General features: G+C 45.0%; 2 protein-coding genes across 7 annotated transcripts in view; one reads left to right on the top strand and one right to left on the bottom strand.

The window, feature by feature from the left end:
- The window catches only part of APBA2 (amyloid beta precursor protein binding family A member 2), a 108,005-nt gene extending 24,655 nt beyond the window's left edge, over window positions 1–83,350 (top strand). For 3 of the 5 annotated variants that reach the window (XM_083586452.1, XM_083586454.1, XM_083586455.1), the window contains exons 2-13: window positions 32,929–33,935; window positions 42,189–42,269; window positions 43,812–43,848; window positions 54,218–54,363; window positions 59,320–59,355; window positions 63,542–63,628; window positions 67,888–68,073; window positions 69,277–69,456; window positions 73,047–73,259; window positions 74,329–74,448; window positions 79,221–79,361; window positions 81,922–83,350. In XM_083586452.1, the coding sequence (XP_083442578.1) occupies window positions 32,967–33,935; window positions 42,189–42,269; window positions 43,812–43,848; window positions 54,218–54,363; window positions 59,320–59,355; window positions 63,542–63,628; window positions 67,888–68,073; window positions 69,277–69,456; window positions 73,047–73,259; window positions 74,329–74,448; window positions 79,221–79,361; window positions 81,922–81,993 (2,268 nt within the window). In that variant the 5' untranslated portion in view covers window positions 32,929–32,966 and the 3' untranslated portion in view covers window positions 81,994–83,350. Of the gene's footprint in view, window positions 1–1,042; window positions 1,210–32,928; window positions 33,936–42,188; window positions 42,270–43,811; window positions 43,849–54,217; window positions 54,364–59,319; window positions 59,356–63,541; window positions 63,629–67,887; window positions 68,074–69,276; window positions 69,457–73,046; window positions 73,260–74,328; window positions 74,449–79,220; window positions 79,362–81,921 lie in introns of all 5 variants that reach the window. The other 2 variants (XM_083586453.1, XM_083586456.1) reach the window with 2 other exon arrangements.
- Window positions 83,351–84,522: 1,172 nt separating this feature from the next.
- Window positions 84,523–288,135, bottom strand: ENTREP2 (endosomal transmembrane epsin interactor 2). Of its 2 annotated transcripts, none has more exons than XM_083586519.1 (11): window positions 287,841–288,135; window positions 197,696–197,752; window positions 153,670–153,780; window positions 128,106–128,234; window positions 104,161–104,268; window positions 92,195–92,358; window positions 91,404–91,539; window positions 90,247–90,322; window positions 88,148–88,732; window positions 86,595–86,923; window positions 84,523–85,154 (listed from the first exon to the last, which is right to left on the bottom strand). In XM_083586519.1, exons 1-11 carry the CDS (start codon window positions 288,081–288,083, stop codon window positions 84,975–84,977), a joined length of 2,118 nt encoding a protein of 705 aa, XP_083442645.1. In that variant the 5' UTR covers window positions 288,084–288,135; the 3' UTR covers window positions 84,523–84,974. The 2 variants fall into 2 exon arrangements, with proteins under 2 accessions (XP_083442645.1, XP_083442646.1); XM_083586520.1 differs by having other exon boundaries at window positions 90,283–90,322.
- Between the last annotated feature and the right edge of the window lie 223 nt (window positions 288,136–288,358).

Genomic DNA, 288,358 nt, shown 5'->3' with positions numbered 1-288,358 from the left:
ATAAATTCATATTTGTAGCATTGTGTATAGACACTAGCCAGAGAATCAGGAAAGCTGTTCAGAAGTCGTTGTGCTTGGTTTCTGTTCAGCACCTGGGATCTTAAAGCTTAAAATGTGGAAAAAATGAAATAGTCAGTAGATGCATATGAATCAAGCTTCTTTGGTATCAGAGGCGGAGCTAGCTGCTCCGGCACCTGGAGGGGCGCACATGCTGTGCACCCGGGGTGGGGGAGGGGCGAGCCGGAGTGAGCATCCGGGGGGGGGGGCGCTGCTGCACCCCCTTCCTCCCCCAGTGTTTGGTATCCAGAGTTATTCAACTCTTCCTTTTGAAGAAGAAAAAAATCAAAGAGAGAACTTGGTGATGAAACGCTTGGCAAAGAAGGCAAGGAAAAGGCAGCAGCAGCTTTTAATGTCCTTGAATGTAAGTGATGAGAGGCCCCCTCTCCAAAACAGGCTTTGTAGAGATTTTTAATTAGAAATCTCAAATATTTCCCCTAAAGCATAAATTAGTTTGGTGTTAAGCTGACAAAATATCACCAGCCCATTCCTCTTTCTCTCATGTCTTCCCAGTTTATTCTAATTAGCGTAATCCTTCATAGTTTAGGAGCATGTGAATTATTTATTTATTTGGCAAATACTGCAAGCTGTGAGGTGCAGCTTAGGCACTGGAATGAAGACAGCAGAGAGGATGAGGGGATCCTAAGCTTGCTCAGATACCACACCCCTTGTCCCCTGGGAAAGTCTTCAGTGGCCTCCCCCACCCCCTGCAGATTGTGAGACCAGCTGGTGGGCCTGACTTTGCTGGGCCCTGAGGATGCCCTTCTCCTCGCAATTCTCAGTTTAATGATCCTGTTTTTGCTGCCTGCCTGGGATTTCAAAAGCAGGAGGTTGGCAAACACCCAGAAGAGCACCAAGCCCGGCTGCCGGGTCAAGCCTTGGTGGGTCTTGCGCAGGGCTGCTGAGCAGAGTGGCTCAGTCTGATGGGCTGAGGAAGCCCACTGGCCCTTTCCATCTCTCTCTGTCTCTCTGACTGCCACCCCAGACCCTCTTTGCTGCAGGTTGCCTTGCTCAGGCGGATTGTCAGTGCAAGTGTGTTCAGCTTCTGCACTGGCATTTTGGCACATCTTGGCAGGAGGACTGTTTGTTCATTCAGGAAGCATCCCTGACTCTCTGGAGTTCAGATCCCAGAAACTGCTGCATTATGACAAGGCAAGTACCTCAAGTTGTTGCCATAACTGGCACTGAGCCCTTGCTTTGACTCTCTTCCTCTGTCAGCTCTTTTCTTCTCAGAACTGAAACCATTCCGTGAGACCCTCAGACTGCTATTCACACCTATTAAGATTTTTTAAAATGAATTTTATTATTTATTTATTTTATTTTAAAATAATTTTTATTAGTTTTTTACACAAAAATTGACATTATTCATTTCACTTTCGGTATAATAATTTCTTACATTTTGACTTCCCATCGTTACATCTGTGATGTTCCTGTTGTATTCCTTTTATCAGCTGCTATGACTACCATTTATTTTCTATTGTATTATAACTTATATTATAGTCATTTATTTATTCTCCTTCCTCTGCCTGTTACCTCCTTCCTGTATGCGATTTCATTTGACAGTAGTTTTTTCTCAAATAGTCTTAAAAAAGCCTCCACTTTTCAGCAAAGTTCTCATCTTTTTGATCTCTTAGTTTTGCTGTCAGCTTCACCATCTCTGTATAGTCCATTAACTTTAAATGGACTGTTCTTTTCACTAAACATAAGAAGTCCCAAATGCTGCAACCTGTCCTTATGGTCTCCTCTTCCTCCACAACTGGCCGCTTTGATGAGGACTTGGAGGTCTGGGTGCCTTGAAGGTTCTGCTCATCTGATTTCTTTGTACTGATGGAAAGGAGGTAAAAGGGTGGTGGCTTCTGGTTTGGGGAGGACTGTTTGACGGTATGTAGACTTGTCACATTTCAAAAAGTAACATTCCTGACACCCCCAAAGTTGTTGAGAAGGTCTAGAAGTGGGGTCAAAGCCACGCCACCATGTTCAGAATACCTGGAGAGGGGCCTGTGCGCAGGGGAGCAGGACTGAGAGCTGCTGGGCAGGGAGGAAGAAGCCGCGGGTGAGAAGGTGGTGACTCCCTCCTGCTGCTTCTATGAGGCGGCCCAGAATGGCAGCAGAATACAGCCCCGGTCTCGCACAAGGGACGGAGCGCAAAGGCTGCGCTGGAGCAGCAACACCAGAGGCCGGCAGGGGGTGTGAAGGTAGGGAGGAGACCTGGAGACCTCCGGGGGAGAAGGACCGAAGAGGTCTTCAAGGAGGGGGACCATCCCCTCACCGCCCACCCCGGGAGCCCAGAAAGAGAGAGAGGGGCGCTCGAGGAAGGGAGGCACCCCATGCCTGGCACAGGCCCTCCCCGCCAAGCGCTTCGCTTTGCCCATGTCTGCTTGCGTCCCTCGCTCTCTCTTCCCTCCAAAGGGCAGGGCCAAAGCGGTGGGCCAAGCAGATGCTCCAGGAGGGGGAGGACGGAGCCAAAAGGGAAGCTGACGGTGACTGAAGCGAGACAGAAAGGCTCGGTGGCACACACACACACACACACACACACACACACACACAAAACCCCAGAAAACCTAAGAAAAACCTGGGTTGCCATATGTGCGGGAAATTCCAGACATCTATTAAAATTCAAATATTACCCCAGTTGCCATTTTAGGCGTCCAATTTCCGTACATGTCTGGAATTTTTCAGACGTACGGCAACCCTAGACAGTGTGTGCCTGATGTCTGCTAAACACCGTCCTTAACGTATCAATTGTGCTTTAGGAAACCCGAGAATACAATTAGGAGAAAGCAAAAGTCAGCATGTAAAGCCTAAGAATACAGTACTTGTATTTGCCACCTTATTTATCTTCTCTCAGTCCCCTCACCATGCACTTCTTAATTTTTATTGACCAACTTTCCCCAACCTGGTGCCCTTCAGACATTTTGGACTGCAGTTCACCACATTGCCTGTGCTTCTGGGGACTGATGGAAGTTGTAGTCCTGCAACATCTTGAGGGCACCAGGTTGGTGTGTTTTTAATTCTTATGAGTTTTTCTAACCTGTTCACTTTATGGTCCAATGGTGGGCTCCATACAGAATGAATATAATGTATCAAAGCAACATATTTAAACACTTATCTGAAATAGTAACAGCTCTACAGATGGGGAGGGTCATTTCCTTCCACCTCAAAGGCTCCCCACCTTGACTCATTGGTGGAAGATTTACGATGGCTAAGCCTCACACCCTTTGGAGGGGAAGGCATTCTGCAGTCTGGGGTGTGTGTGTGTGTGTGTGTGTGGAGGGTGGCCTCCATAGGGTGTGTCACGCACCACAGTCTCTTGAGCTTCACAGGGCAGAGATGCTGCTAAGAGGGCCTCTGCTGTCCGTCTGTGTGGAAGGAAGCACCCCTTCAGCTATTTGGGGGTGCTGACACTTGCTGCACTGGTCCCATAATGCAAAGAAGGTGAGATCTTGCATCAAACCCAACTTACTGTTGCTGCTGGTATCAGAACCTTGGCCACTTTCAGACAGAATGAGAAGATGGCTGATGATGAAGCATAGGCTGGAGGCCCTTGCTCTGGACTGGGTGCAATTCAGACATACCAGACTCTTTATCTGGAAGTCTTGAGAAAGTCACTTTGGATGTTGCAGGGTGGCCTGGAGGCTTTTCCCCAGCAATTAACTGAAACTTCAGCTGATCCATCATTGGCAATTTCAGTTTGCCAGGTTGCAAGTTAAAGGTGCTATTTATTAGCCTATTTTGACTCTGCTGTGCTTCTATAATAAGGAACAGGGGAGAGGAATTATTCACCATGGTCTTTATTTTTAAGAATAAACAATAGGGGTTGGATAGTAGTGTAAGTGGGAAACCTTATCCCTTATATGCTCAATAGATCCTTGCATGCTGCAGGAGAGTTTCTCCTTTGAGTTCCAAAGATCTCAGGAGCCCACTCTGCAGCAACTTGGAGCAGGGCTTTTAGTGTGGCTGCCCCTGCTCTGCGGAACAACAGCCCTGTCCAGATGCATTTTGTGCTGTTTGGTGACTCTTCTGTGGTGGTTTTTATTACATTTTGTACATTGCCTTGGGACACATGTGGAATAATAAGAGGACCATGGCTGCAGATGTTTTCTTACATATGTCACTGTCTGGAGCACCCTTGGCCCACTTGGTGCCCTCCTTATATTTTGGACACCCACTCGCGTCCAGGCTTGCTGGGCTGAAGGGACCTAAATGTCTGGAGGATCCCAGGTTGGCAAAGGCTGGTTTGGAAGGACTCTGTACTGTAAAATAGTAACAAGACAATAAGTGGCAGACAGTCTTATATGGCAAGGCAACTACAGAGATTGTTCCTCTTTTGTGTTGTTGGTTGTTGCGCTCCTGCGTTAACCAGGAAAAACAAACATATCATATTTAAGAAACACTTTAAGCTTTTGGGAATATGCAAATAGATTTGATCAGCTGGAAGACGGATAATTAATCAGCTAAAATATATTTAATTGGCTGTCAGACCTAAACACTGTACATTTCTAGGCTTGTGATGAATACTGCTTGTGTCAGCCTGGAGGGAGGGGAGAGAGAGACAAGGAGACCAATTGACAGAGTGAGGGAGAAATGAGTGATGCTAGAATATTTGTGCATGATGGATGGTGCTCACAAGGCAGCAATAGTGGATGGAAGAGGAGGTGGGGAGGAGAGAGACAAATGAAGAGCTCTCTCCCCCCCTTGCTCTCCCCTCCCTCTTTCCCTCTTCTGTAACTGAGTGGTGCTCGGGTTGTGTGTGTTGGAATTTGCCAGCATGGGCTGGAATCTGTTGTTGAAGAGACTATTTTTTCTCTCTCTGTACTATATCTGCACTACTGTGTCATCATCCTCTTTTCACTGTCTGTTTCCCAAGGTCTAAAGAGAAAAGAGGAGGGAACAGGTAGAAGCAGGAGGGAAACGTATGTCTGCAGTAAATGATTTTTGGGCGGAAGGGACGGCCTTGGTGGGGGGAAAGTGCGACAGTTTTTCCACCAAAGGGAAAGATTATGATTTAAAACAATGGAATGATTTTGAGCAAAGTAGCATTGGAGAGACACTGAGAAGAACAATGTGGAGGTTTTAAAGAACAGAAGTTAGAGTAAAGCAGGAATGGATGAATGCTGAGAGGTTAGGGTTTTTTTAAGCCAACTCTAACAAGAAGAAATAGCACAGATGGGTACCATACAAAAGCTAACACAGCTGAGCTTTTCCAAGCTCCCTTCTGACTGTACTCAAACCTGGTTTGAAACTGCCACTTTACCCTTCTCAGCACCCCTCCTACTATCTTTACCTTTGTGACTGTGTAAAACCACCAAGTTTTCCCTCTGTGTTGCTCCCAGTCTAATAAAAGGTAAAGGGACCCCTGACCATTAGGTCCAGTCGTGGCCGACTCTGGAGTTGTGGTGCTCATCTCGCTTTATTGGCCAAGGGAGCTGGCGTACAGCTTCTGGGTCATGTGGCCAGCATGACTAAGCCGCTTCTGGCAAACCAGAGCAGCGCACGGAAACACTGTTTACCTTCCCTATTTATCTACTTGCACTTTGACGTGCTTTCAAACTGCTAGGTTGGCAGCAGCAGGGACCGAGCAATGGGAGCTCACCCCGTCGCGGGGATTCAAACCGCTGACCTTCTGATCGGCAAGTCCTAGGCCACCCGCATCCCACCCCAGTCTAATACATGAATGTAAAAGACCTCTGTCTGAAACTCTGGAGAGCCACTGCTAGTCAGTATAGACAACACTGAGCTAGAGGGCCCAATGGTTTGACTTACTGCGTGGCAGGACAAGAGAAGGCGACTCGCACGTCTTCAAGAGCAAGAGTCTGGTGTTTAAGAGCTGCGAGAGAAGGAGAGCCCAGGTAGGAGAATTAGCTCAAAGGAGGTTGCTGATTGATGAACAGAGGGACTGAGGAGATGTGTGAGAAAGTACCAAAGCCAGTTAAGAAGAGGTGGTGAGACTTAAAGGGAAGAAAAAGTTTCCACTTGGCTAATCCTGGTCTAGGTCATTACGTGGCACTTGCCATCTTTCGTGTGGCAAAGAAGATGGTTGTTGTTGTTGTTGTTGTTGTTGTTGTTGTTGTCGTTGTTGTCGTTGTTGTTGTTGATGATGATGTAACCCATCCATTTCCTCAGGGTAATGTTAAGGGGACTATCTAAATTGAAACCCTGACCAGGTAAAGGTTGCCGAGTGAAGTTGTGTCTTTGGCAGGCAGGTTGAATTATCCATCAGTTTTTTCTTCCCCTGACATTTTGTGAAGGAGCAAAGGGGAGAAGCTGTTCTCATTTTTCACTGGGCTAAGACGTCCGGGTTTCTAAATGCAGGTCAGCAGCCTGTGACAGAGGGCAGAAAGTAATTAAACGTAAACCTGTCCTGGTTGAATTTCTGCAGCTGTCAAGCTGTAAAGTTCGCCAGCTCATGTTGACTGCAGGTTTTAAAATTCCAGGGCTTGGAGCTTGTTGGGCTTATATGAACTCTGGGACACTTGCTGCAGACATTTTGCTTGCCCTCAGCAAAAATTAATCCCCACCTCACCCTGGCCCGACTTTGGAGGCAGTTGTGTTTGGGCTTCCAAAGCAAAAGGGAGATACTTTTGTTTCATCCACCTGCATGGAAAAGGGGATGAATTGGCCTCGAGCACCTGGGATCCTGCCCCCTTTACTGCCTAATGCATTGGGTCTAATGAGCTGACCCTGGCTATAGATGGGTTGTAGTAGCTATCCCAGGCTTCCTCAACCTCGGCCCTCCAGATGTTTTGAGACTACAATTCCCATCATCCCTGACCACTGGTCCTGCTAGCTAGGGATCATGGGAGTTGTAGGCCAAAAACATCTGGAGGGCCGAGATTGAGGAAGCCAGAGCTATCCCATTTCTGGGCCTGGGATTCAGCAGTGAGTTCTGTAAGGTTGTGACCCTTGGCTGCAGTGGAGCCATTATTTGGGAGAACATCCACTGTGTTATTGTCTGGTTCTTGTCACCCCCACCCCGCAACTGCTTATTTCTACAATAAAGGAGACCTGCAGCCCCACAGATCTTGATGGAGCTTGTCAGCTCCAGGCAGCACAGCCAGTTGCTAGGGATGATGGGAGCTGTAGTCCAGCTATATCCAGAAGGCTACAAATTGCTCTCTGCATTAGCATAGCAAACCTTTTGTTGTACCTGAAGCTCTCACCACTTGAGATATGTCAAGATTATGCAAAATGGAAGCATTGCTGCAAATTAAAATAGTGACAGGTGGGCCTAACATTTCCGATCAGACTGCGTTAATCATGCTTTTAGGTGCATTTATTATGTAAAGCACTGTTTATCCTTACAAATAGCTTCTAGAACAGGCTTCCTCAACCTCGGCCCTCCAGATGTTTTTGGCCTACAACTCCCATGATTCCTAGCTAGCAGGACCAGTGGTCAGGGATGATGGGAATTGTAGTCTCAAAACATCTGGAGGGCCGAGGTTGAGGAAGCCTGTTCTATAAGTTCTGTGACAGAGAAGGCTTCTTACTTCTTCTCAGCTGTGGAATTGCATCTTTTTGAAATCAACTCTTCTGGAGTTCCTTATTGAGTTCCATGTCTTTAACACATGGTGTGCCTTTAAGTTAGGTTTGACAATTCAATAAATAATAATAATAATAATAATAATAATAATAATAATAATAATAATAATATATACCCCGCCCATCTGGCTGGGTTTCCCCAGCCACTCTGGGCAGCTCCCAACCGAATATTAAAAACACAATACAGCATTAAACAATCTTTTGATTTGTTCCTGTTATCTGCAAATATGGCTGTAATTGTTTTCATGTTTAAATCATTTACCTGCTAGGCCTACTATATGTTGGGATTGATATCTGATCTCAGGGCACAGCTTTTGAACAGCGCATGGCACCAATAGCTCCCAGTCAGACACTGCCACTCCGACTGGCTTGCATGGCCAGTTTTTCTGGCCCCAGGAATCAGAGCCCATTGTACTGTTTAAACAGCAAATGCCTGGATTCCACAGAGGAGGCAAACCTATGCCAGGGCAACCTTCATGTTTGGACATGTGGGTTTTTGTTTTTGCTTGTTCTGCAAGATTCTGATTGGGAAAGGACTGCGGCTCAGTGGTATGCAGAAGGTCCAAAGTGCCCGGCATCTAAAGGTCGGACTGGGAGATTCTGCTGCCTGAAACCTTGAAGATTTATTGCCAGTTGGAGGAGAAATTTCTGAGCTAGGTGGGCCAGCCCTGAGCGAGGTGGATCAATGGTCTGAGCTCAGTACAGTGGTACCTCTGGTTGCGAACAGGACCCTTTCTGGTACTTCTGGGTCGCCGCAGGACGTATCCTGAAAGAACGTAACATGAAGCGGACGTAACATGAGGTATGACTGTATAATAATAATAATAAATCATAATTTATTACTTATACCCCGCCCATCTGGCTGGGTTTCCCCAGCCACTCTGGGCGGCTTCCAAAAGAATATTAAAATACTGTGATACATCAAACATTAAAAGCTTCCCTAAACAGGGCTGCCTTCAGATGTCTTCAAAAAGTCTGGTAGTTGTTGTTCTCTTTGACATCTGGTGGGAGGGCGTTCCACAGGGAGGGCGCCACTATCGAGAAGGCCCTCTGCCTGGTTCCCTGTAACTTGGCTTCTCGCAGTGAGGGAACCGCCAGAAGGCCCTCAGTGCTGGACCTCACTGTCCGGGCAGAACGATGGGAGTGGAGATGCTCCTTTAGATATACTGGACTGAAGCCGTTTAGGGCTTTAAAGGTCAGCACCAACACTTTGAATTGTGCTCGGAAACGTACTGGGAGCCAATGTAGGTCTTTCAAGACCGGTGTTATATGGTCTCGGCGGCCGCTCCCAGTCACCAGTCTGGCTGCTGCGTTCTGGATTAGTTGTAGTTTCCGGGTCACCTTCAAAGGTAGCCCCACGTAGAGCACATTGCAGTAGTCCAAGCAGGAGATAACTAGAGCAAGCACCACTCTGGCGAGGCAGTCTGCAGGCAGATAGGGTCTCAGCCTCCGTACCAGATGGAGCTGGTACACAGCTGCCCTGGACACGGATTTAACCTGTGCCTCCATGGACAGCTGCGAGTCCAAAATGACTCCCAGGCTGCGCACCTGGTCCTTCAGGGGCACAGTTACCCCATTCAGGACCAGGGAATCCTTCACACCTGCCTGCCCCGTGTCCCCCAGAAACAGTACTTCTGTCTTGTCAGGATTCAATTTCAATCTGTTAGCCGCCATCCATCCTCCAACCGCCTCCAGACACTCACACAGGACCGTCACCGCCTTCACTGGTTCTGATTTGAAAGAGAGGTAGAGCTGGGTATCATCCGCATACTGCTGAACACCCAGCCCAAACCCCCTGATGATCTCTCCCAGCGGCTGCATGTAGATGTTGAAAAGCATGGGGGAGAGGACAGAACCCTGAGGCACCCCACAAATGAGAGCCCAGGGGTCTGAACACTCATCCCCCACCACCACTTTCTGAACACGGCCCAGGAGGAAGGAGTGGAACCACTGTATGACAGTGCCCCCAGCTCCCAGCCCCTCAAGACGGTCCAGAAGGATGTTATGGTCGATGGTATCAAACGCCGCTGAGAGATCCAGCAGAACTAGGAAACAGCTCTCACCTTTGTCCCTAGCCCGCCGGAGATCATCAACCAGTGCGACCAAGGCAGTTTCAGTCCCATGATGAGGCCTGAATCCCAACTGGAAGGGATCCAAATGGTCCGCTTCTTCCAGGCGTGCCTGGACTTGTTCAGCAACCACTCGCTCAATCACCTTGCCCAAGAATGGAAGATTTGAGACTGGGCGTATAAGGCAGCTTCCTGTAATTGTCATGTTGTGTAGACCAAAAATCCTGGAGAGCAGCTGCCAGTCAGTGTAGACAGTACTGAGTTACATGGATCCATGGTGTGACTTTCTATAAAGCAGCTTCCCATGTAAATGATTAAAGACCATCTTCCTTTTTCACAGCTTCCTATGCTCCTACACAGAATTAATGCTGAGAATCTACTTCCTAGGCAAATGACTGTGGCGAATCTTTTCAAAATGTGTTTTCGCTTCTAGAAGAGTTTGTTTGTCAGAGGTCATTGACTGATACCCTGCGCAAATTACATTCCCCTTCTCTCTGGATATGGATGGCTCTCAACCTTCCCTTTGTGGGTCAACCAACCTCCATTTTCATGCTCTTCCTTTCCCCCATTTAGCATAAAGCTTTCACCTTCTCTGAAGCCACAGGAATAATTTAGCTGTTGCTCACAATGCCATGGCACATGAAAAGCCGGTTGGAAAGAGGGCACAGAGGCTTCCATTGTCGACACGCCTGTTGCTTCCCAAGAGGAGGTGATTTCCTGTGCATCTTTGGGACTGAATATTAAAGGGATTTGGAATGATGAAAGAAGAAACATGTGAGATGTACCTTAAGACATTTCACTTCTTTGGACATTGCTCTGCAGAGTGAGGCAAAAATCGGGGGGAAGAAGGTGCAGTGACTGCTTAAAAAACAAAATCCCATTTCTTTCTTTTTATTCCCAAAGTAAAAAATCATATATTTGTTGCTGCAAATCTATGTCTCAAATAAAGCAGCTGTGTGAACAGTTCCCACTGGTTTGTGGGGAAAGAAACAAATAACCTATGGCCTGGGAAAGACCTTGAGCTGTCCTGCGTAGGGCCAGGGTGCTGTGCATGCAGAAGGGCCGCAGGATTGATCCCCAGGAAGGGGAAAGACTCCTGTCTGAAACTGGAGAGCTGCAGCCAGCCATTGTTGATATCACTGGGCTAGATGGACCCATGATCAGCAGTGGTGTCATGGTACTCCTCTAAGGGGGAAGGTGTGCCTCCTGGGGAAGGTATGGGGAGCGCTTTCAGTTACAGCTCTGTGTCTGCTTCGAAGGAAATGAAACTTGGAAACAAAGGGAACTAGGTTCTTACAGCAAATGGCAATAGACAGGAGTGAGTTTCAGGTGGCACGTTCTTTTCGCATTTATTTGTTTCTGCAACGGAACAGCTTGAGGTTACTGGTCAAGGTTTGGCGCCAGGATATCTCTGATGGACAGCCTTTCCCCACATGGAACATAGGTTATCTAAATTGTGTTGCCATGACGTTATTTTGCTCCCTTTATTTCAGTGAATTGTGATTGTATTCAATGGATTGATTTCTGTACTGGACATAGAATAAATAAGCATCCACCTGCAATTTCTGTCCCTATTTCCATTAGGATTCTCTGGATTTTCTGGGACACAAAGCAGGGCTTTCTTGGATGTGGCACCCGGATTATGGAACGCCCTCCTTACAAAGAGGCCTGCTTTGTCCCCTCATTGTTGGCCTTTCCCCCCACATAAGTACAGGCGGCAAACATTTGGGACATGTCCAGTTGACGTGTGGGTCCTTTTGGATCCAGAAGAAGGCAGAATGGGTGGTGGGGATTGTTATAGGGGTGTGGCGTAAAGTAATGGGGCAGGGGGTGCTTATTTGTTCTCCACTGACATGCGCAGCAGCCAGGATTGGAATGCCTGCGCAACTTGGTCACCACCTGTAGTGAAGATGTTTTGATTTTGCCAGGCCTTTCCTTTGAATGAAATTTTACTCCAACTGTGATTGTTTTTGGTTTTGTTTTTTTTAAATGGTTGTATCCAGTCCTGACGTGGTTGTTATTTAATATTATTAGTATTGTGGTTTTAGATATAGGTAGGTAGGTAAGTAGATGTGTGTGGATAGGAGGTATCTATCCATCCCTAGGTATGCAGAGGTAGAGATATACAGTGTTTTGTTTAGGGTTACTTTCATTTTGACTCAAGAAAATCACTGGGAAAGGTCTCAGTCAGTTTTATTGCACATAGCCAAAGGCTGCCGCAATGTACACAGAATTATTTGACAATTAAAAGAAAATATACTGAATTAAAAAAAAAGACTTAAAACATTTATATTATTAAAACATTACGTACTCTAAACAAAGCTATAAAAGTACCCCACTGTACAAATAAAAACATTAAACAATAAAATTCATAAGCTAAAATCATCACATGGTCACTAATGTTAAAAACAATATCAATTAATACAGTGTGCAATTTATACTCAGAGTTTGGTGACAAAGATAGAGCATAGCCTTCCTTTCCACTGGGAAAGGAAATGAAGCCGCCATCGGGGGTGGTAACAATGAAATTGACCAATCACCATGCTAGATTCCAACTCCTACTTCACACATTAAATGCTGGCTTCCGTCTGAGACTCAGGAAACACCATGACAGGAAATGAGGCCGCCATCAGGGATAGCAACAGAACTGACGATTCACCGTGCTAGAGAAGAAACTAAAAATCTTAAATTTTTAGTTTCTTCTCATGTTAGATTCACAAAATGTTTAGGGATATGCATACCCCTGCATCCCTCCAGAAAAAAGCACTGGAGATATATATATATATATATAAATACTTTAATACTTCAGCTGCCCTTGTTATCAGTTGTGATGTATGTTGTACAGGAATACAGGGTTTCATAGAGTCATAAAATTGTAGAGTTGGAAGGGACCCCAAGGGCCATCTAGTCTATCCCCCTGCAGTGCTGGAATCTCAGCTATAGCATCCCTGACAGATGGACACCCAACCTCTGCTTCAAAAGCTCCAAGGAAGGAGAGTTCACAGCCTCCCAGGAGAGACCGTTCCGCTGTCAAACAGCTCTTACCACCAGAGAGTTCTTCCTGATGTTAATATTATTATTATTAATGTAATTTTGTATTAGTTTTTTTAATTAATAATGCAATTTTTGGGCTCTCCAGAAAAATTCAAAGAATAAATTATATATATATAGATATACATATATGAAAACACAGAAGTTACAGGCAACAGAATCATAGCTGTGTCCCCCTTAGAGAATGAGTGGAAACAAAATGAATGAATAAAATAATAATGAAATTAATGGTGCTGTTAATTATCAAAATTAAGAGGTGGCTTTCCCCCTTTAACTTTTCTGTTTTAACGGGGAATGATGCATCTTTTACATCAATGAACCATTTGTTAAAGGTGCAACCCTTGTGAGAATCACAGCCCCTCTTTTCTCTTCTGGCTGATGAATGCTGTCCACCCTGCGATGCCAACGCTTTGGCAGCCAGAAAGATCTGTGAGTGTAGCTGGGAAGATTTTGAACGTTGCTCACCAAGGACTTTCAGAAAGCAATCTGCTAACAAGCAGCCTCTTTCCCCTTAAGCTGTGAAGCTTGTCTTATGCCATCTGGAACTGGAGCACAAACGGCACTGGAAAGGCAAGGAGAGTTTGGGAGCTTTTAAAACTTCTTTTTAAAAAATAAAATGTGTGCATTCTGGAGAGCCTCCCCAGCTGCTTGGTATTTTGCTGCTTGTTGTAGCCGGCTTGGCTGGAAGGGATCCTGGAGCATGCCCAGAGCCTTTTATGAAGCTAGTAAACCACCGAGTGTATCTCGGACTGCCAGAACTAACTGATTAGAAAATGGAGCTTCTGGTCGATGAAGCTGTGATTGTGAAACATTCAAGCTCCATGTGCAGAGCCTGATGGCTTATAGTACAGTGGTACCTCGGGTTAAGTACTTAATTCGTTCCGGAGGTCCGTTCTTAACCTGAAACTGTTCTTAACCTGAAGCACCACTTTAGCTAATGGGGCCTCCTTCTGCTGCTGCTGCCACGCTGCCAGAGAACGATTTCTGTTCTCATCCTGAAGCAAAATTCTTAACCTGAGGTACTATTTCTGGGTTAGCAGAGTCTGTAACCTGAAACATATGTAACCTGAAGCGTATGTAACCCAAGGTACTACTGTAAACCTGCTTGGGGAAGAGTTCCAAACTAAGAAGCAACACCAATTTTTCATGTGTGTGTACCCAAACATAAACTTTTCAGTATACTATATTTATTTTACATATTTAAATTCTTACCTGGCTTCTAGGAAGCTCAGGGCAAGTGTGCACATTTCTGGCTTATTGTGGTTAATTGAACAGTAGAATGGATTTCAGGGGTCAGAATCATTGAGCGCCTGTCAACACCCACAGTTTTCCAGGGGGCCCACTGCCCCCCCAAACCTACAGATCCAACTGTCCCTGCTCCCCCTGCCTTCTCTGGCATGCAAGATGTGACTCAAGTGAGAAGCATCCTTCACTTGGCTTGCTTCTCCTCTCTCTGTCCTTATACATGTTGGGTATGGTCTCATAGGCATAGAACAAGTGAATAGGCAGTGGAAGGAGAAGTGAGGACCCACTAAAGACACACTGTTGTATCTTGTCCACAGACACTCACCTGGGGCTGGCGCAGACAAGTATCATGCTAACAGCCTGATCAGACTGAAATCCAGAAGCTGCAGTTTCCCACTGCATTTGAACACAAAATCATGGGTTGTTTTTCACTTGCAAACCAGGTCCAACAAGCCAGCAACAGGTTCCATTTAAGGGATCCTGGTTTGTTGGGGGAAAGCAACCCACAACCCTGGTTTTAGACTTCATGGGAAGCTGTGCTTAATTTTGGCTTGTTTCTCCAACTTATGCCATGGAGGAAGTGATGGGGGCATACAATGGAACGCTGCTAATGCCCCCCAAATTGTCAGAAATCCTGGTTTATCATGACACCTGAACACAACCATGGTTTTCATATCTCCTTAAAGCTTTAATTAGCTTTTCTTCACTGACTCTTGGGAATAAAACATTAAAACTACCTGCAAAGCAATTGAGCCATTTTGTGTTTGGTATTTAGCATACAGTGGTTTCCTTCTGTTTTAGAGGCTGCTGCACCCAGGGGGGTTCAAAACATTAGCCCAGGAAACTGAAACATAAGATGTGGGGGCAGAAATCAGAAACTTAGCAAAATTATGATGCCCTTCTACTTGGTTAAGAATTTGGGTGGGGAAAACGTGAATAATGTTCACTATAGTGTATACTGTATACTATAGTGTATACTGTATATCAGTGAATGGGACGCGGGTGGCGCTGTGGGTTAAACCACTGAGCCTAGGGCTTGCCAATCAGAAGGTTGGCAGTTCGAATCCCCGCGACGGGGTGAGCTCCCTTTGCTCTGTCCCAGCTCCTGCCAACCTAGCAGTTCGAAAGCACATCAAAGTGCAAGTAGATAAATAGGTACCGCTCCAGCGGGAAGGTAAACGGCGTTTCCATGTACTGCTCTGGTTCACCAGAAGCGGCTTAGTCATGCTGGCCACATGACCCGGAAGCTGTACGCTGGCTCCCTTGGCCAATAAAGCGAGATGAGCGCTGCAACCCCAGAGTCGGCCACGACTGGACCTAATGGTCAGGGGTCCCTTTACCTTTACATCAGTGAAGCTGGTAAACGGGAGAGAGAAGAGCATAGAGGTCAGGGGGAAGGAGAAGCCAGGAGAGTGTCGCAGAAGACCTAGGTAGAATCTACACACATATAAAAAATGCTGTGAAAATGCTTTTTTAGAAAACGTTTTGAAAAATATATTGAATTTGCCATTGAATTCACCATTGCCATCAAGTGTCACATTTGTAAGTTACACTTTACAACACATTTAAAATGTTTTATTTGCAGCTGTATAGCTGAGTCCCCAGATTCCAGAGTCAAGGCAAAAGGAGCCGAGTTTAAAGAATGGGTGTGGCACAAAGTGATCTGAAAGGAAAGGCTAAAGTAGGGAAACAGGGCAGATGTTTCAGAGGAAAGCTTTCTCATAATCAAATTGTTTTATGGGTAACTGCTCAGCATTCCTAAGAATGTGTGCCCCCTTTCTCATGTCATTACAGCAACTATTTGCTCTTTTAAAAAGAAAAGCCTACAGTACAAGGGGGAGAGTCTATTTTCAAGATAGGGGCCATATTCTCTTCTGGGCAGTTGGCCAAAGGACACATGCAACTGGTGAGCGATGCCAGAGGCAAACGTATGCAGAGCAGCAAATGGACATTTTACCTTCGCGCACATCTCTCTTTAATTCCATCCAGAGAAGCAAGAGACATTGTGCACATTAAAGTTCAATTTTTGTTATACATTACTCATAAAATCGTAGAATGGTAGAGTTGGAAGGGGTCCTGAGGGTCATCTAGTCCAACCCCGGCAATGCAGGAATCTCAGCTGAAGCATCCACGACAGATGGCCATCCAAACTGCTTAAAGACCTCCAAGGAAGGAGAGTCCACCACCTCCCAAGGGAGTCTGTTCCACTGTCAAACAGCTCTTACTGTCAGAAAGTTCTTCCTGGTGTTTAGTCAGAATCTCTTGTCTTGTAACTTGAAGCCATTAGTTCTAGTCCTACCCTCTAGAGCAGGTATAAGCAAACTCAGGCCTCCAGATGTTTGGAGACTACAATTCCCATTATCCCTGACCACTGGTCCTGTTAGCTAGGGATGATGGGAGTTGTAGTCCCAAAACATCTGGAGGGCCAAGTTTGCCTACACCTGCTCTACAGCTGGAGAAAACAAGCTTGCTCCATCTTCCACATGGCAGCTCTTTAGAACGGTGACGATGGCTGCCGTACCTCCTCTCAGTCTCCTCTTTTCCAGGCAAAACATACCCAACTATGATTTATACTTCATTTCTGTAAGACTTTTTGAAATCGTTTTCTTTAAAAGAGAGAGAGAGAGAGAGCATTAAACATCAACAGGAAGTCTCTCAGCAAGAAAAAGATGAATTATGTCCGCTGCCTTTTAAATGTTATTTCTCTCCCCCCCCCCCAGTTAATGTTATTTCCTTAATCGAGGTCTGAATCCACTATCTTGCTTGCAACAGCAATATGGATTCCTTCTGGAATGTACAAGAATAAGTACATTTTTTTTTTACTTTTTAAAAAAAGACTACTGAGACATTGGCAAACTGTCCCCCCCCCTTTTTAATGAAAGTTTTAAGCTTCCACCATCTGTTCTGCCCATAATTATGCAGTCCAAAATAACATTATTTTACAGCTATATCAGTAAGTGCAAAGACATTAGCGATCTGCTTCCATGCTGCATTTACACAGAGCCTTCTCGAGAGTTCTCACTCAGCCCACACATTCCAAAAGGCAACTGGTTCATATCAGATACTGTCTTTCTACTACCTCATGCCATGTGTAACATTTCAGTTGCAAGTGCCATTGCCAATTAGCCTCTTTTATAAAGTCCAACAAGGAAATCAAATGTGTATTGTCAAATACCTCATGTTCTATATAGCCTGGGATGCTGAAGTTCTCCACACCCCCAAAAATCACTGATCTGACCTGACTTGTCTCAAAAAAGGGTATCATGAAGCTGGGAGCGGTGCAGAAAAGGACAACGAAACCCATGGATAGCCAGTGTCCCCCCTAGATGTTTTTTTATTATTTTTTTATTATTATTTCAGAAAAGTACATACTTCTTGATTGAGGTTTGTCTACAAGCGGGTTTTCAACAACAAACTGCCAACATAAACAGAGATGTTGTTGATCTCAAGCTCCCATGTCTCCCAGCCAGCATGGCCAATGGTCAGGTAGGCTGGTATTTGTAAGCCAGCCACAACTGGAAGGCAAAAGCTACCCTTTTGCAAACTTATTAAGGTCATTGTTAGAGGCAGAATGCCTCTGGATACCAGTTGCTGGGAATCAGATGTTGTGCTCAGACCTGCTTGTGGGCTTGCCACAAGTGTCTGGTTGGCCAGTGTGGGAATAATAATAATAATAATAATAATAATAATAATAATAATAATAATAATTCATTTATACCCTGCCCATCTGGCTGGGTTTCCCCAGCCACTTTGGGCAGCTCCCAGCAGAATATTAGAACACGATAAAACATCAAACATTAAAAACTTCCCTAAACAGGGCTGCCTTCAGATGTCTTCTAAAAGTCAGATAGTTGTTTATTTCCTTGACATCTGGTGGGAGGGCATTCCACAGGGTGAGAACCACTACTGAGAAGGCCCTCTGCCTGGTTCTCTGTAACCTCACTTCTCACAGTGAGAGAACCGCCAGAAGGCCCTAGTAGCTGGATCTCCGTGTCCGGGCTGGACGATGTGGGTGGAGACATTCCTTCAGGTCTACAGGGCCAAGACCGTTTAGGGCTTTAAAGGTCAGCACCTTTAAATTGTGTTTGGAAACGTACTGGGACTGAATGTAAATCCTTTAGGACCAGTGTTATATGGTCTTAGCGGCCACTCCCAGTCACCAGTCTACCTGCCGCTTTCTCGATTAGTTGTAGTTTCCGAGTCACCTTCAAAGGTAGCCCCACGTAGAGTGCATTGCAGTAGTCCAGGCAGGAGATAACCAGAGCGTGCAGCACTCTGGCAAGGTGGTGAGCTGGCAGGTAGGGTCTCAGCCTGCGTACCAGATGGAGCTGATAAACAGCTGCCCTGGACAAAGAATTGACCTGCGCTTCCATGGACAGCTGTGAGTCCAAAATGACTCCCAGGCTGCGCACCTGGTCCTTCAGGAGGACAGTTACCACATTCAGGACCAGGGAGTCCTCCACACCTGCCTGCCCCTGTCCCCCAAAAACAGTACAGTCGTACCTTGGTTGTCGAACACCCCAGAACTTGGACGTTTTGACTCCCAAATGCTGCAAACCTGGAAGTGATTGTTCCAGTGAATGCTCTTTTGGAACCCAAATGTCCAACAGGACTTACATGGCTTGTGATTGGCTGCAGGAGCCACAATTTGGTTTTCAAATGTTTTGGAAGTAGAATGGACTTCTGGAACGGATTCCGTTCGACCTCCAAGGTATGGCTGTACTTCTGTCTTGTCAGGATTCAACGTCAATCTGTTAGCTGCCATCCATCCCCCAATCGCCTCCAGATACTCACACAGGGAACAGGATACTAGACTAGCTGGGAATTTGGTCTAATCCAGTCTCAGGGCTCTTCTTACCTTCTTAAGAGGCAGGGACAAAAAAGGCTAAAGCACAGATGGGATGATGAGAGTTGCAGCTCATGAATAAATAAAAAATAGGTGGGAAAGTGTTAGGCATCTGGGAAACAAAACCTTGGCAATCCTACTGGCAGTTGAACCCAATGTGTTCTGACTATACTCACTTTTAGCTTTAGGCACAATCCCTGGAACGTAACCCATGTGTCAGTTGCAGGCTTACTATATATGAAGCTGAGGCCAGTGTGGTGTAGTGGTGAAGAGCGGTGGACTCGTAATCTGGGGAACCGGGTTCGCGTCTCCGCTCCTCCACATGCAGCTGCTGGGTGACCTTGGGCCAGTCACACTTCTCTGAAGTCTCTCAGCCCCACTCACCTCACAGAGTGTTTGTTGTGGGGGAGGAAGGGAAAGGAGAATGTTAGCCGCTTTGAGACTCCTTTGGGTAGTGATAAAGCGGGATATCAAATCCAAACTCTTCTTCTTCTTCTTCTTCATGTCCCCTTGTAGATATGCTGCTGTTTGTTTTCCCTGAAAAGGCTTATGACACTTCCTGCTTCCTGTTGCATGTCCATGGCATTCCATCAATCCAATTTGAATCAAAATCCCTTTGGTATTCCTATTGGACCTTCCTATACTTTTCTGTCTCTGATTTTTATTTTTTTTAAAGAAACATTTTGTTCAAAAGCAGCTTGTTCTCTCAGTCTTGCCATGTGATTTAATATCAGTCGCTAGGAGTGCTCAGCTTGTTAGGAAACGTAAGAATTAAATGAGTCACTGGGAGGAGAAAAAAATGTTTTTATGCTTGATAATGAATAGGCCAGCTTCTCTGCAGGTGTAAAGTTGACACATTTCTTTTGAAATGAAGGGCAGTGTGCTAGCAAGGAGGAATCCTTATTCCATCAGCAAGGGATGTGAGACAATTGTCTTGTGCCGCAGTGGCTCTGTGTGGGTGAAAGACAGAATGGAAGAGAAGCCAAGTGTAGGTAGCTCCCACCCTGGAGATAAAAAGTCTTAGATAAAAAGTCTGGCTAGATCAGGCCAAAGACCCATTTAGTGCAGTGTTCTTACAGTGCCCAAGAGTAATGACCAGGGGTGTGATCTTGAATAAAATATTGGGGGGGGGAGGTAAGCCCTGCCCAGCATAATCAATCAACCAACCAACCAACCAACCAACCAACCGTAATCAAGGTCGAAGTGACCTCTTGGCACCTAGGAGTTGGCTCTTATGGTAATGATGGAATAATCTGGCAATTTTTGTTTTCTCAGATTCTCATTTTTCCAGTCTTAAATTCAGTTCTTCAGCAATCTGTGGTGTTTTTTAAATCCTCATAAAAATTATTCAACATTTTAGTGCAATTTCTCTTAATAAATGCATTGCTGCCTGCAGTTTGGACCAAGGTATTCATTATTGCAAGTAGTTTAACTTAATGCATTTCCGTATTTTATTTTCACTAAGGAATTGATTTGTGTGACACTTTCCCCGAATATTTGCATTTTGTTGTTGGAGAACTGTAATGCAAAATTCAGAATTTTGATGGATGGCTGTGTTTTGGTTCTCACATTGTTTCTGAAAGTGTGGAATGAGAGATTCGGTTTTAAAGGTGAACTGAACTGAATTCCTCTGAACACTGGCACCCGCTGCAGTTCCTTGGCCATCAGTCATGACATGAGTCAAGGAGCGCGCTCTGCCCACTGACTACCTATGGTGTCACATCCTGTCTGTTTATATGTTGGGGATGCACACCTGGGAGGGCAGTGCAGGCTCCCCTGTTGTGTGAAATTCTGCACGATCAGGGTTCCACATGCTCTGGTCAGGCTTAATTCCATGCTCCCCAATAGAGAGCTGGCAAGGGGCATAATGATATACAAAGGGTGCCATTTCAACACATTTCACGCTATACATTTAAAGTGTGATGGTGCTTCTCTAAACAGCTATGCTTCCCCCCAAGAATCCTGGGAGCTGCGCTGTGTTACGGGCACTGTTACGGGACCCCCCTCCCCTTCCCAGAGCTACAGTTCTCAGAATGGCTTAATGACCCGTCCCTCTTCATGGGGAACCATGAAACACCCATAACAAACAGCAGCTCCCATCCTTCTTTGTGGGGGAGCCAAGACCATTTAAAGTGCTCTCGTAATGCTTTAAATGTATGGTGTGAATGTGGTCATGGAGTGGAAAGAGTAGGTTGTCTTTAGCTTTAATATCCTCCTTCGTTATGCGGAGGTTAACTTGAAGACGATAAATTCTCTAGGCAACATCATCATCCCTGACATTTTCTGCAAGCAGAGTGTGTCTGTGTGTAGGAGGCAAGGGGTGGGGGGTGGGGGCTTGCCTGAATATCTGCTGAAACCATCAACAAGCTTATTTTATCTTCTAACTAGCTGTAATTTTTGGAGTCTATTGGTGCATACTGGAGATGGGGATAAATATTTTAAAGCCTGTTTTTTATGTGTAGAGATTATGCACTGAGGAACAACACACCTCATACAGAATCCACTGAGGGCTACGGATGTTTATAAAGAAATGGTTCTTCACAAAACAGAGTGACATGGTTCGTTGTTAGCCAAAAAAGAAAGCCCCTTGTTGTTTCAAAACACTTACCAGCCTTAGCAAATCAATACAGGGTGAAATGCTTTTGTTGCCACCTTGTTTTAAGGATTGTGATGAGGAAAGAGCACAGGGAACTTTTAGGCCTGGGGGTTGGGAATTAACATGGGAGGGGGTCTTGGTTCTCCCCATTGTATGTTTTCTCTCAAACAGAAAATAAAATTGCATTAAGATGCTGATTAATTTTCAGGAGGAATCTTTTTATTAAAAGAATTGCAAAGTGCTTCAAAATATGGATAACCAAATTTAAATCTGGAAGAAAGAGAAACAGAGAACAAAAATTGACGGATTATTCCATCCCTATTTGTACCTAGGACTGTAAGCCAACCATTATTTCTATTAGCCGGCTGGGAACTCTCTCCTCCAATGATACTACAAGACAAACAAGACTCCCTCTCCCAGTCCCACCATTCAATGCCTCTCCCAATTCTTTCTACACTTAGGTGTGTGGTCTCCTCTTCTGTGACCCCCCAACTCTACTCTCTTTCAAGGAAAAACCTCCTGCATTGCAGAGGGTTGGACTAGATGACTCTTGGGATCCCTTTGAACTTTCCAGTTCTAGTATTGTGTGAAATACCTGAGCAAAATCAGGCAATCTGGTGTGGATATTCTCATTTACAAACACCTCCCCTTTCCCTTTGCACAGGAATAAGTTAATTGTTCATTGTACTGTGTAAGTTATATTCAATTATGATAATGCAAATCAGGAATCTAAAGAGGTGATACCGATAAAGCAAACATGAGTGTGATTAAGAATATGAAAATGCTTTGGGGATAATTATGAAATTGCTTTGGGGATAATTTATTTTGTTGTTCTCTAGTTGGAAAGTGTAACCAGTGTGATAGTTGGATATTTCATTGTGAAAGAAACAAAGACAGTCCTAAGGACTTTATCTTGTAAGAAATAGTTTTGTTTGATGGATAAGGCTACGCATTGACAACGTTTGCTGAATATTCACTTCTTAAAATCCAGGTGGGAGATAATAATTGGAATTGTAAGATGACAGTTATACCCTTCATGGTAAATATTTGTTGCACTTCAAAGCACTCAGTGCTTTAAGAATGAATGACAAGGAGGTAATTAGGGCAATTAGGTTAGATGTATACGGTATGTTTTGAGGTCCTGGAAAAATAGATGACTGAGCATTTTGATGGTGAAAGCTACATGCTATAAGTTTATATTCTATCTAATAACATAAAATAGGTGTATTTGCATGATGATTAGATTTTAAAAAATAAAAATAAACAATTTCTCTCTTCTTGTGCTTTGGAAAGTCTCTTCATCTTCTGGCTTCTGTGATCCAGTCCAGAATTTGGGTAGAGATGAATCAACCAATTTTGCTCTCCACCAAAATGTTTCAGAGCAGGACCCAAGGTATCTGCTCATCTGCAAGGAATCCTGCACATACCAACTGATTAGAGTAGGTTGCTGGAACCCAGTGCCATGACATCCCATCTCCCAAGGATGGTGAACCACCAACAGCTCTGTTGTAGAGCTTGCATGTCCTGTTCTCTAAATCTCTAGAACCCCTTCAGAATTTTTATGATGCCACTGAGCTCTTGTAAGATTGTAGAATATCATAGAGTTGGAAGGGACCCCAATGCAGGAATCTCAACATGTGGTCCCCCATCCAATTTGTAACCCAACCGGATGCTACTTATGTGCTAGCAGGAGGTTGTAGCATGACCACAATCACTGCACTGTCTCAGAGATTATGGGCTTCCCCATCCTTGTTATATGTGCAGTCTGCACTAGGGACAGACAGGAAAGGATGTTTCTTTCTCCCCCTCCCCCATTGCCAAAGCAAATAACTTTGCATTTGCAGAGAGAAGATACTGCAATGTAAAAGGGAGCAGGTAAGTATTCTTCAGAAGGGACGTGGGTGGTGCTGTGGGTTAAACCACAGAGCCTAGGACTTGCCGATCAGAAGGTTGGTGGTTCGAATCCCCGCAATGGGGTGAGCTCCCGTTGCTCGGTCCCTGCTCCTGCCAACCTAGCAGTTTGAAAGCATGCCAGTGCAAGTAGATAAATAGGTACTGCTCCGGCGGGAAGGTAAACGGCGTTTCCGTGCACTGCTCTGGTTCGCCAAAAGCGGCTTAGTCATGCTGGCCACATGACCCGGAAGCTGTAAGCCGGCTCCCTCAGCCAATAAAGTGAGATGAGCGCCACAACCCCAGAGTCAGTCATGACTGGACCTAATGGTCAGGGGTCCCGTTACCTTTTTAAGTATTCTTCAGCCATCTCTGGAGGAAGCTACAGCTTGCTGTAATATTTTGTGACATTTTACATAATGCTCTTCAGTCTAGTTGCACGTCATTATAGAAAGCTTCAGACTCAAATGCCCTCTATGCAGATCATGGTGATAAGGCAAAGAAGTCTGGAAGACCATCCACCTCTTACTAATGTGTATGCTTTTCATGTTGATCTGCTCCAATTTCCCCAAGGAATATTTGATCCTGATAACAAGGGCACGTTCTTTGTGGAGTCAGGGAGGGGAAAAAAACCTTATCCCAGAGTTTCCTCAGAGATCAAACAACTGCCAACCACCTCAAAATTAATTTCCTGTTAAGCAGACCACAGGGAGATATATCTCTCTTATCATTTTTCAAAAGCTTTTACTATGACAAACTATCTCACATCACAAACTGCTTCTCCGCCCTCACACATTTATGGGTGCTGGCCAGTGATGATCCTCTTGTGTTCCTGGTCTGTAGGAATTCTGGCATATCTGAAGCTGCTGTTTTTGGGCCCCTAGAACAATCTGGGCAAGGAAAGCTTAGCACTTAGCTACTTCTGCCATTCAGCTTAGCCTAATGATGCTCACTGGAATCCAGGAGACTACCTTATTCTTGGCATCCATCTGTCTCAAGCAACAATGGAGTGTTCTGGGGGTGAAGTCAAACTGCTGCAGTAGCAGCCCCAAAGTGGCCTCCCCAGGATCAAACCTGGACAGTGTGTACAGAGGTCTGGGGCTTCCCAGATGACAAGACCCTTGGCCTTGCTGATGTGGTCCAAAAGAAAGCAGAACAATACATTTGGCACCAGCTTGGCTGCAGGAGTTGCCGGAAGGAAGTGTACAAGGCATCATCCAACTGTCTTAGGGATTCCACTCTGGATCTTCTTAGGGTTTACTTCTTAGCCTTTTCTTCTCCCAAGACATCCCACAAGGGACCAGAGTTTTCCTTCTACTAGATGGGCTCCCTTCCCAGGTGGACAAGCCCCATCTGCCCCTCACTTCCCTCTACAGCAGAGCTTTCCAAACTTTTCATGTTGGTGACATAGACATGCATCATTTTGTGACACAGTAATTCTGTTTCCTAGCAAACCAGAGGTTAAACTCACCCCTTTCCAGCCCCAGGAGGAGCACGTGGAGTGTTTGTGTGACACACTTACACACAGTTTGGAAAGCTCTTCTCTACAGCATGTGCAGAAACTACCTGGACCCACTATTGGTCTCGCCCACTCAGTCTGCATAATACTTTAAACCTCTGGCAGACTGGCAGCAGTGTAGTGCCCTCAGTAGTTTTGTAGACTACAATTCCCATCATCAGTTTGTCCGACAGAGGCAGTATTCACACCATACATTTAAAGAGCTATCATGCCATGGCTTGCCCCAGAGAATCCTGGGAGCTGCAGTTGTGAAGGGTGCTGAGAGCTGTTAGGAGACACCTATTCCCCGCACAGACCTACAGTTCCCAGAGTGGCTTAACAATCAATTCTTCTTCCCAAACACAAAAACTTCCCCTGTGATAAGTCCAGGAGCCATTTAATCCCTGATGACTTGTCTAGGCTGAGCCTAAAAACAGATACAGAAAGGTGCATGCAGACTGAGCTGTTTATTCAGAGTTCATTGCTTTTTACATTGTTAAAAAGTTGGGAAGGAAAAACTACTAAGCATTTATGAGTTTCTGATGCTAATGAGTGGGCCCTTTCTGCTGAGGTAATGAAACCTGAGTGAGCTCCTCATCACTGTGTCCTAAATTGGAACAAAAGGAATTGCACTGCAAATTACACATTGATTTCCTTTTGTATCTTGAAAGTGCTAGGTATTACTGATCAATATGAGTTGGCAGTCATTGCTTTTAATTGCTGTGGACTCATTTCTTTCAAGGGAGGAATAACTAGCTCCCCCCCCCCCCATTCGTCAGGGCAAACTTCCTTCCATATTTGAAATATTTATTCTCGTTTTTTATATAGCCATGAAGATTTCTACCTTGCTGATCCTGTTCTTCCATCAAAATGAATGTGTCTTCTGTTTTCCTGTGGCCACATTCGCACTGTACATATAAAACGCTATGATACCACTTTAAACAGTCAAGGCTTCCCCCAAAGAATTCTGGGTACTGTAGTTCGTTAAGGGTGTTCAGAGTTGCTAGGAAACGCCCCTATTCTCCTCACAGAGCTACAATTCCCAAAGGGATTGACTGTTAAATCACTCTGCGAATTGTAGCTCCGTGAGGGATTGGGGTTCTCCTATCAACTCTCAGCACCTTTAACAAACTACAGCACCCAGAATTATTTTGGGGAAGTTATGACCATTTAAATTACCGTATTTTTCGCTCGATAACACGCACCTGACCATAACACGCACATCGTTTTTAGAGGAGGAAAACAAGGGAAAAAACATTCTGAATGAAACAGTGGATGTATCATTTTTGTGCTTCATGCTGTGGCCACAGACATGTGATCTGATGGTGAATTTGGGGTGACCCAATGCAAAGATCCTGAGGATCCATGTTTTGTAACCACGTTTTTGCACCATTGCAGCCCCAGGCAACAGTGGGTGCGTGATTTGGGGGGGGGGCAGGCTGTAGCCATGGACATGCTATGTGATCTGATGGTGAATTTGGGGTGACCCAATGCAAAGATCCTGAGGATCCATGTGGATCCATGCTTTTTAACCACATTTTTGCACCATTGCAGCCCCAGGCAACAGTGCGTGTGTGATTTTTGGGGGGCAGGCTGTAGCCATGGACATGCTATGTGATCTGATGGTGAATTTGGGGTGACCCAATGCAAAGATCCTGAGGATCCATGTGGATCCATGCTTTTTAACCACATTTTAAGTGGGGAAGGAAGGAAAAATACAGAATGGACAAGGAGCACGAGAGGGGTGTGCAGAGAAGCAGCTGGCTAAGAATGCAGGAGAGGGGTATAACGGGAGGGAGGAAAGGAAGGCAAAAGTTTTCCCTCACCTACCCAGCTCTCTCTCTCTCTCTCTCTCTCTCTCTCTCCCTCCTGCATGTTTTCAGCAGCACCGGAGCACAGAGACACTCTGCTTTCCCCTCTGCTTGCCTGGAGGGGAGGGGCTTTCCCTGCTCTTTGTTCCGTTTGAGCAAACACAGCAAGGAAACAGAGGAGGGTGGGCAGTAAGACCCTGAGGCAGAATGCAGGAAAGCAGCCACTTCCTCTTTTCAGGTTTCCCTTCTCCGAGACGCGCGATTTGATTTTTGCCTGATTTTTTTTTGCCATTTGGCTCCAGGGACCACACATTCGCTCAATAACACGCACAGACATTTCCCCTTCCTTTTTAGGAGAAAAAATCTGCGTGTTATAGAGGGAAAAATACGGTAAATAATAATATTTAAATTGTGCAGGAGATTATTGCTTTTGTTACTATGTTATGTGTTTTTGTGTTTTTATATTGTAAACCGCCCTGTGATTCTTTGGTGAAGTGCAGAATAGAAATTTAATAAAGAATATAGTGTATCATGGTATCATACACAGCATACCCTCCAACATTTCTCTGATGAAAATAGGGATGTCCTATTCCACAGTAATAATAATAATATTACTATTTATACACTGCCGATCTGACTGGGTTGGCCTAGCCACTCTGGGCAGCTACCAACATATATAAAAATATAATGAACTATTAATCATTAAAAAACTTCCCTATGCAGGGCTGCCTTCAGATGGCACAGGGGTTGGGTACCATACCCTCCAACATTTCACCGATGAAAATAGGAATGTCCTAAAGAAAAGGGGGACATTCTGGGATCGAATCAGAAACCGGGATGGCTTCTGTAAATCTGGGACTGTCCCTGGATAATAGGGGCACTTGGAGGGTCTGACATGGTGCTTGGTGTGAATCCTAGAGCCCTCTTTCTGGTTGGCACCTTGGGCTAGGGGAGGATTAAACCTTGTGCCAAATAGTCACTCACATAGTGACCTGGCTTAACTTCTTAACATGGCCGTAGTTCAGTTGTGTTGCAGCTGTCCGGTGTGTTGCTTGGTTAGATCATTTATAACAGGAGTGGGCAGCTTGTGGACCTCAGCCTAATTTCAAAAGCCATCTGCCCATCTTCCCAGCAGCCCTTGGCATGGAGAGGAGGAGCGCTTTGCCCCCACCCACTGTTGTCTTCTGCCCTGCTCACCATGTGGCCCTCAGCAGATTACCCCCAAGGGAATGCAGCACTCTGAAGCACCCAGTTGCACCCAACATTGGGGGGGGGGTGTCACATGTGCATGACGTCGTATCTGCTACGCCCCCCCAACCCAGCCAGACCAACTTGGACCGCCATCCCCCCGCCCCCACCAGCTGCCTTATCTTTGTGAAAGGGACATGGCAGGGCAAAGAGATTGCCAGTGTGCCCTCTGGAGAGGTGCTCTGGCAATTGGCAAAGGGAGGCTCTGGGTGCAGACACTTTGCCCTTCCGTGTTCCTGGTCATCTTCAGAAGGACCCAGCAGGGTGAAGCTTCTTTACCTTGGCGCTTGCTTTTGAGGATTGCCGTGGAATTGAGGGGGGGGCGGGGAGGCTCCCTTATCAAAAATATTAGGGGGCCTGTCCCCAGAGGGTGCCACTAGTGGCCCTTGACCACACGGGGAATTTTGCCCGTTTCTGACCTGTCCTGTGTGTATATGCAGGAAGCAGCCCTGCGCCTCAACCTGTGTCCTGTTGTCATGAGGTGGGCAGGGCAGTCTCTGATGAGGCCCCTCCAGTGGTTGACTTTTAGAGCCAGCCTGTACAGTGGTACCTCGGGTTACATACGCTTCAGGTTACATATGCTTCAGGTTACAGACTCCGCTAACCCAGAAATAGTGCTTCAGGTTAAGAACTTTGCTTCAGGATGAGAACAGAAATTGTGCTCCAGCGGCGTGGTGGCAGCAGGAGGCCCCATTAGCTAAAGTGGTGCTTCAGGTTAAGAACAGTTTCAGGTTAAGAACAGACCTCCGGAACGAATTAAGTACTTAACCCGAGGTAGCACTGTATGAAATAAGGGAGGATTGACTACAAGCCTGAAGGATAGAATCATAGAATCATAGAGTTGGAAGAGACCACAAGGGCCATCGAGTCCAACCCCCTGCCAAGCAGGAAACATCATCAGAGCACTCCTGACATATGGTTGTCAAGCCTCTGCTTAAAGACCTCCAAAGAAGGAGACTCCACCACACTCCTTGGCAGCAAATTCCACTGTCGAACAGCTCTTACTGTCAGGAAGTTCTTCCTAATGTTTAGGTGGAATCTTCTTTCTTGTAGTTTGGATCCATTGCTCCGTGTCCGCTTCTCTGGAGCAGCAGAAAACAACCTTTCTCCCTCCTCTATGTGACATCCTTTTATATATTTGAACATGGCTATCATATCACCCCTTAACCTCCTCTTCTCCAGGCTAAACATGCCCAGCTCCCTTAGCCGTTCCTCATAAGGCATCGTTTCCAGGCCTTTGACCATTTTGGTTGCCCTCCTCTGGACACGTTCCAGTTTGTCAGTGTCCTTCTTGAACTGTGGTGCCCAGAACTGGACACAGTACTCCAGGTGAGGTCTGACCAGAGCAGAATACAGTGGCACTATTACTTCCCTTGATCTAGATGCTATACTCCTATTGATGCAGCCCAGAATTGCATTAGCTTTTTTAGCTGCCGCGTCACACTGTTGGCTCATGTCAAGTTTGTGGTCAACCAAGACTCCTAGATCCTTTTCACATGTACTGCTCTCAAGCCAGGTGTCACCCATCTTGTATTTGTGCCTCTCATTTTGTTTGCCCAAGTGCAATACTTTACATTTCTCCCTGTTAAAATTCATCTTGTTTGTTTTGGCCCAGTTCTCTAATCTGTCAAGGTCGTTTTGAAGTGTGATCCTGTCCTCTGGGGTGTTAGCCACCCCTCCCAGAATGGAGAGTGAAGGGGCAGGTCACTTTATATGGAACAGTAACTAGCAGTCTAATTAGTATTCTCTGTTGAGAGGTGCAGATTATTCCCTTTTTAATCACATTTATAGTGACAAATCAATATTGCCTGAAATGGCACTTTTAACTGCTTGATTTAATATGAACACTCACTAACAATCTCATCATTATTACGATGGGCAAATGGTTGTTTTCAGAGCAGTGACATTTTTTTCAACTTCCATTTAATGTGCTGCTTTTCCCAAGCTTCCAATGCTCCTGATTCCTCCCTCTGGCCCTGGTTGGCTCTCAGCCTCTTTATGGCCTTCACAGTTTCCTTTGTAATGCACCAGCAATTTGTCCAACAATCCCTTGCATGTGTGGTGCACCTCTGCCCCTGCAGTCTAGATTCTATTCTCAAGGGACTTGATGCTGCGTGACCTGATCTCAATAATAGCCTCAATCATTTTTCTGGAGTCCTTTTGTCTCTGGGGGCACAGAGGTGTGTGTGGGGGGGAGTATGTTCTCTTTTTATCTCTCTGTTTGAACAAATACCACAGATGGAAAGAAAACAGTCACTGTGGTACATTTTTCTGTCTTGGTTGTAAATTTTGCAGGGGTTAGCAGTTGATTTGTGATTTCAATGCTTGTGTGGTTGGATAGCTTTTAAAAATAAGATTAGATTAAGTCATGGAGGATAAGGCTATTGATGGCCATAGTCTACCCATTGTGCTGGAGGCTCTGACTACCTGTTGTTTGGAATCACAAGTGGGGAGAGCTTTTCCCACAGGCGTGGGCTCACCCTTGTGAGAACAGGATGCTGGTCCACGTGGGCCTTGGGCTTGAGGCAGCAGCCAGGCTCTTCTCATATTCTTCTGTAGGGAATGGAGCAAGGCCTTCATTTTCCTGTTTCATAGAATCATAGAATGATAGAATCATAGAGTTGGAAGAGACCACAAGGGCCATCGAGTCCAACCCCCTGCCAAGCAGGAAACACCATCAGAGCACTCCTGACATATGGTTGTCAAGCCTCTGCTTAAAGACCTCCTGTTTGGGGCTGTTTCAAATGCTTAGAAGCCATAGCCTAACTTTTAAGGCATCGGGCAACTAGAATCACACTTTTAAAATGTCTAAACAGCTCTTTGAATGCCACAGAATAAGTTTCTTAAAGCTGTGTTGTGGATGACTCTTGTTCTGAAAAGCGTGGTCAGAATTAAACGGTTCAGGAATTCAGACCAGACCAAATTTCATAAAACCATACATAGACTTTACTAAAACAAAACTCTATAAGAAATAATTACACAGATTAAAATAGCTCAGAAGGTAAGAAAGCAACAAACATTAACTTATCCAGCCAATTAACATAAACATTTACACTTAAGTCTCAGTAGGCTGAGCAACAGAACAAGATGCTGTCAAAAGCCCAAATAGACACTAGACACTAAGCTTGGCTGCCTGCCGAGAGCTCCCGCCAATCCAGCTTTTATGGGGACTTAGACCATCGGCGTTCACCTCTTCCACTCAATTACCTTTTGACACTGGCCTTGAAGTCTTAATAGTGTGGGAATGTTAAGGATAGTAGGAAAGGATATATTGAAGAAGTATTATCCTTCCTTCACTCATGCTAGTAAGTGACGTAGCAGAGCAGACTCCCCTCAATATAGCTGGAAGCTAGTTTGAAGATTCATTTGAATCTCTTAGTTAAGTTTATTCCTGGTGTCCGCTTTTGATCCCTCTTAAAAGAATAGAGACACAAGAGTCTTTCTGAGTAAAGTAACAAAAAGTTTACTCACATTTCAGTTCACGATATGATCCCTGAAAGGCAGGCTTTACTTGGTAGTTACATAAAGAAATTGTGAGTTTGTCTCAGATGGAGACTGAACTCATATACTGCTGGCTGAGAGCCAGCAGACAGCAAAATTATATTAAGATAAAATGGTTGTGGGAGAGCAGCATGGCAGCGAAAGAACAACAAGACAATAGAAAGACAAAACTAGATGAACTGAGAAAATGGCTGCGTGACTCGGCTCTTTTATGGAGTCAGCCAGAGCCACGCCCATCTCCCAGGTCCCATGCAGGGGGAGGATGCTCCAGACCAGAGGAACAGGAAGTTACACTGACGGGATGTCCCCTTCCCTGTGCCCACTCTAGGGAAATAAGGAATGTTGCATTTGACTGCACCAGTGGATTACATCCCACAAACAGGAGACAGCTGTACGTTGGCTCCTTATTTCTGAGGTTCTAACCCAGTCCCATAAACCAGTCTTAAAGGGATGATATCACCACATACTGAAACATGAGTATTTTTGAAATTGAGGACAGCATATTTCATCAATTCCATTGTCTTGAGGAAACAAATAATTTATAATAGGGCGATATTAGGAAGTGTGAACAGGTAAAAATAGATTAAATGTGTGAGTGACAACTGCCTAGATTGGGAAGTTGTTCTTAGCCACAAGCAACTGATGGGCTTTAGAATTAATGAATTTGCATCTCTTTGGAACAGGTGGCATAGAGGTTGTTTCATTAAGCACAGTACAGGATTCATCCACATGAAGTAAAATCTCATGCATGTTTAGGCAGGTGTGTTGTGAAATGATTAATTACACTTTCTGAATCTAGTTACAGGTAGGTAGCCGTGTTGGTCTGCCATAGTCAAAAAAAAATTTTTTTTAAATCCTTCCAGTAGCACCTTAGAGACCAACTCAGTTTGTTATTGGTATGAGCTTTCGTGTAAAACTCATACCAATAACAAACTTAGTTGGTCTCTAAGGTGCTACTGGAAGGAATTTTTTTTATTTCGTTTTGACTTTCTGAATCTGTTACACCACCAACCTACTTCCCTCCGTCAGTCCCAGCCAACACGACCAATGGTCAGAAACAATGGGAGCTGAACAGTTGAATTGCTTGGGTGGGGGGCACTCAGTTGGAGGAGACTGCAGTACATCCTAAAATGCACCCCACACTCTTTGACAGCTGCAGATTTGCAGGGGAAGATTCATGGGGAGGGAGGGCAAGCTGCTTTTCACAGAAGCTTGATTTTCATTTTTTCTTCTTGTGCTGAGGTGTCCCAGGGACCCAGAGTACCCTAGAATAGAAAAGTCCCTGGATTACACCATCTAAATCTACCTTTTCCCCTTTTCGTTACAATGTGGATTATTTAATGGCATTTCAACATGGCTTGACATCCAGCAAGTTGTTGCACTAAGATTTCTAGCTTTCGATGGGATAATTTATGAGTCTTGTGCTCCACTCCACCCTACCTGGCATTTAAAAAAAATATATATATGTCTGTTTCTGTACACCCCCGTATTATTTATTTGATTTCCTACTGCTAACCTTTTGATTAAACAATGACTGCTGCTGGTGTCTGATTTCTTCCTTGGACTCTTGCCTGCAGGTGTTCCTCAGACATGATTGTCATGTGAGTTGTCAGCCATGGCGAGCAGGAAATGTCAAACCACCACAGCCAGCATGCTGGATCACCGGGCGAGAGCTTCCCCGCCTTTGCCTCAGGATAGGGAGGCTGAAAATGAGGGTGATAACTTGCCTGTGGAGGACTATGTGGAGAAGGAGACGGAGGTTGTGGCTGCCAGGGAAGGCACCCCTACGCTGGCCGAGCATGAGTGTCTCGACCACAGCGGAGATGGCGAGTCCAGTTCTGATTATGTCAACAACACTTCCGAAGAGGAGGATTATGATGAGGGGCTCCCGGAGGAAGAAGAAGGGATTACTTACTACATCCGATACTGCCCAGAGGATGACGGTTACCTGGAAGGGATGGACTGCAGCGGGGAAGAGTATGTCCCCCATGAAGAACATCCAGTGGAGACGGATGAGTGCCAGGAAGCTGTGGAGGAAGCGGAGTGGTCCGACATGAAAATGCAGCACCGGGATGAATGTGAAGTCACAGAAGCCCCGGGCCACCACGAGGGCTGCGTCCAGGTTTTGGAAGGGGAGGTGGCCTGCCTGGAGATCCAAGACCAAGAAGAGAACCTCCAGTATTGCCATCCAAGCGAAGAGCGCTACCAGGGTTACTACTCGCCTGAAGCAAATGGGAATCCCCACGGGATGTCTCCTTACCACTCTGGGAAAGAAGAGGCCGAGCTAGAAGAACAGGAGGAAGACATCGACCAGATCGTTGCAGAGATTAAGATGAGCATGAGTATGAGCAGCATCAACAGTGCCTCGGAGATGAGCCCGGAGCATGGAGGGACTGAAAACGTGCCAAATGACTATGCAGAGACTTGTCCAAAGGGAGAGTCTGGCCACAGCTCCAACAGGCATCTGGGAAGGCCAAAATCATTGAACATCCCCACTGCATCAAAGCAAGTGGGAGATGTACCCAGAGGCTTCAAAACCAAGTCAAGAACCCCCGAGGAAAGACAGACGTGGCCACAAGAACAGGTGAGTTGTTGACTCTCTTCTTTTGCTAAGGGGGACATTTTGTTGTTGGCATCTGTCTGTCTCCAAGGCAATGGAAGAGTGTGGCTTTGGGGGTGAAGTCATACATATGCATATACATACAAATACGCATAGGATCTTGTATATTAACAGTCCGTACCTATGAAGTATGTGCTTTGCTCTCTTCATTCTCCAGCATAGGTGGGAAAGGCAGTGTTGGAAAGCTGAGAGAGATGGTAAGGTGATAGGTCTGGGAAATTGCACAGACTGACCCAGAAGAAAAGCTTTTCAAATGACCCTTCTCCTCCTAGGAACCTCATGGGGTCGGCCTCAGGGGAGCCATCAGCATCTCCCCCACCAATCTCTCAGCCCTATCTGCATGTCCAGCAGCCAAGGTTAATTAGGCCTGAAATCAAAGGGCTACAGGCACTCTGCCTGATACAGACATTTATTTACATTATTTGTTCCGAAGGCATTTCATTTCACCTGGTCACAAAGGGGGTTTAGACAACAATCCATCCGTCCATCAAAATTGCAGGCCTACATTTTACCTTTTTTGTGATCTTTCATTTTAATGTTTGTTTTCTATTGCTTGTAATTGATGTACACAACCCTTTTATTTTATGAGGGCAGGGTATAAATACCTTTATAAATAAACGAATGAATGCCGTGTTTAAAATATCCTCTTGACAGTGCTGCAGTTGTCAGGATTTTGACTTGATTGATTGATTGATTGCATGCATGCATGTTTAACCTACCGTTTTCTCCAAGGAGCTCAAGGTGGCATATGTGGTTCTCCTCCTCCTTGTTTAATCCCCACAACAAGCCTGTGAAGTAGGCTAGGCTGAGAGGCTGCAACTGGCCAAAGGTCACCCAATGGGCTTCATGGCCAAGTGGGGATTTGAACCCCTGTCTCCAAGGTCCTAGTCTGACATGGCATTGACATTTGGCAAGCCAAGAGATGGCATTTACTGAATAGGCACCCTGATTATAGAATTCCCTCCCCTCTCAAAACCCTCTCAGTTTTGACTGACACCAGGTCTTCGAGCATTTGCTGGCAATTGAAGGCTTCTTTATTCACCCAGGAATATAGCTGGAGTTTGGCCACCACACCACACACGGTTGTGCTCTCTGCTTTTTTTCAGTACCGGCACCTCTTTTTGTTGTTGTTAAAAAGTGTGGCACTTACTGTTAACAACTTCATGGTTGGTACCGGCACCTATTTTTCTAGAAAATAAACACTGGGTGTGCTGATTCTGTTCATGTTGTGCTCTTCTGTTGCGTTGTATTGACATTGCACCCTGTTTGGGAACCCGTAGTACTGAAAAGCAGCTAACAAAATTTACAAATAAAACAAAATAAAATAAAACGGTCTTTGGAGAGCCTAAACTCTCCTCTTGGTTGCAGCCTTCTTCTTTGTGTCTGCCTCAGGAGTCAGGCTCTGTATCTGCACGTGTCCTTTTTGGGATCAGGGTCTGCTGTGACCCTGCCTGGCACAAGTTCCTCTCTCAGCCTTTGATTCCCAGAGGGCGATGGGTCATTAAGGGGTGGGGATAGAAGTGCTTTCTCGATTTCCTGTTTTGAACACTCAAGAAATGGTAGCAGCAGGGTCCACGTGGAGCATGATATTTGCTTTCTGCTGCATTTGCCACTATAATATTTTTTAAATGGTTTCTCTCCACAAAGCACCAGTCATTCAAAAGCCATAATTTCCAGGCCACACTTTTAGAAATGTCTCTTGGTCCCTAAGGGTTAGAGATGATAGCCCACTCAGTCATACTCAGAGTAGACCCTTTAAAATCAGTGGACTCAAGCTGTCAAACTCCACTGATTTGCTGCCCAAGTTGGAGACAGCAATGCTTCTGAATGCCAGTTTCTAGAAACCGCAGGAGGGGAGGGGGCTCTTCTCTTTGCAGATTTCCCTCAGGCATCTGCTTTATCTGTGAGCTGCTTTGAGTCCTTTTCAGGGAAAAAGGTGGAGTATAAATAAATATATAATATAATGATAATAATCTGTCATGGACTGGCTGGATGCAGAGGAGTGGTGGGAGGCCACCAGCTGGGGAACCCCCAAGAGAACTCCCCAAGGAAGAAGTCTCAGAGCCAGGGGAGTGGTAGTGGGATGACGATGAGTGGTCAGAAGGAGAAGAAGGAGCAGACGGAGGAGGAGGTGTTGGAAGCAGAAGAAGTAACAGGGTTTAGTGAGCAGGAAGAGGCTGTGGCAGAAAGAAGTTCAGACTCTGAGGCTTAGCGGAGGCTGGAGGGGAGGGTGGCAAGAGGCAAAGCTGAGACAGGCTGCTGAAGAATCCAGAGAGTCTTCCCTTCCTGCTGTGACCAGCTCCCCTCCCTACTGGTCTCCTAGAACACAAAGAGAAATGAAAAGATTGTGACTGGGGTATGGAAAGCAAGCCTGATGGGGAAAGGTTGAGGGAGCTGGGTATGGTTCTAAAAAGCTTTAATCTTCCAACATTCAGCTTCATTGAATCCCCATGACTTCTAGTGTTAGAGTTCTACCGTTCCTATTGTTAGACAATTGAGAGACAGAAACCCTTTGCTGATCACCTAGAGCTCTACCAGCCCTGATTTAGTTCTTGTGTTAAAAACAATGATTAGATTTTTTTAAAAGTGTTGCTCAGTTTATTGAGAATGCTTTTAAAAAATTCTAAATCTGAGAAAGTGCTCCACGGGCCTTTCCCTAATCTGGTGCCTTCCAGATGTTTTGGACTACATCTTCTGTCAGGACTGAGGGGAGCTGTCGTCAAAATCACCTGGAGTGCACCAGGTTGGAGAAGGCTGATCTAGAAGGTCACTCATGTTCTAGTATGAGTGATAAATTATTATTGTAATTTAATCACAGAATCCTAGAATCATAGAGTTGGAAGGGACCCTGAGGGCCATCTAGTCCATCTCCTCTCCAATACAGGAATTTCAACTAAGCCATCCAACCTGTTATGTCTTCTGAGCATGGCAGTCTGTCTATTAGCGAGACCCAGGAGATGCACCCTGAGCAGGGGCACACTGCTTCTTCTTAAGCTTTATAAACTAGCCTAGCTCATTAGCTGAAGCAGCTTGATGTGCAGCTGTCATTGATGCATTGCTGCGCAGCTATGTGGGCTGCAGAATCTGTTCCTGTCTCCTACTTTGACAGCAAGCATTTTAGTTATATCGATGTGTTAATTTTTCTATAAATGCATTAACCTTTAAGTAGGAGGAAGAAAACAATCTAGGACAGTCTTCACCACCCTAGTGCCCTCCAGACATTTTGGCGGCTCCTCCCAGGAGAGCACAAGGCTGATCTAAGACAACACAGCACAGCTGTATGGTCCCCATTTACCAAACTCAGTTCTCATATCCTTCTACTTCCTTAATTTACCTATTGAAAAGGCTTTGACAATGCCTTAAAATAAATGCCTTAAAAAATTATACTGTGAATTGGTGTCTGTTGTCAAGTGCCACAACTCAGTGGTAGAACATCTGCTTAAGGACACAAGAAGAGTCTGCTGGATCGGGCCAATGGCCCAACTTGTCCAGCATTGTGTTCTCACAGTGGCCAACCAGATGCCCAAGGGAGGCATGCAAGCAGCATCTGAGCGCAAGAGCATCCATTCTCCTGTCCTATGCTTTCCAACAGCTGCCATTCAGAGGCCTTCGCCCTCTGACATTGTCATAGTGGCCATCAGTAGTTTTCACCAGGATTTAGTCTCTATGGAAGTAGTCCAAGTTTGTGGCCATCCCTGCCTCCTTTGGGAACAGATTCCCTCTCTTGAGTAGGAAGAAGTACTTACTTTTTGTCTGTCCCGAATCCTCCAGCTTCATTGGATGTCCATGTGTTACGAGAGGGAGAAAAACTTTTCGCTATCCATATCTTGCACACTTTTTATAAACTTCTGTCATGTTGCCTCTTACTCTCCTTTTTTCTAAACTGAATGCTCCAAATTGCTGCAGCCTTTGTTCACAGGGGAGTTTCTTCATCCCTTGCTTTGATCATTTTGGTGGCCCTTTTCTGGACCTTTTCCAACTCTACAATATCCTTTCTGAGGTGTGGTGACCAGAACTGCACACATTATTCCAGATACAGTTGCATCATCTACTTGTATAATGGCATTATGATATTGGTGGTTTTCTTTTCTGTTCCTTTCCTCATGATCCCTACCTCTCAAGAACATTATGGAAGGAAGGAAGGAAGGAAGAAGGGGGATGAACATGCTGCACAGCCCCACATCACCCTCTTTTTGTGAAGAATGGGGGCAGGCCAAACACCAGCACCCTCTGTGTCTCTCTCCACCACCCTCCAACTTGCAGAGGTCATATTCTTCCAGTGGGGAACCCCCTCTACTTGTGAAGGGTCCTCACGCATTTAGAAACCCACACAACTGGGGTTCTAAATGAGGTGGAGAGCTTCCACCTGGAGTGGAGCAGCTCCCTCCCCAGCTTCAGATCATTGTACTCCATGAGTTGGGGAGCAGAAATTAGTGCACTGCATCGGCTTTGAATACAAGCAGAACACTTGGATGGGACTCCTGATTCACAGTACCAGGTGCCCTTGCATGGGGGGGGGGAGCCTCCCTTTTTCATCCCAGAATCCCATGCTGGATCCTCACAGTCACAGAGAGGGAAAGCTGAAGAGGCGGGTACTGTCTCATCACTCTCGCCTTTGCTTGCAATTAATTCTCCACCCCCTTTTAGCAACAAGATAATCTATCGCTATCTTTGAGATAAGTTCTCATCTGGAACATTAATTTTTGATTGGAACGAACAAGGGAACACACACACAAAATGCCCCGGGAAGTGAGAAGTATATCCTGGTTTGCAAATAGAGCTGTTTATGGCTAGCTTGCATATGGGACTTTTACAATGTGACAGCATCAGCTGGTAACAGTGTTCCAACATCAGTGGTGACATTTCCACATGCAAAAGCAGGGGAGATAATTAGATCTATTCTTAAAAGTAGGTTGGGGTAAGGGAGTGTTGGCATTGAAATTCTGTGTGTTAAGCAGCCCTGGTTTGTAACAATTGCATTGCATCTGCATATGTTGAACAGCGATAATCTTGTGTTGGAGGAAGAGTGTTGTTCAGTGACAGAGAAATGGTATTGCATGCAGTTGGTTCCAGGTTCCATCCTTAGCATCTCCTATGCATTGGAAAACCTTAGAGCAGCCTTTCCCAACCAGCTGTCCTCCAGATGTTTTGGATTGCAGCTCCTGTCAGCTTCAGCCAGAACACTCAATGGTCAGGGATAATAGGAGTTGCCATTCAAAACATCTGGAGGGCACCAGATGGAAGAAGTATTCCCTAGAAAGTCACTGCCTGTCAGTTCAGACAATACTGTGTGTCCATGATGAGTCCCTGGTGTGGGAGCTGGAACTCGAGTTGGTGTGTAAGGCACATAAATCAAGCAGAATATAAAATTTGTAGATGTAAACCTTCAGTTTTAGACCTGTTGTATGGCACATGTCATCCTCCGAAGTATGTCAATCATAGCAGCACAATATCTGGAGACTGAATATATTATATCAGGGTTTCTATTTTGGAGCAGTAAAGGGATATAGAATTGCCCTGTGAAATTTGTGTGTTATTGGCACAATAAACCGGTCACGTATGATTGTAATAGTACTGGCAATGGAAAGAAATGTGTTCAATTGTTTCTATATGCTCAGAGCCACAGGGGCAGAGCCACAGCCCTCTCCAACCTGGTGCCTGAACTACAACTCCCATTAGCCCCAACCAGCATGGCCAGTGCTCAGGGATGATGGGAGCCACAATTCATTAGCGTCTGAAGGCTACCGGCTGCTCACCACCATGAAAACCCCCAAGTGCTGAATCATTACTGTGGGGAGAAACATGCTCATTTACTGACCATGTCTGAGACATGCTGTCCAAATCGGGTGCTGTTCTAACCCATTTTGTATGTGGGCATGTCTGGGCTACGGATGCATTTCTTGTGCTGCCAAATGAATTGTGATCAGACCTGACAAGGCCTTTAAAGGGTAGAAGAAGCCATTTCGCATCACAGGCCCAATATATGTCCTGTCACTCTTGTTTGAAAATTGTTTCCCACCCCCATAGCCATCCTGCTTTTCTGCCAAGGCTTTTCTGATTTAATCCTGGCAGCTCCCAAAATAATTTACATGTTATTTGGCAGTGTTGCAATCTTCTATGTGCTGGTTCCCTTGTGTTAGTGTGTGTCCATATGTCAATGCATATCTTACTTTTAGTGTAATGGTGCAGTTGTGATTGGGTTTCTCACAACTGTCTTTTATAGGCCTTAACGGAATTCTGAAAACGGCCATCTGCTGTGGTGGTTGAGTCCTATCCAGCTCAGGGTAGCTCTGTTCTGCTTCCTCAGCCGGAGGCAGCCGTGCTTCTGAATACCAGTTGCTGGAAGCCCCAGGAGGGAGGGGGCGCTTCTGCTCACGTGCTGCTTGCTGGCTTCCCACAGGTTAACTGGGTGGCCACGGTGAGAACAGGAGGGTGGGCTAGATGCGCCATGGACCTGACCCAGCAGGTTTTTCGTATGTTTTTAGAGTGCTCCTCGTGGAGAGAGTTATACAATCTCTTTCCCTGCCACCCCTTGGATGCAGAAGAAATCCATGGATTGCCTCCCTTTTCACATAGGTGTCTGCATTTTCCATGGCCTTGATATTCCACCACCCAGACAATAAATATGTGTGCCATTCTGGAACCTGGAATTGTTATAGGGGCCACAAAATACCCATTTGTATGAAAGCAATATTTTGGTGCGGCAGCATCTATAATTTGGAACTCCCTGCCTATTGACACCAGGCCAGCACCTTCTCTGTACTCTTTCAGCGCCTGCTAAAAACATTTTAGTTTAGACAAGCCTACCCAGACATGTAGACAGTGGCAGAGCTTCATGCTCCAGCACTGGGGGAAGAGAGCAGGCGGGGGCCTGGCTGGCATGTGTCCCGGGGTGTGGCATGCCACCCGCAGGGGTGTGGCACGTGTCCCAGAGAATGGTGCGCCGCCCACAGGGGCGTGGCACGGCACCCAGCGTGCGGTGGGGGCAGCCATGATGGCACCCCACCAGGATCGTGGTGCCAGGGGCGGTGCACTCCCCCCGCCCCCCTCTTCCTCTGCCAGTGCGTGTAGAATATGGATAACATACAGGTACTTTAACCAGTTTTTCGCTTGCTGATTTTTTAAAAATGTTGCAAATAGTTGGTTGTTTTTTTTAATAAATTTTTTATTGGTTTTTCAACACATATTAAAAGACAATACATCACAATACATAAACAAACAAACATATAAACACGTATAATTTCTTAACCTTTTTTCCCTTAAACCTTCTTTCAGCGACTTCCCCATACCTCCCCTTTCTGCATCCCTGTTTTAAATCTTTCCAGCAACCCCTAATTTCAATTACTTATAGCACTTTCTTTAAATCTTTTTTCTCATATCCAATTGTTTGTCACTGCAATTCTATTTTGCATTACCCAAGACATTTTAACACTCATTAATTTTACAACAGTTCTTAAGATAAACTTTAAATTTCTTCCAATCTTCTTCCACCGTCTCTTTCCCTTGGTCACGGATTCTGCCAGTCATCTCAGCCAGTCCCCTGTAGTCTATCACCTTGGTCTGCCATTCTTCCAGTGTGGGTAGCTCTTGTGTCTTCCAATACTTTGCTAAGAGTACTCTTGCTGCTGTTGTAGCATACATAAAAAACGTCCTGTCTTTCCTTGACACCAATTGGCCTACCATGCCCAGGAGGAAGGCTTCTGGTTTCTTCACGAATGTGCATTTAAGCACCTTTTTCATTTCATTATAAATCATTTCCCAGAAAACCTTGATCCTTGGGCACGTCCACCAAAGGTGGTAGAAAGTACCTTCAGTTTCCTTACATTTCCAACATTTATTATTGGGGCAAATAGTTGGTTTTTAAGTGTTTTTACTAATAATTTTATTGTCTTATTCTCTTTGTAAACCACCTTGAGGTTTTTATTTGCTTTTGTTTTTACAATCAAGTGATGCATAATTTATTTCCATAAATGAATAAATAAATAACTCGGGATTTAAACCCAGCAAAAACCAACCATCTATACTGGCTCTTGAGATATATTTTATATCTTCTACAGTCTTTTAATATGCTCACAAACAGTCAATGGATAGATCAGCCCTTATTTCCACAGTAGCAGCAATGCAGATGATGGGTAGGAGGCAGTGATAGAACGATGCTGCATTGATCTCCTTCTCCCTGAGCTGTTGATCAGTTCGGTCGTTCTGCTTCTTTTACAGGTATGCAATGGATTGGATCAGCCTCGGAAACAGCAGCGTTCTGACCTCAATGGACCGATCAACAATAATAATATGCCAGAGGCAAGTACTAGAGGCCAAGGTGCTCTGTTTCCCCTGTCCTGCCTCCCTCTTGTATTTCACGTCATGCTTCTCTTTCCAAAGCTGTGAAGCTCTGCGTTGCAGAAAGACATTCGGGGGGGGGGGTGTATGATGAATCACTGAAGAAAGATTTCAGAGCTAAACTGTTCTATTTATTTGTGTCCAGAATTTATTATGTTCTATCTCTGCATTATTTTTATTTCGGGTAGAACATTAAAACAAACTGATACAAAACAATCAAAACATTCCAAAGGTCATATCGGGGGGTGGGGGGTGGAGTTCCTTCCCAGTTAACCCAGAAATTCAATGGCTAAAAGATACTCTTTGTGGCAGCCCTGAAATCATGGGCCAAGAGAATGTGATTGTTTTAACTGTATCTGGAGTGTTTTTCATGGCATTGTTATCAATGTGCTGACTGACCTGAGCTCCTTTGGGAGGAAGGGTTAAGTGGAAATAGCAATAATAATGATAATAGTGATAATAAGAATAAGAGTGTCAACATGCTTACAGCAGGGATGGCCCACCTGTGCCCCCCCAGGTGCTGTTGGACTGGCCCCAGCCAGCATGATCAGTGGTGAAGGGTGATAAGAGACATCTGTGGGGCTGGAGGCCGGCCCTTTGTGGTTTGTTTAGGCTGACATTTAAGGTGAGACATTTAGGGTTAAACTCAGAGACTGTTTTCTCAGAGGTGTGTGGAGGTGTCAGTTGTACACACGAGTCTGTCCATAATACTAATTTGTGAAAATATAAGCACTGCCTGCCCCCAGATGAGATTTGAGACTGTGCCAGGTTTTTGGGTTTTTTAAAAAACAGGAATGACACTTGGGTGTTCTTACGCTGATGAGACTTTTCAGAAGTGTGTTGTTCTGAGCTTCAAGCAGGCCAGGGAAGTGATGACAGTTTTAAAGAAAATACATCCATAAAAACAGTGCTAACCAGCAGATTGTACAAGATTAATTTGCATGTGGAGTTGAGCCATGTTCAATAACGCAGAGATTACTTTTTAAGAGGGGTGCTGCTGTTTTTAATCAAGAACACATAATTGTTATGTTGCCAAGCCCTTAACAACTTCTTAATTGTTCACCATGACCACGCCTAAGAAGCTTCTACTACTCCTTCCTGCTTCTATGCAGAGGAAACAAACCGTGATCTCTGGCTTGGCATTTCATCTAAACTTTGGACTGCGGTGGGTTTCACTCCCAACAAACCACAGTCAGTAAGGGGAAAAAATTAATCTTGTTTATTTGGAGAGAGACTAACCATGACCCCCTGGTATGAATGTAATGCTAAGCCAGAGATCATGGTATTCTCCCTGCCCAGGGGATGGGAATAGCAGAGCTATCACTTATTGTGATGTGTGAATCAGGCCAATGTCATGTAGTCGCCTAAAATTACGGTAATTATGATGAAAAAGGAATGAAAAATTCTTCTGTTCTTCCTCCGCGTCCTGTGCATGCATTTTTCATAATAAACATCTTACTATTTCTATAGAGTTATAAGCTCTTTATTTTTATATCCACACAGACAAAGAAGGTGTCCTCCTTCCCAAGCTTTGTTGATGGTAAGTGCATCTTCACAGGATTCCTAATGTTTATAACATTAAGACTGCAGGGGTGGTGATGGGGAATCCTGACTTATCGAGAGATGATTTATTACGTGCCATGAGATTTATCAGACTTGGGGCAGCTGTGTCTCCTTCCTGAGACAACCCTGCATTCTACAGCGAGAGAAGGGGAGGGATTGAGAAACCTTTGCCACTTGGGGGCCATATTTCCAAAAGTGCAGCCTGCCAGGGGCCACATGCCAGTGGTCAGAGGGGCCGGAGTCAAAAGTGGGCAGAGCAACAGATGTGACTTTTGTGTGGCTGGAACATGGCCTCTTATCGTTAAAAGCTGGGAGATTTCTGTGCTTACATAGAAGGGAAGTGAGTCACTTTATTGTTTAATCCAGGGTTGGAGAGCCTGTTGATTTCAGCTCCCATCAGCCCCAGCCCCCTTGGCCAGTGAACAGCCATGATGGGAGTTAGTAGTCCCACAAACTGGAGGTCCAGCCCAGCTTTCTCCAACCTGCCAATCCTGTTATCAAGCCCCAAATATATGCTTGCTTTTCCCACCCCAGTTTAGAGGCTTGAAATGAACTAGATGGTCAACATAGGGTCCCTATATGGCTTAGACCAGTAGTTCCCAACCTTTTTTTGGCCATGCCCCACCTAAGCATCTCTAAAATCCTGATGCCTATCCCACCCCTGTGACATAGAATTCTTATTATTCAAAGTGAACTCCTATTCACATGGAGGAAGCCTAAATTTCACTATTAATAACTCATTCACAATTTGCCCCCCTTAAAAATCGAATTGCCCCCCTGTGGGGCATGTGTCCTACGTTGGGAACCACGGGCTTAGACTGAATACTGTTAAGAAACTGTGCTTATGTCCTTTAGAGATGGCGTTTCTTTTTTTGCTTCCAGCCATTTGGAGAGTGCACCAGATTATGAGAGCCCCGTTAATAGAAATCAGTGCAATTTCTATTTTACAGGCTAAATAAACTGGCATTTGGAAGTCTCCGACAGCAAGGCATATTATGCAGACTTATTTGTATGGTTCTAGCACCCCTCTGACTTTGGGACTTTTAATTAGTATACTAATAATTGGTGCTGATGGCTGACCTAATGAAATTAAACTTCTTTGTATGATTGATCTTCACTGAGAATCTTGTTGACAGCAGAGGGTGCAAGGTCCACTTAGCTGTGCCTCATTTGTCCTTTTCTGAGGATGACATTATGGATGCTTCTTGTCTTCCATTAAATCTGACTGAGAGAGAAACCAGCTCTTGTTGACGGGTTGTGCATGCAAAAGCAGGCAGAGCTGGCACAGAGTAGAGAGCGCCCTACAGTGCCCTCCTACACGTGTCTACTCAGGAGTCAGCCCTGTTAAGTCCAGTGTGACTCACTGCCAGTTAGGTGTGTGTTGAATTTCAGCCGTGTTTGTGTGTGTGTGTTTGTGTGTTTCACACCCCCCCCCCAACTAACAGGTTTTATTTATGACAAAAGTGATATAAGCTTTTTACCAGAGACTGAATTGTCCCTGGAATATTTTCTCCTAATGTGGCTAAGTCCATAAAAGCAAGGCTATGTATGGTGCTTCAGTGCACAAGAGAGCAATCCGATGCATGTCTACTCAGATGTAAGCACAGTTGAATTCATTTGGACTTACTAGCAGTAAGTGTGCAAAGCATAGCAGCTATATTTGAATAAAAAACATAGATACATTCCTCTGATCCTGTTGGGTTCTTTTATACTTTGTCATGTATAGCCTGTATGTATTAACTAGGATTGTAGGCCTTGGCTTAATTCAAGCGAATGAGCCCTCTTGAAAGATCAACCCTAAATCCTCCCAGCCCCCCATTTTTGCTCCAGGGAGAGAGTAGCTGCTTTGCATGCAGAAGGTCCTGAGTGACGTCACCTGCAACAACTATTAGAGGGACAAATCTTTGTCTGAGTCCCCAGAGAGCTGCCACCAGTCAAAATAGAGTAGGCCAGCCAACATGATGCCTTCCAGATATTATGCAACTGCAGCTCCCATCATCCTGGGGCTGAATGGGAATTGGAGTTCAACAGCATCAGAGGGGCACCACGTTGCCTACCCATGGAGTAGACAGCGCAGGGCTAGATGGAGAGATAATCTGACATGGTTCAAGGCATCTTCCTTCATTGCTTTATTGCCATAGAACTTCGTAAAAGGATGGTTGTAGCCCAGAGCATCTGGCAGGCACCAGGCTGTTGAGGGTTGTGTCAGCTATGCCTCCACTGTCCCAGCAGTCTCCTGTCCAGATAACCTCCCCTCCCCTGCCCACATTCATTACATGGAGAGACAATGCTCTGCTTCTAGTCTTGGGTCAATTATTGCACTCATTTTGGCTTTAAAAGAGGAGAAACTCAGTCTTATTGGTCATTCTCTCTGCCCTTTGAGGCTCCAGCTGGAAGTATGTCTCTTGATTCGCCACATCCCCCTTGACTGCTGATTTATCAGTCTTTTCAGCCCTTCAGTTTTCAGTCTCTTCCTCCATTTCTCTGAACAGCTTCCAGCTCCAGCTGCAGTGAGCATGTTCAGAGCTTCTGTTTCTGTCACCACATTGCTAAAGGGAGGGAAAGTTCCTTCCCTGACACTTGCAACCAGCAAAACTTGGCTAAGGTCTGGAAACAGCAGAGATTGCAGGAGACACAGGTGCCTGCAAATCTCAGCACACAAAATAAAAGGTGGCTTGAGATCTCCCAATCTCACCGCTGCACACCCTCCCTTTGAAGAGGATCTGAGTGACGTTTTGTTAATAAGTTACCATAGTCTGGTCAGGAGCCAGAAATGTCATTGTAGCATAAACAAGCAAATATATCATTAAAATGATATGGCAAAAATAAAAAAGCTAAATACACCGAGTGGACTTCAGTGAAGCACCATGATGAATCTTCCATCTGTGCAAGCATTTCAGCTTGTCAGATAGAATGGCCCCCTGTCCTCCCCACATCTGCTCTTCTGTGGGGAGGGTTCTCCTGACCCTCCCTCAAGCCAGTGTTAGGGAAATGGGGGCACAGGGGGAGGAGAGGGAGAAGCCCCATTGTGCACAGGGAAGTTCATTTGCAGTGATTCTGCTGATGGCACTTGTTAGGTGAATGACTAATGCAGTGGATTTACTCTGAGTAAACATAGCTGGATACAACTCTCTGTTTTTAAAGAATGTAATAATATAAATTTGCATTTTATTAAAACTTTAGAAAATAAATAAGTGCAAGGCGTCAATCATTCCATTTGTAGCCATTTGGCCAAACATATGTGTCAGGGAACTGCCATCGGAACTAGAGGAGGAGGGGAGGCTCCACAGCGATGCTGGAGAGGGGCCAAGCAGGGAGAGAGGCAGGTCTCCGGCTGGGGAAGAAAATCAGCGCAACACCAGGGATAGAGGGGGGCCGATGGGAGAAGCAGAGAGGAGGCTCCAGGACTCTTTGCAGGAGACCAGCGAGGAGAGCACAGGTCCTCCGCTGCCCACACCCACCCTGCGCAGAAGACTTCCGCGCAGGGAAAGTAGGCGGCGACTTGGCGTCAAAGAACTTCTTTGCTGGAAGAGGTTCAAGAAACGCCCACTGACGGATTCTGCTAGCGACTGAACAGCCACGGAGTCCAGACAGAAACGGTTTAACCAGGCAACCTAGCCCAGAGCGGCGGTAACTTACGCACAAGCAACCCCTAAAGCCATTACAGCAATCCATCAGTCCCTGAAGTTGCTTGTGCGCAGCGACAGGCAGGGGAGCATAATGAGTCAAACCGGAGAAGCCGGCGCCACGGAGCGAGCAGCTGGAGTGCAGAATCTGGTGGAGAGGAACCGAGATTTAGAACAGCATGTGGCTCTCCTGACGGCGAGGCTGGGCGAACGGAGGGCTCAGGATACCAAGGTCAGACCCACCCCCATCGCAAGGAAGGTACCGGGGCTGGTGCACAAGTTTGGGGGGAAGCCCCAGGACTACAACGCGTTCCGAACGGAAATAGAGTACGCTTTGGAACTGCAGCATGATGACTTTGCGGATGATGGGGAGAGGGTGGCCTACATTGTGGGGCATCTGGAGGATGGGGCACAGGAATGGATCAGGCCCCTAATGGCAATGCAAAATGCCGCCTTGAAAGACCTCAGGAATTTTTTTCAGGCAATGAATGCAATGTATTCCAGCAAAGTGGAGCAAAATGTGGTTTGATGGCAATTGATGGGGTGCAAGCAGGGGAGCCAATCAGTTAGAGACTACTGGTCGCACTTTGCGATGTTAATCCACTGGCTTGGGTGGGATCTGGACGCTGAACCCATTCAGATGTTGTTTGAGGAGGGGTTGTCCCCAACGGTCAAGGATAAGCTTTCCCGCGCGCCCCGCCCGCAGTTGATGGATCAGCTGACCAAGGCTGTGCTTGCGATTGGCGCAAGACAGGAAGCGCGGGCTCAGGAGAAGAGCGAAGGGAGAGGGGAACGTTGCCATGACTACCGCATTCCTGAAATACCGAGGCAGCCTTCCCAGCCAGCTGAGCCAATGGAAATAGATGGCGCGCGCGCGCACGCACAAGGTTTCAAACTCCACTGAAGGGCGCAAGAGGGAGGGAAAGGATTGGAAAACCCACAAGAAGTGTTTCCTCTGCCAACGGCCAGGACATTTTGCCAGGGTCTGCCCTCAAAGAAAGGCCTGGCAAGGGATGGTGGGAGCTGCTGGCTGTGAGGGGAAGGGGGAAACGGATCAGGCCCAGGGAAACGGCCAAGCTTGGCTGCCAATCAGCGGGGGCAGCAGCCAAGCCAACAACCGATAGAAGTGCCCCAACCAGACCCTCCCAGGGCAGCTATAGCCATAGAAGTGGTGCTAGAACTCCCAAATGGGCACCCAGTCAAGGTGAAGGGGCTGCTGGATTCAGGCAGTTCCTACAATTTCTTCAGCAAGAGCTTCGCTCTAGAGCACCAACTCCACCTGCTGCCTCTGGATTTTCCCTTGCAAGTGACAACCATCGATGGCAGGGAACTTCTGGGAGGGGAGGTGATGCACCAGACCCCGCCAATGAGAATGAGGGTTTCCAGGCACACAGAGACCATTGCCTTTCACGTAGCCACACTGTCAGGACCCCCAATAATACTGGGAATGAGCTGGCTGGCACTGCATGATCCAGTAGTGGCATGGCATCAGCGGTCAGTCACCTTTGGGTCAGCTTACTGCTTGGAACATTGTATGGGGGGGAACCCCAAGGATGACAGTGGCCAGGGTGGCTGGAGTGGCTGTGGAGCCAAAAGGGAAGGTGCCACCCCAATATGCTGACCTGCAGGAGGTCTTCAGCGAGAAGGAGGCGGATAGACTACCCCCCCATAGGCCCTTTGACTGCCAAATCAACTTACTCCCAGGGGCTCAGCTGCCGGTGGGTAAACTGTACGCCATGTCGGACAGGGAGATGCAGGAGTTGTGGGAATTTATTGACAAGAACCTGAAAAGGGGTTTCATAAGAGAATCAAAGGCGGTGGGGGGGAGTCCGGTGTTCTTTGTGGACAAAAAGGATACTAATAAGCCCAGGCTCGTTGTGGACTACCGGGGCGTCAACCTGGTTGTCAGAACCCGTGACCTTCCCAATGCCCAGGATTGACGACATTTTAACACAGGTGAGGCAGGGAAATTTTTTACCAAGCTGGACCTCAGGGGAGCATACAATTTGATCAGGATGAGGGAGGGGGACGAATGGAAAACCACCATGTTCACCCCCCTGGGAGCCTTTGAGTACTTAGTTATGCCCTTTGGATTACAGTCGGGCTCCGCCTGCTTTCAAGCTTTCATGCACCACGTGTTGGGGTCCCTGCTGTACAAAAACTGCGTAGACTTCTTGGACGACGTCTTAATCTATTCTGATAATGAGAAGCAACATGTCAGAGATGTCAGAGAAGTGCTAAAGAGACTGCAGAAGCACCAGTTGTGGGTCAAGCTGGAAAAATGCCAATTTCACGCCAGAGAAGTAGAGTTTCTGGGGTACAAGTTGTCAGACAAGGGCCTAGCTATGGACCCCAGCAAGGTGCAGGCGGTACTGGAATGGAAGGCCCCCAAGACCCGGATGGACGTGCAGAGGTTCCTAGGGTTCAGCAACTTCTACAGGAAGTTCATCAAGAACTTCGCCCATTTAACAGCACCCATCACAGATTGTCTCAGTAGCAAAAAGAAGTTCGTCTGGACAGAGAGTGCCCAGCAATCCTTTGAAAGCCTGAAGAAAGCGTTCGCGTCGGAAGAGCAGCTCCTGCACGTGGATCTGGAGAAGCCCATGAGGCTAGAGACCGACGCGTCAGACCGGGCCATAGGAGCCGTACTTTTCCAGCCAGGAACCCAGCAAGACTGGAGGCCGTGCGCCTTTTTCTCGAGGAAGCTGAGCAAGTCGGAGCAGAACTACACGGTGTATGACCGCGAACTGCTAGCTATCTATGCAGCGTTTCGCCGATGGAGACATCTGTTAATAGGGATCCAGGTTTGCACGGATCACAAGAACTTGGAGTACTGGAGGACTGCGCGAGTACTCAACCAGAGACAGATTCGATGGGCACAAGAGTTCTCCAAGTCTTCCTTCGAGATCCGGTATGTGCCGGGAGAGGAGAACGTTAGAGCCGATGCTCTCTCCCGGAAGCCGGAGTACATGGAAGGAGAGGGACCGCCGGAAGCCTGACACGTGTTCCCCGAGGACAGATGGGTGTGTGGGGGAGTGTTGGTTGGGAAATGAGAACTAGCCGGTCTCACCAGGGACGACGAGTTCGCCCAAACTAAAATAAGGGAACTACGGGAAGGAAGGGAAAACCATGGAGAGTTTGAGGAAAAGGAAGGGGTACTGTACTATAAGGGAGCGCTGTACGTACCAGGGGAGACCTTGAGGGGAAGGGTACTCAAACAACTCCACGACAACCCAACAGCGGGGCACTTTGGTCAGCACAAGACCATGCTGCTTGTCACCAGGCAGTTCTGGTGGCCAAGAGTAAGGGAAGATGTACGGGAGTACGTACGGGGGTGCGACCGCTGCCAGAGGGCGAAGGGGGAGAGGGCGGCCCCTGCAGGGTTACTGGAACCCTTACCCACGCCGGGAAAACCCTGGGAGGTGGTGTCCATAGATTTTATGACAGATTTGCCCAAATCAAGGGGGAAGACAGCAGTCATGGTAGTAGTCGATCTACTGACAAAAATTTGCCATTTCATAGCTTGCTCACATGCGGTGATGGCAGAGGAAACGGCCAGATTGTTTGTGGATCACATCTTCAGGTTGCATGGGGCTCTCTCGAGGGTCATCCCAGATCGCGGGAAACAATTTACTTCAAGGTTCTGGAGGAAGCTCATGAGCTTGCTGCAGGTCGAGGTGGGCTTCTCGACGGCGAGACACCCGGAAACCAACGGGCAAGCGGAATGAGCGAACAGTATACTCCAGCAATACCTACGCTGCTACGTCAGCGAGAGACAGAATGATTGGGTAGAGAAACTAGCGCTGGCTGAATTTGCATACAATAACGCTGGACACGTGTCCACGGGAATGAGCCCATTCATGGCCAGTTATGGGTGTCACCCCAGGGCCTTCCCGGGGAGGAGGGAGGAAGGGTGGAGCGTACCTGCAGCAGAGCAGTTTGTGGAAGAAATGGAGGCCTTGCACCAGCAACTCCAGATGAATTTGGAGCGGGCCAAGGAAATTTACAAGAGGCAGGCAGACAAGCACAGTCGGGAAGGGGAGACCATACGGGTGGGAGACCGGGTGTGGTTGTCAACTCGAGGGTTACCCTTTAAGGGAGGGTGCAAGAAGTTGCAGCCGAGGCGGCTGGGACCTTTTGAGGTAACACAGCAGGTGAACCCCGTGGCATTCAGGCTCAAGCTGCCTGACAGCATGAAGTTACACCCGGTGTTCCATAGGTCCCTACTCTCTCCGTACAGGGAGGGGCGGGAATTCCCGGGACGGGAGGGAGAAGTCACCACACACCCGCAGGTAGAGGAGAGGGAACACCACAACCAAGCCACGGAAATACTCGATTCCAGGTGGCGAGGGCGCAAGGTGGAGTACTTGGTAGCTTGGGAGGGAGAACCCCGGTCAGAAGACACGTGGGTTCCGGTGGAGGCAATCAATGACGGGTATCTAGTGGAAGAGTTTCACAGTCGGTTCCCACACAAACCAAAACCACCAGCAAGATTCTGGGAGGAGCAATTTGGCACCATCGACGACGAGGAGGACTTTGAGGGTTTTCCTGCCTCCGAAGAGGAGGGAGGAGAAGCATCGGAGAGGAAAGATTCAGACTGGGAGGCCCACCCCGCGGGGAGAGATCAGAGCGGGTGGGAAGCGGGTTCCCTGCATCGTCGGCCGAGGACAGGGACGAAGTTGGATCGAAAGGTCGGGCCAGGGGTGGAGGGGGTTCTGGGGGGGAGATGGATGTCAGGGAACTGCCATCGGAACTAGAGGAGGAGGCGAGGCTCCACAGCGATGCTGGAGAGGGGCCAAGCAGGGAGAGAGGCAGGTCTCCGGCTGGGGAAGAAAATCAGCGCAACACCAGGGATAGAGGGGGGCTGATGGGGGAAGCAGAGAGGAGGCTCCAGGACTCTTCGCAGGAGACCAGCGAGGAGAGCACAGGTCCTCCGCTGCCCACACCCACCCTGCGCAGAAGACTTCCGCGCAGGGAAAGTAGGCGGCGACTTGGCGTCAAAGAACTTCTTTGCTGGAAGAGGTTCAAGAAACGCCCACTGATGGATTCTGCTAGCGACTGAACAGCCACGGAGTGGATGGCTGTCCAGACAGAAACGGTTTAACCAGGCAACCTAGCCCAGAGCGGCGGTAACTTACGCACAAGCAACCCCTAAAGCCATTACAATATGCATGGTGGGGACCTATTTGCAGAGAGCTGGGGAAAGTGCAGAAAAGAGCAACTGAAAGCAGCAAGGAATTATAGCCCCTTCTCTGTGAGCAAAGGGCCCTGCACAGAGTCCCAGCTAACCTCTGCTCTGGAAAGCTAGGACCCTGGGATAATTATTTTACTGCATTTTAAAGTTGTTGTTTTTATTTTAATGAAATCAACAGCAGCAGCATTTTATTATAGTGTTGGTTATGGAACCTTGGGCACTTTGATAGTCTGGCATATCTGGTAATGCAGGGTACAACATTTTAAACAAATGGTGAAATCTTAGAGCTGGTTGGTACAAGGAAGCGCCTCCAAAGCTACCTCTTCTAACTGCTCCCAGATCCAGGGGTTCATCTCCACCAATATATTTCCCCTTCTCATTTCTGAGATTACAGATATTGTGTGCTGGTCCTTCCCTCAGAGCAAAGCAGGTTGGCCGGCTCAGCACCAAGGAGAGCTCATTGTGGGCAACATGGGGTGCATTTAAGTGTGAGGGCTATTGTGTTAGTTTTCCTCGTTATAAGGCCTTGTTCTCTGCTGCAAAGACTTGTCCTCCTGTGCTCAGGTCCTGCTTACAAGTTTCCTGCAGGCATCTAGTTAGCCACTGTGAGAACAGGATGCTGGACTGGATGGGCCATTGGCCCAGTCTTATGTCCCAAAGGGCATGCATTTCACTGCCATTACTTATGAATCACCCGTAGCTGGCCAAGGTTTCTCAACAACCCTTTATTCGCTTTGTATCTGCTTAACTGCCAGGACTGCCCCCAAAGGACCATGGGAAATGGAATTGGGTGACATTCGCAAATCTGAGGACTTTTTGGTAGTTTTTCAAGGGGCAGTTTCCTCCCAGATGGCATCTGGGATGAGGTTTGGCACTGGTGGAACAGCGACTTCAGTCATATTATCACCACCACCCTGCACCCTCTCAAGAACTATGCTATTGGTGTGTGTGTGTTGGGGGAAGTGTGGTGGCCCCTGTTCCCTCCCCTCCTCCAAATGCCCCAGAATACTGCAAAGGGGCCATTCTGGGGGGAAATATAAGAACATAAGAACCACCTGCTTGAGAACATCTCCTGCTTTTAAGTATCCCGCACTTCTTCCTCCCCCTGCCCTCCCTCCAGTTCAGGCACTTAGCTCTTAGCTCACCCTTAGATTAGGGAGGATGGTGAGAGTTTTCTCTTACTGACTCACAGCCCTCTTTCTTTGGGGAGGTGAAATTGCCATTAAAATGGTTTGAAGTTGGTGTTGTTATATCTTGCCGCTAAGTTCTTTTGCTTTACTTTTACTTTTAACACTGCTTTTTGCTTCCTTGTTCCCTGACCCACAAGTGCATGGACCGAATGCTCTTGTTTAAATATTTGTTGCTGCTGTTGGCTGTGCTCTTTGCAATTAGCTAGGCATCGACAGCAAAAGGATAGTCTATTGAGGACAGCGTGTGGAAGTATGGAGTGTTCTTCCTTGCTCCGTTTTGCCTCTCTGCTGCTCTGTCTTAGGAGAGAAATAATTGCCTGCCTTCTGGCTTTTTAGTTCCAGGACCTTGCGAACCCGAAGACCTCATTGATGGCATCATCTTTGCAGCCAATTACTTGGGCTCCACGCAGCTGCTCTCGGAGCGCAACCCCTCCAAAAACATCCGAATGATGCAAGCCCAGGAGGCGGTGAGCCGCGTCAAGGTAGATGTTTTCGATCCATGGAAGAGGATTTGGGATCCCTTGATGATTGAACTCAGAAGAGTCGGAAACATCTGCTCCTCGGCATCCACAGCAGAGAATTCCCGCATGGCTGTGGCAAAACCCTCTCGGCTCCCACCATTGCGTTAATTTCTCTCTCCCTGCTACCCAAACTGTGTGTGCAGCCACAGAGTAGCAGAATATAAATAATGCACAGGTTTTTTCAAAGTTCCCCCAAATCAGAGTAACAGCCAGTTGTGGCTTTCCAGGCTTGTGTTGCAAAAAGCTCAGATAAATGCTTTCATATCCTTGTATGTTGTGGATATCTTAGTGTTGCTTCATCATTACTTTTGGTGGGTGGAGGTGGAAGGGAGTATCTATATTTTTATTTTATTTTTTATTGATATTTTATTCCAGTGGGTTACAGTAAAGTAAATAAGAGAAGAAGAAAGAAGGGAAAAAAGAAAGAGGAAAAAGAAAAAAGGATGTATAAACATTTTAAAAGGCAGGGGAAAACAACAGTAACAAAATAATAATAACATATAATAACAATAACAATAATTTACAGAACAATGTAGTATATAGGTTAATGAATAAACTTATTGTTTCCCCCAGGTATATGTTGGTCCATGGGTCACTATGGTTTTGATAAATACGTTCTAAATATCATTAAATATGTCCATGCATATGTCCAAGCAATCCATTCATGGGTTGCAAGAGTCGTCATGTCACCAATCCATTGATTGAAAGGGGCCATGTTTCCCCCCCTGCAATATATTACTATCAATCTTTTTGCAGGTATAAGGACAGAGAGTGTCTATATAATGAAAAGTTGAAAATAAATGCAGAGGAGAATTACAGATAACCACATGTAGAATCACATCTCATGATATCTTGGCCAATCCATTATTAATTTATTTCATAAGATTTGTACATCGTTTGATTGGTATAAAAAAACCCCTCAAAGTGGGTTACCAAAGTTTTAAACAGTAACATTATCAATAAGAAGAATTAACCATTTAAAGCTTTTACAGAATTTAAGTCAACATTAAACTGAAAACAGATTAAAATTTGCATCAGCTTTCTGAATACTTGGGTAGACTAAACAAAAATGGTTTTAGTAGGTTTCAAAAAGAGCAGCGTGAGGGCACCTGCCTGATATCAATAGGCAGGGAGTTCCAAAGTGCAGGTGTTTCAAGCTCTTACAAATGTGGAACTGGCATCATGCGACACCTGTAACATTATAAATTATGTTAACATAAGCAAATACAAAAGGCCCGCAATGGAAATTGAGTGGAAAGAGGTGCGTAGAAATAAAATTAATAAGGCGCCAAGCTGAGGGGGCACAACATCAATAAGAAGAATAAGAATAAGAATAATGTTCAGCCTAAGCTTACTGCATATTGGCAATAACAGAGCTGGTTAGCTAAATTACCCATTAGGTAACAACACCAATGGGTGGTGGTGGAAAGCTAGGGAGGGAGGCACACCTGTGAAACTGCCTTACCTGCTGCTCCTAGAAGTGAGTCTGAAACACTCTTGAATCTAAGCACTGCCTCTCTCCCCTGGTAGACATGAGGTCTAGGATCCTTGCTCTTTAAGAGGCATGGATGGAACAAAAACTTGTATTATTTATCTTTGGTTTTATTGCACTTATATCCCATCTTTTCATCCAAGGAACTCCAAGTGGCACACATGGTTCTCCCCCTCCTCATTTAATCCCCACAACAACCCTGTGAGGCAGGAAATGCAGAAGGGAAAGCAACCCTCTCGCCAAAGGGGTTCCCCAGCCCTGGTGCAGCTCCACTCCTTCATCTGCCCAGTTCCTGCTGCTTATGTGGGTTCTCTCATTCATTCATTCATTCATTCATTCACCTTTTCTCCCAAGGAGCTCAAGGTGGTGCACAAGGAATTGTCTGTTGTTGCTTGGCTAGTAAGAAAGCTTCTGAATAGCCCACAGTAGCTATATGTGCAAATATCTTAACTTCTATTGGGCTGGTAAAGCATATGCCAGTATATCATTGGAGGTTCATTGGAGGTGCTTAAACAGAGGTTGGATGGCTGTCTGTCGGGGAATCTTTAGTGCTGATTCCTGCATTGAAGAGCATTGGACTAGATAACTTTTGGGGACCCTTCCGGCTCTACAGTTCTATGCAATACAAGTCATGAAGATACTTGCAGACATTTGACATTTTTGTGGTCAAGACACCTTGCACAGCCCAGTGTCACTAAATCTCAGCATTAAATACAGGTTAAAAGTGTCACTGCTCATTCTCGTTAGAAAAATAGCATTTCCCCCTTTTAATTGCTTTCCCCATTCCGGCTCCTAATGAGTGGTTTGGCTTTCAAGGAAAAAAAAGAGAAACTGGCAACCACAAACGGAACTTGACTTGTATTGTGCCAAGTGCAGCATTGTTTATCAGTTCCAATGCTGTCTGGTTTTCTTTGGTAGGCAGTCTCTCAAAGACGGTTGGCTGCTGCTATTTTAATAATGGCTCAATGCTGCATGCAACTCTTCATAAGAAGGGGGCAGCAAAACTATCTTGTTCTTTCTTTTTAATTTATTAAATAGAATAGAAATTTCTGCCCCAATTGAGTCCTCTTTTCTTGCAATGAGATGTTCCTGCATTTGCTGGGTAGCCTGTCTCATTTCAAGGGCTCATTTCAATAATCAATTCTTTATTGTGAAAGATAACACTTACAGTCACTTCTGCAGCTCTGGAGACATATCCACACCAATCTAGCATCTCGGCAGGTCCACCCTCTATGGCGCAGTTGCAGCAACCCGGGACCACTCTCCCTCCACCAGTTTATGTACCTTCCTCTGACAGACAGCACATTCACAACCGGAAGCTGCGCCTGCATGGAAACTTCCTCTGCTCATTCTGGGAGACAGGGGTGCAGAAGGGCGTGGGGGAGCACCTGGCTCTTCACTTACCTGACCAACTCTTCCTCCTCCTCTTCTGGCTCATTCTGTGCTCCACCCTCCAGCTCTGAAGCTTCCCCTGCTTTTGACTCTTGCCTTCTGGCCAGAACAGTACCCCACAATTCACTGCCCCCCCTCTCCAAGTCAGGCTTCAGCCCCCCTTCCTTGACTTCTGATTAAGAGCCTCCTGGAAGGATCTGGCTGACCACCATGTGAATGCTGGACTAAAGGGACCTTTGGTCTGATTTTGTTGTGCTGTTACAAATGTGTACCTGGACTCACATGTGCACAGCCAGCAGTCCTATGAGGTTTCGGATCTTTTGCTGGAATTACCGGTATGATGTTCACTTGTTATGGACATGTTTTGACCTTTAACCTTATGCCCCCAAAGAAGCTCTCACACAAAGAAATAAAGAAAACTTGATTTATTATATAAAATAGGAGTGACAGACTATATAAAAATGCTGCTTTAGACAGCAAAGTTACAGTCTGCTCTGAGTAGGACTAGCCTTGGATATAACCTTATGGTTTACAAGGAGCTATGAGCCTACAACAGCCTTCCCCAATGAGGTACTCTTCAGAAGTTGTGGAACTCTTGACTTCCACCATCCCTGAACACTGACCAATCTGACTGGGGGTGATGGGAGTTGGTGTCCAAGCATCTGGAGGGCACCAGGTTGAGTTATGATGCCAATGCCAGTTTAAGCTGCCCCAGAAGCATCTGAATTTGTTTTGCTATTCTATCTTAATGGAGAATTTATTTTGATATGTATCCCTGCCCCCACCCCACTTTGTTGGCTGCACTGAGGGCCACAGAACTTATCCGAGTCTTGGGTGGTTTTTTTAGGTTAATTTCCTTTGCAAAAGTGGAAGAAAGAGGCATAACTCACTGATAGAGCACGGATTTTGCATGGGAAAGTTCCCAGGTTCTGTCCCTGGCATCTTCAGTTAAAATGATCCTACAGCAGGTGATGGGGAAGATTTCTGTGTGGGACCCTGGAGATCTGTTGCTACCCCAAGTAGGCACTGCTGGACTAGGCGGAATGTGTGGTCTGTGTCAGCTATCTTCTTATGTCTCTGGAGAAGGGGCTGTAGTTATGTGGTGAACCCCGTGCTCTGCATGCAGAAGGTCCCAGGCACAATTCTTGGCATTTCCAGTGTATCCGGGCTGGATAAGGCTCTTCTTGTCTGAGATTTGGAAACCCTTTGCCAGTTGGGCTGGATAGAGCAGTGGTAGGACTCCAGTATATGGCAACTTTCATACATTTGCTTGTATGGCCAATCTGGAGAAAGTTTGAATCTTTTGACATTTGCACAATTTGTTTTTTATAGGATGGAGGGATCTTGTACACTTCCCCCACTTGCTAAAGTCAGAGAAAGAGAGCCCAAAAGGGGAAGGTTTGCAGGAAACTAAGTTTGTATGGACAGACTGAGAAGGAACTGGGGTTCAGTTTTGTTAAGTGACAAGTTGAGAGGCAACTTGACAAGCGTTTGATAGTATTGGGACTAGCAACGTGATTCTTGACATAAAAGTGGGTGTGGTTTTGACAGGCATGTGGAAGCTGTTCCTGCTTTCGCTCACTAGTCCTAAGCTACATTCACCTCTGACCTGATGACACCATTGGGTTATGTGGGCTGGGCTACAGCAATATCAGAATGATCCAGCTTGGAGGATTAACTCCATGTCCTAGGATGCAAAAGCTTGGCTTCTGCATTTGGATATTAGATGGCATGGAATTTGGGGGTTCACTGGAACAGATTGGGGTTGCAACTGCATGTGTAGTATGGAAATATAATCTGCAGCTAAGATCAACAAAATTATGCAGCAGTTTCTGTAACCGATGGATGATACTGACACACATGTACACACATATAAAGACCAGCAATAGCCTTCCTTCCTTTATTTCTGTAGATAATAGGTTTGAGAATCTTTTGATGAAAGATTTCCCTGACTTCACATAATATCTCTTTCTCTCGTTTTCTTTTTGTGCATTTGTCTGTTTCCCTTTTTATTTTTAAATGCTTCTCCCCAGAGGATGCAAAAGGCAGCTAAAATCAAGAAAAAAGCGGTGTGTAGACTGTTTTTCTTGAATGCTATTGTCTGTTTTACATTTGGTTATTTTTGTTGTTTATGTTTTCTGTGGTCTTTGTGCATCCTGGAGTGTTGTGTCTCTCATTGTGGATCTCCGTCAAGCTGTAGCTTTCTGTTTTTGCTCATTTTAAAATGCAGTTGACCAGATGGAGTGGGAAAGATTGGTTGGCTTCATCAGAAACCTTCCCATTTTCACAGGGTTGGTTGGTTTCATTAGAGAGTTCCCCACTTTCCTGCTAAATAACTCCTCTTTTCCTCTGTGGCTATCCATCCCAGTGAAATGGTTTTTTTTGTGGGGGGTGATTTTGTTGTTGTTCTTGTTGTTTTGCTAAGCCTGGATAAACATCACATTTTCCTCTTGCAGGAGTTTATTTCCATTTGACATACTTTATTGCTTTTTGGAGGAGAAGCAGCCAAGATTGGTGTTGCAACCCAATATTCATTACTATTTACGATTTATTAGAGCTTTTTTTGATACCACTTAATCATTTCTAACCAGTAAACATACACATTTCAAAAAACATACATAATAAAAAACACAGAGAACTTCCTTAAAACATCTGTGGGGATAGAAAAGTCTTTGTCAAGCACCTGAAGTTCAGCAGGGAGGGGACTTGGTTAGTCTCACCTGGGAGGGAGTTTTGTAGACTTGAGCCCACATTACTGCATGCACAGCTTATGGTGGATATGGGGAACCAATATATACAACTTCACACCATGCATTTGAAGCACATTCAGTGCACATATATAGCACATCACTTTTCCCAAAGAATACTGGGAACGGTAGTTTTCCTCTCTCAAAGCTACAACTAATTGCCAGTTTGTTTTTGGGCCCTGTTTAAGGTGTTGGAAGCCATAAATGACTCAAGCCCCAAATATCTGAAAGACTGCCTACAGCACCTTACAGAACTTCCTGCTGAGAAGTTCCTCTACCCTCAGAGGCTCATGGGGTGGCGGCCTGGGAAGAGGGCCTTCTCTGTGGCAACCCTGTGATCCTGCCTTCCCACAGAGGTGTGTCTGGCTTCTTGATTTTACAGCTTCTGGTGAATGCTGAAAACAAGCCTCTTTGCCCTGACTTTTGACATTTGAAGTAGATATTTTTAGGACCCACTTTATTTTTGTGACATTGAACAGTTTTTAATATTGTGTTTTAACGTTGTAATCCACTCTGGGACCTTTGAGTGGGTGGTGGGTGGTAATAATAATTCCTGACACCCTTAACAAACTACAGTTTTCAGGATTCTCACATGAAGACTTGTGGGAACTGTAGTTTACCCCACAGATCTGCAGTTCCCAGCACCCTTAACATACTGCAGTGCCCAGGATGCTTTGGGGATGACTATGCACTTTAAATGTGCACTGGATGTGCTCTTACATGGTGTGGATCTGCCTTAACAGAGACTCACCCGAAGATACCAGTGATGATTTCATAAGCTCTGACTACACTGCCGTGGTCCAAACTTTTTCTGTCGTAATGTAGATTTGGTGGTGGCAGTCAAATAACTTATTCCTCAATAATCTCACCGCAGCCCCTTAGGCTGCGTACACATGATACACTTGAAGCACATTCTGAGTGGTGGAACCACAGTTCCCAGCAATTTTCTTTGATGGAAAGAATGCACTCTAGAGGCATCGTGTGTACATAGCACAAAATGGGGGGCCCACCTCAAACTTTTTGTTGCCCCGAGGTGTGTGCTGGATGACAGGAGAAATCAATATTGCAACATTGCTGAAAGTGTGGGCACGCAACTCTTAGATCAAAAGCCGGTTGTGTTGGTTGACCGTTGAAAACACTGTTCCTCTTAAGCTGCCTGTGCAGCAGTGCCAGCCTTGACTGAGGTGAGGTCTGACTTCCTTGAGCTCAGAGGGAATGGTCAGAGCACCTGCTTTGCCTTGCAGAAGGTCCTTGGTCCATGTCCAGATGGAGACCCTGTCAATCCAGTTCTGAGAAAGACAGACACAGCAGAGGGCAGCTTCACCTCTGTCTGAACGCAGCAGTCCTTCACGAGTTAAACAACCCTGTTAAAAAACAACTCTTTGGGTTGTGTGAATTGACTTTTTTGTCTTCCCTTTGTGCAAGTGAGCAAACAGAATAGGTCTTCCATTGAGAGTAGTTTTCTGTTATTATGCAAAATAAATACTTTGGCTAGATAGTCTTCTTCACCTATAACTGGAGGGGGGGAGGGAGAGAGATGGAGAAAAGCATCATTTGGGGGGAATCGGGGTGAGGGAGTTACTGGGGCTGTAGGATTCTTGATCATCACATATTTCCCAGAATACCCTGTGCATGTGGGGAGGCAAAATGGTAGTTGGCAGTGGGGACTGCCATTTGTGGAATGCTACTGCCTCTCCACTCACCAAATATAGGTCATTCAGGAAAATTGAAAATAGTTGTTAGCAGCCTGACAGGGCCCTGCAGTACTCCAGTAAGCCTTCCCCACCTTTCCATTTATTTTATTTTATTTTATTGCTGAGAGGCCTCCAGTCAGGGCCGGCCTGTCCAGGAGGCAGACTGAGGCAGTTGCCTCAGGCAGCAAAATCTGTGGGGTGCCTCTGCAGGGATGTCTCCCCTGCCACTAGAGAAGCGAGGAGAAGAGACTGCTGCAGCTTCTATGTTCAGGCAAGATTGTGCGAGAGCCCTGTGAGATTGCGCAGAGGTCTCTGGGGCTCATGGGAGTCCTCGCCAGAATCTGGCAAACGCAGCTGCATGACTGCAATATCCAAGGCTTTGGCAGGGGCAGCAAGGGGGTGGGGGTGGGGGGCCGCACAGCACTTGCTCAGGGTGGCACCTTCCCATTTTGCCTCCAGCATTTCATCACAAATGAGGGATGTTGTGTCCAGCCCTGGCACAAACTCATTGTAAGCTGACATTAATTCTTTAATTTTGAGCTGGGATATATCAGCATGCTAGAAGAGAATGGTTACGGTTCTCCGAGAAAAGAAATCAAATGATTGAAGTGAGCTCAAAGCAGCTGTCCAGAAGGAAGGCATCTCTGCTGCATCTCTGTTGCGACTTCACTCACATCCAATGAAGAGGCAGAGGAGGATTTTCCACACTCACACGAGTTCTCCTGTTGTATCTCTGTATGAGCCCCTGAGCTGGGCTTATTTCACTTTATAAAGTGACTTACACACTTTATAAAAGGAAAGCTTTTATGGTCTTATTGTAGTGTAACACCTTCAGTTTTATTGTTTTATTTTTTTAAATTGTGTGCCCAACTTGCACAAGGCACTTTTTTAAAGGGGCTCTGCACCTGTGATCTAAGACTAGGCATGGACAGAAGGTAGGTTCACTGATAGATCTCTGGGCTATTAGCAGTAGAGCTACCAATAGTCCCAGTTGTTTTTTTTTACAAAAATAAATAAAAGCAACCCACACCCCCAAATTAGGTTGCTAAACTTGGGGTGAGGTAGGAAAACCAGGAATGGGACCTTGGGGTAGAGGGCAGACTAAATTAAATTTTGTGTGAAAGGACTGCGAGGTCAAGCTCTAGTACTGAAAGGAAATTCTCATGCTCAGAGGCTCCCTGATCCTTGACTGTTGTCATCTATCTGGTCCTTTTCCATCTGGCTCTGGTTGGTGAACTTTGGGGTTCTACTAAAAGAAGAAGAAACCCAAAAGTATACTCTGCAAACCTAAAGTCTGCCCCCCTCCTGCCTCGGTGATCTAAGGAATCAAGACAACCATGAGTCTTAAGGCATCTCAGAAAACTTTACAAACCCATTGGGGCTTAAGCTCTTGTGGGCTAGAGCCCACTTTGTCAAAAGCCTAATGAATTTGTTAGTCTGCAAGGCATATTCTTGATGCAATAGAGTAATGCAACCAATCCCTCTTGAACTTGTTACTCTTAAACGGGTTTCTCTTGTCAAGAGAATTCATCTCCTGTTCCCTTGCTGGCTCCATCTTCTGAGATGCCAATGTGAGAAATCCTTATTTTAGGACACCCTCAAGTGAACTAGGCCCTAAGAATGCTCCTCTTTCAATCTCTGTTTGTGCATGTATATTGGAAATGGACCGTTCCAAATATCTGTTCTGTGTTGCAGTAACTTTGTACAGCTTGGTCATTGTACTCCCATCATGTCTGAAATAGGTGGCTGAGGAAGGCACTGTTTTCAAGAGAAGAAGTCTTAAGTAAGTTCTTTCCTTCTTTTCTTTTTTTCAGAGCTCTGAGGGAGATTCCCAGGCTTTGACAGAAGTGGATTTATTCATCTCCACACAGAGGATTAAAGTTCTGAACGCAGATACACAGGTAACAGGCATACAATCCCGATGCCACAAAACGAGCATCTAGAGCTGCCTCTGGTGCCCTTCAGATGTTCTGGACTGCAACTCCTATCAGCCCCAGCCAGCACCAAAGGGATATGGAAGTAATCTAGCTCTACCAGTGTTTCTCCAATTGGGCCCTCAGCTGTTGTTGGACTACAGCTCCCATCATCCCTGACCATTGGCCCTGCTAGCTAGGGATGATGGGAGTTGTAGTCCAGCAACAGCTGGGGACCCAAGTTTGAGAAACACTGCTAGCCTCTGCCAGAGCTTCAACTGACAATCCTCCTTTGAGATTATGTAAGCCTACTGCCACTCATGTGAGACCTTATGCCTGGAATAATTTAGCACTCATTTCTGTGTTATCTGGTTCAAGGGGGGGGGACCCAAACCACCACCCATTTGCAACCCCCTTAACCCTAAAAATAGTGAGAGTAAAGTGACAAAATTTGGAATGATAAAACATCATGGTTCTTTCCTGCTGTTTCCATGGGGGAATTAAGGGGGCGGGGAGAAGCAGGCATGTGTGGAAAGGGGGGAGTAGCAGTGTTGCCCAATGCCATTTGTCGTTGTGTGAATGAAATTGATGTGACATATAGGGATAAAAAAGCCACCGTTCTATCATGCAACAGGTACTGCAGTGAGGTAGGAGCACTAGAAAATGGGGCAGAAGCACTAGCGTGATAATCAGGAAAAGCAACACAACATTCCATTGTGTGTTGTGTCTCTTCCTTAGATGGTAAACCTGCAGGTTGGGTGTTATGTACTGAGTTGAATAGGATCCAAACTGCAGCAGTCTGATTGGTCCTAGAACAATAGGATCCAAATTGCAGCAGTCTGATTGGTCCTAGAGCAATGCAGCAGTATGATTGGTTGGCAGGAACCACCCAATCATGCTCCAGATATAAGTGAATCCACAACCTGATTGGCTTACAGTAGAATTCCAGAATTAGCCAATCATGTGCAGCCCTTTGTGTAAATAATGTATATAAAGCAGATACTTTGAGGGGACATTCATTCATTCCTCCTCACCACTATGAGCTGAATAAAGAGCATGAAATCACTTTGCGACTCTGAGTATATTACATTGGGATTAGCCATTTTTTATCTCTGTAGTCTGGTCTTTTTAAAAATAAGAGCATACACAGGTCTGCTAAGTTTTCCATTCAGGCCAGCTGCCCACGCTGTCCTTTCACATTCTCAATACTTTCTGCAGGATGATTGCTCAGATCCTCATTAAAATCCCCCATGGTCATTGCTTCAGGCCCGCTGTTAAAGCTTAATAAAATGACAAATGGTAATGGGACCTGCTAGCTGCTGCAACAAATGTATTCCATAGCTGCATTTCGCTGCTGCACATAAATAATAATGAGTCAGTTCAAGGGGTGTGTGTGTGTGTGTGCGCGCGCGCGTGCGTGCGTGCACAGTGGGAAGGAATGGGAGCTGTTTCCTTGGTGTGTGAGCATCAAAAGCCAGAAGCAAGATTTAACAGTCAACAAATTAATTTGTTCCTCAATAGGATGGTTCAGGCTTGCTCTCTAAATAGATATTCCTTGGCTTGGCTCTTGAGCTCTCATTGTGCAGGGAGCCTCAAAGCCAAACTGGCCAAGGAGTCTCTGTCCATCCTCACTGCTGACAGTCTGGGGGTTAATGTCATAGCCAAGGGATGCAGCCGCTCCCAAGGCAGTTTGGTTGACACAACTGGTGTCCAGTTACATAAATGTGGTCGGTTGACAGTGAATCCCTAGCAAATAGGCCTTTTGAGAAGGGGGCTGTGACAGAGCACTACCATTGCCTGCAGCATGGTCCTGCCACCAAAATAATGGATTTCAAACTGAAACAGGAAATGAGGTATATGTGTTAAATCTGTCTCACCCTCTCTGTGCTTGGAAGCTGAAAGCAGTCCCTTTTCACATTTTGTATACCGGGGGTGAGGAACATTTTTCAGACTGACAACCGTCTTGGGCCATCTTTTGAGGGGCCGCAGACCAGTAGTGGGTGGGGTCAGAGGGAAAGAATGGGTGGAGCAATGGTATGACTCTTACCCCCACCCCCATACACATCTCTTCATCCAGACAAGCAAGAAGTATTATCACAGTTGAAGGACACATTCCATCCAAGCAAAGAGCCCTTCCGGATGGTGAGAAGCAGGGCCAAGGAGGAGTATAGCACACACACTCCTTGCAGAGGAGAGCTCATGGCCTATAGTGGAACCAGCCAGCTTTCACGTAGGGCCCGCTGGGAGAGCCACGTAGTCTGTAATCCTGCACTCATTCAGGAGGCCAGGAAGGAGCCACCAAGCTGATGCTCAAAGCAGGGATGGGGGGGGGGGAGATGACAAGGAATGGGAGTCACAGGTCTGTTATCATAGGCTGCCATCTCAAATACACTAAAGGTAGGGTGAAGCCAAAGGCAGGGTCTTCAGCTTGCAGTGGCTGCTTAAATTAACACCACTGTTGCCAAGCTAGTGCCTTCCAGCTATTTTTAAAGCTTCTTTAATGTGTGATCCTGAGATTTCAGACAAGCTTCGGTTTTGGGGTGTCCCTACGGCCCCCAGTTTGAGTCTTAATTACTCAGTTTGTGGGGCAGCACAAAACATGGTGTTTGTAGCACAAAACTTTGGCACCTGTTTGGTGTCAATCGGACAGTTATGGATTTTTTGGCATTAACTTGTGACCTCAATTTGCTTTGTCAATTACTCGGTTTGGAGGGTGGCACAAAACACAGGTTTCGCAACACAAAATGGCACAAACTAGCACAAAACCTTGGCATCAGTTGACAGGGGGATGCAGAATTTCGGGGTCACACGTTAATGAAACTTTGATTACAACTTCCATCAGTCAAATGCATTTGCAGATTAGTTTTTGTGGCTGCCTTTTTCTTCCACTCACAGCTCCTTTGATCCAACTCTTGACCTTTGTCCCTGCAGATTGATTATTTGTTTGATCAGTGTGGACCATGAGGAGGAGCAGGAATGGAGGCAGATGTGCATTCAATTTGCTGTCCTCTGAACGCTCATCCCTGAATTCTATTGTCTTGTTTTAAAAATACAGTAGCAGACTTTCATTTCTTGCCTAGGGGAAATTCCAGCACCTGCATCTTCTAACATTCAGCTTCCTCTCCCCTGCTTTCTAAATTGTACATTTTCAGTAATGTCTATTATTTCCCTTAATTGATCTCACGAATGCCTCTCATTCCTTAAGTGCGCATGAATTTTAGTTGTGTTGATTTGAGCCATATAGCCAGTCTATTTGTTTTATTTGTCAGAGAATTGTTGAACCCATTTCATTTTGAAATGCTTCATTTTGAAATGTAAGAGGTGCTTTGCAGAATATAATACTTTTCATATGAGTACTGCATTATATGTGGCTTAACAGCCAAGGTTTTTAAAGCACCAAATTTAATTAAAAGCACAAACTAAATGGCTTTAAATTGAGCTGCATCCAGGGTCTCTAAATGCCCATTTAATTAACTGAAATGTCAGATGTGTGTGTGTGCACACTTGTGTGTGTGTGTGTGTGTGCGCGCGCGCACGCGCGTGTATCCCCACACTTTTGGCTTTTTATTTAAAATGACAGCTTGAGTTGCCTACATCATTTATCAAAGAATAAGAAATCAATGATTCCTTCTATATACCAATAGGTAATGGTAAGATTTTTCTGAAGACTAGCACACTCTAAAATGACCTATAATGATTGGCAAAAGATTAATCAAATTTGCTTTTCAGTGCAAGTTCAATAGGAGCTGATTTGTACATCACACAGGAAGAGGCGGGAGAATTCTGGATATTTTTCCTGCAGATTATTGGTGCAGGATTGCAGTGAAGTGATGAACTGAAGCATGGAGACCATAAGAACTTTGGAGGAGCTCTGCTGGCTCAGGCCAAAGCCTATCTAGTCAAGTGACCTCTTTCCCATTCAGATGCCCCTGAGAGCCCACAAGCAGGACATGAGGAAGATGGGGAACTTGCCAGTCTAGGAACAGAACAGAGCCTGGACTGGACCAAAGAGTTCAGGGATGAGGAACCTGTGACCCTCCAGATATTGCTGGGCTCCAGCTTCCACCAACCCTGGTTCAGTTCTGGGCAGCAGAAGTGGGCTGGCACATCCGTTTCAAGGCAGTGGGGCCAGCCACTGTTCTTCTAATGTTTTCTCTCTTCTTCTTTATAAAATATGAAGGAACATGCATCATTTTAAAATAGTTGGGGGCCCATGTTGATAGTTTTGGCTTATCGGTTGCTCCTAGGAAACCATGATGGACCATGCACTGCGCACCATCTCCTACATTGCCGATATAGGTAACATCGTCGTTTTGATGGCCAGGCGCCGGATGCCCCGATCAGCTTCGCAGGACTGTATTGAGACGACCCCTGGCACACAGGAAGGAAAGAAGCAGTACAAGATGATCTGCCACGTCTTTGAATCAGAGGATGTAAGTGAACGGCATTTGGAAAAATGCATTATTTAGAGGTTGTGCATGACTGAAGCTTTTGCTTGGTTAAGCCTTTCAGAGATGTTCAGGGCCAATGTGTTTGCTGCCTCTCCATTCCCAAGAAGTTTCCTCTTTATTCCGCTTGGAATTCCCCGCTCAGAATGCACATCCGTGCGTTATTGCCCTTCTCCTGGAGTGCTTGAACGTTTAATAATTTACCTTACTTTTAAAAGGTCTTTTAAAGCAGACATGACCTAAAATGACAGCATAACATGGACTCATAGCTCAGTGTTATCTACTTTGACTGGCAGCTGCTCTTCAGGGTCTTGAGCAGAGAAAGATCTTCCCCACCATCTTCAACTTTTATTTGGAGATGACATGGAGCGAAGTTACTCTCTCCTACATGCAAAGCTATAATACCTGAACCATGGTCCTTCTCCCGCCTTGGGATGGTGAGCCGGGGGTCATCCAGATGTTCCTGGACTACAGCTCCCATCATCTCTGATCATGAGCCATGACGGCTGGGGCTGATGGGAACTGGAGTCGAGCTACATCTGGAGGGCCACAGGTCCCCACCCTTGCCCCACCCTTAAAGGACATCCCTTTCTTGCTGTCATTGTGATGCAGACCATAGCTAGGCCTTTGCAACAAGGAGAACCGAAGAGCTGGCAAATCATAAATATAGGTCATCTAACACAACTGCCATGATTTAATTACATTACTCCTTAGTGAGCAATTGAATAGAATCTAGCTTAAATACCTTTCCTTACAGCCCTAGTGTAATGACTGGCAGTGGAATATGTATGTGACATGTGCTTGACTCTAGTTTAGTGTGGCGCTAGATCATAGGCTTCCATGCTGTGGTCTGTGGATCATCAGTGGTCATGGAATACTAGAATTGTCCAACCCCCTGCAGTGCAAGTCCATTAGCTTCTTCCAGGTGGCCCACAGTGGTGACTCTGCAGAGTGGCATAGTTACATGTGTATGATGAATGATGGGCATAGAGGCTCTTTCATTGTCCTTAGAACCTGGTGGTCCTCCCAGAAGGAGTACAGCACAGCCAAGGAATAAAGCCAAGGCTGGCAGCAAGATGGGGTATATAATTTTAAATATTTTAAATAAAATACTTCAATGTCTAGCAATTGTACATCAGAATTGCTGAAGAATAGGCAGAAAAATTATTCCACTTTTTTTTTTTGCAGGCTCAGCTGATTGCCCAGTCAATTGGCCAGGCCTTCAGTGTGGCATACCAGGAGTTCCTCAGAGCTAATGGCATCAACCCTGAGGATTTGAGTCAGAAGGAATACAGTGACATCATCAACACCCAGGAGATGTACAACGATGATCTGATCCATTTTTCCAACTCAGAAAACTGCAAGGAGGTTAATTTGCCCTGTTCTTAAAGCAAAATCATATGTTTTGTTGCTCCTTCTTCACTGTAGGATTAGGAATGTGCATGCTGGGAACCCATGTGGAGTTTTAAGAACTCATTTGCAAACATATATTTTCATCGTATGCAAACAGTAACATAAAATTAAATTCACTGAGCTGGGTTTTGAATTTTGCTGTTGTTATATATAGTTCATTGACTTTGGACTTTTTTCAAGCAGTCCCTTTACCCCTTCAGCCACCCCCAGCTTCCCCACACCTCCACTATTCACTTGTAAGAACATAATATGCCCCTGCTTGATCAGGCCAATGGCCCCTCTAGTCCTGCATCCTGTACTCACAGTGGCCAACCATGAATTTGTCCAGTCCTCTTTGAAAGCCAACCAAGTTGGTGTCTATCACTGCCTCCTGTGGGAGCGAGTTCCATAGTTTAACTACACACGGTGTGAAGAAGTGCTTTCTTTTGTGTGTCCTGAATCTTCCAACATCCCATGATGAACACACACATGGATGTGCATGGATAACAAACAACCTCATGGAGAAGGAAGGGGTGATGAATGAAGGGAAATAAATGAGCACCGAACTATTTATGGAGTCAATTTATGTTGTTGTTGTTTAGTCGTTTAGTCGTGTCCAACTCTTCGTGACCCCCTGGACCAGAGCACGCCAGGCACTTCTGTCTTCCACTGCCTCCCGCAGTTTGCTCAAACTCATGCTGGTAGCTTCGAGAACACTGTCCCACCATCTCGTCCTCTGTCGTCCCCTTCTCTTTGTGCCCTCCATCTTTCCCAACATCAGGGTCTTTTCCAGGGAGTCTTCTCTTCTCATGAGGTGGCCAAAGTATTGGAGTCTCAGCTTCATGATCTGTCCTTCCAGTGAGCACTCAGGGCTGATTTCCTTAAGAATGGATAGGTTTGTTCTTCTTGCTGTCCATGGGACTCTCAAGAGTCTCTTCCAGCACCATAATTCAAAAGCATCAATTCTTTGGCGATCAGCCTTCTTTATGGTCCAGCTCTCACTTCCATACATCACTACTGGGAAAACCATCGCTTTAACTATACGGACCTTTGTTGGCAAGGTGATGTCTCTGCTTTTTAAGATGCTGACTAGGTTTGTCATTGCTTTTCTCCCAAGGAGCAGGCGTCTTTTAATTTCGTGGCTGCTGTCACCATCTGCAGTGATCATGGAGCCCAAGAAAGTAAAATCTCTCACTGCCTCCATTTCTTCCCCTTCTATTTGCCAGGAGGTGATGGGACCAGTGGCCATGATCTTCGTTTTTTTGATGTTGAGCTTCAAACCATATTTTGCGCTCTCCTCTTTCACCCTCATTAAAAGGTTCTTTAATTCCTCCTCACTTTCTGCCATCAAGGTTGTGTCATCTGCATATCTGAGGTTGTTGATATTTCTTCTGGCAATCTTAATTCCGGCTAGGGATTCATCCAGCCCAGCCTTTCGCATGATGAATTCTGCATATAAGTTAAATAAGCAGGGAGACAATATACAGCCTTGTCGTACTCCTTTCCCGATTTTGAACCAACCAGTTGTTCCATATCCAGTTCTAACTGTAGCTTCTTGTCCCACATAGTCAATTTATATACTGCTTAATTACAGGTGACCTAAAGCTAGATGTGATGTTTGTCATATAGTTTGCCCTTTGATAGTAGTTGTTTGTTTACCAATAGTCAATGTGGGGGGAGGAGCCAGATCAGGGCCAGGACAGAGGGGATGGGAGCTTAACCCTTCACCCTTATCATTGTCCAGATTGCAATGGCACCACCCTGCAGCTTCTTAAAAAATATGTTTAGTATTTTCCAAAATAGCAAATATAAAACTGAACATTGCAAGGCAAAATAAAGTCCAATCATGCACCACAAAAATACATTTCCCCCCATTCAGTGTGAGGTGGTGGGACTCCTTCATGAGGCTGAAGAAAAGGCATTTGATATTGTTGTGTGTCCACAACCCTGAGCAGTGAGAGACTCCAGGGGTTCCAGTGCTTACCTAGGATTTTGTTTCCTTAACATGAAGGTCAGCTGGGACGGTGGTGTCTTTAGGATATATAGTTTTATTTACACATATATGCAACCTGAGCCATAAGATGGAGGGGCTCCAACAGATCTTGCCTCCCTGTTAGGTGCCTGGGGAGGGGACAAAGTAATAGCTGTGGATTCAGCACAGATGATGATGATGATTAATTATTATTTCTACCCCGCCCATCTGGCTGGGTTTCCCGAGACAAGAGAATCAAGCATCTCTCTGGCTTTCAGCTCAGTCAAAGTCCCTCTCACACAGTTGTAACTAGCTCTCTCATTTTTTGGTAAATAATTTTTTATTAATTTTCAATTACTAAAATCCAATATAAACCACATTTTATCAATTTCAAATTACAATTCAAATTCAAATACATATCAACGATAAAGCCAATTATACATTTTGTGTGGCCTCCCGCGTGCTAGATTTCAAGTTGAGATGATTTTATTTCATCCTGCTTCCAAAGTCTTAATTAATCCAATTACATTCAGTCTTGATCTTAATCCCTTATCAGCAGCTACAAAGTTTTTGACTTCCATTCGTATTGGCGGGGAGCTTGCAAGGACAATTGCCCTCAAATCATCCTTGTTTATCCTTTGCTAATGGTCTCCGCTATTGTGGGAGTGGCATCTATTAAGGCAGACCAGAACTGGAAGCCCACAGTTGTAACTAGCTCAATCTTTGGCTGGGACTGATGGAAATAGATGCCATCTGGAAGATGCCAAATTGGGGAAGGCTAAACTAGTCTATTGCTTTTGGTGTCTCCCCTAATCCCCATGGCTTTGTTGAATAGCTCCTCTCCCTCTGCTCCACTTCACACTTGTAAATCTCAGTAAAGTATCAACACCTTGTATACATGAACACAGGAAACTGCCTTATATGAAATCCTGTCCACTGAATTGTGTCCACACTGTCTGGCAGCATCTCCTCAGGGCTTTAAAGGGGGGACACCCCCAGGACCTTCAGATGCCCTCCCACTGAGCTTTCCCTTCATGTCTCCCCCCTGCCAATGATCCTTTTCCTTTTTCCTGAACAAAGCACATCTTTCTCATAGAATTCCAAGCCCATGCCCATCCTTATTGCTGTAGGATTATTTATTTATTTTTGCATCTTTTGCTAAGTGTTATATATTTAAAGTCAGTAATGGGCCTCCCGCTGTGGGGTAATCAGCACTGCGCAGAGTGGGCCTGTTGCCTGCTGTGGCTTTACATAGAGGATGCATTGCTCATGTCCTGTGTCTTGCATCTTTAAAAAAGACATGGTGAGGCTGACTGTATGTTTCCAAAATGGCTTTGCAAATTCTTACACTGCAGGTCCAGCTTCCTAAGTACATATTCCCCATATTTGGCATGTTGTCCTTAAGGGACTTTTCCTGCTATTCATTCCAATGTCCACTGCTTTGGGGGGGGCAGGGAGAAAGTGGGAGGGCTTTTGGATCCCATCAGAACATTGCACCTTTCCCCCCCCTAAGCTGGGCAAACACTTCCTTGCAGAATTCTGCAACCCTAGAATTCCCACAAACATTCTCCCTCCAATTTGTTTTATTTTGCAGTTGCAGATAGCCAAACACAAGGGCGAGATTCTCGGTGTGGTCATCGTGGAGTCTGGCTGGGGGTCCATTTTACCCACAGTGATCCTGGCCAACATGATGAATGGTGCCCCAGCTGCTCGTTCAGGGAAACTCAGCATCGGGGACCAGATTATGTCCATTAACGGGACCAGTCTCGTGGGGCTTCCCCTGGCAACATGTCAAGGAATCATAAAGGTACTGTATGTAATGTCTCACTCTGAATGTGACTGACCTGTATGAAGGACTCTATGACTTGAAAACAGAAACTCTGCATGTACTTTTGTTACCCAAGAAAAATCTTTTAATAAAAACATTTTAAAGGAAGGAAGGAAGGTACTTTTTGGGATGAGAGGGGAGGGGTCTGTCCTGTGGAATCCCACTTCATAGAAATTCTACAATTACAAATTTTGATGCTGCCAACACTGTGGGTCTTACTGACAGCAAAGGGAGAAAGTGGGAGGATGAGATTGTCACCAGTTTATAAAATCCAAGGTAGTCGTCTCAAGAGCCACGAGGCCTCTCTGTCTTGCTGAAGTCAAGCGGGTCTCACTCTGGTTAGTGCCTGGCTTGGAGACTGCCTGGGAATCAGATGCCTGCCACATTGGGTCCCATGAGGGGAGAAGGGCAGGATAGAAATGTAAGGGGAATTTTTAAAATCATGATGATGAATGATGATGATAAAAGCATGTCCTTAGTTGTTGCCTCGTCTGCCTATTTGGTAGGTTGTGGAGGAATTGAAGCATTGGGGAACGCTTGCAAGCCCAAGGGCCACATTCCCTTGAAGGCAGGCTTCTGGGGGCCATATGCCAGTGGTGGCCATCCAGAGGGGCATTCCAGCCATTCCACACCCCTCCTTCTCCTTGCATTCAGGCAACCAAGACACCCACTGTTCAAGTTCAAGGATCCAAGTTCAAGTATACATTTGCACCAGGCAAAAGCATTTAAGGAGGGTGCAGAACAAGATTGGGTTTTTTTTGGGGGGTGGTGGTGGCCTGAGGATATTTCCAAAGGCCAGGGAGAGAGACCTGGAGTGCAGAGTCAATTCCTGGACCTGCGCCTCCTGTCCCCACTGCATTAGATCAATAAGATGAAACACACAGTTACTTGCATCAAATCACTTCCCATGCAGGAGCCCTTTGGGTGCCCCAAAATGGGATAAGACAGAAACACCATTGGACACAACCAACTATGAAGTGGCTGCCACTGGAAACTGCTTTCCTTTGTTTGTGATAAAGAACTTGCTAAGCTTGAGGACATTTTTCAGGGTCTTAAGAACCAGACGCAAGTGAAGTTGAACATTGTCAGCTGCCCTCCAGTCACCACTGTCCTTATAAAGCGACCGGACTTGAAATACCAGCTGGGCTTCAGTGTACAGAATGGAATTGTAAGTTCACTTTTCCTTGTAGTGTTGGTATGGTGGTTGGATTTGAAAACTACTGTCTTTGCTCAAAAAGAGTCGGATGGATAAGGACAATGGTTCTTATTTGCTGTTTTAAAAAATTATTACTGAGATTTTTCAAATAAACAAAAATTACATAATTACAAAACGCATAAGAAATAACTTAACTACGAGCTTAGTCCTTGTGCTACTTGTGGATGCGCAGAAAAAAGAGAAAATCCAAACAATTATTTAGAAAATACTCAAAGAGCGATATGGAAATCCAAGAAAGATAATTCGTAGTAGATTTTAATCTACAGACCAAAACTGTTTAGGTATAATCCCTGCCCATAATGATGCTCTGGAGGAAGAACTGCTCCCTGGTGTCTCAAAACAAATTCAACAAACGAGACCAAGTAACTGAGATTTAACTCCTCTAGGTTTTCTGTTACATTCTGTAGCTTTTTTCTGCAACTGCTAACAGCCTTACCTTATTCCACCATCCCTTTAAGGTGAATTGGAAATGAAAATTTAAATTGCTGGGCTGCTTTGAGAATGCAATCTTTAACTGAGGAAAAAAAGGCGAGTGAATTTTGCACATGGTGGAGAAATGACAGATACATTTCTCCCACTGGCATAATGCACCCACCCAGGGCGCTCCCATGGAGCTGAGTAGTGCTTCTTCACACAGTGCATAGCTAAACTACAAAATCCACGCCTGTAGGATGTGATGATGACCATTAGCTTGGGTGGCTTAAAAAGGGTTAGAGAAATTTAGGAAGGATAAGGTTATCAGGGGCAACTAGTCATGATGGCTGTATATTACCTATGGAGTCACCATACCTCTGAATAGCAGTTGCTTGGGGCAACAGTCAAGAGTGAGGACTGTTGCTTTAATGCCATCCTTTTGGGCTTCTCTAAAGAGACACCTGGCTGGCTTCTGTGGAGCTGGAAGAGCTCAGTTGGTAGAGCCTGAGGCCCTTAATCTCAGGGTCCTGGGTTCACGTCCCACATTGGGCTAAAGATTCCTGCATTGCAGGGGCTGGACTAGATCACTCATGTGGTCCCTTCCAACTCTACAGTTCTATGATTCTAGAACTAGATGGGTCTTGGTTTGATCAAGCAGACAGACCCTTCTTTGGTTATTACGATGACTTCTGCAAATAGCTGATTACTAGCCATGATATAGCCAAGTTCAGTCTCCTTGTTGAAAACCTGCTAAGGAGCAACAGCGAGTGAGGACTCTTGCTTCACAGCCTGCCTTGAGGTCATCTAGCAGACAGCTGGCCGCCGTGGGAACAAGAGGCCCTTTCCATATTAGCCAGCAGTCCTGCTTGTAGATTCTTTAGAGGAGCCCTGATCTCAAAGAAGTTCGTGCCAGCTGTTCTATTTGGAAGTCACCTAGTTGCAGCAACAGGTTGCTTTCTGAATAGGTTTCCCATAAGGCAGTACCACTTTAACTGGGGTTTGGTACCATCTAGTGGCTGTTAGGCATATTCACAATTGGCCTCGATGCCACCCTGTTCAGTGAATGTCTAATGCAGGGCATAGCGAGCACTTTTGAAGGCAAAAGAGAAGGATCCACTTTGCCCTGAGGAGTAGGAGGATTTCTAAAGGGTGAACCTGGAGTATTAGAACGTCATCTGACTGAAATTCTTTTCATATAACTATTTCAACGCATTATAGGTAGGGCTGCTTCTGAAAACAGTTCAGAAACTTCAGGTGGTTCAGAAGTCAGGGACCAGGCTGCTCACTGGGACAAGACGGTTTGAGTGTATTACACCGATCCTGGTCCAACTGCACTGGCTACCAATTAGTTTCCAGGCCCAATTCTACCTTTCTACCTTCCTGGCTTTTGTTTTTCACATCTTGCATTTTGCTTCTGATGTTGTTCTTAAACATTACTGCTGCCTCAATTTTCCCTTGGCAAGGACTTTGTTTTGCATAGAGTCTAATGTGATGGTGGGGATCTCATGGCCCTCCAGTGTGGCTGGATTGCACTCCCCCGTCTCTGACCATTGGCCCTGCTGGCTGGATTCCAATAACAACAACGTCAACAGGGCCACAAGTTTCCTATCTCTGATCTGATATATTCAAATAATGATAATTGCATGTATGCATGTTGAATTTCAAAAGGGGAGCCAACCTGTGAGCATCTATTTACTGAAGGTAAAGGTGTGAATTTACCTAGCTGGATTTTTATGTTTTAATGCTGTGACTCAGACTCCTGCCATATAGGCTGTGCCCTTGGATCTGCTCTGGGCTGCATCCCTGTGCAAGAGGGGCCAGCCCTCAGACCCTCACCCAATAGAAGGCCTTAGCCCTCACTTTTGGCAAGTTTGCATAAAGCGGACATGGAGCTGCCTTCCCCAAGCTGAAGTCCTCCAGATGGTTTGCACCACAGCTCCAATCAGACCCAGCCAACCCAGCCTTAGAGCAATGGAAACCTTTCTCAACCTTGGCTCCCCAGTTGGACTCCAACTCCTGTTATCCCTGACTGCTGGCCCTTTTCACCAGGGATAATAGGCTGAGAAAGGCTGATCTAGACAGTTAAGAACCCACGAGGTTCTTAAGAAAAAGAGAAGATTGGGTCAGTGGTGTAGCAGGCATTGCCAGAACCTGGAGCAAGGCAAGCATTGTAGCTCCTAACCCTGTTTTGGACATTGTGCTGGAGGCAACAGATATATTTCACTGCACCCCTGCGGCGGCAGCTGCTCCTCACAGAGGTTGCCTGCTGGTTTCTGTGTTCCCTCTCTCATCACAGTGAGCTCCCACAGCTTCTCTGTGTTGCCATTGCAGGGTGTGTGTCTTGTCCAAGGACACATGCCGGGAGGGAGGCCCCAGGGAAGGACCAGCGTAGGCTAGGAAAAGTCTGGGCTCCATCCAGCAGGAGTTCTGCCCAGGGGCGGGCATACCTTCACCGGCCACAAGGAGGAGGCACCACTGCAGCTCTGAAGGCCTAGCTAGCCTCCGGAAGGCTCCGGAAGGCGGCAGCCAGGAGCTCAGCCATGCAGCCTCTGCAAGAGAGCCTGTCATGGGGCCCTGGGTTGCGCCCCCTCAGAATTCTGCTCCTGGGGCCACAGCCCCCTCACCCTATGCCATTTGATTGGGCATATATTAGCATATGACATTCGTATGGAGCAAAAGTTACGTTTAGTGAAATAAAGCGTTGCTTTGATTGGAAGGCATTCAGACCAAGTATGAAGTAAGAAAGCTGATGCTTATGAAGGGAAGCACATTCTTGATGGAGAAAAAGAGTTCTATAGCTCTAGGTAACTAACTAGTTGGAGAAATAATGAAGCCATGCATGCCCCTGTTCTCAAAAGATGCAGCCGAGGTGCCCTTGCACCATGAGGTCCAGAGGAGTGTGCAAACGGTAAGAACTTAAGAAGAGCCAGCTGCTGGATCAGGCCAGTGGCCCATCTAGTTCCGCATCTTGGATGCTGGATTCATTCCCATCTTAAACTGGACCTGATGAAACCCTCACCCCTGTGAACTTAATGCTGTCATTGTGGACACATTTGACCCAGAGATGACAAGTTGTTTGGGATCTCTTTGGGAATTTCCAACAGATAGTTCAGCAGCTGAGGGATTGAGACGGGGGGTGGGGGGGAGATCTCACCACAAGAGCTTGGGGCGTTTCCTGCCAGCCAGCCAGCTGTGTTCATCTTAGGTCCATGAAGCACAGTTGGATCTCCCTTCCTCAGGCTTGAATTGATGAGTTGGCTCCTTGTCATCTCCAGCTGCTGCTTTCGGTCTGTTACCACTAACTGACCTGAAAGTAATTCAGGGCTGTTGATGCCTAAAGAACAGGGAGCCATTTCAAAAGTTTTCTGCATGTCGCCCCCACCTATCAACTGTGCTGTGCTATGTTGCAAACCTTCCTTGCTAAATAAACCTAGGACTCAGAAAGAGATTCCAGGCCCCAACTTGGAGGGAGAGATAGATACAGTATTTAGCCTGAAAAGCAAACCTAGCCTTGGAAATTAATCCCTCACAGTGGTCTAGAATCTGATCCTCTGGTTCCCAAACTTTTTCAGGAAATCCACCTCCTTGGTTCCATAAACTGTGCTTCCCATCCTACCCTACAAAAAGGCGTTATTGAGAATAGCAGTCTGCATGAAGGGAGATACTAACACAATAAAATCCAAAGCAGTAACAATTAATTGCATATTTATTCAAACAATTCAACAAAAGGAAAAAAAGAGCATTGACAGGTATAAGGCTAGGAGACCATTTCCCCCCTAACCTGGGCCAAAACTGAAATAAAATGTTTAGAGCAGTAGTTCACAAAGTGGGGGGGGGCAGTAGGATTTCCTAGTGGGTTGCTAACAGGCAAGGAGGTGGCAGTTCAGGGGCACTGGAGGTGTAAATAACAATAAACTTTTGAAAATCTGGTAACACTGGATCATGTTCCATTTCCCACCTCCTTCCCAAAGCCCGGCTTAAGCCAGCCCCTCAAGGGGAAGAGGCTATTGATGGCCATTGGCCATGGTGACTATGCTCTGCCTCTGAACACCAGCAGCTGCAAGCCACTAGAGGGCTCACTATGTTTGGGTCCTGCTTGCAGGTTTCCCACCAGGATCTGGGTGGCCAGTGTGAGAGCAGAATGCTGGACTAGATGCACCATTGGCCTGATCCATCAGGGCTCATCTTGTGCATTTACATCTAGGCCCAAGGGCAAAAGCTCATGACCTTCCACCTAGTTCTGCAGGACATCTGGCACAATCTTAAAAAAAAGAAAGAATGTGAATCTCTCTCCCTCTTTCTCTCTCCAGATCTGCAGTCTGATGCGAGGTGGGATAGCTGAGAGAGGTGGTGTCAGGGTTGGCCATCGCATCATTGAGATCAACGGTCAAAGTGTCGTTGCCACGGCTCATGAGAAGATTGTACAAGCTTTGTCAAACTCTGTGGGAGAGGTGAGGCTTCCAGAGCAGAATATTCCCCCCCATAATAAAGAACTGTGACAGATTTAGTTCCTCCTTGTTGGAGGAAAGGGAAAGAAAAAGAATAATTTGTGTTCCAGGAAACCAACAGTAGGCTGAATCCAAGATGGTGGCCTTGCCTGTTTTTCATCTAGTTTTCCAGAAAGATTGTGTGTTTGGAGTGTGTGTGTGTGTGTGTGTGTGTGTGTGCTTTAAAAAAGAAAACTCAGATACATTATTCAATTTCAGTGTTAGGGGAGAAAATTAATCAAGTATTGGAAATCAGTAGATTCATGCATGAAATGCACAATGACCATTTGTCTTCATACATTGTGGTAGTTTGATGAATTGGCATTCAGATAGTTGACTGAAGAGAGCAGACTTGTAAAACAGGCATGAGATGTGTAAACATTTGTCAAGATCTAAAGAGAAATCGGAAAGTGGGAATTTCAAGGTAGTGTGCTGGAAGGGAAGAATTTATTTAATCTGTTGTCCCTATCCACACTAATTTGAGTTGCCTTGGAAGCAACATCCACCCCTTGCCCCATCTCTGTCTCGAACATCAAACGAATGCCCTTCTAAGTATAATGCCTGCAGACCATCCTTATGGGAGGATTGTAAGGATCTGCAGAAAGAAAGTATGTCAGGGAGAGGGCAGAGCTAGCAAGATTTCTGTGTGCAGGGTTTGGTTTCATTTCTTTTTGCATGCCAACACATTCAGACATTTGAGCCCCAGATTGATACAAGGCATATCAAAAAGGACTAGAACCCCAGAGAGGCAGCATTCTTACGAGGGAGGGGTCCTTCTCTAGAATTCTTTTTCTCTTGAGATTCTTACTGTTTACCACATTTAAATAGCTGCCCTGGGTGACTTACAACATAATGTTGAAAACACAATGTACAATACTTAGTTTAAAAAAGCAATTCTAGGGTCACTAAGCTCTAGCCCTGAACTAGTTCCAAAACTAATGTATTTTACCCTGTCTGGACAAGCACTGAAAAGTTAGTCAGACGCTGCATGTGTACTACAGCCCTTGCCTGCAATTGGTATTGGAGCGTCTTTCTTTCAAGTCACCCCCCACATTGTAATTTCTGTGCTCATGACAGGTCTGTAGGAAGACTTGTTTTCCATGTGCAAGGAGATTGTGCTGCCAAGGTATTTTCAAATATCTGTGCTCACCACTCCCCCCCCACAGTCCGTTCTGGGTTGGTATGACTGAGTTGGCATAGACAGGAGCCTCCCCAAATGTTTGAAATGCTCTCCAGTAGTCAGCGATAAGAACGGGACATATATCTTTTCAGTTTTCCACGTCCAGTTTGAGGCAGTATTGCAGCCAGTTTCTGGGAGTCACGCGTGGGGAGGCTGATGTTGCACTCAGATCCTGCCTGTTTATTTAGCTAGCAAGATTTATATGCACCTAATGAAAGTAATTATAATCTCTGAGTAGTCCACATCAAGTTTATGCACTTCCTAGTGAACCACTGTGTGTACATGATACTGGGCCTTTGGCCTGATACTGCAGGACTTTTGTGCTTTTAAGAACTCCTTTTCTCTTTTTGACGTCTTCTAATCTCGAACCTTGTAATCTAATAATTTATTATTTATATGCCGCCCATCTGACTGGGTTGCCCCAGCACAATACATCACACCCTAAAAACTTCCCTGAACAGGGCTGCCTTCAGATGTCTTTTAAAAATCACATAGCTGTTTATCTGTTTGACATCTGGTGGGAGAGTGTTCCACAGGATGGGAGCGACTACTGAAAAGCCCTTCTGCCTGGTTCCATGTAACCTCACCTCTCGCAATGAGGGAACCACCAGAAGGACCTCCAACCTCTGTGTCCAGTCTGGATGATGGGAATGGAGATCCTCCTCCAGGTATACTGGGCTGAAGCTGTTTAGGGAGGTTAGGAGGAGGACCCTGTGCTGTTTTGCAACCTGCTTTTGAAGTGCAGTGACACCTTCCTCCTATGCCCTCACTGCCCTTGACCTCACTTACCAACACACATAAAATCCTATTGGCAGTGGTGACCCATGTGATTTTGGTGATGACGTTATGGAAGCATGTAAACAAAATCACATGGTGCACTGCAGGGGGACCAACTATAGGCAAATGAAGGCAAGAACATGCCGGTGAAGAAGGATGGTGAGTTAGCCCCACCCACCCCTAATTTGTTTTTCTGTGTTGATGGTGCTGCTTTCAGACTGGATATCGAAATTATGAACTGTTTGGCATAGCCCTGATCCAGGCTGCTGCTGTTTGGCTATGGTTTGATGCTTGCTTGTTTCTCCGCTGCTTCTCAGTGGGCATCTTGTCCTTGCCTTCCTTTGTCCATACCGGTGGTGTCTAATTCTGTTGGCTATGATGCAGCAAGTGGTTTTATTTACAGGCATCATTGATGTCATCAGCACAATCACAAGTGTCACCAGAGCCTGATTTATGGCACCCTGGTTAAGTGAGGCTGAAGGCAGTGAGGGCAGAGGAAGAAGATACTGCCACATTCAACACAGCAGATCTTAACCGCTGCCAATTCTCTTCTCGCCTACTTGACAGATTCATATGAAGACCATGCCCGCAGCAATGTTCAGGCTGCTAACGGGACAGGAGACACCACTGTACATCTAACTCTCATCAAAAGAACTGAATGATCCCAGCCATTCTAGAACCTTCAAGAGGAATTTTTGTATTTTGTAGGAACGGAAAGGGTTTGAACCAATTCATGGATATATTCTGGAAACTCAACAGATCCAGCTTCTTTGCCTTTTTCTTCTCCATTTCTTTCTCTTTTAAACAACATTTTGTTGCCAAAAGATGAATCTGTTACTTATGGACCAATAACCAACTGACACCACCTTTCCAATACATGGAAGTATTTTGCAACATCATCTACAAAGCCCTTTCCCTGTGGAAGCTGGCAGCATAGGGCGGCATCCACCACAAACGCCCCACGAGCGTGTTGTCTGGGATCCAGCTGCAGGCAGTGGGGCCTGCGCAATCCCTCTTGCTGGTGGATTCTGCTTGTGGCATTTATTTGAACACTGACTGCGGCATGCCCGTTCCCAGGTATGCACGCCTGCTGCTTCTAAGCAATGTGGCAAAACTGCCTGTGTAATTGGAGGAGATAAGTGAGGGCAGGCCAGTTTCGAAATGACCAAGAATGTATGCACTTCTGGCTGGGGCTGGGGTTGGGGGTGGAGTGTTTGATGCTAATCCAATGAAAAGCTACTGTTGTCCTTGGTATTCTTATTGACAAGTGTAACGTGTTAACAAGTTTTGATGAAACGTGACTTTAAGTGTGGAACAAGGGGTGGGGGCTGGTGGGGGTGATGGGGAGGAGGAGGTTTTTTTTAAAAAAACAAAAACCCAGATGCAAAATAACAAAAGACTTGCCGCAATATAAAGCTGGATATTTATTTAGATCAAGTAAATTTATGGTTTGGAAACTGAAGTTTTTTAATGACTGAAATTGTTCTTATGGATTTGCATATGGGGTACAGGGGGTTCCTAGTTTTTAATATCCCACAACCTTCCATCTATTCCTCTTTGGTTGAACTTGAGTTTACTACCAGAAAGCCATGTTTAAATAGTTTTAAGGTCAATCCTGTTTCCTTTTTCTTGTTTTTTTTCTGAGCCAACATGTGGTCTGAATGTAAATGATGGCTGCAAACGGGGAAGTCATCGCCATCAACAGTATTAGAATTTGTGGAGATGATAAACCGAGTACTAGTAATGTTGTGTTCATTATGAGATAAATGTTAACTGATGTAACCTTTTTTTGTCTTGATTTCTCTCTCTCTCCTTTTGGCCAAGGCCTTGAAAAAAACAATAATACACTGTGACTAAAGAAGCCTTACATGCAGTAACAGAAAAGCTTTAGGATTACTGTAGTTCAAGGAGTAACGCCGTAGATCTCTTGTTGCATGCAGGTGACCCTAGGAGAGAAATAATCGAGACTCGCTAATAAATTTGGAGTAATAAAGCACTGTGGCTTCTTTTGTTTGTTTTTGAAGTCTGCTTAGTGCAGGGATAGAAAACCTTCAACCCACAGGCCAACCCCCCTCACCCGCCTGTTCACTTGGGGGTCTGGCCCCACCTGCTGCCAACAGTTCCCACCAAGGGGGTTCTGCCTCTGTGTGGGAAAAGGTCCCCCACCCGTCGCTTAGCAGGTGCGGTGACACCAGGACCAGCTGGTGCGGCTGGTGGCACAGCTCCTGTCTCCTCCAAGGGGATGTGTGCAAGAGTGCCATGCCGCATTCCAAGAGAGGCTGGGCAGAGCGCAGGCTTCCGCCATTGGGGCTTCATCTTGAAGCGACATTGCAGAAGGAATTTCCTGCTCACCATTCATCTTCCCCTCCAGAAATCAGCACTGCAGATTTTGAGGGAGTGCGAGTTAGCTGAATGCTTGGGCTTCCACTGGAGGTCACTGTAGTTTCATAATAGCAGAGCTGAAAAAGCATTTTCAGAGATGGCAACTTTTGACATCTTTCTGAGCTGATACTGCAAACAAATCCTTGGGGCTGGTGCTGTAGCAAAAGAGGCAAGGAGCGAGAGAGGTGCCCAGGAAGGCGCTGCCCTCTGTTGAATGAGCTTCTGTTGCAGCAGGGAGGGTGCAAGTGTTCCAGCTGCATAAGTGCTGGATGAAGAAGTGCTTAAGTTCTCGCACAAACGTTTCTGCTTTCTGGAACCACTCCCAAGCCCCACAGGACAGCTCTGCAGTGAGCACTGGTTCTGGTTTGGTCCACAACTGCCAAATAAAAGGGGCATGAGCTCAATCTCCCCCCCACGCCTGTGAATAAGGCACTTAGCTTTCCCCAGGGCTCCAGCTTGTAACTTAGAAGAATAGGGCACCCCAGATGTTGCCAGACCATGGACTGTGGCCAACACAGTCACTGGTCAGGGATGACGGGCATTTGTCCAATGGTATTTAGTAGGTTACAAGTGCCCCATTCCACTATCCTGGGTTCAATCTTAGAATTGTCAATATCAGTGGAGCAGAAATAACTTTAAAAAGGGGAAAACAGCACATCAGTTAGCCAAAAAAAGGGGGGACATAGACAATAAACACATCAAACCCCCTCCTCCAGAAACCCAACAGAAAATCCACATATTGATTGCAGAAAATCAATTCTGGAAGATGCAGTGTCCAGAAATACATTTTCTCTTTTTTCTTTTTATTAAAACACTGTTCAGAATTAGTTAAAACACTTTTGAGGTACAGTGAATAAAATACAACTTCTAAGTTGTAAAGCAGGGTCATTGCAGCTTGGCAACGGGGGGGGGGGGGTGTGCCCTCCAGCCCCAAGCATGTCCTTCAAAACTTTTAAAAGCAACTTCTTTGAATGAGAAAAAGTATGTGTCTGTGTTCGTTTGTTAAATAATAAACCAATGGTCTTTTGCAAAAGGAGCCCCTTCAATATGCAGCCACAGGAACCGGGGCGCTGTGCCACTGAAAGTTAAGATCCAAAGCCAGACCATGAAAGGAAGACTCTTCAGGGGTGTCTGTTGGGTTTGCTTTGCCTTTTAACGCCCCCCCCCCGATGCTGGGCTCCCCCAGAGGCCTGCAGTGGAGCTGGAATATTCCTCTGTGGAGCAGCCACAGTACTTTGTCAAAGGATGGTTTCTCGACAGACTCCGATTAAACTGTGTGGTCTCTCTAAGCTGGGGCCAATGTGGGCCCTGCGTGACAAGGCCACCGGAGAGCTCAGTGCCCCACAGCTCTGTAGGTGGAGGTCTTCCTGAAGCCGTTTTCTTGAGGTATCCACATTCTGTCGGGAGCTCATGATCACCTGCAGAGAAAGAGGAGAGGCACAAGTTGAGAGCAAGGAGGAAAGCGAGATACAGAGCCAGAGGTGGGCAGGCTGCAGACTTCTGGGATGGAATGTTACGTTACTTTTTCCTTTATTCATATTCTGCCTTTTGGACCCACAAAAACACTAAGAGACAGCAAGAAAAAGTACTTAAACAGAAGCTCTGCCTTTTAGGGGTCTGAGGCAAGGGGTGGGGCAAGGCAAGTGGAATAGCTTGCCCCTGATGGTTCCAGCAGGCGCTTGTAGCAAAATTTGCTGCTGCTTTTTAAAAAGCTAGAACCCTGAGAGCCACCGCCTGGTGCAAAATGGGGGGGGGGGTCCTGGGTGGTGGGGGTGGTGGAGCCGGATGCAAAATCGTGGTTCAAGGAGTCAAGCCAGTTACCTGCTGGCACTCTGTGGGGTGCACCGTGGGACGACCTGCACCCCCAAATTACCTCTGAGTCACTATAGATCACAGAATTGAGATCTTTATTCCCTAGCCAGGAACCCATCACAAAATCATACAAGTGTAAAAAAATAAAAAGTACACCGATCAAAACATAATGAAAACAGAGAACATAATCTGGTGCAACATCCAACATCTTAGGAAGGTAGGAAACTGGATGGTGATGAACTACAATTCCCATCAGCCCCAGCAAGTGTGGGATGATGGAAGTTGTAGTTTAGTAACACCTGGAGAATCAATCAGCTTCTCACTTGCATCTTTTCTCACCTTCATTTCAGTTCCCCACCTACTTTGTTTGCCTTGTTTTCTCTGATGGTGGCAAACCCTCCCCCCAATTTCTCTCTGTCAGTTTACTTCTTCCATGCCTTCCAGCCTGTTTTCCCTCGTTCTGCCAGCCCTGCCTTTCTACATCCCACTCTCCTCTAGTGTGTGTTTCTCTCTGTGTGGATCTGCCAGCCCACTTAAAGATTCCTGCAGGTACCGCCCCCCCCCCCCGGACTTAGTCCCTGCCTTCCTGCCTGCATGAAGCTTCCTCTGTTGAGTTTGCTTGGCTGAGAGTGTGGATGTGCATCTATGAGTCCCTGTGTCTGCCTGCCTGCCTTCTCCTGTGCCCGCCCCCCACCTCTGCTTTGCTGGCCTGTTTGGTCACATCTGGCCACATCTGCAATGTTGGCACTGCCATGCAAAAGGGGCTGGGGCATTCCGCACATGTACATGGAATCTGATACAAGCTGCATCCACTTTGATACTGAGCTCAAAGCAACCTAACTGTGACTAGTTTTGATATCAAATTTGAAAGTAGCAATTTCGCAGAGATCCCTAATCTGGAGGGTGTCGGCTGCCCTCTGCCTGCCCTGGCCATTGCCTTCGCTCTGTTGTTCCCCAGTGACTGGTATCCAGCAGCAAACTGCCATGGAACAAGGAGATTCTACCATGGCCGTCATTACCCAAACCGAAACGTCAAAGCTGCCCACCTGGTCAATGATGTTTGCACTGAAGATGGCTTCTTCCATGTGCCGCTCGTCAGACTTGATGACCGACCGGATGCTGTTCACCACATGACGCACCTCCGGGGGAAGGTTGCAGTTCGAGTGCTCCAGAAACTTGGCCACCAGGATCTTTGTGTCCTTGTAGGCTTGCAGGTCCACCAGAGAGTGGGGACGCTCCTTGCAGATGGTCTGGAAGGCCTTTGGCTTCCGGGAGCGTTCAGCCTTTTTGGGGTCCCTCAATTTTCCCACTGGATGGAGCTGGTTTCTGGAGTCCTGATAAGCAGAGGCAGCCACGTGAGGACCAGAGGCAGGAACTAAAACCAAACGGGAAGGAGAAATATTATGAAGGCGGTGGGGAGAAACAGCGCTAATTCAGACACAAGGCCCACAGCGCGTTCAGTGGGTCATTGTTACCACCACCAGTGCCTGTAGACAGAGCCGGCCCACTCATGAGACATATGGAAGCAGCTGCTGTGGGCAGCAGAATCCAGGGTGTGTGTGCATGCTCTCCTGAGCTCTCCTGGGACTTTGTGAGATCTCGCTGCAAGCTAGTAAGCGAGGCTGTGGCAGGGTTGGGGGCAGCTGGGCAGCACCTTCCCATTTCACCTGAGGCAGCAAAATGAGACAGGCACACGCCTGGCTGTATAAATCATTGTTTGGATATTATAATAATTGTTCTGATTGTTCAGAACTGTCATGATCAGTCAGCTCTCTAGTCCTCTTTGTGTACTACTCATGCAAAGGGGGCACCACATGGAGGGAAAGCTGTGGCCTCCTGCCTGTGGTCCATCCCCTGGTATCACACATTGCATACAATATATGCATATATAAGAGAAACGCACACTAAATGCTGAGGCTAACTTGATAACAGAAAGAAAATGAGCCTTCAGTGTCATTGGTCCAGTCCTGTGGAATGCTCTGCCACTGGATATTCAGCAGGCACCTTCTGTGCCGACTTTTAAATACGGGCTGAAAAGTTTTCTTTTCTGCCAGGTCTATGTAGCCAATTAAGAATACATCCTTTTAATATGATTTTTAATATGGTTTTTACTGTATGGTTTTATGTATTTTTGCTGGACACCAGGTTGATATTTTTAATGAAATAGTTGTCTATTAAATATTTTCATAAATTAATAAATAAAATGCTGACAATTTTTTAGAAAAATGCTAACAGATGCATTAGTGGCAAACCGAACTTTAAATGGAAAAATGGAAAACAGAAGAGAATGCAGTGTTGACATGTGTGCTCACCCCGCAGTCCAACAACATCTGGTTGGAAATGTTATGTTGGTTTGTTTAATTTATAACATTTAGATGCCACCTTTCCTCCAAGGAGCTCAAGGAAGCACACATCTTTCTTCTCCTCCCCACTTTTGTCCCCAGAACAACCTTGTGAGGTAGGTTAGGCTGAGAGGGAGTGACTGGCCAAAATTCCCCGGGTGAGCAACACGCCTGAGTCTCCTAAGTCCTAGCCTGGCTCTCTAACCACTACACTGCCACTGGCTCTGTTGACCAGTATCTCAGCAGGCGACACTCACCTTCAGTGGCAGACGAACATGACAGAGGGTCACTAGTGGATCGGACTATGCTGGGAATCCTGGTTTTCCTCGTGCGCTGTTGGGCCATCCTCTCTGGGAAGCTGTGGGGCAAACTGTTTGCAGGCACTGAGCAATGGGCATGGTGAGTCTGTGGCCCAGCAGGTGGGATGAAGACCCCGCAACACATCTTCCGTGGCTTCTGAGGGGGTGTGGTTTTGCATTCTCTGACTGAGCTGCGTGAATCTCTCCTGGAGGCTGTGAAGTTCTCTGAGGAACAGTCTGAGGAGCGACTACGGGAGCAGGTCTCGGGCTCCTGGCCACGAGACCCATTCACAGAGGTCTGGCTGGCCTCGTCGCCTGGGGAACCCTGGGAGCGAGTCCTATGCAACCCACAACGGATGCCGTAGTCTAAGCTGGAGCAGCTCCTATTTACGGCACCTTTGTGGGCTGCTTCGTATGAAGAGAAGTCCGTGGAAAGGAGGGACTCCTGGACTTCCAGGGAACAGAGGTCCTCTGAGGAGTAGCTGAGGTGCTCAGGGGTGTCAGCTGCTTCAGAGGCCACGTGGGAAGTGCTGTCTGCCGAGGCTGCAAAACAGAGCTGAGTCAGAAACTGCTGCAGTGCCACTGTTGAGCACAGGCCAACCTGGTTTTATGATACCATCAAAAATGCAAAGGGAGAATGAAATGAACAGAGGAGTAGTGTCATAAAGTGCCAACCTGGTTTAAATCAGCTGCACTGGTTGCCAGTTCATTTCCCGGCTCAATTCAAGGCGCTCAGACTTAAAGCCCTAAATATTCAGACCCCAAATTCAGGTCCCAAATATCTGAAAGACCCCCTTCTTTGCTAAAGACCCTTTCAGGTGCTGAGCTCAGCAGAGAGGGGTCCTCTTGGTAGTTCCTCTGTCCTCATAGGTTCAGGGGGTGGCAACCCAGGAGAGCCTTCTCTGCGGTGGCCCCTACGTTGTGGAACTCCCTCCCCACAGAAGTGCACCTGACACCTATATTATACAGCTTTCAGAGAATGCTGCAGATACACCTCTTTACCCCTACCCTTATATTTTTTGGACCCACCTGCCTTATGACTGCAAGTTGTTTTAAATTGTGTTTTAAAGCTGTAACCCACCCTGGGACCCTGGGCTGAAGGTACTGCAACCCTCTTGATCATTATGTTTCTCATGTAGCCCTGAATCCTGAAGCCTGCTCTCTAACAAGAAACCCTTGTTCCTTTGGGTGATTCACTTGCTTTCAGATAAACTGCCCAGATTTCTTAAATTCTTGGGAAACGCTTCTATTTTCCTTCATTTGTCTAGTGGTGTTCTTCCTACAAGCAACTCTCCATGTCCTCTTCTAAGGAAAATCCCAAGGAAGGTTAAACGAAATTTTCCCATATTTGGAGCTGGCCGGCATGTGCAGGCACATCCTTTGACGAGCGCAAGACAAAGCAATGAATGGACTGGTGCAGATCTAATGCAGCACTGAACCTCTCTTAATTGCCTCTGATTCTGTGATTTCAACTGCCAGGTACAGTATCATCATCATCATCATGTTATTTGTACGCTGCCTTTCTATGGTTAAAACCAGAGCTTTTTTCCAGGGGGCACTCAAGGGCATACAGTACCAGCACCTCTTTTTGTGGTTGTTAAAAAGTGTGGCACTTACTCTAACAACTTCAGGGTGAGTACAGGCACCTATTTTTCTAGAAAGAAAGCACTGGTTAAAACCACGGTCAAGGCAGTTTACAACAGGAAAAGATTTACATAATTACAAAACATTACAAAAATGGTCATAAACAATAAATAAAACACTTCAGAAAGTACACAGCCAAATTGAACAATGGCCACATAAATCACAGTAAGATCTAAAAATAAAGATACAAAAAATTAATATTGACAACACCCCAGCCCAAGTGTCTGCTCAGTAGCCTCAGCTTTTGCAGCTGGAGTCAGTCTGGGCCTGCCTTCCCCAGGCCAGGTGGAAAAGCCCTGCAGGGCAGGGAGCAGGTCTTCCCGGAGTCACAGCCAAGGTGGCCTGTGGTCACAAGTACAGGCATCAAAGTGGGCATGAGCCCTGTGCCAATGAATGAGCAGTGCATAGATCACCTTGGCTGCTGAAGCCTGCTGTGGTGTTTCTCTCACCCAGACTGGGCTCTGTGACTTGCTGGTCCACAGCGGTGACCTGTGAATAGCAAAGCAAAGCAAAGAACATCAGGAGAGGAAGCTAATGGAACCAGGGCATTCACCATCAAAGAAATCACTCGAGATTTAGCTGCTCACAGCCAGTCTTGTGCATGTTGATTTGGAAGTCCCATGGAGCTATGCTGGATCCTGAACCAGCATCTCTGCGGTCATATGCTGACATCAGACCCTGTCCCTGTGCCATCTCCAGGCCGATGGAGCATGCTCTGCAGGGATCTCACTGCTCCATTGAGCCCTAAGGGGCAGACCTGAGTTGTACTCAGAATTCCAGTCCAACATGGTGAAGATGGAAGCAGGAGAGTCTTTGATACTACCCACTGTTGGCCTGTGGCCCATCCCTGCTTAGGTTGTTGCTTGCCATCTGAGGAAAGGGCAGCAGCTCACTGGGAGAGCATCTGCTTTGCATGCAGAAGGTCCCAGATTCAATCCCTGTCTAACTCTTCCTGAAGAAGAGTTGGTTCTGATCATGTGATTTATACTTGCTCCCCATTTGCATGGAATTACATTAGCCTTCCTCAAACTGTCACCCCCCCCAAACTCCCCAAATGCCTGAGCATTGGTCATGCTGGCTGAGACTGATAAAAGCTGGGTTGGGCAGGTTGGGCACAGATGAAGAGTGAAGCAGTCAACTGTTTCTAAGTGATCAGATCCTGAATTCCTTGAACCCTTCTATCGCAGCTTGATCACTGAGATCACCAGCAGGAGTGTCGTTGGTCATTCCCTGAGCTGGCTCAATGGACAATCAGAAATGGAGCCTTTAGTGTCATTGGCCCAATCTTGAGTTTCAGCACACCTTCTGGGGCAAGTTCCAAAGGCCTCCTGAAAACTTTTCTACTTTGCCAGGCCTATGCAGGCCATGAAGAAGACATCTTTCCACAACAGTTACCTGATTTCTACTTTTAACTTATTTTTGATGGTTTTCGTTGTACAGTGTTATAGTTTATTGCTGTAAACCACTTGGATTTTATTTTTTTAAAACCGACATAGCAGTATATGAATAATTTTTAAACAAACATACAAACAAACCAACAAACAATCCTCCCCCTAGTGGTCTCTCTCACCTGATTGGCTGGGCTTTGTCCAATAACTGCTTCATAGGGAGGGGGCAGCTCAGATGGATAGAGCATTCCAGGGCTGTTGATGGCAACCTCGTACAAAGCGCCAAAGGGTGAGTGAGGAAAGTCCAGGTGGAGCCCTCTGAACAAGCACACACACAATGACAACAATAATTAGCAATAGAGAAAGCCATCAACAACTGCGGCTTTAACATTTAATCAACAAATCAGTTCAATCAATTAAATCAACTTTTGCTCAGATGAAAGATGTGACCTGATTAATTGGATGGCAGACATTTCTATAAAAAAATCTGATTTCTTTTTGAAGGCAACTACGTACTTCTTAAAAGTGCAAAGGACAAGCAACCCCTTGGCAGAGGCATCCCCCTTTCGCTCTCCCACAGGAGGGAACGCCTCTTTCAGGATTATTCCTGCTCTGATGCATTTGGGTCATCTAAAGACAAAAGATGGCATGCTTCTTGCAAAGGCATGCCAATGTACACTGTACTCAATGAATTAACTAAATGTTGTAGGATTTATCAGCTAAGACTTGTTCTGAACTTAAGGAACAGTCCTACTAAGAACACCTACAATGAATGAATGAAAATGCTGCATATTTGAACTGAGCCAGCGGCTCCCAAGAGTGCATTGCTTTCTTTAAAAGCCAGCAGCAGCCCTGGAAGAATCCCTCTTTGCTGTCTGGGGACAGAGCAGCAGACCAAGAGCCCTTTGCTGAGTACCAGCTCATTCATGTCTCTTGTGTGAACGGTTAGTCACAGGCTAAAGAAATCATTTACCTTTGTGCTTCTATCACAGGAGTGCAGGTGTACTCAGGTGGGTAGTAGGGTGGGGGTGGAATTGGAGGGATGAACTCGTCAAAATCCAAGGTCTGGTGCCCCAAGATAGTCCCATGGGGCGTCATACAGTCAGGGTTGGCAGAATGAGACCTCTGCGGCAGGAACTGTGTGATACAAGCAGGAGATTCAAGATGCATTAGGAATAGCACTCAGTAGGTTCTAGGAAGTTCATACAGCAGGAGAAGGCACATCAGCCGCTGGCCAGAGCAAAAGGCAAAAACACATTTCCAAAGAACGCCCGTATAGGAGTAAGGAATCACTGCGTAATGTATATTCAGATCAGCATTAGAGGGAATGGTACCTCCTTCTAATTACTATGACACACAATCAGCATCATTATCTTCATCATCATCACCCATTTATTTGTAAGCCCCTTTCCCACAAGATTTAGCTGTAGAAAAAAGCAGTTTACAAAAAGATAAAACAATAATATTATTAAGTAACATTTACAACAATAATTTAAAACATACAAAAAGTAAAAATACTACAGCAGGCTAAAATTCACAGCAGCCTTCTAAGCATCTGAGCAGACTTGTCTAAACAAGAACGTTTTGAGCTGGCACTGAAAAGAGTAGAGTGAAGGCGCCTGCTTGATCTCAACAGGCAGGGAGTTCCAAAGTGTATGTGCTGCTACACTAAAAGACTGAGTTCGTACAAATGCAGAAAGGGCATTATGAGGAACCTGTAGTAGTGCCAGTTCTGCCACATGAAGCACTTGAGCGGGCACAAGTTGGGTAAAGGTATCTCATAGTTTAGAGACAAAGAGAGGGGAGGAGGGAGGGGGAATCTAGTCTAATCTAGTATATATTTTAGAAAACGATTTGTCCATTTGTTCCCTACATTCAGCCGCCTCTAGAGATATCATCGCCACACTCAGCACAAGGGATCCTCAGGTGGGGCAGTGGTCTTCATTGGCTTTTGAACACCATAAACCATACTACAAGTAATCCAGAATGCAGCAGCTAGACTGGTGACTGGAAGTGGCCGCCCCGAGACCACATAACACTGGTCTTGAAAGACCTACATTGGCTCCCAGTATGTTTCCGAGCACAATTCAAAGTGTTGGTGCTGACCTTTAAAGCCCTAAACGGCCTTGCCCCAGTGGACCTGAAGGAGCGTCTCCACCCCCATCGTTCTGCCCGGACACTGAGGTCCAGAGCCGAGGGCCTTCTGGCGGTTCCCTCCCTGCGAGAAGCCAAGTTACAGGGAACCAGGCAGAGGGCCTTCTCGGTAGTGGTGCCCGCCCTGTGGAACGCCCTCCCACCAGATGTCCAAAAGAAAAACAACTACCAGACTTTCAGAAGACATCTGAAGGCAGCCCCTGTTTAGGGAAGGTTTTAATGTTTAATAGAATATTTTATTTTAATATTTTGTTGGAAGCCACCCAGAGTGGCTGGGGAGACCCAGCCAGATGGGTGGGGTATAAATAAATTATTATTATTATTATTATTATTATTATTATTATTATTATTATTACTACTACTACTACTACTATTATTAATACTATAAATCATGACGGCAGACCAAAACATGACTTCGGAAAGACTATACCCATTTTTGGCAAAGGCTTGGCCGCCTCTCGGATAGCACCTCCAAACTCAGCATGAGGGTTGCTGGGGTGCAGGTAGCAGTCTTTGTCACTGATTGGACATATCAGGACAGTGATTGACTTGGTATATCTCATACAGTATTTATAATGGGTTTTTACAGTTTTAGCTTAGAGGTGCTTTCTCCCATAAGGTATGCAGTGCTACGTAACTATTACGCCACTGTATTACTTATTTTTCTCTTTTTGTCTTTCTTAATAGTGAGTGCATGGAGCTTCCCAGGAAATTGTAGAAACCAACAATATTGTGATTTTTAAATGGATAGTGTAATTTGTGAATTTTGACTTGTCACACAACAACAACAACAATTTATTATTTATACCCTGCCCATCTGGCTGAGTTTCCCCAGCCACTCTTCCGGCTTCCGACAGAGTCTTCTATCTCATCTTGGGAACGCTCATGGCAAGTTTGGTGATGATGTCACAAGAGGTGACCAAACCTATACTAAACACATTTTGTGTCACACTAAAGTCACATTCTGGTCACCATCTTGATTCAAAATGGTATCCACCAGTCAAGTGATGACAATGACCACTGCCCCACCTCGGGAACCCTCACCCCAGTATCTCGAGAGCCATCCAAATACCGTATTGGCCCAAATATAAGCCACCTCCCCATTCTGATCATGCAAAGTTAGAGTGTGGCTTATATCCACAACCTTATGCAACCCTGCAAGTATCACTGCTGCGGATGGAGGAATCTACTTACTTACTTATTCAAACCTTTATTAGGCATTATACAAATAAAACGATAAAAGAAAAAGTAACATATAAAAGCCTTGAGATATATACAGAAAGGCAGCAGTTGGCTACATACATATATATATATATACATATAAAATCAGTGGTTTTCCTTGTTAACCTGCTCCTTGGAGGACTGCTACCAAAAACTCGGCTACCCCCGCCGTTACCCTTTGGTCAACGTCGGATAGGCAGAATCCCACACATTCACCTTGTTGGGGCTCCAGACCACCCAAAAGAGGGGACAGCACGCGTTGACGGAGCGTACTGTACAATGGGCACTGAAAGAGAATGTGCTCTACCGTGTCCGGGACATTCATAAAACATCTGCAGAATCTCTTGTTTCTAGGGATGTTTTGATATCTTCCCCTGACAAATGCTGAGGGAAAAACATTCAAAAAAAAGAAAAAAAAAATAAAGAAAAAAAAGAAAAAGATGGAGGAATCATAAAAGGGGGCAAGTCGCCAGGCAGCCTGTGCACCGCCCCCAAACACCGCTGCTGCAGCTGAAAAGTTTTTTTGGGGTGCCATGCCTCCCACCCGTTACAGGATAGATGTTAGCGGGGGGGGGGCAGCAGCCGAGAAGTAAGCGTGCCGCAAACCAGCTGGGAAATGGGTACGCCACACTCACGCCACTGCAGGTGGACAACCACAAGGGGAGAGCACCAGGGAAGCACCTGCATCGGCAATTTTAAGGGAGCGGCTTATATTTGGGTATTATCTTTTTTTCTTTTTACCCCTTGAATTTTAAAGGTGCAGCTTATTTGCGAGTGTGGCTTATATTCAGGCCAATATGGTACGTAAAGGACAAATTCCCCTAAAATATATAGTAGAGTCTTCCTTATCATTTTTCTCAAAGTTTGTAACTGTTTTCTCTACCTATGTAACAAAAAGGAAATAAGGACATATTTGATTAAAAAAAAGAAGAAGTTTGTGTGTGTGTGTGTGTGTGTGTGCGCGCGCGCTCTCTGCTGGCTCCCAACATCCACTCCCTGCTCCCTAGGTAACACATGCCGTTCTTGACCTCCACTCTCCTTGCCTCTTAGTCTCCCTGACACCAGTGGTGCCTTCAGACTGCTCACCTGGCTGCAAACCTACCTTTCACTCTTCTTCTCCTCTCTACTGTTTTGTCCGATTCCTTACCTGATTCCACAGCTTGCCTTGCCCCAAGTCTGTCTCCACATTTTCCCCAGATGTCCCTACAACTTTGGTCCCTATCCTTCTGGGACTCAGTTCCTAGGTCCTCTGGGTCGTTTGAGGCCACTATTCCCTTCCTTCTGATAGAAAAATTATGTGTGGCTGTTAAAAAGGAAGTGTTTTGTAAGATTAAGCAGCAGGAAGCGCCAATAACTTTCATCCTGCACCCTAATATTGCATTCCTATTTCTAGAGCTCTGAAATTAAATCCCCATGAAAGTGTTATAAGAGTTATAAATCCTCCACATTTTTTGTGAACCGAGCCTCTGGATCCCTGATATATATTCTGAATTTAAGATATCACTTCCTTGAGAAGTGTTGGAAGTCCAGTCTCTCTGGGAATTATGAGGCAACTGAACAGATTGTTGGCCCTTGGCTTGATTTCTGGCTGACAGAGGTTTCAGGAAGGCAACACATTTCTGCCTGTGTCAGGGTTTTGCTTGAGCCTAAGAGTTTGGGGTAGGGTGCAGGCTGTGGGTTGCCTTTGAATGAACAGTGCACAGGTAATTCCTGTGCCTGAACACAACACGGACCTATTGACTCCCAGGCAGAGAGAGGCCTTTGCCAACACCTGACGCTTCATCTCTAGTGGGAGGTGCTGGGGAGTAAATTTGGGACCTTCTACACACAGAGCATGTGTTCTGCTACTGAACTATGGTCATCTCTACCAGAAGATCTGTTGATGAATGTTACTTTGTATTGGAAGCTTTGAACTGCTCCATCTAGAGGCTGTAGGAAAATAGCCATTATTTTTCACTGTAAGGTTGTGGAAATTTCCAGCTGAAAGTGATTCTCGTGGGAAAGACCTTGGGATATGAGTGGCCCAACAGAGGAAAGAATAACAAGGGCTAAGAGTAAAGTTGAACAAAAGAGAAGAGCTTCAATTGTACCACCTGCAGCCCCTTTAACTCCCTCCATGGATACAGTAACAATAACAAAGGCATTAGTCAAGATAAATGAGACTCTAGAAGGGCTAACAAAGCAGAGCACTGAAAATTCCAAACAGTTGAAGGAATTATCAACAAAATTGGATCTGAATACAGAGACTATAAATAAATTAGTTCAAGAGAATGAAATAACCAGAAAGATTGCAGAGGAGGCAAAAATTTCGGCAGAGGAAGCAAAACTTTCTGCAGGAAATACACAGGAAAAGATAGTACCAGTCTGTAAAAAGCTGGAAGAACATGATGCTGCCCTGTCTTTACTGGAATTACAGAGAAAAAATAAAAATTTGAGACTGAGATTGATCCCAGAAAATGAAAAGGACAATTTGATAGACTATCTGACAAAAGAATTTCTGGACTTTTGGCAGGACAGCCTGAAAGAGGAGGAATTTAAGATAACAACTGCTTTCAGACTGGGAAGGAAACAGAACAGAAAGAGCCCAAGAGATTGCCTTATAACTCTGAGATCTCAGGAGGAGAGAGATAAGATATTGAATTTACACTTTCAAACAGCTCTGGAAATTGAAGACTCGCGTGTGCAGATTTTTAAAGATATCCCTAAAAATATCCTGGAAGCGAGGACACATTACAAGGATTTGGTCACTCTATTGAGAAAGAACAACATTCTATTCAGATGGGAGTTCCCACAAGGCCTGTCTTTTAACTACAAAGGAAAGAAAATCAAGATAAAAACAGTGCAAGACAAAGAACAGTTCATGACAAGGAATGAGGAGGATCTTCTCAAGGAAACGGCGGAACCTACGGACTCAGAAAATCTACCAGATATTTCAAACTTATCTTTTGGAGCTAAAAAATCATCAGAAGATCTCCCTGGTGCTGTTGGAGGGGTAACCAAATAAACAACAAGATGTCTCTGCATTTTCTAAGTTGGAATTGTAATGGCTTGAATCTTCCTAGGAAGAGACGAGAAGTCTTTCACATCCTAAAAAAAGAACAATTGGACTTGATTTGTTTACAGGAAACCCATGTGACTAGAGTACATCGAAAATTACTTATTAATAAAAGATTAGGACAAGAATTTATTTCGTCGGATAAAGTGAAGAAAAGAGGAGTGGTGATTTATGCAAAGGAGAAATTGGCCCCTAAATTAATATTTAAAGATGAACAAGGAAGGTATTTGGCAATTGAAATTCAAGTACAAGGAGAAAAACTATTGATAATAGGAGTCTACGCACCAAACGAAGGGAAGTCAGAATTCTTCAAGAAATTGCATGAGACACTAATAGACTTTTTGGATTACAATGTAATATTAATGGGAGACATGAATGGAGTGGTCTCTACAAATATGGACAAAGCACAAAAACAGGTGATCTCCAAGGATGGGAGACTACCTAAGACCTTTTTTGAAATGACTGACAATATGAACCTGATGGACATTTGGAGAACAAGGAACCCTCTCGAGAGAGAGGGAACATTTTTCTCTGAAGCAAAAATGACTTGGACTAGAATTGACCAAATATGGATAACTAGTGGGATGGCATCAAAGATCAAGAAAGTGGAAATCTGCCCAAAGACTTGCTCCGACCATAATGCTGTAAAGATGGAAATGAACCCAACAACAGCTGGTTCCTTCAGATGGAGGATGAATGACTCCCTATTTAGAGATGAAGAGATATATAAAAAGGCCCAGAAGGCGGTTAAGGACTATTTTGAGATAAATCTGAGAACAGAAGTGGAAAAAAGAATAGTTTGGGACGCAAGTAAAGCTGTCATGAGAGGATTCTTAATACAACAGAATGCCATAAAAAGGAAGAGACAGAATGAGAGAAAGGATAAGATCATGGAAAAGATAAAAGAAGGAGAAAAAAGATTGAGATCTAAACCAAAATCTCATGAAATTTTGAGAGAAATTAAGTTTCACCAAAGACAATATATGGAACTGATGAATCAAGAGATAGAATGGAAAATAAAACAAATGAGACAAAAGACATTTGAATCGGCAGATAAATGTGGGAAACTTTTGGCATGGCAACTGAAGAAGAGACAAAAACAGAATACGGTTACCAATTTAGAAGTGGAGGGAAAGAACATCTATAAACCAAACGAGATTAGAAACTGTTTTCAGAGCTATTTCAGGAGACTCTATGCACAAGGGCCGGCGAACGAAAAAGAAATTGAAGAATTTCTTAAAAAATATGGATTACAAAAAATTTCTGAACAAAGCAGAATGATTTTGAACCAGAAGATAACTGATCAAGAAATTGAGGGAGCCATTCAAAATATGCAATTGGGGAAATCTCCAGGACCTGACGGACTGACCTCCAGATACTACAAAGCTTTGAAAGAATGGCTTATGCAACCGTTGAAGGAGGTCTGTAACGAAATTTTGGAGGGGAAGAAGGCACCTGAATCGTGGAAAGAAGCTTATATCACACTTATACCAAAGACAGAGACTGAGAAGAACCAGGTCAAGAACTACCGCCCTATATCATTACTTAATGTGGATTATAAAATTTTTGCAGACATTTTGGCAAAAAGATTGAAAAGAGTTTTGGTGGGGGAGATTCATAAAGACCAAGCGGGCTTTCTTCCAGGAAGACATTTGTCAGACAATGTGAGAAATATAATAGACATTATGGAGTTACTGGAAGTTAATATTAATACTAAGGCAGTATTAATATTTGTGGATGCGGAGAAAGCCTTTGACAATATTTCTTGGAGTTTTATGAAAAAGAATCTCCAAGGGATGGGGGTAGGCCAAGGTTTTGAAAATGGTATAAGTGCAATTTATTCCGAACAAAAAGCAAAACTGATTGTAAATAATGTGGTTACAGAAGAATTTGCTATTGAAAAAGGGACACGACAGGGATGCCCAATATCCCCACTACTTTTTATATCTGTCCTGGAGATTTTACTAAACATGATTAGAGAGGACCAGCTGGTTAAAGGGATTCAGGTCGGAGCAAAACAGTATAAACTGAGAGCATTTGCAGATGACTTGGTTTTAACATTACAAGAGCCAGACACTAGTACGAAAAGAGTGTTAGAACTAATACAAGTATTTGGTCAAGCAGCAGGTTTTAAATTGAACAAACAGAAAACGAAAGTATTGGATAAAAACCTAACAGCTGCTGAAAGGGAGAAGTTTCAGAGTGAAACTGGTTTGACGGTAGCAAAGAAGGTGAAATACCTAGGGATTAATTTGACATCTAAGAATGTGAACCTATTTAAAGATAACTATGAGAAATGCTGGTCAGAAATTAAGAAAGATCTAGAAGTGTGGTCAAATTTGAGACTTTCCTTGTTAGGCCGAATTGCTGTTATTAAGATGAATGTCCTGCCTAGAATGTTGTTTTTGTTTCAAACATTGCAGATTTTAGACAAAATGGATTGTTTCAAGAGGTGGCAAAAAGATATATCTAGATTTGTCTGGCAGGGCAAAAAGCCCAGAATAAAATTTAAGATATTAACTGATGCAAAAGAAAGAGGGGGGTTTGCCCTGCCGGACTTAAAGCTGTATTATGAATCAGCGGCGTTTTGCTGGCTGAAAAGTTGGCTGCTTCTTGAAAACACAGACATTTTGGACTTGGAAGGGTTTAACAACAGATTTGGCTGGCATGCATATATATGGTATGACAAGGTAAAAATTCATCAAGGCTTTAAGAATCACATGGCTAGGAAAGCATTGTACAATGTTTGGATTCGATATAAAGATTTGTTGGAAAACAAAACCCCTAGGTGGCTGTCACCAATGGAAGCTAAGGAAGTGAAAAAACTTAATATGGAATCCAAATGGCCAAAGTACTGGGAGATTGTAGAACAGGAGGAGGGAAAAGTAAAACTGCAGAGCTATGAGAAATTGAAGTCAAAGGTAAGAGATTGGCTTCATTATTATCAGATAAATGAAGTTTTCAAACAGGACAGGAAAATTGGCTTCCAGGTGGAGAAGTCAAAACTAGAAACAGAGCTATTGGAACCCAATACTAAGAATTTGTCAAGAATGTATAGCTTGCTGTTGAAATGGAATACACAAGACGAGACGGTTAAATCAGCTATGATTAAATGGGCACAAGACATTGGTCACAACATTATGTTTGCTGACTGGGAACAGTTATGGACCACCGGCATAAAGTTCACGGCATGTAATGCCTTGAGAGAGAACATCATGAAAATGATTTATAGGTGGTACATGACCCCAGTCAAGCTTGCAAAAATTTATCATATGCCCAGTAATAAATGCTGGAAATGTAAGGAAACTGAAGGTACTTTCTACCACCTTTGGTGGACGTGCCCAAGGATTAAGGTATTCTGGGAAATGATTTATAATGAAATGAAAAAGGTGCTTAAATGCACGTTCGTGAAGAAACCAGAAGCCTTTCTCCTGGGCATGGTAGGCCAATTGGTGTCAAGGAAAGATAGGACGTTTTTTATGTACGCTACAACAGCAGCAAGAGTACTGTTAGCAAAGTATTGGAAGACACAAGAACTACCCACACTGGAAGAGCCTAAGAGCCTAAGAGTTTGGGGTAGGGTGCAGGCTGTGGGTTGCCTTTGAATGAACAGTGCACAGGTAATTCCTGTGTCTGAACACAACACGGACCTATTGACTCCCAGGCAGAGAGAGGCCTTTGCCAACACCTGACGCTTCATCTCTAGTGGGAGGTGCTGGGGAGTAAATTTGGGACCTTCTACACACAGAGCATGTGTTCTGCTACTGAACTATGGTCATCTCTACCAGAAGATCTGTTGATGAATGTATTCAAAACTAGAAAACTGAGAGGCAGACTGTTCAGTGAAACAGAACCTAATGAGACCCACAATGAATTATTATTATTATACCTGTAGCTGACAACAGAAGCTATACAGTGACCACATACCATCATTAACTTCTTCTTACATTTGCTGATGGATACCATTGCTGGAACTTTTACAAGAGGTAATATGTCAAGAGTGCTTTAAGTCAGAGGGAGGCTGTGACAGTCACAATAAACAGCCCAGCATCATTACAGTCAACGGTATTCTCGTAATCCAGACATTGAACACAGTCCTTCAAACCTGGAGGTGGAGATGAAGGAACGGGCAGCACCCTCAACGGGAATATCCTGCAACTGAGGGAGGAACCATAAACTTCCCCTGACCTGGGGCCCTCTGGACTGTGCAGGGCTACAACTCCCATAATTCCTGGCAGGGGCTGGTGGGAGTTGTAGTCCAGCAACTTATGGAGGGCACCAGGTTGGAGAATGCAATGTGACAGCAGTATTTTGTCACAGGCTCCTCTTGTTAATTCCTACTTCTCAAGATACACTGAGCAAGTTTACCATATAGTTCAGGTGAGGGCCGCTCTCGGAAGAAAATGAGAAGTAATATTCCTTGAGGCTTGACAAGTAGATTTAAACTAATCCCACTTCCAATCCTACGGCAAATTTAAGCCAAGCTTAGCAAAGGGTGTGATTTCTGGTTCAGTTCATGCCTTCAGCTCAGCAGGACATTTAAGCGACAGACCCAGGATACCACAAGCACAACTCGTAATTTAAGGGCAAAGAATCGATGCTGAGGGGATTACTGAGCATGCAGGTCGTGACTCACGAAGCGTGGAAAGAGATTGGATGGCTGTGATGATATATGCCAGTTTTGTGTTGCTAAGGCGCTGACAGAGGAAGCAGGGTTGGCATTTAGGACTGACTATGTGAACCACTAAGGCAAAGGAGGATCATCATTTGGTGAAAAGGTAGAACATAAACCAAAATCTTAGAATTCTAGGGAGGGTGCTGTGGTGTTTTCTTATGAATCTGACTTGTTAATTTTTAACTTGACTTTCATGCTTTTAATTTGCATGAAAGGACCCTAGTGTTCCTTTGCCCTTGCAAGCTGTGTGGGCTCTTCTTGAAACCTGCCATGAGCAAGACCTGCTTGGCCCATCCTTCAAACACCTAGAGCCACTCCACTGACACCCCCTTCATCTCCTCAACACTGGAGAAGGGGAAGAGTGGATGCTTGGAACATCTGCTTCCCACAAGAGGGAATGTTCCAAAAGAAAAGGATGCTCTCACTAACTGCTCTGAGCGCCTGCGAGTGCTTTTCACAAGGACACTTGCTTGGAACATGCACAACGCCTCAAGCTCCTTTTCAGAGGAAATGGAGGGATCTCCTTTATCAGCACTTTCTATCATGCAGCAAAAAGAAAAAGAAAAAATGCAGAGCAAAAACCTGTAAAGGTATGGATAAGAAAAGCAACTGTACTTGACTCAGCAACACCCCCTACCGCTCAGCATGTTCCTTAGCACACATTTCTACTCTCATTCCCATCAATTATTGAGCTGGATGGACCTTAAAAACTACCTTGTTAACAACAGAGTTTATAAATGGGCCAAAAAATTAGCCATCACCAAACAATTACATTTTCTTCCTCCCCTGGCTGATTCACACTTGTGTTGCTGTTTGATGTGCAGCACATAAGCTGTATCAGAGCAGAGCAAGGCTGGCCAATATGGCGCCTTCCACATTGCCCTCCAGCTGTCTTTGGATTACAATTCTCACTATCCCTAACCATTGACCATGCTGGCTGGGCTGATGGCAGCTGGATTCCCACAACAGCTGAGAGGCACCATGTCAGATACAGTATTTATTTGTTCAGTGCAGTTCTTTGGAGATTCTTAGAATCTATTATTCTAAGATGAGCCCTGCTGACTGGAGGAGACTGGGGGCTGACTGGAGAAGGTATCCTACCTTAGCTGGGGAACTGGAGTTGGCAGTCTGGACTTCCCCCACCCCTGCAGGCCAAAATGACTGGTGGGCACGACATAGCCAAAAAAGCCTCATGGGCCAAATGAGGAGGCTGGTGAGTCATTTGCCATGAGGGCTCAGACTGATGGAAGTTGTGAGTCCAGGAACATCTGGAGAGGACCAGGTTGGGGACAGCTGGATTACATAAGAGGAAATGGGAGCTATGAATACAGAATAGCAGCATTCAACAGTTTCTAAGAGATCAAATGCTGAATCACAGCTCAGCTGATGAGATCATCTGGAGGAGCATCATTGGTCATTCCCCAGGCTCATTTGACATTGGCCCAGTCACGCAGAATGCTCTGCCAATAGAGATTCAGTACGTTTCTTCTCTGCCAGCTTTTAAATGCTAGCTGATAACTTTTCCATTGCTCCAGGCCTATGCAGCCAATTAAGAATACATCCTTCCATGATGGTAAATTGATGCCTGTTTTTAACTTATTTTATATGGTTTCCATTATAGTTTTATTGCTATTAACTTTGGTGTTTTTTATGACACAGTGGTAAACAAACAAACAAACAAACAAACAAACAAACAAACAAACAACACAAAGCCCCTGAAAAGAGAATCTGGACTTGCCCCTTGGTGAGCCCCTTCAATATTGCATGGATACACCAAGGTAAGGGGGAAGAGATAGACACATAACTGCACATTCTCATGCTGGAATTCACTTACCATTTGCAGAATGTCAGAGGAGACCATCTGCATGCAGCACATCGCAGTGGCCAGAGCACAGACAATAGTGGAGATGATATTGAGAGCACAGACGCTAAACAACAGGTCCTGCAAGGGGGAGACAGAGAGAGAGAGAGAGCGCGCAAGAATGTCACTCCTTATCAAAGCAAGACAGACGATGGGCGCTAAAAACATTTCCAGCAGATTGGATAATAAATGCTGTCAATGGTTATCTGCTTGATGTGGGTCTTTATTAGGCCTGTCTAATTTACACTGCACATAACCCTTTCATTCCTCAGAAACAAATGCGGGACCAACCCGTAGGAAAAATAAGTATGAAGCTCCTAAAAAAGGAAAATGCATCTGTTTGTATTGCGGTCACAAAAGCATTCCAGCAGCAACTCTTATTACAGTCTTTCTTATTTCTTATTAGTCAATGAAATTCTGCAAGCATAATTCTGCAACATTCCTGGCTACAATTTGATTTCCTACAGACACACACTTCCCTGGTGTGTGTGTGTGTGTGTGTGTGTGTGTGTGTGTGTGTGTGTGTGTGTGCGCCAGATAAATCTGTAAGCAGCCATCCCTTACCTGAAATTGCTTTGGAAGGCAATAACTGTCTGCAAAGTGGAAAAAAAATTTGTAAATTTAGCTGTGATTCCTGCATTGTAGGAGGTTGGACTAGATGGACTAGAACTCTACAGTTCTGTGATTCTATGAAACAGCTATACTCACAGGTGGGAAGGGGAGCCACGGAATGCTCACAATCCGTCTTTCGTTGCCATGTGTGGCTTTCCTGGCCGCACGCTGGAGAAGCACCCTTGAGTCTTTTTCTAATTATATCAACTCTCCTGCAATAAAAAACCCCAAAAGATTCTTGGGGCATCTTTAACACTAACAAATTTATTTGGGCATAGGCTCATTCTTGGGCAGGGAGATAGCCAACATGCATAATAGGCTCTACACCCATCAGGCTTCCAGATTCCCTTTTTCAGAATAGCAGATGCCTATGACAGAGGACAAATGCTCAGAGGACACAGCTCAGTGGTAGAGCCCATACTTTGAATGCACAAGACCCCTAGGTTCAACCCCAGATACCTCCAGTGACAAGGATCACAGGAGGCTGGGGGGGGGGGAGAGACCCTTCTCTGCCTGAGCCCTTGCCAAGCTGCCGTCAGTCAGAGCAAACAGTACTGAGCTCACTGGACCAGTGGCCTGGGGCAGCTGAAAGGAACTTCATAAAGTCAACTTGTTTTTGAAACTGGAGGGCATTTCAAAAGCAGCTGACTCACATTTGAGAACATACATAGGATAGCACAGGAAGCTATTAGTATATCTGGCTCAGTATTGTCTACTCTGACTGGCAGTGGCTCTCCAGGGTCTTGGGCAGGGGACCTTCCCAGCCCTACCTGGGGCAGCTTCCTTCATCTCTCAAAAAGTCACTTATATTTCAACTTTAGTTAAAGTGCAACTGTATTTAAATTTCAGCAGTCTAGTAATTGGTTCAATAACAGATTATTAGTCAACCCCCACCCCCTAAAAAAGGTTGACAACTCCTTCCTAACTTGGGACTGCCATCTCCCCTCCAATGTGAGGCAATGCCAATTCTTTAATTTTTTTGGTCATCACCCCTCAATTTGAAAAGATTTGACTGATACTTCTCAATTTTGCACCTGATGATGAACAGTGGTGTCCTCAAAGGGTTTCCCCCGCTCTGATTTCAGTGACGCATACAAAAGACTAAGCCGTCAAAGCACCAGGTATGTAATTTTACAGGAAATACTAAAAAATGTTCTGTTAACAAACAGTGAATGCAACACCTCAACAGAAAAAGAGGCCTCAGTGGAATTCAAGCCTTTGTCTCAAAGACAGGTGCAGTTTCTTATGTCTTGTTTAGCGGAATAACTTCCACACTCGGCCAATGAATTGTTGGCTTGGCGAACTTACAGGTGTGGGCAGGAAGGCTGCTTTCTTCATTCACCTAGAGGCTGCTGGCATTTGAATACAGGGAGCTCCAAACTGACAGGTAGCGGGTTCAGTCCAGAAAAATGGGTCATCCGGGTTCCAGACATCAAAGAGGATGCAATGAGACTGAGTGAGTCTTCTATGCCCCAGTTTTTAGAAGTCTAGTTTCTTGCCAAGCGATTTGTGAATCATATCCATAAAAAACAATAAAATCAAAACACAGTTCTGAAGACCTCCCACCTTGTTGCTCCATCAGCCAGGCATTCATTCCCTGCTCACCTGCCTCACACACCTGAAGCTAACCCAAAAGAGCTGTGTGTGAAAAGTCTTACTGGGCACTGCGTCCCTACTGCTGCCCCTCTCATGGTCATCCCCTGTGTCAGCTGGGAAGGCAACAGAAATGCAGCTCCCAAGACACTGAGGAGAACAAGTAGTTCAGCTTGTCAACTGATCCCGTTCCAGTTCCATGTCACCTACCCGCCTGTGTGCAGAAAATCTATGGCATTAATGAAATACAGAATGCAAGCAGCAAGTGAAAATCTGGGTGGCATTAAATCAACTGTAAATTTGTTCTCATGTAAGGGAAGAAGGATTTTTAAAATCCATGAGCATCTTTTTGGCTCCTGTATCTTACCTGAATGGTGATTTCTAATCATGTATTAGGATCTTGTGCATGTGCTGCTTGTACAGAAAACTCAAGAAGGAGGAGAAAATTGCAGCTCCCCATTCTCAGGTGGAGAATGTGGTTGCTTATTGGAGAGAGGCAGAAACCTTCAGAGCACTTACCATTTGGCTCTTCTTTAAATGGCCCACTGTGGATAAATCCCAATGTTAGTACTACTCAGAGTAAAACCACTGAAATTAATGGGCATATTAGAGTCCATTCGATTCCCTGAGTTTTCTTTTAGGATGAAGGAATAATGAACCCCACTGCACTCAAAATTGTGAAATTAGGCTGATTGGTTTTGGTGGGTCTACTGTGTAGCATTTAGTTGTTGCATTTATAAATGTTCTTAGCTGCTTTGAGGACTCCAGTTAAAAAGCAGGATATAACTATAGGGTGGTGGCGGAGGAAAACCCATGGAGTTGTATTCAGTGTTAGTCACACTCAGAGTTGACCCATGGGCATGGTTAATAGAGGTCCATGGATTTGAATGGGCTTGCACCTGAGTAAAAGTTGGTTGGGCACCACCCAATGGTTTCTTGATGTGGGGGAAAGTCTTATTTCTCCCCGTTTTTGTGGAATTTCCTCAAGTCCATAGGTTTTCTTCACCAAAATGTCCCAGATTGATGTTTTGTCATGCTATATCATCATCCTAAGGGTTTTTTTGTGGGGAAAGGATTCTGGTCCACATTTCCATCAAAATACTGATATCTGAAATAACAGACTGCTCCCCTTCCCCCATCTTCTTTTTCATTTTCAGAATTAATCTGGGCCACCCACCCACAGCATAATTATAAAATTGCTCCCATGCTTATTTTACAGGACTTGTGGGGATATAACTTGATATATTACACCCCTGGCATGCAAACTGAATCACCCTCTATAGCTGCCACTGTACCTAATTAAAGACTACTACTCCTAAGTTAAGTGGCGCAAGACGGAGAAGAGAAACATTTGGAAAATTAAAGACATAAATTACGTTTTCTCTCAACCTTTTTCTCCTCCTCCTCCTCCTCCTCTCATTGACATATCTTAATTAACATCCATCTCTTTTTCAAGTGCTTGAAAGGAGGACAAGGGTCTTGTGATCCTCAGTGACCTAAGAACTGGAAAGAATGCTTTCTTTCAACAGTGCAGCAGTCCACCATGTAAAACAAAACAAATCACAAACCTAGACCAGTGCAGCCTTTTAATTCAGTAACACAAAACCCCCACCACAGACCACTGGGAACATGCCTCACAAGCAGGTGTGCTCTGTTCCAAACACAACACATTTCTGTGTCCAGAAAAACAGCAATTTCTATCTGTATATATTAGTCACCCTTATCTACTATATATTTTGGAAAATGATTTGTCCTTTTCTTCTCCATGTGTTAAGATTCTCGAGGTGGGATAAGCAGTTTTCACTGACTTAGGGCAACCAGCCGCCATTTTGAATCAAAATGGCAGACCAAAACATTGCTGTGGTGTAACCATTTTTTGGTGTGACAGATCCAAACTGTACCGATTAGGATCCCTCTGAAGATATTGTAACCCCAATTGGGAGGACATTGCCAAATTTGGTATGACAAGCCCAACCTGCACCAGTTGGGATGCCTCTGAAGATATTGTTGGCCAACTCTGCATGAGGCTTCCCGAGGGGGAGGTTGAGATCTCCATTTACCTTTAGACTCCAAGCACCATGTGGGATCAAGATGGCAGACCATAATTAAACATCAGAATGCACCCCATTTATTCAGATTAATCACAATTTATGAAGTTATGCATGGCAAGGGAGAAGTGGATAAGCTTTTCTCTTTCTCTCTCAACACTGGAACTCATGGACATACAATGAAGTTGAATGTTTGAAGATTCAGGACAGATAAAATAAAGTACTTCTTCACACAGCATGTGGCTAAACTATGGCACTTACTCCCCCAGATGGCAGGGATGGCCACCAATTTGGATGCCTTTAAAAGATAATAAGACAAATTAATGGAGGAGAGGGCTGCCGATGGCCCCCGGCCACAACAGCTATGCTCAACCTCCACAGTGGGAGGCAGCCCTGCTTTGAATGCCAGTTGCTGGAAGCCACGGGGGGGGGGGGGCGGCGGGGGGGGGGGCTCTTGTGCTTGGGTCCTGCTTGCTGGTTCCCCACAGACATCTAGAGGGCCACTGTTTTGATTCATTTGTTGTATTTATTGTACTATTATTGCTTTGATTCTTTTGATCCTTGTTATATCCTTATTTTGTATGTGTGTGTGTTCTGTATTAGGAAGGGTTTATTTATTTGTCAATCCTTTACTATTCTCATGAGGTGCTTTGAGCTCAACTCGGTTGTTGGAAAAGTGGCATGCCAATATCAAAGGAACAATCAAATTTCATTCTGGCTCTGTCTGTTTGTATTACATAAAATGACCCATTTGGCTGAAAGGTGGTCCAGAAGTTCTATTGACCAATAAAGAAATAAAGCACCCTCACATTTCTTTCTTGCCTGGCCCTCCTCTGCTCCCTCTTCACCAGCAGATACTTGGGAGTGAGGGGGGGGGAGGGGGCACAATGCTTAAAATATCAATACAGTGGTACCTTGGTTTACAAACTTAATCCGTTCCGGAAGTCCGTTCTTAAACCAAAGTGTTCTTAAACCAAGGTGTGTTTTCCCATAGAAAGTAATGGAAAATGGAAACAGAATGGAAAGGATTGGAATAGATCCGCAAGTGGTTGTAAGAGCGACGGTAGCAAGAGATGCACGGCAGGGAGGGAAAGTGGAGCAGGGGTGGAGGGCGGTGGCGGAGGAGCACTTTCTTGGAAAGCTTTGGAGGCACTAAAAATGTGCCACCACGCTAGTTCCGTGCATGCGGAGGTCTCTCTCTCTCTGCCTTTCTCCTCCCCCCAACACACCCCTCTGCACACCATCCCTGGGTGAAGGGGGGAAAGTAGGCAAGGGCGGAGCTCGCTTGGAGGCGGCAGCGGGGGGAGAAAACCGCAGCAGAGCTGGGAGAACGTCCCCCTTCTCCACTTCCAGGTGTCGCCAGTCCGGCACGGGGGGGGGGGAGTTGTACTCCTGCAATCCAGCTGGCGGGCAGCTTCCCTCCCTTGCGGCTGCGGGAAACGCCGTGATGACCCCCTTTTCCGCTGCCGGGCAACGGAAGTGTGGCACTCAAAATGGAAGTGCACCCCCGAACGGAGTACGTTCGGATTCCAAAAAAAGTTCGCTAACCAGAACACCTTCTTCCAGTTTTGAAGTGTTCGTGTTCCAAATAGTTCGTGAACTAGGCTGTTCGTAGACCGAGGTACCACTGTATGCAGCTGCTACAATTATTCCCAGGGGTTCTGAAAGGGAAGGGCAGCATCTTATATTTGCAGTCTTATGAAACCCTTGCTTTGAGAATGCCTGAAATCCAAGGGTGAGCATAATTCTACCAATAAAGAGAAAATCCTGGGGCAAAGACATTGATAAGGTGATGGCTCCTCATAAATCTCCCTTTTAAAAATAAATCAGGCAGGTAAAAGGGTCCCCCAGGAAGAACTTTGTTCTGCATGAATGAAAGACACCAAAGTAGCTGCAAACAATTGAATTCTAGCCAGCCCTCCAGGTCTAACCCCAAAATCTCAGCCTTGTCTCTTGACTTTCCTAACATACAAAGCAGAGGGTTTAAAAAGGACTTCTGTTTTGTTCATTGGCTTGGATTGCGGTAGGGACCGAGAATCTGTGCACCTGCAGATATTGCTGGATTCTCAGCTCCAACAGCCCTAGCCTGCATGTCCAAGGGTATCAGAGATGATGGGAGATAGCACTGAGCATCATTTGGAGTCCCTCAGGTTCCCCATCACTGGATAACAGGGCTAGAGTCATGGGACATGTCAAACCAAATCCAGAAGACCCTAGAAACCCATCTGGATCATGTAAACAGATATTGTCGCTCCCCAGCTGCCTTTGGTACCTGACTGCACCCCCCACCAGCCCCCGTCAGCAGGACTATTCTAGCAGGGCTCATGGGAGTCTGTAGTCCAAAACAGCTGGAGGGCTCCAGGCTGGTGAAGGCTCTTGTGCAACATGACGGATGTCAGGATGCCGCAACCTTTGGCAAGGGTGTGATAACAGCGCCTGTGCTAAACAGCCACCACAAGATAAAGCATGGGTAGGCAAACTAAGGCCCAGGGTTGGATCCGGACCAATCACCTTCTCAATGCGGCCTGCGGACGGTCCGGGAATCAGGGTGTTTTTACATGAGTAGAATGTGTCCTTTTATTTAAAATGCATCTCTGGGTTATTTGTGGGGCATAGGAATTCGTTCATTTCCCCCCTAAAAATACAGTCTGCCCCCCCCCCAAGGTCTGAGGGACAGTGGATCGGCCCCCTGCTGAAAGTTTGCTGACCCCTGAGATAAAACAATCAAGGCCAACTGAGACAGGAGATAACCTTTTCTGAGCATCTTCCCCCATCCCAAATACTGGAGCTAGTCTAGTTAAGCAAACAGATTTAAATCTGCCAAAAATTGATTGAGTTTATATCCCACCTTTCTCCCAGAGAGTTCTAGGTGGCTTCCATAGTTCTCCACCTCCTCATTTTATCTTCCCAACAATCCTGTGAAGTAGGCTAGGCTGAGAGGCAGTGACTGGCCCAAGGCCACCCAGTGAGCTTCACGGCCAAGTGGGAATTTGAACCCTGCTCTCCCAGGTCCTAGTCTGACACACTGACCACCTCACCCTGCTGGCTCTACAACATACGGTTACATCTCTCATGCTCAATGCTGAATGCCTCAGTGCTGTCAGAAGAACAAGAATGCTGGCTGATTTTTTGGGATTCTATGTCAACTTGTTTTTAACAACAGTTTTTAATCAGTATTTTTAAATGAGTTTTAAAATACAGTTTTCTGTAAACCACTTGGAGGTTTTTTTGATTAAGTGCTATACAAATCTTGTGTCAGAAATAGATAATCTACCACCTCCACTGATCCCATAACACGCGGTTTGCCACAGTCGTGGAAAGGCCATTTGAGGCACTGACCAAGTGCTGCTGTCCGCCTCTGCTGAGTCCCTCCCCATCTCCAGGGCTCTGTACAGAAGGCACCCAAGAACGGAATCCTACAAAGAGGAAGCTAAAATTAGCAGGAAACTTTGAGAGGTTCAATGCTTTGGAGAAGGGTCTTGTAAACTGTGATTTCAAAATCCCAAAGACCTATTTTGCAGCCTTGGAAACTTGAACAGACAAAAGTTACCAGGTTTCCTTTTGTTTTTGCATTGCTGCATTCCATCAAGTGCAGCCTGTGGTTAATCCAAATCCAATCACACCATAACAATTTATCTGCAGAAAAATGACAGCCTAATATTGTGTGCCCCCCCCTTTTCACAGTCCTGACACCTGTTCCCGTTTAAAAACATAAGTACATGCACAAAGACACTGCCAGCTTTTCTGGGCATCTAACATCGAACCTGATCGTTCAAAACATGTTTACTTCTCTCCAAAGCAATACCTTTTAAGACTTCAGTGGATGAACTTCCTCTATAATCTCAGGAAATTACAGTAATTTGCAAACATCCTTTTCCTTCTGACAGCATTTCTTTACCAGGTCCTTAAATGGTGTGTGTGTGTGTGTTTAGAAATACTGGTGCCACTTTATAAATATTCGGGAAACACTCATGTTTATATCCAAAGGTCAGTTTTTTTTCAAATTACAGGCCCTGGCTTCTAATGGCAAATGCACCCCCCAGTGAATCTTTGTTTCCAATTTATACATCAATGTTGTGATTGAAATGTGTACTTTGAGAGTCTGTTTTGTAAAAGGGCAGGCTGGAGGGAAGAGCCCAAGCTCAGTGGCAGGGAGGTTTCTGTTACAGATAGGTAGCCGTGTTGGTCTGCCATAGTCAAAACAAAAAAATTTTTTTCCTTCCAGTAGCACCTTAAAGACCAACTAAGTTAGTTCTTGGTATGAGCTTTCGTGTGCATGCACACTTCTTCAGATACACTTCTTCAGTGTATCTGAAGAAGTGTGCATGCACACGAAAGCTCATACCAAGAACTAACTTAGTTGGTCTTTAAGGTGCTACTGGAAGGAAAAAATTTTTTTTGTTTTGAGGGAGGTTTCTGTGCCTGCAGCGCAGTCCCAAGCTCCGTCCGTTCCCCATGACATCTCCGAGAGGGCTGAGAAAGACTTCCTGGCTGAAACCCTGGAGAGCTGCCATTCAGTGTAGACAATGGTTCAATGAACCAATGGTCTGACTTGGTATAAGACAGTTATTCCAGCATTCTGTACTTCTCTCATCAGAGGAAGAGCCTCAGCTCACTGGAAGAGGACTTGTTTTGCATGCCAGAGGTTCAATCTCCAGCATGTCCGGGGGCTGGGGGGCTGGGAATGTCCCTTGTCTAAATCCCTAGAGAGCTGCCAATCAGTGCAGGCAATACTGAGCTAGATGGATAAAGGGCTGGATTCTGCATAAGGCAGCTTCCTCATTTCCTAATCAAATTGGCAGTTTCTTCAGAACTACAAGGACTGGAGGATCTTATCATTTTTAAGGGAAGGACCATCACTCAGTGATGGAGCACTTAACTTTGCATGCAGAAGGCAGGGGCGGAGGAAGGGGGGCGGTGGGGGCGGATTGCCCCTGGTGTCTTCGCTGAGAGGGGTGACATTCGGCACGTCGCCCGCCCGTAACTCCCAAGCCTACCCTGAGGGGTTGGGGGAAGGGGGGAGCTGCACCTCTTTGCCAGTGGCATTCCACCTTCCCCCTTCATTTTAACACCTTGGGGAAGGCTTGGGAGTCGCAGGTGGGCGGCGCGCCAAATGTCCGCCATCGACGGCTCACTCCGCCCCTGGCTGCAAGGTGCCACACCACTCCGTGCACCTGAGTGGCTATCCCGCACCTGGGAGGGCACCCTCCGTGCCCCGCCCCCCTCGGGAGCGCATCCACCCTGGGCAGCGCTGGCATATGCTCTACCGCTGCATTCGGGGGTTCAAATTGGGAATCTGCTGTGGAATGCAGGATATTTCAGTCCCACGTTTTATAAGGGAAGGAATCCCCACGAGCAGTTGCAGAAAAAATCTTTGTAGAAGACTTTTATAAATCTACAAACAAAATGATGAGTCCCTAGCACATGAAAATCAGCGAATCTCAAAAGAGTCTACCCTGGGGACCAGCAACAGTAGGGAGAATTGATATTTGGGTGACCAGGAAAGCAACCAAGAAGCTGGGAAACCTCTGACTCAAAGATCCCCTGGACTAGATGGATCCTTAGTCTGATTCACCAGTACTACTGAATCAAGTTGCTGTAATTCAAAGTGGTGTTCAAACCCATGGAAACAACTAAATATTTGTTTATTTGTCTATTCAAATCTTGTTCGCTCAGTGTTTATTTCCACATTTTGTACCCAATCTTTGCATAAGCTTACATCTAACAAAAAAGTGTCTTTTAAAAGTGCCAGAGTCATACTGGTATTCAAAAGCATACTGCCTCCAAGCAGTTGCCAAATGTTCCAAATGACCAGGACCCTGGAGTTATGATTTGTGTTGTTCTGAGCGTTCAAAGCAAGCTGCATTCTAACTGCCTCAGAACTCCAAGGGCCAGTTGCTGCAGTGCTCAGACCAGCTTCAAGGTCTTCTCTTAGGTCAGACACACGAAGAGAAAGCCCTGGAAAAAGCCCTTGCAGACCAGAGACTAGTTGAAGAACTGATTTCATGTAGGTGCATATATGCAGCACTCCTCAATTCCCCACCAACATAGCAGTGTTTTCCCAGATGAGAACAAATTGACTTTTATTTCCTTTTGTCCTGTCTGAGAGCCACTTGGTAGGCTTTTCACATTGTGTGTGTGTGTGTGTGTGTGTGTGTGAGAGAGAGAGAGAGAGAGAGAGAGAGAGAGAGAGAGAGAGAGAGAGAGAGAGAGAGAGAATATATGAGGACTAAAGCCAGAAAGGATTCTTTCCTGAACAGTAGCTGTATTGGTCTGTCGCACCAAACTTTCTTTCAAGGGTAGAATGCTTAACTTTGGTGGGATCATGCCTGACATTTTACCAATGGAGAGAGAAGGGAGGGGAGCATAGGAATGCAGAGGAGGAGTGGACTAGACAAGAGCCCAATTATTGGCATGGAGGGGGTCCATAAGAACATAAGGGGTCGTGTGGTTGTGCAATTTCTTCACCCCTGGGGAAGTCTGATTCCTGGCACTTATGATTGCAGGTACAGCAGACTTTTCCATTCCTATGTCTCAAGGTGGGAAATGCAGAATTTGCCCTAGAATGATGGCATTGTTTTAGCTGCACATCACTGTTTGCTCAAACTTTAGGAGATGTCCATATGATACTGTGCCTAAGTATCTAACGGTTATCTTTTGCCTGTGTTTTTCTCCAGCATGCCTTCTATCGCCAGCCTTCCCAGTACCAAAGCTAAAGTTCCACCCCAGGCGCATTATGGCTCCTTTTCAGTGTGGCTGTTGTGCAGGGTATCCTGCTTGCAACTGGGTGCCTTTGTCCTGGCTCTTATGGGCTGCATTTTGAGCATCTGCTCCACATCTGCCAACCTTGAATGGAGAGAGTGGCAGGTTGAGAACATCATGGGCAGCAACAAACCTGGCATTGTAGGGACTGGGATCTGGGGTGCCTGTTCTATGCGTAGAATTACAATGAAGAAAATCAGCATTATATGCATACCATTAAACGATGAGGAATCCCTACTCTCTGAAATCATCTTTGCCCAGGACTTGATGCCATTGGCCTCAATTGCCAATGCGGTGACCGTTTTTTTGTATTGCCTTTGCACTATGTAACATCTTTGCGCCTGGAAAACACGATGATTTCATTGCTACCTTCTTTTCCATTGGAGCAATGATGGACGTGGCAGCAGGTACATATGTACTTATTTCCATTTTGTGGAATCTGCATTCTATATTAACAAACAAAGGAATTCAGCTTCCTGGGGTTTGGGGAGTGCCTCCCATTCCAACAGAACAACATGTTGGAATTTCTATCTACGTGGGGTTTATTGCTGCAGCTTCACAGCTCTTAAGTGGACCGCTGGTTCTGGGTGAAAAGTATTTTAGGAAAATGAGTGAAATAAACACTTCAAACGAAAAATTTGTAAATGACCCAGAAAGTGTTACAGACACCGAAAGCCCATCGCTGAGGGTGAAGTAGAGGCAGTATTACTCTTCTGCGACACTTGAGTGTGAAGAAATACCCACTATCTGGCGGAGATATCAAAGTCAAACCATGCCAGACGCATTAGGAATGTGGCTAAGGAATGGCCCCAGTCCTGTGACTGGCTGTTTTTTTAACAGTAGCATAGAGCGTTGTGTATATTTATTATCAAATTTGATGGTTTTTATCTTTTCTTATGCGTATTTTCTTCATGACCCCGTGCTCTGGTCCATGGGGGTCACGAAGAGTCAGACACAACTAACCAAGTAAACAACAACAAATGCATATTCTGTTTGATTTTTTCTTTTTAACTGAATGCTTCTGTATCCTACCCTGGGATGCTTACAACATAGTTAACCCTAACTATAAATAGGAGGAATAAATGAAAAGCATAAAACTGCTATATCATATTTTTCGCTCTATAAGACGCACCAGACCATAAGACGCATCTAGTTTTTGGAGGAGGAAAACAAGAAAAAAAATATTCTGAATCCCAGAAGCCTGAATAGCAAGAGGGATCTGGCTTCTGGGATAGCCTCTTGCTGTTCTGGCTTCTGGGATAGTCACGCGAAGCCTCTTCCGGGCAGCGGGAGGAAGGCTCCCCCAAAAGCCGCACTCCCTTTAAAGAGCGCGTGGAGCTTTTCCCCGAGGAGGCTCTTTAAAGGGAGTGTTGAGCAGAGCCTCCCGCCTGCACTCGCTCCATAGGACGCACACACATTTCCCCTTACTTTTTAGGAGGGGGAAAGTGTGTCTTATAGAGTGAAAAATACGGTATTTAGGTATTTATTTTATGCTACATCTCTTTTAGCAATAAAAAGAATTCGATCTCATAGCACACTTATGCTGGAGTGCTTATTTTGTTGTAGACTCTACCATCTATAGTGCTTTTCAAATTTTCTGCATTTCAGAAGCACTGCAAATTGCAAAAGGTTCTGGGGCATGCTTGCTCTCTCTCTCCCTCTCCCCCCCTCTCCCTCTCTCGGTGTGTGTGTGTGTGTGCAGTCCGTTTTACAGAGAATACTGGCCAAGCCTTTGAGTGCCTGTGTGCTGCTCCCAGCCCTGGCCAGGAAGAACAATGATCAGGAACACTTGGTTTCAGTGCCCCAGAGATACCTAGGCCACTTCCAGCTTTAGGCAGAATAAAAAAATTAAAAACAAAACAAAATAGCACCACACACCAAAGAAGTGAGATGTAATTAAATATGATGAAATATCTGTGAACAAAAAATAACCATGTCTTTTACCAAACCATACCTCTCATTTGCTTAAATTTTCAGCTCTAAGCTGAGAGTGTGTATCACATTTTGGTCTGCTGCAGGTAGAAACAAGTTGAGAGAAGAATCAAATACCCCCCAAAATAAGGACTGTATCTGTGGCCCACTTAATTACACAAACTATAATTTTGAACAGATCCATGTTTTCTTAGAGTTCTGTAAATTTTTCAGTTTTTAGGCTTCCAGAAGGTTGGGTTTTCTGCCAAATTTCACCAGCTCTTATTTTACTTTATTGCTAAATACAATTTGCTTTCCTGCAGTGATTTGCAGCTAGGAATGACTTTGACAGAAGACCACAGGTATTTAGGAAAAGATTTCCCTGTACAACACAGTAAAATTGTTATCTATACAGACTGTGCTCTCTGTGTCTATAATCCATACCGTAAAAGGAAAAATACACTACACATTTGTAAAAGTCAACAGTTTCATAACAAAACCTTGGACATAGTAATCTTTGACCTGCGTATCCAGCCCAGGCCACTACTTTCCTGATAACTGCTGGTGTCATTGTTCTCCATCTCAATCAACTTGCTCACTTCATCCTTGATTTCTCAAAATTTGTTCTTGAGTAAGTTATAATGATTACCTGTCAGGGTCACCTGGTCCCTGTGCTGGCTTATTAGACATTGTTTACTTTGTTGACATTGGGGTATTTGAACTTTTCCATAGAAAGCCTAGCAGGGAGGATTTTGTTTCCTAACACAAACATATTTTTGCTTTTTGCTTTGCTAGAACATAGCAACATAGCTTTTGTATAGAAAAGCTTACAGTTATTTTATTATTTCATTATTATTTATTTTAAAGCATCTTTGTCCTTCACCCCCCCGGCAGAGGAAGGGGGTGCAGTGGGTGCGGCCTGCCCCAGGTGTCATCCCTGGGTGTGTGTGACATTACTGTCCCGCCCTCTGGGATGCTCGCCCTGCCCCTGCAGGTGGCTCCCCCTGCCCCCCGGGTGCACAGCGTGTGTGGCGCTCCGGGGACTGGAGCAGCTAGCTCCGCCTCTGGCAGAAGGTTCTGGATTCATTCACCATCATCTCCAGCTAGGGCTGTCAGTGTAATCAGTGTAGACAATATGAAGCTGGACGGACAGTCCATATCAGGCAGCTTCCCATGTTCCTGTGAGGGGTGTTTGGAGGGTGCAAACTAAGGGGCTGCTCTTCAGTCTTGCCTTCTGGTTTGCCCTTGCTGGTTCTCCTGACTATGGGTTGCCCCCTACACCTCCTGCATCTTGGGTCTCCGCAGACGGTTGTCCTCAACCGAGACCTGGCAGTGTGCAAGAACCCAATACTGGGTTTCAGCTGAAAGCCAACCACATCCCTCCAAATTGGATTGGGGCAGCAGTACTGGGGAAGACTTGTTAAAATCTGTGCAGTTTCAATTTTCAGTGAAACTGATGGACAGTAGCTTTCAGTCAGACATAGGAAAGCATGATTTACTTGCAGAGTTTCCTGCTGAAAGATGCAGTGATGGTCACAGGTGTGGATGACTTTTGAAAGGGTAGGTGACAAATCCCAACAGTCAGTAGCTATAAGCAATTACACCTAGACAGAGCCTCTAGAACTAAATGTGGATTAGTACAATTTATGAACCAATACTTGGCAAGGCAATAATGCTTAGAAGGCCTTATGGAATATGAGGGTATCAGTCACTGATTGTTATATTGTGGGATCCAACACCCTGGGGCTCCTGGTGTGAACCTAGGTTTTTAATCTCAGACCAGGTGTGGGAATTCTCTGGTTTACAGGCCAAATGCATTAAGGGGCATGACTTGAGGTGTGTCCTGAAGGCCGCACTTGACCCATAGGCTGCAAATTCTGCACCCCTGTCATAGTAGTATGGATAAAGCAGTATTGATAAAGCACTGAAGAAAATGCAGCTGACCTGGTATAGGAGAACCTCTTGCTCAACTTCCATGCATAGGATTGGCTTCCCTCGGAGAAATAAGATCCATAGCTCTTTAGCAAAGCTCTTCTAATTCCCTTGAACTTTTGGAGGCACATTCCACAAACATGGAAAGGGCAGAATTAGCGTGCAGATGCCGAAAGACACTCTTGTAATCAATAACCCTAAAGGTGACGGACTGACATTGTTTCTGACAAAGGCCTGAAAACAAGCCCAGTTTGGCAATACTGTAAAGAAGACTTCTTTTACCCTTGATTGACTTCAATTACGCTGCTTTGTTGCTGATATACCCACAATAACAGGAGGAGAGATAATGAGCAGTAAAGCTTTTTCACCCATGAAATTGCTCTCCGTGTACTCCTTTTACTTGGGAAGCTCAAGGACAGGCATGTGTTCTTTTCTTTTAAAAAAGGTTTTAATTTTATTTTAAACGATAAATGGCAGTGGTCTAACTGGTTGCTGCTGAAGAAAAGAGAGCTGCTTACCTACCAGGCTCTTCAGCACAACTATTACCTGTTGTGATAAAGTCTTGTTTGTGGGCTTCCCACAGGCATCCATTTGGCCCCTGTGAGAACAGGACCCTGGACTAGATGGGTCACCGGCCTGATCCATCAGGTTCTTCTTACGTTCTTATCAGAGATAACTTGGTTCTGACTAGACATCAGAAGCGTAATAACTTTGTAACCCACCTGCACCTTCAGGGAGAGTGAGTTCCACAGCCAGGGTGCCACGACAGTGTGGCACTGTGCCACAGTGGAGTGCCACACATGCCAACGGGAAAGCATGAAGGGCCACCCGTGCCAAATTTAGGGCATAAACGAGTCAGTAAAGGGAGAGAAGCTCTGAGAGGTACCTGGCCCCAGCTTAATTAATGAAAACATCTTGAATTGGGCTCAGTGCAGATCCTGCAGAATGGGTTTTACATGAATTAGCTGCAGTTTCTGGACTGCCTTCAAGGGAAGCCCCACAGACAGCACAATGCAATCATCAAGATGTGATGTTACCAGAACTCACAGCACTGCGGCAAGGCTATGCCAAACCAGGGACTTGAGTTGATAGCAACCATTTCAAAAATCCAAGACGTATTTTTATCTTGTTCCATCACTGCTCCATTCTGACAAGAGGAGGTCAATGTTTTAACTTTCTTCACAACTTGGACTAAATGTTTTCTGCCTTCAAATACATCCTCTGAGACAGCTGGAGCCGCGGCACACAATGGGCAAAAGAAAGAACACACAGTGGTCTCATGTCGCCATGAGCCAGAATATCTGACCTACTGTGGCTTACTGAGAATGGCCATGCGTGCTGCCCGATTGCTCCCCCTTTGCTCCTTCCCTTGACACAAGCGTCTGAACTAAGGATCATAGAATCATAGAATCATAGAGTTGGAAGAGACCACAAGGGCCATCGAGTCCAACCCCCTGCCAAGCAGGAAACACCATCAGAGCACTCCTGACATATGGTTGTCAAGCCTCTGCTTAAAGACCTCCAAAGAAGGAGACTCCACCACACTCCTTGGCAGCAAATTCCACTGTCAAACAGCTCTTACTGTCAGGAAGTTCTTCCTACTGTTTAGGTGGAATCTTCTTTCTTGTAGTTTGGATCCATTGCTCCGTGTCCGCTTCTCTGGAGCAGCAGAAAACAACCTTTCTCCCTCCTCTATGTGACATCCTTTTATATATTTGAACATGGCTATCATATCACCCCTTAACCTCCTCTTCTCCAGGCTAAACATGCCCAGCTCCCTTAGCCGTTCCTCATAAGGCATCGTTTCCAGGCCTTTGACCATTTTGGTTGCCCTCCTCTGGACACGTTCCAGTTTGTCAGTGTCCTTCTTGAACTGTGGTGCCCAGAACTGGACACAGTACTCCAGGTGAGGTCTGACCAGAGCAGAATACAGTGGCACTATTACTTCCCTTGATCTAGATGCTATACTCCTATTGATGCAGCCCAGAATTGCATTGGCTTTTTTAGCTGCCGTGTCACACTGTTGGCTCATGTCAAGTTTGTGGTCAACCAAGACTCCTAGATCCTTTTCACATGTACTGCTCTCAAGCCAGGTGTCACCCATCTTGTATTTGTGCCTCTCATTTTTTTTGCCCAAGTGCAATACTTTACATTTCTCCCTGTTAAAATTCATCTTGTTTGTTTTGGCCCAGTTCTCTAATCTGTCAAGGTCGTTTTGAAGTGTGATCCTGTCCTCTGGGGTGTTAGCCACCCCTCCCAGTTTGGTGTCATCTGCAAATTTGATCGGGATGCCCTTGAGTCCATCATCCAAGTCGTCGATAAAGATGTTGAATAAGACCGGGCCCAAGACAGAACCCTGTGGCACCCCACTAGTCACTCTTCTATAATGGTTTGCTGCTCCCTGATAAGCCAAGATCAGCACACAGGCCATGGCTTCAGGTGGGCTGGGTTTGTGGTTTGGTTCCCCTTCTGCTCATGCTATGGAAGGAGGAGAGTGGAAGTGATTGCAAAGTTCCCAGTAAAGCTTAGTAAGTTTGGAATGTTTGGAATCTGGATGCTGTCCGTGATAATATGTCTGGGTTATTGTGATGCTCAAATGGAAGTGTTTTAGCACAGACTCTCTTAAAACTTGAAAACATGGGGTGTCCCCTCTTTCCTTATAGGCCGAGCCTTTTTTGCCACTCCTAGATTAAAATATGGAAGTGTAACATGAAGCAAGATAAAACTGCTTCAGGGGCCCAATTTGTCTCCTGTGATGCCAACTGAGCACCTTCAGTTTAGCACGATTTCAGAGTGAGATAATTTTGCAGTCATTTCTAGCAGGAGAAAAACTGCAGTTCTGAATTAAAATATTTATTTTTCCTTAATATGTAGGAGGTTGTGGAGCTATTTCATAATCTAATCTTGATGTAATGCTTTTGTAGTTACTCCAGGGATGACTTTACTTTTAACAAAACTTTTAAACTGGGGGGAGGGGATATTTTAACTCAATGCCTAATGATGTAAAAATGGTCTCTTAGGACTTAGCATTCGGGGTTTGGTTAATGCCTCCAAGGCAACAAATCTTCGTTTATTGTATTGTTATTATTTTTAATGTGGGAGCTGGAGTGAAAACGAATGCCATTTATTTTACTGTAATGTGTTTTATAGTAAAGTTTTGTTGCAACAAGGAAACAGATGAAGAACAGAACAGAGCAGGAACTTGGGCAGCAGATGCTTTGCAAGCGGGAGACCCAAGGATCAATCCGGGGGACCTCTTAGCTGAGAGCACTGCAGAGGCTTGAACGAGATGGTCCTTTGGGCTCCTTCCAAATCTAGAATTCTATGACTCTAGGTAGGCAAGGGATTGGAAAAGATTCCCATTAACCCTTAGAGAGCCACTGCCAGCCAATGAAGACCAGACTTCCCCAACCATGTGCCCTCCAGATGCTTTGGAATACCAACACCCTTGACCATGGGCAAAGATGACTGCAGTTGATGGGACTTTGGAGTCCAAGACCAGGGAAAGCAGTTGCAGTCAACACTAAGGTACACAGACCATTAGTCTGACACAGTATGAGGCAAGCATGCTTCTATGAAAGTGGAGCAAATTTTGGAGCAAAGAGCAATAGCTCAGTAATAGAAGGCCATAACCTTAATTGCTGGCAAGTGCAGTAGAAGGGGAAGGGGAAGAGCTCTGTGGGAGAGCCACTGCCAGTCAAAACAGCCAATATCAGGTGAGATGGCCAAACTGCTTGACCTGGGATGAGTCAGCTTCCTAGGTTCCTAAGTTCTCCACCCCAACATCAGAGCAAAAGAAGAGCCTGGCTGTTGGATCAGGTGTGTCAGCACAAAAACTTGCATATTCCTAGGCCAAAAGAAAGAAGTTGGCCTAATAATAAATAATAATAAAGCAGCCAGGCCAGCTATTCTGTACTTGGTGACCCAGGGCCATGAGCATTTAAGCAGTGCATCTTTTGATGCTGTGGCCAAGGATTTCATGCACTGGACCTTGTCAGCTGTTCAAATGCCAAGTTCACTGAAGGCCAATTAATTGTGAGATAAGACACTCTATAAATCAATAAAATAAATACAGGGCTGTCATTGGCAATAGCTTAATGATCCCTCTTACCTACTCCTCAGTTATGGACTTCTGCCATTCACTTTCATGTAATTTGTTTTTTTCCAAACAACCTCCCTCCATCACAAAAAATCATATATAATGTAGTCCTTCTATTATTGAAACACCTGAGAAATAGAGCAGGGGAAAGAGGGAATAACAGGAAACCTTTGTTTGAGATATGGAAATCCTCTGAGATACAGTCGTCATACCCTCCATATGAGTAGCTCTCATGCCCTAGTTATTGCCCACATTTGCTTATTGGATTTCGCGGCTTATAGTAACAGTGCAGCTTGGGCTGTCTGAGGTGGTTATGGAGAAGAACAAAGGACCCTTGCTCATGTGTCAGGGTGGGATGTGAATGGGCTGGACATTATTAGGTTCAAATACTACTCTGCAAGGACACCAAACTGTTTTCTTGCGCTCTGCACCATCAAGTAGGCATCATCACCACCAGGCCATACTATAATAACACATTATGAGCGTGGGGGGGGTGGAGGCCCCTTCCAGAACTGGGGCAGCCTTATAATGAGGGTCCAGCAGGAACCTGCTCTCTCACCTCACCCATCTCCCTGTCCGGCCCCACCTCTCACTCATTCCACAGTGCCTGTCACACCATCTCCCCCAGTGCCATCAGACACAGGGGGATGCTCCACTAGCTCTGCCCACCTGCAACTGCTGATCTTCTGACAAAAAGGTGTAACTTGCCCCTCAGATCCGCCTCCATACCCGAGAACTAGGAAGCAGCCAATGTAACACTAATTTTTCAAATGGGATCTGGGCAGGGTGAGAGGGTGGATCCTAGAAATTACAGGTTTGTCTCTGTAAAACTGGCAAAAAGTAATATTAATGATAAAATAAACAAGCACATAGAAGAATACGTTTTGCTGAAGTAAAGCCAGCATGGTTTCTGCAAGGGCAAGCCCTGCCTCATGAACCTATCAGAATTCTTTCAGGGTGTCAAAAAGCATAAAAATAGAGATGATCCCATTGATACTATGTACTTGGATTTTCAAAAAAAAGCTTTCAGCAAGGCACTTCACCAAAGCTGTCTGAGTAGGCTGAGCAAACATGGAATATGAGGAGAGGTCCTCTTGTGGATCAGGAATTAATTAAATTGCAGGAAGCAGAGAATGGGAAAAATGGACAGTTCACTGGGTAGAAAAGAGTAGAAAGTGGAGTCCCGCAAGGATAAGTATTGGAACCTGTGCTTTTTAACTTGTTCATAAGCAATCTAGAGTTAAGAAGAAGAAGAAGAAGAAGAAGAAGAAGAAGAAGAAGAAGGAGAGGAGTTTGGATTTGATATCCCGCTTTATCACTACGCGAAGGAGTCTCAAAGCGGCTAATATTCTGCTTTCCCTTCCTCCCCCACAACAAACACTCTGTGAGGTGAGTGGGGCTGAGAGACTTCAGAGAAGTGTGACTGGCCCAAGGTCACCCAGCAGCTGCAGGTGGAGGAGCGGGGAAGCAAACCCGGTTCACCAGATTATGAGTCTACAGCTCTTAACCAAACTTGCTGATCATACTAAATTGTTCAGGGTTGTTAAAACAAAAAAGAGATTGCAAAGAGCTTTCCAAACTGAGTGAATGGGCACTAAAATGGCAAATGCATTTCAATGTAAACAAGTGTAAAATAATGCATATCAGCACAAAAAAAAATCTTAATTTCACATATACACTCATATGGTCTGAATTGGTGGTGACTAACCAGGATCTTGGGGTCATAGTGGATAGTTTCAGGGCTTTTTTCAGCCAGAACTCACTGGACTCAGTTCCAGCGCCTCTCAGGTGGGCACCATTGCCATTCAAAGAGAACGAGGGAGGGGTTCATGGTGAGCTCCAGCACCTCCTTTTCTAGCACTGGATATCAACCCAGTGTGCGGAGCTTGTGAAAAGGGAAAATTCCATGCTAGGGATCATTAGGAAAGAACAGTATCATAATGCCTTTTTAATACATTGGGAAGACAGTGTGCGGTTCTGGTCACCTCACCTGAAAAAGGATATTGTAGAGTTGGAAAAGATTCAGAAAAGGACAACCAAAATTATCAAGGAGATGGAGCAACTTCTCTATGAGAAAAGGTTGCAGCATTTGGGACTTCTTAGTCTAAAGGTGAGGAAGAGGTGACATGATGTAAGTTTATAAAATTATGCATGACATGAAGATAATGGAAAGAGGTGTGTTTTTCTCGCTCTCATAATGCTAGAATTCAAGGTCAACCAATGAAGCTGAAGATTTGGGACAGATAAAAGAAAGTATTTCTTCCTGCAGCAGCGTTAACCGAGAAACTCACCCCCAGAGGAGGCAGTGATGACCATCAACTTGGATGGCTTTAGCTCCCCTTTATCACATACACAGCCCAACAAGACAATGACAAAAATCCACCAACAGCATATGAATCAATATGGCTAACCTGATCCAAAAACACCCAGCCACCCCACTCACACATGGAAACAAAGACCACCACAGCCAACCCCAAATGAACAACCACACCCTAGGCCAACCCCAACCTCTCTCACCACCAAAGGAACACAAGTCACAAGTGAACAGCAGAGAACCTGCACAAGCAACACTGACACCAAACCCCACATATATTAAGTAAAATAGAAACATCGCCACCTGACCCCACCCCCACTCATCTTTCCCCCCATCCACCTCTTTCCCTCTTTTCTTCCTAGCGTAACACTAATATGTTGGCAGGGGGTTGGACTCGATGGCCCTTGTGGTCTCTTCCAACTCTATGATTCTATGATTCTATGATTCTATGATAATATCTCAACAAATGAAACTGATCTTGGAAAAGAAAAAAGAGAGAGACACAGCTCATACTTTTGTAAACCAAGAATTTTTAAAATAAAAATAGAGAAGAAGAAGAAGAAGAAGAAGAAGAAGAAGAAGAAGAAGAAGAAGATTGGATAAATTCCTGGAGGAGGAGAGGGCTGTGGATGGCTACTGCCCCCGGCTAGGCTCTGCCTCCATGGACGGAGGCAGTAATGCTCTGTATACCAGTTTCTGGGAATAATGGGCAGGAAAAGTGCTCTTGCACTCAGGTCCCGCTTGCTGGTTCCCCACAGGCATCTGGTTGGCCACTGTGACAACAGGGCTGTGCTGGACTACGTGGGCCATTGGCCTGATCCAGCAGGGAGCTTCTTACGTTCCTATGAATTCAGCAGGTAGTCCCTTCCAACTCTGAAATTCTATGAATCTATGAATCTATCTTACCCCCTTTTAAAGCTACGCGTTGTACACAAGGCACGTACATCTCCCGTGTTCTGGCTTTTCTGTGCCACTTCCTTTTGTCAAGCAAATGGCCGCACCAAACCCCATTGTGCCTAACAGCGGTTTTCACTCACAGCAGCCTGTAGCAATTACAGTGGTACCTCGGGTTACAGACGCTTCAGGTTACAGACTCCACTAACCCAGAAATAGTCCCTCGGGTTAAGAACTTTGCCCCAGGATGAGAACAGTAATCGTGCTCCAGCAGCGCAGCAGGAGGCCCCATTAGCTAAAGTGGTGCTTCAGGTTAAGAACAGTTTTAGGTTAAGAATGGACCTCCAGAATGAATTAAGTACTTAACCAGAGGTACCACTGTACTAATCATAATTATAGAAAGGGAACGTTATCGCTGTCAGTGTTTACTTGATTAGCTGTAATTTCTTCACAAGCTTAGCAAGACGCCTCTGATAGGAAGAGTTGGGGAGAGATGAAATGCAATGCCGGTACAAAAAACCAAACCTGAAACTCAAAACAAGAGGCCTTTCTTGTTAAGAAATAGGTTTCACATATCCCCTAATTCTCTCCCTTTGAAGGAGGTTGGTGGGGGTGCAGGGGGTGGGATAGGAGAAGCTGCATATCACACAGTTCTCATTTTTGCAGAGAATGGCCATGCATGGCCATATGACTCTGGAACTATCAGGCTGAGCTAAGGTTGGCCTCCTGACAGATCAGAGAACACTGGGCCAACTGGCAGGGGGCAGAAGAGTCTAGTATTTAATGACATAAATCTAGCAGAGAAAAGAGCCAAGTGCAACAATACATCAAATGAAACAGATAAGAATAAACACAATCAGTGAAACGTAGGAGCGACTTAACATGCATGAATCTCATTTTTTAAATGGCACCTGCAGTTAGAGGAGCTGATCACAATCTCTCTCTCTCTGTACTACAGACAGTCTCAATACAAATTCACACACACACATGCAGGTAGGGAAGCAATGTTTTCTGTTGCTCCAGCAGATGACATCACTCGTGCTGTAGAAAAGGGCCAGGAGTTATATGCTCCTGCATTTCCCCTCCATAACACCACTGTTTGACATCCAAGCAAAATGAGGCAGGCTAAAAGAATTGATGCTTTTGAATTATGGTGCTGGAGGAGACTCTTGAAAGTCCCATGGACTGCAAGAAGATCAAACCTATCCAGTCTGAAGGAAATCAGCCCTGAGTGCTCACTGGAAGGACAGATCCTGAAGCTGAGGCTCCAATACTTTGGCCACATCATGAGAAGAGAAGACTCCCTGGAAAAGACCCTGATGTTGGGAAAGATGGAGGGAACAGGAGAAGGGGACGACAGAGGACGAGATGGTTGGACAGTGTTCTCGAAGCTACCAGCATGAGTTTGACCAAACTGCAGGAGGCAGTAGAAGACAGGAGTGCCTGGAGTGCTCTAGTCCATGAGGTCACGAAGAGTCGGACACGACTAAACAACAAAAATTGCTCATCTATGTTGTGTGTGCCCAGTCCTCTGTGTTTATTTGGAAGAATGGTCAACTGAGTTTACTGGGACTTGACTCACATAATGGTACACCACCTCCCCCCCCCCCCACAGGATGGCAGGTCAAATCCCTCTAATATTGAATGGTTCTCAGCATGCTTTAGTATTTCTGCATCTCCCATTTCCAGAGGTTTTGATTTTGTCACAAAGAAGCCTAGCAAAAGAGGAGGAGAGAATTTATCTGAATCTCACCTTTAGGGTCAGCCTGACGGTGTTGCATTCCTGCAAAGGGTTCAGTTTCAGCATCTCACCCAGGCTGCAGCCTGAGGGCTGGTGTTGTAGCTCACAGCAAACGCAGACACTGTCACTGTCAAATTTAATCTGAGAAAAGAATAAAAAAGAACAGGCCAAAGTTTTAGTAAGTGCAAAACAACCAACCAAACAACACCCCAATCCCACAAAGGATTCAATAACATGACTTGATTTGGTCAACAGAGGTACGAATGCTAAAAACTAAGGAATGAATGCTTCCATGGCCGAGTCCCCTTTCACTCAAAAGCATCAAATCATGTTTTTTTAACCCTCTGGGAAGTATAGGCAGAACACTGCTACTCGGAGGGGGATATTGGGGGGGCATCCTTTCATTACAGGTGCCCTCGATGACTCAGGCTTTCCTCCAGCTGATCTGATAGCATGGAAAGTAAATTAGATGAACAGAATCCTAGGAAGAAGGAAGCTCAGTCAGGAGGCTGAGCCTAGAGGAGGAGGAGGAAGAGGAAGGCCTCTTACCTTCCAAACCTTTCCACATGTTCTACTGCAAGTCAGATGTCCCCCATCTTATTTTGTGCAGCTGGTTCTTTCTGCCTAAATGTGGAACCTGACATTTGCACCAATGGAATTCATTTTATTAGTTTTGGCTCAGTTCTCCAATTTTTTAAGGTCATCTTGAATCTGATTTCCATCTTCTGTGGCATTAGCTACCCCTCCCAGTTTGGTGTCATCCACAAATTGGATGAGCATCCCCTCAATTCCTTCATCCAAGTCGTTTATAAAGATACTGAACAACAACGGACCCAGGGCATATGGAGAGAGTCAGAACTTACAGGGTTAAGAAGTTCTGAGTGACGTCTCACATTCAGAGGCGGGTTTAGAACAGTGGGAGTGTTCTGTGTCTCAGAGAGAGACAGTGTGAGCTTAGCGCTGAAACGTAGAGCAGCCGAAATGAGCGCTCTGTCGCCGGGAAAGTTATGATTTGTTGTTTTTGTACGAGAATAAAGCTATTTGTAAGATAAGGAAAGACACCGAGCGTCTGACTGATTTACTGCACACACGGCATTCATCGCATTGCTTCTACCGCTGTGTACTTCACTCTGCTAACTGCAGCTGGGGGCCCGGAGGGAGCAGAGACACGCAGGGAAGCGTGTGGGCTCCAGGGGCAAGCGAAGCTGCCAGTCAATTTCGCCAAAGGGCAGAACCCTGTGGCACCCCCACTTGTCACTTTTCCCAGGGTGACGAGGAACCATTAATGAGCACTCTTTGGGTTTGGTCAGTCAGCCAGCTATAAATCCACCTAACAGTTACCTCGTTCAACCCACTTTTTACCAGCTTTTCCACAAGAATATCATGGGGGATTTTATCAAAAGCCTTATTGAAATCAATATATACTACGTCTACAGCATTCCCCTGATCCACCAAGCTTGTAACTCCATCAAAAAAAGAAATGAGGTTTGTCTGGTATGCCTTGCATCCTTCTCTAAGTGCCTACAGACGAATTGTTGAATTATCTGTTCTAGGACCTTTCCTGGTATTGAGGTGAAGCTCACCTGTCGATAGTTACCTGGATTTTCTTGCTAAGGAGCACAACATCTGCTTTCCATGCAAAATGTCCCAGGTTCATCTCCAGGAAGAACTGGAGATGAAAGATTCATTTCCAAAATCATAGAAAGGCAGATCTCCTGCTTATCAACAAGCAGGGGCTAAATTTGTTGCACAGAGAGCATCCCAATCTGACACTTCCAATGGGGTTGGGCTAGATGACCCTTGGGATCCCTTCCAGTTCTATAAGTCTATGCTTCTATGAAAAGGAACATACAAAATGCATACTTCACTGACAAATGCATTATACAACATTGGAAAGTGCATATTTCATGTAAAAAGTAAATATTTTATGTGGGGGGATGTGTACAAAATGCATAAAGGAACAGGGCACCGTGACAATGCAACAGGATGGGGTGGGCCATTGACTGGAAGACCAAAAGGGGGCAGATTAATTACTCAGCTTTCAGCTCCTTACAACCCCATCTTTACATTTTGGAAGTGCAGCTGGCAGAAATTTAGAAATTTACAGCATCCCAACTTTTTGCTCCCGTTGTTGACAGTTGTCAAAGGCTGATAAAAGCTTGCCAGAGAAACAACGAAGATCAAAAATAGACTTTTTAAAACAGAAACACTCTATCTTTTTAAGCCCTCCTTGTGTACTCGTAGTGTTGGCTCACTGGCAGCTTGGGGTGTCCTCTGAGCCATTTACAGAGCTGGCGAGGGCAGGAAAGAGGGGACAGGGGATCCCTCTGTTCTATTCTTTGCTCTGGCTCCGACCTGCTGGGGTATCTTGGCCAAGCATGGCACAGACTTTGTGGTTCACATTGAACTCTATAAAATAATTCTAGCCTCCCACACAGCGGCAGCATTAGTCTTAATTAACTGATAGTTGTCAAATACCAAGGGGGGTGGGGAGAGAGAAATACAGTGGTACCTCGGGTTACATACGCTTCAGGTTACAGACTCCGCTAACCCAGAAATAGTGCTTCAGGTTAAGAACTTTGCCTCAGGATGAGAACAGAAATTGTCCTCCGGCGGCGCAGCAGCAGTGGGAGGCCCCATTAGTTAAAGTGGTGCTTCAGGTTAAGAACAGTTTCAGGTTAAGTACAGACCTCCGGAACGAATTAAGTACTTAACCTGAGGTACCACTGTAGCTATCATCATCCTTTAAAATATGATACCTCTTTTTGGACTTCTGGGCATAAATACGTATTTATTGCAGGAATTATAATCTGCTGCTCTTCTCAAATGAGGTCTCAAAGCAGAGGAACAACAGGGGGAGTGCAGAAGGCCCTCCCCCCCCCGTATTTCTAAGGGACAGAGGCTCTCTTCTCATGTGAACCAATGGTGGGTTCTGTGTGGGGCTGGAGAATGCGGCATTTTCCCAGGTGGCCACCTTCAGACTTTACTTTGATGCATGGGAGAAGAAATCCCCTGGTATTCAAAACCAAAAACATGTACATCCAAAGAAAAATACCAACTGAATCAGCACCCCAGTCCTACTGGCAGGAGAGCCTCCAAAACGCTCCAGAGCCTTGTACCAACCTATCCTTCAGTTCTTATTTCTTGATATAACCTTGCCCATAACCTCTAGCACCCTCAGTCAACCAAAGATCTCCTCTATTAAATATCTCTCCTCACTGCTCCTTGCTGAATATTTCATAAAACTGTAGAACAGTAGCATTGGTCACCTGGACCAACCTGCTGCAATGCAGGAATCACGCAGCACGTAGGTAAGCTCTCTCCCACAGGAGGCAGCGATGGCCACCAACTTGGGTGGCTTTAAAAGAGGACTGGACTGGACTGGAGGAGGCGATCAATGGCTGCTAGCCAGGGTGGCTTCTCTGCCTTCACATTGGAAGCAGCAATGCTTCTGAATACCATTTGGTGGAAACTGCAGGAAGGGAGAGGGTTCTTGTGCTCGGATCCTGCTTGGGGGTTTCCCACTGAAGCATCTGGTTGGACACTGTGAGAACAGGATGCTGGACTAGATGGGCCATTAACCTGATCCAGCAGGTTCTTCTTACCTTCCTATACAACGGGTCTACTCAGGAATAAGCAGCCCCTGGTTGCCCTTCACTGCCGGCAGCTGTGCTCAGGATGCGGTTTTGGAGGCCAGAGGTTAAAAGGCCTCTCTTTTGGAGTTGAATGCTTAGAGGTTACACATCAAACCTGACTCTGCTTGAGGAGTTTTAAAATTTGCTGCTCCCTCATGACCAACCAAATTTATTTTATCACTAAGACAAAATAAATTTCCAAAGCCTAGTCTGAGAAGCAGGCAGGGGTGTTTTGTTCAAAAAAAGCTGTCCTTTCCATTTAATTTGTGAATTTAAGAAGTCTTGAAAACAAAAGAGCTAAGAAAGGGGGAGAGGGGAGAAGAGAAAAATCTACAACACACCAAAAAACTGAGGAAATTTCTCTTGCGCTTTTAATTCTTTGATGACAGCAGGACATCCAGCTATGAGGAGGGGGGCAGGATTTTGTGGTTTGCATGAAACCCATAAAAAGCAAAATATATGTGAGGAAACCAGCACAACCGGATATTATTAAATCATTTGTACTAGATAACACTCCATGGAATGTTTCCCCTCCTATACAATGTGAAAGAGGACACCATCTTTGGCTACAATTTAAATATAGTGGTATCTCTGTTTAAGAACAGTCCGCTTTAAGAACGATTCAGTTTACAAACTCCGCAAAACCAGAAGTAGTGTCCCAGTTTGAGAACTTTACCTCTGTCTAAGAATGGAATCCGAACAGTGGAAGGGCGGCAGGAGGCCTCATTAGGGAAAGCGTGCCTCAGTTTAAGAACGGTTTCAGTTTAAGAACGGACTTCTGGAACGGATTGATATTATTCACTCATATAGCCATGTTATCTTGGAAACTGAAAGCTTTGGGAGCTTAAACGTGTCATATCAAGGGAATAAATAAATAATACATACTGTCAAAAGACTATTAAGTTGTCCATTCTTCACAGAATAAAGGGAGAGAAAAATATAATTTGAAGATTGAACTAAGTCATAAAGTAAACTAGAGCTCATTTGCAAATTAATTTAGCAGCGCTCGTCCACCCCTACAGAGTCTCTCATAAATCAGAGTCATTGGTACCACTGAGTGGAAAGGAGAGGGGGGTGCTGGCAGGAATAATTTCAGAGAAGGGGGGGGAGAGAACTGGATGAGACTAGAAAGGCAAGAAAACTTTATTAAAAAAATTTCTTTCCTTAAAAACTGAATATTCACATGCAGAAACAAACATTTTAAGTGTAAAGGAGGTGAGGTGAAAGGCAGGGGCAAAGAGTGAGGAGCAGGATGAGGGGAAAAGATGAACAAGGGTCATTTCAAGCATTTTCAGCGTGCACAGGATTCCAGTATTCAGAGTGGGGCAGGGATGGGGGAGGAATTAGATTTGGTTTGCATTTAAAGGTGAATCTACCTATCTGCTATACAAAGGAAGGCGCCTTCCCCAACTTGGAGCCCTCGGGATGTTTTCGATTACAGCTCTCATCCTTCCCTGCTGGCATTGCCAATGGTCAGGGGTGATGGGAGGGGAGTCCAACATGGTAGGCAGGCAAAGGAAGAGGACTAGCCCATAATATTCCCGAGGCCTGATGCATGCAGAGGCTGGCGTTGTGCACTGATTTCTTTCTGTACCTGAAGGGAGCAGGCTCCCAGCCTCAGGTAGTTCCCAGTTCAGTCTCCAGAGTCCCAGACAAAAGCTTAGGAGGACCATCGCTGGCTCAGTGGCTGGGTAAATGCCTGGCATGCAGAAGACCCTAGAACACAGGAAGAGCCTGCTAAGAGCACGCCAATGGGCCACCTACTCCAGCATCCAGGACTGGTGCCCGGCTCTTTTGCACCTGGGGCAAGGCTAACTACTTGCTAGCTAACTAACAGACCCGCTCCAAAGTCACCAGCTCCGGCAGCCACAGTAGCTTGCAGCCCTGCCGAAGCCAAATTTAGGGTGCTCCTCCAAAGCGTGGTTGAGTGTCACCCCCTAGCAACCTCCCCCTGCCATCTGAGAGCCGGAGCCGTGAGCAGGAGAGAGAGAGAAGCAGTCCCTGGCCCTGCCGCTCTGCAAGGTGGCAACTGCAGCTGCTTCAAGTCTGCTTGGTTTGGTTTGGCTTGGTCCTTCCCCTTAATTGTAAAACACCATATTTTGTTTTTTGTTTTGATGGGCAAACTCAGAGGCGGGTGAAAATGGCAGCGCCCACAGAGAAGCCCTGGACCAAGGAGGGCTTCCCCCAGGATGCTAGCCTAGCCCTGCGTTTTTATTTTAGGTTAGGATATTTTTATTCCTTTCTTTCTTAGGATTTTGATTCCTTTTCTTTCTTTTTTTACTCATTTCTTCCCCCTTTTCTTCCCCATTTCTGGGGGGGGGGGGGAGACAACCCCCTTCTTCTTCTAACTGTATCTCCCCAGTTTTTTCTTTTTTCTGATTTTCTTTCACTGTCATCTTATTTTTACCTTTATTTTAGGTTCTATTTCTCATCATCATCATTATTACTATTTTTAAATGTTTCTTTATTCTCCTCTGCCACCATCAGCATCGTTATCATTACCAGGGCCTGAACCCCCCACCCCCACTCGCCCACCTCCTCCATCACACAGGGAGACAGGAGAAAGCTACGCTGGACCTGTTGCAGAATAAATTAGAACTCCAAGCCAGGTAAAAACACACACCAACTGACTGAACAATACCTTCAAACTATTATTACTAAAACATATACATACCCTTCCCCTCCCCCCCCCCAAAATTAAGCTTTTTCACCTTTACTCCACACTTTAACTTGAATCTCCACTTTGGTTTTAGACCTTTTTTAAAAAATTACTTTTTGGCACTATTTTTCTTTAAGAAAAGAAAAAAAAAGAAAACAGGAAGGGGGAAAAATTTTTCTTTTCAAATTTTTAACCTCCCCTCCCATTTTTCACTTATCCTCCTGATTCTTGACTTCTACCTCTAAATCCCTATCCTTACCCTTACCCCTGTACCCTATCTCTTTCATTAATCTTTTAATTTTTGCCCATATATATATATATATACACACACACACACATATATATATACATATTTTTGTGTATTTGTGTGTGTATGTATAGATAGATAGACAGATATTCTTTCAATCCTCAACTTTTTATTGTTAGTATTATTAGCATTTTAATACTGCTCTCCTAACGCCCCCCTTTCCTCTTCTTCTTCTTCCTCCTTCCCTTCCTTTTTAAAGGACAAAAAATAATAACTTCCACCATTACTATTAGTTAACACCTGAAAAACATTTTTACTTTTTACTTTTTTATTTTTTACCTTCTCCCCCCTCAATCTAACTAGACCTGTCCTGTTACTTTCAGATTTTTAATCTCTGACTTTTTGTGTTCCAATTTTAAATCCTACTCCTACCCCTAAAGGTAAAGGTAAAGGGACCCCTGATCATTAGGTCCAGTTGTGGCCGACTCGGGGGTTGCGGTGCTCATCTCGCTTTACTGGCCGAGGGAGCTGGCGTCCAGCTTCCAGGTCATGTGGCCAGCAGGACTAAGCTGCTTCTGGTGAACCAGAGCAGCGCACAGAAACACCGTTTCCCTTCCCGCCAGAGCGGTACCTATTTATCTACTTGCACTTTGACGTGCTTTCGAACTGCTAGGTTGGCAGGAGCTGGGACTGAGCAATGGGAGCTCACCCCGTCACGGGGATTCAAACCGCCAACCTTCTGATCGGCAAGCCCAAGAGGCTCAGTGGTTTAGACCACAGCGCCACCTGTGTCCCACTCCCACCCGTACTTTTACAATATCCACATCTAATTTTTAACCATGAAGCCACAAATTGCCTTCCTACAGGAAGAACACAATCCACCAAAAGGATGTAATCTCCCGAGCAAACCCCGCTTCAGTGAACAATGGGTTGCACCTGGCTCAGGAAAGGCTAGCGGTGTAGCCATAATAATAATTAATGATAATGATAATGATAATAATAATAATAATAATAATAATAATAATAATAATAATAAAGTTCAGTACAGACCTGAACTTTAAAGCCAGGACAGTGCTAAAAGACAAAAGAGGTAGATTTACTTTCACCAAAGGGACACTAGATGGCAAAACCAAACTGACAATTGGCTCCATATATGCCCCCAACTCAAAACAAATAGAATTCATCCAGAAAACACTAAATCAATTCCTCTCTTTCTCTGAAGTAATAGCAATCCTGGGAGGTGACATCAACCTTAATATGAGAGGCATCTCCCTGAAAGACAGCCACCCCACAAGCCCATGGAGCAACCTTCCTCTGAGGGAAACCCCAAACAACTAGAGACTCCTACAAACTGCTAAAAAGGCCACGAGACGGAGGCCTTTACAACATATGGGGCAAAAATAATAATCCGGGAGACACCAGCTACACGTTCCAATCTGGGCACCACGGCACAATGTCCAGACCGGATAGCATTCTGCTCATGCAAGGTCTGATCCTCCTGGGCAACATTAAAGTCACAAACCAGGCCCCAGTAGGAGCTACCCTTAGAATGGGAGAGGAAACACAAACCACTCCATCCTTCAGTCCCATCCTAACCACAAATCAATCAATCAATCAATCAGAGAGAGCCTCATGAAAACCCTCCAGAACTATTTCAAATAAAATGATATAGACAATATAACAACCCCCCCTCCTTTGGGACACAATGAAGGCGGTTAGCAGAGGAGCCTGCATAAAAGAGAAAGCATCTCTTAAACAACAAACCTAAAAGATTAGCAAAATAGAACAAAAAAACCACAGCCCTCTCATCACAATACAAATGAACAGGTGCTAAAAGACTCCTTAAACTTATAGAACAAAAGAGATGGGACCTTGACTCACTAGACATCAACAAAACAATGATAAACATCCTGTACTCAAAGCCCTGCTTCCATGTGTATGGAGGGAAAAACTCCAGACTATTAGCAAACAGGTGTCGTAAAAAAATCACTCAAAACAAGAATACCAAAAAAGATGGCAACATAACATTCTCTATACAATTTGAGAAAAGACAATGCACATTTTTTGTGAACCATGAAAATCTTTAATAAAAATTATTATTTTAAAAAATGCTCTTTGCCAAAACACGCACCGCACGTGTGCAAGAAGGAGATGCGAGAATGGCCTTGCGAAGGGGGGGGGGGCGAGAAAGAGACACTTAATGCAAGAGCCTGGGATTCAGCGAGCGGCAGAAATTTCATGGCTCATTTATGGAAGTGCCCCTTCCAGCTTAGACTGGGAAACCCAGCCAGAAATAATAATAATAATAATACTGCTTCTGTTTTGGATTTTTTTACAGATAAGCAGTATGTAAATTTTGATAAATAAGTAAAATATTTGGACTGCCACTTCTGCTTCATTGACTATGCAAAAGCCTTTGACTGTGTCGACCACAGCTAACTGTGGCAAGTTCTTAAAGAAATGGGAGTGCCTGATCACCTCATCTGTCTCCTGAGAAATCTCTATGTGGGACAAGAAGCTAGAGTTAGAACTGGATATGGAACAACTGATTGGTTCAAAATTGGGAAAGGCGTACGGCAAGGCTGTATATTGTCTCCCTGCTTATTTAACTTATATGCAGAATTCATCATGCGAAAGGCTGGGCTGGATGAATCCCAAGCCGGAATTAAGATTGCCGGAAGAAATATCAACAACCTCAGATATGCAGATGACACCACCTTGATGGCAGAAAGTGAGGAGGAATTAAAGAACCTTTTATTGAGGGTGAAAGAGAGCGCAAAATATGGTCTGAAGCTCAACATCAAAAAAGCAAAGATCATGGCCACTGGTCCCATCACCTCCTGGCAAATAGAAGGGGAAGAAATGGAGGCAGTGAGAGATTTTACTTTCTTGGGCTCCATGATCACTGCAGATGGTGTCAGAAGCCACGAAATTAAAAGACGCCTGCTTCTTGGGAGAAAAGCAATGACAAACCTAGACAGCATCTTAAAACGTAGAGACATCACCTTGCCAACAAAGGTCCGTATAGTAAAAGTTATGGTTTTCCCAGTAGTGATGTATGGAAGCAAGAGCTGGACCATAAAGAAGGCTGATCGCCAAAGAATTGATGCTTTTGAATTATGGTGCTGGAGGAGACTCTTGAGAGTCCCATGGACAGCAAGAAGAACAAACCTATCCATTCTGAAGGAAATCAGCCCTGAGTGCTCACTGGAAGGACAGATTCTGAAGCTGAGGCTCCAAGACTTTGGCCACCTCATGAGAAGAGAAGACTCCCTGGAAAAGACCCTGATGTTGGGAAAGATGGAGGGCACAAGGAGAAGGGGACGACAGAGGACGAGATGGTTGGACAGTGTTCTCGAAGCTACAAACATGAGCCTGACCAAACTGCGGGAGGCAGTGGAAGAAAGGAAGGCCTGGCGTGCTCTGGTCCAGGGGGTCACGAAGAGTTGGCCCACTCCTCTTCAACCTGTTTATTAGCGATATGAAGCTCTTTCTGAACGAGTCTCAAGCCAACATTCATGCCCCCCGCCTAGCTGATTTTCGCTGCCCTTTGCTCCTATATGCTGACGATGCAGCGATCCTTTCCTACTCTAGAGTTGGTTTATGCAGAGCTCTAAAGATTTTTGCGGCTTATTGCAAACTTAACCATCTGACAATTAATCATGGGAAATCTAAAGTCCTGGTCTTTTCCAGGTCTCGGAAAACTTACAGCTGGAAGTTAGATGGAGTCCAATTAGAACAGGTTTTCAAATTTAAATACCTGGGAGTCTTTTTTCATTACAATCTAAGCTGGAAGCCACAGATACAGTATTTACTAAACAAAGGGAAAACAATACTTTATACTCTACTCCAATTTCTTGCGGCCGACGGAGCCTCTCACATCCCTTCTGCATTGAAGGTATACCACGCAAAAGTGGTTTCCACCCTCTGTTATGCTGCCCCGCTCTGGGCCCCAGGGTCCAATTTAACATCACTGGGGACATTGCAGAATCAGTTTCTCCGTCGCCTTCTGAAACTCCCCATGTGTGTGAGCAACGCAGCCATACGTCTGGAGTTAAGGATTGCATCATTGGAGACTGTCATCTGGAAGCGAGTCTTTGGCTATTGGCTGTCCAGCTGGCACAGGCTTCCCGACCATTACCTTTTTCAGTGCCTCTGGCGGGACGTCTTTGTCAATCCGTGGGTAGGGAAAATCCATGCCAAACTTCTGAGCATCGGAATTTCCCCAGCGGACTCCTTAAAGATGAACTTACGCTCAGCCAAAAGCCTTATTGAGCAAAGATTAGCGGACATTGAAAATCAACACAACCTCGCCAGGGGTGGTGGTGTCTGCTCCCCCAGGTATCACGGAATAACCCCACCACTTGGCCTTCCATCATACATGTCATCTCTTTCATCAGTACCTCACCGACGTGCATTTATTCGTGCAAGGTTCAATGTCTTTCCATCGAACCTGAACCATAGATTTTCCAAGGGTTTGGTGTCTCCGCTATGCGTGTGTGACGGGGAAACTGTTGAATCTCTTTCACATATAATGTTCAACTGTCCCCTACATAGCATAAAGGTAAAGGTACCCCTGCCCGTACGGGCCAGTCTTGACAGACTCTAGGGTTGTGCGCCCATCTCACTTAAGAGGCCGGGGGCCAGCGCTGTCCGAAGACACTTCCGGGTCACGTGGCCAGCGTGACAAAGCTGCATCTGGCGAGCCAGCGCAGCACGGAAACGCCATTTACCTTCCTGCCAGTAAGCGGTCCCTATTTATCTACTTGCACCTGGGGGTGCTTTCGAACTGCTAGGTTGGCAGGCGCTGGGACCGAGCAACGGGAGCGCACCCCGCCGCGGGGATTCGAACCGCTGACCTTTCGATCGGCAAGCCCTAGGCACTGAGGCTTTTACCCACAGCGCCACCCGCGTCCCTGACTCTACATAGCATAGCCAGGGCTAAATTCCTGGGTCCTGCTTTACTGCGCTTGGTTGGCAGGCCTGTTGAGTCACACGCCGCACTGCTTTTTGCAGGATACAGATCCTTCTGTAACTCTGCAGGTGGCGAGATTTCTGAATGCGGTTATCTCACACTCAAAAACCACCAAAAAACAACAACATCATCAAAACTAATCGGACTGTTATGATGAGAGTGCATGTCGGAGTTCGTCTTCAGTTTTCATTTTCTGTGATCCGTCCCTTGGAGCTCTCCTGGCCCCAAGCTGTCACTTGGCTCTGCTCAATGACCCACCCTTCAATGTCGGATATATCTGTTTTTATGTCCCTATGTTTTTATGTTTGTACATATTTTATGGGCTAATAGCCGTAAATAAATAAATAAATAAATAAATAAAGAGTTGGACACGACTAAACAACTAAACAACAACATTCTTTTGGCCAGGCTAAAGAGGTGGGGAAAAGATGAGGGCTTCTAGAAAATGCACAGCACTTCCCATCTTTCATCAGCTTGGTGAAGCAACTCCCTTCTTACAACAGCTCAACAGGCTACCAGTTTGTTTCTGGGCACAAGTCAAAGTGCTGGTTATGACCTATAATTCCCCTATATTTTATGGATAGCATTTTATAAATATTTATTTCTATATCCCTTTTTAAAGCCTTATATAGTTTAGGTCTAGGATACGTGAAGGACCATATTCTCCCATATGAACCTGCCTGGGCTGTGAGATCTTCAGGGGAGGCCTTTCTCCTAGTCCTGTCACCCTCACAGGCATGTTGGGTGGTGTAATGGTTATATGGGGTTGCTCGTGTGTAAGTTGCCGCCACTCCTGGCTAGGTAGCCTGGTTAAACCTTTCCTGGCTGGACAGCCCTTCACTTCGTGGCTGTTCAGTCGCTAGCAGAATCCGTCAGTGGGCGTTTCTTGAATTTCTTCCAGCAAAGAAGTTCTTTGACGCCAAGTCTACGCCTACTTTCCCTGCGCGGAAGTCTTCTGCGCAGGGTGGGTGTGGGTAGCGGAGGACCTGTGCTCTCCCCGCTGGTCTCCAGCGAAGAGTCCTGGAGCCCTCTCTCCGATACCCCCTCCGCCCCCCTTTATCCCTGGTGTTACGCTGATTTCCTTCCCCAGCTGATGAGTCCCCTCTCTCCCTGCTTGGCCCTTCTCCGGCATCGCTTGGGAGATCTGCCTCCACTTCTGGCTCCGATGTCAGTTCCCTGACATCCACCTCCCCCCCAGGACCCCCTCCACCCCCGGCCCGACCTTTTGACCCAACTTCGTCCCTTTCCTCGGCCGACGATGCGGGGAATCCCCGGAAGGAGCTGTCGCCATCCCCTGAGGATTCAAACTCCGCTTCCCACCCGCTCCGATCTCTTCCCGCGGGGTGGCCCTCCCAGTCCGATTCCTCTTCCTCTGACGCCTCTCCTCCCTCCTCTTCAGAGGCAGGAAAACCCACAAAATCCTCTTCATCATCTGTGGTTCCAAATTGCTCCTCCCAGAATCTCGCTAGTGGTTTAGGTTTATCTGGGAACAGGCTGTGGAACTCCTCCACAAGATACCCATCATTGATAGCCTCCGCTGGAACCCACGTGTTTTCTGACTCGGGTTCTCCCTCCCAAGCTACAAAGTACTCCACCTGGCGCCCTCGCCACCTTGAATCGAGTATTTCCGTGGCTTGGTTGTGGTGTTCCCTCTCCTCTACCTGCGGGTGTGTGGTGACTTCTCCCTCTCGCCCCTGGAATTCCCGCCCCTCCCTGTACGGTGAGAGTAGGGACCTATGGAACACCGGGTGTATTTTCATGCTGTCAAGCAACTTGAGCTTGAATGCCACGGGGTTCACCTGCTGTGTTACCTCAAAAGGTCCCAGCCGCCTTGGCCGCAACTTCTTACACCCTCCCTTAAATGGTAACCCTTGGGTTGACAACCACACCCGGTCTCCCACCCGTATGGTCTCCCCTTCCCGACGGTGCTTGTCTGCCTGCCTCTTGTAAATTTCCTTGGCCCGTTCCAAGTTCATCTTAAGTTGCTGGTGCAAGGCCTCCATTTCTTCCACAAACTGCTCTGCCGCAGGTACGCTCCACCCTTCCTCCCCCCTCCCCGGGAAGGCCCTGGGGTGACACCCATAATTGGCAATGAACGGGCTCATTCCCGTGGACACATGTTCAGCGTTATTGTACGCAAATTCGGCCAGCGCTAGTTTCTCTACCCAATCGTTCTGTCTCTCGCTGACGTAGCAGCGTAGGTATTGCTGGAGTATACTGTTCGCTCTTTCTGCTTGCCCGTTGGTTTCCGGGTGTCTCGCCGTCGAGAAGCCCACCTCGACCTGCAGCAAGCCCATGAGCTTCCTCCAGAACCGGGAAGTAAATTGTTTCCCGCGATCCGAGATGACCCTCGAGGGATCCCCATGCAGCCTGAAGATGTGATCTACAAACAACCTGGCTGTTTTCTCTGCAGTTACCGCATGCGAGCAAGCTATGAAATGGCACATTTTTGTTAGCAGATCGACTACTACCATGACTGCTGTCTTCCTTGACTTGGGCAAATCTGTCATAAAATCTATGGATACCACCTCCCAGGGTCTTCCCGGCGTGGGTAAGGGTTCCAGTAACCCTGCAGGTGCAGCCCTCTCCCCCTTTGCCCTCTGGCAGCGGTCGCACCCCCATACATATTCCCGTACATCTTCCCTTACCCTTGGCCACCAGAACTGCCTGGTGACAAGCAACATGGTTTTGTGTTGACCAAAATGCCCCGCTGTTGGGTTGTCGTGGAGTTGTTTGAGTACCCTTCCCCTCAAGGTCTCCCCCGGTACGTACAGCGCTCCCTTATAGTACAGTACCCCTTCCTTTTCCTCAAACCCTCCCTGGTTTTCCCTTCCGTTCCGGAGCTCCCTGATTTTTGTTTGAGCGAATTCGTCGTTTCTAGTAAGCCCGGCTAGTTCTCGTTTCCCAACCAACACTCCCCCACACACCCATCGGTACTCGGGGAACACGTGTCTGACTTCCGGTGGTCCCTCTCCTTCCATGTACTCCGGCTTCTGGGAGAGAGCATCTGCTCTTACGTTCTCCTCTCCCGGCACGTACCGGATCTCGAAAAAAAACTTGGAGAACTCCTGTGCCCATCGAATCTGTCTCTGGTTGAGTACTCGCGCAGTCCTCCAGTATTCCAAGTTCTTGTGATCCGTACACACCTGGATCTTGTGCTGCGCCCCTATTAGCAGATGTCTCCATCGGCGAAATGCTGCATAAATTGCAAGCAGTTCGCGGTCATACACCGTGTAGTTTTGCTCCGACTTGCTCAGCTTCCTCGAGAAAAAGGCGCACGGCCTCCAGCTCTGCTGGGGCCCCGGCTGCAACAGTACCGCTCCGATGGCCCGGTCTGACGCGTCGGTCTCCAGCCTCATTGGCTTCTGCAGATCCACGTGCAGGAGCTGCTCTTCCGAAGCGAACGCCTTCTTCAGCCTCTCGAAGGATTGCTGGGCACTTTCTGTCCAGACAAACTTCTTTTTGCTACTGAGACAATCTGTGATGGGTGCTGTCAAGTGGGCGAAGTTCCTGATGAACTTCCGGTAGAAGTTGCTGAACCCTAAGAACCTCTGCACGTCCTTCCGGGTTTTGGGGGCCTTCCATTCCAGCACCGCCTGCACCTTGCTGGGGTCCAAAACTAGGCCCTTGTCTGACAACTTGTACCCCAGAAACTCGACTTCTCTGGCATGAAATTGGCATTTTTCCAGCTTGACCCACAATTGGTGCTTCTGCAGTCTCTTTAGCACTTCTCTGGCGTCTCTGACATGTTGCTTCTCATTGTCCGAATAGATTAAGACATCGTCCAAAAAGGCTACGCAGTTCTTGTACAGCAGGGACCCCAACACGTGGTGCATGAAAGCTTGAAAGCAGGCGGAGCCCGACTGTAATCCAAAGGGCATAACTAAGTACTCAAAGGCTCCCAGGGGGGTGAACATGGTGGTTTTCCATTCGTCCCCCTCCCTCATTCTAATCAGATTGTACGCTCCCCTGAGGTCCAGCTTGGTAAAAATTTTCCCCTGCCTCACCCGTGTTAAAATGTCGTCAATCCTAGGCATTGGGAAGGTCACGGGTTCTGATACAAGGTTCAAGGCCCTGAAATCTACGACTAATCTAGGCTGATTAGTATCCTTTTTGTCCACAAAGAACACCGGACTGCCCCCCACCGCCTTTGATTCTCTTATGAAACCTCTTTTCAGGTTCTTGTCAATAAATTCCCGCAACTCCTGCATTTCCCGGTCAGACATGGCATACAGTTTACCCACCGGCAGCTGAGCCCCTGGGAGTAAGTTGATTTGGCAGTCAAAGGGCCTATGGGGGGGTAGTCTATCCGCCTCCTTCTCGCTGAAGACCTCCTGCAGGTCAGCATATTGTGGTGGCACCTCCCCTTTTGGCTCCACAGCCATCCCAGCCACCCTGGCCACGGTCATCCTTGGGTTCCCCCCCCCTAGACAGTGTTCCAAGCAGTGAGCTGACCCAAAGGTGACTGTCCGCTGATGCCATGCCACTACTGGATCATGTAGTGCCAGCCAGCTCATCCCTAATATTATTGGGGGTCCTGCCAGTGTGGCTACGTGAAAGGCAATGGTCTCCGTGTGCCTGGAAACCCTCATTCTCATTGGTGGGGTCTGGTGCGTCACTTCCCCTCCCAGAAGTTCTCTGCATCGATGGTGGTCAGTTGCAAGGGGAAATCTAGGGGCAGCAGGTGGAGTTGGTGCTCCAGAGCGAAGTCCTTGCTGAAGAAATTGCAGGAGCTGCCTGAATCCAGCAGCCCCTTCACCTTGACTGGGTGCCCATTCGGGAGTTCTAGCACCACTTCTATGGCTATAGCTGCCCTGGGAGGGTCTGGCTGGGGCACTTCTATTGGTTGCTGGCCTGGCTGCTGTGCCCGCTGACTGGCAGCCAAGCATTGGCGTTTCCCTGCCCCTGCCCCTTTTCCCCCTCCTCCTCACAGCCAGCGGCTCCCACCATCCCTTGCCATGCCTTTCTTTGAGGGCAGACCCTGGCAAAATGTCCTGGCCGTTGGTAGAGGAAACACTTCTTGGTGGTTTTCCAATCCTTTCCCTCCTTCTTGCGACCTTCACTGGAGTTTGAAACCTCTCTCTTGCGCGCGCCATCTATTTCCATTGGCTCAGCTGGCTGGGAAAGCTGCCTCGGCATTTCAGGAATGCGGAAGTCATGGCAACGTTCCCCTCTCCCTTCGCGCTTCTCCTGAGCCCGCGCTTCCTGCCGTACTCCAATCGCAAGCACAGCCTTGGTCAGCTGATCCATCAACTGCGGGCGGGGCACGCGGGAAAGCTCGTCCTTCACCGTTGGGGACAACCCCTCCTCAAACAACATTTGAATGGGCTCAGAGTCCAGATCCCACCCGAGCCGGTGGATCAGCATCACAAAACGCGACCAGTAGTCTCTAACTGATTGGCTCCCCTGCTTGCACCCCATCAATTCCCGGCGAGTCACATTTTGCTCCACTTCACTGCAATACATTGCATCCATCGCGCCAAAAAAATTCCTAAGGTCCTTCAAGGCAGCATTTTGCGTCGCCATTACGGGCCTGATCCATTCCCGGGCCCTATCCTGTAGATGCCCGACAATATAGGCTACCCTTTCCCCATCATCAGCGAAGTCATTATGCTGCAGTTCCAAAGCGTACTCTATTTCCATTCGGAACGCGTTATAGTCCTGGGGCTTCCCCCCAAACTTGTGTACCAGTCCCGGTACCTTCCTTGCGACGGGGGTGGGTCTGACTTGTGCATCCTGGGTCCGCCTTTCGTCTAGCCGCACCGTCAGCAGAGCCACATGCTGTTCTAAATCTCGGTTCCTCTCCACCAGATTTTGCACTCCAGCTGCTGGCTCCGTGGCGCCCGCTCCTCCGGTTTGGCTCATGGTGCTGCCTGCCTGTCGCTGTGCACAAGCAACGTCAGGGACTGACGGATTGCTGTAATGGTTATATGGGGTTGCTCGTGCGTAAGTTGCCGCCACTCCTGGCTAGGTAGCCTGGTTAAACCTTTCCTGGCTGGACAGCCCTTCACTTCGTGGCTGTTCAGTCGCTAGCAGAATCCGTCAGTGGGCGTTTCTTGAACTTCTTCCAGCAAAGAAGTTCTTTGACGTCAAGTCTACGCCTACTTTCCCTGCGCGGAAGTCTTCTGCGCAGGGTGGGTGTGGGTAGCGGAGGACCTGTGCTCTCCCCGCTGGTCTCCAGCGAAGAGTCCTGGAGCCCTCTCTCCGATTCCCCCCTCCGCCCCCCTTTATCCCTGGTGTTACGCTGATTTCCTTCCCCAGCTGATGAGTCCCCTCTCTCCATGCTTGGCCCTTCTCCGGCATCGCTTGGGAGATCTGCCTCCACTTCTGGCTCCGATGTCAGTTCCCTGACAGGTGGGGACTCAGGAGAGAGCCTTCTCAGTGGTTGCTCCCAGACTCTGGAACTCCTTTCCCGAAGAAGCTTGACTAGCGTACTCCTTGTTGCCTTTCCTTTTTTTAAAAAAATAATATTTATTGAAGTTTCAAATAATTACAAAAATAGGAAAAAAGATAATAAAACAAAAAGTACAAAATACTGAAAAATAAAAACAATTAAAAACAAATCAATCCTCCAATTATTTATCTTTCATTGGCTTATTTCCCTGACCTCCTCACACCTCCCTTTTTTGTATTCTAGGTCAATTATCCATTTCAGCAAATCCTTTCCCTCTTTTCAAATTATTGTCCTGTAAATTTATCTTGAAACTAATATAATTTTACTTTCCCTCCTTTCACGAATTAACAGTCTATTTTTCCTAAGTCTTTATAGCATATCTGCTACAGTCACATAGATTCATTTCAACATCCTTCTAACATTCATTAATTTTACAATGTTTCTGTAAATAGTCTTTAAATTTCTTCCAATCTTCCTCCACCGACTCTTCTCCCTAGTCTCGGATTCTGCCAGTCATTTCCGCCAGTTCCATGTAGTCCATCACCTTCATCTGCCATTCTTCCAGGGTGGGTAGATCTTGTGTCTTCCAGTACTTTGCGATGAGTATTCTTGCTGCTGTTGTAGCATACATAAAAAAAATTCTATCCTTCTTTAACACCGATTGGCCGACCATGCCCAGGAGAAAGGCCTCTGGTTTCTTCAGAAAGGTATATTTAAATACCTTTTTCATTTTGTTATATATCATCTCCCAGAAAGCCTTAATCCTTGGGCATGTCCACCAAAGGTGAAAGAATGTACCTTCAGTCTCTTTACATTTCCAACATTTATTATCGGGCAAATGATAAATTTTCGCAAGCTTGACTGGTGTCATGTACCACCTGTATATCATTTTCATTATATTCTCTCTTAAGGCATTACATGCCGTGAACTTCATACCTGTAGTCCATAACTGTTCCCAGTCAGCCATCATAATGTTGTGTCCAATATCTTGTGCCCATTTAATCATAGCAGATTTCACCATTTCATCCTGAGTATTCCATTTCAACAGCACGTTATACATTCTTGACAAGTTCTTAATTTTAGGATCTAACAGTTCTGTTTCCAATTTTGATTTTTCCACCTGGAAGCCAATTTTTTTGTCCAAGTTATATGCCTCCATTATCTGATAATAGTGAAGCCAATCTCGCACTCTATTTTTTAATTTTTCAAAACTCTGCAATTTTAATCTGTCTCCCTCTTGTTCCAAGATTTCCCAATATTTCGGCCATTTGGCCTCCATATTGAGCTTTTTCTGAGCCTTCGCTTCCATTGGTGACACCCACCTTGGGGTTTTATTTTCAAGCAAGTCCTTATATCTTATCCAAACATTGAACAGTGCTTTTCTGACAATATGGTTTTTAAATGCTTTATGTGCTTTGACCTTATCATACCACAGATATGCAAGCCACCCAAAAACATTGTTAAAACCTTCTAAATCCAGCACGTCACTGCCTTTCCACTGGCAGGTGAAGACTGCTTTATTCCAGGGGGCTTCGGGGAACTAACTGCTTTAAGGAAAGTGCTTTAAATTTAACAGTGCCATGATGTTTTTCAATCAATCAATTTCCTTTATTCGACCGATAGTCAGAAATAAAACATTACACAATAATTATAAACTATAACATCATAGGGGTACATAAATAAGGTAGGGCCACAGTACTAGACCTCTCACAGATAACCCACATCAAAGCATTCAGTTATACGTTTCCGACACTTGAGTGCCAGGAAAAGGAATTTAGCCACTGACAAAGTTGTTTTCCCCGAAGACTTATTTAGCAGATATGCTGTCTGCTTTCCTCTTTGTCGGGAACTGAGCTGGGGTAAGTATGGAGTTATAAGGTACTGTCTTAAATCGTTGTAGATGGGACAGCTCAGTAAAATGTGCTCTGTGGATTCTACCTCACCCAATGCACAGTGGCATAATCTCTGGTCATATGGGACTCCTCCATATCTTCCCTTCAGAACTGCCGAGTCAAGAACATTCAGCCTAGCCGCAGTAAATAGTCTGCGGTATTCCACGTAGTGGATATCTGCCAGGTAGCGAGCTGGAGCAGCCCGATACAACTGCTCCCCCAGAAACAACCCAGGTTTCACACGGGCTATGTCCTCCTGATGTTTTTACTACCTTATTTTAGTAAATTTGTTTTTACAGTGTTTTAAATCTATTTTAGCTTAATTACTTTTCAAGCATTGTCTTGTATATGTTTTTAGCTTTCTCTGTTTTATTCAAAAAATTAATTTATGATTATGATGCCTAGAGATCCAGTTCTGGTAGAAAGGTGGGATATAAGGAAATATCATCATCTTGATAAGGCTACTTGATATGTTTACCCTCTGAAGAATTTGGTATCAAGCAAGCTAGGTCTAATATAGATGTCACCCAACTCACACATGTTCTCCTTGCATGTGACCATGTATACACGTGGTGCCAGGAAATAGATAATTTGATTCAAACTTGGAAATGGTTGGATAGAGCTGGAGAGTCCCATGACTCATGAGAAGACCCTCTCCTGAGCCCAAAGAGGACATCAGTGAGGGCGGAGGAAGCCCCAAAGAGGCTGGCGATGCAGCAGGGCTTTGCTTATACTGCTCAGCCTCCCCGCCTAACAGCTGATGTGACGAGTGGCGCAGCAGCAGCCGGCCCCAGAGCTTCAACTGTAGTTAGTTTGGTCTGGATTGGAGAGAGAGTGGGAGAGAGCTGGAGAGCAGGGAGAAATAGGCATTTAGAGGCTTTTTAGAGGGTGCTCCCCACTTTATGCAATTTCAAGTATGCATGGGGGCCTGGAACGTAACCCTGATCTAAGTGGGGGGATGCTTGTATTATAATTGCTGTAGTCACATACAGGAATATGTGTTCATAAAGTAACAACAACAACAACAACAACAACAATTTATTATTTATACCCTGCCCATCTGGCTGGGTTTCCCCAGCCACTCTGGGTGGTTCCCAACAGAATTAAAAGCACAATAAAACATCAAACATTAAAAACATCCCTAAACAGGGCTGCCTTCAGATGTCTTATAAAAGTTAGATCTTTGATTATTTCCTTGACATCTGATGGGAGGGCCACTACCAAGCAGGTCCTCTGCCTGGTTCCCTGTAACCTCACTTCTCACAGTGAGAGAACCGTCAGAAGGCCCTTGGAGCTGGACCTCAGTGTCCGGGATGAACGATGGGGGTGGAGATGCTCCTTCAGGTATACTGGGCCGAGGATGCTTAGGGCTTTAAAGGTCAACACCAACACTTTGAATTGTGCTCGGAAACATACTGGGAGCTAATGTAGGCCTTTCAGGACTGGTGTTATATTGTCTTGGTGGCCACTCCTAGTCACCAGTCTAGTTGATGCATTCTGGATTAGTTGTAGTTTCTGGGTCAGTTTCAAAGGTAGCCCCACGTAGAGCACATTGCAGTAGTCCAAGCAGGAGATAATCAGAGCATGCGCCACTCTGGTGAGACAGTCCGCTGGCAGGTAGGGTCTCAGCCTGCTTACCAGATGGAGCTGGTAGACAGCTGCCCTGGACACAGAATTGACCTGTGCCTCCATGGACAGCTGTGAGTCCAAAATGGCTCCCAGGCTGCGCTTCTAGTCCTTCAGGGGCACAGTTACCCCATTCAGGACCAGGGAGTCCCCCACCTTGCCCACCCCTTGTCCCTCAAAAACAGTACTTCTGTCTTGTCAGGATCCAACCTCGATCTGTTAGCCATCCTCCAACCGGCTCCAGATACTCACACAGGACCTTCACTCGTTCCGATTAAAAAGAGAGGTAGAGCTGGGTATCATCCGCATACAGATGAACACCCAGTCCAAACCCCTTGATGATCTCTCCCAGCGGCTTCGTGTAGATGTTAAAAAGGATGGGGGAGAGGAGGGAACCCTAAGGCACCCCACAAGTGAGAGCCCAGGGGTCTGAACATTCATCCCCCACCACCTCTTTCTGGACACGGCCCAGGAGGAAGGAGCGGAACCACTGTATAACAGTGCCCCCAGCTCCCAGCCCCTCTAGACGGTCCAGAAGGATGTTATGGTCAATGGTATCAAAGGACGCTGGGAGATCCAGCAGAACTAGGAAACAGTTTACACCCTTGTCCCTAGCCTGCCCAAGATCACTGACCAGCTCGACCAAGGCAGTTTCAGTCCCATGATGAGGCCTGAATCCCAACTGGAAGGGATCCAAATGGTCCGCTTCTTCCAGGCGTGCCTGGAGTTGTTCAGCAACCACTCGCTCAATCACCTTGCCCAAGAATGGAAGATTTGAGACTGGGCGATAGTTGGCCATCATGGCCGCATCTAAAGATGGTTTTTTAAGAAGCGGTTTGATAGCCGCTTCTTTCAGCAGGTCTGGGAAGGCTCCCTCACAGAGGGAAGCATTCACCACCCTACAGAGTCTACCACCCAGACCTTCCTGGCTTACTTTTATTAGCCAGGATGGGCAAGGATCAAGGAGACAGGTGGTTGATTTCACTCGTCCAAGCAGCCTGGTCACATCCTCGGAGGTAAAAGATTGGAATTGATCCCACGCAACCTGACTAGACAAGACTCTAGCACTCCTCTGCCCTGACTCTGCTCCCACGGTGGAGTCTATCTCTTTCCGAAGCTGAGCCCCTTAATCTGCATAAAACTTTGAAAAATCATTGCAGGAGATCTTGGGATCCTTACCAGGCCCCGATGGAAAGGTGGTTCCATTAAACTGTGAACCACCTGAAAGAGTCTCCTGCTGCTGTTTTCTGCAGATGCAATAGAGGTGGTGAAGAAGGTCCTCTTCACCATTGCTATTGCCACTTGGTAGCCTTGACGCTGAGCTCTAACCCATGTCTGTTCCAATTAAGAGTGAGTTTTCCACCACCTGTACTCTAGCCATCTCAGCGATTGTTTCATCGCCCTCTGCTCCAGTGAAAACCACGGGGCAATCGGAGAGCGCGCTTCGGAGCCAGACAGTTGATAGCCCTGGTTAACTCTGCATTCCAGCGGGCCACCAGGAAAATCAGCTGAAAGGCCATCAACATGGGATAAAACCTCCCCTACCACTCTCTGGAAACCATTTGGTTCCATTAAGTGGCGGGGCGGACCATCCGAATTGGTCCCACCTCCCTGCAGAGGGGAAGGGTCACAGAGAAGTTGCACCAGGAAGTGATCTGACCATGGCACTTCTTTTGTTTCACTTTTGCTTAGTGTCAGATCACCCACATCCGTAGAGGTGAACACCAGGTCTAAGGCATGTCCACGACTATGAGTTGGGCCAAACTTATTCAGGGACAGCCCCATGGAAGCTATGCATTCCACAAAGTCCCGAGTGGCCCCTTTGTAAGGTTGTGTCAGCATGGATGTTAAAATCATCTGCCACGACCTGAAGCAGCTCAGGTAGGGAATCCTTGGTGCAGTGGGGAGGTCAGTACACCAAAGGGAATCCTGTACTGCCCCTATTGCCCAACTTCCAGAACATGCACTCAGAAAACTGGGTCTTCCCAATAGGATGCCTGGTGCAAGCTAATGACTTCCTAAAAATCACTGCACTCCCTCCCCACCCACATGACCTGGGTTGCTGTGCGTAAGAGAAACCTGGTGGACAAGCAGCGGCAAGGACAGGCCCATCTGCTTCATCCAACCAAGTCTCTGTTACACATGCCAGTCTAGGAACAGGAAAAACCATTGCCATTTATCTTTTGAATCCTTTTAAGAACAGCTGCATGAACAAGAGTAACAAAATCGTCCAACTGAAATGCAAAATGTGGAGAAAAGTATTAGGTAGCCCTTCTATCTCTCGGTTTGGATTACTAGATCTTAAAAAGCTGCATTCACACTACCAGATTGTCTTAAATAAACACAGACCTGATTGCCCTGAGTGAATGCTGTGCATCTTAATGGGTAGCACAATCTCCATTTGTGGAGTGACATCAAGTCTCCAGGAGAACAAATATGCTTGTTGGCATAAAAAGCAAGCAGACAGATGCAAGAGAGGAAATGCTGTAAGGGGGTCCTCTTTTAATTAAAATTATAAATAGAGGGAAATGGAAAAGGGATAACCAGATTTTATAGTGCAAAGCAACTAATATTTCCTAGGGTTTAATATCCCTGATTTCCCATTTGCAACTATAAGAAGGCATTAATTGTGTTTTGGGTTGCCATTGTTGAGTCAGAATCAATAAAACTGCCCTCCAAAGCTAATTTTTACCACTCTCTGTTCAGAAAAGAAGCCCGTAACACAATTGTCTTGATTTATTTTGCAATTTCATCAGCATTATTTCCTCTTCAGAGTTTCCCCCGCTGGATTGCACTTCCGACGGCTTCATCCTACCAATTTATACATCTCATTAAATTTAAAGACCAAGCAGACCCCTGATTAAACTGCAATCATGTTTGCAACATCTCTTTAAGCATCTGCATGTTTTCACCCACGGCTGAGTGTCTTATTTGCCACTGGAATGATAAATATGCAGCTTCCCTGGTCTCCCCTCCCCACAATAAGAAATTAAATTTGAAAACTGGACTACACAGAAATCTGAACTACCAAAAGCCTGCAGTCATAGCATACTGCAGAGTTCACATCAGTACATGAAATTCAGCTCTCACCCCCACCTGGAAACCAAGTCCTGTGAAGAACACTTGGAAGAGTTGGGTGTATTAAGCGTGGAAAAGAGAAGGTCCAAGAGAGAGACGATAGCTCTCTTCAAATATCTGAAGGGTTGCTGCATACAAGTTGGAGCACAGTATTTCCCTTTTGCTCCAGAGGGCAACTAATGCATGGGAAATACAAGGGAGCAGATTTCACCTAAACACTTGACAAGACTTCAATAAAGAAAGAACCACTTGACAGTGGAAGGAAAGCTGGATAGCCATCTTTCAAGGATGCTGTACTAGCGGACCCCAGCATTGCAGATCCTGCACTAGGTCAGCAGAAGCCAACATGGCCTCCAGCTGTTATTGGACTCCAGCTCACATCAGACCCAGTCAGCATGGCCAGTGGTCAGGGATATTGGGAGTTGTAGGCCACAATATCTGAAGGGTCATTGGATGCTCTAGGTTCTTTCAAGGTTCTTTCCAGTGCTATGATTCTCCATCCTTGTTGCCTGTCTGGGGTCACTGGCTATTCCTTGGTGTCCTTTCTCTATTATCAAGTTTTGGAATTTATTGGATCAGTCTTAAAGTTTGCCTGATTTGCTTCAGTTCACATTCAAAGATGAACATACCTAATTTGCCCCTCTGAGAAATAATATGCAGATCAAAGCACAACCATCCTTCAAAATTCATACAAATTTCCCTACATTTTTGTGTGTCATTATGAGAGAGGAAAGAAAGACTGTGCAATTTTTGTATGCATCGGGTGGCTGCAGAATTGCACTGAATGAACAGAATCTCCTCAGTCCACCAACAGACATCCTTGCATGGATATTCTCCTTAGAAGCAACCCAGGTAGCTGTTATGAAAGGTCTGTGATGGCATGGTAATAGACCCTTGGGAGGAGCTCACCTTTAAGTTTTGACAATCACTCCCAATAAATGACCACCAAGCTTTGCAGTTTTATTTTAAAAATCTCCATTTCGTCCTGTAATTTTTATTTTATATATATTTTATTTTTCAAATCAGTATTTGTTTCAAAAGAAAATATAATGTGTTTTTTCATTACTCACCAGTTGACATCCTTCCAAGGAATTGACCAGCTGAGCATTCTGGCAGGAGAGGATGGAACCTGCCAAGTTGAGCATCACACAGACGGCCGACAAGAGCATGAAAAAGGTGATCTGGAGAAAAGAGATGGAGAGTGACCTGTTAGTTACACACAGAAAAACTTGGCAATCCAGAGATCCACAAACTTCCCTTGTTCATCTTCCTCCTTCCCAACAGTGCAAAAGGAGGGGGCCACAATAACATATACTCTCCCCCCGTCCTCCGCCTTTTTAGGAGACCCCTGTTCCTCTCCCAGAGCTACAATTCTCAGAGTTTCCTGGTAAAAGAAACTGACTGTTAAACTACCCCAGGATTATAGCTCTGGGGGTGCGTCATTGGCATCTCCTAACAACTGTTACCAACCTTAATGAACTATGGTCCCCAGGATTCTTTGGGGAAGCCATGATTGTTTAAAGTGGTATCATAGCGCTTTGGATGCATGATGTGAATTTGGCGACAATGGCCAACCCCCCAGGTTCTCTACAGCACTTGCTTAATATTCTACATTCATTTATTTACTGTAGATGCTGTATATGAGCTCATGTGCTTACTTTCATAACGTGAGAAAGAGAGACATCTACTTGTACAATCACAGACATTTCTTGCAGTGCAATCTCCCTTTCATGCTGACAATGAGTAGATGAAAAATGTACTTCCTTTTGCCCAATGCCTCTGAAAACAGAGCAGAGCACTCCATCTGAAGACTTCCCAATCCCCAAGAAATAACTATTTCTAACAAACAGAAATATTGTTGAACTACTCCAAATTTGTCTCCAGGTGACAACTAAACAAATGTTACAAATTTACTGGCAGATCTTATGGAGGCCAGCTACTCTTAGGAAATGAGTTGGTTACAGCAGAAGCACACATTTCCAGGTTCCTGCCATCTAATTTTCGCAGCTGGCTGATCCATCAAGCAGGCTTTGGGTCCTCACTATTTGCTTGACCTAATTCAGGCGCCATTCCTAAATGTCTTAATGTCTTGACCCTTCGTTCTAAGACCATAGCTGCAGAGCCCAAATGTGATTTCAGCACTGGACTTTTTTAGGATCAGGCAGCGTAAAAGTTTTAATTAATTAATTAAATGCTATGTTTTCAGCTGTTTCCTCCACCCTACAAACAGTGCAGAGATTCTGTTTCAATCCTCCCGACCTTAAACAAACTATTCTGAAGAGCACAGAGTCCAGTCAACATGCTAAACAGACTGACATGTTTCAGTTGCCCTTGCAAATTGCAAATATGAAAATCTCTCCTGTTGTTCAAGAGACCTGTCTTTCTCACTGTCTTTGCTGCTCACTCCTTCTGACCTCCACTGCCAATATCCTTATGTCCCAATGCTTCCTTAGCAGCCTGATCTGCCGTCAGTCTCACTGGGAACAATTTCCACATGGGCAGGAATCTGCCAGAACTAACCTGAACGACCTATTAACTGAGATTCTGAATTCAAAAGCTGTATGTTGTTCGCCAGTCAGAGAAGGCTAGAGGGTTACCGATATGATGGGCTCCCCTTGCACCAGCGTTTCTGCATTGGCAGGGGCATCTGAGGCCAGCCTTGAGGGCAGTTCCTCTTCCCAAGCCAAATTCTCAGCAGCATCCCCCAAAGATGAGGAGTCACAACACTGGGAACCCTTTCTTCTGTGTCTGCGAGGGCAGAAATAGCCAGGTTTTTTTGGGGGGGGGGTCCTGCACTGCTGACCTGACTTCCCAATGCTGTGCGCCACTGCCTCTACACCTTAGTCCAGTCATAGAGCCATGAAACAGAACTATTCCACTGGCACAGCAGCACCATGAGATGCCTTGCAGGAGGTGAGACGATTTGTCTGCCAAGCCCAGTATTGACCGTGTTGATTGCCATCAGCTCTTTGGGGCCTCTGGCAGAAAGAAGATTGCGCCTCTCCTGTTCCCTGATCCTTTAACTGGAGAATCACGCTGGCCCCTTCTGCATGCAAGGCAAGTGTCCTGTCCCTGAGCTGTAGCCCCACCTTCTGAATGAGCACCCAGCACAACCCAGGTACATAGATGGTCCTTCCTCCACCCACAGTCACTCTGCCATATTCACAGAAAGGAAAGTGGCTAATGGAAGGAAGGGGGCAAAAAGCCCCAGTGCTGTATTACTGTTCATCCACTACTTCAGTATGCAATTACTCTATTGTGTGAGAACAGGGAAGACACATTTTTCAGGTAGGAAGAGACGTTGCCCAAGGGCTGTAATATAGATGTACTTTACAGCACTGGAGAGAAACGCAACCTGACACAGTTTCCAAACATGCTCTCCAGCCTGCAGAAAAAAGAAAGGTACAGCACGAGAATTACAAACACCCAGAGCAACCCTCAGCTCATCCATGCCTGAATGGCAATTTGGGGAAAAATGGCAAGATCAAATGCCGCTGCCACTCAGTTTCACCTTGTTCTGCTGGAAAGGGTTCTACTGTGTTGGTCATGGTGTAGTGAAGGGTGAGCTGAAGATGGACTTTTGCAATTCAGCTTCCCCAAACTGCTGGGGGAAATAGAAACACAGAATTGTAGGGTTGGAAGGGACCCAAAGGGTCATCTAGTCCAAGCCCCTACAGTGCAGGAATGATGATTTAAAAATCCCTGAAAGATGGCCATTCAAGGTGGCCTAGGTAGGGGCCTACTTAGTATCTATTTAATGACTCTAGATGCTATTGAGACTCCGACTCTCATCATCCCTGATCATAAAAGTCCAACAACATCTGAAGGTGAGTGGCAGTGGTGCAACCTCACAATAGGAGATACAAAATAGGCAAGATCCAACGCAAGTTAAGGGCCTTTATTGGTTTAGCTCCAGTAGATGCCAGAGCTCTCAAGTTTGACAGCGGAAAGGACTCCCTTGGAAGGTGGTGGACTCTCCTTCCTTGGAGGTTTTTAAGCAGAGGTTGGAAGGCCATCTGTCAGGGATGTTTTAGTTGAGATTCCTTCTTTGCAGGGGGTTGCTAGCAATTGCAAATATGGGAGAGTGCTGTTGCATTCATGTCTTGATTGTCTCAACACTATGAGACCAGGTTGCTGGACTAGATGGGCCACTGGCCTGACCCAGCAGGGAGCTTTTTGGATTCTTCTCTCCGGTGCCTTTCACCTGTAGCCACTAAAGTAGGAGAATAGCCAATTGGCATCCTCAGCTAAACTTTGAGTTGCTCCACTGATTGGAACTCCCTGGCCATAAACCCCTGATTTCATTATGGCTTTCCTTTGAAAGAAGCACCAATGCATCAGCTATCTGCCACTGTTCCATGTTTTACTTGAAACTTTGTTCAGGTGAAATGCAATCCAGTAAGGGAGGCCCTTCACTTGCTGGTTACTAATGCACAGGATACGCGCATCAGTCCAGACGCCGCCACATAAAAGGGAACGGTGATATAATCACATACTCCCATCAAAACCTCCATCAAGGCTGTGCATGCTGCTGTCTAATCAATGCACATGTGTGCTGATTATGCACAGCATGTATCCTGAAGCAATGATGTGATTGCATCAGTATCCCCCTTTATGCAAGGGTCTGATTAAGTCTGTACATTGCAAACCTGTAAAAACAATAATGATGCAGGACTGAAAACTGCAGCAACCTGCCCATGTACCGCAATTAATGCAAGAATTTCTCTCTGGTAAATTAGAAGACAGGTGGAATGGGACATGGGGCAGCGCAAGCCCAGAGAACAATATTGAAATAGAGCTGGGGACATCCACTCCTCCCTAGTAAATACAAAAGGGTTTCCCCCCCTATTTAATTCCTACCGTTTCTTTTTTCTCCCAAGTATCTGATCTTTCACTTTTATCGCTTGCTTCGCCAGTTGCTAAGTGACCCAGACAACAGCAATGTCAGTCCTGTAACTGCTTAGCATTCCCTGGGCTCACTTCACTCCTCTTATTATTTCTACTGTTGCTCAGGCTTATTATTCTCTGCTGCAGCTCTCAAGATCTGTATGTGGGCTGGGGTATGATTTTTACAAAATTCTCTCTTTGCCTGCAGTCTACATATGCAGTTCTCCTAGGCAGCTCTCTCAGTACTGCAGCTGTGTGTAACTGGAGTTTTCACCCTGTTTGTGGGGTTGTTGATTTTACCATCCAGGACAAAATGATTCATATTCTCAACACAAAATTAATTCTTGTGTGTCCTGATTACCAGTTAGCTTTCCTTTGTGTTACATATTCCATCATTCTCTAATTGCAGGCACAACTTAGCCATCTTTTGAACTTCCCCAACCAGTCCCCATTATTTCCACTGATGCCACAAAATGGCAGGTGGGTTTTACAGAAGTTGTGATATCGCTTCCTTGTATCTTTGCATTACCCAGGATTTGCCTGTGGTGATTCCTCTTTGTTTGCTTCTGTTGTCCTATTTGGTTTTGCTTTCTTCCCGTTTTCCACTGTCTCACAAGACCAGGGTTATCTAAAATGACCAAATATCTTAGACATCACGTCTAATAAATATATGGGTTGCTCCACATGCTCTCCAAAGAAAAATAAAGAAAAATAAAAGGACTTGCAATTCTCTGTCCTGCAGCCAAATATAGTATTCACTCATTAAGACCCAACCATTTTATCTTCTGCAAGCCACTATCTTTTCAATCTTCAAATCCATATAAGTTCATTTTCTCCTTCTCACAAAAAGTCCATAAGAAATTTCCAGTCCTTAATAAATGTCATAAATGACTTTTCTCTAATTAAATACGCTAACTTTGCCATCTCAGTCAAGTCCTATTGTTTTATCAGCCATTCTTCTATAGTGGGTAGGGCTGAATCTTTCCATCTTTGTGCATATAACAATCTCACCACTGTGGTTATATATTGGAGTAATCTCCCCAAATACTTTTCCAGTTGTGTATTCATTAACCCTAAAATACAGAATTCTGGCTTCAATTGAATATTAACCTTTGAAATTTGCTGTATCAATGTTTTTCGCTCTATAGGACGCACCGGACCATAGGAGGGGGAGAACAGGGGAAAAAAAATTCTCCCCCTCTCTGCTCAGTGCCCCTGCAGTGAAGCGGCAGGAGAAACGGAGCCCCTTCCATTTCTCTTCCCGCTTCGCTGAAGGGGCGCTGTGCAGAGAGGGAAAACTGTACAGTGCCTCTCCAGCGAAGCGAAGCCTGGAGAGCAAGAGGGATCAGTGCGCACCGACCCCTCCCACTCTCCAGGCTTCAGGCGGCTATCCGCAAGCCTTCTGAGCGCAGCGAGAACTCCCTCTGCTCTCCGAAGGCTTGCGGATAGCTGCCTGAAGCCCCCGGAGCGCAGCGGCAGTTTGCGCTGCACTCCGGGTGCTTCAGGCTTCTCCTTTTTAGCCGCGGGGCTGGGGCGGGGGAAGCCCGAACTTCCCCCGACCCCAGAACAGGTCGGGGAGCGACGGTCCCTTCTCCCTCCTGGGGAAACGCCCGCAAGAGCCGCGCGAAGCTTGTGTGCGGCTCTTGGGGGCTTTTCCTGCCTGCCTCCCCCCTGCATTCGCTCCATAGGACGCACAGACTTTTCCCCTTAGTTTTTAAGAGGGAAAAAGTACATCCTATGGAGCGAAAAATATGGTATGTATCTGTATCCAACTATTTTTTTTAGCCACCAAACATTATAAAATGTTCTTTTGTGTTTTGGCATTTCTACCAAACGTTTGAAACACCTTTATCCATTCTGAATAGTTTCTCAGGAGTTCAGTACCAATGATAAATCATTTTATAAAAGATCTATTTAAGTTAATAGCACAGTGTAAGTTTTAACCCTTAGTTCACTTATGTTCCCACTGTTCTGTCAATACATTATAACCAATTATTTTTGCCCGTGCATTCTTTAACCTGCTTTTCGGTTTCAAATTTGAGTAAGTTTATACATTTTTGCAATAGCAAAATCATCATCTGGGAACAGCTGAATTTCAAAGCCTGTCTATTCTTGCTCTATACAAAAATTATTTTTATCCAGCTTAAACCTCTCTAACCAATGAAGATTGTAACATTCCCTTATTAATTGCTTCTTTGTTTTTATTTTTGTGATCTCCTTGATGCAGTACTATTAATTCTCGGTACGTTATCCATTTCTCTTTGCCTGTCATCTCTTTTCTGCTAAAAGCTTGTTGTGGTGAAATCTATAAAGGGTGTGTTTTGGAACAACCAAGGTTTATATTTATTCCAAATTCTTAGCATGGCACTTCTAATAAACTGATTTTTAAAATCCACATTAACATTAACTTTATCGTAATACAAATATCCATGTCATCCAAACTTCAGGTCATGTCCTCCTTTTTCCAAAATCCTCTCATTTCTCAATGTCAACTGGGTGACGTTGCCTGAAACCGTTTTAAAGTTAAAAGTGCAAAAGCAATTTCAGAATTTCGGAGCAGGCAATGTATTGCAAATCCCCGCTCACCCCGACTGCAGCCAGCATCGTGCACTTTAATCAAGCCACCTGATGTTTGCCCACTCCCTCCTTCCACAGCCCAGCGATTGCCTCAGGAGCCCAAGATGTGAGTGGGGTCCGCCAGCCCCTCAGCTGGTTTCTCTGGCCGTGTGAGCACCGGCAAGTTGCCTCCTCCCTCACACTGATCACTGAGTGGAATGAAGTCTGAGCAGAACATGTTTGGTTCGTGCCCCCATCATGGTTGCTCCCGGTAGCTGCCACCTGTATGGCAAGAGGCTATTGTTAGGGTGAGTCATGGCTAACAGATCTGAGGAGGCCGGTGGCCTCTGGGGCTCTGTGTGCGTGGTGCCATGCCATGTGGTGCCCTGGCTGATGTGCTCTGCCCGAGGGGCAGCTCAGGGCAGCGGCGCACGCCCTTGCCAGGAACCGGCAGAAGCTGTGCATGGTGAAGCTGACTGTCTGTGTGGCCGGCAACTGCACCCTTCCTCCCTGTCTTCTTTCCTCCTTTCCAACATCATAATATATTGGCATATCGCAAGGTTTAAATGGAGATACATTATGATGTTGGAAAGTAGATATCACTCAGCCCTAATGTCAACAACTCCTTCATCCTCATTAAACAACAAGCTGCAAAATACATTTTTAGATTTGGTACACCCAACCCTCCCCTTTCCTTTGCATCTTGTAAAGTTTTATAGGTTTTCCCCTTGCTATAAAAACCTAGATAAATCTTTTTGCCATTGTTTGAACTGCAAGTCATTAGCTATAACACGTATTGTTTGGAACAAAAACATTCTTGGCATTATATTCATCTTTATTATAGAAATTCTACCCAGTAAAGACAGTTTTAATTTTTCCCATCTTAATATATCCTTTTAAATTGTCCATCCATGTCTTAACATTAATTGTATATCATTTCAAAGTAATTATATTTGTCATGGTGATGCCTATACTTCACTTTTTTCAATTTGGAATTCAGTTTTCTCCATCAGTCTTTTGTTTTTAATTATTAAGGTTTTCGTTTTCTGATGATTAACCTTAAAACCTACTAACATGCCAAATTCATTTAATTTATTCATAAGACTCCACTCCCTGAAAAGGGATTTCCAGAAGTATCATCAGATCATCAGCAAAAGACAGTAATTTACAGTTTTCCCTTTTGATCTTTATCCCCTTAATTCTCTCATCTTGCCTAATATTTCTAAGCAAGCCTTCCAAAACCAAAATGAAAGCAATGGGGACAATGGACACCCTTGCCTTGCTCCCTTCTGGATCGGAGTTTTGTTAAGCCACCGTGAGAAGAGGATGCTTGATGAGATAACTTGATCCAGCAGAGCTCTTCTGCTCTTATGTCTTTATGGCATTTCCATGCACTCTGGTTTTCGTCATGGTGTTCCATTGCGCCAGTAGCGGTTTAGTCCTGCTGGCCACATGACCCGGAAAGCTGTCTGTGGACAAATGCTGGCTCCCTCAGCCTGAAAGCGAGATGAGCGCCGCACCCCATAGTCGTCTGGACTTAACCATCCAGGGGTCCTGTACCTTTATCTTTTTTATGCCTCTCTCATAACTTGTAAAGGAAAAAAGATCATTTTCCTTACAGGCAAAAACTGCAGCCCACCTTGTTATCAGTACCTTGATTAAAATTCAGTATGGTTGTTGACAGTACAAACAGATTAATATGTTTTGCAAATCAGATTTGGCTCAGAACCAACAAGTTGGCCAGCACTGTTTTTTGAAGCCATATAAACAGAACATTCCATCTATCTATATGTCTATCTAGGGCATGTCAGGAACTAATGAAACAAAAGCCAGCACTGAGTGGAAATTAAAAATGGGCAAGCAATAATCCGCGTAGAAAGGAAATCAAAAGTGAGATGGATAGATGTGTTTCTCTAGCTTGTCTAAACATGCTCCCTAATACAACAGATAATTTAAAGGTCACAGAGCAAATAAGAGAATGCTCTGCAGAGACAAGCTTCTCACACCTCTCAAGAAAATAAAAATGGAGTCCTTTGTAAGGGGAGCAAACTATATTTCATGTGTTTTTCTCAGAGCCAAAGGAAACAAGTCTTTCTGCTTCTTGTTTTGCTCTCAGTTGGAAACAGCTTCACGCCTCTGCAGAGCTGAAAGGGTGACTCATCACTCTCTCTTGTGACTCTCTTCTAACCAATTGCCGGGGGTGGGGGGAGAGATTTGTCTAAAATCTTGCTCCATTGCCTTGTGAATGTCCCTCACCACCTGTCTGTAGTTTAAGCAGCAAGTCTAGTGCCTTTTGAAATTCTTCCTTTGTTCCCCGTGTTATATCATTTAAAAAAACATCTCCTTCTTACTGAAGCTCTGGTTTCAGTTCTCATTTATTTATTTGTTGCATTTTTAACACACATGCCCCCCTCTCCCTCCCTCCCTCCATCCCAGGAGCTAAGAGCTAAACAAACATGGCCCTTTAGCCCCATGTTCATCCTCACAACAGGTAAGGTAAGTTATCTGAAAGGAAGGGAGGGAAAATTTGGGACAGAATGGTTGAGGAAGCTCTCTTCTTAAAGAGAGAAATAGAAAGAAAGTTCTTGAGAAAAGGGGAGACAAAAGTGCTTTAAGGGACAAAAAGTAGGAGTGGCAGCTGCACAGAACGTAAGGGAGCTAGATCTCTTGTTCTGGTCTTGGGGAAGCCCACAGAACAAGTCAGCACCAAGGAAAGCTCCTAGTCTCAGCACCACAGAGAGCTCCTAGTGAGCAACTTGTTTGAGCTTCTACCCTCTTGGAAGACTTGAAAGACTAACTAATTTATACAGACCAGCAGACAAAGTTGATAGTGAATAGCGTAATATCAGAAAAATTTATAATTACAAAAGGGATAAGACAGGGTTGTCCCCTGTCACCGTTATTGTTTATTTTGGTGTTACAGACCCTGGCGAGGAACATAAGATCTGATGAAGAAATAAAAGGTATAACAGTTGGGTGCAAAGCATACAAACAGAGAGCATTTGCAGATGACCTTGTAATAACAGTAGAAAACCTGTTGGTGACTATACCAAGGGTATTAGATAAAATACCTGAGTTTGAACAGGTAGAAGGATTCAAGTTAAATAAAAACAAAATGAAAGTATTGGTGAAAAATATGACAGAACAAAATTAAAATGAACTACAACTAGCAACACAACTGACAACTGGAAAAAAAGTGAAGTACTTGGGGGTTTGGTTGACAGCTAAGAACATAAATATCTTTAAGGATAACTATGTAGCAACCTGGAAAGAAGAAGAAGAAGAAGAGGAGGAGGAGGAAGAAGAAGAAGTGGAGGAGGAGGAATTTATTATTTATACCCTGCCCATCTGGCTGGGTTTCCTATTTATCACTCTGGGGGAAGAATTCCAGTTATGAAAATGAATGTATTGCCAATAATGTTATTTTTATTTCAAACAATACCCATTGTCAGTGGAGCTAAATTTTGAGTTTGAAAAATATTTATTGGAAAACGATGTGAAGTTACTTTCCAAAATGTGTAAGTTGTTGCTACAGTGGCATACTAAAGATGAAGAAATTAAATCAGTAATGATACAATGGGCACAAGATATTGGGCACAGTATCCAATTTTCATCTTGGGAAAAGTTATGGAGGGAGGATTTAAAATTTACAGTGTGCTGTACGTTGAAGGAGAACTATATGAAAATGATGTGTCGGTGGTATTTAACACCTATAAAACTAGCAAAGATATACAGAACTGCTTCAAATGTTTCTTGGAAATGTAAGGAGAAGGAAGGCACGTTCTACCACATGTGGTGGACGTGCAAGATAACAAAGGCATTCTGGGAAATGATTTCTAATGAGTTGAAAAAAATGTTTAAAATAACGTTTGTGAAAAAAACAGAGGCTTTTTTATTAGGTCTTTTAGGTGCAGAGATACCAAAGGAGCAGAAACAATTATGTATGCAACGACACCAAGAGATGGAAAGAAAATAAAGTTCCAACCAGAGATGAATAGCTCATGAAGATGATGGATTATGCTGAAATGACGAAATTGACTGGGGAAATCAGAAACCAGGAAGAGAAGACTTTTAAGAAGGAATGGGAAAATTTTACAATGTATTTAGGAAAACACTGTAAACAACTGAAAACTTTGGCCGGATTTGAGTAATGCTTGTAATGTACTAAAAACTATGGTAAAAATGTATTACTATTTTTAAAAATAGAGAAAATAAGTGGAGCCCAAGAAAGTAAAAAAAGGGCAAGAAATGGAGGCAGTGAGAGATTTTACTTTCTTGGGCTCCATGATCACTGCAGATGGTGACAGCAGTCATGAAATTAAAAGACGCCTGCTCCTTGGGAGAAAGGCAATGGCAAACCTAGACAGCATCTTAAAAAGCAGAGACATCACCTTGCCACAAAGGTGGTACCTCGGGTTAAGAACTTAATTCTCTCTATGTCCTTTTAAATTTGTGGGAGGAGGCATGGGGAGCACGAGGGGTTACTGATTTGTTTTGTTCTTGTTCTTATTATGTATTTTGTGTTTTTTATATTGTATTTTTATGTTGTGAACTGCCCTGAGATCTACAGATTTAATAAATGATAAAATGATAAAAATAAATTCCTGAACATTGGCTATGCCAGCCTATGTAAATAAGGCTTCAGCTGCATCCAAAAAATCTTGAAAAAAAGAAAGCTCACACACTCTCCAATCACTTCTAAAGGACAGATACCCAAGGACTGCAGAAGCAGACTGGCTCTCCTGGACTCTTCCGATAGCAGCAAAATTCAGACAGAGGCCAGCTGAAAAGGTCAACATCACAGTCATTTCTCTATCTGCTCCTCTACACTAAATAGGATTCCCAATTAGTAAAGCAACACTAACCTCCTTGCCTCTCCCAAGACAGATGATCGCTCTGAAATCCTCCAACCTTTGTCACACAGAGAGAGAAAAAGCTGCCTCTAAGGCAAAGGCTGGCACATTTTCCACAATGATCCCGGCTAGGGGAGGCGTAGGCAGATTTTCATAGTAAAAGAATCTGTGTCATGCACAATCACACACATCTGCTTGCTTGTCTCCCAGCAGGACCTGAAAGAGTCCCTACAAATCCCATTCCCAGGAAATCTAATTAGTCTGAATTGCATTTGGTAAGCAGGCCGGGAGCCTAGTCACCTATAAACAGAAAAGTTTTTAATGGTATGTTTTACTATAGTGAGTAGATAGGTAGATAGATTAGGGTTACCAGATGTCCCCGGATTTGCAAATCTGTCCCCGGACAAATTCCATCCCTGGAATGTCCCCAGATTTGCAAATCTGACCCCGGGAAACGTGGCAGCGGCAGCCTCAGCAGCCCAGAGCCAGCCTGGTAGCGCAGTTGTCTCTGGCTAGCTTCAGGAGCTGCTTGCTGCCGTCGCCACTGCCAAGGGAGAAGCAGGACGTCCGGAGGTACAGATCTCCTGCCCCCTTTGTTTTGACAGTTCCGGGGAGGCTCAAGAGTTGTGGGCGGGTGGCCGTTGCCTAGGAGGGGTGCAAGGCACATGGTTTCTCTGCCAGGCAAGGTGCAAATCCCTTCTTTCGCACCCTGTGAAACATAAATGCGCAGAGTTTTAATAAAACTGGGGAACGGCCAGCCGCCCATGACTCCCAAGCCTTCCCCGATCAGTCAAAACAAAGGGGGAAGGGGGCAGGAGATCAGGTGAGGCTCCGGAGACACGGGTGGGCGGCGCGCTGTTGCTCAGCTTTTTAAAAACTCAGAGCATTTATGTTTCACAGGGTGCAAAAGAAGGGCTTTGCACCATTATACAATATGCATGTGTGCTTGGGCTCAGGGTCTTTTGCCTCACCATCCCCACTACTGACTCCCTGTTGCTACTCAGCTTCCAAAAAAAAAAAAAGTGTCCCCGGATTCATTGAAAAAAATTTGCTAACCATAAAATAGATGATAGATAGATAAATAGAAAGATAGATAGATGTGTAGATATATATACACACACAAGGATCAGAGAGCAGTGGTAAATATAATCAGATTAAAGGTTGCCAAAGGCTAAGAATATCTAGATAGTTGGTGAAGCTCATGCACGCATCAAAATCGCTAAGCAGCCCAAAATTCTACATTATTTTGACACATTCTGGGCTCTTCCAGACCTACTATTTGTAGTGCTATTGTTGTCATTTGTTGCTATGTTTTGGGGGAACAAAATCGTAGTGGACTATCCACACCCGCAGGTACACATTACTGTTTCTTTTGGAGCAGCGATGGGGGTGGGCTGTGCCTTTTCCCAACCATTCTGATAATAGTTCAGACTCAGAAATGTCCTACCCCTTCTGTTGCCTTGTTCTTCCAACCAGCAAAATGTCAGAGTTATGAGCAGGGCTGGCTTGAGGTGTTTCGGTGCTTAAGGCAACCCTCTGCCCACCCTCCACAGGAGTGCTCCATTGCTGTAAGGGCAGCTGCAGCGGAGGAGGAGGAGCCCAGATCTGCTGCCTGAGGGGACCACCTCATCCAGCCTCATGGCCGACCCAGCCCTGGCTATCAGCATGCGCATGGAATATGGAGAGCCCTTCCGGGACCTTCTCTCTCGCTCTCTGATATTTAGCACCTGGTGTGCTGGGATTCCCCCTTCATGGATCACTGCCTTGCCGTGGCGAAGGGGCTTGAATAACTCGGGGAAGCTATGAACTATGCCAAGCAGGGCACCCAAGATGAACAGGTCATAGTGGAGAGTTTTGACCAAACGTGATCCACCTGGACCAGGAACCGGCAAGCCACTCCAGTATCCCTGCCAAGAAAACTCCATGGAAAAAGACAAAAGGCATATAAAAGTTATGACGCTGGAAGATGAGCCCCTCAGGTCGGAAGGCGTCCAACATGCTACTGAGGAAGAGCGGAGGACAAGTACAAGTAGATCCAGAGCTGATGAAGCGGCTGGGCCAAAGCTGAAAGGACGCTCAGTTGCGGATATGCCTGGAAGCGAAAGGAAAGTCCAATGCTGTAAAGAAAAATATTGCATAGGAACCTGGAATGTAAGAACCATGAACCTGGGTAAGTTGGATGTGGTCAAAAATGAGATGGCAAGAATAAATATTGACATCCTGGGCATCAGTGAACTAAAATGGACGGGAATGGGCGAATTCAGTTCGGACGACCATCATATCTACTATTGTGAGCAAGAATCCCGTAAAAGAAATGGAGTGGCCCTTATAGTCAACAAAAGAGTGGCAAAAGCTGTATTGGGATGCAATCTCAAAAATGATAGAACGATCTCGATAAGAATCCAAGGCAGACCTTTTAACATCACAGTAATCCAAGTTTATGCACCAACCACTGGTGCTGAAGAAACTGAAATTGACCAATTCTATGAAGACTTACAACACCTTATAGAATTGACACCAAAGAAGGATGTTCTTCTCATTATAGGGGATTGGAATGCTAAAGTAGGGAGTCAAGAGATAAAAGGAACAACTGGCAAGTTTGGCCTTGGAGTTCAAAACGAAGCAGGGCAAAAGCTAATAGAGTTCTGCCAAGAGAACAAGCTGGTCGTCACAAACACTCTTTTCCAACAACACAAGAGACGACTCTACACATGGACATCACCAGATGGGCAGCATCGAAATCAGATTGATTATATTCTCTGCAGCCAAAGATGGAGAAGCTCTATACAGTCAGCAAAAACAAGACCTGGAGCTGACTGTGGCTCAGATCATCAGATTCTTATAGCAAAATTCAAGCTTAAACTGAAGAAAGTAGGAAAAACCACTGGGCCGGTAAGATACAATCTAAGTCAAATCCCTTATGAATACACAGTGGAAGTGAGGAACAGGTTTAAGGATTTAGATTTGGTGGACAGAGTGCCTGAAGAACTATGGATGGAGGCTCGCAACATTTTACAGGAGACAGCAACGAAAACCATCCCAATGAAAAGGAAATGCAAGAAAGCAAAGTGGCTGTCCAACGAGGCCTTACAAATAGCGGAGGAGAGAAGGCAAGCAAAATGCGAGGGAGATAGTGAAAGATACAGGAAATTGAATGCAGATTTCCAAAAAATAGCAGGGAGAGACAAGAAGGCCTTCTTAAACGAGCAATGCAATGCAAAGAAATAGAGGAAAACAACAGAATGGGAAGAACCAGAGATCTGTTCAAGAAAATTGGAGATACGAAAGGGACACTTCATACAAAGATTACCATAATAAAGGACAAAAGTGGTAAGGACCTAACAGAAGCAGAAGACATCAAGAAGAGGTGGCAAGAATACACAGAGGAATTATACCAGAAAGATATGGATGGCTCGTACACCCCAGGTGGTGTGGTTGCTGACCTTGAGGCAGACATCCTGGAGAGTGAAGTCAAATGGGCCTTAGAAAGCACTGCTAATAACAAGGCCAGTGGAAGTGATGGTATTCCAGCTGAACTACTTAAAATTGTAAAAGACCCTGATGTTGGGAAAGATGAAGGGCACAAGGAGAAGGGGACGACAGAGGACGAGATGGTTGGACAGTGTTCTCGAAGCTACAAACATGAGTCTGACCAAATTGCGGGAGACAGTGGAAGACAGGAGTGCCTGGCGTGCTCTGGTCCATGGGGTCACGAAGAGTCGGACACGACTAAACGACTAAACAACAACAACAACAACATGCTGGGATTCTGCTCATGAGGGAGATTAGATGGAGAAACTTCTTGAGCCCAGTTTCAGCCTGAGCTATTGCTAGCATCCTCTAACACTGTCTGCATAATCCTGGCACTTTATGGATGCTCTGCAATTTCTGTTCCGATACTTTTTTAAAAGAACTTTTTGGAAGCCACTTTGAGAGTCCCTTGGGGCTATAAAATGGGGTGTAAGTATTCTGAATAAGAAAAATTAATAGAAGCATGATGCAAACGTTCAGGTGCTGAAAATAAATCAAAATGGGGGCCGTAATCACAAGTCACCCATAGCCCTGGTTTATATAATAACCTGGCTTCCACCTTGATGGACAGTGAATTATAGGAATCTGTCTAATTTATTCATTACATTTATATCCCAGTTTCATCCAAGGAGCAAAAGGTGGTGTGAATAGCTCTTCTAAGCTTCATTTTATCTTCACAACAAATCTGGAAGAGACATGCCCCAAAGTCACCTGGCAAGCTCCATGGCTGAACCCTGGTCTCCCAGGTCCCAGACTGACACTCCAACCACCGCACCACACTGGCTCAGGACACCGGTCCGGCCTTTTTCTAAGCCTGTTGCGTAAAAGATTGGAATGTATATCATTTGGTAATTACTTTTTTAAACAATCCAGCAGCAACAGGAAGTGAAAAATGCTCATTAATCTATTAGTTGCTTCTCAGACCTTCATCAGGCAATAATGCTGCATGTTTAGCCTGGAAAAGAGGAGACTGAGGGGAGATATGATAGCCATCTTCAAATATCATCATCATCATCAATTTTAATTTGTATACCGTCTTTCTATCTTACAATACTCACGGCGGTTTACAAGCTGAAGAAACAAAAAATGTACATCTTATAACAATATAATGCAGTACAAAAATATGATAACAAAACAAAACTTTAAAATAAGCAACCTACATAAAAAAGTAACATTCAACGATCATTAGAATAGTATAAAATAATAATATCAGCATATAAAAGTTAAACAGAAATCCACTCAACAGTTACAATAAATAATATCTGAACTATAATCAATAAAACAACAGCAAGCCACAGTACATAAAATAATACAATACACACAGAGAAGCAGGGAATAGAGGGTGGGCAAGGCAGGTGGAAGGAGGCCTTGCCTGACGAAGCCTCTCCCCTCAAGGGCTGCCCCCACGGAGGAGGGAGCAAGCTTCTTTTCTCCTGCTCTGGAGGGGAGGACTCGAACCAATGGCTTCATGTTGCAAGAAAGGAGATTCTGACTAAACACCAGGAAGAACTTTCTGACGGTAAGAGCTGTTCAGCAGTGGAATAGATTTCCACAGGAGATGGTGGACTCTCCTTCCTTGGAGGTTTTTAAACAGAGTTTGGATGGCCGTCTGTCATGGATGCTTTAGCTGAGATTCCTGCATTGCAGGGGGTTGGACTAGATGACCCTTGGGGTCCCTTCCAACTCCATGATTCTATGATCTCAGATCTCAGTGGTGTCTCAAATTATTATTATTATTATTATTATTATTATTATTATTATTATTATTAAATTTATCTACTGCCCTATACTCAGAGGCCTCAGGGTGGTTCACAGAAAAGAACAATATAAAAACCAATATATATATAATCAAAATAAAAACAACCCAATAACCCCCCCCAAAAGAGCCACATTTTAAAAGGGCATAGCATGTCAATCAGATCAACCAAAGGCCTGGTTAAAAAGGAAGGTTTTTGCCTGGCGCCTAAAGGTGTATAATGAAGGCGCCAGGCGAACTTCCCTGGGGAGAGCATTCTACAGACAGGAGCTACTTCAGAGAAGGCCCATTCTTGTGTTGCCACCCTCCAGACCTCTCATGGAGGGGGAACACAAAGAAGGGCCTCAGGAGACGATCTCAGGGTCCAGGTAGGTTCATATGGAAAGAGGCGGTTCTTGAGGTATTGCAGTCCTGAGCTGTTTAAGGCTTTATAGGTCAAAACCAGCACTTTGAATTGGGCCTGGAAACTAATCGGTAGCCAGTGCAGTCGGACCAGGATTGATGTAGTATGTTCAAACGTCTTGCTCGGGTGAGCAACCTGGCCACTAAATTCTGCACTAGCTGAAGTTTCCGAACCATCTTCAGAGACAGCCCTACATATAACACACTGCAGTAATCTAACCCTGAAGTTACCAGAGCATAGACAACAGTAGTTAGGCTCTCCCTCTCCAGATAAGGCATAGCTGGGCCACCAGCCAAAGCTGAAGAAAGGCACTTGGTGCCACTGAGGCCAACTGAGCCCCAAGCAACAGCAAAGGATCCAGGAGGACCCCCAAAGCTATGAACCTGCTCCTTCAGAGGAGTGTCATCAGCGTACTGCTGACAATGTACTCCGATCCTCCGGATAACCCCACCCAGCGGTTTCATGTAGATGTGCTAAACAACGTGGGGGATAGGATTGAGCCCTGAGGAACCCCACACTGAAGGCTCCATGGGGCTGAAAAACATTCCCCAAGTAACACCCGCTAGGAACAACCATCCAAGTAGGACTGGAACCACCACAAATTGGTGCCACTCATCCTTAGTTAGGAGTATCGCTCCAGAAGGATGCCATGGTTGCTGTTATCAAAAGCCGCTGAGAGGTCGAGAAGAATTAACAGGGACATGTTTCCCTTGTCTCTCTCTTGACAGAGGTCATCATACAGGGCAACCAAAGCAGTTTCTGTGCCAAAACCGGGCCTAAACCCCGATTGAATTGGATTCAGAAAATCAGTTTCTTTTCTTTTTTTTATAATATATTTATTAAAATTTTACAAAAACATAAATTTGCAAAATACCAAAAAGAAAAAAGAAGAAAAAGAAAAAAGAAACATACAAAATTACATAAAAGAGAAAAAAGAAAGATACACATACAGAGTACAAAACAAAAAAACAAATAGATACAAAAGAATTAAAAACAAACCCATTTTTTATAACTTTAAACTCATTAGCTTGTTTCCTTGACTTCCTCACACCTCCCCTTTTTGTATTCCCATTTCAATAATCAGATCAGCAAATTCTTACCCTCTTTCGTTTATCTTAACTCTATATCTTAACATATTATAGCTCTATATTTTCATCCCTTATCAACTCATTTTTGCATATTCTCACTAACTTTGTTGCTAATGCCTCTTATTTTCAATCCAACATCATTTTTAACATTCATTAATTTTACAATGTTTCTGAAGATAGTCTTTAAATTTCTTCCAATCTTCTTCCACCAACTCTTCTCCCAGGTCTCGGATTCCGCCAGTCATTTCCGTTAATTCCATATAGTCCATCACCCTCATCTGCCACTCTTCCAGGGTGGGTAAATCTTGTGTCTTCCAATACTTTGCAATGATTATTCTTGCTGCTGTTGTTGCATACATGAAGAAAGTTCTATCCTTCTTTGGCACCAATTGGCCGACTATGCCCAGGAGAAAGGCCTCTGGTTTCTTCAGAAAGGTATATTTAAATACCTTTTTCATTTCATTATAGATCATCTCCCAGAAAGCCTTAATCTTTGGGCACGTCCACCAAAGGTGAAAGAATGTACCTTCATTTTCTTTACATTTCCAACATTTGTTATCGGGCAAATGATATATTTTTGCAAGCTTGAGTGGTGTTATGTACTACCTGTATATCATTTTCATAATATTCTCTCTTAGGGCATTACATGCCGTAAATTTCATACCGGTGGTCCACAACTGTTCCCAGTCCGTAAACATAATGTTATGACCAATATCTTGTGCCCATTTAATCATAGCAGATTTAACCGTTTCATCCTGCGTATTCCATTTCAACAGCAAGTTATACATTCTTGAAAGTATCTTAGTTTTGGGATCTAACAATTCTGTTTCCAATTTTGATTTTTCCACCTGGAAGCCATTTTTTTTGTCCAAATTATAGGCCTCTCTTATTTGATAATAATGAAGCCAGTCTCGCACTTTATCTTTTAATTTCTCAAAACTCTGCAATTTCAATTTATCTCCTTCTTGTTCCAATATTTCCCAATATTTCGGCCATTTGGCCTCCAGAAAATCAGTTTCTTCCAAAAGCACGTGGATCTGGTTTGTGACCATTCGCTCCAGAACCTTGCCCAGGAAAGGGAGATTAGCAACTGGCCGATAGTTAGTTTTTCTGAATCCAGGCAAGGTTTCTTAAGGAGTGGTTTTACCACTGCCTCCTTCAAACAGGCAGGGACCACCCCCTCTTGTAAAGAGGCACTGATCACCTCCCTGGCCCAGCCCACTGTTCCCTCCCTGATGGTTTTTATCAGCCAGGAGGGACAAGGGTCCAGAGCACCTTGTGCACATCCTTGAGCCTTACCAACTGAAACTCATCCAACACAACAGGACTAGACTGTACTCTGGACATCCCATGAGATACATCTGCTATAACAGCAGAGTCAAGGTCTTGGTGGATGCAAGCAATTTTATCCTCAAAATGCTTTGCAAACAAGTCACAGCGAGCTACCATTGGTTCTATCACCTCCTATGGGCCAGCCGGTAAAAAGCCCCATACAACCCGGAAAAGCTCTGCCGGACGACATGATGAGGAAGCAATGGAGGCAGCAAAGTATGCATTCTCTGCTGCCTTCACTGGCACTAGGTAGGCTCGGTAATGAGCCTTTACCAGTGTTCGGTTGCATTCATTCGGATCTTTCTTCCACTTGCGTTCAAGCCATCTCCCAGCTTGTTTCCTCGCCATAAGCTCTGGAGTATACTAGGGGGGACAACTGGTCTCCACAAAGTGGGAGAGGGCGCTCAGGGGCGATTGTGTCAATAGCCCGAGCCATTCAGGTGTTCCAGGGGTCGGCCAGGGCTTCGACAGGAGCACCAGCCATATCAGCTGGAAAAAACCCCAGAGCCGTTTGGAATCCCACTGGATCCATCAGCCTCCGAGGGTGGATCTTCCTAATAGATCCCCTGCCTCTGTGGAGGGGAAAAGGTGCTGACAGCCTAAATCTCATTAGAAAGTGATCTGACCAGGACAAGAGACTGATGTCAATGTCCCCCACTTTTAAATCAACCTCTTCTTTGAGAAAACAAGGTCCCAAGAGTGGCCTGCCATGTGCTTTGGGCCGGTGACATGTTAAGACAGCCCCGTTGTTGTCATGGCGGCCATGAAGTTCTGAGCTGCCCCAGAGCCAGCTGCCTCAGCATGGATGCTGAAGTCTCCCAGAACCAGCAGTCTGGGAGTCCTCAATGCCGCCTCCAAGTCCAGCTCTGTCAGCCCAGGCAGGGAGACTGTTGGAAATGGAAAAAAGCCCCCCATCCAAACAATGACTACCATCAGTGCAGGTAAGAAAAAAATTAAATTTTATTTTTTATCATCTACAATAATGTCTTATTTATTTTATAGTACAGTATATTGATTATTGCTTTCATTTTATGGATCAATGGTCTCATGAGATAATAAAATCCATGTTAAATTGCTGTTTTTGGGGTTGTTTATAAAAGTCTGGAATAGATTAATCCGTTTTGCATTACTTTCTATGGGAAAGCGCGCCTTGGTTTTGGAACTCTTTAGTTTTGGAACAGACTTCTGGAACAGATTAAAAACCAAGGTACCACTGTAGTGGAAAACTGAATAATGCCTTCTTTTTAAAGGGTGTGTGTGGAAGTTTCACATTAGGAGTCTTTTCACACAAGCATTTCTTACATTAAAGGTAAAGGGACCCCTGACCATTAGGTCCAGTCGTGACCGACTCTGGGGTTGTGACGCTCATCTCGCTTTATTGGCTGAGGGAGCCGGCGTACAGCTTCCGGGTCATGTGGCCAGCATGACTAAGCCACTTCTGGTGAACCAGAGCAGCGCATGGAAATGCCGTTTACCTTTCTGCTGGAGCGGTACCTATTTATCTACTTGCACTTTGACGTGCTTTCGAACTGCTAGGTTGGCAGGAACAGGGACCGAGCAACGGGAGCTCACCCCATTGCGGGGATTCGAACCGCTGACCTTCTGATCGGCAAGTCCTAGGCTCTGTGATTTAACCCACAGCGCCACCTGCGTCCCATTTCTTACATTAGTTATCAGCAAATCTGGAGACCTCCAGTTGTTTCAGACTACAACACAATTGTTCTAGCTGGGGCTAATATGAGCTGCTGTCCAAAAGATCTGGAAGGCTCCAGGTAGGCAAAGACTGTCTTGCATTCATCATTTTAATTAGTTTTTCCAGGGGGTTGTAATGTGGACTGTTTACTGTTGCAGCCTTTCCAAGCCTGGTTGTTCAGCCCAGATGTTTTGGACTACAACTCCCATCATCCCTATTAGCCATGCAGGTTGGGACTCACAGTAATGGAGATGGGGAGCATTCACACAAGCACCTCCCACTAAGTGGTTGAGGGGTCATAAGTTCAGTGATGGAACATGTCCTTTGCATGCTCAAGGTCCCATGTTCAAACTTTAGCATCTCCAGTCCTGTCCCCCCATGAGCATGGAGCAGGAGGTGGGAAGATGTCTCCCTGCTAGCCAAGTATATATGCATTAGATTTATACACCACCCTTCATCATAATATCTCAGGGTGCACTTTTGGAAGCTGAACTTCACCCCTTGGCACAGAACATTTCTGTAGCTGCACATGATCTCTCAAAGGCTGCACAGAGAATACACAAAGCTGACTGCCCTTGCAGAGGTTCCTTTTGCTCTGCAAAACCTTTCTTGAAAATTTGCTACAGCAGCAAAGTCCTTACCCTCTTTCTGTCTGCATGTTCTGCTTGTTACCCCCTGACTAAAATTGGCCTCTATTATCTCTCTCCCAGCCCTTAAATAAGTCATTTGCCCCTTTCTTTGGTTTGAAAAACTATAACAGAAAAAGAAATGATAAAAACACTGATAATGCACTGTAATGGACTCAGCTGACACTATTAATCCTGCAGCCATTCTATTCCCCAACTTCAACTCCCAAAACGTCATTTAATTTCCATTCACAACCTACCCAACTTTGTGTTCTGAATGAATAAACAAATAAATGGCCTCTTCTTCTTGCTCACTGGACTGCTTCAAACTTTGCTCTCTTGTTACATCACACCAAATTTATTAGTCAACATCACTGTTATTGTTGTCACTGCCATCACTATTACCACACATTTACTTATACAGTCATAGTCTCATTGTAAAATGGAGTTCTGGTTGCCTCACCTCAAAAAGGACACTGTAGAATTGTGTTTTAAAATAAAGCATCAAAAAAACCCAACCCCCGATTAAAGCAAAGCAAAGTCTTTGGAGTACAGGGTTGCTTTTTGCTTTTCTTTTCTTTTTTGCATCCTTCAAACAAAACTATCCCCTACTAGGGGGATTAGACTGTAATATCTCAAGCATGTGTTAAGTTTCCCCTTTGTCTCTGTTGCCTTCTTCATGTTCCTGCTCCCATCAATAACTTGAGTCAAGAGATCCAGGCCTTTCCATGAGGATTTGCTTAGATACTCCTCAACTGTTAGGAACATGAGTGCCGAATAAGACTTGCTATTGAGAACATGACTAATTAATCCCAGGAGCCCTCCAGAGAGCTGTGTGTCAGCAGATGTCTGAAAACATCATCTGCCTAATGGAGAACAGCCTAAAGATCATCTTCCAATTCTGCATGTTGTCTCAGCAAGGGAGTCCCCTTGCTATTGTGATGCTACAAAAGTGTAACTCCCTCAGGCATCATTCTAAAGTAACCAGGTGCATCATGTTTTCCAATACAGGGCTGCCACGATATTCAGTTGAAATCACTTAATCATTTATTATAAAACTGTGTGTCCACTGCCTTTCAGTCAACAGTGGTGTTCAAAGCAGCTTAATGATCATGGCTGGCCCATATGTTGAATCCCCAGACTATGGTTTGGAATGATTCCTTGCTCCTGGAGGAGCTCCACTCAGACTAGCCACTGGTGTGCCTTCACGGGAAAGACTTTCAAGGATTCCATTCCTGTTCAGGTTGCGACTTTGCCTATGCAATGGCAGCCTTTCCTAGTGGCGCCATGTTCTGACCTTTGGTGGTCTTCCCTGGTTCTCAACCTCCAAGTGCAAGTCTCATTCTCTGTAATAATAGTTTACTAAAGGTTTTCATGTCTCCTTTTGAGGTTTCCCCTTCAGCTCCCCCATTCCTTTTCTGTCTCCCCGCCCCCAGTCAGAGACACCTGTACAAGTACAATTGGATGGACATTGTTCAATTGCACATCAATAAAATAAAGACAAATAAATAGCTGGAAAAATAAATAAATAAATAGATGATAGATATAGAGATAGATAGATAGATGATAGATAGATGATAGATAGATAGATAGATAGATAGATAGATAGATAGATAGATGATAGATAGTAAAGGCTTCCCGTCTATGTTGTGTGTCTCCAATTGCAATTGACTCGAGCAGGCTTCCTCAAACTGGGCCGTCCTGATGTTTTTGGCCTACAACTCCCATGATCCCTAGCTAGCAGGACCAGTGGTCAGGGATGATGGGAATTGTACAAAACATCTGGAGGGTCAAGTTTGAGGAAGCCTGCCCTAGAGTATCACTCAGCAAAGAGTTCTCAACTCAGCCCACATTCTATGATCACTTGCTCCTATCTCTTCCTATCTGCTGTTCAGGATCTGCTCATGAACCACCAGTTTCAGAAGATCATGAAACAAGCCCTCCATACTCACTGAGTGTGGCATGGGCCCATGGAACTATCTCCTCATCAGCTTCCAATTAACAGGTGGATGTCCTATTATGGCATGAGTGTTCTCTACCTCCAGGGTCTTACCTAAGACCAAACAAATTCTGGTTTAGACCTCCTTCCCCCTCCAAAAAAAGTTCAATGACTGGACCCCTCCCCACGAGGTGTGCTAAGTAAGCAGGTGGCTGCTTGCTTCTCCAGCATATGCCTACTTACATTTTGCTGGATTAGTCTTGATTTAATACCTAAAGTGGCTTATTTAATATTACAGAAGGCTGCTTTTCAGTATGTGAGCTATGATTAAGCTTTACATTCTGAGTTCTACCTAACTCTGATTGGGCCCTGATTAGTATTTAATGTTTCGCATACTGAGAGCTGCCCTTAGCTCAAGCCGTGATGTCAGTTCATAGATCATATCTGGTTTCTCTGTGCTATGCTGACCATAATTTAGAACAGAAACCATGACTTCAGCTTACAAGAAGAGATGCTTGTCTGCTTGTGTATTCCATCCACAGAGCACTCAGATTCATATCCATCTCCATGATACAGCAGCCTCCTCAGGTGGCGTAATCAATTATTAGGCTACTCGTTTCATGCCAAACCACAGTTACCATAAACCATGGTCTTCAAGCACACTTCAAACCCTGTTTTCTGTTTCTGATTCATGGGACACTTGTAATGTATGTTTTGTCAATACAGGTACCAGGGCAAACCATGGTTTATCTCCTTTAACTATGGTTTGGCTAGCCGTCTACACTGAGTGATTAAATCAGCCTGTGGCAGGCTGCCCTTCTTTTCTTTTTCCCTTCCTTCTCTGTATTTAAGCAACTGCTTAGAACAATGAAAGCATATTTGATTGCTTTGTTAACTTCACATAACTTATTGTACTTTCAATAAAAACAGGAACAGAAAAACACAATCGTCTTCCTAATGGCTGCGCAAGTGCCTATTTAAAGGCAATAATGCCACTAATAGATGCCATTACTTATTTACTGTCAAGAAATCAACAGCAGAAGCCACTTCTGTGCATTCAAGAGGGAGGGAGCAAAAGCCACCCCTAAAGTTGTCGAAACAGGGAGAAGTTGTGCCTAATTGCTTGGCTTTCATCAAAGCCTCCATGAATTCCGAGACAGGACTCCATGTCACTGTGGACAGAAACACAGCAAGCACAGGCCCTTCCTGTAATAAACTTGGCACCCTGTTGATCCTGAGCCTGAAAATATTTTAAGATCCAGAAGCTGTAACTCAGTCTCATCTGCATTCATTTTCAACTCACCACACCATAAATATTAAACAAACACACTAATTCAATCAAAAAGTAGATAGGGGAGAATGTGTGGGTGGCATGGATGATAAAATCTGACAGGCAGGTTTTTTTAGGAAAAGGAAAAGGAAAAAAATTGTAACAAGGAAGAAAATCTCACTTTGCATCATTTGCTAAAGATTTCTCTCTCCTCCCCCCACCTTGAGGTTCTGAGAGAAGGAAATTGGAAATTTGAAAATGAAGGCATTGAAAAAGTCACAATTTATCTCAAACTGTGTGTGTATGGAGGGGAATCTAGGCACATGGAGGCAAAATACTACACAAATACTCCATGCACGCTTCATGAAACACAAGGCTAGTTTTAATGGCTGTCCTCTTCTGCTTCCAAGGCAGGGTGTCGTGTGAACTGGCCTTAATGGCCATGATTAGAGAATAGCAGATGACCCACACCAGCGCATTTGAAGAACAGTGTTTGCTCCAGCATATGACAATACTCTCGTTATAAATTCTCACCGGGCCAAACAATCTTTTACTCTGCCAAATGTATGGCCAACACAGAAAACACCCCTCATTATTTCTTCCTTAAACTGGAGATGGAGAGACAATAGAGGATGTCTGGGACTGAAAAACAGAAGAGGAAAGCAAGAAAGCAATAAACAGATGGGGAAGGAACAAGACCTCAGGTGCACAAATGACATTTAAAAACAGACAAACAAGTTTCAAACAGAAATCTTTCACAATGGCACCCTTGTACAACCAACTGCATTCCTAGGCTGTCTACACAAATGCAAGGAATTATTTTGCTACATGCGTTTGCATGTAATGCTGGGTTGTGGTTTCTTTTAACCAAGTTTTATTCAACAAACCAGAAGTTACCTCTCATAAATAAGCAAACAAATCAGGATGTCTTCCCAGCTCCCCTTGCCCCACGTCTCTGTACTTTGACAAGCATCCGGAGAGAGGTGGCTACGCAAACCATGGTTGAACACAGCAGCTGGGAGCAAATATAAATGCCAAATTATCGCTAAAATAAGTCAACATTCGTAAGTCAATAACCAGCCACGGCTTCACACTATGGTTTGTGACAGAAAACAACCCTTGATGGGTTGGGTCCAGATGTTCAAACAAACCACACTTTGGCCAAAATAAAACCATGTCAGGCCAGGCATGAAAATTGGTGCTCAAGAATGAGCTTTAGGAAGAACTCGGTTTTCAAAATTGTTTGTCTCATTGCCCTTGTTTAACTTCTTGTGCACCATGAAGTCTACTTCCTTTCTTTTCCCAAAGATGCCATATACCCAAGGACCTGGGAAGCAGACTAAAATTTTGGACCTTTCCCCATTTTGGAACATGGGAAGCTGTCTTATCCTGAGCCAGTCAATCTAGATCAGTATTATCTGCAATGACGGGTTTCCAGGGGTTTCACACAGAGTGCATTTCCAGCCCTTCATGGAGATGCCAGGGATGGAACCTGGGACCTTCTGCATGCAAAGCAGGTGCTCTATCACTGAACTATAGCCTTCAGCACTCTTTAGGCAAGCTTTTTAAAGCCCACTTTAGCATCTGAATTTATTTGTGTGGAACTAGTTTCTTTTTTCAAGAGACTGGAATTATGGTTTTAATAATCACTTTCCATAGCATAAGATTGGATTTGTGTTCCTTTTAGCTACTCTGGGTTTCTGTGGTAGAAGAAAAAATAAATGAATACCAGTCTCCACTTCCTTTCAGGCTTGATTTGTATCAAAAACGTGAATATGATGGATGGCAGCTATGTGGGACTCTCTGTCAGCTCGTCAGGGACTAAACTGTAGGCCAAGAAGTGATTTCCCCCTTGCTACACACCAAGGTTGCTGTCCAGAGGGGGAGAGTACCTTAGAATCACAGGACTGGCGAGTTGGATGGGATCTTCAAGGGTCATCCAGTCAAGTCCCCTGTAATGCTGGAATGACAACGAGAGAATCCCTGACAGATGGCAACCCAAGCTGTTGAAAAACCTCAAGTGAAGGAGAGACCACTGCCTTCTGAGGTAGTCTGTTCCACTGTGAAACAGCTCTTACTGTCGGAAAGTTTTTCCTAATGTTTTGTTAGAATCTCCTTATTGCCAATATCCTTCTTAAACTGTGGTGCCCAGTAGGGCTGGGCGGGGTCCGGTTATCAACATTGCAATGTATAACTAGCCAAACATCGTGATATGGTGATACAATGGGATATTGAAGCAACAAGCTACATTGCCCCAACCTTGCGAGGCGCTGGGGTGAAATTGCCCCTGCTCTCGCCAAGGGAGCTGAGGTGGTTGCACCCCAGTGCCTCACGGGGCCAGGGAGATGCAGCTTGTTCTTGCACTGCTCAGCTGGGAAGCGCAAAGGCTCCCGAACTCAGCTGAGCGAGCCCCAATGCCTCTCTGGCTAGTGAGCGAGGCATCTGGGCTCGCTCAGTTGGGGGGCGGGAGCAGTTCAATGGAGGCCCCCCTCCGACTCACACGAGCTGGAGGGGAGGGGGCTTCTTTAAACTGCTCCGCTGAGGAGCGCGCAGCTGCTTGAGCCTTAGTGGAGCAGTTTAAAGAAGCCAAGGGAGGAACAAGCTGTATTTGAGCTACAAGGGGCAGAGCATAATTGCGGCTTCACCCGGCGGTATATCACTGGTGAAACAGCCGTTGCTCCTGAGTCCCTTCTGATGTTGGAAGCAGCACTGGTACTCAGGAGTGGCGGCTGTTTCCCCCGCGATATACCGCCGGATGAAGCCGCCATCATGCTCTGCCCCTCATACCAGTCCAGGTGGTGTCTGACCAAGGCAGAATAGGGTGGTACTATTTCTTCCCTTGACACCACAGGCAACAGCACAGCCAAGAATCTCCTCCACCTTGGGGACCAGCTAGGGCTGAGCAGGACTTCATGACTGAAACCCTGGGCAGCCACTGCTAGTCTGAGTGGACAGTCCTAACCCAGAGGGACCAATGGTCTGACTCCCTATGAGACAGATTCCTGTATTTCTTTATTCTATTACCTACTTCGGGCTGAGGAAACCTTTCAGCATGAGGGCCACATTCCTTCCTGGGCAGCCACCTGAGGTCACATGTCAGTGTTGAGTCAGAAAAAGGATGTGACTCTGAACTTTGTACCAAAGGCTGTATTCCAGACATGCCAAAGTAAGAGCTTAAACGCATGCACACATCTTTCCATGCATGCAAGTAAGAGGCATATCAATGTGCAGATTCCTACTCCAGGGCACAGAGCTGGGCTGAGGAAGGGTGTTACCTGTGGAGAATCCAGAGGACTGCGTGAGGTGAATTGGCCTGTGGGTCAGATCTTTCCACATTAGTCCTCAATCTTCCGCACTTCCGCAGTCTGGGGAGCTCACCCCTCAGGAATGCGGCAAACTGCCACAAACCAGGCTGGAGCATTGTTATTTTTTTAGTTAGCTAATTTATATTTTGCTTCATATTTCAATAGAAGTCCGAGCGGTTTACAAATCTCAACAAAAAGGGATTGATAAAAGAGGAATCTACACAATACAAATCTCACATTCAAGACCAAAGAGTAGCAGTTGTCATAGCAGCAGCTATGCAAGTAACATAATTAAATTTACCACTAGGCAACATACATCAAAATGCACAATGCTCTTGCAGTCAAACTGCAGTAAACATGACAACTGTCAACAGGGGCGCTTTCACAAGCAGAACATAATTTTGCCTTAATACCTTTTTTGGTTTGACAGTTTAGCAGACCAGACAAACAAGAAGCAAAAGGTGCTGCTTTAGACCTTCCGCATGCATGTTCTGCCACTGAGCTATGGATTAAAGCACAAGTCCTCAACTGGTGGGTTGTTGGCTGATGCAAGGTGGATTGCAACAGGAGAACTAGCACCATGCAAATGAATGGTAAAGGATGAAGGGCTGGGTCCCCAAATGCGTGTCTGGGTTCAGTGTGGGTCCTGGCTCTGAAGATACCTGCCTTAGAGCGAGTCTGCTCCTTTGTGCCAACAAGCCAGCATGGCTGCCATCCATCAGAAAGAAGTGCTTAATGGAAATCAGATCTGCAGCATGAAAGGGAACTAAAGGGAACTAACCGGGAATCACTAGACGTCTTAACTGTCAAAACCTCGCTTCCTGTAGAGCTGTGTGTCTTACTCAATAAGCTCTATTTTTTATCACCATCAAATGAAGGAAAAACTACGGCAGCGCCAAAATAGAGCTATTATTAAAAACTATTACCTATTGCGGACTTTCATCAAGGATGTGTTGTTATCATTCCCCCTGCCCTTCCTTTCTTTTCCTATAGGGGAAGGAATAGAGGAACGCAATCCAGGCTGGAGCAGGGCCTGCTAGATAAGTAGAGGCAAAATTATTGCTGCCTCGCTTAATAAATAGCAACCCTCAGATTAAAGTGTTGCTTTGAATATTGATTTTTATGAGGAGGAAGTGTCACAGGCAAGCTGAAGGAACATATTCTAAAAAAAATGATGGGAGATTGGACACACACAGAGACAGACAGAGCGAGAGAGAGAGAACAACAACAGCAACAACAACTTCTGCCTGGTTCTCACTAAGTGCAATGAAATAAGTTCCACACTTGGAAGTACACTGCTGAGGTGGTTTCTCCTTATTTCTTTATTACATTTCTACACCATTTTTTTCCTCCAAGGAGCTCCAGGTGGTGTACAGGGTTCTCTCCTCCCCATTTTATCCTCACAACAACCCTGTGAGGCAGGTTAGGCTGAGAGTGAGTAACTGGCCCAAGGTCACCCAGCGAGGAGGGACTTGAACACTGCTCTCCCAGATCCTAGTCTGACGCGCCAGTTACTATGCCATAGTGGCTCTTATGCTCATGTTCTGAACACAAGAAGTTATTTTGGCTTCCTCGATGCTCTTTGCAGATTATCACAGCCTCCATCCTTGCCCATCCAAAATCAATCCACCCAGCTCTCTCTCAGCCTGGCCTCTTCTGAGAACCAGTGGCTCTCCAGGGAGAGATCTTTCCCTGGCCTGGCTATCGGAGATTTTTTAAACAGGATCTTCTGCATATGCAAAGGGTGAGCTCTGCTACAAATATCTTTGGGAGGGAAGAGGTCACTCAACACAATTCCCCCCCAAAAAAAATTTCAATAGGAAAGGGTCTCAGCTTATTCCATGCTCAAATTGTTACAGACCTGGAAAATTAGCAGCAACTGGTTTTTTGACTATGACCAAAAAACAGATTTAGTTGGTATCTGAGTTGTTAGAATGTTGGCATTTTTTTCAGCCAACAGCATTTTATTGAATATATTTTTTCTTCTTTTATCTTTGCTTCTGGTCACAGCAACTTCCAAAAAGAAAAGAAATGTCAGAGACTCAATGACAGCCTCCATGAGTTTGAAGATGGAGCATCTCCTCATGCGCTCTGGCCACATTCACCATACATTTAAAACACTATGATGCTACTTTAAACAGTCATGGCTCCCCCCACAAAGAATTATGGGAGCCATTTGTTTGTTAAGAGTGCTGAGTTGGGCTGGGCGATATCTGTTTTTCAACATTGCGATATATCACCAGCTAAACATCATGTTTTACTGATATATCATGATGTCTGAAATAAGGATGGAACTATGTCAAGGCATTGGCGAGCTTCATGGTTTTTCCCGTGTCATGATTTTTGTATAGTGCACACACAGACTGGGAATTGAAAATAAAGACTGCATCACATATTGTGAAATGCTACTTACTGACCTCAAAAGGATGTCAAAATAAAAAAGAGGAAAGGAAAGGAAATGAAAGACTGTAAACCCAGATTAATTTATTTGCCACTGCATTCTCTAGCAGTGCAGGACAGATGCCAATGACCAACATAAATTTCCTAGGGAGGAAGAAGAAATACTGAAGGAAACTTGTCTTGCACCAGGGAAGGCATTTTGGATATGAGTGTGTGCAAAAGCTGCCAAACCCAAATGCACCAGATGAGGTAGGCTTGTGATTCCCCAAAGCAGGAAATGAAATGGAAGAGCAATTTAGAAGGAGTTGGGGAACGGGGGTAGGGGTGGAATTGCTGCTGGACCTGACTGGGGAAAGGCAAATGGAACACATTTCCAGTAGCTTTCAGGAGTCACATCAGCCTATCAGCCAGGCTGCTCCAGCTTTTGTGTGTTGTGCCCTTGTTACTATTCAGGGTTACCATGGTGACCCCATGCAAGGAGAACCTAGCAAAGAGCATCACAGTTGGCTGAAGGGTAATTAAGACCCACTTCTTCAGGAAGGGATGAGCGCAACACCCCAGCAACATCCTTGCCTCCACTTTGTATAAACAGCTGTCTGCAGCCACTGGAAATTCCAGCCAACAAGACTACATGATTAGCAGGTGGTCTTGTCAGGTTAGAGGGTGGGGAGCAGGAGAAGAGGTGGAGGTGGAACAAGAAATGCAAGATAAACAGCCTGCAGCAGCTCTGGAAGAAAAGAGTGCCATGGGAGGGAAGATGGGTGGTGACCCAAAGCAGCCTGAGCAAAGGGAACCACAGGAAGCCAAACACACACACACACACAGAGAGAGAGAGAGAGAGAGAAAGAGAGAGAGAGAGAGAGAGAGAGAGAAAGAGAAAGAGAGGGGGGGGATTTCCCCTTGTGAAAGGGCATCCATCAGCAAGCAACTTACCCATTTGGGAAGGCTACCTGCATCCATATTTAACAACCAAGCTGACAGATAGACAAACCTACAGTTACAAAGCACAAAGTGGGATGCAATTCATACATCCGTGTTCACCAGCATTTGAGATTCTATTTGCGGCCTCAGTTTACAGGGTACAGCAATTTTGAGTTTTCCTAGTGATAAGCAAAAGGATGATTGGAAGGACACAAATATTTTAACAAACAGGCACACATAGCTAACTTGCAAACATCTGCCCAAGTTATTGGAAAGTCATCCCTGGATAAGCAGGCCAATCGTCTAGGAAGTGTTACCATTTATAAGCCACAGTTGTGCAACCACCAGGAGGAGACTGGAAGACTAGCCAGAGTTTAGCATGCTGTCTGACCTCTAAACTGTGATTAATCTGAACTATGGTTGACTGAAATAAGCTCATTTTAACTAACCACAGTTAAGACATGCTGTCATGAGAGATGATAAAACTGGGGTAGGGGGAGAGAGAACCAGAAGAAAATTGCATGACTTTGCAAGCTATGGATTTAATCAAAGTGCTGAGTGCCAGAATAATGATTAGACCGCATAAGCTGGCAGGAGTGATTGGATTTGGCCTTCCTGAAGTCTCCATGAAATTAAGCATCCTCTCTCACACAAACAGAGCTCTGGAGAAAGACAGGCACGTTCTGTAAACCTCACACAAGGCATGGAAACAGCCACCTTGGAATTTTCCCTGCCACAAGTAATGGGTCCCAGCCTCCTGCACATCGGTAGGTACAGGTCACTGGGAATTAATGAAAGATTTAAGATCTATCTGGCATCCAGTATTACAGTGATTCTCAGTGACTTGCATGGCCAGTGCCTCACATCACTTTAGCATCAGCTGGAGATGCTAATGTTGACACTGGCGCAGTGGCGTAGCGTGGGTTGTCAGCACCCGGGGCAAGGCAAGTAATTTGCGCCCCCTAACCCGTGGATTTGCGTGCCCTAACCCCAGATGTTGCGCCCGGTGCGGCCGGCCCCGCCTGCACCCCCCACGCTACGCCACTGCACTGGCGAGACAAGTTCAAGGGGAGGCAATGACAGCAGCGGTTTTTCAGACTTTTGATCTGCAGGGGATTCTTTCTGCATTTCAGGGTGTTAAGAAGAGCCCAGCTGAATCAGACCAAACACCCATCCAGTCCGCATTGTGTTGTCACGGAGGTCAAGCAAGACAGGAGTTGAATAGCCCTCTCCCATTCCACTGGTGATCATCAACCAGCCAGTATTCAGAAGGATGGCGCCTCTAGTTATGGAGGCCATGTAGCCACCCTGGCTAGTAGTCATTTATAGCCATGTCTCCCTGATCCCAGGCCAATTTCTCGGGCACATAGTCAGTTTACGTGGTCCATTAGGGCAATCTGTATGCTCACTTAAAATAATATCTTTTTTCCGGGGGGGGGGGGGGGGAGAGATGTCCTAAACATTTAGAAGATAAATTTAGCGCAATTCAACCATCTAAATATTCCATCGCTAACATTGGTTAGTCCTTCAAACAAACAAACATTCTTACGTTATCAACTAAATGAATTTTGTTGTTGTTACTTGATTGCTTACCTCCCTTTCACCTGGGTACATTAGAACAATTTTAAAAACCACAACTTTAGAATAGTCTAGAGACTAGAGTGGGTCCTAAAAATATATGGTCACATCCACACAACCTATTCAAAGCACTTGGCTTCCCCCAGACTCACAGGAACTGCGTTTACACCTCATAGAGCTACAATTCCCAGCACATTAACAAACTACAATTACCAGGATTCTTTGGGAGAATCCCTGTATTTAAAATTTATGGTGTGGTTGTGACAGGTGCCAAAGGCCAGGGGAAAAGAGGAGAATCTTCAGTATGCAGCAGAAACTACTTAATGAAGGTGCCAGTAGCACCTCTCTAGGGAAGGAAATCCACAACTCTGGTGCTACCACGGAGAATGTCCTCTCCCATGTCGCCATGCCCCCCACTCTCTCAAGCTCTGAATTCAATATACCAACATAGAATCATAGAATTGGGAGGGAGGGCCCTAGATGACCACGAGGGTCATCTAGTCTTGCAATGCAGGATTTTTTTTTTGCTCAACTTGAACCCATGACCCTGATATGAAAAGTCTCATGCTCTGCTGACTGAGCTATCTTGTTGAGTATCATGGCTACTGGGACCGTGATATGCTTGGCTAGGTACTCCAGTGGGGAAAGAACCTCAAATTAACAGCACGGGCTAAGAGACACGGCATTAAGTGCAATCAATCAATGTTCTTCCTAGAGAAACCTGCTTGGCTTGGAACTAAAAACTGAGCTGCCTGCAAAACAGAGCAAAGGACTAAACCAGTACCAAACTTTGAAGAAAGCAACTGCCCCTTTTCACAGCTTGGGCATGAAATTTATGTATGTAAAATAAAAGCTTAGAGGCACATAAAAAGATGATTGATAACACATGATAAATTACAAACAGATCCAGCTTGGCACAAATCCCAAATTGTAGACAGGGTTCTTTTTTGTCTCCTTTATTTTATTATGGTGCCGTGTCAAAGATACACTCTGGTATCTAAGATGTTGACATTTTGTGACAGCTTAAAAACTGTTTGTGGCAAAAAAGAGGGGGAGGAACCCCCACGTGAAACTTTGTGATATTTAATGCTTGCTAAGCTTCACTTTCCTATCAACTTGTTTTGACATCAGGGGAAAATAAATCCCAGAGTTCAGGGGAAAGATGGAAAACAAACAAATCTAAGAATTGAGGAAGAGCCTTCTGGATCCGGCCAAAGGGGCCCATCTGGTTCAGCCTCCTGTTCTCTCAGTGGCTCACCAGGTGCCCCAATGGAAACCTGCAAGCAGGCCTGGGTCGCAAGAACACTCCACCCTCTGGTGGCTCCCAGTAACTGATGTTCAGTAGCACTGCTTTCCGTAGCTGCTTCTTCAAGAAGTCTTCTGGGTGGGGCAACAAGCAACCTCCCTCCTTCTGCAGAGAAAGATGTTGGTGCGGGTGTGAGTGGGGAGAAGGGAAGCCAGGGGCCAAACTGCCATTTTGGAGAGCGAGCTCTGTTTTGGGGAGCTCTGTAGCATCGGGGGTGCAGAGAGGATTCTTCCTGGGGGCCTCATGCGGAGCTGGGGCTTTGGCTGTCCTAAGAACGTAAGAAGAGCCTTGCTGCTGGATCAGACCAAAGGCCCATGGAGTTCAGGACTTTGTTTCCAGCGCAGCCAACCAGACGCAAGCAGGCCCTGAGGGCAACAGCGCTCTCCCCATTTGTAATCTGCAGCAAACGGATTCAGAGGCCTCCAGCCGTGGAGAGAGAACATCAGGCATCCAGCTTAGTTGCCATGGATAGCTTTACACTCCGTCTATTTGTCTCATTTTCTTTCAAAGGCCCCCAAGCACTCATTGCTGCATCTTGTATGAGGGAGCACCATAGTTTTAACTGTGCGCTGCGTGAAGAACTACTTTCTTTTCTCTGTTCTGATCTTCTGACGTTCATTGGATGCCACAAGCCCTGATGGGACTAGCGGTTGGGACTTCTCCCTCTTCTCTTTCTCCACATCAGTCAGGGGTGCCAACGACTCAAATATTGGGGGGTTCAAGTAAGCACCGCCCTGCATAATCCATCACATGACACGGCACGCACACACCATTTGAATGGCAATGCCCATCAACTGGGGGTGGGGGACCGACCCCCTAAAAAAAGTTTATTATTATTTTTATTTCCCAAGATTTTTTTTTAATTCAACAACATTTTTCATTCATCTTAACACCAAATTCATCTTGTCTGACTTCCCTCCACCCACCCACCCCTGATTTCCAAATTTCACACTTCTTTCCCTTGCATATAATTACTTTTTCCAATTAATTTTCAATTCTTAATTTTTAACTAAATTATCAAAATACTTCACCCTCCTAATGTTTTAACATATTTACAGTGTTCCTTAATGTAATCTATTATTTTTTTCCCATTCTTGCATAAACTTCTTCTCGTCTTGATGCCTGATCTTCATGGTACATTTTGCCTTTTTGGCATAGTCTGTCATACTAGTTGGGATGCGGATGGCGCTGTGGGTAAAACCTCAGCGCCTAGGGCTTGCCGATCGCATGGTCAGCGGTTCGAATCCCCGCAGCGGGGTGAGCTCTCGTCTTTCGGTCCCAGCTCCTGCCCACCTAGCAGTTCGAAAGCACCCCTAAAGTGCAAGTAGATAAATAGGTACCGCTTTATAGTGGGAAGGCAAACGGCGTTTCCGTGTGCTGCGCTGGTGCTGGCTCGCCAGAGCAGCTGTGTCACGCTGGCCACGTGATCTGGAAGTGTCTCCGGACAGTGCTGGCTCCCGGCCTCTTAAGTGAGATGAGCGCACAACCCTAGAGTCGGACACGACTGGCCCGTACGGGCAGGGGTACCTTTACCTTTTATCATACTAGTTATCCATTCTTCCTTTATTGGGACACCTTCTTCTTTCCACTTTTGGGCAAATAACATTCTGGCAGCCATGGTGGCAGACATAAATAGTCTCTTCAGGTTCTTTGGTATTTCTTCCCCCATTATTCCAAGCAAAAAGGCTTCTAGTTTTTTTTATGAAAAGTTATCTTAAACGTTTTTTAAAAATTCATTATATATCATTTCTTAGAAGTTCTTTGCCTTTTTACAAGTCCACCACATATGTATAAATGAACCTTCATTATCTTTACATTTCCAAAATATTTTGGAGGAATTTTTATACATCTTTGCAATCTTTACCAGAGTTAGATACCAACGATACATCATTTTCTTTTTTTTTCTTTTTTAATGATATTTATTAGAAGTTTAAAAATTACAGAGAAAAGAAGAAAAGAAAACAACAAAAAAATTAACAAAACATACATTACAATACATAAAAAATAAAGAAAAGTAAAAAAAATACAACAATAACAATAAAAAAACACACATCCAATATTCCATATCTTTATCTTTCATTTACTTGTTTCATCGACCTCCTCACACCTCCCTTTTTGTATTCTAGTTTAGTTATTTGTTTCAGCAAATTCTTTCCATCTTTCTCAATTTTTATTGGGTAGTTTATCTTAACAGTCTAACCTATTAATTAACTCAACAAATCCTTTCCATTTTTCACTATATTCTGTCATTCAGTTGACCTTAATTTATTTTAACCTTATCTTACCATAAAATACCTTAGAGCTTAAAACTTAATACTTATTTATACATAACTCCTTATATCATTTCTACTAAAGCCAAATAGTTTCATTCCAACATTTTTCCTAATACTTGTTAATTTTACACTAATTCCCAAAATAAGTTTTTAAAAACTTTCTTCCAATCTTCATCCAATGTCTCTTCTTCCTGGTCTCGGGTTATGTCAGCCCTTAATGTCCATTCCATCTAGTCCATCAACCTGGTAATCTTATGTCCGAGGCTCTTAAGTCTTTTCCATGTCCCTTCTGCAGATCTTCTTCTTGTTTATACCTGCACTTTACCTTGTCTTTTGTTGATCTCTTTCTTAGTTTCTTTCCTTTCTCATTGAGGAGTAGGTCTCGGGGAAACTCCAACCCAAAGATATCTCCATCTCCCCTCAGCAGATCAGCCCATTCCCCACAGTCCCATTCCCCACAGTCAGCAGTGTAGTCCAGAAAGTATTTAAGAGCATGTTTCAAAGTCCCTCCAAAATTAAGAGCCCCCACAACTCCAGACCCCCCCCCCGGCCCGCTCCAGATTCATTCTTCAAGAACAGCGGCTTGTGCTCCTGCAGGGCCTCGGGTCTCTCCATTTGTATTACTTGAGGTTCAGCAGCAACCTCCTCCATTGTCTTCTGCATTTGCACTTGCCCTGTCAAAACAGGTTCCTGGGTTGGTTCCTGAATGGTTTCTATATAAGTATTCGATGTTTGTCCAAAGTTTTCAACTGCAACAGTCATCAAATCCATCTTCTCATGTATCTGGTCCAACAAAGCACTTGTCTTGCAAAAAGCAAGCACCAAAACTTCTTCTAAACACATTTTTATTCAAGGTCAGAGTCTGGTCCCACGATCCTAATCTCCACAGCTGTGAAATCCCCAGATCGACTCCAACAACAATTTAACAAGCTCCCTCTAGAGGAGACAATTTCCATTTGTATCCATCTTTTGAAAGCAGGTCCAACAAAAGAGAATTACTTTCATTTTTCAAATTTTTTGTTTCTTTTAAATGCAAAAGGCAACATTGGAATCAATTTGTTTCTCTACTTTAGCTATCTGTCAAAAGACGTTCCGTTCACAGTCAATGAACTTCCCCAGAAATTTCTGTCTCTGACACCCCATTCCCAGGTTTGAGACGGTGGAAATTTATCCTTCTTTACTCTCTCTCCTGCAGGCTTGAACAATCAAAATTCCCCCTCTTTTCTCCTGCTTCCAAGAGGGGTTTTGGTGGTTAAAACTGAAGGAAATTTAGATCTTTATATACAACTTTCCAAACTTTAGCTTGCACAATTTTTGCTTCAGTCTATTTACAAAAGCGGAAGGCGGACTTCCTGTTTAGAGCCTTCCCGCTACAGTGCCAAATTAAAATGTTTCTTAATCCAATTTTCTGTTCTACTCACGGGTACTTGTTTAGAGTCCAATTGTCCACAGGAAAAAGTCAGCGCTCTCCGGCAACGGCTGTGCGGCTTCACTCCGCAAAAATAGCGGTTGATTCAAGACACCGCGCCGCTCACCCCACGTCGCTTCGGATCCCCAAAAAAGGGTTTCCCTGCGAGTAGGGGAGGCGCTCCTGGTGTCAGCCGAATCCCACGTTCCCAGGCTTCCTCCGCCTGGGATTTTTAAAGGGTCTCCGCCTTCGCCGCGGCGGCAAGACCCGATTTTCGCGGAGCGGGTTCCTCTCAGTCAGAGGAACTCCGCCATTGCCGATGGCGCTAACCCAGAAGTCCCTGATACATCATTTTCATATACAGTAGTACCTCTGGATACGCACACCTCTGGATACGTATCCTTCGGGTTATGCATGCGACAAACCCGGAAACATTTTTCCAGGTTTCGCCGCATGCACATGCACGGAAGCACTCTACGCACCGCACGCACATGCACAGAACAGGCACCTCCAGTTGCGAATTCCTTGGGATCCGACCGCAGCTCCAGAACAGATCCCATGCGCAACTGGAGGTATCACTGTAATTTTCTTTCAATGAACTACACACCGTGAATTTCAAATCCTCTTTCCACAGTTTTCCCCATGACTCAAGTGGTAGATTATGTCCCAAATCCTTTGCCTATTTTATCATTACATCTTTAACCTCCTCCTCTTTCGTCTCCCATTCCAACAGTAGCTTATACATTCTTGATAATAATTTCTCATTATTTTCCAATAATTCTTTTTCAAACTTTGAGAATTCCTTCCCAAAACCTTTCTCCTTATCACTTTTGAATATGTCATTTAGTTGGTGGTGTTGTAACTAATCTGTTAACAGGTGCTTTATTTCTCCATAGTTTTTTACCTTCAATTTATTTTTCGCCTCTGTTAACAGATCTTTATAAGTAACGCAGTTGTCTTCCATATTTACTTTTTTCACACATATCGCTTCCAATGGGGAAAGCCACCAAGGTGTTTTATTCTCTAATAAATTCTTATATTTCCCCCCATATTTCATAAATTCATTTCCTTACAATGTGATTCAGGAACTCCTTATGAAACTTTAGGTCATACCATAGGTAAGCATGTCAACCAAATATTTTGTCATGTCCTTCTAAATCTAATACATCCATATTCTTTAATTGTGTCCACTCCGGAAACCAGCAAAGACAGGACGCCTCATATTATAATTTCAAATCTGGCAGTGAGAATCCTCCTCTTTGTTTTGCATCTGTTAATAGTTCATATTTTATTCTAGGTTTTTTCCTCCCTTACGAGCCCAATTTCTTTGTTGATCTGTCCGTATCAGGTGAGACTACTCCATTAGGATTATTTTTGATCCATCAACTCAAACATTTTCTCTTCTAATTCCTTATAAAATTCTGATTTTCTCGCATTTGGTGCATATGTCCCAATAATTACAATTTTCTCTCCTTGCAACCCCCTCAAATATTTTATGGGGAGGCCAAAGGGACCTCAACCCCTAGGAGTTGACTCCTATGACATCATTGGAAAGTGGCCAAGCAGATGTTTACTGGGAGCCAGAAGGCAGGACAAGAGCACAATTGCCCTCCATTGCTTTGCAAATGTTTTAGCTCTGCCACCACCTACATCCAGCCTGTCTAGTTGTAGAATACCAGGAGAGAAAAGAAGAGAAACATTGCCTACCTATTTGAATACTTACAGTATGAGCAACTCAGAGGCAATAAAACACATTAGCATGCAGATGGCCCTTTATGCAGGGAGATGATAGGGTTTGTCAAGCATTAGAGTGAGTTTTGAAAATAATAATCACGAGCTAGACATGCAAGTCCATAAGTAACACAATATTTGCTACTCAGCCAGGGGAAAATGAACATGCACATGGTTGCAAACCAATCAATTAGAACTGCTTCTTTCACTGCTTAATCACTCAAAGTGGCAACTATTTATTTTATTTTTTGATGGACTGATTGCTTTCTGCACTGCAAGAGCTAATCCCAAAGAAACCCAAGAAGCAAAGTGTTTGGGGTGACAAAGTGCTGTTTCACACATTACGCTTTTAGGTGCGCACCTGAGTTTCTTTTATTTCCATGTCAAAGCACATCTTGAAAGTGTAACAAACGAATGAGGTACATAGGTGCTTGTGAAACAGAGAACCAGGATTGGCTGCAATGCCACACTCCGTGTGCACTCAGCAAACCCAAACTGCCTGCTATGTACTGTATGGAACTGACCAACCTCATGGCAACAAAGAGCTGATTCACACATGTATGATGCACACTAGGAGTGATAAGCCTTTTCCAGGCAATGGGCTGCATTCTTCTAGGACAAACCTCTGTGGACAATCTAGTGACCAGTGCTTCAGAGACATATTCCAGACAGGCAACAGCACTTCAGGAGGGCAGGTGAGGGGTGGTCTGAGGCTGGATGAAGAGGGCTAAGTTTGGCTCATGGGCCTGAGGTTCCTAATCCCTGCTGCACACCTAGTTATTCAGCCCTCAGGTCCAATTCATAGATGGCCTGAGCAACACAGAAACTACATCATTGCTGCCACTGTATGGGCATGCAGTGTGGCATGAAAGTGAGCCTTCAAAGGGAGATGCCTCATTCACCTGGCCCATTTGACACAATATGATCCCAGTTCCTGTCTCAAGGTCCTTCACATGCTATGCACAACATTTGCTCCTGCCCACCACAGGGTGTAGCACCTACTTGCTAAGGCCATGTGTAAACTGGAGCGAAGATGAGCCAGGAAAACGTTATTGTGCAACTGGGTGGGGTAGTGTTTGCTCCTTCTCACAGTAATTGAGTAATATCAGAAGCCACAGGCCACGATGAAGGAGTCCAGTCCACAACTTTCCCCCACTCTAAAGTCTACACAGGTGCGGAAAAAAGCCAAAGGTGGCTGGGGCTTCTAGCTTTGACTCTCACTGAGATTCAGAACAGAGCAAAGAAAACCTACTTCTTCGTGCAGTGCAAAAGCTATGGCATTTGCTCCTAGAAGAGGGAGTGATAGCCACCCCGTGGTAGGCCCTGCTCTCACAGGTGACATAGCTCACCTGTTAAACTTAGTGGAAGACCTTTTCAACTTCATGTAGAGAGGAACACATTCTCTCTACAGTAACCTCTGCCACAGCTTTAACAATTCCATTGAGGGTCTTTCTCTCTCTCTCTCTCTCCCTCCCCACCCCGAAAAAATATGGGTGACTCAGAAGTTAATAATTAGCATAAAAATGTGTCAGTGCTCATAACTGATTCAGAAAACTCATTTTCCAGTTGCACCTTGAGGGTTCTGTTCCATCCAAATGATATGGCACGTGCCAATTCTGAGAGTTTATCCCTTCAGAGGCTAAAAAGGATATGAAGAAAAATGCTGACGCTCTCTTAAGGTGGTGAACAGAAGTTTATTTTATATTTAACCCCTCCCAAAAAATCTTGACAGGTTTTTTTTTTTTTAAGAAAGGCTGAGCTTTATGTGATTTGCAGGAGTTTATCCTGGAGCTGGATTTTAAACTAAGCAATCAGGCTCATTAAGAGGGGATCTACAGGGTTGAAACTGGCTTCCTCCATGTCTGCAGCAGCTGCCTACAAGGGAAGGAAGATCCAGCAGAGGCTCTACTCCTAACCGTGAAACTGCTGCAATAGGGAACATGACATTTCCCTCTTTCCTTCCTGCTATACAGATTTTAAAACACAAGGACTCGTGCTCACAGAACAACTTGGTCTGAAGCCTGAAGTGTCCTTCCATATTCTAGCTAGCTGAACAAGTGATTGACCGGCCTTCTCTGTGTTGGAACTCTTTGCCTAGCAAGGCTGCCAGCCTCACCCCACAGCATCTTTCAAAGGCTGGCGAGGACATGCCCATTTAGATAATGAGTTGCTTTTGTTGAATCTGACTCTGTAGGATCCTCATAGGATCAGCAGGTGAGACCTAAAACCTTTTAATAAATAAACAGGGGGGAAGTATTTGGCCCCAATCCTGAGTTTGCTTCTTCATCCTTCCAGTCCTGCTGCAATCAGTAAGACTGATGCGCAACTGAATGCTTTACTGAAGTCTTAAGATTTTATAGCATATCAGTTCAGACCCAGCAAGTACAAAAATGCTGACCAGGCCAATTAAAAAGGATCTTGGCATTCTATGGTAATTTCATGTTGCACAGGGTGAAATGTATTCTGCCAGAGAGCGCAGTGGAAGGTAAGGGCCCTGGAGTTCAATTCCTTCAGAAAGAAAACAAGCTGTTTCTCACGTCACAAGAATCATAAAGGTGGTTAACAACAGGGCAGGGATCTGTTCATTTTGGGTTTCTCATTTTTCAAATCTAAAATTCAGTTCTCTACATTTCCACATCAATTTGTGATTTTTTAAAAAATCCTCAAATAAATTAATCAAAATTTTACTGTAAAATGCTCCTCACATACACATTTTTGCATTCTTAAAATACTAAAATATATGCTTTTGTGCACACTTACATTATTGTGGACTGTATTGCAAAATTCAGATAAATTTAGAAGAAGAATTGTTTTAGAAACTATGACTCAGATAGACTAGCCTTTAAACATGAACTAAATCTAATTTCTCTCCTATCCCTACAACGGGGCATAAGCCCTGGGATGGGGCTGAAAAGAAAGGCACCCCTGTATCGAGGGAGTGGGGCTCACGCAACTAGATGCATCTCCATAGAAAACAACTCCCTATGGATAATAACCAGATGTATGAAAGGCGACTGAGTTAGAACCCTTTCCCTTGACCTGCTGGTTGCCCCAGTGTCAAATTTTAGGACTGTCCCCAATATTCTCTGTCCAGTAGGGACAAGGGCACATGCACTAGGGGGCAGATGAGTTTCAGTGTTGCACAACAGAGGGCTTCCTCAAGAAGCTGAAGCAAGATAAATTATTCAGCAGAGGCTATGGCCTGCCTTGGATTAAGGGAAAACTACTAAATGGTATATGAATTCCTCAGCAAACTGGCCTCCACAGTGAAGACATTAACAACTGTCTGGATCCATCAGTATTTGAGCACAGGGCACAAACTATCACAAACTCTTAGCTGAATGTGAAGTGGCAGTTGGAAGTACAGAGAAGGTACACAATTTAAAGGAGGTGAAAAGCAGAAAAGCACTTTGCTTGGGTTTTTTCCCCTTTGCTGGAAAGTGGTTTTCAAAATATCCTTCTTCCTATTTAGTTCATTAATGAATAGCATTCATTTCAATTAACATTGCAGTCTCAGTATATAAACACCTTTGGCAGAGATATTCCTCACATAACCATTCCATTAATGTCTGTGAATTTATACCAAATTAATTGTGTGAAAGACAAGAGCCGCTTCCCTTATCTTTCCACTGGCTGTTTAATGAACATGCCTAACAAGAAGCGTTTAGCCCTTAATTGGCATCTTGCTTAACAAAGCTGGTTTTTAGGAAGATGTTGGCAGGCCGCTAATGATTGATGCTACCCCAAAAAGAGAGGATTTAACTGGATTCTTTTCAAAAAGAAACTGAATGAGATCTGGAGGGCGACAGGTTCTGCAATGGTGGGCTCTCCCTCACTGAAGGTCTTCAAGTGAAGACTGGGGAGCCATCTGTTGAGGATATTCTAACTCTGCACAGCCTGTACCACGTATGATCCAGGTGCCTTCTCACTCAAGGGTGAGAAGCCAGCGACCCCTCCAGATGTTGCTGAACTCCCAGCCAATATGGCCTGTGGTCAGGGATGATGGGAGTTGTAGTCCAGCAACATCTAGATGATCACAGGTTCTCCGCTCCTGCTCCACCTCTAGGACTCCATGAGGGATCCATTTAGCTAATGCAACAAATAATCACTGACTGACCTATCTGGATGAATCTCCATGAATCTGGCTCATCGCCTTTCAAATGACAATATCATTTAATGGGACTATGAATACCACAAATTAGTTATGCACCATGCAAAAGACAAAAGAATTTTTACTTACCACAAGAGAGAGAGGCCTTTTCCATGAGACAACTCCGATCAGACCAGAGAGCAGCACCTGAAATTATGCCAGAAGGGTTAACTGAAAGGCAAAGGGCATGTCTGCCATTGAAATTAGCAATTGTAGTTGGTCCCATCCAGGCCACCAGAGACAATGCAGTAAGAGTCGGGGGGGCAGCCAACATGGTGCCCTACAGATGTTGTTGGACTACAGCTGCCATCATCCCTGATCACTGGCTGGTTTGGGGACTGATGGGAGTTGGTCCAACAACAGCTGAATGGAACAACTTTGGCTCCCCCTGTGTTCCAATAAATGTGGTCTTTAAAATAAAAAAGTAGTGTACCTAAATTGATCATTCTTATTTTGAAGGAAAAGCAACCACAGGACTCCAATCCAGAACATGCTCCTGAACCAGATCAGGGCTCCTTGCCAGTTTCTCTCAGCTGTTGGTCCTTTACCCCCAAGGTGCTGTTTCCTGCAAACAGCACCTTTGAGGGAGAGAACAGCCAGGGTCGACTTTAGCAGGAAAATAATAATAATAATAATAATACTAAATTTATATGCCACGCACCTAACTGGGTTGCCCCAGCCACTCTGGACAGCACCCCTCAAAAATAGTAAAATTAAAATACGACATCACACACTAACAACTTTTTTGATTATGTAACCATGGGACAGAATTGCATAAATATATTTGGCTGGGGTCCCCCCCCCCTTTGTTGCTTTTGTTTTCTTTATGCATACAAATCCTTATATAGACATTGGCATAAAAATACTGGACTTTTTATATCATTGGTCCATCTAGCTTAGTTTTGTTGATTCTGACTGGAAGGGGCTTTCAAGGATTTCAGGCAGGGATCTTTCACAGCAATACTTTGAAAGAGTAGGGCCTGAACTTGGGACTTTCTGCATGCAGAGCTTGCACTTTACCACTCGGGGGAGGCCAGTCACTAGAGCAAGGTGGGGCAGAGTTGTACCATTATTTATTTGCAATCCCAAACCCAGATCTTTATCCCATCAGTCCTGTGTCCCCCAGAGCCATATTAATACATTTCCTCCTGTAGGAGACTCCATCCATTTTTGTTGGCATGAGCAGAACTAGAAAAAAATCACATGACTCATACAACATTTCTAAAGTCCAGCATTTCTCTTTAGCATCGATCATCACTTAGGTGCCCATTGCTTAGGTTTTTAGGGGAGAGATGGGCAGAAAGCCGGAAACAGTAGACTCTGTCTCGAGGGACCCCCAGCTCTCTCTCCCATTAGCTGCCTTGCCCATTACCCCGCCAGTTCCAATGGTTGCCAGCCGCCACTTGAGCTATGACATCCAAACACATGTTTGCATTCTCTCTTACAAACCCACATGAATGTGGTGGCTTCCACATGAATTGTGTGGGTAGGTGGGTGCATGGGCACATGTGCGCATGCACACACACATGTGCAGGTGTGACTGAGAAACCTCACTGAAGGTTCAGAATCAGAACAGCTAAACTAAGATCTAAAGAGCAAAAAAAATTACGTCCAGCCTTGTTTGTAATCGCTTAAGCATCTGGGTGTATTAAACAGGACAGGCTATTATTAATGGCAACCTGCTAAAAGGTAAATACATGCCTGGCAGCCCTTGTTGTAGAAAAAACATGTAGAGATTAAAAAATGCTACAATAATACATTTATATCAAACTGTTTTACAAAGCAGAGGTGTGTTAGAGAATTCGCTGCCCTGCAAGAGATTAGCTTTCATGCTCTGGAGCCGCACAAATTCCAGAATTTCAACAATCATTGTGCTGGAAGTTTATGGCAGCCACCCAAGAAAAAACAAAAAAAAAAATTTTTTCCCTTCCAGTAGCACCTTAAAGACCAACTAAGTTAGTTCTTGGTATGAGCTTTCGTGTGCATGCACACTTCTTCAGATACCACTTCTTCAGATTTTTTGTTTTTTTGTTTTTTTTTTTTGTTTTGACTATGGCAGACCAACACAGCTACCTATCTGTAACTGGAACCCAAGAAAAAGCGTGTCAGAAAACTCACTTCCCTATTTGTTTCCTAACACCTCAACATTCATAAATTTTCAGCAGCTTTTCAGGGAATGGATGAGGGCTGGCAAACAGAGCAGAGATTTGGACTCAGGGGCGAGAGGAGTTGAAGCACAGCGCAGAGTGTTGAAAATCACCCTACAGGTGCCACCACCCAAAGGATAAACTCCCAGCGCAGGCTCGTCTGTGGAGGGTGTTCTGCAGTGTCTGCCTGCAACTTTTGCACAAGCTATCCCTTATTACCGAAATGTTACTGCATTAATGTAGATTTCTGGATGACAGCCAAGTCAGAGAAGAGCAGAGAATTTCTCTCTGCAGTTAATTAAATTTGCTCACATAGCTAGGAGAGCCTGTTATTACTGTTACGATAACGGTCCCAGGGTTGATAATCCTGTAATGCAGCATTGCTTTCAGGAAGGTGAAATGACAGGGTGAGGCAGTTCAAGAGAAGGCAGGGCAGCTACATACTCTCAATTAAATAAGCGCTCTAGCTGAAAGTGTAAGGTCATATTTAAAAAAGAAAGGAGAGCAAGATAGCAGGCAAAGAATGCTGGAGTGTGTGAAAGTGTGTGTGTTCTCCCTCTTCCCCGAATTTCACGCTTCCTATTCCTACAACTGAAGAGATGCCAGGCAAATAACAGTCTTCTCAACCCCAGGCACAACACTGGCCGACCTTGCAAGACCATTCTGCAAAACAGCACTTTATCACATTTTCATGGCTATCTGATGTTTTAACCACCCTCTTGTATGTATATGCAGAGCAGCCTTTTAAGCAGAAGCCTTTGGGAGAACCCTTTCGGATAACAAATGCTTTTGCATTCTGAAGGTTTCGCCTCCTTCTCTAGAGCTGGCCTGCCATTTAGCCAAGTGATAAAATACTTTCAACTGACAGCAGTCAAATATTTTATGAAGCCATAACACTTAAAGAATTGGCCCGCTGCCCAGTCAGCACAGCTGCTTTCAGAAACTAATGTAAGTTTTTGTTTTTAATAGTTTCTGTTACTTTGCTTTATTTCTGTTTTATTTAATTTTATCAATCGATTTAAATATATAATCACAAACCCTTTTGTTTCAAGACAAATGCCAGAGAATAATATACCCTGACACCTACCTCCATGTTGTCAAAATTTATACTAAATTCGTAATAGAATCATAGAATCAAGCAGACACACTGAAATCAGTTGATGTAAACTGACTGAATTTTAAAACAAGTATGCATCAGTGATTTTATTTATATATTTAGCACTTTCTGGAAAAATGACACAAAAACTTTATATGGCCAGAGGGCAAAAAAGGCTCAGATTTCCATGGCAGACTAGTGACCATTTAAATTTTAAGCTCTCTCCTTAAAAGCAGTTAGTTCCCTAAAGCCTGTCAGAAGAGAACAGTCTTCACCTGCCGGCAGAAGGACAGCAAGGAGGGAGCCAGTCAAGCTTCTTCGGGAAAGGAGTTCCAGAGTCTGGGAGCAACCACTGAGAAGGCTCTCTCCTGAGTCCCCACCCAACATGCCTGTGAGGGTGACAGGACTAGGAGAAAGGCCTCCCCTGAAGATCTCACAGCCCAGGCAGGTTCATATGGGAGAATATGGTCCTTCACATATCCTAGACCTAAATCATATAAGGATTTATAAAGGAATATAATATATATATATATTTATGAATTGCTATTCACAAAAATAGACCAGAACAGTTTACAACAATCATGCAGTAAAAAGAATAAAAAAGTTAAAAATCACAGCTCAACTAACTGCTAGACTTGCTAAACTACAAATAAACAATAAGTCTACTCTGTTTTTTACTTAGATGAAAACAGCTCTTTCTATATTATTCATACTCAGAGTAGGCTCATTGAAATTAACAGCCATGGCTAACTTGGGTCTATTGATTTCAGTCAATCTATTCTGAGTCACAATCCTCTCTCTCTCTCTCTCTCTCTCTCTCTCTCTCTCTCTCTCTAGTTTAAATTTCACAACAGCACTTTGCTTGTCTGCTTTTGTAATTGGCAAAACTATCAAACCTGTTGATAATCAAAGCCTATTTTCCTTGTCCTAATAATATCAATGCTTTAAGCATGCTTGACCATCATTTCCCCAATACTGTATTTGACCATTCAATTAACCAAATCATTTATGGACAGAATGCCCAACCCTGTCCTTCAAAGATTCCCCTCAGAATTAAAGTGAACTCTTAATTATAAATTGAGAAAAGTTGGTTTGATCTGCATCATAAAGTGAACCCAACTGATTCAGCAGACTTAAATGCAGATTGGAATGCAGCTATTAATCGGATCCTGCAGTTCTCTGAATTTTGCAATATAATTTCAGTTCAAAATAATGCACACACAAAATGTGTATAATCATCACAATTATAACAAATAAAGGCTTGACATATCTCACTTTGCATCTCATGAGTCTATCTCATATATTAGTTTCACCTTTTAAGTCGAATTACTGAAATAAATGAACTTTTCCACGATATTCTAATTTTTCGAGTTTCACCTGTATATAAAATATAAGTATAATGTGTATTGTAGGTGGAAATTAAGTGAAAAGCCCTGAAAAACAAAACATGCATATTTTAGAGACAGAATGCATTCAGGAAGTACATTTTTGGGGAAAGTATGAATGATTTAAGTGTAATTTTTATATTTAAAAACAATCTACAAAAAACAACAAAACAGACTTGTGGCTGAGCACACACAAAAGTGACCTAGACTAGAAAGAGGCTGATCTGTTCATTTCTATTTCCAATTCAAATGAAACGTTTCCTACATCCTGGTGTACTGCCAGAAGGCACCCTTGTCCACAGCAACTGCACTGGCATCTAACCTTTGAAATATCTCCCAGGAGTCAGCAGTCCAAGACAAAGGATGGAAATTCTTGAATTAATGGGCTTTAGCATCACTGCTGACAACAATTATGGCAGAGCAGCAGTGAAACCAAAATCTCTCAGGACCGAGCTCCCATTAGCAGGCTCTCAAACAGCCCCGTAGAAAATCAACACTTGCATTCCACTTTCAGTGCCATAACCAGGCCATAAGCTCTGTTAACCCTAAGGCTTCACATCCACATCACTTACTGCACAGTTCCCAATAGGTTTTGAAAAAGTTTTTTTTAAGAAAGACCTTCACGGATGGTGCCACTGGAAAAGCATTCTGAACTTGCAGCAAACAAGAAGCGGGTCCCACTGATTTTATTGGAACATACTTCTTGGTACATATTGTTCCAACTGCAGCCTAAATTGTGAAGGTTCAGGTAATAAAGTTATGCATGGCAGGGAGAAAGTGAACATAGAAAACTTTTTCTCCCTCTCTCAGAACACTAGATGGTCATTAGCTTGGATGGCTTTAAAGAGGATTGGACAAATTCATGGAGGAGGAGAGGGCTATGGATGGCTAAGAGCCAGGATGGCTCTGCTCTGCCTTCTGAATCCTAGGTGCTGGAAGCCACAGGAGGGGAGAAGGTTCTTGTGCTCTAATCCTGCTGGAGGGTTTCTCACAGGCATCTAAGTGGTCACTGTGATAACAGGATGCCAGACTAGATGGGCCACTGGCTGATCTAGCAAGCTCTTATGCTCTTAAATCAGACTTTCCTAGCCTTGTGCCCTCCAGGTGCTGCTGGACTACAACTCCCAACATACCTGACTATTGGTCATGCTGGTGCGGGCTGCTGGGAGTTGGAGTCCAACAACTCCCAACTCTCTATGATTCTATGATTCTATGAACATCTGGAGGTACCAGGTTGTGTCCTTGAAATGCTGCAATACCTCTTAACTCGCCTGGATGGAGGGTAGAAAGCTCTCACTGGCATGGCTGGAAGTTGGCCCACTCTGCAAAACGAAGTGTTATATCAGTTGCTCTGGCCACCACTTCATTTACTTATTTACAACAGTATTTACATGCTGCCTCTCTTAAAATACCAGGATGGTGCACAGCAATAGAAAACAATTTTTTAAAAAAACTTTCAAACAATGGCCCCACCCACTTCTTGCCCCAGGCCCCGCTTACCATGAGAACATGGCTCTTGGCAGGATGCCCATGTATAGATGCAGCCCTTAGGGTGGAAAGGGTTTCCTTTTCCCTCCCCTGCCCCATATAGAGGAAGACCCTCCTCTCCTCATATGATAGCTCAGCACAGATGGATGCAAATACCACCTTGCTCCAAAAGGAAATGTTGGGACATGTAGTCTCAGTCCCTTCCCCCTGCAGGAGATGGACTCGCGGAGCAAGCAGAGGGAAGCTTCTGCACCTCTAGGCAGCAGCATCCAGAGAAAAGTCTCTGAAGTGTCTCTCAGCAGGCAGATTTTGGGTGGCCTGCATTTTAGCTCCTTTCACTCCTCTCTGCTCAAAATTCATCCATCACTTCTCACTTGGCCAAGTTCTGTGCAAGCAAAACCCACCAGGAACTGACCCCAGACCTTTTACAATTTTCCTCTTTGGTATTTGTGACATGTCTATAACTTTTTAAAAGTTGCTGCTTGTTTTGTTTTGTTTTAAGCTACTTGTTTTGTTTTGTTTTAAGCTACTTGGATTCATCATGCACCTTTGGATAACATGCTTCATGTGCTTCCTTTGTCTTTTCTTTGTCTTTATTTTGCTCTCTTAATGATGGCTGTCAACATTTATGATAAAATATTTGATTGTGGTTTGTTGGTGGCTGTTTAGATGCAAGCTTCCACTCCCTGCACATTTGAGCATTTTGCTAGAAATCTTATAAACCTCTGCTATGTTTCCCCTTTATTTCCCTAAACTATGCTTTAGCCATCTTTCCTTTTTTTCTAAAAAGAAAAAGCTAAAACCTGCTTCCCTCTGTAGCTGTTCTACATACACACTGCAATGCCAGTAAAACTATCCAGTTTTTTGCCAAAATAACTGTGAACACACCATTTTCCTTCTGAAATCCATGTTTGCCTTCTCTGCTGTAAAAGTTATGAGATGCTATTGTCTCCTCTTTCCTCTTTGTTTTCTACATTTTCTCTTGCAGCCAAGAAACCATGACATTTCCCCCGCAAAAAAGTATTTGTTTTTACAGAACATTAATTCTATTATGCACACACCAAGCTTAATGAAAATGCTATCAGAATATAATTATGCAAACTCATTTGCAGAACTACGTGAACTCAAAAGCTTATTGGATCACAATGTAAATTAGCAAAAGTATATATGCTGGGGAGGGCAAGTTTACATGTATGTATGCAAACAGAGAGACAGTCCCCTCCTGACTCCCATACAGATGTGGAACTTTAAAACATACAGCCCTTGTGGATTTTCAAGACAACCTATTGTGCTGTTTTAGCCAATTTACATAATTGCCCCACAACACAACTACAGTGTGGCAGCTGCCCCACAGGTTATGTTTGGTTCAGATGGGCAGCCTATGATCCAGGAAATGAAATGGTAAATGGTTGCTGAAGTAGAACAGTGTGGGAAAACTGAGATACAGGAGGGGAAATGGCAGCCGCTGAGTTGAGGCTGATGAGAGTCAGGATCTGGCAACAAGGAATTATGCCAATAAGTAAACATGAAGGGATGGAGCCAGGAATTGAACTGAAATGTACTATTCCAACCTTTGCCAACCAGGTAGCCTTCAGTAGTTTTGGGGAACTGCAGGACTGATTGGGGCTGATGGGAGCTGTACTCCAAAACATCTGGAAGCCACCAGGTTGGCAAAGACTACTCCAGAGCCAATGGTGCAAAGGTTGATCTAAACCCAAAAGACCACAGTCCAGGGAAAGACTCAACCTAAACAGAAGCACTTGGCCACCCTTCCTGGTAAGGAAGACCCAGTGACCAGCCTGGGAGGATGTGGGGAGACCAGAGGCTCAGAGTATTTCTCTGCTCAAAGAGATGCTCCAAACCTCAGCCTGGGTGGCCTACCATGCTCTCTTCCCTTGTCCTTGGGGGGGGGGCTGCTGCAGCTGAGCTTAAAGCCCTGGCAGGGAGCCATTAAAAGCCCTGTTTGTTATCAAGACCTATGTGGAGTCTCAATAAAGCAGTCAAATTTCAACAGACAATACATAGCTCCTTGTGCCCTGGGCTGGTTAGGTTTTTGTTTGTAATAAGCTCATCAAAGCAAAGTCCCATGTGAAGCTAAGCTAGGTATTCTCCCTCAGACAAAAAGCCAAGTAACCAAGGGAGCTCGGGACAGGGGGAGAATTTCATTTGGGCCACATTTCAAAGCCAACTGACTTCAAAGTTCTAGTCAACAGCATAGCTGTCAACCTTCCCTTACTTGGCGGGAAACTCCCTTATTCCAGCGCCGTTTCCCGCTGCTATCCCGGATTGTTGATATCCCGTAAATTTCCCAGATTTCAAAGGAAGCAGCTCCTCTCCCTCCCGGCTCTGTGCCGGCCAGGGAGGCTCCTCAACGGCGTTGCTCGGCTGCGTTGCTCACCAATAAGGAGTCTGAGAATGACTGGGGGGGTGGAGCTTGCATGCCTTGTGCAGATAAAATCAGCCATGTTGCCTGGGGACTCGCCTTTGCTCAGTGCTTCCCAGCAGAGAGGTGACGGTGGTTTTCCTTGCTGCATCCCCTTTGCCGGGTTGCTGCACTGTGGGAACCACCGCTTGAGGCTTCGTTTGGCTGCTGGCTGGGCTTTCTGCCTTTGGGCCTTTGGCTCAGAGGGGCTCAGAATGTACCTGTGCTCGGAATCGGATGGATACATCGACAGCCCACTCACCCTTGCCAGGGATAAGGTCTGTCGGGAGCGGGGGCACATGGGGGAAAGAGAAGGAGCGGTTGGTTGAGTACAATGGCGGGTGGAAATCTCGTGGGGGGGGGCTTTTGGATTTGTTTTGGAGGCTCCTTAGATTGACTGTTATGGGGGATAGGAAAGGAGCTGGTTGACAAAAATGGCAGGCGGTGATCTCATGGCGAGAGGGGGAGGCTGCGAGAGGGGGTTTTTGAACGCTGGATGCTGTTTTGTTGCACGTGCTGCTGCAAAGCCAGGCCAGGGAGCTATCTTAAGTTGAGGCTGCATAGGCCTTGTGGTGCATGTAATTCAGATTTTATCATAGCTGCCAGCCTTCCCTTATTTGGTGGGGAATTTCCTTATTTTCAAGGCTGCTGATCCCTTATTTTCAAATCTGAAAGTTGACAGCTATGGTCAACAGGTTACTGTATTTGTTATTTAGCACCACTTTTATTAGATGGAAATATTTGTCACCCATTTTGTGTTTTACTGCTAGGTTACAGTGGGGGGGCAATTATTTATTATTGCTGTTTCCTATTTTGCACAAACCAAGGTTTGTTTACTTGCCCTTCTCTGAATATTTTATTTAAGAATAAACCAATATAATTTAAATGCAAACTTTTCAACATTTTAAATAAATGTGGGGGTGGCACTCTCCTTTGTATTTATTAGTCATAGCTTGCCTTTTTCCTTCCTTTCACAGGTGGAAAGCAGCAGAAATTTCAGTAGAGCTTCTCCAAAACCTGGCAATCCATTCACTCACGGAAAATATATACCTGCCCTAAAGGAAATGGCACCTCTGGATTGGCCCAAGTGGAATAGTCACAAGCGGAGGCCCACAAGTTAGCACCCCCTGGAGTAAGGGGTTGAAAGAGTAAACCTCGGAGTTCCATTCAGTTCTAAATGCTGGAAGTCCCAGGTCCAGTCCCTGGTAGCATCGCTGGGTAGGGTTAAGAGGGACTGTGTCTGAACCCCTGGGGAGCCACAGCCAGTCAGTGCCTGCTGAGCAGGATGGACCAATGCTTTGACTCAGCATAAGGCCACTTCCCATGTTCCTATGCCTGAGTCCTTCCAGACAAAGCACCATGTTGGGCTCAGTGGACAGACTGACTGCTTAGGCCTAAGGCAGCTTATGCCTCACCCAGTCTCCCTCCCTTTCCAACAGCAGGTCAGGCGAATGCCTCCGGGAAGCCCAAAAGAACGGCATGGATGTGTCGGATGCCTCTTGCTTATGTTCAGAATCTGGCATTTACAGTGAGACCCACAAGAAAATGTTGCCATATGAACTGTTCCTGTTCAGCATTCCAGCCAGCAAGACATGGCCTTTTCCAGAATATTCCATTCCCCCCTCCACACACATGGTTCCTCCTCACTGCAGTTGCTACATGCGCTTCATTGTTTGGAGCCCCGCCCCCTTGGATTTTTGCGCTTCTGCTCACCAAGCCAAAATGGTGCATGTGCACATGCACTACAGAAGCAATGGAACCCATAGAACTGAAATCACAATTTATTCTGCTTCTGACCATGTAGTCTCATTGCCGATCTAGCATAAAACAGACAGTACAGTGGTACCTCAGGTTAGGAACTTAATTCGTCCCAGAGGTCTGTTCTTAATCTGAAATTGTTCTTAACCTGAAGCACCACTTTAGCTAATGGGGCCTCCCGCTGCTGCAGCGCCGCCACTGCACAATTTCTGTTCTCATCCCGAAGCAAAATTCTTAACCCAAGGTAATATTCTGGGTTAGCGGAGTCTGTAACCTGAAGTGTATGTAACCTGAGGTGTATGTAACCTGAAGCGTATGTAACCCGAGGTACCACTGTACTGCCTCTTCTCCACCATGTGGACTAGCACCTCACACAATTTTGCTGAAAGGCTCAGAAGGTGCATGTCATCTCAAAAATTAGAACCATCCAGATGTGCCCTGAAAATAATTAGAAATTGGGGGAGTCTACACAGAAAAATATGGGATGCGGGTGGCGCTGTGGGTTAAACCACAGAGCCTAGGACTTGCCAAACAGAAGGTTGGTGGTTCGAATCCCCGTGACGAGGTGCCCTCCTGTTGCTTGGTCCCTGCTCCTGCCAACCTATCTGTTCAAAAGCACGTCAAAGTGCAAGTAGATAAATAGGTACCGCTCCAGCGGGAAGGTAAACGGCGTTTCTGTATGCTGCTCTGGTTTGCCAGAAGCGGCTTTGTCATGCTGGCCACATGACCCAGAAGCTGTATGCCATCTCGCTCGGCCAATAAAGCGAGATGAGCGCCGCAACCCCAGAGTCAGTCATGACTGGACCTAATGGTCAGGGGTCCCTTTACCTTTACACAGAAAAATAACCTGTCAATGTTATACCCATTTCACAGATGGTAAGCAGACAGTGAGCAATGGGAGCTCCTGCCTCCCAAATCTCATTCAAAACTCTCCAGCAGTCATGTGTTTTTCATCCGACACCCCAAGGTCTCAAACTGCAAGAATGGTTTCTGCCTTTATACTCCAAAACTGAAAAAATATACCCTTGAAGTGGGAAGAAACATCTCATCACAATCCATGTTCTAACAGCTTCCCTTCTACAATCAATGACATGTGATTAGAAGTCGTTATTCTTGCCAGACACACAAAGTCTCGTCGTGCAACCACAACTTTCAGAGTCACTGCTTCTTCAACTATTGTTCTCTGAATTCTTTTTTTAAAAGAACACTTGGATTCAGACACATCTTTCTAACAAGCTGAAATAATATATGCCTCTAAGGCCATTGCTGGGCAAAGCAATTCATACATCATCACATGCCTAATATCCTATGTGCTGCTTGAATAAGTGCTTCTTTTTATCTGTCCTGAATCTTCCATCATTTGGCTTCGTTGGATGTCCACAGATTCTCTTAACACTGAAACCTGTGCACATCCAATGAAGCTGAATGCTGAAAGATTCAGGACAGATAAAAGGAAGGATTTCATCAGCATAAACTATGGAACTCGCCCCTGCAGGAGGCAATGGTGGCCTCCAACTTGGATGGCTTTAAAAGAGGGTTGGGCAAATTCATGGCTATTAAAAGCTACCAGCCATAATGGCTATGCTCTGGGCCCATGGCCAGAGGCAGCAAATGCTTCTGTTGCTGGAAACTGCAGGAGGGGAGACTGCTTTGTGCTCGGTTCCTGCTCATTTCCCCTGGGGCATCTGGCTGGCCACTTTGAGAACAAGATGCTGGACTAGATGGGCCCCTGGCCTGATCCAAGAGGCTCTTCTGAAATTCTTATTCCTTTTCAAACCTAAGGTCTGTAGTGGGCAAGGGTGGGTAGCAAGCAGACTTCAGTCTTCCTCACCTCTACAGCGCTTTTTTCCTAGTTTTCCTCCTACTCTCAAATTCCTTCCTCTCTGTCAGGGTTCAAGCCCTGTCCAGGTATGGGAGCTGGGGTCTCCCAAGGGAAATAACAGAGACACTGGCAAAGTGCTGTATATGAGACTCCTCAGGAGAAAGAGAACTGAATGCAACAAGCAGTCCAGATCAGGGCTTCCTATAAAGGAGGGACCAGGAACCTCTGGCTTGTAGGCCAAATTGGGTCCATAAGGCTTTTTTCTCCAAACCACACCCTTTCCACACGTGACATCATATGTGGCATCATGTGTGTGTTGGCATATGGCATGTGCCAAATATGTGCAGCATTGTAGGTTCGTGGCAGTGCAGTTTGTGCGGGAAGAAATTCAGCCAGACTCCAATTCTTCAGTCAGTTGAGTCCTTTACTGACAGGTCCAAAGAATTAAGGCAGTTTCATTATATACACCTTGTACAGGCTTCCCCTAGATCCCTAGCAGAAGATGCAGGCTTCAAATGCAAAGCAAGCACAACTCACAGCATACATACAGCACAGAGTTCAGTATCAATCTGGCAGAGCTTCCTCTCAGCAAAGCAAGAAGGCAATGTACAGCCACCTCTTAATATACCCAAAAATGACCACACTCTTGGCCGGCTGACAGGTCACAGTGACCTCCTAATCACAAGATCTGCAGGTGCAAAATAAGGGAAGCACCCACCCACCAGATTTTTCTCAACAGCAATTAAAGGAACCTCAACACTGTGGGGCTGGATGACCACCAGGCTTCCTGTGGAGAACTTGACTGCACTCCATCCCTGCAGAAAGCCAGCCTGAAGTCACCACCCATTGGCTGATAGGGTGCTTTGAAGTCCCATGGAGCATCACTTGTCATCACTGTGATGGCAGGTGATTGACAGGTGGGTGGTCCTACCAACCAGTAAAATTTGGGGCATCGGTAGGGGCTGTGCTTTTTTTCAGCCAGAACTCACAGGAACTCTGTCCCGTCACCTCTCAGGTGGGCACTGCTGCCATGATAAGAGAGCAAGAGAGGGGCTAAAGGTGAGTTCCGGCACCTCTTTTTCTACAAAAATAGCACTGGCCCACCAGCCGATTCCCTGTTCCTGCTATATAAGCTGTCAGTCTTGGCTGTTTCACTGCTGAAGCAAGAGCAAAAAGTCTTCCTGACCTGGGGAAACAGATACTTTGAGCTCCTCATCTTTATTTCACTATAACACCCTTCAGCTTCCTTTTCATGGGCTGCCTGCATCCTGCCATCATAGGCTTTGACCCTTGTCCCTTTTCGTGCCTCCTCTGGCCTCCTCCCTAGATCCATGTGACTGCCCTGCGCTTCTGCAGGATCTGAGCAGTAGCTGAAGACCCTCCCTGCCTGCCTGACCTCTTGTGACACCAAAGAAGCTCAGCCAATCAGAGACTTCACTATCACCCCCATGAACTCCCCAGTGCACTGTAATTGGGACCAATTCTCTTGAGTCTTGGGTCCCCCAATATGTCGCTGGACTACAACTCTCATCAGTCCTGACTGTTAGCTGAGCTAGCTCTGGATAACAGGAGCTGTAGCCCAACAACACCTGCAGATTCCATGCTGAAGAGCTCTGATCTACAGTAGATGAGCAGTGATATTGCTCCACTCACTCTCATGAAGCCGGACATTTCATCTTTGCTTGCACTGCAAATGTAGCTCACTCATAACAAAAAGGAAACTAAACCTACCAGCAATCTTTAAATCTTCTGCTCTGACCTTGAGCTCCAAGATAATGTTCCGCTTTGGAGAGGACAAACTCCTGTTTATCGAGGTGAAACTTACAGGGATAATGTGAAGTGGCCTTTCAGAGCACCAAACAGCCAAGCTTTAATCTAAAAATCTTTAGAGGACAAAAGGCAAAAAGCAAGAGAGAACAATCTCTTTAGATGAGATGAGACTCAGGAGGTGCAGTACTTAGAAACAAATCAAGAGGCTGCAGCTTTAAGGGCTCTTATCTTGGGGTGAAATACTGTTTAAGAACACAGGTGGAAGAGAGAGATCAAAAAGCCCAGGAAATGCTGTTTCTGCCAACACAAAAAACACTAAGGTTTTTTAACACAAATCTTGCAAGGTGACCAACCAAGCCAGGGAAACTTCCAGCACTTTTTTTACAAGTAACATAGAAAACATTATTTGCATCCATGTGGATGGTTTGAAATGATATTCATGGCATAATGTAATAAATGTTGGGCCTGCCCTCAGCAACCACCATCTGAAGTGGAAAAGCAATGTAGTTGAAGTGCATTTGCTGTGGTTATATTTTCATACATCATATGACCTACTGCAATGTTAGCAATGCAGGTCAAGGAGCCACACTCCTTTTTTAAAAGCCCATAGAATTATATAATTGTAGAGTTGGAAGGACCCCAAGGGTCATCTGGTCCAACCCTCTGCAATGAAAGAATCACGATTCGGATGGTCCGCCCCCGCCACTTAATGGATCTGAATGGTTTCCAGAGAGTGGTAGGGATGCTTTATCCCATGTTGATGGCCTTTCAGCTGATTCCCTGGTAGTCCGCTGGATTGCAGAGTTAACCAGGGCTATCAACTGTCTGGCTCCGAAGCGCCCTCTCCGATTGCATGGACAGCCCCGTGGTTTTCTTCAGAGCTGAGGGCAAGGAAACAATCGCTGAGACAGCTAGAGTGCCAGTGGCAGAAAACTCATTCTGAATCAGACCGGACATGGCTTAGAACTCAATGTCGAGCCTACCAAGTGGCAATAGCGACGGCGAAGAAGATTTTCTTCACTGCCTCTATTGCATCTGCAGAAAATAGTAGCAGGAGACTCTTTCAGGTGGTTCACAATTTAACAGAACCACCTTTACCATCGGGGCCTTGTAAAGGCCCCAAGATTTCCTGCAATGATTTGCAAAGTTTTTTTGCAGATAAAGTTGCTCAGATTCAGAAGGAGGTAGACACCACTGTGGGAGCAGGGCCAGGGCAGGAGAGTGCTAGAGCCCTGTCTGGTCAAGTTGCACGGGATCAATTCCAATCTGTTACCCCCAAAGATGTGGACAGGCTGCTTGGACGAGTGAAACCAACCACCTGTCTCCTTGATCCCTGCCCATCTTGGCTAATAAAAGTAAGCCGGGAAGGGCTGGGCGATGGGCTCTGCGGGGTGGTGAATGCTTCCCTCTGTTGAGGGAGCCTTCCCAGACCCGCTGAAAGAGGCGGTCATTAAACCGCTTCTTAAAAAAAGTATCTTTAGACCCGGCCAGTATGGCCAACTATCGCCCAGTCTCAGATCTTCCATTCTTGGGCAAGGTGATTGAGCGGGTGGTTGCTGAACAACTCCAGGCACGCCTGGAGGATGCGGCCCATTTGGATCCCTTCCAATCGGGATTCAGGCCTCATCATGGGACTGAAACTGCCCTGGTCGCGCTGGTTGATCTCCAGCAGGCTAGGGACAAAGGTGAGAGCTGTTTCCTAGTTCTGCTGGATCTCTCAGTGGTCTTTGATACAATCGACCATAATATCCTTCTGGACAGTCTAGAGGAGCTGGGAGCTGGGGGCAGTTATACGGTGGTTCAGCTCCTTCCTCCTGGGCCATGTCCAGAAAGTGGTGGTGGGGGATGAGTGTTCAGACCCCATGGCTCTCACTTGTGGGGTGCCTCAGGGTTCCGTCCTCTCCTCCATGCTTTTTAACATCTACATGAAGCCGCTGGGAGAGATCATCAGGGGGTTTGGACTGGGTGTCCATCAATATGCAGATGATACCTAGCTCTACCTCTCTTTCAAATCAGAACCAGTGAAGGTCCTGTGCGAGTGCCTGGAGGCGGTTGGAGGATGGATGGCGGCTAATGGATTGAGGTTGAATCCTGACAATACAGAAGTACTGTTCTTGGGGGACAGGGGTTGGGCTGGGGTGGAGGACTCCCTGGTCCTGAATAGAGTAACTGTGTCCCTGAAGGACCAGGTGCGCAGCCTGGGAGTCATTTTGGACTCACAGATGTCCACAGAGGCGCAGGTCAATTCTGTATCCAGGGCAGCTGTCTACCAGCTCCATCTGGTACAGAGGCTGCGAACCTACCTGCCCGCAGACTGTCTCGGCAGAGTGGTGCATGCTCTAGTTATCTCCCGCTTGGACTACTGCAACACACTCTACGTGGGGCTATCTTTGAAGGTGACCCAGAAAGTACAACTAATCTAGAATGCGGCAGCTAGACTGGTGACTGGGAGCGGCCGCCGAGACCACATAACACCGGTCTTGAAAGACCTACATTGGCTCCCAGTATGTTTCTGAGCACAATTCAAAGTGCTGGTGTTGACCTTTAAAGCCCTAAATGGCCTCGGCCCAGTAGACCTGAAGGAGCGTCTCCATCCCCATCATCGAACCCGGACACTGAGGTCCAGCTCTGAGGGCCTTCTGGCGGTTCCCTCACTGCAAGAAGCAAAGCTACAGGGAACCAGGCAGAGGGCCTTCTCGGTAGTGGCACCCGCCCTGTGGAATGCCCTCCCATGTCAAAGAGATAAACTACCAGACTTTTAGAAGACATCTGAAGGCAGCCCTGTTTAGGGAAGCTTTTAATGTGTGACATTTTAATGTATTTTTAATCTTTGTTGGAAGCCGCCCAGAGTGGCTGGGGAAACCCAGCCAGATGGGCGGGGTACAAATAATATATTATTATTATTATTATTATTATTATTATTATTATTATTATCCGACCTCTGCTTAAAAACCTCTAAGGAAGGAGAATCCACCACCTTTCCAGGGAGTCTGTTCCATGGCCAAACACCTCTTACTGTCAGAAAGGTCTTCCTGATGTTTAGTCAGAATTTCCTCTCTTGTAACTTGAACCCATTGGTTTGGCTCCTAGCCTCTGAAACAGAAGAAAACAAGCTTGCTCTATCCTTCACGTGACAGCCCTTGAGATATTTGAAGGTGGCTATCAAATCTCCTCTCAGTCTCCTATTTCCTAGGTTAAACATAACCAATTCCCTCAACTGTTCCTTATATGGCTTTGTTTCCAGACCCTTGATAATCTTGGTCACCCTCCTCTGCACATGCTCCAGCTAGTCAACACCCTTCTTAACACTGTGGCATCCAGAACTGGGCACAGGACTCCAGGTGTGGTCTGACCAAGGCAGAATGGAGTGGTACTATTACTTCCCTTGATGTGGACACTATACTGTATTTATGTTGATGCAGGCTAGAATAACATTAACTTTTTTGTTCTTTATAACAAGCTGGCAAGAGATAGAAGGTGCTACCCAAATATATTTGTTATTTGAAAATCTAGGCATGCAAAAACAAAACACAGAGACATATTTCTATGGCTTACAGCTCATAATAAAGACTTTCAGCCAGAGGAAAGGCTGAAAGATAACCACAGTTCCCAAAACTGGAGCAGCAGGATGCAACAACTCACCAGAAATTTTGAACGTTTTTTAAAGGCATCAGGCTCAATACGTCCCAGCCAAACAAACACAGCATCATCCGGACTTGGCTTTCTTTCATTTACCTACTGCAGACCTGAAAACTAATCTCATCCTAATTGCCATGGAAACAGATGCATAGACACGAAATCCCTGGGTGCTCCTCAGGAACAGGACAGTTGAATTACCTGCACGTTCACACAGCTGCCAGAGCTTATTAACAGTCTGCAGTTGGAGGATTTCATTTTAACTCCATCATTACCTTTGCCTTTCCCCTCCAAGTCAATAAGCCTGGAGAATTTGAAGGAAGCTGTGTGTGCTTTGAGTCAAGCCTTTACTGATGGAGCTTTGCAAGCACTGTAGTGCAATGAAGAATCAGGGCAAGAAGTGGCTTGTCAAGGCAACTTGGCCCTACCCGTTCCAAAGCCAAATTTAGGCTCATTCCTCTTCCCGGAAACATGAAGGTCACAGTCCCACAGAGGCAAAATGGTAAACGACTGCCTCCTTCCCCACAGACCCTCTTGGCTGCAAAGATCAGCAGAATTCCTCACAGGCTCAGAGGAGCACCAGCCTAAGAGAGGGCCTTCTCTGTGGCAGCCTCTAAGCTGTGGAGCACCCGGCACCATGTGGCAGCAGTCAGTGAGTGGGTTGGAGGTACCCACCTGCTTGCCAGCAGCAGAAAGCGTGAGGTGTCAGTGAGGTCAGCACTGACCTTCTCAATCTGGTGCTTGCACCCCACCACCCTCCCTTCCACAACATCACAAGAGCCTGCTGGATCAGGCCCATGGCCCCTCTAGTCCAGCATCCTGTCTTCACAGGGGCTAACCAGGTGCCTGTGGGAAGCCTGCAGGCAGGAGCTGAGCACCAGACCCCTCTCCCCTCATTTGGGTGGCCCTGTCCGCCTGTCCAAACGGCCTGCTGGGCTGTGTATGTTGGGGAACTCTGGATCCTGGTCATTGGCCTCTTCTGGGCTTTCATCTGCTTTACTAATCTAGGGTTTCTGTTTCAATTGCCATCACAACAGGTCAGAGAATACAGTCATCTGTTTATGCTAGCATTAGGATTCCAAAGGGTGAAGCACCACCATCTCTTGCAGCAAATGTAAGGTACCCCTGCCCGCACGGGCCAGTCTTGCCAGACTCTAGGGTTGTGCGCCCATCTCACTTAAGAGGCCGGGGGCCAGCGCTGTCCGGAGACACTTCCGGGTCACGTGGCCAGCGTGACGAAGCTGCTCTGGCGAGCCAGCACCAGCGCAGCACATGGAACACCGTTTACCTTCCCACTGGTAAGCGGTCCCTATTTATCTACTTGCATCCGGGGGTGCTTTCGAACTGCTAGGTTGGCAGGCGCTGGACCGAACGACGGGAGCGCACCCCGCCACGGGGATTCGAACCGCCGACCATGCGATTGGCAAGTCCTAGGCTCTGAGGTTTTACCCACAGCGCCACCCGCGTCCCGCAGCAAATGTAATCACCCTTAAAACCTACTGCAGTCAAGAAGCCTATTTGCAAGTAAATCCAATTTTAGCTCAAAAAGCCAAGCACACATACACTGTTATTTTTTGGCCCCTTATAAATCAGTTGGGTATTCTGCCTGGGATACGAACATTAGTGGTAAAAGAGCATAAACCACGGGAGAGCTGGAAGCCTTGCAAGTCTCTGCAGGAGAGGGACTGTCAGCAGCAACCTGGGTGTGGGGTTTCTAGGACTCCCTTGCTGTCTTGGCTGTTGCCAGAGGTGGGATATTGGGCTAGTCCACACTTCCACATGCTCCATGCCTAGAAAGTACATGTCCCATTTGTCCTGAGCTTTCTAGGCCCGGGTCCAAATGGCTTTGTCTTTGCTCACTGTTTTGCAATCAATTGGAGCAGATATCAGTCCAAAGAAACCCCCACTGACATTTGCTCTAATTCAGTCTAAAAGGCTGGGTTTCCTTGGGGGAAAGAGGTGGAACATGGGGAAGTCAAGATGAGTCCCATGTCAGTGTAATCTTGCTATATTTGTAGTACTGAAATGTTGTCTTTTGTATGTTGTTATACTTGCTATAATCTTGCTTTATTATGCTATTATGGAATAGTTCTTTCAGTGGTTGATTTTGAGTTATATTCCTGTTTTCTTTCTTGTAAGCCTCTTTGAGAAGGATTCTCTTTGTGGAAAAGTGCACACAAATGAAATGATGGTAAAATTTAAATGGCTAGTTAAATCAGATAATGAACTTGAGATACCTAGATTGAAGACTAGGAAAACATTGCATAGCAGAGGAACAGCTGGATATTACTCTGGATTGAATATTTGACTATTTTCAGCAACTTTTGTATATAAAACTGACAGGTGGATAGTTGGAAGTCCCTTTTACTTAATCTCTTTTTCTTCACCTTTTTCTTCCATTATTACTTCCTTAATATTCTTATATCTTTTGTTCTCTTTCCTTTTCCTTTCCTTTTTGTTTTGTTTTGTTTCTACTTTTTCAGTCTGTTGAATTATTTCTGGTTAAGGAACAGTTAACATGCAGATGAAGGTGAGGACAGACCCTGTGTTAGAGGCAGGGAAGGGAAGACCCCCCCAGGATGGGGGAATAGGAGAAAAAAGGGAAGCTGGGAGGGTTTACCTTTTGTCCAAAATGGGTGTTTCCATGCAAAACCACCACATATGGCAGAAAGTCTCCTTTTGACCACAATTTCTCAAGCACCAAGGCAAGTTATTAGCATGAACCCAATTTAATTTCACCAGGGTCAGGTACCAACATGAAGTCTATTTAAATTAATTTTCTTTTATATGGGCCAAAACTATTTTAAAGGGGAAACGCCTTTCCAATTTTCAGGTTCTACTGCAGCCTGCAAGCCACTTTCCCAAAACCTTTATTCTTGATGCAGCCTGGGAGCCTGCAAAGAGTGGAAACTAATTCCTCCCTCCAGGCCACACCTTTGAGTCGGCTCTGCGGGAGCTGTTTCTCCTAGGGTCGGCATGCCGATTTAATGAATACATTATCTAGTTGGCAAATTTGCCCACCGGCCCCAAAATGTTGCCATTGCCAGACATCACAGCAAATACAAACTGTTAGCAGCACACTTGACATCTATTGCGTCCTTTACTTTCAGTTTGACATTTCACATAGGTTACCAAGAAGAAGATGCTCAAAGTGCTGCAATGACAATGGAAAACATGATTGCAATAAATTCTGTTTGGTGCCATCCTCAATCACTTTCTATGCCAACTTCAAAACCCCATCATCAGCTTCACACATTGCATTACTCCAGGAAAATTCTGCCTCCAGATACTTTTAAGGAGCCTCTAATCAGGCTTTGCTGCTGGCCGTTTGCCATAATTATAGGAATGAGGTGCTGGAAATTGCATTAGATAATTGAAATGAGACAATGGCTCTTTCAATTACCAGCGAATCAGTTTCTCAAAGGGTGGATCTTGCAGCTCTCAGCAATGAAATCTAAGCAATGCAAAAGACAATGTTTCATTCGACTTCATCAACACCTAAGTAGGACTGTGAATGTTTACCAAGAGGAAACTTTTGTGTTGGGGAAAAGCATTTGCATTGCCATGTTTGAAAAAGAGAGCCAAAATCTATCAGTTTGTTTTTTGAATTCAAGTCCGGTCAAACATTTATTGCCCATGGTCATAGCACTTTGCAATTTAAAAACAAAACCAGGCATTGTGGGTGAGCAGTCCTGTTTCCAATAAACTGGCCAACTGCCCAGCCTGGAAGGGGCTGCATACCCCCTGAAGAGACAGGTTCGCAGTTTGGGGATGCTTCTGGCTCCAGCTCGGTCAGTGGAGGTTTAGATAACTTCTGTGACTAGAAGTGGCTTTTACCAACTGCAATTGGTTGGGCCAGGAAAGCCTTGCCACAGTAGTTCATATGTTGCTTACTTCAAGGCTGGATTACTGCACTGAGTTCTACATGGGGCTTCCCTCATGCTTGATCCAGCAACCGCGGTTAGTGTGGAATGCTGCAGCATGGCTGCAGGCAGAAAGGAAGGCTTCTCAGCATATAACACCTGTGGCTCAGAGATCTGGTATTATTAGAATAAACTATTGGTTATATTCTTGGAATGTATTATTTACTTATATATTCAGTTATATGTTCAGTTTTCATCCCACCCTTCCTTCCAAAGGAGCCCAAGGCACCAAGTAGCTACTATTAAATAATAATAATTTGTATCCATTCAGATGCATTGTCAGCTTCTTTCTTTGACTTGCAGCCATCAGTGGCATTACTTATTCATTCATTTCCTTGCACTTAGATGCTGCCTTTCCTCCCAACAGAAGCACAGAGAGGAAAGCAATGCATGCCATGCCATGTATGTAGCACAATAAAAAATACCGTATTTTTTGCTCTATAAGACACACTTTTCCCCTCCTAAAAAGTAAGGGGAAATGTGTGTGTGTCTTATGAAGCGAATGCAGGCTGCGCAGCTACCCCAGAAGCCAGAATAGCAAGAGGGATTGCTGCTTTCACTGCACAGCGATCCCTCTTGCTGTTCTGGCTTCTGAGAGTCAGAATATATTTTTTCTTGTTTTCCTCCTCCAAAAACTAGGTGCGTCTTGTGGTCTGGTGCGTCTTATAGAACGAAAAATACGGTAGTAACATTAACGACATCGTAACAACCAATACAACATGACAATATTGGCAATATATGAGTGGACAACTTATAGACACAGACTTTCTTTGGATAAATACCATGATATTTGGAATGAGTTTACACAGAATATATTAGGTAATTGATAACTATGTGTGTATTAGGATAGTAAGATTATGCACATCTGTTACTAACTAAACGACTCAGGACCACAATACCTCAAGGACCGCCCCATATGAACCTCCCCGGACCCTGAGATCATCTTCTGAGGCCCTTCTTCATGTGCCTCCTCCGCAAGAGCTCCAGAGGGTGGCAACACAAGAACGGGTCTTTTCTGTGGTGACTCCCCGTTTGAGGCATGCTCTCCCCAGGGAGGTTCACCTGGCACCGTCATTATACACCTTTAGCTGCCAGACAAAAACGTTCCTCTTTAACCAGGCCTTTGGTTGCTTGACATCCTAAGCCCTTTTAAAATGTGTTGGCGGGGGTTAATTGGGTTGTTTTTGTTTTTATTCTGTATTTTGTGGTTTTATATTCTGATTTTATTCTGTGAACCGCCCTGAGACCTGTGGGAATAGGGCGGTATACAAATTTAAATAAGATAATAATAATTAATATAATGTAAGGAATATAACTGAGTATTTTTTCTCTTTTTCATTCTCATTTTTTTCCTTCTTCTTCTTTTCTTTGTCACTCTTCAGTGCTACTGCCAGCAAAAAGACTGATTACCCTCCAACAAAAGTGGCCAACTTGGGGGACAACCAAACAGCTTTAGGGGGACAGGTCCATAAACTGAGGCAGGTTGGGAAAGGCACCACTGAGAGTGCCCTGTCACACATACCCTCCCCCAACAGAAGAGTCTAAAGTTGGAATAGCAAACAAGGCATTTTCAGATCTCCAGAGACAGGTAGGGAGTAATGTAGAAGAGGCACCCTCAGGCATTTGGGTCCCAAGTGACTTTCTATGTTTATTACAGCGGCACCTTGACCTTGGATGGGAATCTGGCTTCCCTGATGTCTGCTCTAAGGAGCACTCTTGTTAAAAGCCAACTCAACTCTCCCAAATGGCTCTCCTTAAGAGAAGCGCACTGGACAAGCTAATATCCTGTTGCAAAAGTGTGTTATGCAATGTTTTGACGAGATTGGCTTAAAACGTCAGCACACATTTTAAAACTAAAAGCAAATTACTTGGGTAAAGCAGTTGGTTTGGGGTTGTGCCAGTTTGGGTTTCTTTCTGCTGCCATAGAGTCAAGTTTACTTATTAATCATTTCCCCCACCCCTACAAAAGTAAGCCAAAGGGACTTACACCAATAAAAAATGCATACATGAAAAACAGCATAAAATAAAACCAAGAAAAATCTAAAACCCAATCATATTTTTAAAAGGCAGAATCAAAACACTTTTAAAAACCCACCCACTCAAGGAGACAAATGAAAGCCAAAGAAATGGTGGAAAAGAAATGTTTTTACCTGGCACCTAAAACTTTGTAATTCTGGTGCCAGGCAGGTTTCCCTGGGGAGAGTATTTCACAAGCGGGAAGCCACCACTGAAAAGACCCGTTCTTGTGTTGCCACCCACTGGACCTCCTGGGAAGGGGGCACAGGGAGAAGGGCCTCACGTGGTGAACACAGGGTCCTGGTTGGTACATAGGGGGAGAGGCAGTCCTTGAGGTATTGTGCTCCTGAGCCATTTAAGGATTTATAGGTCAAAACCAGCACTTTGAACTGGGCCCAGAAATTAATTGGCAGCCCATGCAATTGGGCCAGGATTGGTGTCGTGTGCTCAGACCATTTTGCTGCTCTGAGCAACCTAGCTGCCAAATTCTGCAGCAGCTGCAGTTCCAGACTCCCAACCACCATTACAGGATTACAATTTCCAAGGTTTAAGTTTGTGTTGTGCATGCATCCTCCCCCCTCCCTCATTCATATTATGAAAGAGGCAAGAGGTCCTGACTGGTGGGTTTACTAGGAATAACCCTTGGCAAGTGCACTAAATTTACTGCACCATTTGCAAAGCTAAGGAGGATCCACTAAATTTACTGTCGGCTTTCCCACCTTTGCCCTCCTGGTGCTCAGCCTGGGAGGGAAAAGAGTGAGCTGCTTCCATCCCAGTACACTCTGCCACTCCTCTCCTCATCTGGTCTTCTGCAGTTCAGGCTCTCTTTACAAAAAAAGCCTATTTGTTGTTGCTCCAGCAGGCAGCCACCTTGAGCGCAGCTGCTGTCATGGAAAAGAACAAACAGCTTCTTTGCAGAGATAGCAGCACCAGCTGAGGACCAGGCAGATTGACTGTGGGGAGGACACAGAGGAGAATCTGCTTTTCACTCCTGGTGAGAGAAGCAGGAGGCCGGCACAGGCTGAAATCCTGTGTGCATGTAAGCTATATGGCTAAGCCCCATTGAACACAATAGGAATTGCTCTGGATTAAAAATGCATAGTATCAGACTGTGTCCAAGCTTCCGCCAGCTCTCTGCCTCCCTTCTCCCAGGATTACACATGCATGCATTTTTAAAATTATGATTAGGTTATATATTTTGTGTTTTTATGTTGTAAACTGCCTTGTTATCTTCTGATGAAGGGCAGGATATATATCTCAACAACAACAATAATACCTGTTTCATGGCAAGGCTTCACAAGCACAATACTATATATGCACATATTTGCATGCATATTATGCATCACATTGATAAGGACATAAGAAGAGCCCTCCTGGATCAGGCCAGTGGCCCATCTAGTTGAGCATCCTGTTCTCACAGTGGCCAACCAGATCCCTGTGGGAAGCCAGCAAGCTGAACAGAGAATTACAGAATTGCATGAAGGTCGTCTAGTTTAGACCCCTGCATTGCAGGAATCTTTTGCCCAAGAGGGGGCTTGAACCCACAACTCTGAGATCTAGCACCTCATGCTCCACCAACTGAGGCATCCCAACAAGTGGAACAGCACCACACACACCTGCAATTCCCAGTCACTGGTACTCAGAACATCCGAGAATGATGCAGCATTGAAGTGGGTAATATACATCCTTTACTACCTGAAAAATATTTTGCCTTTCCAAATTGTGGGGATATCAAATTTTAATCTGCATATAAAGTAATAATGTAATTAGCTCCCCCCCCCCCCCAAAAAAGAATGCTTGGGTTGGCGGTTGCTGCATTCAGCCTGGCCACTCGTCTACCAAGCTGATTAAATGCGCATGTTCCTAAGTATCAGCAATAAAATTTTAGGAAGCTGGGCAGTTTGCACAAGGTGGTCACATCCACACAAACAAATGAGTCTTCTAACTCAGGGATGGGGAAACTGTGGCCCTCGAGATGTTGCTGCCCTACAATTCCCATCATCACTGACCATGTTGGCTGCCGCTTATGAGTTAGAATCCAATAACCTACAGAGGATCAGCTGTCTCTTTCAATGAGGCAAGAACCACAGAATAGATTCCTTGTTAAATTGGAGTAATATCCTATATCCTGCACTGTTAGAACACTACAGAACTGCAGGGAGTTGGACTAGACTAGACAATCCTTTGGGACCCTTCCAACTCTACAGTTCTATGATTCTATAGGGTCCCCATTCTCCCTCACTGCAGAGAACACCAAATAGGGAGCAGATAAATAATGATGGGATATGCTCTGCAAAACACTGTCTCGGCTCATCAAACACTGAGATTTTTGTCCCTCTCTTTCAATCCCAGAGGCCATACTCAGAGAGAGGGGACCTTCTCAGTGATGGGGCCATGGCTGTGGAATGCTCTCCCCAGCGACGCTCAGCAGCCATTGACTATGCAATACTTCCAGTGCCAAAGTCATTTCTTCTGTCCTGAGTATAAAGATGTTTTTATGTTCCTGCTGTGTTTCTATCCTGTTGCTTTTATACTGACAACTGCTGGGATTGTATTGTTATTGTATTGCTGCCATTCCTCCTTATTCTGCAGAATGTTATTGTTAACTGTGAACTTTAATTAAAAACTGTTGCAAATTATTTTATTATTTATTAGCTGCCTTGGAAGCCATTGCCCTCAAACTGGTCTAAAAATCTATTTATTAACCTTCCTGTTCTTAAGATGCACACAATAGGATGCATGCAGCGAAGTCATGGCCAGAGCAAAATCAATGGACATTTGTCAGTCCTAGGTATTGATCTCAATGTGACTACTTACAACAAAATGGTACAAAAATGAGAGGCAAGCACCCTCTTAAATAATCTGACAGAAGTGCCCAGTGCCACTTGCTAACATTTGTTATAGAAGTGCTCCTCCAAATAGCTTACATGTGTTTGCCTGATCAACTCCATATTCAGATCCTCCTCTGGCAATTGAGCCTCATCATGCATGCTTTAGACTTTTCTCTTGGGCTCACACAGACATAATCTTGTGTCTGGCTGAGAAACTGTAGCACTGACATCTCCCTGCCAATTTGCTTCTTGGTCTTCTCTGCCAAGACAGCTCACGAGGATTGCCAAAAGGAGATCAGTGACGTCCTCTGATACTCCTACTGCAGAGACCAGGGTCCCATTGAAATCGGATCCAGGAGATTAATTTACTCCTTGCAATTTACTACAGAGCCTAAGAAGATGGCAACAAGGGCTGGTTAATGCTGACCACAACCTAAGCAAAGGCAAATACTCCTGCCACCCCTTCCCTGTCTTTCAAGAAATGAAAGTACACCAAGGGGGCGAGGGAGTTTTTTGTTCTCTTTCTTACGCTATTTGAGAAACAGTTGCATCAGTCTCCCTCCGCCACCCCAAAATTAATTGCTTCTGAGTCAAAACCTTCATCTTATTTATGTTGGATTCCTTTAAAGAGGGCAAATTTCAGGCTTGCAGAATCCACTTCATTTTTTTTCTACTCTTGAGGTGCAAAAGCTGGATTCGGGTACAAAAGATGCACACTTGGAATTAAAGCACTCTGAAGCCAGGAAATGGGGGGGGTGTTGTAACAGAACCAAGTGGAGTTCACAGCCCCCACCTACAACTATGCCCTCCTGGGTACCTCTTCCTTTCCCCACTCTACCCAAAGTCCATCATTTCAACAGTGTAAAGTAGGGGAAATATATTTTGCTGCTGCGCTGGTTAAGCAACTGAGAATCAGGAACCCTCGCCAGTTCTACTGCAAATCACCTTCTGCAATGATCTGTGGCAGAAAAGTTTCTAGTAAGAGTTTCATTTTTTTTTGCAGAAATTTTTCCATTTCATAAGAATTTATAGCAAAGTATGTTGCCAACTGCAAATCTAATCTTAAGAAAACTGGGTGGTTCCCAGGATTTTAGCTTTGTTTAATAAATACTAGTAAAATAAACATGCTAAATTAGATCAGGGAATCAGAACATTTCCCAGTGCAACTACTTTTCCAGTTCAATTTTCCCAGGAAGCCCACATGATTCACCTTCTGCCCACCCCTCTTCCAAAGACCATTTTCCTTGCTGCCCTTTAGCAGATTCACCCTGCTGCACTCTTGGGACTCCTGGCATCTAGAGCACCTCTGCGCCTCGCTTGTTACTTCAGCTTTCCTTTTAAAGTGGGTTTTCTGAAAATGGACTCCAGGTGGAATGAGGTGGAAACAGGCCTGCGTCTTTAAAGACCTGTATGTTATGCTTTATTTTTATACCAATTTTTGGTTCAAAATACCCCAATGTAGCAAACCAGATATTAATACAAAAGAAAGATGCACTAGATGCAATCAATCAATCAATCAAAGCAATACAAACCAGCAAAATCACCAAATAGCCCAGATGCAGGGGAAGTGGCCTCAGCTGGACTGACTGCAGCAGTGAAGGGGCATTGGAGCAGAGAGGGTTCCTGCTTGTAGTCTGCCCATGCTCCCCGTCCCATGAAATACTACAGTCATACCTCGGGATGAATATGCTTCGGGTTAGGCATTTTCGGGTTGCGCTTCACGGCGACCCGGAAGTAACGAAGTGCGTTACTTACGGGTTTCGCCGCGCGCGCATGCACAGACCATCAAAATGATGTCACACGCATGCGCCGAAACATGACCCACGCATGCGCAGACACAGGTTACGTTTGCTTCGGGATGCGAACGGGGCTCCGAAACGGATCCCGTTTGCATCCCGAGGTACCACTGTACTTCCAATCTGCATGCATTTTGGAATGGATGCAAACTGAACTGAGTGAGACACATTCAGTTCAATCAATTCAATATGATACAAAGGGTAAAACATACATATATTTAAAATGGAATACAATACACGGATAAAACATGAGATACAAACTGCAATTAAAATGAGGGCATCATCTTTGAACAGAGAAGAGGAACTTGGCCACTAACTCTGCTGTTAACTTTCTTGCATCAGTCAATAAATATTCCAGATACAATCCCAGCGTCCTTCCAGGTCTCCTCATATGGAAGCAAAGTAGGCTATAACATTCCTCTCTGTGAAGATTAAAAAAAGACATGACCCAAAGTTTCAACTTCTTCATTTCCACAGAGAAACAGACAGTCATCATATGGGACATCCTGTAACCTTAATCCATAACTTTTTTATGCCACCTGGTGGGATTTTATTTCCTGTGCTTTGAATTTAGATGCTCAGCATTCACCATCTGTACCAGCTGGGGAAATGGGGATGTCTTGGTTTACAATGGTGTGTCATCATTTCTTTTTCTTATTATCCATTGTTTATTTGCTTTGTATAGTTATGGTGTAATTCCCTGCTGCTCCACTTTAAATTAAAGAAAAGAAAAAAGATAAGAAAAAGTTTTGATTTGTCCAAAAACAAATGGACACTCCTAGAGCCCAGCACTTCCTGCTGCTGCATGTGTGGATTTGGCCCAGGTGGGTTAAATGGGGCAGAATTACATTTCATCTCCACAGAGCAGCTGCCTTGAGTCGCAAATGTTTGTTCCTTCATTAAAGTGCAAGGATCAGCCTGCATATCAGACAGCACTCAGCTCAGTGAATGGCAGGTAAGTGTCACAAGGTAACTGGGAATCTAAAAAGCACCTGGCTGCTGTAATAGGCGCAACCCGAGACACCAGCAGGTAGGTGGATTGGCCACAGCTTAACGTGTGCCAGCTGATCACAGGGTTCTGTCTTGGGCCCGGTCTTATTCAACATCTTTATCAACGACTTGGATGATGGACTCAAGGGCATCCCGATCAAATTTGCAGATGACACCAAACTGGGAGGGGTGGCTAACACCCCAGAGGACAGGATCACACTTCAAAACGACCTTGACAGATTAGAGAACCGGGCCAAAACAAACAAGATGAATTTTAACAGGGAGAAATGTAAAGTATTGCACTTGGGCAAAAAAAATGAGAGGCACAAATACAAGATGGGTGACACCTGGCTTGAGAGCAGTACATGTGAAAAGGATCTAGGAGTCTTGGTTGACCATAAACTTGACATGAGCCAACAGTGTGACGCGGCAGCTAAAAAAGCCAATGCAATTCTGGGCTGCATCAATAGGAGTATAGCATCTAGATCAAGGGAAGTAATAGTGCCACTGTATTCTGCTCTGGTCAGACCTCACCTGGAGTACTGTGTCCAGTTCTGGGCACCACAGTTCAAGAAGGACACTGACAAACTGGAACGTGTCCAGAGGAGGGCAACCAAAATGGTCAAAGGCCTGGAAACGATGCCTTATGAGGAATGGCTAAGGGAGCTGGGCATGTTTAGCCTGGAGAAGAGGAGGTTAAGGGGTGATATGATAGCCATGTTCAAATATATAAAAGGATGTCACATAGAGGAGGGAGAAAGGTTGTTTTCTGCTGCTCCAGAGAAGCAGACACGGAGCAATGGATCCAAACTACAAGAAAGAAGATTCCACCTAAACATTAGGAAGAACTTCCTGACAGTAAGAGCTGTTCGACAGTGGAATTTGCTGCCAAGGAGTGTGGTGGAGTCTCCTTCTTTGGAGGTCTTTAAGCAGAGGCTTGACAACCATATGTCAGGAGTGCTCTGATGGTGTTTCCTGCTTGGCAGGGGGTTGGACTCGATGGCCCTTGTGGTCTCTTCCAACTCTATGATTCTATGATTCTATGATCTATGCCAGGGAAGGCTTGTTAAGAGCCAATTCGTGTTAATAATGTACAAATCATACAGCTCAAAGGAAGAGGGAAGCAAATGAGTGAAAAGGGGGGGGGACATCTTTCCCCTCCCCCCCAAAATACACACACATGGTTACGTTAGTTTACTGAATGCCTGCAATCAGATGGTAGCAGCTGCCACCCATCCCCTGTCAATGAAAACATTTGCTCTGTGCATCCAGCATGGATACTTGGATTGGGCAAAGCACGACCAAAGCAAGTATCCAGACCTCATGGAGGTTTAAATGTGTTCAGCAGGTGATGAACATCACTGGCAGAGGAAGAGGGGTGGGGGAGCACACCGCCCCTGGCACCACGATCCCGGTGGGGTGCCATCGCAGCTGGCTCCTCCCCACGCGCTGGGCACCACGCCCCCACAGGTGGCGCGCCATGCCCCCAGGATGCACGCCAGGCCCGCCCCCACCTGCTTTCTGCCCCCGGTGCTGGAGCACGAAGCTCCACCACTGACGGCCATATCTGCCAAAGGAAGCTTCTAATGGGGTCTGAATGATGGTGCCTTAAGGAGCTACCAGGCCGGACTAGAGAGTTAGGTTTACCACATATCCTGATCACTTTGCAATTAATAAATAGTTCTCATAAAAATCTGTTAGCATTTTAGGGTGCCTTTTGTATATATATGTTCTTAAATTTTGACACTTCTGAATTTGACAGAGATTAAATGAGATTATAAGAAGTGACCTCCATTGTTCTTCTTAGAAGTTGCTCAGGAATTGCCATTGAAATGTGCTAGCTAGACAATGCACTTAGCCTTTCCACCCTCCATGGGTTTTTGACCCTTGCATCTCTCTGCTATGTTGTGTGGATGCCCGCCGCTTCCTGGACCATTCATTTTGGAAGGTAATGTTTCTATTTTGCCACCTGTTATATGAAGGCCCAAGAAGCAGATTTCTATGGAAGTTGCCGCAGGCCCTTGCTGAGTTTCCAGGTTTTGTTAAGAATTGGTTCTTGTATTCAGATCAAGATAAATCTGTCATCTACAGAACATCTCCATTTGCTGCTGTGCCTTATAAAATCCAACATACATTTGTCCTGATAAGTGATATTTCTGAAGCTGGTGATTATCTGATTTAACTGCTATGTTTGAAGCTAGCTGGTAGATGATGATGATAATGATGATGATGATGATAATAATAATAATGTATTATTATTAAGTTTTCAGTTTTACAGTCACATTTTCCATTCTTATACAGTAGTGCTTTTTTACTTCCCACTCAGCATTCCATGACAGTTCTTTTTACATCTTGCTTAGCTGCATATGCATTAATTCCTTCACCTTATTTTCTACACTCTCATATCTTTTATGTTGTCTACTGTTGGTCACAAGGTATCCCCTACCTGGATTTTTAATATTTTTGATATTTTTGGATATTTGCGGTCAATTTTTTGTATATATTCCCCTAGATGCTCCCACTCACTCCTCATCTGTTTGTCATCTTGATTTCTTATCTTAGATGTTATACTGACAAGCTCTGCATATTCAATTAGTTTATTTAGGCACTGTTCTTTCCCTGAGGTCTCTCTTCGTTTCCAGTATCTTGCATATAATATCCTCGCAGCTGCTGTTGCATATAGAAATAGGCTGTGGGTCTTCTTTGGTAACTCACTCCCAAGTACGCCTAGAAGGAATGCTTCCGGTTTCTTGGGGAAAGTGAATTTAAAGGTTTTTTTAACTCATTGTAAACCATCTCCCAAAATTTCTTTGCCTGTTTACATTTCCACCATAAATGAATAAATGTACCATCTTCCTCTAGACATTTCCAGCATAGTTTTGAGCCAGTTTGACTGGTGTCAAATAACATCTATATTGCATTTTTTTGCATATTTTCTCTTATTTGATAACATGCAGAGAAGTTCATTGTTGAATTCCATAATTTTCCCTACTCAGCAATTTCAATATTATGTTGTTGTTGTTTAGTCGTTTAGTCGTGTCCGACTCTTCGTGACCCCATGGACTAGAGCACGCCAGGCACTCCTGTCTTCCACTGCCTCCCGCAGTTTGGTCAAACTCATGCTGGTAGCTTCGAAGACACTATCCAACCATCTCGTCCTCTGTCGTCCCCTTCTCCTTGTGCCCTCCATCTTTCCCAACATCAGGGTCTTTTCCAGGGAGTCTTCTCTTCTCATGAGGTGGCCAAAGTATTGGAGCCTCAGCTTCACGATCTGTCCTTCCAGTGAGCACTCAGGGCTGATTTCCTTCAGAATGGATAGGTTTGTTCTTCTTGCTGTCCATGGGACTCTCAAGAGTCTCCTCCAGCACCATAATTCAAAAGCATCAATTCTTCGGCGATCAGCCTTCTTTATAGTCCAGCTCTCACTTCCACACATCACTACTGGGAAAACCATAGCTTTTACTACACGGACCTTTGTTGACAAGGTGATGTCTTTACTTTTTAAGATGCTGTCTAGGTTTGTCATTGCTTTTCTCCCAAGATGCAGGCGTCTTTTAATTTCGTGGCTGCTGTCACCATCTGCAGTGATCATGGAGCCCAAGAAAGTAAAATCTCTCACTGCCTCCATTTCTTCCCCTTCTATTTGCCAGGAGGTGATGGGACCAGTGGCCATGATCTTCGTTTTTTTGATGTTGAGCTTCAGACCATATTTTGCACTCTCCTCTTTCACCCTCATTAATAGGTTCTTTAATTCCTCCTCACTTTCTGCCATCAAGGTGGTGTCATCTGCATATCTGAGGTTGTTGATATTTCTTCCGGCAATCTTAATTCCGGCTTGGGATTCAATATTATGCCCAATATCAATAGCCCATTTTATCATTGTCTCTTTTATCAGTTCGTCTTTAGACGAAGACTAAAGTGAGTGTGTTTTCATCTGAATATTTATTTGTGCTACGTGGTATAGAATAGTGATAAGCGAGCCCCACCCCACCCCAGGCTCAGTCCCCAAGCCATATCTCCACACACACACACCCTCCCAAACACTGGAAAAACACAAATTCAGACACACAGAAGGATGCATTCTTCACACAGTGCATAGTTACACTATGGAATTTGTTCCCGCAAGAAGCAGTGATGGCCAGCAGGCTGGGTGGCTTTGATGGAGGATTAGACGAGATGGTTAGGCTCTGTCTGCAGTGCCATTAGCAGTATGTAATAGTCCCCCTTCATGCAGCAGTAGCCACTTGGCCTGGTAGCACTGCAAAAGAAAGCAGGCAGTCTAAGAGGCCTCTCCTGTCTCTGCCTCTGACGGAGGCCTCTATCCAGCTGCCCCCACTTCTTGTGCCATCAGCACGGTGGACCTTCAGCTTGCTTTCATTAGGAAAGGAACTGAAAATAAAATGCTAGTATCATAAATCTATGGTGCAACTGCATCTGGAATACCGTGTACAGTTCTGGTTGCCTCACCTCAAAAAAGGATATTGTGGAATCACGAAAGCTTCAGGAAAGGGGATGGAGCAACACACGTATGAGGAAAGGCTGCAGCGCTGAGGACTTTTTAGTTTAGTGAAAAGGCAAGTTAAGAGACAGGATAGACGTTTATAAAATTATGCATGGCAGGCAGAAAGTGGGTACAGAAAAGTTTTTCACTAGAACTTGGGAACATCCAATGAGGATGAATGTTGGAACAGTAAATATAGGCAAAAGGAAGTAATTCTTCATACAGCACAAAAACTGTGGAACTCACTGCCACAAGAGGCAGTGATGCCTTGGAATGCTTTCAAAGAGGATTGGACAAATTCATGAAGGCTAGCAGCGGCTACTAATCACAATGGCTCTGCTCTGCCTTCACGGTCAGAGGCAGTAATGTTTTTCAATACAAGCTGCAGCAAATCCAGATGTGAAAAAGGAACACACACAAGTTCTGAGGGGAGATCGGAGAGAGGCTGATCTGGAAGTTTCTTTTATTTAAAGGTGGTGGTTAAGCAGCTCTTAAGTGTCTCAACTGGCTGCCTTCCTTGCCTTAATGGACTGAAATGCAGTTCATAATAATATGCTTCAGATGGACCTCTGCACAAACACCCATCCATCTTTGTAAGAAAGGCCCACTGTTGCAGAATTCTTTTTGCCGTGTGAAGTTATCATTTCAGAAATCAAAGCTGTATTTTTCACTTAGGGATGATGAAGACAATAATTGTTCAAAATGCCAAAGCTCTGAGCGGCAACTAATGGCAATTCTTTTGTGTGTGGTTTCAACAGGATCAACAAGATGGATGTCTTGACATGTGCCTTTAACTTCCAAGGGCACTCAGCACAGAAAGACCGACACATTCTAACAGATTCTGATCACTACACAGTGCAGAAGAAAACCAGCCTTCAAGACATAGTTTAGGGTTGCAAAGATCGGTCAAATATCACTTTATCAAAAGCAATATATTGCTGAGAGGAACAGGTACAATACTCAGTGGATGTCCCCCTGCTTAGGCAAAATCCACACTTATTGTCTTGCATTGTTCTGCTACAGATAAGGATTCAGCCAGGCAATTTCAAATAACAAAGCCTTATCAATTACAGTTAACCTTCTGGCTTTGTTCTTTCACTTACATTCCAAGAATTTGCTTGCAATAAAAAGTTCCAAAAGCATCTCTTTTCCTTTGTTATGTAAGCACTCTGTCGCCCCTCCCTTCCATCCTTACAGGGCTTTGAGGCCTTGGGTCTTCTCCTTCTACCATTGCTTACCTATGATCTGGGAGCTAAGAGTGGCATTAACCAATCCTGAGCAAGAGCAAGATAAGATGTCAGACTATAGCACAAGTTGCCAAGGGGCACTTTTTTTATCAAGTCTGGTAGTTCTTTCATGCACTAGCTGAGATTTCTTCTTTTTTGTATTACCATTTTTCATTTTATTGCATTGTTACTTCTACTGAAATCCCATTTCTGAGGCTCTACATAAAAAGTTGTTGAGCTTTTTTTTTTTTAGGGGATGCAGAAACAGGATATCAGGCCGTGTACAGAATCACCACTTTCACTGGAAGGATAGTAAGCTTCTAGCCTTCCTTCCTTGCTATGAAGTCAATTCTTTAAAGCACTTGGCAATGATGGATGAAACCTCAGAAGCCAGAAGGGTGGCTGGAAATTGAGCGTGGAATTGAAAGAGAAAACTTCAGTAAAGCCACTTGCCCCTGTTTGCACTAGCAAAATCAAGGTAAGTTATCTGCAAAACAGCAAAAATGACAACGTACTGCATCCAGCAAAAACTGACTGGTAATTGAAAACTCTCAGGATTCCTAAGCAATATACAGAGTTAATCGGCACAAAATGTGGTTGCTGGCTCAGGTGGTTTTTTAAAATGGTTAGACAATAATGGGGTTAAGAATCCCCGGATGCAATGATGTGATTTCTGAGGAGGGCACACCAGGAGAGTTTGTATGCATGTGGAGCTTCTGCACACATGGGGTTATCCTAGCCTAAGCATTATCCCAGCTCACATGAAGCTCTGCACATACAGAAAGTTACACATACAGATTCCTCCCTGGTGCACTCCGAACATGTGGACAGCAAGGGAGCATGTTCATTGGGGTGGTCTGCCCATATGTGTCATCTGAACCCCCCATTTTCAAAGAAGAAAGGCCAACCAATGACCAGGAGCCATGACAAATAACCCCGCCCTCCAAAAAACCCCAACCCATTTATAATGGTAGTGTACCTCGGATTGTTGAATGCTAGGGATGATCAACGGAGACTAGCTTGCTTTATTGTACCATGTCCCAGAACAATCTTGCCAGTCAGTAACAGGTAGAGTAAGCTGGCAGACCTTTGATTTGTTCCCAAACTGGCAACCTTTCTGTTCCAAGGAGAAGTACTGAGGCAGGTGCACTGGCTAGAGCTGATGGGAGTTGTAGTCCAAGGCCGTCTGGAGGGCACCAGGCTGGCCAAAGATGCTCCAGAGACTGGTCAGGCACAGAGTAAGTGAAGCAACACACCCTCCCGGCAAGCTGTTCACTTCACTGCAGCTGCCGCAGAAGGCACAGCATGCTTCAGTGGCTTTCCGGGAGAGCCTTTCAAGGCAGAGCTGAGGACGCAGCCCGGCAAATGACAATGCTCTGGGGACGGATTTGTAAGACACACAGCAGTATAAAACAAACAGAACGAGGCTGAGCACAAACGGAACGGATAACTGTGACCAAACAAGAGATGACAAAGCAGAGGAAAGGAGGCACTTTTGCGGGAGAAAAGAGTCAGAGAGAGAGAGAGAGAGAGAGAGAGAGAGAGAGAGAGGAGGAGGAGGTGGCAAATGGATGGAGATGGGGCAAAAGGAGCAAAAGATGGGAGGTCATGTCAATGAGATAGCCATGGTGGAGTCAGCTCTCGCATGCAGCTGCAGGAAAAGCACACTTGTATGAAGACATAAAGATGCCTTACACTGAGTCAGGCCATTGGTCCCTCTTGCTCAGTACTGCCTACACTGACTGGCAGCTGCTTTCTGGGGTTTCAGACTAGAGATGCTGGGGATTGAACGTGGGACCTGCTGCTTGCAAGGCAGATGCTCTACCCCTGAGCTATGGCTCTTCCCTGTAGGAACTGGGTGCAGATGCAGGAGCTGAAATTCACACATTACGTTTTCATTGGAGGGAAGCACACACCTACAAGGTTAGAGCCAAAAGGGGATTTAGGAAGGCAATCCCTGCCTACCTAATTTCCAGTTGCAGGCAACAGTTTCGGAAAGGCTAGTCTGCAGTCAAAACCTTGCTAGCATAGCTAGCACAAGTTTATTTTCTCAGAAAGGGGGAAAGTAATCAAATCTCACTTTTCCACAGCAAAACGTTCTTCTTTTAATATGCCCCTGATATGTCAAGAGAGGCATTCTATTTAGGCTAAACATGGTCAAAGGAGTAAGCAGCAGTGTGCACGGTGGGGACCGACTTCCGCGTATACAGGTATATGCACAGGATTGCACTGTCAATCACAGAATGTACCCAAAATTACAGGAAGCCCAGTTGCAAATCTCAGCTCTGCCATAAAGCTCACTGCAGATAGGTTAACTTAATTTCAAGAACCACGTTCAAATACAAAACTGAATGCTTCTGTCTTGGGAAAGATAGTTAAAGTATCTCCCACAAGCCTCCACAACATATTTAAAAACTCACCTTAAAACCATTTTCAGATACTGGTAGTGAAACACACAAATCTCCAGTTCAAAGACGGGTGTGTAAGTTTCAAAAACATTACTGCTAGGCTGGATTAACAAGGCTTGGATCTGGATCCACACATCAATAAAGCTTAAGAGAGAGCTGGCCTTTGGGTTTGGCCCACTTACAGTTCATGATGTTCTTTCTCTCTCTTTCTCTCTTGCCTTCCCCCACAAACACCTCTAAGACTGGAACCTCTGGCGTTACAATTAAAGTCTAACGTAACTCCAAAGGGCTTTAAAAATGATGATGATGATGATGATGCTTCAACAGCAGTTTGCCAATTTGAAGGAGTTGCTTGAAATGCTGGCCATGCATGCTCCTCTGCCAAGGCCTGGCAAAAGTTCTGACAAGTTTGAAAGTATTCCATTACTTCACCAAGAGATGCACATGCAGGCAGCGGCTCCCTCTGTAGTTTCCAGAGCTCAAAACAGAGAAGCAAAAATGAATGGGTCTGTTTTGAAAAACAGATGTAAAGAACCCAAGGGAAACATTTCCCCCCTCAAAAAGCAATAATTTTAATGGGTGTGCAAAAGAAAACCTTTATGAAAAGTTGATTCGGGGTTTCCTTACAGGGCAATCTTCATTAATAGCTGTACTATCACAGGAACAACTTATTTCTTGCTGACGTTAATATTCCAATCAGGGCCATTTCACAACAATGCAATATACAGCAGCAAATCTGGCTTTGCCATTGACAGTATCCGCCACAGGGAGCCTCAGGTAACCTTAGTTCCAGGACAAGAATAATGGGGTGACAGGGTCAATTGCCTGTTGAAACCCCTTTTGGTATGCAGCATGAGCAGCGTTTGAGCTGGCTTTACAGAGCAGACTTTACCTGTTACAGTCACACACAGAGACAGAGGTATCTGCAGGTAAGAAAATAATAAAGTTCTTTATTGTAGGAGGTACATAACTTGGATAGAAAAGTTTCAAGTTCTAGACTAACTAGTCTAAAGAAGAACAAGACAGCCATGCTTTCTCCTTTGTTTTCTTGGAGGATAGTTAAAGATGACCTCTCCTCTTGAGGTCTTCTTTAAAAAAACCCCACAAATAAATATTATTTTTCATGCTTATTTCCATGCTTATTACATACAAAAAACAACAACACCGAAAAGGGGTACAACTTAAGAGGGGAAGAAAAAGGAAAGAAAATAAAATTTATACAATCTGTTAATAAGATAAAAATTATGACATAAATTTGTGATTGCAATTTCATGTTACAATAAAAATAAACATCTCATTATCTTTTATACCTGACCCCCATTTATTCCTTAATTCTTTTTACATAAATTTACTGCCATATAAAAATACTATTTTTATGTTAATATTTTCACAATTTATAAATGTTTATATTTATATAAGCAATTAAAAACTTCTGGGATCAGTCAAAAGCTGCTGCAGATTTTAACATGGTATAATTTTGTTTAAGATATGTCTGGAAGGCCTCCCATTTTGATACAAATTCAATTTTTGGTTTATTTTTTCATTTTTTCAGATACTATCTAATTCAGCATATTCAGTCAATTTTTGTATCCACGTATCCACTCTTGTCTAGAAGGAATTATGTCACCCTTCCACCTTGTAGCTATAAGAACTCTCACTGCCACTGTTGCATACAAAAAAAGATATTTAATTTTTTTTAGGAATATCTGAATCAGTAATGCCCAACAGATATGCCTCTGGTTTCCTAATAAATGAGATTCTTAACATTTTTTCTAGTTCAAAGTGGATTTCCTTCCAAAATTTCTTTCTTTTGCTACATTGCCACCATATATGGTACAGTGAGTCTGTTTGGTCCCCACATCTCCAACAATTACTTTTGGCTCCTTTGTACCTTTTGGCTAATTTCAATGGAGTTAAATACCACCAGTGTTGCATTTTTAACAAGTTTTCCTTTATGGCATAGCACATAGTAAATTTCCAACTATTCTTCCACAGGTTTTCCCATTGGAACATTTTTATAGCATACCCAAAGTCTTGAGACCACTTTATCATGACTGATGTAACTTCTTCCTCCTCGACTGAAGATTTGCCGGAAAGCAAAATATTTGGGCATCTGGATCACCCCCCAAAATCTAAATTTATTTCAGGATAACTATATAAAAACTTGGCAAAAAATTTAAAAACCCTTGAAACCTGGACTAAATTGAAGTTGTCATTCCTTGGTAGGATTTCAATCATAAAGATAAATGTTCTCCCTAGACTGGATTTCTTATTTCAGATGATCCCAATTTTGAGAGAGGTAGGCTGCCTCAAAAATGGCAACAAGAAAGATCTAAATTTATATGGGAGGGCAGGAGACCCAGGATTAAACATCAGATTTTAATAGATATAAAGGATAGAGGTGGTTTTGCCCTGCCCAATTTGAAATTGTATTATGAGGCAGCCTGCCTCACGTGGATAAAGGAATGGTGCAATTTGAAAGATAGGGATACAGTGGTGCCCCGCAAGACGAATGCCTCGCTAAACGAAAAACCCGCAAGACGAAAGGGTTTTCCGATTTTTTAGCGGCTTCGCAAGACGAATTTCCCTATGGGCTTGCTTCGCAAGACGAAAGCCCATAGGGAAATCTCCGGGGACAGCGGGGAAGCGCAGCACGCCTTCTCCTCTGTTCCCGGACCTGTCCTGAAGGCTTGCGGTGGGAGGAAGGTTTTCCTCCCCACCGCCAACATTCAGAAGGCTGTTCTGAAGACTGGCGGTGGAAAGAAAAGCCCTTCTCCCGCCGCCAGCCTTCAGAAGAGTTCCCCCAGGGCTGCCTAGGCAGAGCGGCCCTCGCGCGGGGCAGCAGGCTGCTACCCGCAGCTTGGAGAGCCCTGCGGTGAACTCCTGCAGGGCTCCCCAAGCTGCGAATGTCTGCCCCGCGCGAGGGGCGCTCTGAAGCAGAGCGCCCCTCACGCGGGGCAGCAGGCTGCTATCCGCAGCCTAGGCAGCCCTGGGGGAACTCTTCTGAAGGCTGGCGGCGGGAGAAGGGCTTTTCTTCCCACCGCCAGCCTTCAGAAGGCTGTTCTGAAGGCTGGCGGTGGGGAGAAAAGTCCTTCTCCCGCCGCCAGCCTTCAGAAGAGGTCCGGGGACAGACTGTCCCCGGACCTGGTCTGAAGGCGGTCTCCATAGGAACGCATTAATTGATTTTCAATGCATTCCTATGGGAAACCGTGCTTCGAAAGACGAAAAACTCGCAAGAAGAAAAAACTTGCAGAACGAATTAATTTCGTCTTGCGAGGCACCACTGTATGTTGGACTTGGAGGGACATAATAATCGTTGGGGTTGGCACACTTATTTAATATATGGAAAGGCAAAAATACACAGAGATTTCTCAAATCATATCGTAAGGAGGTCACTTCTTAAAGTTTGAGAGAAATATAAAGATCGGTTGGAGTTCAAAATCCCGTGGTGGGCCTCTCCAGTAGAGGCCACAGTGGTAAAGGGGGGAAAAATACGTTGTAAAATTGGCCTACCTATAAAACACTTTTAAAAGAAGAAGAGAACCAATTGAAACTTAAGAGCTTTGAGGAATTAAGAGATGTCATTACAGATTGGTTTCAATATTATCAAGTATTCGAAAGATTTAAAGTAGATAAACAAAAAGGGTTTGCCAAGGAAACCTCGAGATTTGAATCCTCTTGAGGTCTTCATTGCTCAGGTTACACAAAGATTCTACAGAAAAGAAGCTACAAACTGGCTTCCAAATGCAGCTCCCTAATCTTCCCTGCCTGTCGCCATTTCTGTACTGCCATCTACTTGCAAAATAAACATTTTGGGAGAAATGAAAAGTCTCCCAGGAGGCAAAAGAGCCTGAACTGCAACAGCAAACTATGCTGGGGCTGAAGGCAAATGTGCCATAAACCCACAATTTAATATCAGATTGTTCAGACACCAATGTTAACACCAAACTATGTCTTTCAAAGCCAAACCAACACTTTTCACACTCTCTCGACCAATATCATCTGATAAACTATGGTCTGAAGCTGGTTTGTCCAGCTAATCAGGTTTAAAGTTTTCATTCCTAAGAATCCTATAAAATGGACAGAACTATACTAAGAATATAGTATAGTATATGTAATCTTCAATATAGAATTGAAGATTACATAAGAGACAAGCCAAGACTTCTGCGTTTTCCATTAATGTTCCTAGTGGAGGTGGGGGGGGGGGACGACAAGCACCCTTCCTTGGTGAGTTTTCAGCCCTCCCAGCAAAAATGTTACTTGCTTACATTTCCTTCACTCTCAATTGACTTTGGCCCTAAGTAACATCCTCACATAGCTCAATCTGATTAGCTACATGGCATCGCATTATAAGCCTGTTTCCTATGTGCGGTTCATAACAGGGTGTGTGATGGCCTGGGAATCCGATTCAGAGGCTGAACCGGAGGAATCCCGGCCTGCACAGGAGTCCCCGCCTCCAGGGCCGGCTGAGCTGGGGCAGGGCTTTGCATCTGAAGCGCCTGCACCTGTGCCGGATCCTCAGGAGCAGGCACCAGGTGAATCCACTCTGGCTCCGGAGGTGATTGAGGACCCATTGCCTACAGGTGCGCCTCTCCCAGCCCTGTCAGGGGAAGGTGAGTCTCCCCCTGGGTCCAGTAACCCTCCAGCCTCTCCTGAGCTGCAGAGGCTCAGGGCAGAGAGGCGGAGGGAACTGGTTTCTCCCAGGAGGAGTGCTCGCCTTAAGGCCAGAAGAGGCGGGTCACCTGGGGGCCGGGACCGCCCCTGGCCTCAGAGAAGATAAAGGCCAGTCAGCCCGGTCCCAGGTTGTGGGAGCAACGTCGCTGGAAACCTGCTTCTGCCAGCACCCAGTCCTGTTCTTCCAGAGTTCCCGACCACGCCCGGCTTCTTGCTTCGGATCCCACCTCGCCCTGTCTCTAGACCCGTGACCCAGGACTGGACTCTGACCACGCCTCACGGTAACCTCCCCCCGGGACCAGCACAGGGTGGTACATCTCATGCAAAAAGAAGAAGAAGAAGAAGAAGAAGCAGCCAGAGCAAATGTTGATCTGTAACACTATTCAGAAAAGGGGACTATTCATCTCGCCTAAATATTATGTGGACTATTGGGGAAGGACTGTAGCTAAGACCATTTCCAAGTAGGGATGGATTGTCCCCTGTCCAAAATGCTGGAGAGCTGCTGTCAGTAAGTGTAGACAATACTAAGAGAGATGGACTAACGGTCTGACTCAGTATAAGGATGCACCTATTATTATTATTACTACTATTAAAACCTACCCCACAAAAATGGCTAACTACACCTAAATCATGAAACCTGGAACTATTCAGTGTAGCTCTGGATGTCAGAGGATTGATTTTTATATTGTGTAGTAGTAGTATTAGTAATAAAGCAATTTTGTACATTTTTTTCATTCTTTCACCTCATCCTATACCCTTGTTTCTTCAGTCCAGCCAAGGCCTTTCCAAAGCAGGTGAACCTCCAGGTGTTGCCACACTCCATCTCCCATCATCCCTGACCACTGGTCATGCTGGCCAAGGGTGATGCAGATGGTGGTTTACCAATATCTGGAGGGCCCATGGATGGAGAAGACTGGCCTCGTCCCACACGAAGCCTGTGCAACAGGATGGGTACACATTGACACTGCCCGTTTCAGTTTATGCCCCACAGACCATGAGAATGCAACACACCCTGGTAAGAGACAAGGTCTGAGTCAGACCAAATGATGGACTATTTTGCTCTCTGCCCACATTTATTTATACAATCCCGGGGAAAATGATCTTGATGCAGACTGGAAGCGACAACTCACATGCATTTCAGCTCACCATGTTTTATTACAAGACTCTGCTTTTCTTTTCTTTGGCAGTTTGAAGTTTACAGTCCATGGGAAATGCAAACGACCCCCCTTTAAACCTCCAGGTGGTGGGGCTGGGGGAATAAGATGCCTTTTCCTCAGCTTTTATAGGAGTGGTGTTTCGTACAAGGGGGTGTGTGGATTAACTGTTATACAACCTGCAGAGTTTCTTGCCTCCTTCATTAAAAAAAAGGAGGTGGTTTATCTTGCCCAGGGCAACCCAAAGCGACTTACAAACAAAGCCCACTCCTAAAAGGCCACAGATAGGTAAGCAGTGTTGTTGTTTTTTAAATTTTAGGCTGTTTTATTTTGTTTCAACATGTGTACATCAGTCAAGTAAGAAAAGGAAAAAAGGGGGGTGAAGGAATAAGAGAGAGGGGTGGCATGAGCATCACACATGTAAAAAGTAAGCGCGTGGTACAAGGTTCACAACAACATTTAGGACATGTTCATAGACAAAGCTAGTGGAAAGTAAAAGGTACAAAATGGCAGGTAACCAGGGTAGAAGACAGACATATTTCCCAAGCAAGTCATACTTTGCAGGAACCATATTAAGATGAGGATGGTTGCTTACGTTATGGAAGTCCACCACACATCCACATAACCCTCTAGTTTTCAAAACTCTTGAGATGGTGGATCAGCACAAGGTGCACAGCTTTTTAAAGTCAGTTTTCAATTGCAATGTTTGAACCACCTTTCCAACTTTGGGTCACCACAAGACGGGTGACCCCAGCAAGCGGAGGACCACTAGTTCAATACACTCAATAAACTGTTGACTTAGAGAGAAGACATGAATCCAGCTCTGCCTGTTCTGCGTTACCAACGATGGTACTCATTTCCATAGTCACGGCAGACCAAAAGGTGCAAACTGAAGCAGTATTTTTTAGAAACCAAATCCCCTCCCCGCTGCAATATTGTGGTGGATTTTATTTTCCCCTGCAGAATTTTCCACCCCACATCACTGGGAGACAGAAAGTATATGCAAGTCCAATCCTTAGTGCGTGGGACTCTAAGGACTGCTACCACCCTTGAGATAGTCAGCCAGATTATGTTAGACTACAACGCCCATCATCTCTGCCATTGGCCATGCTGGCTGACGGGAACTGGAGTCCAACACAGGGCCCAATGCTAGCTACTCCTGACTACCCAAACATTGAGAGCCACAGCAGAGGGCCCAACTAAGGTGCATGCCCTCAGCACCTCAGGTGAGGCAGAGGCCTTGAAGCTGCCCAGGGGCAGAAAACTGAGCAGGCTCCCTCAGAACGGTTAGATGCACTTCTAAATCTGCAGCTTCAGCAATGCCAGCATCATGCAAATCGACATCCTCTTTTTTGGGTGCTGCTTAAGAAGCCATCCTACTTGGAAGATGGCCAGTGTGTGCTTTCCTGTGCTTGTGGCTTACACCTAAATGACTTGCCAAGACAAAGCCCTTTGAGCAAATGTGCAGAAGGCCCAATAGAAACTCCACCGCAGATACAGGGCTGGATGTGATGTAAAAAGAAGCCCCGAGTGTTTGGTAAAAGCAAGCACGAAGAGAAGCCAGTCCAAAAGACAGGAACCAGCCCATGCCAACTTTCAGCTTGCAGCCCTTCCACATCGAGCCACTTCACAGGACTTTCCGGGGCCACAACAGGCAGCCCAAAAAGGCAATGGCAGAAACCAAAAAGCACAGCCGGAGAGGTTGCATGCCATCACTACGATAGAGCTGGAAAGAGTTTTCATCTCAAGCAGGCCTTTTGTGTGCACAGATGACCCTGAAAAAGATGCCCCTGGTAAACACTTCTTGAATCCAAAGCTATTGACTGCCCTGTGAGGCATCTCCCCACCCCTTGGGACAGAGATCATGAAGTCCTTCTGCTGGAAGCATTTCTTCCACCCACAGACAGGTGCTCATTCCAGGAGAGATCCAGTTCTCCCCCAAGCTAAGCTGTCAAGCAGGTGACAACTCAAAACATATCTCTGTGTTTTGGGCTTCATGCTCGTCCCAAAATGCAACATTGATGGCTTTGACTTCAGAGCAAAGAAGAGGTCTTTGTTCAGGCTAATCACGCTATAGGCACCGGGTTCAGAAGCCATGAGTCCACAGTATGCCAGCAAGGGCAGAAGATGCAGGATGAGACAGAAGCTACGAAGCCAGCTGGTTCGCGCAGCAGCACAGCACCAAAGGACAGCTCACATGTTTGCTGGCTGCCCAATCTGCGCCTGCAGGCACGCAAGGGTAATGCTGCACACCGCATGCCAGAACGTCAAGGCACTGGCAAGTAACAGCCCGAGGAGTGATGGTGGAGACTGAGGCAAGCTGAGGCAGCACAGCCCGGGGTTGCGCAGGGGTGGCGAGAAGAAGGAGGTGATGGAAAGAGCGCAAGAGAGAAGCAAGTGCCCCCCCCCCATGCTCATGTGGGAGCTCAAACACTGAGCCAAGACTTCCCTGAGTTCTTTCGGGGAGGCTGCAAGAGGAGAGAGACTCCAGCACCTGCCAGCTTCTCCTGACGTGTTTTCCAGTCTTAGTCGGGTGCACTGGTTAGAGGCAGAGGGCATGGAGAGAGCTGGGATTCTCTGACTGCCTGTCTCTGCATTTATAGCCGTCTTAGTCCCCAGACAATGAAGCCAAGTGCAAAGGAGGTTTCTTTTGCAGCTTCAAGCCTTTTTTTCTTTTTCTTTTAGTTTTCCTTGTACGAAAGATTTTCTTAAAAAGAAAAAAAAACGAGCTTTGAACTACAGTGGTACCTCTGGATACGAACTTAATTCGTTCCAGAGGTCCATTTTTATCCTGAAACTGTTCTTAACATGAGGTGCCATTAGCGAAAGCTCGCCTCCCACTGCATCCTGCTCATATCCCGGGGCAAAGTTCGCATCTGGGAGCAACTACTTCCGGGTTAGTGCAGCTCGTAACCCGACACGTGCACAGCCAGAAGCGTTCATATCCCGAGGTACCACTGTACTAAGGGTTTTTTCAGTACAGTCCTATACATGCCTAAACTTAAGTCCTACTGTGCCCTCTGTATGACCTGTTTTGCTATGGCTGGTTACAACCCTCCAAACACCACAAATTGCAAAAAGAACCAAATAAATTCTCTATGCAAAGTTGTTTGCAAATTTACAAAGATACAAGTTTTGGCAAATTATCCCTCTAATTGAGTAAAAGAGGTTTTTACTTTTGCTAGAATGAAACGGCAGTCACATCTCTTCTTGACTGCTTTTCCACTTGATTGCTTCTTTGTGCTAAAAAACTTGTCTTTTGTGCACAGCATTTATTCTCTCTCCAGCTATGTAAATTCTCCATCTTGTCTTTATTTGCTTTGTACTCTTGAAAAAAAAAAGTGCCTAGATGACTGTGGTGACTGAAACCTAGGGTTAATGTACCATTTGGCTCCTAGCTTTTACATCAACCAAATGCAATTGTTTATTTGAAATTTGCAGTTCTCCAAACCAATTATGTTTACAATAATAAATGTGTTAGGGGGAAGGGTGCAGAACATGTGTATATTTGTGGAAAAAAAACTTTCAAAAATGTGTATTTTAGGCAAAATTGCATAGAAACATGTGCATTTGGAGAAATGAGTTCTAAAATGCTGATGGGTCTTCATGGTATGGAAATGTGGAGAAGTGAACTTGAAACTGAGAGAGACCAGCACTGACAGTTTCCCAGGTTCTCTGCTCTCTCTGCTGCAACCTGACTGCCATCCACATATTCAAGGAGAAGAACCGAGTCTGCAGAAATAGCCCCCCCCCCATTTAGGACCCTGCAGCAGTGCTGCAGAGCTTTCTCCTCCAGCAAATGGAGAGAATATAGTAGGGGGAGGTGAGTCTGAGGAGCACCTCCCCCCCATCACGTGAGCTCTTCAAAACCTGAATGTGGCCTTGCAGCAGTTTCATTCTACCTCAAAAGCCATTTCCAGCTGCACCAGGGAGAGCCAAGTTTTGACAAGTCAGCTCTTCTATCTACATTTTCACCAATCTGATAAAGACGTTCTGAGGAATAAGAGAGGGTGACTCTGTTTTCTGAAAGGAAGATAACAGCACACAACAAATACAGAGTCTGTCGCTTAAGTTTAATGGTGGCTTTAGGGGTTTTTTAAAAAGGCCCCAAGCATTCATTGCATAGTGGTCTAGAACTCTTTGGAGGTAAAATATTCTATTGAACCAAGTGTGTTCACCAAGACACACTAAAAGTGAGTTACACACTGCACCCTTAATCATGGATTGTCATTTTATTAACTGACCAGTTTTTATACTTGCAGGAAATGAGGAACCAGGGGGGTTGCACAGATGAATGCGTGCATCAACATCCAAGAGAGGGAGAGAAAATGCTTCAGACTTCGATGAGACTCTGTTATCTCAGGTGTCCATGAAAAGATCACCTGAAAACCCAAGCATTTGTAAAGTATCTCTCCTGTAACATGCCTTTGATAATAAGACTACAGTGAGAGACAGAGACAGAAATCTGGATGTGACACATCAGCATCATAACCTCCAATTTCCATCGCTGAGTGCAGATTTTGCAGAAGGTTAATGCTCCCCTTCTCTTGTCACAGACTGTAACTTGCTGCAAATTCCATGGGAGCTGTTCTGCTACATTAGCCCATCTGATCTCTGAACAAAATCTCTGGAGGGCAAAGGAGGCAAGCGTGAATTTAAAATCTCTGCATCTCCCAAGCCCTCTCTCTTGGTAAAGTGTTCAAGGGGGGCGGGGGGACACCAGCAGGAAAGAATGAACAGTACTGGGAAATGTATCACATCGGCACAAACATTTCTTACCAAGACTGAATGCCACATTTCACGAATCAAAACGTAACAGATATGTAAAAAAGTTACCCTGACATTTTGCTTCAAATGGTCCACAACATCAAAGCTCTGTGCAGGAAACAACATTTCTCACCATTTCACAAAGAGGAGCTTAAATGATGGCAGGGAGGGAGGGAGTGCTCTCCTGCCAAATTAATTGAAGAGCACATTCACTTCTGCTCTGTTGCCTGAAATGCAGCTGCAGAATTTTGACAGAAGAACACAAGACTTGCCCTGCTGGGCCAGATCAAAAGCCTTCCCTGAAGGCTGGTGGGATGAGACCATGACTGAGGAATTGAGGGGTACAACCTGTTCAAAAGGAATAGACCACACAGGAAAGGAGGAGGAGCAGCATTATATGTAAGGGATGTGTGCACTTGTGAAGAAATCCATGGCCTGGAGCATGGAAAGCAGGCTGAGATTTTATGAGTGTGGAGATTTTATGATACAGGAGAGAGAAACAACAGTGACCATGCTGTGGGTGTCTGCTATAAACTGTCAAGCCAGACAGAAGACTTGGATGAGCCTTTCTACAGTAGATTGCCAAATATTCAGAAAGGAGAGATATAGTAGTCGTGGGAGAGTTCAGTTTCCCCAATATCTGCTGCAACTCAATTTCAAATCTTTATTACGGTCATAGACCAGCATTTATAATCTAAAAAGTGCTTTCGAAAGCTAAAACACAAGGTGAATATAAAAATCTATAAGAATTTAAAAGAAGCTAAAAGAATCCAAAAGAAGGGTCAGGAACATTGGGCAGGTGTGGAAGAGCACAAAAGGTTGATATATAAAGGCTTTAACTATCATTTACAGAGCACTTTGATGTGTTCATTAAAACGGATTTGTGGCACAGGTCATCCTCCTACGAATCTCGAGCGCTGCTGTGAACAACCGAGCAACACTATATATCCAAGACCAACAGCTGCAATGGACCTCCTCCAGCTGAAGAGATACTGACTACAAACATCTGCTGGGACACAAGAAAAGGGAAGCCATGAAGAACACCTAGACACGACTTATCCAGGCAGTCAAATCCAATGATTCAGGCACATTCTGGCATATTACTTCTAGCTCACAAAGCAATGGCCCAAACATGGTGGACTGTCACATCACCCAAGGGACCTGGGAGGCACACTTTCAGGAACTCTACTCAGACACCTCTGCTTGGATGGTGACAGAGATTAAGAACTTGGTAGCTCAGCTAAGACTGGGGAAGGTCCCAGGGGAAGATCTAATCCCACCAGAGGCCATTAAAAACAATATGGAATTCTGGGCCCCTACTCTGGCCTCACTCTTCACCTGCATTGACACCCATGGCCAGGCCCCCAAGGACTGGGGGCTTGCAATCATTGTCCCTATATATTAAAAGTTGGGAAAGGGTGATGCTGCAAACTACAGACCAATTAGTCTCCTCAACGTAATCAGTAAACTTTACGCAAGACATCTACAATGGAAATTCCATGACTGGATGGAACAAGAAAATATACTTGCAGAGGAGCAAGCTGGCTTTAGGGAAGGCCGATCCACTAGTGACCAGCGCCTACTACTCCATCATCTCATTGAGAAGTACTCCTCCCGCAACACAACCTCCCTCTATGCTGCTACTATAGATTTCAAAGCAGCATTTGATTCCATACCCAGAGCTAAACTGTGGAAAAAAACTGGAGGCCACCTCAATAGACAGACGTATACTTTATTTAATTTGTATGTTACATGAAGGGACCTCACTCAGAATAAGATGTAACCCTCGGGGCCATTTCACCAATGCCATTGAAACTGAGAAAGGTGTCAAGCAAGGCTTCATATTGGCCCCATCCTTATTTAATTTCTATATCAACTCCACAGTGGGCCATCTCCAAAACATAAACTTAGAATCATAGAATCATAGAATCATAGAGTTGGAAGAGACCACAAGGGCCATCGAGTCCAACCCCCTGCCAAGCAGGAAACACCATCAGAGCACTCCTGACATATGGTTGTCAAGCCTCTGCTTAAAGACCTCCAAAGAAGGAGACTCCATCACACTCCTTGGCAGCAAATTCCACTGTCGAACAGCTCTTACTGTCAGGAAGTTCTTCCTAATGTTTAGGTGGAATCTTCTTTCTTGTAGTTTGGATCCATTGCTCCGTGTCCGCTTCTCTGGAGCAGCAGAAAACAACCTTTCTCCCTCCTCTTCCACTTTCCAAAACTAGCTGGAATACACATCTCTGTTCTGCTCTGTGCAGACGATGCAGCAATACTTTCAAGAACACCAATTGGCCTCAAAAGAGCTCTGAGAGCATTAATACAATGCTGCAACTCAAACTTTGCCAACAATCTAAGGTGTGACAAATTCCTCCATTGCCTCACTGACAACTTCATTTTCCAGAAGGTGGAAGAAGCAACAAAGGGATCATCTATCCTGCACCTGGTCCTCACCAACATGGAGGAACTGATCAAAGAAGTGGAAGAAGTGGAAGTACTCGGAAACTTGGGAGGAAGTGATCATATCCTCCTGGGTTTCACAATGCAGAGGCAAGGGAAAGCTGAGTGTAGCTGGGCATAGACAATGCCTTAAGAAAGCCAGTTTCAAAAAGCTTAAGAAACTACTGGGTGAGATCCCATGGTCAGAAATATTAAGAGAGAAGGGAGTTCAAGATGGATGTTTTCTAAAAGGAGAAAAGGCCCAAATGCAGACAATTCCAACAATAAAGAAAATTGGGAGGCATCTAAGGAAACCAGTGTGGGTTACAGAATGAGCTGTAAGAAGCAGCTTACACATGAGCTGAGATTTAGGAAGGGCATGTATAACAAATGGAAGAAAGGGGAAATATACATGTGGCCAACAGTTGTGGGGTGAAGGTCAGGCAGACTAAAGCTCAGAATGAGCTCAGGCTTGAAAGAGAGGTTAAAAATAATAATAATAAAAGGGAAAATACATAAAGGATTTCATAATCATACTTAAAAGTATGGGGAAAACACAAGGATCTATTAGAACAAAAAAACCCATGGTGGCTGTCCCCAGCAGAAGTAACTTCAATTAAAAAAATAAATAGGGAAGAAAAATGTCCTACATATAGAGATCTATTAACAGAGATAGAAGGGAAATTAAAGCTTAAGGAAATTGATGAGATTAGAGAATATGTATACGATTGGCTGCAATATCGTCAACTAAATGAGGTATTTAAAGAAGACAATAAGGATTCAGTTATACCATATCTAAATTTCAAAGAGAAATCATAGAGGATAATACCAAACTTTTGAAGAAAGCGTCTAATTTACTACTAGAATGGGAAACAAAAGATGAGGAGGTTAAATGTGTAATGATTAAGTGGGCACAAGATTTAGGACACAATATACAAATGGAAGACTGGGGGAAACTGGAAAGTGAATTTAAAATTTACTGACTGTATATTGTTAAATGAGAATTATATGAAAATGATGTATAGATGGTATATCACACCTGCAAAAATGTATAGAACAGGCTCTAATAAAGTGTTGGAAGTGTAAAGAAAAAGAAGGCATGTTTTTTCATATGTGGTGGAATTGCAAAATAATTAAAAGTTATTGAGATATGATTTATAATGAAATCAAAAAAATGTTTAAGATTACCTTTGTTAAAAGACCAGAAGCTTTTTTTATTAAGCATTTCAGGTCAAGATCTGCCAAAAGAGAAGAAGAAACTTTTTATGTATGCTACAACTGCAGCTAAGATACTGCTAGCCCAAAGATGGAAAAGTGAGGAAATACCAACTAAAGAAGAATGGCAAGAAAAATTGATGGAATATGCTGAAATGGCAAAGCTAACAGAAAGACTTAGAGACAAAGACAATGGAGACTTTTAAAAAGTTTGGGAACCATTTATGTTGTATCAACAGAAACAATGTAAAGAAATGGACTCACTAGCAGGGTTTGAGTAAACACTTACAATTAACAAAAATATAAATTACAAAGATGATGGTAAAATGATATGTGCATAACAATATTTAATATAAAGAACTCAATATTAAGATACAATAAAGCAAACAGGAGAAGTTAATCGTGGGGGAGGAGGGGGAAATTTGGGAATTGTACTTTTTTGCTATTTGATATGTAGTTATTATGATAAAAATGTAAAATCCAATAAAAAATATAATAATAATAATAGTAGTAGTAGTAGTAGTTTATTTGGCTATGTTTGAAGCAAAAGGAAGAACAAGCAAGTGGTAGGTGCAGTAGATGGAGCAATGCTATTGGGTAACAGAGAGAAAGCGGAACTGCTGAACACCTACTTTGCCTGTCTTCACTCAAAAGGAAAGCGATGCCCAACCTGGTGATAACAGAATAAATGGTGTAAGGAAAGAGCTGCAGCCCAAAATAGAAAAAGAGGTAGTAAGGGACCACCTAGATACTTTAAATGAATTCAAATCCCCAGGGCCTAATGAGCTGAATCCAAGGGTACTAAAGGAGCTTTCAGATGTATCTCAGAGACTTTGTCTATTATCTTTGAAAATTCTTGCAGAAGAGGTGACGTCCCTGCAGACTGGAGTTGGGAAAATGTTGTCCCCATCTTCAAAAAGCGGGGAAATGAAGACCCAGTAACTATTGACTGGTGAGCTTGACATCGATTCCAGGAAAGGTCCTAGAACCGATAATTCAACAGTCAATCTGTGAGCACTTAGAAAAGGAGGCTGTAATTACTAAGACCCAGCATGAGTTTCTCAAAAACAAGTCATGTCAGACGAATCTCATTTCTTTTTTTGATGGTGGATATGGGGAATGCTGTGGACATAGTGCATATTGATTTCAGTAAGGCTTCTGACAAAGTCCCCATGATATTCTTGCAAGGAAGCTGGTAAAATGTGTGTTGAACAAGGTAACTGTTACTGTAGGTGGATTTGTAGCTGGTGGGTGGACTGAACGCAACCATTAATTACTCATTAATGGTTCCTCGTCATCCTGGGGGGAAAGTGACAAGTGGGGTGCCACAGGGTTTTGTCCTGGGTCCATTCTTGTTCAACGTCTTTATAAACGATTTGGATGAAGGAATTGAGGGATTGCTCATAAAATTTGCAGGTGACACCAAACTGGGAGGGGTATCTAATGCTGCAGAATACATATTCAGAATTCAAAATGACCTTAACAGATTGGAGAACAGGGTGCAAGCTAACAAAATGAATTTCAACAGGGACAAATGTAAGGTTCTGCACTTGAAGAGGAAGAACCAGATGCACAAATATAAGATGGGGGACACCTGGCTTACTAGCAGTACATGTGAAACGCATCTAGGGGTCTTGGTGGACCACAAGCTTAATATGAGTCAACAGTGTGATGCAGCAGCAAACAAGCAAATGCTATTCTAGGCTGAATCAACAGAAGGAAGTCTAGTGTTCAGATCAAGGGAAGTCATAGTCTTGCTCTATTCTGCCTTAGTCAGACCACACTTGGAATACCATGTCCAGTTCTGGGCACCACAATTTAAGAAGGACGTTAACAAGCTTGAAGGTATGCTATTCTAGGCTGCACCAACAGAATTATAGTGTATAGGAGCCCTGGATGGTTAAGTGCAGCCAAAAGCACTATGGGGTGTGGCCTTCATCTCGCTTTTAAGGCTGAGGAAGCTGGCGTTTGCCACAGACAGCTTTCCAGGTCATGTGGCAGCATGAGTAAACCGCTTCTGGTGCAATGCGACACTGTGATGAGTGCCAGAGCACACGGAAACACCGTTTACTGCAGCAGTACCTATTTATCTACTCGTGATGCTATGCTTTCAAACTGCTAGGTTGGCAGAAGCTGGGTCAGAGCAACAGGAGCTCATCCCATTGCACAGATTCAAACTGCCGACCTTCCGATAGGCATGCCCGGGAGGCTCAGTGGTTTAGACCACAGTACCACCACCTCCCTGAAATTAACAGTACCACTCTATTCTGCTTTGGTCAGACACACCTGGAATACTGGTACACCAATTCTGGGCATGACAATTTAAGAAGGATGATGACAAGCTGGAACGTGTGCAGAAGAAGGCAACCAAGATGATCAAAGGTCTGGAAATCAAGCCTTATGAGGAGCGCCTGAAGGAGCTAGGTATGTTTAGCCTGGAAAAGAGGAGACTGAGAGGAGATACAATAGCCATCTTCAAATATCTCAAGGGCTGTCACATGGGGGAGGGAGCATGCTTGTTTTCTCCTGCTCTGGAGGGTAGGACTCAAACCAATAGCTTCAAGCTGAAAGAAAGGAGATTCTGACTAAACACCAGGAAGAACTTTGACAGGGAGAGCTCTTCAACAGTGGAAGGGACTCTCATGAGACGTGGTGGACTCTCTTTCCTTGAAGTTTTTAAAGCAGAGGTTGGATGACCATCTGTCTTGAATGCTTTGCTGAGATTCCTGAATTGCATGGGGTTTGACTAGATAAGCCTTGGGGTCCCTTCCAATTCTAGGATTCTCAAAGTGCCTGTGGGAAGCCCACGAGAAAGATATGAGCACAAAACACTCTCCCATTCAGGATCCTTAGCATTTAAGCATCTTTACCTCTTTGTCATGACTGATACACAGTCTTCCACTTGGGTCTTGACTGCAGGTTTCCACAGACATCTGGTTGGCCACTGTGAGAACAGGATGCTGGACTAGGTCATTGCCCTGATCCAGTTCTTACAGACCATGCATTGGATTATGGCAGTGCGCTCTCTGTGGGGCTGCCCTTGGGTTCAGATTGGAAGCTGCAGCTGGTGCAGAATATGGCAGCCAGATTGCTGATGGGGGCATCTGGCCAGCAACATGACACCATTTTTAAAATCATCTGCACTGGCTGTGCATCTGCTACCAAGCTAGGTTCAAGGTTCTTGTATTAATTTACAAAGCCCTGAACAACTTAGGTCTGGGTACCTCAGGAATTATGGGACGTGGGTGGTGCCGTGGTCTAAACCACAGAGCCTAGGGCTTGCCAATCAGAAGGCTGTGCGGTTCGAATCTCGGCGACAGGGTGAGCTCCCACTGCTCAGTCCCTGCTCCTGCCAACCTAGCAGTTCGAAAGCACGCCAGTGCAAGTAAATAGGTACCGCTCCAGTGGGAAGGTAAACAGCGTTTCCGTGCGCTCTGGTTTCCGTCACTGTGTTCCGTTGCACCATAAGTGGTTTAGTCCTGCTGGCCACATGACCCAGAAGCTGTCTGTGGACAAACACCAGCTCCCTCGGCCTTTAGAGCAAGATGAGCACACAACCCCAGAGTCATTCGCGACTGGACCTAACGGTCAGGGGTACCTTTACCTTTACCTCAGGAATTGCCTGGACCTTTCTATCCCAGCTTGATCACTTAGATTATCTACAGGAGCATCGTTGGTCATTCCGAGATGGCACAGCTCATTTGACAAGAAGAAACCGAACCTTTAGTGCTGTTGGCCCAGTATTGTGGGCTGTTGTGCCAACAGATATAGCAGGAGCTTTCTGTTTTAACTTTAAAATGCCTGCTGAAAACCTTCCTATTCTATCAGGCTTATGCAGGCAGTTAAGAATACATCTTTCCATAAGAGTTACCTGATTTTTTAACTTTTTTGAATGGTTTTATTATACAGTTTTATGTCCAATTGTTATAAACTGTTCTGATTTTTTATGAATAGTTCTTTATAAATATTTCTATAAAATAACATAAAATGCTCTGATGTTCATAATGACTAGAAGATATTAAGAGTCTTATCCTCCAGTAATTTGCCTAACCCTTCTGAAACCACCCAAATTGGTAACCATCACTGCATCTTGTAGGAATGAGTTCCATAGATGAATGCTGTGCTGTGTGAAAATGTACCTCCTTTGCTTTGTCCATAATCTCCAAACATTCAGATTCATTGCATGGTCCCCACTGGGTTCAAATATTATATTAAGAGGAGAAAGAAAGTTTCTCTTACCAGCTTGCCATGAAGAACAAGCACATCAGGGAGACAATTTCTTTTGCACTGTGAACAAGAGTTGTAAAACTAACTCCAGGGTCTGCATGCCCACCCATTCCTCAGCAAAAAAGGGGTTAAAAATCAAGAGGAATTTATTTGCCTCATCAAATGGGAGCAATGTGGCCAGCGATGACCCCGAGGCACAGACACCACTTCCAACAGAGTGCTGACTTTCAATTTCATGACCCGAGAAACTGCTGCAGTCTGCAAATTGGGATCCCCTAAGTCAATTGTACAACAGTACACAGAAGGCACACAACTCTCCCTTGCAGGACATCCGATCTGTCTTTGTATCAATGCAATTAAGATTCCTGTCCAAACAGCTTGGTTACTTGGGGGTGGGCAGGGAGGGTCAACTGTGAATCTCATGCATGCACACTGCGGCCTCTTCTATAAAACAGCAATGCAAACTTTGCTCCAGACCCCAAAACCCCAAGCTTAAAATGATAGCTGCTCATTTTTTGAACCCTCACTACAGAATGATGCATGAAATGAGGAAAGGTGACAGAACTTTAGATATATTCAAAATTAGCAAGTTTTAACCATCCTGCAAAATACTTGGGAAGCTCCGTTAGGTAAATCACATGATGCACTTGGTTTTGGTAGGCAGCTAACATGGGATTTGACCATCATCACCACAGTGGAGTGCTTGCAGTCTTTAACTTTAATCTGCTGTATCTGGCAGACCTTATGAGTTCTCCTTTGTATAACAGCTGGCTGCCTGAAAGCCAGAAATGGGGGTGGGGGAGAGAAAGATGTAGGGGCAAATGTCAGTTAACATCTTGCGGTGATAAGCAACAACTCTGAGCATGTGTCTAGCACTTTTGATCCACCTGGATGTTCATTCTTTGTCTAATCAAAATGATAAGAGTACTGCCAGCCATAAAGTTGCCAGCCACACAGTTATTCACTTTGATGTCCGTTGTCTGAAGATGGAGGCAAGTGATATTCTGTTGAAGCCCAATACTCTTTGGAGGAGCCATCAAGTTCCAAAATGTTTGTCCCTGCCATGTTGAAATGGGAAACGGATCTCCCTTGTACCCAGTGGCGTAGCATCGGTTGTCAGCACCCGGGGCAAGGCAAGTAATTTGCGCCCCCTAACCCGTGGATTTGCGCCCCCTAACCCGTGGATTTGCGCCCCCTAACCCATGGATTTGCCCTAACCCCAGATGTTGCGCCCGGTGCGGCCCGCCCCCCCCTGCACCCCCCACGCTACGCCACTGCTTGTACCCTACGCTTTCAACATGTGAAGGTGCCTTTAAATGATACTCATGCAGGAGACAGCTGCCAGGTCCACATTCCTACAGTACCAGTTCCTAATGGTCCACTTTTTTAGCCCACCACATGAGACCATTGAAAATTCTAATGGTCTTCTTAAGTCTTCAACATTCTGTTGATAAATTGGGTAGATTAATTGATCAAAAGCATTCTGAGAGACTAAATGTGTGTCCCAGATTAATCAAGCAGTATGTTTGTAGTTTTTAAATGTATTTTTAATGCAAGCATATTTAAAACCTGCAGGTGACAAACACCATTTTAAGAAAAATAGGAAATTACCAAGAAGCTCAGTGTCATCATAACACTGCATGTGCTTTGACACTCTGTGAGGACTGTAGCTTCACTTTGGGCAATGATTGTAGGAGCACTGCAAAGTAAGAATGCTGACTCAGTAATATGGCTGCTGCAGTCTGCACTGCCTGTTCCTTGCTTGCTACTCTGTCAGTTCCATCTAAAACTCCACATTTATGGCATATGGACATTTCTCATCAACACCTTCAAACCAGTCAATCTAAAGAACATCTTAATCATCAAGAGTCTTCCAAGAAGTGCAGCATCTTTGCACTTCAGGAATTCTCAGACCACTGCAAGGCCTAGCAACCTGTCCTCTGCGGTGTCTTAAGTTCCTGCTGTCTTCAAGATTCTTTTATTATAAGACGGCTCAGCTTCCCCCTAGGAGCACTGTGCCCAGTAAGCCGTTATATGATTAAGCAAGCAGCACTTAATAAAGACACCCTCCTTCTCCTCTTAACAAAACCCTCTTGTCAAAATCAGCTTCAAGTACGCAAACTGAGACAGAAAACAATTCTCATAAGTTGCTCTGCAGTTTAGCATTTTGTAAGTTGCTTTTAGATATTTTGGGAAAAGAAATGAACCAATGAAACATGAGCAGCACTTCTCCTTGCCACTAGCAAAACCCTGCAATGATCTCCCATTTTTTGCTCTACACTTCTCTCGTATCACAGAATCATAAAGTTGGAAGAGACCACAAGGGCCATCGAGTCCAACCCCCTGCCAAGCAGGAAACACCATCAGAGCACTCCTGTCATATGGTTGTCAAGCCTCTGCTTAAAGACCTCCAAAGAAGGAGACTCCACCACACTCCTTGGCAGCAAATTCCACTGTTGAACAGCTCTTACTGTCAGGAAGTTCTTCCTAATGTTTAGGTGGAATCTTCTTTCTTGTAGTTTGGAACCATTGCTCCGTGTCCGCTTCTCTGGAGCAGCAGAAAACAACCTTTCTCCCTCCTCTATGTGACATCCTTTTATATATTTGAACATGGCTATCATATCACCCCTTAACCGTTTCCATCCTGGATAGAATAGTATTCAACACAGGGACAGTGTGTCATGACTCCAGCGTCCATCAGAGTTAACAGCCGCTATCACCAACTAAGGAACCAAACCCAGTTCAGGGCTCTGAGCCTACTGGTGGGGGTTTGGAGTCCATGGAGCAACCTTCCACAGCACTAGGGTCTGTAGAGAGTAAGTGCCAAGACTCCCATGGCCATCTTCCCCCAAAGCCTGATGAGCCAAACGCCTCCCACATTATTTCACCAGTCAGGAAGCACAGGAAGCCATGGAGCATAGGAGGAGTGTCTGTCTTCAGGCCAGAGAGTGGACCCTTTAAGTTGCTGAGGGGAAGGATCCTGGAGAAGCAGCAAAGGCTTTCTGAGGCTCAGTTTGTTGTTCAACCTTTGATAGGTCAAGTTGCTCTCCATGAGCTCCCCGTGGTGCTGAAACCCCTGTCTGTTCCATGGGTTCCTTCATCACACCAAAACAAGCCACTGCTGGGGAATAGCCGGGCTGTGATTCAAGATGGAATTTACTCCTCACTGAACTGGCTTAACTCGGGTTTTGAAGTGTATAGGCACACCAAAATGTATTGTGTTTTACAATTTCTGGACCTCGCTTTAAATGGATTTTAGGGATGGGGGATGCAACCTGCAGTTCAAGTTTCAAGCATATAATGGTGTCCTGAGCAGACCAAATTTCAAGCTGACCTCTCAGGGTCCAAGAGAATTTATCATGCTACATTCAAAGAAAGAAAGAGAATGTTAACGGGCAAATTAAACCAGAGTCCTCCCTTCTCTGAGCCAATTAGTGTCACTGCATTCATTCAACATAAAAGGGGGAGGCTTATGGCAATAATCATAGATTTAGCATTGCATTTTAAGTATAATGTGAGCAGACTGCATTGTTATAATTTATACTGCAGCAATTACAGTAAGGTTCATGATTATCTTTACATGAACAAGCGAATAATTATCTTCACAATGTTTCATTCAGGAAGCTAAATTCTGCATTCAATACCACATTCTGGAGTTTTTATACACCTTGGAAAATCACAGAAAGACCTAGTAATAACAAGCAGTCTCTAGATGAGATGCACAACTTTTGCCCATTGCACATCAGATCAGATCAGAAGATAAACCAAGCCATTTCCCACTAAATCAGAGTCAACCCAACTTAAGTCAACTAAGAGTTTGGAAAATGCCCCTGAGCTAGAGAACGATTATCCAGCCCTGTAATTTTCACATCTTATAAAGGGCAGGCATAATATCCATAATCAAGTTCATATATCCAGTCCTGAGCAGGCACACCTTTTACCTTCTTCTGAAGACTAGTTTGTTCAATTTTTTCCCATCTCACAATGCAAAAACCTCAGCATGCAAATTTGGTCTTACAGCTGCTGGTTGGCTAATCCTCTGTGTCAGACAGATTGGTGATGGCCAGTAGCCCAAGCTGGGCAGCTGGGCAGTTTCATTACTGGCTGCTAAAGGTTAAAAGATGGGCTCCATGACAGCTGGGGATCTCCCTACACATTTGAATGAGGCACCCACAAAAGCTTAAGGACGTATGAGCAGCCCTGATGCTCATTCCAAAGGTTCACCAAGTCTAGCATCCTGTTTCCCACAAGGAAATCCACAAGGAAATCCACAAGTAGGACACCAGCCACATCCTGCCACTGATCCCAAAGGTTCCCTACAGCTGTCATAAACTAGTAGACTCATTCTTACTCCCCTTTTAAAACCATCTATGCTAGCAGCCGCCACCACAACATATGGCAGCAGCTTCCATTAATTAATGGCAGGTTGCATGAAAAAGTGCTTTCTTTTGTCTGCTCCACCATGAGAGAGGGAGATAAGGGTGAATTTCATGTCAGGAATCTTTAAGGAAAGGGATGGAAAATAAAACTGCCAGGATCCTCCTCCTCCTCCTGCTGCTGCTATAAAAATCTTTGGTGTGGTCACTCTTGGAACACTGCATTTAGTTCTGGTCACTGCAAGTCTGTAAAATGATATTTTAGAGCAGGAAAATGTGCAGAAAAGCAAAATGATTGAGGGGTAAAAGAAACTCCCTTATGAGGAAAGTTTTCAACAGCCAGGAGCCTCTTCATTTAGAAAGAAACTGAGCAAGAGGAAACATCAAGTGCACAAAATGATGCCTAGTGTTGAGGTGTGGTATGGTGTGCATTAATTTACAAAGTCCTGAACAACTTTGGTCTAGGGTATCTCAGGGATCTCCTGAACTCTCGATCACAGATCGATCACTGAGATCATCTGAGAGGATTGTTGGTCATTGTTGGTGAGGCTCATTTTACAGCAACAAGAAACCAAGTCTTTAATGTCATTGGCCCAGTCCTGCGGAATGCTCTGCCACTAGAGATTCAGCAGGCACTTTTTAAACACTGGCTGAGAACTCGTTTTATTCTGCCAGGTTTATGCAGCCAATTAAGAAAACATCTTCCCATAACAGCTACATGATTTCTCATTTTAACTTTTGATTTTAACTTTTAGATGAATTGTCTCTCATCCAAAGGAGACTAAGCCTGGTGGTGATTTCTCTGAAACCTTCGATTGCTCAAGGCAGTAGAAAGTGTGTGACAGTGGGAAACATGAGGAAGAGGACTCATGCAGCGAAGCCTGATGGCTGTATGATCAGTCTGTAAAAGAGCCTTGTGCTGTGACCCCAACAAGGGTGCTAGAATCTCCTCCTTGGAGAAAAATAGTAAATTGGCTCCAGTTATCTGTAAAAGGTATATAAACTATATACACAGAAAGTGACTGAGATACACAAATCAATAAAGTGGGGAAATGGCCAATGTGTCCTTGCTCCGAGTATCTTATTTCATAAGCAAGGTAATCCCATGCTTAAGTCTAAAACATACAGATGTCATCCAGCACTGGACACAATGCGGATTTTTATTATAGGATGTTCAGGCTGCATCTAATCTCTCCAGATTGTCTTATTGATCTGAACACGAGCCACACCGCAAAATGCTACATCAACTCTATACAGCTTACCAAAAAATGTCATTTATGGCAATTCACCTAAGAATTGCTCCCTCCTCACCCGCCCTTGCTTATATCCTCACGACTGTTCTCTTGGGTAGGAAGTTGTGTTTTCACACTAAATAAAAGGAATCTTAATGCAAGGTCAATATATATTTTTCTTGGTCACATTTACTCTTTATATTCCAACTTTCCCAAAGGACAAACACTTTTCACCAGTCCATTTTATATTTGTCTCTTTGTGTGCTTTATTACATTTACCCAGCTTCACTTCCTCAAACTGTTACTAATATAAAGGAGATGCTATTCAAAAAGCAAATGTATGGAAGAGGGAGCAGGGAGTGTATGTGTGTAAATAATGCCTGCTTTCCTCCTTCCTCCTGATTCCGCTTCCTTTTCATAGAATCATAGAGTTGGAAGAGACCACAAGGGCCATCGAGTCCAACCCCCTGCCAAGCAGGAAACACCATCAGAGCACTCCTGACATATGGTTGTCAAGCCTCTGCTTAAAGACCTCCAAAGAAGGAGACTCCACCACACTCCTTGGCAGCAAATTCCACTGTCGAACAGCTCTTTTGTATCTTTAAGTATATTTACAGGCAGTGATTTTTTTCACCATGAATTTGTTACCATAAGTGCCACACTTTTTAACAACAACAAAAAGAGGCGCTGGTTCTGCGTACCCTTGAGTGCCCCCTGGGGGGGGACACTGTCTACAGGGCTTAGAAAATATTGGAGCATAAGCAATATTAAAAAGCCCCCTTTTAGGACAAACCCTCCCACAGTGGCTTCCCAACAATATATACAGACATAATAAATGTAAAAGCGGGGCTGGGGGGGGGAAAACACAATAAATGAATAAACTGTAATAGCAACTCAATCCATTTGCACCATAACATTACAAAGGCAGTTTACTGAAGATAAAATGGCCTGTAAGTTTGTGATCAGGATGGGGCTGTGAGCCCCACCCTACTAAAGGGCCCTTTAGCCTCTCCCCAATGGGCACACCTTTGGCCTTCCTTGGAATGGGGTCTGCAAGATATATCCCTGGAGGGAGCCCACTTGCCAGGAGAGGCCTGCCTATCTCTCTGTGTGGAGTAAGGCCACATTCATACCACATATTTAGAGCACCATGAAACCACTTTAACAGTCACGGCTTCCCCCAAAGGATTATGGGAGTTGTAGCTTGCGAAGGGTGCTGTGAGTGCTTAAGAGGCCTCCTCCTTCCCTCCCTGAGCTACTATTCCCCGACGGCTTCATGGGCAACCTCTCTTCCCAGAGAACTGTGGGAACTGTAGTTCTGGGAGGGGAACTGGGGTCTCCTTCCCACCCTTGGTGCCCTAATCGGACTGCAGTTCCTAGGATACTTTAAATTAATGGTGCAGGTGTGGGGAGACCGAGGGACATGCCCAGGCCCCCTTTTCACTAACACCACAGCCTTAGCTATATAACAGATCAGGGAGTCTCTGGAGATGGAGCCCTTCTGCAGCCGACGCAGGTGCTCTGCTTCCTTGGGCAAGGGATCTAGGGTGGCACCTGGATTTTCATGTGCAGATTCTTGTCAAGCCTCTGTCTTGTCTCCACAGGGCTCACACCAGAGAGATTCCAAGCAGATTGTTCCCAAGATACGTAAGAGTCGGATAATAACCCATTAAACAATTCCTGTGATGTAGCCTGTAGCTGAATACTCAAATAAAAAGCCTTTATATTTTCTAAATGCCTTGTCAAAATGTCAAGCAGCTCTAAGTGGTAGGTGAATGGTTGAAAATTTGACAAGAACACTTATTAACGATGATAGTCTAAATAGGCCATATTCAAAACATAGCAAACGTTGGCAACAAAACCAAAGTTAGAAAATCAGATGGTTACAATATGAGCTTGGGTGCTTTTCACTAGATTGCCCCCACCTCACCATCTGTGTGTCAAGTCAAAGGAAGTCAATGAGACAACATTCACGATAACTGTGGTATAAGTATCAGCCTCATATAACCAGGAACTAGTTAATCCATGAAGGTGTTAAGACCATAGAGGAAGCACTTCTGCCAGAGCTAACTAGGTCACACCCCCTCACCTTGGGAGAAAGAGTTACCAAAGCCTTTGTTTTCTCTCTTTTCACCATGCAACCAACCAGTAAGGATGTCTGGGCTGGTCGCTCCAAGCCCAGACCGCGTGGCTTCAGCAAACCATCTTTTATTTCTGTGCAAATAATTTAGAAATGTTTACCAATTTTGAAAATTAGCTGTACTACCTGTCTTTTCTTGCTGCAATATAGAAAAGCACATGAATCTCACCTTTGAAGTTTGTAAGTAAACTATTTTTATTTTTTATTTTATTAAGTTTGCTTGACAACATTACATTGTTATATATGGTACTATGAAAAAAGAAAAAGAATACAAATCAAAGACAGTTCTATACAATACAATTCACCATACTTTCTTTAGTATGTACATAAGTAAACAATTTTTAAGCAACCAAACCTGTGGTCTCTATTTCTATGCTAAGGGAACCTTTGAAAGATACTTAGAAGGGGATATTTTAAAGGTCTGACAGACTATATTACCATGGTTTATTTGGTCCATGTTTTTATGATCCTAAATCTCTGCTGGAGTTCTCTCACCAAGGTGTACTTGCCTCAAACATGGCTCTAGGCATCCAGAGAATCCTCCTTTTATTATTTAGCCAAACCAGATTTATTACCACCAACAATACCCAACAAAAATTGCATGGCTTCATTGCATCAGAGTCTTCTTTCATTTCCTCTAAGAGTAGGGCAACAGATGGCATCTTCTCATAAATGTCATGATATAAGGTACAGGTAAAGGGACCCCTGACCATTAGGTCGTCGTGGCCGACTCTGGGGTTGCGGCGCTCATCTCGCTTTATTGGCCGAGGGAGCCGACGTACAGCTTCCAGGTTATGTGGCCGGCATGACTAAGCCGCTTCTGGCGAACCAGAGCAGCGCACAGAAATGTCGTTTACCTTCCCGCCGGAGCAGTACCTATTTATCTACTTGCACTTTGATGTGCTTTCGAACTGCTAGGTTGGCAGGAGCAGGGACTGAGCAACAGGAGCTCACCCCATCGCGGGATCCGAACCACCGACCTTCTGATCAGCAAGTCCTAAGCTCTGTGGTTTAGTCCACAGCGCCACCCGCGTCCCTCTAATGTCATGATATAGTTACCCCTTAATTCACATCCATCTCCAATTTATCAAAAGAGAGAGGGAAATGCCGCAAAAACTGGGGGCTCTTGGCTCAATTAACACACAACTGAAGGTGGAATCTCACATAAGCAAATTCATGGGGCTTTGTTTCCAATGGGTAATGGCCACGTTTCCAGAGAGAAAAGCTGTAACCCACTGCTCTAGCTCAGCCTTGCCCTCCAGATGCTTTGGGCTGCAGCTCCCATTAGTCCCATTCAAGATGGCTGATGGTTAGAGGCAATGGAAGTTGTAGTTCAACAATGCTCGAAGGGCACCAGGTTGGGGAAGGCTGTTCTGTCTTCAGTTTTTGCTGGAATGGGAATAGTGGGGAAGAAGCTCATCCTGGATTGGACACTAAATGGTTTGTTTTTAAAAAAGAAAAAAGGATCAGCCATCAAACACAGTCTTGTTTCTAATCTCACCCACGAACCAGCAATAAAACAATTCCCTCGCCCCAAAGCTGGGCGCAGACAGTTCTATTCTCTCCAAAGTGAAGCACTTAACTTTGAAGCCCTGTTAAAGCTGGTTTGAAGAATAATCACCATGAGCGCTACCATGGGCTCCAGCTGAGCTGGTCTGTTTGCCATTGGCTGAATCCAAGCAGGAATGGAAAGTACATAAATCACCACCTGCAAGGAAGGGGGGATAGTGGTGCTAATATGAACATTCACACAGTACAAACAAGGAAACCCAAAACTCATTTATGCATATTGAAAGACTTGGCACTGCAGGATGTGGAGAGAGTGGATGGGGGAGAATCACACAGAGGGTATTTTTCATCTCCTAATTTTTTAATCATGAATCACTTCAGACAGCTTGAGCGACTGATATTTGCTAAGTGGTCCCTTCCTCTCAACAAAGGAGGAATCATCAAATGTGCGTTTTAGCCAACATCATGGATCCATCTGTTCCTGTTCCCATCTCATCTCAACAATTCTCCCAAGAGGCTGCCTTTTAAGACAAAGCTCCTCCATCTCCGCAACATTGCAATCTGCAGGTTTATTAGACAAGCTGATTCCAAAAAGCCTGAGATTATGAAACTGAGCCTTACCAGGGAGGAAAGGTGCATGGCTGGAAAAGGTTCAGGAAAGGACAACCAAAATGATCAAGGGAGTTGATGGAGTTGACTGCCTTATGAGGAAAGGATGCAGGTTTGGGACTTTTTGTTCAGAGAAAAGGTGAGTAAGAGATGGAAGTGCATAAAGAAACGTTTCTTGCCCTCTCCCATATCCCAGCCGGTACCAAGCTTTGCACACAACTGAGAACACAACAGTCCACTCCTTGTTGGCTTTCTTCATTTCAACTGCCTAAAGTGAGGAGAATCATTATGTTTTTGCTTTTCTTAAACACAAGTGAGTCAGGAACCCTTGAAGAACTTGAAATCACCCAGAGATCTACTAGGAGATCAACATCTGATGGTGCCACTCAGCACAATACACCTTCCTATGTTCAAATGCTGAAGTACTTGAGAGCAAACTGCTGAAGGTGACTCATGTAAGTGAGCCAAGTCACGTGCCAGCCTACTGCAAGAGCTGCAGGAGACTCCTGTGGGCTGCATTTTGGCCACCCACAGATTTTCTGGCCACATGCCATTAGAAACACAAAGCCTTTGAACAGAGAGGGCTACAAACAAAGTGAATTTGAGTCTGGCATTTCTAGGAACTGCGCCAGACGGCTTGAACATTCAGCTGGCTATATACAGTTTCAATATGTATCTCCAGACAACTTCACATACAGATAAATTTGCACACATTTCCCTCATCCACCCCCAGTGAACTAAAAATAAAAATCGACAGAGAACGTGAGTAATAAGGAGTATTGATTTTCAAAGAGCTCTCCCTGGGGTAAACTGTGTTATAATGCACTACAGCAGTTGCTATTGGGTTGTTTATTTCTTATCACAGATTTGTATCCCTGGAGATTCAGATCATTTACTGAAACAGAGCCTTGGAAACACATAATTTGTACTGCGCAGGAACAGCAGGCCAACACCTGGAGAGAGTTACATGGCATTCACCACAATAGCTCACTGAACTTCTAAGATTATTGTACAGTGGTGCCCCGCAAGACGAATGCCTCTCAAGACGGAAAACTTGCTAGACGAAAGAGTTTTCCGTTTTGGAGGTGCTTCGCAAAACGAATTTCCTATGGGCTTGCTTCGCAAGACGAAAATGTCTTGCGAGTTCCTGCGGGTTTTTTTCCCCTCCCCCCCCCCTTTTTCTAAGCCGCTAAGCCGCTTTTCCGCTAAGCCGATAAAAGCCGCTAATCCGCTAATCCGTCAATGGGCTTGCTTCGCAAGACAAAAAAACCGCTAGACGAAGAGTCTCGCAGAATGGATTCTTTTCGTCTTGCGAGGCACCACTGTATTGTATTGTATTGTATTGTTTTGTTTTGTTTTGTATTGATTGTGTGTGTGTGTGTGTGTGTGTGTGTGTGTGTGTGTACTGGAAGGACACTGGGAGAACACTACACATTTTGCAAGAATCCTAGCTACTGCAGCATTCTGCAAGGCATCCTCCCCGCTGGTCTAAAGGCTATGAAGGTATGTCAAGGAAGCTGGGAGCAGGGAGAATCTCTTCTTTCTACCTTTGACTTTTCCTGGCTTCAACTGCAAGTTCCTTCCCACCGCAATGCTGGCTGCTTAGCAGGGAGGGGGGAGTAAGGTCAACGCTAGTAAGCTGCAGTTATGCAAATGACCAGAGGTCAGGTGAGCACTGTGCACCCCAACATGCCCTCTTCTCCAGGTGCAAAGAGGGAGCACCTATTGGACTCCAACTCTCATCAGCCTCAATCTGCACAACCAATGACAAGTTGGACCTCCGAAAGGTGAAATGTGACCAGCTGGAAGAATGAGTAAGAGACAAACGCTGAAAAATGGGGAATTCTGATGTGGGGGAGGGGGTGAACAGAAGAAGAGTCTGTCCATTGGATCAGGCCAAGGGCCCATCTAGTCCAGCATCCTGTTCTCCCCGTGTCCAACCACATGCTTACTGGAAGCCTGCAAGCAGAACTTGAGTGCAACAGAAGTTGTCTCTCTGGGCGCCCTCCAGATCCTGCAGCTTTTTGTAACCAGATGATTCCCTGCCTTGACACTTGTTGGCCTTTTGGTGAACTTCCAGCAGCTCTGGCAAAGGCCTCTGTTTACACCCACCCACCAAGCCACCCACCCCTCCTATTCAGCATCTCCCCCATTTTCAGCTTTACGTTCTGGGGGTGGTGTGTCTGCACAAACAATGTGTGTACTCAAACAACCCCTTGGAGCCACCCCCTGTGACCATCCTTGCCTTTCTTGAGCTGTGAGCTGAGGAAGCCTTGCTCTGGGAGGCTCTGGCAAGATCTCGCAGGGCTGTCCAAGTTCCTGTGAGATCTCACAAGAGCATGCCAGAGCCCAATAAGCAAGGCAGAGAGCTTAAAAGCTCTCTTTGCGCCTCCCATGCATTTAATTTGTGCAATTTCAACCAGCCAGCTGTCATCAATATAAAGTTGAAACTGCGCATGTTAAAGGCACGTAAATTGTGAGTGCGCTTCCATCTTGTTTCATTTCTCCTTCATGAGGTCCAGCGTCCCATTTGAGAGAGACTGAAGGTTCTATTTTGCATCCTAAAGAGGAATCGCAGGATGTGTTATCAAATATTCAAACTATGCCATGTCCCCCCCCCACACACACATACACCTGCTCCCCCTCCCCTGCTCATTCATTAGCCAAGCGTAGCTGGAAAATGCCAAAACGTCTTTCCTAATTACAAAACTCTCTGAAAAGTTGCCTTAACAAAAGAAACAGAACCCCTTTCTTCCCAGAAGCCTTTATAAAAATAATTTCTCTGAGAAGACAAAAGAAAAAACACACTCAAGGAAGGCCCGCATTTAGAACTGGCTGTTTTCAAAAGGAAATACAGATTCTATGTGCATGTGACAGTTCTGCTGGCATCCGAATCACAAGCTGGCTCTTAAAGCCCCCTAGAATGGTTGCACGCATTCAGGGGGCAGGAAGTGATTGAGCCCTATGAATCTAACCACCCATTTAGGGAACTGCCCCCTGCTCATCCTCACCCTACAAGGGCAGAAAGCTGCCTTGCTCCAGACTTCCCACCGAGCCCAGGGGCGGTCTGCTCTGGCTGGCAGAAGTTATTTGGAATTCAGGCATGGAAGAGTCATCGCATCACCTGCTTCCGGATCCTTTTGAAACAGGAAACAGGAGATACCAGGGGCTGAGCCTGGAGCCTTCCGCATGCAAAGCAGGTACTCTGCTATGTGGTAGAATCAAGAGGGCCCCTCCAAGAATGGTTTGGTGTCTGCTACTCACACAAATTATGCGCCAGATTTGCCAAGATGCACTGATACATTCTGGCAATACATCTATTTTGCACAATTCTTCCTGCTATTTTATTCTTATTTTGTTTTTTTACTGAGTTTGCAAAATGTATTCTGGCTGTGCCAACGAAAGAAAGGGCTTTTCAAGCCTCTCAGACCTCTGAATGCTGGAATTATTCAGCTAACCCACCGGCTTCCCAGATTTCTGCAGATATTGCCCACCTAGGGAAGCATCACAAATGGCAGAAGAACACTGAATGTTTCGGCTTCAATTGCTGGGATCTCCCATTTTAAAAGCATCAGGTGGCAGGTGATGGCAAAGGCCATAACCTTCCTGACACCCTGGAGAGCCACTGCCAGTCAGAGAAAGCAATGTTGGGCTAGATGGGCAAATAACCTGGTAGAAGAAAGATCCAAGAATATCTTCATAACCATGAAGGATAGGGGTTTATTTTTTTATTTATTGTTTAGCCCAGTTTCTTAGGAAGCCCCAGTACAACCTGCCTGTACTTTCTCTGCAGAATCACAGCATCTATGCAGCCCAACAACAAAATTGTAGCACTAAATGAGTTTATCCATTATCCTGCTACATCATCTGCTTTGGGCAATTCTGATCAAACACCAAGAAGGAAGTGGTGGAAATTACTGGTGTTATTTTTCAAGCAAAAAGACTCTTAATAAGTGTCTTTCAAGCAACCATCTCACCCAGCTCTCAGCATCCACACAAAATCTAGATAACCACTTTTTATTCCCAGCAAAGAAAACCTTTGTTTACTGCTTTTAAAAAGAAACACACAAGCAATTTTCCAGTACACCTATTCTAGGCTGCAAAATGACAACAGCCTTTTTTTAAAAGAAAAAAGGACTTCAGCAACTTCAACAACTGGCGGTGAAATTGACCCTGGTGTGGGAGAACTACACTAACTCTCCTTCTTGCGGGTGGGGGAAGGTGTATTTAGAACAATATTACCAACTGAATGAGGTGTTCAAACAAGACAAGCAGCATGGTTTTATGGATCAAAGTTCCCAATTCGAGAGGGAACTAATAGAAAACAGAGAAAAACTAATCATAAGATCCTGATCTTACAGATTCTAACAGGATCTTATGCATCTCTAATGCATAAGATCCTGTTAGAATGGGAAACTAACGATGAAACGGTTAAATCTGCTATGATCCACTGGGCCCGGGATGTGGGAAATAATATAGAACTAGAATTGTGGGGAAAACTATGGAAATCAGGTTTGAAATTCACAGCATGTTATGCTGTGAAGGAAAATTTAATGAAAATGATTTACAGATGGTACTCAACTCCAAGTAAATGGGCAAAGAAGTAAAAATCAGAATCGGGCATTTGTTGGAAGTGTAAGGAAGGAGAAGGTGCATTTTAACATAGGTGGTGGATGTGTAGAGTGGCCAAGGAATTTGGGGAGATGATTTATAATGAGATAAAGAAAATATTTAAGGTGAGAAGTGCAGTGAGAATATTATATGCATAAAAATGGCAAGATGAGGTAGTACCTATCAAAGCGGACTGGCAGTTGAAACTGATGAAATACTATATGCCAAATTGGCAAGTTTAGCTAGTAAATTTAGAAATAAATTTAAGTAGGCAGAATTTAAGTAGGATTGGAAAATGTTTCTAGATTATTTTAAAATTATTGTAATCATACTAAAATGTAAGTTGCTTTAGAGTAAGAAAAGCAGTAAAGTTTAAAATTTAAAATATTATGGAGAAGATAAGGTATAGAAGAACTAAAATATGCAGTACAGTGGTACTTCTGGTTACGTACTTAATTCATTCCAAGGTCCGTTCTTAACCTGAAACTGTTCTTAACCTGAAGCACCACTTTAGCTGATGGGGCCTCCCGCTGCTGCTGTATTACTGTTCTCATCCTGAAGCAAAGTCCTTAACCCAAGGTACTATCTGGGTTAGCAGAGTCTGTAACCTGAAGCGTATGTAACCCGAGGTACCACTGTATTGTTTGGAAAATTAAAGAAACCATGGAGAGGTGGGGGGAGTCCAAAGACAACTGACTGCAAATTAGAAAATGTTGCAAGTTCTTCTGAAATATATAAATAATTAAAAGAAGAAGACTGGGAACCACCCAGATAAAAAAGCTACCTGACCATCTCAAACATGGAAGCGGGGGGGGGGGGAATGCTTTTGTCCAGCTGTTGTGTGTTCTTTTGCTATTGAATCTCCACATTTGCCACACTGGAAATTGGACAGCTCACTGCACCCAAGTCTTTTCAACTGTTCTGTGCAAAACTTAACAACACTTTCCAAGTCTGCAGACGTATTTGCTGGATCCTCTACTTCTCATACAATGCACCAGAAAAACAGCAACAGAGGGTGGGGGAAGCTTGTGGTCTGGGGGCCCCTTCCTGCAAGTAATCTCATCCCAGAGGCTGTAGTTAGTATGATGTAGCAGATAATGAAGCTCACTTTTGTATTTATATGATATTTATCCAAAGTTTCAAAAATACATAAGTATGAAAAAAAGAAAGAAAAAAGAACAGAAAAATACAACAGAAAAATATATCAAAAAGAAAATACAAAAAGAAAAAACAAGAAAAAAGAATACAAATCCCATATTGCATCTTTTCATTTGCTTGTTTCTTGGACCTCCTCACACCTCCCTTTTTGTATTCTAGCTTAATTCGTTGTTTCAGCAAATTCTTCCCATATTTCTCAATTTTTGTTTAAATAATTTATCTATCTAACAGTCTATCTTATTTATTAACTCAACATATCCTTTCCATCTTTTGCTATATTCTATTGTTCAATTTACATTAATTTCTTTAACCTTATCTTGCTTAAAAAATCTTAAAATTCAAATTTTAAACCATATTTCTACATAACTCCTTAAATCCTTTTTACTAAAGCCAATTGGTTCCATTCCAGCATAATCCCTGATATTTCATTAGTGTTACACTAATTCCAAAAATAGAAAGAAATTTTTCTTTTTATCGACTTTTTCTTTTTCTCTAGTTTTTATCCAACGTCCCTTCTTCCTGGTCTCGGGTTATGTCAGTCCTTTCTAATCATTGCATCCAGTCCATCAATCTGGTGATCTTATGTCCAAGGCCCTTAAGTCTCTTCTATGCCCCTTCTGCAAATTTTCTTGTTCTTGTTTGTGCTTACGCTCTTCTTTGTCTTTTGTTGGTTTCTTTCGTAGTTTCTTTCCTTTCTCCTTGGGGAGTGGGTCTCTGGGGAATTCCAGCCGGTAATAGTCTCCATTTTTCTTCATCAAGCTAGCCCATTCCCCGCAGTCCCACTCCCCGTCATCGTCATTGTAATCCAAAGAGTAGTTATCCAAAAGATAATTGTCAACCTGTTTCATAGTCCCACCAGAATTAAGAGCTTCCTTGACTCCAGACGCTTCCAGTCACACTCCAAGTTCAGTCTTCCAAAGCAGCGGCTTTTGCTCCTGCAGGACTTTGGGTCTCACCATTTGTGTTGCTTGGGGTGCAGTCGCATCCTCTTCCGTCTTCATCTGCCCTTGGACTTGCCCTGTCAAACCAGTTTCCTGAATTGGTCTCTGTATAGTTTCTTTATCCTTGTTTCCTGTTAAATCATATTCACTGGCTACAGCAGTCATCAAGTCCAACTTTTCGTTCATCAAGTTCATCTTCTCATGCAACTGCTCCAGCAATGCATTTGTCCTGCCAAGGGCAGACACCAAAACTTCCTCCCAGCACATTTCTGTTCAAGGTCAAACGACTGGTCCCACGATCTCAATCTCGCAGCTGTGAAGTCTCCGAATAAGCTGCAACAGCAAACTGACAGGCTCCCTCTAGGGGACACAATTTCTATTTGTATCCATCTTTAAAAACGTATCCAACAAAGGAAAATTACTTTCGATTTTCAAATACTTTGTTTCTTTGAAATGCAGAAATGCAGAAAGCAGCATAGAAGTTAGTTTGTTTCTCTCTCTCTCTCTCTTTTTTTTTTTTTTTTTGACTATCTGTCAAAATGCTCCACTTTTAATCAATGGACGTCTCCAACGATTTCTGTCCTGACACCCCGTTCCCAGGTTTGGGACGATGGAAACTTATATTCCTTTACTCTCTCTCCTGCAGGCTTAAACAGTCAAATCCCCCCCCCCTTTTCTCCTGCTTCCAAGGGGGTTTTATTGGTAGTAGATGCAGGAAATTTCAATCTTTAAGACAACTTTCCAGGCTATTAGATTGCAAGGTTTTTGCTTCAGTCTGTTTACAAAAAGTGGAAGGCGGACTTCCTGTTTAAACCTTCCCGCTTCGGAGCCTAATTCACAAATTTCTTGATCCGATTTTCCGTTTTTACTCACGGGTACTTTGTTTAGAGTCCAACTGTCATCAGGAAAAAGTCAGCGCTCTCCGGCGATGGCTGTGCGGCTTCCCTCCGTGAAAGTAGCAATCGGTTCGCTGCACCGCGCTGCTCACCCCACTTCGCTCCGGAGCCCCAAAGAGGGGGTTTCCCTGCGAGTAGGGGAGGCGCTTTTGGTGCTATGCCGAACCCCACGTTCCCAGGCTCCTCTGCCTGGGATTTCTAGCGGGTCCCCGCCTTCGCCGCAGCAGGAAGACCCAATTTCCACGGAGCCCGTTCCTCCGATCGGAGGAACTCCGCCATTCGTCAATGGCGCTGACCCGGAAGTCTCTGAAGCTCACTTTTGATTCAGAGGGGAAAACCCACCAAGTTAAGCCAGTGCTCTTGAGAGTGTCTAAAGCTCTCAAATGTCAAAAGTAGAAAATAGGAAGATCAGAGATAAGCTATAGGCTGACCCCCGCCCCCCAAATTAAGCCAACATTTCTGGGAGCATGTGAAGCTCTTCATAATTTCTATTTGTGGCATTTGAGATCAGGGTTAACATATAGTCTCTTCTTGGAGTCTAAGAAACTGGAAAATAGTTTCTTCCTGTTGCCTTTATAGCAAAAGAAGAAGATGCAATGCTATTTGGCTGTTCTGCGCTCTGGTTTGCACCGCCTTGATGTGCCACTGCCAAGTCGGTGTTTCACTAAAAAGGATTCCGAGATATTTGAAAACACGAGATTGCTCTAGTTCATGGTGTTCAAGGGTCGATTTATTTTGGGGGCTACGTTTTCTGAAGGCATTGGTTTTTTATTTGGAGTGGTTAACCTAGAGGTCTTCTTGTTTACCATATGACTTGAGAGCCTCCAGGAGGTTTTTAAGGCCCAGACAAGTCCGCATACAGCGAGCAGAACACCTTCCTGTTTCTAAGTACCAGAGGGGGAGTGAGCTTGGGCTAAATGTGGAACTATATCGTTGATGTAAAAGTTGAAAAGCGTGGGGGCTAAAACACAGCCTTGTTTTACACCACTAGTTAACTTGATAGATTGAGACAAGCAGTCATTTAGGCCCACTCTGACTCTCGTGTCAGTATCGCTGTGCAGATCTCGGATCAACAGGAGTCATCTATGTTCTAGACTGGTGTTTAGGAGTTTCTCTGACAATCTGCTACAATTAATGGAGTCAAACTTACACTTTTTAATTCTATTGGGCTGCTGAACAGCAAACTTATTTCTTTTACAAAGGAACTTTACAATGCAAGACTACAAAGGTATCAAACTACAGAAAGTTATGGAACAGCAAAATCACAAGATCTTATAATGTATGCTGAAAAGGACCAGCTATTCCCACTTCCCTACTGCTCCCGCCTGTCATTCAATTTTAACTCATAAGACATACAAAAGAATCATTGAAACGATTTCACATTGTCATTTAATATGATTACGGGGCTCCCCATCAGCTCTAGACCAGGTGGGTTGGATGTTCCAGCATTTTGGAAGAGGTGAAACCAAATTGACTTATTTATTTAATGCATTAATAACCCTTTTTTTTATCTAAGGAGCTCAAGGTGGCATAACTGGCTCTTTCCCCCTTTTATATTCCTCACAACAACCCTGTGAGGTAGGTTAGGCTGAGAGACAGTGACTGGCCCAAGGTCACCCAGCGAACTTCATGGCCAAGTGAGGATTTGAACTGTGGTTTCCCAGGTCCTAGTCTGACATTCTATGCACTACTACACCACACTGTCTCACTGACTCTTAGACTCCAGCTGGAGGGAGTCCTTCATACATCTAGAAAATCACTCTACCCACTTTGTAGCAAGTCAGATCATTGGTCCATCTGTCTCCATTCCATCAACCCTGGATGCCAGAGGCTCTCTAGAATTTCAGGCAGGAACTGCACCCAGTGCCTAAGAGGTTTTATGCAGGACCGTTTCCAGCTGATTGGGCCTGTGGATTAGGCCAGGGAAAGGCAACAAGTTGGTCTTCAAATGTTGTTGGGCTCCAACTCCCGTTCGTCCCATTAGCATAGCTAATGGACTGAGATGATGGCAGCTGTCCATCAAGACCTGGAGGGCGCCACCTCTCCTTGCCTTGTGGTAAAGCCATCTCTGGATTAACTGGTCTAAACTCCTAAAGATAAGTACTTAAAACACACACACACACATTCATTCAATCAATCAATCAATCAATCAATCACTACAAGCAGAGCATTTTCATTTTCTGCAAAGTGGGATTATCAAGGAGCACACCTGCAGTCTTTCATAGTTTGAATAGCAGCTAACCTTTTCCCTCCTAACGACAGCTAAATTGTGCAGGCTGCTTTCCATAACTTCTAAACCACCTATCTGTCTGCTCCTTCAACCTCTTTTGAAAGCAGGGTGCCTGCAATTTTTCATCTTTAGAAAAGCAGAAGAGAGCCAAAGAATGGAGAGAGATGACAGAGAGCTGAAAGCTGCATCACTGTTGCAGCACATGCTTGCTTACACATGGACCAACACAGAGACTCAGCTGGTCCTTGGTCAAATGGGTGGGCGGAAGGCAGCCTGGGAATGGATGCACTGGTAGATCTCCGGGTGACATGCAGTAGTAGCTCTGAAAGGATTCTGACTTCCAGCTGTGCAACTGGGCAGAACATTTGCTCAAGAGGCATCTTGTACTATATTTTTGGAAAGGGGTTGGTCTGCCTGCTCTTCAGCCACCTACTGAGATAACATCACCAAATTTGGCACAAGGGTTCCTGAGGTGGGGTGGGGGTCGTGTCGATGTGTGGGTGCTGGGTGCCATTCTGACGGCAGACCAAAACGTCACCTTGGCATGACTTTGCCTGGTTTTTTGGCACAAGTTCTGCCACCTCTCAAGATATCATCACCAAACTGGGCACAAGGGTTTCCAAGACGCGGGAGGCAGGCTTCATAACCATTTGGATGCTGGGCACCATTTTGAATCAAAATGGCAGACCAAAACAGAATATTGGTGAGATTTTTGGGCATAGGTTTAGCTTCCTTTCAAGTTGTTGATGCCAAACACTGCACAAAGGTTCCCAAGGTGGGGGTCTTCATCAAAAGTCACTAAATGTGACTTTGGTGTGCATCTTGCAGGCACACTCAGAAAATCCTGACTTGCTGCAAAGATGGCATAGTGGTCAGAGTGGTGGACTAGGACCTGGGAGACCAGGGTTCGAATCCCCACTCAGTCATGAAGCTCACTGGGTGACTTTAGGTAATTTGCTGTATCTCAGCCTAACCTACCTTACAGGGTTGTTGTGAGGATAAAATGGAGAGTGGGGAGGAGACATATATATGCCCTCTTGAGCTCTTCGGAGAAAAGGCAGGATAGAAATGAAGTAATAAATTGGTGGCAAAACTTGGAGTTTCTACAGAAATTGACATGCATGGCATGGAACAGAAATTCCATGCATGGCATGGAAAAAGGGGATAGAGAAAAGTTGTTCTCCCTCTCATAACACCAGAACTCACAGACATCCAGTGAAGCTAAATGTTGGAAGATTCAGAATAGATACATAAAAGAAAATACTTAGTCATGCAGCACAGACTTAGACTACAGCGCGCCCCCCTCACAGGAGGCAGCGATGGCCACCAGCCTGGATGGTTCAAAGAGGAGGAGACAAATTCACGGAGGAGGAGAGGGCTATGAAGGGCCACCAGCCAGGATGGCTCTGCTCTGCCTCCCCATTCAGAGGCAGCCATGCTTCTGGGTAGCAGCTGCTGGAAACCGCAGGAGGGGAGAAGGTTCTTGTGCATGAATCCTGCTTGCTAGTTTCACACAGGCATCCGTTTGGCCACTGTGATAACAGGATACTGGACTTGATGGGTCATTGGCCTGATCCAGCAGGCTCTTCTTATGTTCTTATTACATGCAAGGCGGGGATGAACTGAAAAACTAACAAAGGCCACTATCTGCCTGAAGACGGAGTGTCAAATGTTATCATTCCCTTTCAGTTTGCTTACCATTTATTTTGCCTCTCTCTATTCATCCCCTGGGGGAGATGAAGATAAGTGAATGCTTAAAGCAACCCTAATCTGCTACTGCCAGGTATAGCCTGGGGGAATTGGCTTCCCAGTGGCGCTGCCCAATATTTATGTTTCCAGATGCTTCATTCACAGCTGAGGTTAAGGGACACAGGCAGCAAAGGTCCTTAACAGACAACAGGACACAGCTTTTATGCTAATAGCCCCTATCTGTCTACAGACCTGCTTCTGTTGCAAATGCTACCTTATCTTTTCTGGCCGAAGGCTCTTTTTTACCTCGAGGAACAAATAAAAAATCCTTATGTGCCAAATGCACTTGCTGAAGCAGGGATTACAGAACCACAAGAGCACAGCAATCAATTCAAACAAGAGAGAGAGAGAGAGAGAGAGAGAGCCAAGAGTGAACTTGCTAAGCAAACCTAAGGCTCTGTCCAGTATTCTCTGTCCGCTGACAGCATCCTGTGCTAACTGGTGGGAGAGTTCTAGTGCTGTGCAACACAGGAACCCAGCGCAACAGGAAAAACTTGTTGCACAACAGACTGTACAATCTATTGTGCAACAAAGTCTCCAAAAACCTTGTGCTCTTGCACCACAATTTTCCACTCATGAAAAACCCGATGTTACTTAGCGAGAGAGATTCCCAGAGCAACCAGTGATATCTTAAGAACACATCTATCTCAGTACTGCCTACACTGACTGGCAGCAGCTCTCCAGGGTTTCAGGAAGGAGACTTTCCTAGCCCTACCTGAGATGTTGGGGACTGAACCTAGGACCTCTGCATGCAAAGCAGATGCTCCACCATTTGGAGAAAGACACAGCCAGCAGTGACTTGCAGGAGAAGATGGTATGTAAACGTAATGAATAAGAAACCAATGAATACATACTACATGTCAAGCACATATGAACTGTTCTATACGATACTGAATCAGACACTTGGTCCATCTAGAGATGCAATGGGGTGGGGTGGGGAAAAGCACAGAAAAAACTGGGGGAAATTCCAGTTTTTCCCCTAATTTTTCAGAAATGGCGGGGAAAACACAAAAAATAGGGTGAGAGGAGAAACGCATAAACAACTCTGAAGCAGGCACACGGCCAGTCACAGACACGACTCTCCCTCATAATTTTTGTTCCTTCTCCAGACATCTAGTTTTCTCCAGGGTAAGTCTTGACCTTTTGAAATAAAAGCGTTGGAGGAAGGATGCCATAAAGCGGAAACAGTTGTGAGGGAAATGGGCACGCAGGTCACTTTGCAGATGTTTTGCAATGTTGTATAAGCCAACTTGACGTTTAACAAGTAAGTAAATAATTTTTTAAATAAAAAATACATATACACATTTAGAATGTCATCAACTGGACAGTAAACATTACATCTGAGGCAAACACAGACAAAATACCACAATTCCAAAACTTGTGTAGGTTCACAGGATCAGACACGTAGCACAAGTGTGGCTCAAACCCCCACCCGGCCCTTAATGGCTTCTTAGATTGTATGGTTATTTGTGCTCATGGCAGTTATACACGATTCTGCTTTCTTAGGGAGGTCATACTGCTTCACTTTCAATCACTGCACGTCCCACAACTTCCTGCTGAACCCTGCAACGTTTTATACCACCAGTATTTGGGGCCAGGGGCTCATTTTTGTTGTGCTATAGTGCAAAAGTGCCTCTCTGGACAACAATAACAGAATAACAATTGGGAAGCACTGCAGAACAGCTAACAAAGTGGAACTCTGCGTGGACAGTCCGTTATAAACCCAACACTAATGCTTTTATGTGGTGAGCCACCCTGAGATCTTCAAATGAAGGGCAGCATACAAATTTAATAAATAATAATAAATAATGCTGCAGAATATACACACAAAAATACTAGTCTGGCAGGACCGTGAAGCTGATTTAGCAGTTATCACCTTTTCCAAGGGAACCCTGGGGGGTCTGGGATGGAGAGAAAGTGGTTAGAAATTCTCTTATTATTCTAAACTACAGTCCCCTGGACTCTCTGGGGAAAGCCAGGACAGTCTGCCTCTCCTGAGCATGACGTGCTCCCAAAGCCTGCCTCTTGCAAAACTCCACCATAATGCGAAGCAGCTGTGGTGTTGCAGAGCAAGAAGGAACAGAAGCGCAGCTCCAGGGCATTATCTGCTGGAGCACCTGAGCTCAAGAGGGCATGTCGGGCGGGGGACACCCCGCTTTATCCTCATAACAACAACAACCCAGTGAGGTAGGCTAGGTTCAGTCAGTGACTGGCCCAAGGTCAGTCAGGGAACTTCCAGGATGTGAATCCACGTTTCTACAGGCAAAGTCCAACCTGCTGACCATTTCACTTAGGGCTGGCTGGGTGATATCTGGTTTCCAACATTGCAATATATCACCAGCTAAACACTGTGATTTAGTCATAGATCACAATGTTGGAAACATGGAACTATGCAGGGGGGTAGAGATCGGGCGAAGGAGCAGTCAAGGAGACTAATAGGTGTGTGCTATGTGCCCTGCGGATTCCTCCTCTTGGAGGCAGGCAAGTCCTCCCTAGACAGAGGGAGAAGCAGCCCAGCCACAATTCCTGCAAGGGGTTGAGGTACCACAGTTAAGGGGAGGCACCGAGGCTGCAAGTGAGACTGTTCTGCCATCGGAGGGGAAAGGGAACCAAAAGGGAAGGCAGCCAGCCACTCACCAGAGGGCTCGCAATTATAGCGCCTCCTGGAGTTTTGAAGGCTGTGCTTCATAATACATTGCCAGCTCAAAATGTACCTTTGCGCCAGTGCTAACACACTTCCACTTTAGGAAGGGCTAAAATGCATCTCCTGAGCCACAGGAGATTGGCTGCAACCTTTGAGCCACTCACTCCAAGCCAGTGTGTCACGGTCATGAAGTAAGCGGCTGCAAGGCTGCATTTAATACATTATTCATCTCAAGTAATGGGCAAGAGGTTTGCAACCGGCTGAACGGATGTCCATTATGAGCATTCCTAATGGAAGGGAGGGAACCCATTAAGATGGAAATGAGCAGGGAAAGAAATAATGGCGATGTCCCAAAGCACAGAGACCTCTCCTGCACAGCGATTGCACAGTCTGGCTTAGAGACTGAACACCTTGCGAGACGCAACAGGTTGGCCCTGAATCTCTTCCAGCTGACTGAATCTAACAAGTCTCCACAGAGGCCCAGCCATTTCCTTAAGGCAAGAGAACAACATATCAGACTAAAACGATAAATATCGCAGATTCTGTTCGGCCTGGACCTGGGCATTCCTGGGCAAGACATAGGACTTGGCATAGGAGCCAACTCCAAGGGGCCGAGGGGTCTTTGCCCCACCCCCATAAAGTATTTGAGGAGGCCTGCCCCCCCAAAGTTGATGGGCACTGCCATTCAAATGGGGGTGTGTGTGAGATGTCTTATGATCAATTATATGGGGCCTGGCTTACCTGGGCCACCCCCACCCCCAATATTTTATTTAAGTTGGCACCCTTGTGTCCTGACCTATCTCACAGGGTTACTTGCAAGGATAAAAATGTCATTACCATCCAGAGATCCCTGGAGGATAATTTGCTTATTAATGGTCTTTTTGTCCTGTTACACTTTCCTCCAAGGACATCAGGGTGGCATAAACAACACACTCACACCCTTTATTCTCACACCAGCCACCAGAGCTGTTCAGGGCTTTATAGACCAATAGCAACACCTTGAACTTGGCCTGGTAGCAGATGGGCAACCGGTACAGAGCTCTGAGCAGTGTCTCACTCCTGCCAGCAGCAGGGCTGCTGCATTTTGCACTAACTGCAGCTTCCAGATCAAGCACAACAGAAACCCCACAGAGAGTGTACTGCAGTAATCCAAAGTACCACACACATATCTCAGTAGAGCCTGAAATGTTCCAGTGGTAGAGGAACAGAACCGCTGACACAGCAGCTGCCCAAGCGAGCATCATAATCTCAACACCCAGCACAGACAGGCAGATCAGAATAATCAGCAAAATGCAGCAGAGAGATCAAGGGTCCATCACGCCAGGCCCAGCTGAACAAGCCATTTAACATTGCAGATTTGGAGGTGCCGGGAGAAACAGGAACAATTCTCAGTCTTGAAAGGAACACAAATTGTTGCAATATGGGACTGAAAAAGCCAGTTTCCATGATGCGTGCAAGTTTGTTTGTTTGCTTACTGTATTTATTTTGAATGCATCCATTTATACTTCTCCTCTACTGCCCATCCAGCTTTGTTCTCTGGGTGTGTTGATTACATATCAACACTGAAAAACCATCCAAAGTAATATTCTTTGGTGCAACCCCGAAATATCTCACTCGCCTGGTCCTATTTCTGCAGTCACACAGCATACCCTCCTCTCCCTAAGAAATACTTGTTTTGGGAGCATTCCTTTTGGATACATGCAAAATGATCTCTCAAGTACCTGCTGCATTTTATTAGCCAAAGGGGTTTGCTTAAGGGCCTCTATGGCTGATAGCCACTAGAATACACAACATGTTATATTATTATTATTACTACTACTACTACAACTAATTTATTAATCACCTTCTAAACCACTCTCTCAAGGTGATTAACACATGGGATAATTAAAAAGTTAAACACACAAATACAAATAATTCATTTAAAACCCTAACCAGTGGACACTCATAGTGAAAGGTCCATTTATCCAGCTGGGAAAACCTGTTGGAACAGAAACGTTTTCAACTATTTGCAAAAAGTTCCAATAAGGTTTCTTGACAGAGATACTGCTCCACAGAACAGGAGCGTCCACAATAGAAGCCCTTCTCCAAGTCACTACGGAGTACGCTTCTGAAATCTTGGAACTTGCAGGAGAAACTTTTTTGCAGACCGCAGCGATCTATTGGGAACATGATAAGGGATAAGCTAGTCTCTCTAATAACCTGGCCCTGATGTGTATAGTGACATATATTAGTACCAACTCCTCAAACATGGCCTGGTAGCAAATTAGCAGCCACTGCAAATCCTGCCAGCAAACTCTTATGTGCTGGGTGTGGTTTCCCCCACAAGCAGCCTAGCCACCCCCTTCTGCACCAGCTGCAGCCTCTTGGCCAGCCCAAAGGGTAGCCCCACATAGACTGCACTGCAGTAATCCAACCATGAGGTTACCAATGCATGGACAACTCTGATCAAATTATCCTGATCTAGGAATTGCCATAAATGTCTTACCAGTCTAAGTTGCCATAAATGTCTTACCAATCCAAACACGTATGCATCTACCTGGGTAAGACCTAAGGGAAACAGTAAGAATGGGCAGTGGGGGGGGGGAGACTGAATTTGGCATGTGACTAGTAAGAGACAGCTCCGGAGAGCCACAAGGGTTGTTGGGTTCTGGGGGACTGATGCTGTCTAATGGATAAGCACTGTCTGGAAACTTAAGGCTCCAGCACCCTCTTTCCCAAACTGATCGAACTACAAGCTGCCCCTGAAACAGGGAGAACAAAACAGTACTGACACTTTCAAAAATTTCAAAATTCAACACATCCTAACAAAGTTCCAAATTTAGACCGGTCCATCTGGTGCTAGCTAGAAAGATGTAGCCTCCAGTATTTGTCTCCTGCCAACAGCCTGATGTATATAAAGAAAACAGATATAAAACCTAATTGGCAAGCATCTCAGGGATTAAGACTGCAATGCAATAGATGCTAACCTGGATGGGAGGTCTACTGAACACAATTATCATCGGCTTGTTTTAACACCTAGGTGGGTTTTTTCACTGGTGGCACCAGTGCTGTGGAATGCTTCTCCTGCTGAAATATGAGAGGCCCCCATCAATATTGGCATTCCACCAGCTCTTGAAGACACACCTGTTTCCTGACTTAAACATCCCATTTTTCATTTGCTGCTTTAACTCCTTATTATTGTTGCACTGTTTTAATAGGCTTGTTTGATTGTACATTTTAATTCTGGGTGTTTATTTCAATATTTTGATTAAACAGTTTTACTGTACACTTTAATTATGTGTGTTTTTCATAACAGGCATAAAAGCATAAAAGCCACCGGTGATTGTGTGGTATATACATTAATGAATAGTGACGAGAGCTCTATGGCATTTACTTGATAAGATCCTCAGGTGAGCACCTCCACTCTGTCACCACCATAACAGAGGCACAGTTGGCAGTGATATGAGAAACAGCCTTTTCTGTGGCTGCCCCCATATTGTGAGATTCCCTCCCAAGAGAGCTGAGACTGGCTCTCTCCCTCTCTGCTATCTTTCTGCCACCAGCCTAAGACATTCCTGTTCAGACAGGCCTTTGGAAACTGAGGTGCAGATGAGGCTAGCCACTTGACTGCTGCCAGGGCAAATTATATTTTAACTGCCAGTTCTAAATACTGGTATGTTGTGATGTATTTTCACAAGTATTTTAAACTAGTTTGTTGCTTGGACAATCCTAGTGAAGCACCAGTAGTTTCTGGTGAGATCTTGCCAAAGTCTTACAAGATTTCATGTGTTCTATGAGATCTCACAAGATCCTGGCAATATCTTCCTGAAAACTGCTGCCAACGGCACTTCTCTGCTGCTGGTGGAGACGGCAGGGTGGGCAGCAGAGGCGAGGCCAGTGCCCCCCTTGGGCTTCCACCACTCAGAGGTGGGCACCTCCCCCTGCCTCACCAGTGGGCAGGGCCTGCAAAAGACTGGTGTACCAGGAAAAGGAAATGACATTATTTTTAGGAGGCACTCTGAGGTGACCACATGTACTTGGGAAGTTACTTATCAGAGTTAAATACCCTCTGCACAAGCAGCTAGACAAGCGAGACTCTCCTACTTGGTTTATGCAAAGATTAACATTCTGCATACTTCAGTCTGCGCTGGTTTACTGCCAGCACCATTTATTCTGGTTCTGATAGTCAGGAGGAGAGACAGGTCATTGAACTCCTGGACCAACCTACGGGAGACCCTGTTCATTTCTGCCCGCACGCTGAAATCCCAGGAGCCCTTCAAGTACATATCTGCATCCATGAGGGCTAAAAGCACACCCTTCTTTTTGTTAAACAAAAGCTGAGATTCACATAAAGATGTATTTTTCCTCATTCCGTGTTGCCATGGCCTATGCACATAGCCCTGATTATTACCAGGTCAGGAAATAACTGAGAGCGCCAGCTTCAGGGCAACTGTTTGCCTTTCTGCTTAAAGTGATTTTACATACCGTATCTCATGAGCCTGGTCACAGAGAAGAGGTCAGGAGAGGGACCAGATGGTTAAAATTAAGTCAAATGGAAAGTGCTCCGATTCCACAGCCCAGTTTACCCACTGGACAAAAGAGCAACAAAAATTCTCAGTAGAACAGCCACCCAAAGCACAACATGGACATAATTCTCTTATTTCCACCACAGCTGCCCATAAAAATCAGGAGGACTTGACAATGTGTGCAATTTACAAGCTGACTGGGAAAGTAGGTGCAAAGTCTCTTTACAGCCAGCCATTCCTTGACCAGAGCCAGTCTTTAAATCAACCTGCACAAGCCCCTGCTCCACTCCCAGGCTCAGTCTGTGGGAGACATGCAGGGAGAGAAGAGGCGGCAAATCTGCCTCCAGGAACAAATCCAGTTGACTTCCAGAAACTACCTAAACATCAGGACCCCTCCAAACAAAGCGCAACTCTCAAGGCCTGAATTGGACCCAGTTTTCTTCATAGATAAAGCGCTGCTGAAGCCTTACTGGAGATAAGTCATTTGGAAGGATGACACCCAGTGCTTATTTTTAGAACTTCCATTTGTGCACCTCAGCTTTATCTTTGTGGGTGATGAATTTCTACTCTAAGTGTTGGTCTTCATTTGCATTATGGAGGGAATTGTTTGTTCAGATTTGCTCTGAAGGAGTTGCAACGGAAGGTGTGGGGGACCCCACACTCAGGGGCCAAGCAGAGAGCTTGAGGCCTCCCTATTCACCCCTCAGGATTTTCCCACATGCTCAGGCCAACTCCATCATTGACCCTGCTCTGGGGGCTTGAAGGAGCTGTGAGAGGATGCGGGGGGGGAGCTGTAGAGGAAGAAGAGGTTGGGCAAGAGTTTGGTGAGCAACACAAACAGGAGCAGTAGTGCCTAGTATTAAAATATAACTTACCCATGCCTGTTGCTAGCCTGGGTGGAGAGACATGTGGGGAGGTGGGTGTTGGGAAACTTCTGAGTTCTGCATGGCTGCAATGCACCCAGGATTAGAAACTCAGGATATAAGCTAATCGACAAACACAGTGTTATGTACTAACCTTGGATCCTAGAACAATAGGCAAGTAGGATCCTAGAATGCAACAACTGATTGGCTTGCAGGAAAAGACCAATCAGGCTCCAGGAGGGAAGCAGAATCAGCCAATCAGACAGGACTCATTGTGTAAATATTGTATATAAAAGCCTGAGGTTTGGGGGGCAATTCAATCACTGTTTTAAAAAGCTACAATAAAGAGCATGAAATCACTACAGGACTCCAAGTATATCTCACATAGGTTTTGGTTGCCACAACGGAATGTCTAGTTTCCATTTTTTCGGTGAGAATAAAACAAATTAAAGCTTCAAGGAAAATAGCAGTGATGCATTGCTCATTCACCTTTGCCTCTGGCCACCCCCATCCCTTGCATGAGTTGCCTAAAAGGTTGCTCATGATGAGAGCTATCAGATTAAGCAAAATCAGCTGGGCAATAACGGAGTTGCTAAGTGAAAGGCAGACCTTGCTAGAGCTGAAGTACTTCTGAGATAATCAACTTATGGCAAGTTCACAAACACATATAAGAATGAAAGTAACCTTAAATGTTTTATCAGAACATACAGACAGAGCAGACTTGTCTATTTTAAGTGGAATAATCACTTCCCTCCACCCTTTCAACCTACTTTTAGAGATACAATCTGCTCCTGCCCTCTGTTTTCAGAAGCCAGTTTGGCACAGTGGCTTAGAGTGTTGGACTAGGACCTGGGAGAGACCTAGGCTCAAATCCTCACTTGGCCATGAAGCTCACCCTGGGCCAGTCATTGCATCTCAGCCTAACCTACTGTGCGAGGTTGTTGTGAGGATTAAATGAGGAGGCGGGAGAACCACCTGTGCCACCTTTGAGAAAAAGGTGGGATACAAATGCAATAATAATATTAATCCTAATGATTGTAACTTGGTGGCCCCTGCGATTTTCTGCAGATCAAGCTGAGTTGAAAAGCATGCCTCTTACAAGACTCATCAATTCCACAAAACCTTTGGCATAACCCTCTAGTCCCTATTTGCGTGGGCAGCAAGCCTAGGAGGAGCATAGAAGGGACCCCAAGGGTCATCTAGGCCAACCCCCTAGGAATCTCAGCTAAAGCATTAATTACAGATGGTCATCCAAGCTCTGCTTAAAAACCTCCAAGGAAGGAGAGTCCACCACCTTTCCAGGGAGTCTGTTCCACTGTCAAACAGCTCTTACTGTCAGAAAGTTATTCCTGGTGTTTAGTCGGAATGTCCTTTCTTGTAACTTGAAGCCATTGGTTCAGGTCCTCCCCTCCAGAGCAGCAGAAAACAAGCTTGTTCCCTCCTCCATGTGACAGCCCTTCAGATATTTGAAGATGGGTATCCTATCTCCTCACAGTCTCCTCTTTTCCAGGCACAACATACCCAGCTCCTTCAAGCTGTCCTCATAAGGCTTAGTTTCCAGACCCTTGATCCTCTTGGTCTCCCTCCGCGGCACAAGTTTCAGCTTGTCAACATCCTTCTTAAATTGTGGAGCCGAGAAATGGACACAGTATTCCAGGTGCGGTCTGACCAAGGCAGAAGAGAGTGGGACTGTGACTTCCCTTGATCTGGACACTAGACTTCTCTTGATGCAGCCTAGAATAGCATTAGCTTTTTTGGCTGCTGCATCACACTGTTGACTCACGTTCAGCTTGTGGTCCACCAAGACCCTTTAAACTATTAGTTAAGGTTAACTGTAGTTCATTGGGACACTACCTAGCTGTAAACCATGTAAGATTGCTTAGTATTATTTTCCCCAACCCTCACATTGCAGATTGGGAGGGGTTGCTGAGGCTGAAATTGGGGACTTTCTGGGTCAAGAGTTCAGCCTCTTTGTTACACTCCTGCCCCAACCCTCACAGGATGGCAACTTCCCAAAGGTCAAGGTGTAAACCAGTTTCCGACTCACTTATGCCATTTTAAGTGGGTGCTGATGGGTCGAAGTTCTGAGTTAAACTTCTGGGCGCTCAGCCTGCCTTCAGCTGCATGCCCATGTTTTTGCAGCACTGAAGGCTCCAGAATGGAACTTGATTACTCAATCCATTACTCTGCAATGAACACAGAAAGGTGCATGGGGACAAGGAAGAAAGCAAGAGACAGAAATGGAATCCATAGCGGGAGGGGGATCAGAATAAAAGCAAAACTTGATTTGCAAATAAAGTCATTTTTCTTTCCAACATTAACTCCATCATATCTCAAACATTTTGATTTCCCTAGCGGTACCCTCTCCTCATCTTCACTGGATGAAAAATTAAATAAAACAGTAGAAGAAGAAGAAGAAGAGTTTGGATTTGATATCCCGCCTTTCACTCCCTTTAAGGTGTCTCAAAGCGGCTCACATTCTCCTTTCCCTTCCTCCCCCACAACAAACACTCTGTGAGGTGAGTGGGGCTGAGAGACTTCCGAGAAGTGTGACTGGCCCAAGGTCACCCAGCAGCTGCAGGTGGAGGAGCGGGGAAGCAAACCCGGTTCACCAGATTATGAGTCTACAGCTCTTAACCACTACACCACACTGGCTCTCGTGTGGTACAAGTCCTCTCTAATATTTGCTATATTTAGATAATGAAATGAAGCACACACTTAGGGCTTTGCCATTAGGAAACTTTTAATAACAGACTAGATTAACACCAAGCAAGCTAAGAGATGGTCCTTTTAAGGAATCCTACAAATACTGAGTGATCTAGCTTCATTTTTTCAAAGTTGCCTTCTGTTTGCTGAAAAGAGCACGAAAGCAAAGCAGTAGTGAATATCTGCTTCTCTTGGGCAATTTCTTAACAGATTAATAAAAAATATGATCCTCAGCAGTAGAAATTGCAACTCAAGTCATGCTTAGGCTCAGAGGACAATCCATTCACTCTGGGCAGTTTATTCTGCAAACCTCTTCAAACTACTTCAGTCCATCCACAGAAGTGAAGCAACGCATTCCCTCCTTTTGCCAGTACTGTAGGAATCCCGTCCTATGGACACTTCCTACTTGAAACTGGTAATTCAAACTTTTTGTTTAAAAGAAAACAAAATCTCCAGGATCCTAACATGAGCAATCTGAAAAAGGGAAGGTGGATAAATGAGGAATTCTCTCTAGTGATATAACTGTTTGACCTGCTTTGCAGCAAAAATGACAAAGACCCTTGTGGTACCTTTCTGCAACAAATTTCTTCCTGCAACAAATTTGCATTAAAAAAATAAATTTTAAAAAAAATAACAGTCCTAACCATGTCTACTTAGAAGTAAGTCCTGTTTGAGTAAATGGGGCTCACACTCAGGTACCTGCCATTTGGATTGCAGGCTAACAGTTACGATGGCATAAGCTTTACGTGGACAGGCAGCCAGCCAGTGTGGTGTAGTGTAGTGGTTAGAGTGGCAGACTAGGATATGGGAGACCAGGGTTCAAATTACCACTTGGTCATGAAGCTCACAGGGTGACACTGAGCCAGACCCGCCTCTCAGCCTGACTTACCTCACAAGGTTGTTGTGGGGATTAAATGAGGAGGAGGAAGAGACCCATGTATGCTACCTTGAGCTCCTTGGGATTTTAATGCAATAATAAATAAATAAAAATACATACAGGGGTATAGAAGAATTGTAAAAGATGGGAGTTAGACAGCAATGAAATGCAAAAATACAAGCAATTCATGTAAAACTGCTCTGTATGTAAAATAAGCACAGTGACCACTCACAAAATACAATCCCCTTATAAGGGCTTTGTCCCCTGACACTGGTCAAATCTGGAGCTCCTCCTCCAGTGTAACAGCCCCATTTAGTTAAATTAAGTCCTTTGGACTTAAGCCCATCTATTAAAGGTGCTTCGAAAGCCCTTTCAGCTGAACTGGGATGCACAGATGGGCACCTCCTTCTCTCAGGGCAGGACCTTCAAGTGGAAGCTCACAATCTTTTTATCTGCAGGCTAGCAAGGATTTTACCCTGTTGACTCTTACCTGCTTGACTCTTCCTAGTTCTTAAATGATACTCCAAGAAAACAGAACAAAGAGAAGGTAACACCTCAGTCCAATGCATGAAAATAAAACAATGATTCATTTCAGCAAGGTTAACGTCTATTTTTCTTATGCTATGAATTCTGTAAACGCAAGGCCTTTGTCAAATTAAATGAACTTCTGAGGAGAGGTGTAATATTGCTGCTACCGAATTATCCCAGTGCCCTTGCCCAGGATGCAGTACGAAGTGGGTGCAAAACCAAGTTCAGAGAATACATTTGAATCAAGTTACACTGAACCTTTCTTCAGAAGGCGGCACCAGAAGCCCCTAGTGGAACCCAGAGGGCTCTAGATGGCATCCCTTAAGAGTGCGTTTCTCAACAAGAAGGCACACCCCACCCTCACAGGGGGTAGGATAGGAAGATCTCAGAGTGCATGTGAGGGGAATTTTTTAAATAAAAAAGTGCAATCTAAAATTAAAAAATAAACACCACAAAATCCCAATCCATTTGGAAATTCGACAAAATCATTAGGAGAGCCAGATCTGAAGCATATGTGTGGCGTGTGTGTTGGGACTGGGGTTTAAAAGGGATGAGAAAACTGCCCTGAGCAGTGTCACCTAAGAAATGCTTTCTGTATTAGACTAAAGATCAACCTAGTGAAACAACCTGCTTCCCACAGGGATCAACTAGATGCCACCAAGGAGCCCAGAAGAGGGACGTGGCCAATGCCCTCCTAGTGTTCCCCGATCTACTGCGCCTGAACGCCGGAGCCCCCAGGCCTCCTCTGGCAAAGCGCGGCTGGAGACCCGTCTCAGAATAGCGGACCCGCCTTCCTAGGTCAAAGCAAGGACCCGCCTGCCTCCCTCCCTCCCCGGGTCCCTTGTCGGAGGTAGACTGCTCCGGAGCCTGGAGGCTCTCCTCGGAGGGACCCGAAGGCGACTCGCCCGCCCGCCCGCCCGCCCCCGCGGAGAAAGGCCTGCCGGGCGCCGGGCAGAGCGCGCCTTACCGAGAAGCCGGCCCAGAAGGGGCAGGAGTGTCGGACGCGGGCCGAGGTGGTGAGCGCCAGGGCGGCGAAGCTGACGGCCACGATGAGGCAGCCGAGGACCATCTGGGTGACGCCGAGGGCCAGCATGATCCGCGAGCGGGTGCGGTACTCGCGCAGGCGGGAGAGGCTCAGCGAGCGCGGACCCCCCGCCAAAGGCGGCATCGTCCTCAGCGGGGCGGCGCTGCTTCGCCCGGCCACAGGCATCTCCCCGGCCCGGCGCTGCCGAGGGCGCTCAGCCCAGCCCGCCGCCACGCCGGCCCGGAGCGCAGCGCGCGGGGGAGCCGCGCCGCCCTCGTCGCCGCCGCCCGCCGCCCTCGCCCATGGCCGCCGGGCCCCTCATGGCGCGCTCCTCGGCCGCGGCCGGAGCCCCTCGGCGGGCGGCATGGCCGGTCCAGGCTCCGTCGGGCGCCGCCTCCGCCTCTAGCGCCTCCTTCCCCTCCAGGCGCCGCTCAGCCTCCGCGCCGGCCGGGCAGGTGCTG

This window comes from Podarcis filfolensis (genome assembly GCF_964270895.1).
Source record: "Podarcis filfolensis genome assembly, chromosome: 14".
NCBI lineage: Eukaryota > Metazoa > Chordata > Lepidosauria > Squamata > Lacertidae > Podarcis > Podarcis filfolensis.
Note: the sequence above shows the minus strand (reverse complement) of the source record. Positions and strands in the feature narration are given on the sequence as shown.

Excerpts from the sequence above, each read along its gene's own strand:
- ENTREP2 (XM_083586519.1), bottom strand. The coding sequence starts at position 288,083 with ATGCCTGTGGCCGGGCGAAGCAGCGCCGCCCCGCTGAGGACGATGCCG. Across the intron at positions 92,359-104,160 it reads CCTCTGACATTCTGCAAATG|TTCCTGCCGCAGAGGTCTCA; the intron begins GTAAGTGAATTC and ends TGTATCACACAG. Across the intron at positions 90,323-91,403 it reads GACAAAGCCCAGCCAATCAG|GTCACCGCTGTGGACCAGCA; the intron begins GTGAGAGAGACC and ends TGCTATTCACAG.